General features: G+C 40.4%; 24 protein-coding genes and 3 pseudogenes across 30 annotated transcripts; 14 read left to right on the forward strand and 13 right to left on the reverse strand.

The window, feature by feature from the left end:
* Positions 1-18406: 18406 nt before the first annotated feature.
* LOC115661991 (7-deoxyloganetin glucosyltransferase-like) lies at positions 18407-20346 on the forward strand. Its single transcript, XM_030584173.2, has 2 exons — positions 18407-18927; positions 19409-20346. Exons 1-2 carry the CDS (start codon positions 18408-18410, stop codon positions 20344-20346), a joined length of 1458 nt encoding a protein of 485 aa, XP_030440033.1. The 5' UTR covers position 18407.
* Positions 20347-48340: 27994 nt separating this feature from the next.
* Positions 48341-49303, forward strand: LOC130139942 (uncharacterized). The gene has a single exon (XM_056317946.1). It carries the CDS (start codon positions 48626-48628, stop codon positions 49301-49303), a length of 678 nt encoding a protein of 225 aa, XP_056173921.1. The 5' UTR covers positions 48341-48625.
* Positions 49304-61299: 11996 nt separating this feature from the next.
* Positions 61300-124937, forward strand: LOC115666822 (actin-related protein 2/3 complex subunit 5A). 2 transcript variants are annotated; one of them, XM_056318029.1, is made up of 6 exons: positions 61300-61323; positions 121237-121394; positions 121506-121578; positions 121683-121783; positions 124173-124258; positions 124580-124937. In XM_056318029.1, exons 2-6 carry the CDS (start codon positions 121297-121299, stop codon positions 124702-124704), a joined length of 483 nt encoding a protein of 160 aa, XP_056174004.1. In that variant the 5' UTR covers positions 61300-61323; positions 121237-121296; the 3' UTR covers positions 124705-124937. The 2 variants fall into 2 exon arrangements, with proteins under 2 accessions (XP_056174004.1, XP_030444337.1); XM_030588477.2 differs by lacking the exons at positions 61300-61323; positions 124173-124258.
* On the forward strand, positions 64312-64980 carry LOC115666943 (ethylene-responsive transcription factor 2-like). Its single transcript, XM_030588170.2, has one exon. It carries the CDS (start codon positions 64312-64314, stop codon positions 64978-64980), a length of 669 nt encoding a protein of 222 aa, XP_030444030.2.
* On the forward strand, positions 93435-94109 carry LOC115684456 (ethylene-responsive transcription factor 1-like). Its single transcript, XM_030609195.2, has one exon. The coding sequence runs from the start codon at positions 93435-93437 to the stop codon at positions 94107-94109; it is 675 nt and encodes a 224-aa protein (XP_030465055.2).
* Positions 95848-99428, forward strand: LOC115684455 (plasma membrane ATPase 1-like; annotated as a pseudogene).
* Positions 100934-102124, forward strand: LOC115684476 (uncharacterized). Its single transcript, XM_030609216.2, has 4 exons — positions 100934-101048; positions 101301-101421; positions 101494-101554; positions 101752-102124. Exons 1-4 carry the CDS (start codon positions 101018-101020, stop codon positions 102055-102057), a joined length of 519 nt encoding a protein of 172 aa, XP_030465076.1. The 5' UTR covers positions 100934-101017; the 3' UTR covers positions 102058-102124.
* Positions 102578-109178, reverse strand: LOC115684441 (uncharacterized). 3 transcript variants are annotated; one of them, XM_030609174.2, is made up of 6 exons: positions 109047-109178; positions 108061-108534; positions 106166-106473; positions 106034-106087; positions 103489-103892; positions 102578-103101 (listed from the first exon to the last, which is right to left on the reverse strand). In XM_030609174.2, the coding sequence occupies exons 2-6, from the start codon at positions 108495-108497 to the stop codon at positions 102814-102816; spliced, it is 1491 nt and encodes a 496-aa protein (XP_030465034.1). In that variant the 5' UTR covers positions 108498-108534; positions 109047-109178; the 3' UTR covers positions 102578-102813. The 3 variants fall into 3 exon arrangements, with proteins under 3 accessions (XP_030465034.1, XP_030465035.1, XP_030465033.1); XM_030609175.2 differs by having other exon boundaries at positions 102578-103071; positions 103489-103895; XM_030609173.2 differs by having other exon boundaries at positions 103489-103895.
* Positions 115367-117916, reverse strand: LOC115684454 (uncharacterized). The gene has a single exon (XM_056318026.1). It carries the CDS (start codon positions 117792-117794, stop codon positions 115440-115442), a length of 2355 nt encoding a protein of 784 aa, XP_056174001.1. The 5' UTR covers positions 117795-117916; the 3' UTR covers positions 115367-115439.
* A 923-nt stretch (positions 124938-125860) lies between the features above and the next one.
* On the reverse strand, positions 125861-129154 carry LOC115684426 (homeobox-leucine zipper protein ATHB-4). The gene is made up of 4 exons (XM_056318028.1): positions 128661-129154; positions 127912-128219; positions 127482-127561; positions 125861-126530 (listed from the first exon to the last, which is right to left on the reverse strand). Exons 1-4 carry the CDS (start codon positions 128812-128814, stop codon positions 126176-126178), a joined length of 897 nt encoding a protein of 298 aa, XP_056174003.1. The 5' UTR covers positions 128815-129154; the 3' UTR covers positions 125861-126175.
* A 2933-nt stretch (positions 129155-132087) lies between these two features.
* LOC115684482 (flowering locus K homology domain-like) lies at positions 132088-138521 on the reverse strand. Of its 2 annotated transcripts, none has more exons than XM_030609224.2 (8): positions 137985-138521; positions 136945-137046; positions 134280-134501; positions 133779-133837; positions 133593-133684; positions 133383-133495; positions 132997-133059; positions 132088-132385 (listed from the first exon to the last, which is right to left on the reverse strand). In XM_030609224.2, the coding sequence occupies exons 1-8, from the start codon at positions 138393-138395 to the stop codon at positions 132308-132310; spliced, it is 1140 nt and encodes a 379-aa protein (XP_030465084.2). In that variant the 5' UTR covers positions 138396-138521; the 3' UTR covers positions 132088-132307. The 2 variants fall into 2 exon arrangements, with proteins under 2 accessions (XP_030465084.2, XP_056173955.1); XM_056317980.1 differs by having other exon boundaries at positions 133383-133510.
* Positions 138522-139453: 932 nt separating this feature from the next.
* On the forward strand, positions 139454-142218 carry LOC115684422 (uncharacterized). 2 transcript variants are annotated; one of them, XM_030609151.2, is made up of 3 exons: positions 139454-139812; positions 141060-141133; positions 141656-142218. In XM_030609151.2, the coding sequence occupies exons 1-3, from the start codon at positions 139561-139563 to the stop codon at positions 141672-141674; spliced, it is 345 nt and encodes a 114-aa protein (XP_030465011.1). In that variant the 5' UTR covers positions 139454-139560; the 3' UTR covers positions 141675-142218. The 2 variants fall into 2 exon arrangements, with proteins under 2 accessions (XP_030465011.1, XP_030465010.1); XM_030609150.2 differs by having other exon boundaries at positions 139455-139812; positions 141653-142218.
* Positions 142219-143772: 1554 nt separating this feature from the next.
* Positions 143773-145342, forward strand: LOC115684488 (transcription factor DUO1). Its single transcript, XM_030609229.2, has 3 exons — positions 143773-144121; positions 144304-144541; positions 144815-145342. Exons 1-3 carry the CDS (start codon positions 143898-143900, stop codon positions 145340-145342), a joined length of 990 nt encoding a protein of 329 aa, XP_030465089.2. The 5' UTR covers positions 143773-143897.
* Positions 145343-145492: 150 nt separating this feature from the next.
* On the reverse strand, positions 145493-147208 carry LOC115684489 (uncharacterized; annotated as a pseudogene).
* Positions 147209-147331: 123 nt separating this feature from the next.
* LOC115684453 (transcription factor DUO1-like) lies at positions 147332-169431 on the forward strand (annotated as a pseudogene).
* LOC115684491 (uncharacterized) lies at positions 164909-167331 on the reverse strand. The gene is made up of 4 exons (XM_030609233.2): positions 166887-167331; positions 166543-166698; positions 165677-165785; positions 164909-165267 (listed from the first exon to the last, which is right to left on the reverse strand). Exons 1-4 carry the CDS (start codon positions 167235-167237, stop codon positions 165071-165073), a joined length of 813 nt encoding a protein of 270 aa, XP_030465093.2. The 5' UTR covers positions 167238-167331; the 3' UTR covers positions 164909-165070.
* A 3228-nt stretch (positions 169432-172659) lies between the features above and the next one.
* On the reverse strand, positions 172660-174226 carry LOC115684433 (uncharacterized). Of its 2 annotated transcripts, none has more exons than XM_056318064.1 (3): positions 173753-174226; positions 172908-173534; positions 172660-172789 (listed from the first exon to the last, which is right to left on the reverse strand). In XM_056318064.1, the coding sequence occupies exons 1-2, from the start codon at positions 174119-174121 to the stop codon at positions 173289-173291; spliced, it is 615 nt and encodes a 204-aa protein (XP_056174039.1). In that variant the 5' UTR covers positions 174122-174226; the 3' UTR covers positions 172660-172789; positions 172908-173288. The 2 variants fall into 2 exon arrangements, with proteins under 2 accessions (XP_056174039.1, XP_056174040.1); XM_056318065.1 differs by having other exon boundaries at positions 172694-172801.
* Positions 174227-178151: 3925 nt separating this feature from the next.
* LOC115684493 (uncharacterized) lies at positions 178152-180066 on the reverse strand. The gene is made up of 4 exons (XM_030609235.2): positions 179561-180066; positions 179271-179435; positions 178850-178958; positions 178152-178602 (listed from the first exon to the last, which is right to left on the reverse strand). The coding sequence occupies exons 1-4, from the start codon at positions 179888-179890 to the stop codon at positions 178406-178408; spliced, it is 801 nt and encodes a 266-aa protein (XP_030465095.2). The 5' UTR covers positions 179891-180066; the 3' UTR covers positions 178152-178405.
* Positions 180067-181444: 1378 nt separating this feature from the next.
* LOC115684490 (uncharacterized) lies at positions 181445-183087 on the reverse strand. Its single transcript, XM_030609231.2, has 4 exons — positions 182652-183087; positions 182358-182522; positions 182147-182255; positions 181445-181855 (listed from the first exon to the last, which is right to left on the reverse strand). Exons 1-4 carry the CDS (start codon positions 183054-183056, stop codon positions 181659-181661), a joined length of 876 nt encoding a protein of 291 aa, XP_030465091.2. The 5' UTR covers positions 183057-183087; the 3' UTR covers positions 181445-181658.
* A 5820-nt stretch (positions 183088-188907) lies between these two features.
* LOC115684492 (uncharacterized) lies at positions 188908-190840 on the reverse strand. Its single transcript, XM_030609234.2, has 4 exons — positions 190407-190840; positions 190114-190278; positions 189607-189715; positions 188908-189359 (listed from the first exon to the last, which is right to left on the reverse strand). Exons 1-4 carry the CDS (start codon positions 190740-190742, stop codon positions 189163-189165), a joined length of 807 nt encoding a protein of 268 aa, XP_030465094.1. The 5' UTR covers positions 190743-190840; the 3' UTR covers positions 188908-189162.
* A 13603-nt stretch (positions 190841-204443) lies between these two features.
* On the forward strand, positions 204444-205499 carry LOC115684428 (ethylene-responsive transcription factor ERF038-like). The gene has a single exon (XM_030609158.2). The coding sequence runs from the start codon at positions 204508-204510 to the stop codon at positions 205351-205353; it is 846 nt and encodes a 281-aa protein (XP_030465018.1). The 5' UTR covers positions 204444-204507; the 3' UTR covers positions 205354-205499.
* Positions 205500-221678: 16179 nt separating this feature from the next.
* Positions 221679-227371, reverse strand: LOC115663346 (pyrophosphate-energized vacuolar membrane proton pump 1-like). Its single transcript, XM_030585354.2, has 8 exons — positions 227248-227371; positions 224556-225199; positions 224092-224471; positions 223849-223935; positions 223432-223762; positions 222643-223050; positions 222319-222378; positions 221679-222196 (listed from the first exon to the last, which is right to left on the reverse strand). The coding sequence occupies exons 1-8, from the start codon at positions 227369-227371 to the stop codon at positions 221990-221992; spliced, it is 2241 nt and encodes a 746-aa protein (XP_030441214.2). The 3' UTR covers positions 221679-221989.
* A 2208-nt stretch (positions 227372-229579) lies between these two features.
* On the forward strand, positions 229580-231229 carry LOC115663342 (jacalin-related lectin 3-like). The gene is made up of 3 exons (XM_056317960.1): positions 229580-230039; positions 230208-230657; positions 230889-231229. Exons 1-3 carry the CDS (start codon positions 229581-229583, stop codon positions 231162-231164), a joined length of 1185 nt encoding a protein of 394 aa, XP_056173935.1. The 5' UTR covers position 229580; the 3' UTR covers positions 231165-231229.
* A 2475-nt stretch (positions 231230-233704) lies between these two features.
* LOC130139983 (carotenoid cleavage dioxygenase 7, chloroplastic-like) lies at positions 233705-236886 on the forward strand. The gene is made up of 7 exons (XM_056318073.1): positions 233705-234517; positions 234649-234777; positions 234956-235087; positions 235223-235498; positions 236057-236142; positions 236325-236642; positions 236740-236886. Exons 1-7 carry the CDS (start codon positions 233746-233748, stop codon positions 236884-236886), a joined length of 1860 nt encoding a protein of 619 aa, XP_056174048.1. The 5' UTR covers positions 233705-233745.
* A 186-nt stretch (positions 236887-237072) lies between these two features.
* Positions 237073-244766, reverse strand: LOC115666159 (3-hydroxyisobutyryl-CoA hydrolase-like protein 1, mitochondrial). The gene is given in 16 exon segments (XM_056318075.1): positions 237073-237380; positions 237492-237590; positions 237792-237833; positions 237911-238012; positions 238098-238196; positions 238541-238601; positions 238766-238887; positions 238980-239065; positions 239315-239399; positions 240960-241000; positions 241003-241042; positions 243168-243247; positions 244085-244148; positions 244250-244318; positions 244517-244597; positions 244702-244766. Coding segments are annotated over 15 exon segments (1080 nt in total). The 5' UTR covers positions 244520-244597; positions 244702-244766; the 3' UTR covers positions 237073-237293.
* Positions 244767-252483: 7717 nt separating this feature from the next.
* LOC115663343 (carotenoid cleavage dioxygenase 7, chloroplastic-like) lies at positions 252484-255656 on the forward strand. The gene is made up of 7 exons (XM_056318074.1): positions 252484-253255; positions 253387-253515; positions 253693-253824; positions 253960-254235; positions 254825-254910; positions 255093-255410; positions 255508-255656. Exons 1-7 carry the CDS (start codon positions 252484-252486, stop codon positions 255652-255654), a joined length of 1860 nt encoding a protein of 619 aa, XP_056174049.1. The 3' UTR covers positions 255655-255656.
* An 807-nt stretch (positions 255657-256463) lies between these two features.
* On the reverse strand, positions 256464-265550 carry LOC130139943 (3-hydroxyisobutyryl-CoA hydrolase-like protein 1, mitochondrial). The gene is made up of 15 exons (XM_056317951.1): positions 265518-265550; positions 264438-264635; positions 264233-264313; positions 263970-264038; positions 263078-263141; positions 262204-262283; positions 259995-260078; positions 258362-258443; positions 258113-258201; positions 257899-258020; positions 257675-257735; positions 257232-257330; positions 257045-257146; positions 256926-256967; positions 256464-256724 (listed from the first exon to the last, which is right to left on the reverse strand). The coding sequence occupies exons 1-15, from the start codon at positions 265548-265550 to the stop codon at positions 256605-256607; spliced, it is 1326 nt and encodes a 441-aa protein (XP_056173926.1). The 3' UTR covers positions 256464-256604.
* Between the last annotated feature and the right edge of the window lie 20125 nt (positions 265551-285675).

Raw genomic sequence — 285675 nt, forward strand, 5'->3', positions numbered from 1 at the left:
AAAATTAAAAGGTATAGGACTGAATTGGCAAAAGTGCAATATATTGATGACTTTTTAGATAATTTTCCTCTCAAAGGTGTGTATGGAGCCAAAACAGGATGTAAATAGCGGCTGTTCAATTATAATACACGGTACTAGTCTATATGAAATAGTTGATTGATTTTAGGAACTTTTTCATATTTATTTTAAGGGTTAGTATCACAAAAAACCCCAAATTATGTCACTTATGACACTTTTACCCAAATCTTTTTTTGTGACACTAAAAACCCAAAACTATACCCATTGTGACACATTTACCCTAAAAAAATTTTTGTGACACCAAAAATCTCAAAGTATACACTTTGTGACACATCTATCCTCCGTTACAATTCTGCCCAAAATCATTGTTCATCGTCTTCTCCAAGAAAAAAAATTGCACTGTTCATCGTCTTCGAAGTTACTGTTCATCGCCTTCTTGCTCGGCCGAAGCTCTTCCGGAGCTCGTCCGTCGCTGCCCATTGCCGCCCTGACCTCCGGGAGCTTCGTCGTAGTTGCCGACCATGGCGGCCGCTTGAGCTCGAAGCTTGGCCATGGCCGCTCCGCTTGTGCTCGAAGCTTGGCCATGGCGGCTGCTCGAGCTCGAAGAGCTGAGGCTGCTGAGAGAGGAAGGCGGAGGTGGTGATCGGTTGGACGGAGTGAGGAGGGGGATTTCGAAGGGCGTGGAGGAGAGCGCGGGTCCGGGCGAATATCGATGCCTGAGACGCCATTGATGGGAGCTCGGAGGAGGAGGAGGAGAAAGACGACGGCAATGGGACGACATTAAGAAAGACATTCGGGTACTAATTCCTTGCTTCAGCTCTTATCAAGAATTACTACCTTTAATCAACCACGAGTTTTTATCTTTCTTCGAACGCAGATTAATAAATGCCCCCCCAGTTTTCCTCGTTTGGGTTTTTCTCAAATTTCTTTTTGCTGCTTGAGGCGGTGTTGTGGGTGGCTTGATTTGGTATCAAGTTTTGAGTTTTTGCATTGTCTGCTTCTTCGAAGCTTGTTCTGATGATGTGGGGTTTTTGAATTTGTATGGGAATTTTGAGCTTCATTGGAGGTACGGTTCTCTGATGGTCTAGAATACCCAGAAAACACATGAAGTGCCGACTTGTGTAAATATTACTGGTTTCAAAGCTTCGAGCTCGAGCGGCCGCCATGGTCGGCAATTACGACGAAGCTCCCGGAGGTCCAGGCGGCAATGGGCAACGACGGATGAGCTACGAAAGAGATTCGGCCGAGAAGGTGATGAACAGTAACTTCGAAGACGATGAACAGTGTAATTTTTTCTTGGAGAAGACGATGAACAATAATTTTGAATGGAATTGTAACATAGGGTAGATGTGTCGTAAAGTGCATAATTTGGGATTTTTAGCGTCACAAAATTTTTTTAGGATAATTGTGTCATGGGTATAGTTTAGGGTTTTTGGTGTCACAAAAAAAAGTTAAGGATAAATGTGTCACGAATGACATAATTTGGGGTTTTTGATTGTATTAACTCTTGTTTTAAATCTGGTAGAATCATAGTGTACTTTTCATATGCTTTTGTTCATTTTTTAGTTTTGTTCTTTTATGCAAGAAAACAGTTGGCTTAGTATTTTAGTTAACTTACTGTGTTTTCCAGCAATTTGTTTATTTCTTAATTGTTCTTTCATCAATTAATTTGTATCTTTACATATGGCTTAAATTTATTAAAAAGTAGCTTGCTTTTTACCTTTTTCCTCTAAACTTTCACTTTTTAAACTTAAGATTTCTTTTGGAAAAGAAAAGACTCTCTTCTTTAACATTTGATGCATTCAATGGTTTTTTTTTTGGTCGAATATGCATTCAATGTTCAAAAGTCACTTTTAGTAAAATACTAGCGTACTGCCCATGCGAAGTCAGGGTTTTATATTTCAAGGTTTGTTGAATAAGCATAGTATTTTTAGAACGATAGCTGTGATGATAACCAAGAAGTTTAATAAAAAGAAGGAAAATTGTACTGCAACAGTGTAAATCATATATACAGATGATTAGCTATTGTGGGTTTATTTTATTTTATATATAAAGTTTATACTTATTAAAGATTCCAATAAAATTGAATTGATCATGGATTTTATCTTTTCTTTATAAATTGACATGATTGGGTGGTTGTTTTTTTTAAGCAATCATTTGCTACAAGTTGTATTGGATAAATCTAAGTAATTTAATTTCTTTATGTTATAGTATTGATTCATGTTAATAATTATAGATATATTTATACGATCACGTAACAAAATGTGCATAGTATCGTGGTTTTATAGTTTTTTTATTTTTATTTTGGTATATTGTTTCAAATAACTTGAGTTTATTCTTCTACATAATGTATCATAAGGGACGAAGTCAGGTATTCTCCCTATGGTAATTTATTGGTTTATTAAAATATTTTTTCTCTTTATTATATAATAGATTGTGCACATCCGTATCTTTTTTTTTTTTTTTAACTCGAATACTAACGGATACATAAAAATAGATATATAGATACTTTGAACCATTATTGACTTAGATTATTCGAAATATTTATTTTTACTAGATATGTCGTATAATTTGAAAGACTAGGTATCTTTTCATAGTAATAGTCAATTATCAAATATATACAAAAGGCGATCATATCAAATATAGATTACGATGATTGTATCCGCTTATCTATAGATTAAGGTTTGAAAAAGGCTTTTCTACTTACAACATGATTTACTACAGGATCAACTGTCATTGTGTGTTGGATTATTCTCCTTTTGCTTTGACATATTCAAAGGTAATTCATATGATTATTTTAGATAGTTGTAATTGAAATTCATGAAATAAGTTTTTAGTTATAACAAAGAAAATGACTCTTTAATTGTATTCAATGAGCAAAGTCATTTTTTATTTATTTGCAAATGCAAGTAAAAGGGGAGAAGGACACCAGAAGCGCCAAAAATTGTGTACGTTGCTCACTTTAGTGCCAAAAGTTTTTTTGGATCATTTTAAGTGCTAAATTTTTTGAAAAACGATCTTTTTAGTGCCAACTCCGATCTGTTTGGCCGGAAATCTGACGTGGCCTTTTTTTATTAATGTTTTAAGTCGACATGGCTCTTCGGAGAGTCCAGTTAGCATCTAAAGGCATACACGACGTCTTACACTAGTTTCCCTCAAATAAGAGCCCTAAATAGCCAAATTTAAGTGCTAAATTTTTTGAAAAACAATCTTTTTAATGCCAACTCCGATCTGTTTGGCCGGAAATCCGACGTGGCCTTTTTTTATTAATGTTTTAAGCCGACATGGCTCTTCGGAGAGTCCAGTTAGCATCTAAAGGCATACACGACGTCTTACACTAGTTTTCCCTCAAATAAGAGCCCTAAATAGCCAAATTGAAAGGGAACCACAACGTGAAAACCTAATCGACCATTGAACTGAAATCACACCCTATTTCGATTTGCCTCCAAAATTAACAGCTCAATCTTGCAAATGTAAGGCAGGAATTTCAGCAGCGACTAAAATTCATTTCAACGAAGCAATGAAGAAGGTGAGTCTTCTTGGACTCGAGGAGAAAAATTTTATTTGCAGACTTGATTCAATGATGAAAATAGTGCTCGACAAGCAATAAGGGGTTTGTAATAATGTGAATCCTGCCTAACTACACTTTAGAACAAATGAAAATCAGCGTCGTATGTACATAGGCTGACTTGGGCATATTATCAAACATGTGGTGAGCATATGGATCAAGGAGAAAGTATTGGCCATTTTAGAACTCGAACTCAGATCTAGACCCAAACAATCATCAGGAAACATTTGAAATCGACCACATCAGCTCACTCAAATCCAGCATACCTATGGTGCCAACAATAGATTTCGGGAGTGATTTCATCACTACATAACTCCCGGCCGCGAAGCAGAGTAAAACAGAGAGCACTTCACACTCTTCAAAAATCGATTGTTGGTGGGGGTGAATGAAGGTCAAATCGATAGGGAAGATTCTCAGTGACGAAGAAGCTGAGAATCAGAGCCAACAATGGTGTGTCGAGCAGGATCTGAGTTCTTTAAGTACTCGAATTTACTCGGATCGCAAAACAAAGAGTAGAGCAGGACAGTTCACAGTAATCGATGATATTCTAGCGATTGAGAGTGGATGACGATCCGAGGACTCAATAACAGCGAGAGCTTTTGCTTCCTTTTTTGCACGAAAAATATGTCCGAGGAGATTGTGCCCCCCACCCTCCTTTTAAGTTCTTGTGACGCATGTGTATTGTTGGAAATATGGGATAAATTGATGGGTGAATGAATGAGAAATTGATGCTCAAAGAACACCCTTGAGTTGGAAGTGGGATGTGGAAAAATACTAGTCCCACATCGGAAAAGAAAGAAGGCTATGGAGTGCTTTATATACAGTTACACTTATTTGAAGTGGTAACTATCATAGCACAAACTCTCTGCCTCGCGCGCAAGTGCAGGGGGGTGCAAATTTGACGCCCGACAAGCTGAAACTTGGGCGCGAGCGCACGTCCCGCGTACATGATTGCAGGACCGAAAAATGGGCCTTGCGACGAGCCCACTCAAACAGTTACGAATTTCATAACGTGCGATAGATTTAATCAGCCGTTATTCCCATACGTATTGATCTTATAACGGCAGAATTAATCATTCGTTATTCGTATTGATTTTATAACGGCAGATTTAATTGTCCGTTATTCGTATTGATCTTATAACGGCAGATTTAATCGTCCGTTATTCGTATTGATTTTATAACGGCAGATTTAATCGTCCGTTATTCGTATTGATTTTGTAACGACAGATTTAATCGGCCGTTATTATTCCTGAATTGCTCTCCCCTCTGTTCCTTTTTATCGAAATCATTCTTCCTCTGGTTTTACACTCTTTCTGCATTTGCACTGTTTTTTCGGTAGTGTTCATTTCGAGTTTGTTCAAGTTTGCCGGAAGCTTGGAAGTGCCATGCTCTCTTCTTCGCTGTCAACCGTTGTATCCTGGGAGACAAACGTTCACGAAACCTCGGTCGCGTACTGGAGGAAACGAATCTGTTTTAAGGACACTGTGTTAAACACAGGCCTCGGTATTCATTTGTATCGATTCCAACTTTGTTATTACAATTTCGTTTCTTTACAGTTCTATATTGTTTGTAATATTTATACTGATGCCGATTTGAATTTCGCAACAATCTTAAAACAGAATCGCGCTTTTAGAAATTCAAATGGCTACGGGTAAAGAAGTCGTGGATGTGGCTGCTGGAAACGATGGTGTCGATATGGCTGCTGACAACATCGCCAAAAACTCTGCCTATGCCTCAGCTGTCCAACTGCCTGGCTCATCCTCTGTCCATCCTGCGGTTTCTGTCCACCACGGTGAGAAACCTGAAAAGTTCGACGGATCGAACTTTAAAAGGTGGCAACAGAAGATGTTGTTTTATTTAACAACTTTGAATCTTGCGAGATTCTTGACTGAGGAAGCTCCTAAGATATCCGATGGAGAAACGGATAAGCAAGCCTTCAACGCTGTTGAAGCCTGGAAGCACTCCGACTTCCTGTGCAGAAACTATGTCATGAATGGTTTACATGACTCATTGTACAATGTCTATTGTGCAAAAAAGACGGCAAAGGAGTTATGGGAAGCCTTGGACCGGAAATATAAAACAGAGGATGCCGGAGCAAAGAAATTTGTTGTCGGTCGATTCCTTGATTATAAGATGGTGGATTTTAAGACTGTGATCAGTCAAGTGCAAGAAATTCAAGTGATCTTGCATGAAATTCAGGCTGAAGGAATGATCTTGAGTGAAACCTTCCAAGTGGCCGCTATTATTGAAAAGCTACCTCCTGGGTGGAAGGATTTCAAAAACTATCTCAAGCACAAGCGAAAGGAAATGAACCTGGAAGAGCTGATTGTTAGACTTCGAATCGAAGAAGACAATAGAGGATCTGAACGCAAAGGGTTCAATCCTAATACAGCTAAGGCAAATGTTGTGGAGCTTAGACAAGGCCACAAGAACAAGAAGATTGCCAAGCCAAAACTGGGGCCAAAAGGAGGAGTTTCCAAGAACAAGTTCCAAGGAAAATGCTTCAATTGTGGTAAAATGGGGCATAGATCTATGGAATGCAGACTTCCGAAGAAGAAGAATTATGAGACAAATATGGTGAATGGCATCGCTCAAGACGTGTCAAACATAAACCTTTCTGCAATGGTTTCTGAAGTAAACTTAGTTGGGTCCAATCCGAAAGAATGGTGGATTGACACTGGTGCCACTAGGCACATATGCTCTAACAAGGACCTATTCACAAATCTTGAACCAATTAATGGGGAAAAGGTTTTTATGGGAAACTCTGCCTCTTCTGCTGTCGAAGGCCAAGGGAAAGTGCTGCTAAAGATGACCTCTGGAAAAGAGCTGACTCTAAACAATGTCCTGTATGTGCCAGAAATCCGAAAGAACTTGGTTTTTGGGTCTTTGTTGAACAAGCATGGATTTCGTATGGTGTTTGAGTCAGATAAAGTTATTTTGTCTAAATCCGGAATGTATGTGGGGAAGGGATATGTAACTGATGGGCTTTTTAAGCTCAATGTAATGACAATTATCAATAAAGATAATAAGTCTTCCGTTTATTTGCTTGAGTCTTTCAATTTATGGCATGGTAGACTAGGACACGTTAATTATGATACATTGCGTAGATTAATTAACTTGGAACATATACCTTCATTTCAAATTGATTCAAAACATAAATGTGAAATTTGTGTTGAGGCAAAATTAACGAGATCATCATTTCAAACAATTGAAAGAAACACTGAACCCCTTGAATTAATTCATAGTGATGTTTGCGATTTGAAATTCATTCAAACGAGAGGTGGTAATAAATATTTTATTACTTTTATCGATGATAACACCAAATACTGCTATGTGTATTTGCTTAAAAGCAAAGACGAAGCCTTAGAGAAATTTGTTCTCTATAAGAATGAAGTTGAAAATCAACTCAATAAGAAAATTAAAAGATTGAGAAGTGATAGAGGTGGCGAGTATGAAGTACCAATTGGTGAATTCTGTGCACAACACGGAATTATACATGAAATAACCGCGCCTTACTCTCCTCAATCAAATGGTGTTGCTGAACGTAAAAATCGCACATTGAAAGAAATGATGAACGCGATATTACTAAATTCAGGTTTGCCTCAAAATATGTGGGGAGAAGCTATATTGTCAAGCAATTACCTTTTAAATAAGGTACCTCGAAAGAAAGAGGATAAAACCCCTTATGAGTTATGGAAAGGTAGGAGACCATCCTACAAACACTTGCGAGTGTGGGGGTGTCTTGCAAAAGTGGCGGTTCCAACACCAAAGAAGACAAAGATAGGTCCTAAAATAGTGGACTGTATCTTTATAGTCTATGCACATAACAGTAATGCATATCGATTTCTTGCGCATGAATCTAAAATTCCAGATATACACAAGAATACGATCATGTAATCTAGGAATGCATCATTCTTTGAAAATGTATTTCCTTGTAAATCCAATGATGGATCAAGTTCATCTAAACGAAAGAATGAAACTATGAATGAAGAAAGTCACGATTCGGCTCATGAAATTCATGACTCAGACCATGAACTAGAACCGAGACGTAGCAAAAGAGCAAGAGTGGAAAAATCTTTTGGAAATGATTTTCTAACTTATTTGTTAGAAAAGGAACCATTAAATTATGCAGAAGCTGTAAATTCTTCTGAGGGACCTCTTTGGAAAGAAGCAATAAAAAGTGAAGTTGATTCTATTTTGCAGAATCATACTTGGGAGCTAGTGAATCTTCCTCCTGGTTGTAAGCCTTTAAAGTCCAAATGGATTTTTAAAAGGAAAATGAAAGCAGATGGCTCCATTGATAAGTACAAAGCCAGACTTGTGATCAAAGGATACAAACAACGAGAAGGCTTAGATTACTTTGATACTTATTCTCCTGTGACGAGAATAACCTCCATTAGGATGATAATTGCAATTGCAGCATTGCGAAATCTGGAAGTACATCAAATGGATGTAAAAACAGCTTTCCTAAATGGTGATTTGGATGAAGAAATCTACATGGAACAACCTGAGGGTTTTATAGTTCCAGGACAAGAAAGGAAAGTCTGTAAATTGGTGAAATCATTGTATGGCCTAAAATAAGCACCAAAGCAGTGGCATGAAAAGTTTGATAATGCAATGATTACCAATGGTTTTAAGATCAATGAATGTGATAAATGTGTCTACATTAAAGAGACAACAAATGGTTATGTCATTTTGTGTCTTTACGTAGATGACATATTAATTGTTGGTAGTGATGATAAAATGATCAAATCTACCAAGTATATGTTGAATTCAAGATTTGACATGAAAGATATGGGACCTACTGATATGATTTTAGGAATTAAAATCGCAAGAACATCAGAAGGTCTCATTTTAAACCAGTCACACTATGTGGACAAGATTCTTGAAAAATTCAACATGAATGATTCTGGTATTGCTAGAACACCATTAGACAATAGTCTTCATCTTTCCAAGAATAGAGGAGATGATATTTCTCAAGTAGACTACTCTAGAGTTGTTGGAAGTCTAATGTACTTAATGAGTTGTACTAGACCAGACATTGCCTATACGGTTGGTAAATTAAGTAGATACACAAGCAATCCGAGTATTGACCATTGGAAAGCAATAGTGAGAGTATTCAGGTACTTACGATATACTCGGAATTATGGCCTGCATTATACCAGATACCCAGCTGTTCTGGAAGGATATAGTGATGCGAACTGGATATCTGATATAAAAGACTCAAAATCTACTAGTGGATATGTATTCACACTAGCGGGAGCAGCCGTATCTTGGAAATCCTGTAAACAAATCATATATAGCCGGATCCACAATGGAATCGAATTTATAGCATTAGATAAAAGTGGTGAAGATGCTGAATGGCTACGCCATTTCTTAGAGGATATTCCAAAATGGCAAAAACCTGTGCCATCAATAAGTATACATTGTGATAGTCAATCTGCGATTGGAAGAGCATAGAGTAATATGTATAATGGAAAGTCTAGACACATACGTCGTAGACATAATACCATTAGATACCATTAGACAACTACTCTCAACAGGAATTATCTCAATTGACTACGTAAAGTCAAGGGATAATATTGCGGATCCGCTAACCAAAAGGTTAAACAGAGAGTTAGTTGAGAAATCGACAAGAGGAATGGGACTGAAGCCCATGAAAGAATAAGTTGATATAAAGGAAACCCAACCTAGTTGACTGGAGATCCCAAGATCTAGGTTCAAAGGGACAACCTAATTATATAAACTTAGTGATGTCACTGTGGGGGTTATCCCTAAAACCATTCATATATAAAATAACAGTGATATTGTAAAGGAAAGGATAGCATTTTTGCTTTAATGATTCTTAAGTGGAGTAAACAAATTACTCAAAATTAAGTAATCACCTATGTGAGAGAGAAGTGGGGCCGCTTCAAAGGAGAATTATTAGGGCTAAATTCTTTAGAAACTCTTGCAGAACCAGGTTGATGTTCATGGCCAAAACGAACATAACTATGAGAACTGAACAAACGTTTAGATGATTCCTGTGTGAAGTGTATGGTTCATTTACATAAGAAAGCTGGACAGTTCAAGGACATCATGTCTACTGGACAACTAGTAAAGCAAATATACTTTCACAAGGGAAGGTTCAAAGGGTAATACCTACCTATCCTATGCAGGTTTCAATTGTTGAACACTATCACAGAGTCAAAACTAAAACAATTTTCATTCATGTGGGGGATTGTTGGAAATATGGGATAAATTGATGGGTGAATGAATGAGAAATTGATGCTCAAAGAACACCCTTGAGTTGGAAGTGGGATGTGGAAAAACACTAGTCCCACATCGGAAAAGAAAGAAGGCTATGGAGTGCTTTATATACAGTTACACTTATTTGAAGTGGTAACTATCATAGCACAAACTCTCTGCCTCGTGCGCAGGCGCAGGGGGGGTGCAAATCCGACGCCCGACAAGCTGAAACTTGGGCGTGAGCGCACGTTCCGCGTACACGATTGCAGGACCGAAAAATGGGCCTCGCGACGAGCTCAATTTTGCCTTATGATTTATTTTTCTTTCAACTCAAACAGTTACGAATTTCATAACGTGCGACAGATTTAATCGGCCATTATTCCCATACGTATTGATCTTATAACGGCAGAATTAATCGTTCATTATTCGTATTGATTTTATAACGGCGGATTTAATTGTCCGTTATTCGTATTGATCTTATAACGGCAGATTTAATCGTCCGTTATTCGTATTGATTTTATAACGGCAAATTTAATCGTCCGTTATTCGTATTGATTTTGTAACGACAGATTTAATCGGCCGTTATTATTCTCGAATTGCTCTCCCCTCTGTTCCTTTTTATCGAAATCATTCTTCCTCTGGTTTTACACTCTCTCTGCATTTGCACTGTTTTTTCGGTAGTGTTCATTTCGAGTTTGTTCAAGTTCACCGGAAGCTTGGAAGTGTCGTGCTCTCTTCTTCGCTGTCAACCGTTGTATCCTGGGAGACAGACGTTCACGAAACCTCGGTCGCGTACTGGAGGGAACGAATCTGTTTTAAGGACACTGTGTCAAACACAGGCCTCGGTATTCATTTGTATCGATTCCAACTTTGTTATTACAATTTCGTTTCTTTACAGTTCTATATTGTTTGTAATATTTATACTGATGCCGATTTGAATTTCGCAACATGTATATGCCCCCAAAAAATAATTCCTACTCCGCCAAATCCCCAAAACCAATTCTGTTACACAACTTTTCTAGAATCTTCTCGAGATGACGTTGGTTCGCCTGGCCACAAATGAGGTGTGGGATGCTCGTCTAAAGTTTCGGGAGTGGGTGAATGGAGATTCAAGACAGATAGGCGAGCTCCTAAAAAGTGAAAATTGAAGACACGAAAACCGGGTCTCTCGGCCAAGCTTGCCGGAGACAATACGGGCGGTTCATGAGTGACGCCAATTCTCTTCCATGGACGAGCGTCGGCGGTGCTCGCTCCGCTGGTGGCAATGATGGAGGAGGGACGGAGGCCGAACTCGGAGAGAGGGGATGACTAAATGGGTTTTTCGAGCAAGAGCAACCGGAGGCGTGTAGGTGAGGGAGTGGGGCCGACGCCATTTTTGCAGAGATGAGCTTAGAGAGAGGTAAAGGAGGAGAGAGGTGAAGGAGAAAAAAAGGCCAATATTTTCTCTTCTTCTTCGTTGGACAGAAGCCAAGAAAGTCCACGTGGACTGATTTTTTAAAAAAGAAATGCCAAGTCATATTAAATTTTTAATTAGAAAAGCCACGTACTTTTTTGGCTGGAATTTCTCGTCGGAGGCACTTAAGTGATCGTTTTTTCTCCGATTTGACACTTAAGTGAGCCGGCAAAAACTTTTGGCACTAAAGTGAGCGCCGAACATAATTTTTGGTACTTCTAGTGTTCTTTTCCCCAAGTAAAAGGAGGTATGGCTTGTTGTTATTTTGAGAGTCGATTTTTGCTTGCATTAATAGAACCACATCGGTTGTTCAAAAGTCTAATTTACATAAATGTGTCGTAGATATTAGATTATAAGATTGTCAACTATTTGTAAAACAAGCATCTGTTATTTGTTTTAATAGTGAATAAAGTCAAAGTTTAGATGTATCGACGTGCTTCTTTTATTCCTTTTATAAATGAAGTCTAGCATCTTCAAGTTCATTTTCCACGTGCCGTTTTTGTTACTAAAATAATTTGTGCATGTGATGTTTTTCATTATATAAGGAATTAACTCTAGAATATTATATTTAGGATTGTTCTTAAAGTGGGCGGATGCGTTGAGATCTCTTAGATTTGGGAATCTAGTCGGTCTAATAATACAAAAAACTCCGAGTCAGCAATGCTTGTTTCCGCACTTTTGACCTATAAAAATAATATAGTTTGTCTGGATTTACTTAACTTTTTATTTTGGGATAAGTATACTGAAAGACTTAAAATTTATCATAAAAGTGCAATTGAGTTTTAAAACTTATAAAAAATGAAGTTGGTGCAATCAAGTCCTTCCATTAACTCCGTTCAACTTAACAAACGGAAGATGCTAATAAGTTTTAGGACTTGATTGCACTTTTTGAAAGTTTTATGACTCAATTGCACATTTGTGACAAGTTTTAGAAATTGATTGTACTTTTTAAATATTTTAGTGCTCATTTGTACTTTCGTAACAAGTTTTAGAACTTTTAATACACTTATCCTTTTATTTTTTTCATTTAACCGAAATTTTGCGGTTCACGCGGTTTAACATTCTTAAAATACAAAATACTTAAAATTTGACAAAGTATAAAGGTTAAGGCTTAGATTCATGTACAATTTTTTTTATAATCTTTTAAAGTTTTGAATAGTATTTTGCATTTTAACAGAAAGTATTTTTTTTTTTTGCTTTATTTAAGTGGGAACAGCAAGCCCTTGGATTTTCAAAAGAACCAACTTATAGAGTCATATTCAAGTTTGATTCCTCGCAATGAATTTCCCTTTTTTCTAACACGTATTTACTGTCAAAATTCTTTCATCTACACATTAAATTCACAAATTTTAGACTTTCCTTGTCATTTTACCTTTGGTGCGAAGGGAAATCTTAAACGATGATATGTAACATATTCTTAGAGAAAATGATTGCACACCTAATCTTTTCTTTTAACGAGAGGGAAAAAAGAAGAAGAGAACATCACATTCCCCTTCTCCACGAATGGGTAATAATACTTTTCCATATCTCTCTTCATGCATGCATGCATGTGTCACGGATTGATGCGCAAGATCGAGACCGTGCCGCGACTTAGGTTTTTGTTGGTTCGATGGGTTGCCTAAGCCAAGCCTTTTTTCCAATGATTGATGCTTGTTCATTAATTTACCCGTTTCATAGAGAGAGAAGTTTTGGGAGAGAACGTACTTTTATTGCATGAATGTCGGATAATACAAATGTGGGGAAGAGCACCCCTATTTGTACATGTGGAGATTTACTCTTCTCAACTATCCTCTATACTATTTAAAATAAGACTACCATCTACCTCATTAATACAAGTATACATTTAACAAGAAGTAGTTTATTCCATTTCCTAAGATCGTTCCTCAGTACATCGAGCCTTGAGAATCTTGGAACCGTGACACATGCACGTGTATTTGGTGGGTAAAGGGGTGTTGTCTCCATGTACTTTACCCATCTATTGTCTCAGTTTTATATAAGCGTTACATGGGTGCGCCGTGTCCTAAAAACACATAAACCGCAAAAAAAAAAAATAGCAATCTCTCATCCCCCAGCGTCCTTCCCGTAATTAGTAGCCATGAGATAGAACCACCTACGTTCCTACTCCCGGTCGATGATGTCGCAGCCGCAACCCCTAGTCGTGGTCAACGAGTGCCGTCCGAGCATACCCTGTTAAGTGGGAGTGCTGATAGCGGTAGAGGATCTTTTCTTTCAGAGGAAGAGGGGAAGAGGAGAGGTTAAATTAATGATAGCAGTATAGGATTTAGTTATGGACAATGAGGATCACATGGTAATTAAATACTAACTCAACTTGAAATAAATAATTAAAAAAATAAATTAGATAGATCGTTCTTTACAATAAAGGCAAAATGTTGCGTTATATACAAACAAATAATAAATGAATTTTAATATAAATAGGATATATTCCTGTTACGCCACACGAAATATATCAGCTCTTTTTTTGCGTACTTTTGTATATATTTAATATAGATGTATATTATATATTGATACTTGTGGCCTGTGCTTTTAATCAACACTGATTCTCATTAATTGCAGCCCCACTACTCCCCTTCAAGGATGCTCGTAGACCCTACTCTGGTAATTACTTTCTGTCCCTTCTTCTGCTATTTTTCTTGGCTAATTAAATTAATGAAGGAATTCTCTAATGAATTTCGTATGCTTAATTTACTAGAAAATGAGACACTCGATGTATACCCAAACTGCTCTTTAAACTTACTATAGCAAAGAGCATATCAATGACATGCAAGTACGAGACAATGAAGACGCAAAAGTTTGAAGAAAGAGTCACGATTGTCGAACAAGACATTATTATTCTCCTCTCGTGATGAGGACCCAAAAAACCTCATGAACCGATTTGTTTTCATTTTTGGGTCCAGTAAAGGAATTTATTTTTAGAAGAATTACCAAGGGGAAAATAACACAAGTGGTCTCTGAATTTTAACCTAAGTCCAATGAGATCCGTAAAATTTGTTAAATAAAGTCCTTGAACTTTAAATCAATGTGCAATGTGGTCCCTTTACTTTTGGTACATGTGCATTTTAGTCCCTAAATTATGTATAAATATTTAATATTGTCCTTGAACTTGAATTAATGGAAGGATAACATTGGAGATTTTTTTTTTAGTTTAGGGACTAAATTGAACATCTAACAAAAGTTCAAGGAATACATTGAACAAATTAAAAGTTCAGGGATCACATTGCACATTGAGCTAAAATTCAGAGAACATATTGAACATATTAAAAATTCAAGGACCACATTACACATTGAGTCAAAGTTCAGAGATTATTTGTGTCATTATTCCAATACCAAACTCATCCTTAATTTTTTCTTGGTTTACATTGTGAATCCCTTGAAAAGTCTTTCTACGATATATGCCGAATATTTATGATTATTTACACTTAACGATCACGTCAACATTTCAATTGAGGTTTTCAACTAGAGAACTAACGTAATCAAACAAAGATATATAGTTCAAAGGATCTTATCATGCAAAAATAAAAAGGAAAATGATAAGTGTATTAGAAGTCCTAAAACTTGTCACGAAAGTGTAATTGAGCCCTAAAATTTTCAAAAAGTGCAATTAAGTTTTAAAACATGTCAAATTGGTGCAATCAAGTCATTCCATTAATTCCATCCAACTTGACTAATAGAAATTGCTGATGTGGTTTTTTTTTCTCTCTCCTATGTGGCGCTCACGTGGCTAAAACAAGAAGGTTCTAAATCTGATTTTTTAATCTAAATATTATTTAAATTAGATTAACAAATAAACTAAATTTAAAAAAAGAAGAAGAGTGGAACGTTGGCAAAACTAAGTGAGGGCTTGCGAGGTTGGAAAGGGTCGATGATGGTGGGCTGAAGGTTGATGGGCCTTGGCCAGTGGCCGATGACCCTAGCTGACTTTGGGCGAGGCACTCGCCTAGATCGGGGCTCTTGCCGTCGCCCCAGCTCTGCTAGTGGCAGCCCTTGGTCCGATCTATGGGAGGGCCGCAACTCTCGCCTGCAGTCGGCCAGGGTTGCTGGCCTTTAGATTGGGCCCAGGGACCATGATGGGCGGCGATGAGAGCCCAAATTTTTAAAATGCACTTTTTTGAAAGTTTTAAAATTTAATGACACTTTTATAACAAGTTTTAGGACTTTCAGTGCACTTATCTCAAAAGGAAAAAACAAAGTCAAAAGTGATATTACATATATAAAAATATTTGATCGACTTAATAGCTTTAACCTATAAAGTAGACAAAAGCAAGGGCCCAAGGGATAAAAAATTCAATTAGAAGTGTATTATTAAAAATTCAGGAAAAAATAAATGAAAGGGTGCTCCTAAAAAGTAGGGATGCGAAACTTACGTTGGTGAAAAAGGTGAGGATCATATCTGAAATTTTCTCAAATCATCAATTAAGTTTCACAAGGACCGGCCAAAAAAAGCATCGGATCACGAATTTATTTACTCAAAAGCTTTAGATTCAAAGCAAGAGTACCCAAGCCAACAACATAACCGGAGAAAGTGCCCTGCATATCCGTAGTCCCAGATACACTCCATCTGCAACTGAAAGAGAAGGAAACAAAGGGATCAGCCACAACGATTTGCAGACAGATTACTTGACTTCAGGTGCTGTTTTCTCATTAGCAAGTATGTAAAACCCTTGGCCAGATCCAAAAGCCAAGTTCAATGGAGGTTAAAGAATCCATTTTAATGTTTAGTTTCGAGGATGGATCTGACAGTGATACATAGATAACATCCCATGCAGTGCACATGCAGATAAATTAGGTTATCTTATAGCCTTCTTTAGGAAAGAAAAGCGGACGTACAGACCAGCTGTTGTCTTGAAGATCTTCTTGAAGATGGTGTTCACGTTCCCAAAGTAGAGCGTTCCAGACTGTATTACTGTATCTCCAGACTGTCGGCCATGTGTATTTCTAGGGTTTGGTACCTAACTTTCTTTTTTTTTTACTTGCAACATTAATAATATGCCATAATAATAATGCTTGATCCACACGATTCTCCTTTGCAATAGTATTTTTTTTAATGCAATAAATGGCTAAGGGTTCATTTGTTTGGGGGAAAATGTTTTCCGTGAATTGATTTTCCGGACTTTCATCCGTTTAGTTCGCGGAGAATGACCAGTCAACCGAAAACACTTTTCGGTCAATGAAAATATTCATGCATAAATTTAGAAAAATGAATTCTGATATATAAGAAGGTAAAAACACTTTCCAGAATTGCTATCTTGAATTTTTTAATATTTTATTTCCCTTCTTCCTCCTCCGCCGGTCACAGGCCTCAATGACGACCGGCGACCGGCCACAGGAGCAATCTAGCCTTCTTGCGGCGAGACCGAGCTCGAGGCTTGGCCAATTCAGGCAACCCCAAGCTCGGCCGATTCAGGCCAGACTGAGTTCGACTGAGGCTGGCAAGCTCGAGCTCAGCCGAGGTTATCGAGCTGTGAGCTTGTCAGCCTGAGCTCCCTCGGGGCTGGCGAGCTCAAGCTTGCCTATGGCCGTTGTTGGGCGAGCTCGCTGTGACCATCACTGATCGGTCGCGGGGGGAAAGGAGGAAAAAGAAATGGAAAGAAAAAAGAAAATAAAAAAATAAAAAAATCGATTTAAAAAGAAGAAGAGAAAATATTGAAAAAAAAAGAAATAAGAGAAATAAAAAATAATTAATATTTTGATTTTTTTTAAATATACAAATATTAAAAAAAATATTAAAAAATTCAAAAAAAATTTGGCTGAGATAAAGTCATGAGATTGAAATAATTTTCCAATGAAATCCAAATATCATAAAGTGATTTCGATCGTGTATCACTAAACAAAAGAAAACAAGCTATACTCCTAGAAAATACTTTTCGGGAAATTATTTTCATTTATCATTGAGTTTTCCGAAAAACAAACGCACCCTTTTGTTTGCGGATTACATACAGCATGATCCATGTTTACGAATCACTTTCAAATCCTTTTGTTTTTCGAGAAAACAAACTGTATTCCTGGAAAATGCTTTTCGGAAATCAGTTTCAAATCCTTTTGTTTGCGGATTACGTATGGCATGATCCATGTTTGCCCTCAGCATTGCAGAAAAAATGTATATAATTTCAGCGAGCCATGGATTGCTTCATCTGGTGCCCACCGGCTCTTGTAATAAGGTCCTCCAGGCAATGAAATTTTTTTTTGTTGGCAAAAGGCAATGAAAATTATTTCGCTAGATAATTTAGTTTTATGGATGTTGTTAACAAATGGCTCGAAATATCGGTTAATCACATTTTATTTGGAATTTTTTGTTTTTCAAAATACTAATTGTACATAACACGAGCAACTGGTGCGTTCAAACCTATCTAATTTGCACGATGGATTACTTAACAAGTGTTTCTACGACGTCAAGATCCTAATTATGATTATCTCTTCAAACTATTCTCTAAGGAATGTGCGTGCGTCAACGAGCTTAAAAAAGGAGAAGAAATTCAATTAGTCTTCTTCTTAGAGGAAACGTTGGCAGAATAAATTATTAGTTATTCAACCAATCATGCATTCGGTGTATGTTTAAAATTGGCTGGGTGCCCTCGTCCCTCGTCGTGGACGAGCTCATTATCATCATCATTATTACTATTTAAAAAGTTCGTAAGAGTTCGATCCAATGATCACCGGCCACCGTTCCATTTTTGCGCTAACTTTCCTTCATGTGGACCACACTTAATATATTAAGTTTACGAATCAATTTTTAGTATACTTTAGGTCATCAATAAAATATTTAGAAGGCACTATTCTCTCATTGTTATAGCCAACTGCTTCATGTGCATGCCACCTGCACAGGAGTAAATGAAAACAATTGAACAAACTTTTATCTTTCCTGGGCCACAGCAACACCTTGTCTGATCGCCTCGTCCAAGACCGAGAGAAAATATTGGGTAGAGCTTTGATGCCAGCGCAGCAAAATCCGAGTCCATTCACCGGGCGACACGGTGGGTTGAGTCCCATTCACTCGAGACAGACGAACCGGAAGGACACGTGGCCAAACCTCACGTGCCCTCCCACTCCTTGACCATTCCTGTCTCTTCTTCAATTCCCAAAAAGAGAAAGAACCAAAAACGATCAGAAACACAGAGCAGAGAGATGGGTTCGACAGAGATGACCCAAAAGCCACACGCAGTGTGCATCCCCTACCCAGCCCAGGGCCACATCAACCCCATGCTCCACCTCGCCAAGCTCCTCCACGGCCGGGGCTTCCACGTCACCTTCGTCAACACCGAGTTCAACCACAGCCGCCTCCTGCGGTCCCGCGGCCCCTCCGCCCTCGACGGCCTCCCGTCCTTCCGGTTCCACACCATCCCGGACGGCCTCCCGCCCTCCGACGCCGACGCCACCCAGGACATCCCGTCCCTCTGCCGGTCCACGCGGGATTCCTGCCTGCCGCACTTCCAGGACCTGCTCAAGCGGCTCAACGAGGAGAGCGCGGCGTCGGGCTCCCCGCCGGTGAGCTGCGTGGTGTCGGACGGCGTGATGAGCTTCACGCTCGAGGCCGCCGAGGCGGTCGGCGTGCCGGAGGTCCTGTTCTGGACGACGAGCGCGTGCGGCTTCTTGGGCTACGCGCACTATCGCAGTCTTATTGACAAGGGTCTTGCTCCACTCAAAGGTATGCATTAACAGATAATTGTCTGATTTGGTTCATTTCACTAATCTCACGTAGCAGATTTACGGCTAATGATTTTTCTTTTCTCATTTGTGGATTTGGTTTGCGTTTATATTGTTTAGTTTTGTTCGTTCTTGATTTCCATGATTAGCCAGTAGCCGGTTATGTCATAGTCTTCTCCTGGGTTGAGTACTTAACTAAGTCAACTGTCAAAAGTAGAACTTTAGATGGAAGAACCTTGCTCCGGAGCTTACATATTGTTTACGACTTTACCGTTTCCTATAATCTTCAAAATATCCTCATGTTTTCCCTAATCTAAGTCTAACAAATGCGTTGACAACACAAACTATGCTACGTGACACCATAAACATCGAACGACATTGTAGGAACGAACTCTTAATATTTCAGAAAAAAACGGTTTTCTTTATGAGAATCGTGGCCATGTATGGTCACACGGTTTAACGGATCGACTCTCAATTTGCAGATGCAAGCTACTTGACAAACGGGTACTTAGACACCGTCATCGACTGGATACCAGGGATGCGAAACATCCGCCTGAGAGACTTCCCGAGCTTCATCCGAACCACTGATCCGGAAGACCTGATGGTCAACTTCTTGTCGGTCGAGGCCGAGAGAGCAAAGAGAGCCTCGGCCATTGTTTTAAACACGTTCGACCCATTAGAGCACGAGGTCCTCGATGCTCTGAAAGCCATGTTCCCCCCCATCTACACCCTTGGTCCCCTTCATCTCCTTACGGAGCAACTACCCGATAACGACATTAGGTCAATCGGGTCCAACCTGTGGAAGGAAGAGCTGGGCTGTCTCGAGTGGCTCAACTCGAAATCGCCCGGCTCGGTCGTGTATGTGAACTTTGGGAGCATCACGGTGATGTCTCCGGCACAGCTGGTGGAGTTCGCATGGGGGCTCGCGAACAGCGGCCAGACGTTTCTGTGGGTCATCAGGCCCGACTTGGTTGTCGGCGACACGGCGGTCTTGCCACCGGAGTTCTCGGCCACGACGAGGGAGCGGAGCCTGCTGGCGAGCTGGTGCCCCCAGCGGCTGGTACTAAGCCACCAGGCGGTCGGCGGGTTCCTGACCCACAGCGGGTGGAACTCGACAATCGAGAGCATCGCGGCCGGCGTGCCAGTGGTGTGCTGGCCGTTCTTCGCGGAGCAGCAGACGAACTGCCGGTACAGCCTCGAGGAGTGGGGGATCGGGATGGAGATCGACAGCGACGTGAAGAGGGACGAGGTGGAGAGGCAGTTGAGGGAGCTGATGGAAGGGGAGGGAGGGAAGGAGATGAAGAGGAGGGCGATGGAGTGGAAGGAGATGACCCGAGAGGCCACGTGTCCTTCCGGGTCGTCGGTCTTGAACTTGGACGAGGTGATCGACAAGGTGTTGCTGTTGCCCAGGAGAGATTAAAGTTTGTTCAATTGTTTTCATTTATTTCTGTGAAGTTGGCATGCACATGGAGCAGTTGGCTATAATAATAGCGCCTTCTAAATATTTTGTTGATCAATTAAGGTTAGCGCGACGATGGAAAGGTGGCCGGTGATAGCCTTGGACCGAACTTGTTACTAAATCAAATCATTTTTCTTGAAAATAACTTCGTCTAAAAGTACTTTCTATCAAAATCCATTTTCCTCAAAACAACGAAGCGAGTAGCTTGGTGAGAAGAATAATGAATATTTAGTAAGGATATGTGATAAACACCAAATGATGTTCAAATCAGTGAAATATGTTCCAGAACTGATCCCATCTGTTTATGTTGTCTTATAAGCTAAATTTACACCACTATCATCACCATTCCCGTGGTCTGCATATCGAACCCTATGAGTCCTTGTTGAAAGTAGCACATGCACGTACGCCTGGTGTAAGCAAAGCTTTTAGACATGCGCCGCATGAGCGATTTAAACTGAAAGTCAACCGTGCACATAAAAGGATTCAAAATTTGCGGAAAAAATAGTATGTGATTTATGAATCGAATCCATCTCAACCGCCAATTACATTGAAACGAACATAGTTGATAATTAAGATAATAACTGTTCGCATAATTTACGGTTCACGCAATAAGTTTTCGAAATTTACGCTTACACATCTATCATATATGTCAATTTTTTTGTTGAAAGTAAATATTTCATTCATATAATTAAGATCTCAATATGATACATGAGAGGTTCTAAAAAAGCAAATCACAAACGGTAAATTAACAATAAAGCACAAACTATTGTGACAAGCACATTCTCATCTCATAAGAATAGATTTATCTCAGCATCAAAACAAAACAAACGGGGTCATTATAAGTAATAAGCACACAATGTAATCTTCTTCTCCAGTAGCTACAGCTTGGTTAGTGGACGGTGCACACCTAGGTTGAGCATCCTCAACACAATTACCATACAGAGATGCCAAAAACAGGTTGAATAGGCTCCCTAATCTAGATTTAGATCGTGAGAGGTTGAACGAGCACAAAAAACGCCAATAAGGAACTACCATATCTAAATTTAGATTAAGAAAGGATAGTTCTCAGATCTAGATTTAGATTGGGAAATGAGAACTTCCAAAACTCGGAGAAGTTTTATTACCGCTTCTGGTGCAACATGAACTCACTGTATTCCTTCTCGATCCTATTAGACTTTTTGGTTTGAAGGTTCTAACGCATCACGTTGATTCTAAAAGTGAAAGCAGAAAATATACCCAATGAGCATAGAAGAGCATCACAACGAGCAAAGAAAAAAGAAACTAGATGAAAACAATGAATTACTTTTAGATCATATTGATAAAGAAAATCTTAATTCGAGTTGAGAACATAGAGCTTCCCTCACTTGGAGTAGAAGAGATAAATCATGTTCGAACGCCATAAGTTTTCTGCGTATCCGTCAAAATAGACAGTGATTCTTTTAAGGCGCGAATGATAATATTTCTGTTCCAGAAATATATTTTTCTATTTCTATTCCCTGAATGAGTTTCCGAACAGAGATACGCGTTTGATAATTACACAAAATTTCTCTTCCAGGAATAGAAATCAAACATAAAATTTCTCCCTCTTACGCTCTTTTCCATTTATCGATGGGAGAGCGGTGAGAGGTAGCAATCGATGGGGTGGCGGCTAGCGGCAATTAGCGGGAGACGAGGGTGAGCAATAATAAGAGTTTTTATTTCTCTTTTTGTTTTAGAAATAGAAAAGTAGAAAATTTTTACTTCTCATTTCTCTTCTAAATCTATTTCTAAACTAAAAATTTATTCAAGAAATAGAAAAATAAAATTGTGTTATTAAATGGATTTCTGCTTCAAACTTATTTTTTAAAATAAAAAAATAAAAATAATAAAATGGTTATACCGCGGAATGCAGGCTACACCTTTTCATTCACGTGTTCCCACTTTTCGAAGGCAAAAGTAGAGCAAAAGTCTATCAGACACTCCTGCAGTCGGGGATCTTGATTCTATTTTGGATTTGATGATTGAGATCGCTCCTCGAGTGTCGAAAACCCTAATCAGGAACTCGTCCGGAGTCAAAGATCGGATTGATAAAACCAAAAAAGATACTTGAAATCCAAGATTACATTTTTAGGTAATGATAACATTATTTGATAAACAAAGCGAATACTGAACATTGATTCCATTGAGTAACATTGTCTCTTTTTTTTATTTATTAAAATATTAAATGAAGATTATACGAAGGTTTTATTCTTTTCTTTTTAGCAATACAATAGGCAAGATTTTAATTCTTATATAGATGTAATTCACATGGAATGAATTAAGTAGCCATTTTCTTTTCTTCTTATCATGTAAAGTAGCAACTTTCTTACTTAGCAAATTAAGTGATTTTTTTTTACTTGATTGAATATTTTAAGTCAAAACAAATTATGCTTATAAAACATTCGTTATTTTTTTTTTATAATCCAAGAATCCAAATGCACGAGTATAAAGGTTGACCTATCTAGAGGGTCGTTTAATATCCTGCACGCCCCATAAACCAATTAGATATAAGCATTTAGCCTACACACGTGATGTAAGTCAAAAGAGTTTACACTAAGTTAGTGTGATTTTAGTAGATAACCTTTGACTTTTGAGCTAGAAATACCCAAAACAGTTTCCAGTCCATTTAAGTTTATCGGTCTGGTTAGCTATATGCATATGCAAATGAAACAATTGGTTTTGACTAACAAGTTTCAAATCCTAGGTTAGTTAATTAAACTTTCACAAGAAGAATGCAAAAGGATTGAAAAAGTTGAAATTTGAAAAAAATTTCTTCTTATAATGAATTTTTCGCAGATTACATACTGCATGACCCATGTTTGACCTCAACAATGGAGAAAATGTTTGAAATTTGAGAAAAAGCCACAAAAATCTCAAATTATACCCATTATGACACATATTTTATGAACATTTTTTGTGGTATCAAAAACCCTAAACTATGCCCATTGTGCTGCATTTACCGTGACATAAAAAACTCCAAACTTGTACCTATGTAACACATCTAGCCTCTATCAAGATTTTTTTAGATGATTTTTCAATCAAAACAACATCGATTTTATTTCTCTTAAGCCATGTGAGTGTCATGTCAACAACTTTTGCTTTCCATTGTCAATGTAGGTATATTTTTAACAATCCTCATTGACGGAACTTTGATAGAGGGTAAATGTATCACACATGTACAAGTTAGAGATTTTTGGTGTCATGGAAGAAAGTTTAGGGTAAATATATCAAAGTGGGCATAATTTAGAATTTTTGGTAGTTTTTGCCCTTAAAATTTTAGTGAGCCATGGATTGCTTCGCCTCTTGCACCTAGGCTCATTTAAAACATCCTCTAGAAAATCATTTGGCTAGGTATTTTCGGTATGTTAATTATACTTTATTCAAAATATATTAATTTTTAAGGCATTGGTTGTGCAAAAACATAAAAGCAATCGGTATATTGAAATTTGTGAAATTTCCCCAATTGATTGCTTAACAAGTGTCTCCAAGACTCTTATTAACAATATCCCAATTATAATTATCTCTTCAGATTGAAATATCGATGTGGGTTGACGAGTTCAAAGAGAAGAAGAAATTCAATAAGTATTTTTGTTACGGTAAGTGGCAATGATCAATTATTCAACCGACCATGCAATCCATATAAGCTCAAAGTTAGGAAAATAAAAAGGGGCATTAATAGAGTCACTTGCTTCAAATATTAACTTTTAATATTTTTTAACATAACATTTTGGCAATACATTTTTTAACATTTAAATTTTAACTAAAAATGGACATAACAGTTTTTGCTCTAAAAATGAACAGAGTTCAAATGAACCTAACATTTTTAACTAAAAGTGAATCAACTAAAAATGAACATAACATTTTTTAACATATTCTAAAAATAACGTAATTACACAATTTAACAGAGTCACTTGCTTCAAATATTTTTTAAATTTTCGAAACACATTTAATGAAACACGATAAATATTCGAAGGGCACTCCTTAAGGTCTTCGATCTCTAATGAATATTGACTATCAATGGTGGAATATTGGCAATACATTAACGTCTCGCACTTCAAGGTAGATGAGGCAGTCAACATCATAATGGCACCATCCATAAGTTAAACTGTCTTAGATCGTTGCACAGCCACCTAGTCATGGAAGGGAACGTGACACGAGACGTGCGTTCGCGATGCGCGGAGCCAAGGCCTGGCTGAATTTCCCTCACTTGATCGGTTGCGACGAGGTGGAGCCGGTGAGGGTGACTTGAAAGCGGCACCGCTCACCTGAGGGTGAGAGCAGCTCGCGGGATCCGAAGTGGAGAAAGGAGGATTTGACTGGCTTGGACCGATGGCCCAACGAGCTTAGACTGCGTAAATTTCTAGTTATGACGACACAGAATAAGATAGGATATGAAATTCTAGGATTTTGCTACATCCTATTCATTATTGGTGAGTTGTAGTAATAAAGCCAAATATATTTACATCTTATCATGTCCATTGTTTGATATGAGCGACATATCAATGTAAGAGCGCAGATGATAACCATTTTGTTTCCCGATTTTCTATTTTTCTGTTCTTGAAAACGTGTTTGGAACGAAAATCCGTTTGGCAATGCAACTTCATTATTTTACTTCTGGCACAAACTTTTAGCCCAGAAATAGGTTTGAAAAAAAAATGATAAGTATATATATTTTTTACTTTTCTATTTCTGGAATTGAAATAGAAATAAAATCTTATTATGGCTCGCCCTCGCTGCCCTTTGGGAACAAAAATTTGTGTCGCTACTTTTTGCTCGGAAACTCGTCCAGTGAATCTATTTCTGGCCAAAAATTGGGTCGAGAAAGATAATAGTTTTCATTTGCACCCTATACACTAGACACATGTTCATAATAGAAGGACTAATATTATGAAGTAGGAAATTAAAAATAAAAAAATAAAAGTGATAGAAAAAGAGAGGGCAAAATAATAATAAATAAGCAAATAAAGATAAACTAGGAAAGAATGTAGTGACAGAGATTTTTACCATCTCCGTTTGCGCAATTTTTAGGTTCATTTAGGAGACGACTTATAATCATTCTATTCCCGGGCGCAATTTCTGAACAAAAATAGAATTTTCTATTTCTATTCCCTGGTATTTGAGCAAAAAATAATGTTTGATAATGACACAAATTCTTTTCTTGGAACAGAAATTTGTTTAATAGTGTCAATGTCGAGTTAGCACATCGGCGAGCAGCGTCGGGGCGAACGGCAGGGGGGAGACGGCCGCGGGTGGCGAGCTATGAGAAGAATTGTTATTTCTGTTTAGAATTAGAAAAGTAGAAAATTTCTACTTCTTATTTTTTTTTCATTAAAATTTAACATGTTATCTAATTCAAAAAATTACGAAGAAATTTTATGTGAATCTACGTGACTGTAAGAGTTATGAGATTCTTCACATCTCCTTTAATTATGCATACCATCAATTGATCATAATTGATATTGTAATATTTTGTTTGTATTAAGTAACCTTACAAAACCTATAAATATCTAATGTGCTTACAAACGGAAATTATATAATTCACTTATGCATATTTGTCGCAACCTTTCCGGAAATGAACCGGGGTAAAGTTAATGGACTACTAAATGGGAACGAAGACTCATCTCAGAAGGTCAGTTAACGGACAACTAAACGAGAACGAAAACTTACAATTTGGAGCCGCCACTAATCATTTAGAGTCGATTAGACACTTGAGCAAAATGTACCGCAAACCAGAGATTCATGAGTACCGAAACTTGGTTATGCTAGATTAATTTGACGCTTTTAGTACTTATCTTTATTTTGAAAATATTTTGCATGCAATTTTTGTCGGTTTTTTTATCCTATGCCACTAACATGTAGAGTGGGATCATGTGAGGGCGCAAACAATGAAATAACATCTAATAATTAAGGCCACGAATAGATTGCAGAAAAGAATTCAAGAACCTGGACTACTCAACAGAAAAGGATGGTCGGGGAGGTGTGAGACAAGCACGACCGAGTATTTCCTACTCACCGCCCACCTACGTTTCTTCTCCCTTTGCAATGGCCCATGAAGACCCAACTTTATTGCAAAAATTTCCACTTTTCATTGGGAAGTCAGACCCCGTACGCCTTTAACTGTGGAGATTGCCGAATCTTAGTCCTGGTTTGTCACGTTGAATCTCTCAAATATGCTTCTCTCACCTTCTTTCATAATCTTTTCCTTTTCTGCTTCACTTATACTGCGTGAACGTGTCCAAATTCACTCACTATCATTTATGATTTCACAGCCATCATTATTTCCTTAGTTCTCTCCCTTGATTTTATCTCCGCTCAATCTTTCCAATCGTCCAATATTCGACCGAGTGAGTGTTAGTTCTTTCTGGACAATTCCCATTGATTCCTCTCTCACTCTCACCATCTTCACGATTTCATTCTAGCAGCCCAAACCTTTCACAAACGCTTTGATATCTTTCCTTTATTTTGTCCGTCTTCACCGATTTGTCTCTCAATTGCTGCACTATCCTTTCCCTTCAGCCCTGAATCTCACCGATTGCGATTGCTACTTGCTCATTTCTTCTTGGCCGAGAATATCTCCTCCTTTCTTGCCCACATACGTAATCTGGCTTGATTAGGAAAGGAAATTTCTTTCAACTTCGATGAATATGACCAACTTTTCTTTACCAAGTTCATATATTAACGACATTTCGAGCCCCTCATCGCGTTGCTTATGAAAATAACTATGAATGCAAATAATATGAGATATTGATATATTTGTTTGGGGATTGAACTCAATCCCTAATTCTTCATGCGACAAATGACTAAGGAAAAATAAAAAGTATAGGTGTCAAACAATTTTTTTTATCTTGGTATAAGAGCTATTCCTGTTTGAGAAGAGCCCATTTGCTTTGTCATCCTTTGTCAATTTGTCACCAAACCCGGTTTTGAATCCATACTTTCTTTACTTTTGAAAAACCAATCCCATCATCAGACTCGCCACCTTCATATGGTGAAATCCTGCAGCTTCCGCACGAGCCCTCATATGCTTCCACGCGCCGCAGCACCAAGGATCAAGTTGCTCTCACGTACTTTGCACGCAAGTAGTTTTCAGCACGCACGTTTATTGATGTCATCAACCCATCAGCATCGGCTACGAGATCCAACACGCCATCTGACATGTCACTAGCCACGTCAGTCTCAATCGGGCATCGCCCATGTCAATAGCCAAGCCTGTTGTCAAGTACTCTGAACACGTCAATCAATTCTCCACTACAAAATAATAAGGTTTTAGCCACGAATTTTGCCACGAAAAATTCGGCAAAATTCGTCGCTAAATGAATTTGCGACGAAAAAATTTCGTTGCTAATTCGGCGTCGCAAAATTTAGCCACGAAAAATTTCAATTTTCGTCGCTAATTTGCCACGAAAAAAAATTCGTCGCAAATTTTTCGTGGCAAAATTGTCGCAAATTATTCGTGGCAAAATTGTCGCTAATTTGCCACGAACTATATTCGTCGCAAAATTCATCGCTAATTTGTCACGAACTATATTCGTGACAAAATTCGTCGCTAATTTGCCCGAAAAAAAAAAAAAAATTATATTTTTTTAAACAAATTTTTTTTTGCCACGAAATGTATTTGTCGCAAAATTCATCGCTAATTTGCCTCGAAAAAGCAAAAAAAAATTATTTTTAAAAAAAAAATTCTATTTTTTTTTTAAAAATTTTGCCACGAACTATATTCGTCGCAAAATTTGTCGCTAATTTGTCCTGAAAAAACAAAAAAAAAATATTTTTTAAAAAAAAAATTTCAAAAAAAAATTTTCAAAAAAAAATTCTATTCTCTAGCTCAGAAATTAACAGGGATATAACCAAGAAACAATTTAAACTGTCTATTTCTCTGAGACAGCTAAGAAATTAACTAGCCGGTGACGGAAAGATTACTATAACAATGTGCAAGTTTGGTATCAACGCCTAATAAGATACGCCCACTTCACCTACAAGTCAAAAGACATATTTATTGGGAAGAATGAACATGGATACCAACAAGAAGCTACAACATTAAATCCTCAACTTAAGATTATTTCCGGTGATATCATGGACTATATGCAAAGTTGATATTATTCAAGTAATATCCACCATTTCTTGGAAAATAATCTCACAAACGACATTCAAGAACTCTGTGAATTCGAAGACTCGATGCTATGACATAATTGTCAAGAGGGTAAATCTCCCATTATGAAGAAAGAAAATAGTAGGGTAAACATAAACTACGTCCATCGCCAATATTACGCCATCAATACCTATATCCATATGTATTCAAAAAATTCCAACAAGAAGAGAACTACATCAGAAAACAAAAAAACTGTTATGGTCCAGCATCTGACGTTTACTTTACACAAACTTACTGGTATATCAATATGTGTCAAATACTTTCATCTAGAATATTTTAAACTGGCTGCTTGCAAAGAAGACTGACAACATGATCTCCTGATGAGGTGCCCACAATTAGCATTACATAGCTAGCTGTAATAAGAACCAAAAGACGTAACAGTTTGAAATAAAAACTAGCAAATTTGAAATAATGAGGATAAGGAACTCTAGGAACAGAAAAACAGCAAGCATACTCCTCCTTAAACATTGTAGAAAAATCGTACGAAGAACCGTTCTCTAAACACAAAACTAACAAATGCTCAATCAAAACACATAGTACGCACTCGCACTACAAAATGAAAGCTTACAAGAACTACACTCCAGATGAAGGGAACAAGATACAAGACAGAAAATGCGCCACTTAAATGCGACAGATCATAACATAAACAATACAACTCCTAATAAAGCCAATTCTAAGCTTGTTAAACTTCCAAAAATTATAAGCATCCATATAGCAACTGAGAAACGTAAAGGAAAATCACTTGATAACAAACAAAATTATAATAGTAAACCAATGAGCACCACCGATAAAATTAGTCTCGAATTGAACTATGTATATTACCGGAAAACATTGGCAACTCATCAGCGAAACCAAACTAAGCTGCTCACAAGCCAACGGACAATTCACATACAAGAATCCGAAAAACCGATACTGAATCGAACTTCATTTACCTTGTTGATGTGGGGCAAAGAAGAGTCCCTTGCTTGTCTATCTTGCCAACTCGAATCGAAACAAGTGGCATGCAAAAGCATATGGCCGTATTCCAACTTCTGAGCTCGAAATGCTGATGATTAAAAACAAAAGCAAATCCAATAAGCCAAAATCAAACAACAACTTGAACAAATTACCCAAACCTTCTCAATAACGGTCCAATCATGCAATATCTCATAAGGGACTCGAACCATCCGTACGAAAATTAAAATTGAAAAGAGACTCCTATCATGGTAGCACGGTAAAGCGTTTACCCCTCAGGCCACCAAACGTAGCCATACATGCTACATACGCCGCGATTATCTCGAAATCAATCCTCGTGCAATGAAATAAGCAAAAAACCCTAACGCTTCGAGCCGATAGACACTTAATCCGGATCGAAACAATAAGTACTGGCGAGGTGAGCCAACAACCGATCCGCAGCTGCTGCTCGACTCACTCGACTTCAACAACGGCTTCAATCTCTCATCCGCGCGCGGCCCCAACCACTTGCATATCGAGCACCACGCTGCCCACCTGTAACCCTATCCTCCCGATCGCTCCATTGCATCAACAGATCTCCGTCGCCTCCCCGATGAAGACGTCGTCGCCCTCTCCGCCATCCCATCTCCCGCCCTCGAGACCCTCGAGCTCGGCCCGGACTCCACCGAGGGCGCGTCGATCGACGACGGATCGCCGGGCTCGTCGCGGCCGATCGCGTCCGGCGGTTCTCGCCGTTCTCTCCATCGCCGGAGCTAGCCATGGCGAATCTCGATTGCACCTCGCCGAACCGGCAGCTGGAAGAAACTCGAGATAAAGAACAGGAAAACCACCGATTCCGAGCTCCAGGGGCGGAAACCACCGGCGGGCGAGAACAAAGGGAGAAGCGGGAGGGGACTATTGTTGCCATCCATCGTCGGAAGCGCCGCCGAATCGATCGGGTTTGGAGTCGGAAAACCCTAGACGCGTGCGGCGATCGCCGGAGGCCGCAAGAAGCGGCCGCCGGATTTGGGATCGGACTCCGAATTCACGACGATGAGGCATCAAATTCGCCGAAGACGCAAGCAAATTAGAGGTTGGATTTTGTAGATCGGGCGACTTGAGAGGCTTGGGGGTGTGGGAGAGGAGGGAGAACAATGAGGGGGATCCGAGAGAGAGAGAGAGAATCGGGGTGAGGCGGGCGGATAAAAGAATTTAGCGACGAACTTCGTGTTCGTTGCAAATTCGCCACGGAATAAAATTCGTGGCTAAATCCGTAGCTAATTAGCCACGGATTTAGCCACGAAAATAAATTTTAACTCACTTTTCCTGATTTTTTTTTATATTCGTGGCTAAATCGTAGCTAATTATCCACGAAATAAATTCGTGGCACAATTCGTGGCTAATTAGCCACGAATTTAGCCACGAAAATAAACTTTCGCTTCACTTTTCCTACTTTTTTACGTTCGTGGCTAAATTAGTGGCTAATTAGCCACGAAATAAATTCGTGGCAAAATTCGTGGCTAATTAGCTACGGATTTAACCACGAAAATAAACTTTCGCTTCACTTTTCCTACTTTTCTTACATTCGTGGCTAAATCTGTGGCTAATTAGCCACGAAACAAATTGTGGCAAAATTGTGGCTAATTAGCCACGGATTTAGCCACGAAAATAAACTCTCTCTTCGGTTTCGCCACTATTTTTATTTTCGTGGCTAAATCTGTGGCTAATTAGCCACGAAATAAATTCGTGGTAAAATTCGTGGCTAATTTGCCACGGATTTAGCCACGAAAATAAACTCTCTCTCGGTTTCGCCGCTATTTTTATTTTCGTGGCTAAATGTGGCTAATTAGCCACAAAATAAATTCATGGCAAAATTCGTGGCTAATTAGCCACGGATTTAGCCACGAAAATAAACTTTCACTTCACTTTTCCTACTTTTTTACGTTCGTGGCTAAATTAGTGGCTAATTAGCCACGAAATAAATTCGTGGCAAAATTCGTGGCTAATTAGCCACGGATTTAGCCACGAAAATAAACTTTCGCTTCACTTTTCCTACTTTTTACATTCGTGGCTAAATCTGTGGCTAATTAGCCACGAAATAAATTCGTGGTAAAATTCGTGGCTAATTTGCCACGGATTTAGCCACAAAAATAAACTCTCTCTTCGGTTTCGCCACTATTTTTATTTTCGTAGCTAAATCTGTGGCTAATTAGCCACGAAATAAATTCATGGCAAAATTCGTGGCTAATTATCCACGGATTTAGCCGCGAAAATAAACTTTCACTTCACTTTTCCTATTTTTTACATTCGTGGCTAAATCTGTGGCTAATTAGCCACGAAATAAATTCGTGGCAAAATTCGTGGCTAATTAGCCACAGATTTAGCCACGAAAATAAACTCTCTCTTCACTTTCGCGACTATTTTTATTTTCGTGGCTAAATTCGTGGCTAATTAGCGACGAATTTATTTTTCGTCGCAAAATTAGCGACAAATTTGTTTTTCGTTGCTAATTTCGTCGCAAATTAGCCACGGAAAATTTTTCGTCGCAAATTAGCCACGAATTTGTTTTCGTCGCAAATTCTATCGCAAATTAGCTACGAAAATTTTTCGTCGCTAATTAGCCACGAATTTTGTTTTCGTCACAAATTCCGTAGCAAATTAGCCACGAATAATTTTTCGTGGCTAATTTTCGTGGCTAAATCCTCATTTTTTGTAGTGCTCTATTCAGCGAATCGAACCAGATCAATGTTCTTCCGAATTGGTTCCTTGGATTATTTTTGGATCGGTTCTTGGAGATTTTGGATCGGTACAGGAGGTATTTTGTGGTGGGTCTGCACTACAAAAAAATAAGGGATTAGCGACGAATTTTGCGACGAAAAATTTGGCAAAATCCGTCACAAATTCGGAGGTATTTTGTGGTGGGTCTGCACTACAAAAAAACAAGGGATTAGCGACGAATTTTGCGACGAAAAATTTGGCAAAATCCGTCGCAAATCGAATTTGCGACGAATTTACCGACGGAAAAAATTCCGTCGCTAATAGGGCGTCGCAAAATTTGCAACGGAAAATTTCAATTTCCGTCGCAAAATTCGTCGCAAATTAGCCACGAACACTATCCGTCGCAAATAATTCGTTGCAAAATTCGTCGTAAATTAGCCACGAACACTATCTGTCACAAAATTCGTCGCAAATTAGCCACGAACACTATCTGTCACAAAATTCGTCGCAAATAATTCGTCGCAAATTAGCCACGAACAATATCCGTCACAAAATTCGTCGCAAATAATTCGTCGCAAATTAGCCACGAACTTTATTTGTGGCAAAATTCGTCGGAAATTTCGTCGCAAAATTCAGCGCAAATTTCGTCGCAAATTTCGTCGAAAATTTCGTCGCAAATGTAGTCGCAAAATTCGTCGCAAATTTCAACGCAAATTTCGTCACAAATTTAGTCGCACATTTCGTCACAAAATTCGTCGCAAAATTCATCGCAAATAATTCGTCGCAAATTAGCCACGAACTTTATTCGTCACAAAATTTGTCACAAAATTCGTCGCAAAATTCGTCGTAAAATCCGTCGCAAATTAGCACGAACTTTATTCGTCGCAAAATTTGTCACAAAATTCGTCGCAAAATGTATTCGTTGCAAATTAGCCATGAACTTGATTCGTCGCTACTTATTCGTTGCAAATTAGCCACGAACTGTAATGGTCGCAAAATTCGTCTCTAAATATTCGTCGCAAATTTTACACCATTTCGGCCATCAAATCTTGTCCATATCAATAGCTACGCATTAATGAACATCATGTAATATATTCAAAACAATCAAAGGACACGAGACAACCATAGATTCCGCTTCAGAAACAGAAAACGAACAAACCAGACACAATGTCATATAATTGAAAAATATAACTGAAGGAAAGATGCTAGTCCGCAAAAAATAATGATATATGCAAAGTTGTAAAGTCTGACATGATGCTATTTGATATCCAATCTTATAATACATTCAAAACATTCATAGGAGGCGGGACAACCATAGATTCTGCTTAAAAAACGAAAAATCGACAAACCAGACACAAGATTGGGCAGCTTTGGTACTCGGCAGGACACCAAAAGCAGTCACTTTTGTCGACACCTGATGAAATGTGGACACATAAATAAAGATATTCAATCAGTCCAGAATATAAAAGAAGTGTTTATGTATGGATGTGGAACTAGGTATAAAAAAACAAGTAAGACGGTTAACAAAAAAACGTTTCAGGACGAACATCAATGTTCTTACATATGAATATGAGTCAACTTTGACATCCACTGCAGTTTTTTCACCCTTGTAAACCGTATTTCTGTCACCTAGAAAAAATTAGATCCTTGTCCAAACGGCATTCAACAGTTTAATGACTTAGAGAAGTGAATTACCAACACCAATTCCCAGGAAGAGAGGACTCAAAGTCAATTAAGGCATGTATTTCTACAATGTTCAAATATCATGATTTTTTTTAACAAGCATGTCATCCTGGGATCTCTAAATTTTCAGTTTTTCGCAAGCAAAGAACCTAGTTGTAAGAAAGTTGTGCACAAAAAGTAATTGTAGGGCAGGAACATATTTGGTGAAACTGCACTTATGTCATAAAAGATTATGAAGCAAGCTTACTCTCGATTTTGAGAATTTTAACTAGAAAGGACCGAGAAAATCATTATCATCATCAGCAATCTTAGCATCATTGTATCGCTCATCATTGTGCCCATCACCTATTGGATTGGCGGGAGGTATAGGAGGAACTTCATCGCGATTGAGGTTGAGGTGTCGCATAACGATTTGCATTTGTTGTTTCAAGTCATTTATTTCTTCGTCCTTCTCTACAAATATATTTTTCAGTTGGTTCACTTCTTGGGTCAATTGCTCGTCATGTCGTGTCCTCCTTCGACCAGTCGCATTGGATGATGAAGTTCCAGCATGATTTGGCATGTACATCCTTGACAAGGATCCCATCCCAAATATTTTTCCTTTTTTCATCCCACCCGTTGCCTCAACCCATAATGCCATACTGTCAACTGATGGCTCAGACGCAGCACAACCATCACTACCACTAGCATTGCTCATTAAAAGTTCATCATATTTTTCCTACATTAACAATATAGATGAAAATAAAATAACTTCATATTTATATCTACCATAAATATTAAAAGCATTCACGGTTTTCATTCTAGTTTCCATAAAGCCCAAAGTATAACCTTACATACCTTAATAGCTTTTGCTAGATCGCCAGTCCATGTCTTATCTTTCTTTTGAAATGTGCGTTCAAATGTAGCTGCAAATGTCAGTTCCATCCCCAATTCATGTGCCTACAAAATGTAAACATGAGTAATTGAATTAAATTAACTTATAACTTATATAACAGAGTTACCATTCGTTTGCGATGTTCCCCAATGTTGATAGAGCCCCCAGCATATATGGTAGACCCTTCACTAGAACTAGAAGATCGATTCTTTTTATTCTGCTCACTGATTTGCTGACTCTTTTCAGTTTCCCAAATTCTGTTAATTTCCGCCCAATTGTCAGCTGTAATGAAAGCCGGCTTCATTTGCTTGATCTTCGCTCTATTCATCACATTTCGTATGTGATCACCGACTTTCTTCTGAAAAATTCTTCTCACTTCATTCTCTTCCTCTTCATCCCACCTGAACTTCCGCTGCAATCAATACAAAACAAACTGAAAGTTATTATGATGGTCACATATCCATTACCATGCACCAGATAATTCGGCGATAGATTTTATAAAGTTCATCTCGGGGAAAATATCTGGTCCCTTTAATACCGAAAACTAAAGAGTTGTTCTGGTCCCTTTACATCATTCTTGACCATCAATATACTACACCGAACTTAGTTAGTGAGAAAATAGAATATCTAAAACTTACCTTAGTTTTTAACTTAGTTGGTGAGAAAATAAAATGTAATTAATATACTGCCCCATCCAATAGTTTTTGACTATTTTATTCAGTTCCCTCACAACAAACGGAGCATCCGTGAATCTGCAAACATACGGATATTGTGCAACATCGACAATTCAGTTGACATCCATATCTAAAGCCATAAATATTACATATACTAAAAAAAAATGAAGTACTTACGAATCTCCAAATGGGCATATCATGAATCAGTTATCTTTTTCACCTGTGTTTCCGTCATTATTCGATTGTTGCGCTGAATAATAAGGTGGAACGGAAGGAGAGGGAGCTAAAGGAGATGGAACTGGAGGAGATTCAGTTCGCATGTCGCCAAGTCCCCTAACATGTTCTTGAGTGTTGGAGGAAGGGCCAACGTGTCCATATTGTCCATCAGCATATTGTGGTTGGGGGTTAGATGAAACGACATGGGAAGAGGAAAGGGACGGGGACAAGGATGAGGAAGAGGCTGGTCTTCTATGCATGTGACCTCCACGTTTATATTGACAAGTAGGAAGGTTAGACAAATATGTACAAAAATATGAACACGTTTTACGGACACATAATGACGTACATGACGAAGCTTAGCATTTTGTTTCAGAAGCAGAAAATGTTTCCTCTTAATTAGCCAATGCCGAGTGTTTATGACGTACAATTTTCTACGAACAAATATACTATGAATCGCACTCATTTTGAGATGAAACATCAATATATGAGCACGATATGCCATGCTAAGCCGACAATAGCCATAATTAACCACACGATCCACTTTCAAACCGCACGATAATTCATCAAGTACAAAATCAACCATGAAACATCAATTTCAGCCACATGATCTTCGTTCTCGGCCACACGATCATCAATCAACCCACACGATCGGGCCATAGTTAACCAATCAGCCACAATTAAGCAAAGCAACCACACGATTAACCTAATTAACCATACGATTGGCATTAAACAACTAAGGGTGCGAATGGTAACCATTCTGCTCTAGAAATCACATTGTTGCCAGAAATTGATTGTTCGCATTCTTGCCAGAAATTGACTTCTGAAGGAGAAATCTGTTTAATTTGTTGAATTTTTTTGCCTAAAAATTTTTTTTTGGGCACCTACAAAAATTTAAATTTCACTCAGAGTGGATGGCCACAGGTATTTTAAGTCATTCTGTAAAGTTTTGTAATAAAATTAATTTTATTTTTTAAAAATTTTTTTGGGCACCTAAAAAAATTTAAATTTCACTAAAAGTGGGTGGCCACAGGTATTCTAAGACATTCTGTAAAGTTTTGAAATTTTTTAATTTTTTTGGGGACCTAAAAAAATTTAAATTTCCCTAAAAGTGGGTGGCCACAGGTATTCTAAGCTATTCTGTAAAGTTTTGAAATTTTTTAATTTTATTTTTTTAAAATTTTTTTGGGCACCTAAAAAAATTTAAATTTCACTAAAAGTGGGTAGCCACAGGTATTCTAAGCCATTCTGTAAAGTTTTGAAATTTTTTAATTTTTTTGGGCACCTAAAAAAATTTAAATTTCACTAAAAGTGGGTGGCCACAGGTATTCTAAGCCATTGTGAATTATTTATTTATTTTTTTTATTTTTTTGGGCACCTAAAAAAATTTAAATTTCACTAAAAGTGGGTGACCACAGGTATTATAAGCCATTTGTGAAGTTTTGAAAATTTTTAAATATTTAATTTTTTTTGGCCTCCTAAAATATTTAAATTTCACTCAAAGTGGATGGCCACGAGTAATCTAAGCCATTCGTGAAGTTTTGAAATTTTTATTTTATTATTATTTTTTAATTTTTTTGTGCACCTAAAAAATTAAATTTCTCTCAAAATGGGTGGCCACAGGTATTTTAAGCCATCTTATAAAGTTTTGAAAATTTTGAATTTTTATTATTATTCTTTTTTGGGCACCTAAAAAATTTAAATTTCACTCATAGTGGGTGGCCACAGTTATTTTTAGCCATTTTGTGATATTTTCAAATTTTGGTTTTTTTTATTTTCTAAAAAAATTCACCAAATTTAATATTTTCCCAAAATCTGACTTTTTTTAATTTTCTGAAATTTTTATGAAATTTTCTAGAATTTTTCAATTTTAATGCATTTTCCGGAAAAACAATTAATCAACCACACGATCGTCATTGAACGCTTTAATCGGCGACATAATCAACAAATTAACCAGTGCGAACATCGATCAAAGCCACATGCAATCCCGAAATCGGCCCCTAACTTAGCCGACCAATCCAACATTAAACAATCCCTAAACAAGTCCGATTAATACTCATTATACTAGGTAGGGTTTAGGGAGTCGCTTACTTGGTTCAAGGCCAAGAAAAACCAAACAATAATTTTAATATTTTGGCAATGTGGTTGGCTTCAAGGCCAAGCCACATGGCTCCTGCACGGCCTAATTTTCTGGAAATTTTTTATGAATTTTTCTAGAATTTTTCAATTTTAATGCATTTTCTGGAAAAAATAAAGGGCATTTTCGAATCCGTCGCAAATTTGCTACGGATTTCTGTCCGTCGCAAATTTGCGACAGATTTTTCATTCCCTGCGATGGATTTTTTTGTCCGTTGCAAATTTGCGACGGATTTTTTTGTCCGTCGCAATTTGCGAGGGAATTTTGTTCCCGTTTGTCCGTCGCAAATTTTGGAGGTAATTTTTTTTCCGTCCCAAATTTGCGACGGACATTTTTTTGTCCGTCGCAAATTTGGGACGTATTTTTTGAGCTGCCAGCGGCTCTGGCGACGACGGCGCACGGCGGGCCGACGCAAATGGTCCAGGGTACTCGGCGATCGACAACGGGAAGAAGAAGAAGAAGAAGAAGAAGAAGAAGAAGACGAAGAAGAAGAGGAGAAAGAGGAAAAGAAAAAGAAAAGGAAGAAGTCGCTTGTTGCAGGGGGCACGTGAAGAAGAAAAGAAAAGGAAGAAGTCTGAAAAGAAGAAAAAGTCTGACGGGGGGCACGTGCGCGTGCAGGGGGGAGAGAGAGAGATACATGGGCGCAAAAATTTGAAACATGCGCGAATGTGGTTGCGACGGAAAAATAAATCCGTCGCAAATTTGCGACAGATTTAAAAAAAAAAAAGGATCCGTTGCACATTTGCGAAGGATTCTAAAAAAATAAAGGGCATTTTCGAATCCGTTGCAAATTTGCTACGGATTTTTCTGTCCGTCGCAAATTTACGACAGATTTTTCATTCCCTGCGACGGATTTTTTTGTCCGTCGCAAATCTGCGACGGATTTTTTTGTCCATCGCAATTTGCGAGGGAATTTTGTTCCCGTCCAAATTTGCGACGGATAAAAAATCCGTCGCAAATTTGCGACGGATATTTTGTCCGTCGCAAATTTGCAACGGATTTTTTTGTCCGTCGCAAATTTCGGAGGGAATTTTTTTCTCGTCGCAAATTTGCGACGGATTTTTTAGCCGTCGCAAATTTGGGATGTATTTTTTTTCTGTCCCAAATTTGCGACGGATATTTTGTCCGTCGCAAATTTGCGACGGATTTTTTTGTCCATCGCAAATTTGGGAGGGAATTTTTTTCCCGTCGCAAATTTGCGACGGATAGTTTGTCCGTCGCAAATTTGCGACGGAGAATATTTATCCGTCACAAATTTGCAACGGATATAATCTGTCCGTCGCAAATTTGCTACGGATTTTTTAACCGTCGCAAATTTGGGACGTATGTTTTTTCCGTCCCAAATTTGCCACGGATTTTTTTTCCGTCGTAAATTTGCGACGGATATTTTGTTCGTCGCAAATTTGCGACGGATTTTTTTGTCCGTCCCAAATTTTGGGTGGGAATTTTTTCCCGTCCCAAATTTGCGACGGACATTTTTTTGTCCGTCGCAAATTTGTGACGGATAGTTTGTCCGTCGCAAATTTGCGACGGAAAATTTTGTCCTTCGCAAATTTGGGAGGGAATGTTTTTCCTGTCCCAAATTTGCAACGGACAAAAAAATGTCCGTTGCAAATTTAGGACGTATTTTTTTTCCGTCCGAAATTTGCGACAGATTTGTTTTTTTCCGTCGCAATTTGCGACGGATAATATTTGTCTGTCGCAAATTTGCGCCGGACAATATTTTTTCGTTGCAAATTTGGGAGAGAATTTTTTTTCGTCCAAAATTTTGCGACGGACAAAAAGTCCGTCGCAAATTTGCAACGGAAAAATATGGTCCGTCGCAAATTTGCGACGGAAAATATTGTCCGTCGCAAATTTTGGACATAATTTTTTCCGTCCAAAATTTGCGACGGATTTATATTGTCCGTCGCAAATTTCCGACGGATTTATTTCGGATTTAAAAAATAAAGGACATTTAATTCGCGACGGATTCGGAAAATTGCCGTGAATTTCACTTCCGTCGCTAATTCTTCAATGAATAGTAGCCAAGAATAAGTTGTTGTTGTAAAATGAGTGACGAAATTAGCAACGATCCAAATCCAATGGAAAATAGAATATCGAAAATGTCATCGCACGAATAATATTTGACTTGTCGTCATTTAGCGACAAATTTTCTGACGATCAATTAAATTAATAAGAATAATCGACAACAATAATAATAACAACAACAATAATGATAATAACAATAACAATAATAACAAGAACAATAATAATAATTATGACAACCAAAATAATACTTGTCGCAATAATAATTACACATCATTAGTGTTTTGTCACAAAAATTTTAATCTTCATTTTCGTTTTCGTCTTCGTCTTTGTCTTGATCTGCATCTTCGTCCTCGTCTTGATCTTGATCTTGATCTTCATCTTCTTCATGAGCATCATCTTCATCATCTGTCTCAAAATCAGATTCTGAACAATCTTGTACATTTAATTCGCAAGTTTCAGTTGGATCCACATCTATCATTGCTCCACATAGATCTCGTAAAGTTGGAATGTTATATTCCTCAGTTTCAACCGTGTTACAAACTTCCTCTTGTTGATAGGCTCTATCCTTCTAGTGTTCCTCGATTTTTCTTTGTGCTTTGATTTTACATACAACCCACCAATCAGCTTTGTCATGTTTCAAACTACGATATGATGCATAACATACTTGAATTGCTTGTTGTGCCAAGACAAATGGTTCATATTTCATATACATTTTCTTATAATTTATTTCAACCAAATTAAACTTCGTATACACCTTCATTCCTTTGACGGGGTCGAACCACTTGCACTTAAATAACACAACCCGCATCATTAATGGTCCAGGGTACTCTATCTCTATGATTTCATCCAACAAGCCATAAAAATCATCTTTTGAACTACCACCATTGGATGACCGAACAGATACACCACTATTCATTCATTGTGGCTTTTCCCATTCCATATTCTTGAGTGTGAAAATTATATCCATTTATGAAATATGCTGGCCAACTTCGTACTCTTAACTGTGGACCCCATGACAGATGATATAGCAATCCTTGCTCTCCAAGTTCATCATGATTACTGTGAACCTAAGGTTACACACGCAAAGTCAATAATATATATTTTAATAAATGATGTATAAAATTTTAATAACTTGGTTTTGGTCCATAGGCAACTTACATATGTTTTGAACCATGCTGCAAATTGTTCATCGCACAAACGGTCAAACTCATTTGGTGGTAGTTCAAACATTGAAGTTTGGAAAGTCCTAGTAATAAATACCATTTATATATTAGCAAATATTTGACACACAATACATATATTTGTAAATTTACACTTACTCGAAGTATGGCTCGACTTCTGGGCAGTTCAGTAAAATATATGTATGGGCTGCATGCAATTCTTCGCTTGTTAAGTAACCAAACTGACATGCGCCGCTTAGTCGACCCAGATAATTGAAAATAGAGAATGCTTTGCAATTGGGATCAATGGAGCCCTCATCATTTTTGCCTGCTCTCCGCCTCTTGCACTGCACGTGCGGCTCAAAATAGTATGATGCAAATGTTGTCACTTCTTCCACAATATATGCATTACAAATTAAAGCTTCAACAGGTGCCTTATTCTTCACTTTTTTCTTCAAATGATATAAGAATCTAGTTGCAATAGAAAGAAGCTTATCGGAACATAATATATAATAAAGTAATTTGAACTTTATTTTAAAAAAAAATTTACCTCTCAAATGGATACATCCATCGAAATTGGACGGGACCTGTAACTTTGGCTTCATAAGGCAAGTGAACTAAGAGATGCTCCATCGAATCAAAAAACGATGAAGGAAATATCCTTTCTAAGTTGCAAAGAATAATTGGAATATCTCTCTCTAGTTTCTCCATGTGCGATGCTTTTAATACTGTCGAGCAAATATCATGTAGGAAATTGCTTAACTCTGTAATGACGCCCCATACAAAATTCGATAGAACTTCCTTGAAAGCTATTGAAATTAGTCTTTCCATCAATATGTGACAATCATGACTCTTCAAACCTGTCAACTTGCATTTATTCAAATCAACACATCTCCCGAGGTTCGAAGCATATCCATCAGGAAACCGAACAGATTTCAACCATTGACAAACAACTCGCCTCTGCTCCTTATCCAATGTATAAACTGCTTTTGGTATTGGTCCCCTGCTGCTTGCATCCACATCTAGTGTTGGCCGATCACAAATATCTCTCATATCTTTTCTTGCGTTCAAGTTGTCTTTTATTTTTCCGGTGACATCCATCACAGTATTTATGACATTGTCGAAAACATTCTTTTCTATGTGCATGACGTCAAGATTATGATGATAAGATGGGCCTTTTAATATGGTAGATCCCAAAATATACTGCGTTTTGTCCACTTATGTGTACTTCCGTACGCAAAAATCGTGCCGTGAGGGTTCTGAACAACAGTTGGAAAGTCCTGCACCCGCTCCCAAATTTGATCGCCGGTCAACCTCAATGGTGGACGTGTTCTTTCAGTCCTATTCTTGATGAACTCTTTTTTATTCCTTTTGAATGTATGATTTATCGGTAAAAATTGTCTGTGACAATCAAAATAGCTGGGCTTCTTTCCATGTTTTAATCTAAATGACTTTGATCTCTCCAAATATATCGGACATCCTAAGATCCCAGCTGTACTCCATCCAGATAACATTCCGTAAGCTGGAAAATCATTTATCGTCCAAAGAAGAGCAGCCTTTATTACAAATGTTTGATCGGTAGAAACATCATATGTAAGGATACCTTCATCCCATAGCTGTTGTAACTCTTCAATCAATGGTTGCATATAAACATCTATTAACTTTTTCGGATTTTGCGGGCCAATCACGATCAATGTAAAAAACATATAAGGTGTCTTCATGCACATACCAGGTGGAAGATTGTACGACGTTAAGATAACTGGCCAATATGAATAACTTTTTCCTAATTTCTCAAATGGGGCAAATCCATCAGCACAGAGACCTAACATGATGTTTCGAGGCTCTATCGCAAACTCAGGGTATGTTCTATCAAAATGTTTCCATGCCTCTGCATCTGAAGGATGACACATTAGACCCTCTTCTGTTTCATGATTTGCATGCCAAGTCATGTGGTCAGCAGTGGCTTGAGACGCATAAAGCCTTTGCAATCTAGGGATTAAGGCCAGATAAAACATTTGCTTGCATGGTCTACGCTTCTGATTACGACCCTGCCTCCTATTAATCTTGTACCTAGGTTGGCTACAGAATTTGCAAGATTCTGCATTTTCATCATCTCTCCAATATAACATACAACCCCTACTACATACATCAATTCTTACAACCGGAAGACCTAAGTTATCCACTAGCTTTTTCATATCGTAAAAATCACTTGGCATGATATTATCACGAGGCATTGTTTCCCGCATTACTTCAACAAAAGAGTTGAAGCAATCCGCAGACACATTATGCTCTGCCTTGATATTTAACAGTCTTGCTGTCACTGACAACTTAGTGTGGTTGTCACAACCTGCCCATAAAGGTTCATCTGCTACTTTCAAAACTTTTTTTTTGGTGTAAATGTAAGTAGTATGTATAAGATGACGTACAGAAGCTTAGGGGCATTCCCCAGCATTACAAATAGAACTAAGATTACAAAAAAATGGAGTGGGGGAGTCTCCATATAGTAGCCAAAGTTTCATTTGTTCGGGACGATCTAAAAGATTTGTAGTGCGAAGCTCGCCCTCTAACAAGTTTGCGAACTTTAGCCAAAATGATAAGGGCATCATTTGATTTTTGTTGGAAGCGTCTACGATTACGCTCCATCCAAATGCAGTATATGATCGCTAGGAAAGATACTTTCAGAAGTCTCTCCGCCAAGTCCTTACCTTTTGTAGCATTGATCATCCATTTAAGTTCATCATTCCATCCTTCTACAGGGCGTCGAATTCCGTATTGTGCAAGAATAGTGCGCCAAATGCTTTCGGTCCAGGTGCACTGGAAGAATAGATGGTCTCTGCTTTCTAGACCAGACATACAAAAATTGCAATGAATATCTACTTCAGGCTTCCAACGTGATATGATTTCTGCTGTTTGTATACTTTCAAAACTTCCCAGAACTGATTAGATGAAAAAGCTCAATTACACACATTCTCATCAAAACCCGTTACTCCTATCTCTTCCAATTGTGATGCATGACTAGTACCCACTTGTTCAAGTATAGGAGTAAAACTAGTACTTGCATGGTTCGATTCTGAAACAAAATTCTAACCAGCTGCATCAATCACCATTCTCTCGTATGGGTTCAATTGGTCATAATAGCTACATTCTTCCCTAACTAAAAATTGGTCATTTCTTCGATATCCTTCATCAGATATAAATGGTTCACCATGGCAAGTCCAATTATAATAATTCGGAGTAAACCCAAATCTACAAAGATGTTCTCTAAATTTATCACACACATTAAATTTACCATTACTGCACTTTTTACATGGACACCTTAACTTATTTCCATCCATGAACTCATATTTACTACTAGCAAAGTCTAAAAATAGTTCCAACCCAGTACGAAACTCATCGGTCAATCCTCGACGTCCAGGTAAGTTTTTATTATACATCCAAGCCTTGTCTCTTTGCATTGTGTCTGTATTAAAATAAAAAAATCTCGTAAAATATTTAAAATATCATATCTACTGTTCTTCCATAAAATTATGAAAATTAAAATTTTGTTTTTCACATAACAAATACTTTGAAATTGAAAAAATTATCATGTAAAGAAGACTTACCCAAATATTGGCAAAAGTACACCAGAAGTGCCATAACTTGTGTACAGCGATCACTTTGGTGCCATAACTTTTTTTTGGATCACTTTGGTACCAAGTCGGAGGAAAAGAGATCACTTTAGTGTCAATTTGGCTGAAAATTCGACGTGGCATTTTTTATTAATTTTGTACGCCGACGTGGCTTGCCGGAGGCTGAGTCAGCGTGTACAGTCAGTATTTTTTATTTTAAATAATTTTTTCCAGCGTGTACAGTCAGCATTTTTAATTTTAAATATTTTTTTTCCTTTTTTTTTTCCTCTTCTTTCCTTTTTCTTTCTTTTTTTTCTTTTCTCCCTTCGCCGGCAAGGTTGCCGGTGGCCGACCGGCCATCGGCGAAGCCCGGGAAGGGCTGGGCGAGGGCGGCCTTGCCCATGGCCGGCGAGGGGCGGCCTCGTCGTCGGCGACAGGCGAGGCCAACCCTCGCCGGCCCAGCGAGGCTGCCCTCGGGCGCGTCGGGCGAGGAAGCCCTCGCTGGGACGGCTAAGGTCGCCTAGTCGATTCGGCGAGGCGACCCTCGCCGAGAAGCCCTCGCGGGACGGCTAAGGTCGCCTAGTCGATTCGGCGAGGCGACCCTCGCCCGCGTCGGGTGAGGGAAGCCTCGCCCTGAGTCGGGTGTGGGCGACCCTCGTCGGCCCAGGCGAGGGCTTCCCTCTCCCGACGCCGGCGAAGCCGGGAGAGGAGGCTGGGCGAGGGCGGCCTTGCCCATGGCCGGCGAGGGCGGCCCTCGCCGGATCGGCGAGCTTCCTCGCCCGACGCCGCCCTCGCGGATCAGGCGAGGGGCGGCCTCACCTGTCGCCGGCGAGGCCGCCCCTCGCCCGGCCATGGCCAAGGCCGCCCTCGCCCGGCCCTTCCGGGCTTCGCGTGGCACGGCCGGCCACCGGCAACCGGGCGAGGTGAGAAAAGAAAAAGGAAAGAAGAGGAAAAAAAAAGGAAAAACATTATTTAAAATAAAAAATGCTGACCGTACATTCTCGAAAAAATTATTTAAAATAAAAAATGTTGACTGTACACGCTGACTCAGCCTCCGGCGAGCCACGTCAGCGTCAAAAATTAATAAAAAATGCCACGTCGGATTTCTGACCAAATTGACACTAAAGTGATCTCTTTTCCTCCGACTTGACACCAAAGTGATTCGAAAAAAAGTTATGGCACCAAAGTGATCGCCGTACACAAGTTATGGCACTTCTGGTGTATTTTTGCCCCCCAAATATTTGACTGAAATCTTGGTAGCAGAAAGTGGTCAATTTGATGAGAATTGCAACGTTCACTTGGATTGCGAGACCTTCAATTGGACACGTACCTAAATAAAAGTAAAATCACTTAACATTTATTTTTGAATAATTTTTTATTTTTTCCGAATTTTTTATTTCTCCTTATATTTTTCTCGGTCGGCGACGGCCGTACGCCGGCGAGGCCGAGCGGCCTCGCCATGGCCGCCGGTCAACCTCGCCGTCACCCAGATCTGGGCAACGGCGAGGTCAACGGCCATGTGGGGAGGCCGAGGGGCCTCGTCGGCCATGGGGCGAGGCCGCTCGGCCTCGCCCAGATCTGGGGGAGGCCGAGCGGCCTCGCCATGGCCGCCGGTCGACTCCGCCGTCGCCTAGATCCGGGCGACGGCGAGATCGACGGCCATGGGGGGGAGGCCGAGCCGGCCTTGTCGTGGCCACCGATCGACCTCCGGGCGATGGCGAGGTCGACCGTCAAACCCGGGCGAGCCGCCGGCCGACCTCGCCGGCCACGGGCGAGGCCGCTCGGCCTCGCCTAGATCTGGGGGAGGCCGAGCGACCTCGCCATGGCCACCAGTCGACCTCGCCGTCGCCCAGATCTGGGCGACGGCGAGGTTGACCACCATGGGGGGAGGCCGAGCGGCCTCGGCCCATGGCCGGCGAGGTCGCTCGACCTCTCCCCATGGCCGGCGAGGTCTCGCCGGTGGCCGGTCGCCGAGAAGTTACAAAAAAAAAACAAAAAAAAAGTCAATAAAAAAAATCGAATCCAGCGATGAATAGAAAGGACAGGACCGTATTCGTCGCCTATTTAGTCACGAAATTAGCTACGATACTTACCGGTGGAAAAGCTTTACCGAGATTGATTTTTGCGCGCATGGATTATTGAGAGAAACGAAAGAGGGAGAAGGCCGGAGAAAAGCGGGGGATGTGAGGAATTAGTACAGAGAGAGAGAAATTGATGAGTGGGGTGGATATGACGAAAGTAATTTTCCGTCACAAATTAGCGACAAATCCATTTTCGTAGCAAAATCCGTCGAAAATTGCAACGGATAAAAAATTCGTCGCTACTTTCGTCGCAAAATGGTAAATTTCGTTGCACAAATTACCGATGGAAAATAAATCCGTCGCAAATTTGCGACGGAAAATTAGTCGTCGCTAATTTGCGACGGAATTAGCGACGACCAATTTTCCGTCCCAAATTTGCAACGGATTTATTTTCCATCGCTAATTTGCGACGGAATTATTTTCCGTTGCTAATTTGCGACGGAAAATTTTCGTCGCTAATTTGCGACGGATTTAGAAATCCGTCGCAAAGTTTGTTGCAAATTAGAGACGAAAAATTCCCCGTCGCAAATTTCCGTCGCAAAATTCATGTTTTTTTGTAGTGCTGTTTCTGGCCATGTTTCTCCATATCTGTCCTCAATGGTGCCGTTTTCTTCACCTTCATTATCCATTCGACTATTGTTCACTGGTAAAGTACATATAATTGAGATAAAATACAAGTTCAATGAATGAAAAATAACAATTTATTGTACTGTTTAGCTTCATGGATGGGTAAGAGAGTATTGAATTATTTTGAAAATATGGTGATCCCCAACATTTTTGTATCTCCAAACTGTCAGTCATGTGTATTTCTAGGGTTTGGGCCAATATCTTATTTGCAATATCAATTATGCAATTAAAATAATTCTTGATCAGAACGATATTTATTCTGCTTTCCATTTCAAAGCAACAAGAAAACTATGCCACATCCGCTATTTGATAAATTAGGTTATCCCACACCAAAAACGTGGTCCTTTTGATGTGACACGCAAGCATATCATCTTTTCTTCCTATAAAAAATTGGCTTTTTCTTACCAGACAAATAGAAAAATGACTTTAGTATACCCACGAAAGATTCCTTCCTATCATTCGATGGCACCATCCATGACACAAATCATTAAGGAGCACAAAAATTTTGTTAAGAATTTCGTTAAAGAATTTTTCTTTAAAAAAAATGAAACAATATATAATGCCTTACATTTTTTCCACTGTCTCTTTAGCTAATACGCTTTTCATCATAATATTTTGACCATATTATGATCTATTTTTTAGTAAATTATATCCCAACTATCATTAAAGGTTACTGTGGGGCCCATTTTGACCGTATTCTCTATCTTATCCTCTTCTTCCTGCCTTCTCCACCTATGTCCTCCATGTTGGAGAAAGATACGATTTTATCTTTAACCTTGATTTGAATTGATTTAATCAAGGATACTCGGAGATAAAGTAGGAGAGTGTAATCGTTGTAATCTTGCTTATTCTTTCCTTTTTTGTATGATAAATGCATATATGTACAAAGTGAAGGAAAAAAAGAGAAGATGAAAAAATTGCCCCAAAATACGTCTTCATCGTTCTTGTTTCTCAACATGGTATCAGAGCCCTAGGTTTTGATCCTTGGGATACTGTACGTCGATCATCGACTACGGCGGTCCCGCTCTTTCTCTATTGTGCCGTTCGCCGTGCGTCTTACCCGATCTTCTTCATCTTTGATGCGCGATTGAACTTGGATCCATGTCGGATCAGAACCCTACCGGAACAATGATTCCCCACCAGAACCAGGGGGGAATTCGACCACGGAAGCTCTTTTGGAGAATCTGACTGCCAAATTAACTCAGATTCTCACTCAGAACCAAACGAACCCTCCTCTTCCATCACCAACACCGCAGAATGATTCGGTTTCTTCTCAGATTGCGATTAAATTAGATGGAGCCAACTATGGATTGTGATCTCAGGTTGTCGAGATGTACATCACCGGCAAAGACAAACTGGGATATATCAACGGAGACTTTCCTCAGCCACTGCCTACAGATCCTGGCTTTCGGAAGTGGAAAACAGAAGACTCGACTGTGAAAGAATGGCTTATCAACTCCATGGCTCCGGCGTTGATTGGCAATTTCATTCGCTTCCCAACAGCGAAATCTGTCTGGGATGCAGTTGCAACGACTTTCTTTGACGGAACGGATGCCTCTCAGGTTTATGACTTGAAGAGGCGTGTTGCTCGGATGCGACAAGGAGGAGGATCAATTGAGGCGTACTACAACAACCTGCAGGGTTTGTGGAGAGAAATTGATTTTCGCCGCCCGAATCCGATGGTTTGCCTTGTTGATATCGAGCGATATAATTCAGCTATTCAGGAAGATCGGGTCTATATCTTCCTTGACAGGTTGGATGACCGCTTGGATAAAGTTCGAGCGGACGTGCTTCAAATGCAGCCTTTTCCCACAGTTGAGCAGGCCTATGCTCGTGTCCGATGGGAAGACGTACGGCAGAGTGTGATGCTAGCACACGGAGATACCACACACCTGTCTGCAGCTATGGTGTCTCAAGGAGGCAAGATGGGACTGCAGATCTTCGACCGAACTCGAGACATACCAGCATTACAAATGACAAAGTCGGGTGGTTTGACAAGAGGAGGTTGACCGGGTGGAGCATCGAGAAGCAAACCTTCCTCGACAGTAGTTGGTGGCTGCTCTAATTGTGGGAGTGCGAAGCATACCCGGGAGACGTGTTTCAAATTGATTGGGTATCCTGATTGGTGGAAGGAGCTGAAAGCACGCAAACAAGTAGAGATTGCAACGAATGGTGAAACAGGGAAGGCATCACTTGTTACCGGGGAGGCTCAGCTATCACTGATGCCACAGGTAGAATCAAACAGTGAATCAATCACTGGAGGTGAAGGTAATTATGGTCATGCTTTCATTAGTAATTCTCGAGATAAATGTAGTCAATGGATTATTGACTCAGGTGCAACAGATCATATGACCTTCACAACAGATGATTTTGTCAGTTATACTAAACCTAGGCGGCAGAATATTTCAAATGCTAATGGGATTGTATATCCAGTGACCGGGGCTGGAACTGTTGCTATTTCCTCTTCTATATCACTATTGAATACTTTACTTGTACCATCTTTGTCCACAAAATTTATATCAGTGGGGCAAGCGGCTGAAGATTTGAATTGTGTTATCTTGATGTATCCACAATTTTGTCTTTTTCAGGATATTCTCACGAAGGAGATAGTTGGGCGTGGTACTAAAAGGGGGGGGGGGGGGGGGGGCTCTATTATTTGGATGACTTCAGTTCTGGGAGGGTGCACCAAGTGCGAGGCTTATCTAGTAGCAAAGAGAAGCAAATCTGGCTATGGCATCGCCGATTGGGGCATCCTTCATTTGGCTATATGAAACATTTACTTCCTGAATTATTTTCCAGTTTACCAGATTCAGTTTTTCAATGTCAGACTTGTATTTTGGCCAAAAGCCATCGTGTGCCATTTCCAATCAGTTTGAATAAGAGTAGCGTTGCATTTTCCTTAGTCCATTCTGATGTTTGGGGGCCTTCTCCCGTTACTGCAGTTTTGGGATATCGCTGGTTTGTTATATTTGTGGATGATTGCATAAGAATGACTTGGCTCTATTTCTTGAAACATAAGGATGAGGTGGCTAATGTTTTTCGGGTATTTCATAGAATGGTGCAAACACAGTTTGGTGGAAAGTTACAAATTTTAAGAAGTGATAATGGTGGAGAGTACGTTAATGAGCAACTTAAGGACTATTTTCAGGAACATGGTCTACTGCATGAGACGTCATGTGCTCACACACCACAGCAGAATGGAGTAGCGGAGCGGAAGAACAGACATATTTTAGAGACCGCTCGTGCCCTTCTCACTGAAGGTCACGTTCCTAAACGTTTCTGGGACAATGCAGTTGTGACAGCTATTCACCTCCTAAACCGAATGCCATCCAAGGTATTGGATTTCAAGACACCTCTGCAAGTGCTGTCTACACATGCTACCTTACCATCTGTCTTGCTTATTTCCCCTCGAGTATTCGGGTGTGTTGCTTATGTCCATATTTCAAAGACTCACCGAACCAAACTCGATCCCTGTGCGGTTCGATGTGTTTTCTTGGGATATGGTACACATCAGAAGGGTTATCGCTGCTATCATCCGGCTACTAAAAGAACCTATGTGACAATGGATGTCACGTTTGTTGAGTCAGATTTTTTCTATCCGAGCACCAATTCTTCCTTCAGGGGGAGATAGAGGAAGAAAGTGTGAATTGGTGGCAAGTTGGTGGTGTCATGTCTGGAGGACAAAAGGAAGCACAAAAGGTACAGCCCGGAATGAGCAACAACCGGCGAGAATGTCGCCAGAAAATGAAAAGCAACTAGTGGAAAATGGTGACAATGAGCAAGCTCTGCAACCGACAGTTATGGATGTACAAGAACCGAATATACAAGAACAGCCCCCAGAACTGAATATACAAGAACAACCCCCTCTCTCTTCAGCACCCAAATCTGACTCATCTCCTGAGAATATCCCTGAGGTAATTTTCCCTACTACTACATCTTGTTTGCTTGATGATTCTGATATATCTGTGGGATATAAGTTACCTGACAGACATAATAGGGGCAAGCCTCCGGACCGATACTCACCTGATGTTGGGGGGAAGAAATCCAAGTACCCTATTGCAAACTATGTTTCGACGAGGAGACTATCAGAACCATTGAAGGCGTTTGTGTTGAATGTATCTTCAATTCACATCCCGAGTGGGATGCAAGAGGCTTTGGAAGATCCTAAGTGGGTTCAGGCGATGGAGGAGGAAATGGAGGCGTTGCAAAAGAATAAGACTTGGAAGTTGATGAAGTTACCTGAAGGGAAGACGGTGGGGTGCAAATGGGTCTTCACGGTTAAGTATAAAGGGGATGGTTCCGTCGAGAGATACAAAGCACGGCTAGTAGCGAAGGGATACACGCAGACATATGGGGTAGACTATCAGGAGACGTTTTCCCCTGTCGCAAAACTTAACACTGTTCGGGTCTTACTGTCTTTAGCGGCGAATCTAGATTGGCCACTGCATCAGTTTGATGTCAAGAATGCGTTCCTTCATGGCGATCTGGAAGAAGAAATTTATATGGATATTCCACCGGGGTACACTTTTCCTTCACGGCCTGGATTGGTCTGCAAGCTAGAACGATCTTTGTATGGGTTGAAACAATCACCCCGTGCTTGGTTTGGCCGGTTTAGTGCGGCGATGAAGAAATATGGGTACATTCAGAGTGGTGCAGATCACACATTATTCTTAAGGCGTTGTCAGGAAAAAATAACTGTATTGATTATCTATGTTGATGATATGATTATTACATGGGACGATTCAGAGGAAATCTCTAAACTCCAAGAAAAACTGTCCTCAGAATTTGAGATGAAAAACCTAGAGGGACTGAAGCACTTCCTAGGAATAGAAGTGGCACGATCTAAAGGTGGAATATTTCTCTCGCAAAGGAAGTACGTGTTGGACTTATTAGCGGAAGTGGGGATGCTAGATTGTAAGCCCGCAGACACTCCAGTTATGCAGAACCATAGACTTGGGGAGTATCCAGATCAGATACCAACTAACAAAGAAAGGTATCAAAGGTTGGTGGGAAAATTAATTTATCTGTCGCATACTCGACCTGATATTGCTTATGCTGTGAGTGTTGTTAGTCAGTTCATGCATGCCCCTAGTGAAGATCATATGGATGCTGTGATAAGAATACTGCGCTACTTGAAGGGAGCTCCAGGAAGAGGAATTCGTTTTTTGAAGAATGGACACCTTGAAATTGAGGGGTTTACGGATGCTGACTGGGCTGGGAGTGTATCTGATAGGAGGTCAACTTCAGGATATTTTACTTTTGTCGGAGGAAACTTAGTTACTTGGAGGAGCAAGAAGCAAAATGTTGTAGCATTATCAAGTGCGGAAGCAGAATTCAGGGGGATGCACAAAGGTCTTTGCGAACTTCTATGGCTTAAGAGATTAATGACAGAACTCGGTTATACTCCTATGTCCGAGATGAAGTTGTTTTGCGACAACAAGGCAGCTATCGATATATCTCATAATCCTGTTCAGCATGATCGTACAAAACATATTGAGGTAGATCGTCATTTCATTAAGCAGAACCTGGATACCAAAGTGGTTCGGTTTCCGTATGTAAAATCAGAAGATCAACTGGCGGATATACTAACGAAGGCTGTATCGAGTAGGATCTTTTACAGTTCACTTGACAAGTTGGGCATCCAAGATATCTATGCACCAACTTGAGGGGGAGTGTTGGAGAAAGATACGATTTTATCTTTAACCTTGATTTGAATTGATTCAATCAAGGATACTCGGAGATAAAGTAGGAGAGTGTAATTGCTGTAATCTTGCTTATTCTTTCCTTTTTTGTATGATAAATGCATATATGTACAAAGTGAAGGAAGAAAAAAAGAGAAGATGAAAAAATTGCCCCAAAATACGTCTTCATCGTTCTTGTTTCTCAACACTCCACTGCGAACCCGACCCCAAAGGTTCAATTGCCTGCACCATTCGCTCGCTCCGCTGCCTCGATCCGCCATCATCGAGACATCACTCTCTCAGCAACGTCATTCGCTTCTAGATCCTGAAGCCCTCGTCCTCACTCGGTCCGGATCGTCCTTCACGGCATCATTGGCACCAACAAGTTTAGTATGTCGGAGCAGGACATTAACGACCTTTGAGACCACTTCTACTAGCAAAAGTGCGTGGAGCCCCATCACATCCGTCCTCACTGAGTTGGCCCACTCGTTGGCTCGGTCCGAGTCAACTCGGTCGTTGTCGTCAAGTAGCTATCAGTTATCGACCAAAAAAAAAAAGTAGCTATCAGTCGTTGTCGTCAAGTAGCTACAAGATGTTCGACGTATGGAATATCCTTCCTAACAAGAAATGGGATCCGAGAAAAACCGTACAGTCTTGGCCCAAGGATATCCGATTGGTACGAGCAGAGAGCTGGATGGCTAAGGAACACCCAAAAATTATTTCAATATCATCAGGCCTAACAAGCCTAGCATTTTGCTCGTCACGGGTCATCTCTGAAGCCATGCGAGAACCATGTCAATGATCATTTCTTGTTAAAATCGATTAAGAATAAGATAGATTATTGTAGGTTGCACGGTATTGAGATCTTTCACAATAGGGCACTCATAGATTCGGAGATTGCTAGGTTTTGGGTTAAATTGCCTTTGATTAGAAAACTGTTGAGGTCACATCCGGAGATTGAGTTCTTGTGGTGGATGGACAGTGATGCTATGTTCACTGCTATGGCGCTCGAGATTCCATGGGAGAGGTATAATTAAGGACTCTAACTTTGTGATGTATGGTTAGAATGATAACATGTATGATCAGAAGAATTGGATTGGGTTGAATACTACTAGCTTCTTGCTTAGGAATTGTCTCTGGTCTTTGGACATTCTTGCTTCTCGTTGCTCTCCTTGATGAAGTTCTGAACCATCCTCACCAAGCAGACCAATTTCGGCTCGAACTCAGCCATTCCATCCTTGCTGTATTGAGGTGGAGCTTCATTGCCAGTCGCTTTCTCCAACAACGAAATTTTCAAGATGCCTAGAAACTGTTGGTGGAACAAGCAAAAGCGAGAACAGAGAGATAAGAAGAAAAAGAAAGAACCAAATAAAAAGTGAGACACAAAATAGGATCCACATTTAACTGAAATTATGCTTGAAAGTGGGATCCATAGATGACAATATGGTCAAAACACCATAATGGGAAGTGTATTAGCCTGAGGGGGAGTAGAAAAAGTGTGGCCCAATACGAATATAATCACATCAATTGTTCAAAAGTCAAATTTATATAAAGGTATCGTGGCTATTAGATTAGAACATTGTCAACAATTTGTGAAGATGTATCGACCAAAAGTCAACAATTTGTTATTTGTTTTAATAGCGAATAAAGTCAAAGTCAAGATGTATCGACGCGCTTCTTTTCTTCCTTTTTATAAATAAAGTCTGGCATCTTCAAAATTCATTTTCCACGTGCTGTTTTTATTACTAAATCATTTGTGCATTTGTGAATGCGTTGAGATTCCTAGACTTGGGAATCCAGTCCGCCTAATAAAACAAAAAACTCCGAGTCAGCAATGCGTGTTACCGCACTAGTCACCTATAAAGAAAAAGCTGCCGTACAAGGTATTGTGATAATTTAGTTTGTCTGTATTTACTTTACGTTTTTTTTTTTTCATGTATTCGAAATCTTGCGATTCACGTGATTTAACTTTCTTTAAATGCAAAATACTTAAAATTTGACAAAGTATAAATGTTGAGATTTAGATTTATGTACAATTTTTTTGTAATCTTTTAAAGTTTTGAATAGCATCTTACATTTTGACAGGAAAATAAAAAAGAAATATTTTTTTTATTTAAGTGGAAACAACAAATCCTTGAATTTTTAAAAGAACTAATTTGGAGAGTCATATTCAAAGTTTGATTCGGCACGATGAATTTCCCTCTTTCTAACACGTATTAATTGTCAAAATTCTTTCATCCACACACCACATTCATAAGTTTTTGGCTTTCCTCATCGTTTCACCTTAGGTGTGAAGGGAAATATTAAGCGATGATATGTAACATGTGTTGTAGTCTAATTATCTATATTATTAGAGAAAATGATTGCCCACCTAGTCTTTTCTTTTAACGAGAAGAAGATCACATTCCTCTTCTCCACAAATGGGTGATAATAGTTTTCCGCGTGTGTATTCGTTTTTTTTTGCTAAAAAAATCACAAAAAATTACCAGTTTTTTTTTTCCACGTGTGTATTCAGTGGGTGAAGGGGTGTTGTCTCCATGTACTATACCCATCTACTGTCTCGATTTATCTAGCCATTACGTGTGCAACACATGCCCACAGAACACACAAATCGCAAAAAATTACCAGTTTCTCTTCCCCTCAGCTTCTCTCTCCCCTAGTTGCCACAGGACAGAACCACCTACACGCCCACTCCCGGCCGATGATGTCGCAGCCACACGCCCCACCATCCCCCCATGCATACTCTTCATCAGCCTTGCGGTGGTAGTTAGATAGAGGATGATCCCGGAAAGAATTGAATTTAGAATTTGCCGTTGATACTATGTAAAGTTTTGTAAGATCATTGTTGACTGTTCTGAAAATATAAATTATTAAATGAATGTGTGATTTGATATTTAAATATTTTAACAGCCTTAACACCATGACCTTTTAGTGGACGCAATGGCTAAGGTAAGAAAAGGAAAGAGAAATGGTAGCGTTTTTCCTTATGGGGTTAGTATGCGCGGACGTTGGCTTTTGGGAAATTTTTTTAGGAAAATGTAAAGGATTATAAGTAAAATGAGTTTTCCGAAATGTAGATTATGTTTGTTAAATTGTAATTTAAAAATCCATTGTTAGCAACGTGGGTTAAATATTGTTTCGAAAAATTCTTCTTGTAAAGGACTTTCTCTATTTTCTATTGGAAAAAAGGAAAAAAAAAATCTAACGCAGTGCCGGCTAGCTAGATCCAACGCTGGCGGCCGTCCTCTGAGGTCACATGACCTCAAGTAGACCCTGGCGAGTGCCACCTAAGGTCACGCAACCCTAGGCAACCTTCGCTGGGGTCGTGTGACCTTCGGGAGGGGTCGTGTGACCATTGGCAATTGTAGGCAATCGTTGGTCGGCCTAGTACAACTCACGACGAAGCTTCACCGGCGATCTACGTGGAGAAGATGAGCATTTCTTACAAGGGCAAAATCGAAAAAAGAAAATAATTGGTGAGGGCAATTTTTGGTTATTAACTCTAGGAAGTGGCCTTCCGAAAATGTTGAAAGCCAAGACAGCAAGTGTTGCCTTGGGCTTTCAACTTTGCCAAGGCCAGCATTTAGCCAAAAGGGTCCCAAAAAATTTGCCAAATACCCCCAAGTTTTCCCAAAGGGATCCTAAGGAAGCTTGAACCAAACGCACCCGTTACCTCTTTACCCATGTTTAGGATTTTACTCTACAAGTAACCATTTGGATGAATGATATCTTGGTATTAACCAAGTTAATCGTACTTTAAGAGATGGATAAATGGTCCAGTTCAACTGATTACTCTCTCTCTCGTCAATGTATAAATGATTCTATGAAATGGGTAAATGCATGTAGGTAGGAATTCAAAGGATGTGTATGAAAACGGTGGTTATATAATCCTTTATCTTATGCCGTGGGCAAAATCAACGAATTATGGATGCATTTGGTTCAGCATTCCCAATGAGCTTTCGGCCTCAAAAGCCTCTTGGGGAAATGCTGAGGCGTTTGGCGAGTATTTCCAATGGGCTTTCGCCCGAAAGCCAGCATTGGGAGTGCTGAAAGCCCAAGGCTAGTCCGAATCAGCTTTGAGCTTTCAGCATTTGCCTAATGTTGAAATCAATTTTTTTTCCTTCCCAAACTACCCTCACTAATTCTTTAATATTCCAATTTTGCCCTTCGTGACTGTTCATCTTCTTTGGATTGAGGGCGGCTGGCAAGAGTGGTTGGCCAAAGCTGCCCGTGGCCAAATCTGGACGGTGAAGTGCTGGCGAGGGGCCGGCGAGATCGCCTGACCTTGGTGATGGCCGCTGGTGAGCCAGATTTGGCGCCGACGGCCGTCACCCGAGGTTGGGCGACCCCCATCGAGGGTTGTGCGACCTCGACGAGGGCAACATGGGGTCATACAACCCTCTACAGGGGTCGCCCGACCTCGAGCGACGCCCGCCAGCTCTAGTGAGGGGTAAGCTTTTTTTTTTTAACAAAAAAAATCACATAGCCCTTTGTAAAATAAGATTTGCCAAACACTAGCTTCACAAATGATTTTTTATCAAACGCAATTTGCATTTTCCCAAGGTGCTTTAAGTTAAAAATATTTGGATTCCCCTGAAACCCCTTGGGAATGCTGAACCAAACGCATCTTATATATAGTTCGAAATCAACCCTTCTCACCACAAATTTTTTATGCAAAAATTCCATGACTAAATTACCTACCAAATTGCGATCGCCCCCTTTACATTCTTTTAAATTTTTGTTTTCAGTTGAGCTGATTTTTATTTTGGATTAGCTGGCATGCCAAAGATTATGTAGTCTCTATCAATTGGGCCAAGACAAGGAATCCGCACGAAAGAACTATAGACTGCATTTGGTCGTTTAGATTTCTAAATAGGATAGGAGCGGATAGGATAGGATATGAAATCCAGGGGATTTGCTATATCCAATCCACTATTTGGTGAATAGCAATAATAAAGCCTGATATTTTCACATTTTACTAGTGTAAATAAACCTAAAAATTGCATAAACGAAAATGATAAAAATATCTGAACACACTCTTACCTACTTCATTTTTATTTGCTTATTTTTTATTGTTTCCCTCTCTTTTTTAATTCTTTTCTTTTTATATTTCTTTTTTCCCCTTCCATCGTTCTCCAATAAAATTTTATTAAAAAGACAACTATACTAATATACCTAAAATATGTAATAAATATTAATACTAAATGTATTTATTTGTATATATGAAATTTATATTATAAGATAGAAAGAAATTTGAATATATAAATAAAAATAACAATAAATAAAAATGAAATTATCGTTTTTTTTTGTTATTTTGAATTTTTTATATTAAAATTCAAAATTATTTTAATTTTATTTATTTAACAATTTTTTATTTGAAAAAAATAACTTTTATATTATGAATATTAGAAATCCTATCTACCTTTATTCTATCTCCCCCATGAGATAATTTTATCCAGGTTCTATCTCTCATATATCCCACTTTATCCTAGTTTGGGCAAGCACCAAATATGGGATGTGATAAAAATTTATCATATCCCGAATTTTATCACAACTGTCAAACATAGCCATGGGGTTTGACCTACAAAGACGGAAAATGGACACTAAAAGTGTCAATAATATTGTACAAGGCATGGTTTTTTGTCAAAACTTTGCAAATGATCACTTTGAATCTAACACTTCAAAAAATTAGTTATTTAAGATAATTCGTAACTTGGCTTGCCAAAAAATCTTATGACGAGAAAATCAGCCCAAAACGACACCGTTGGCCAAACCTAATCTCACACTCTCTCTCTCTCTCCTCGTGAATCTTTATCCTCCCCAGATTCCAATCGCCATGGCCAACGAAGCCAAAGGTGCAATCGCTGTTGATCGTGACTTCTTCGACGCCATCAACCTCGCCCCAACCATGTCCACAGCGCCAGCCAACTCCCACCAATGGTTCTCTCCACATCTAGCCTTGAATCAAAAATGAAATTTGGGGCAAGGGTTTGGTTTGAGAAGTAATTTAAACCTAATTTCTCAATTTAACTGGGTTCGATTGTGTTGTCCAACGACGTTGTTTGCTTTATACATTAAGGTTCCGTTCGTTTGACGGAAAATATTGTGTTTTTGGAAAATGTTTTCCCGGAAATCATTTTCCTAGAAAATGTTTTTCCGGAACATAATTTTCCGGTGTTCGGCTGAAATATGAAAAAGTTTCGGAAAATATTTTCCGGTGTTCGGCAATGATCGCCGCCGGCTGTGTTCTTTTTCCTTCTTCTTCTCCGGCGGGTTGCCGGCCACGGCCACGGCCGACGTCCGGCGACCGGCCAGAGGCGAGCTCGAGCGTTGCCACAGGCCGGCGAGGCCCCAGCTCGCCCGGCCGGCGACCTGGGTGAGGTCGCCCGATTCGGCGACCTGGGCGAGGTCGAGGCTCGCCCGAGGTCGCCGGATCCGGCGACCTGGGCGAGCCTCGAGCTCGACCTCGCCCAGTTCGGCGAGGCCCGAGCTTGCCGGACGTCGGCGAACCTCGCCCAGGTCGCCGGACGTCGGCGAACCTTGCCCAGGTTGCCGGACGTCGGCGAACCTCGCCCGAGGTCATCGGCGAGGCTCGCCGGGGCCGAGCTCGCCGGTCGCCGGCCGCTAACCTGGCCGAGGTAGAAGAAGCAAAGAAAGAACAAAAAAAAAAAGGAAGAAGTCTGAAGCAGAGCTTCAGACTTCCGGAAAATGACTTCCGCTTCTCAGAAGCGGATGTCATTTTCCTCAAAATTGTGAAGGGTTTGGGGGTGGGGTGGGAAAATGTTTTCCCACGGAAAACATTTTCCGTCCCTGAACACCGGAAAAAGCGGAAAATATTTTCCGGAAAAATATTTTTCCGGAAACGAACACAGCCTAAGGATTGCTATCTCTGACAAGCCACACGAAATTATTTTCTTTTAAAAATAATGTTAGGTATGATTTTTCTGTGAATCAAGTCACCAGAGGTAAACAAAATTGGTCGACTTCAAAAGTTCAAGAAACAAATTTTGGTAGAATAGTTTTGACTCTTTTAGTGTTGTTATCTCACAATTTCAATATCCCCGTTATAGGATGCAATCAAAATGATCCAAAGTAGAAATAGATGGAAGCCAAAATCTTGAAGTTAGTCTGCTAAGCTAACTGGCATATGTTGGATATTTCCAATGATCTTTATCTAGGAAATATGGGTAGCGAATTATAACATCATTCTCCTAAGTTTCTCATACTTTTTTCTTCAAGTTAAAGCCTCAAACTTAGCCCAGAGTTGACACAACTGGTTATAGGCGCTTAGGGATTTTCAGCTCAAAACTAGAGGTTATTCATTCAAATCTCACAAATTACGTATAAGCTATTATAGATCAAGGTCACCAGTATGGCCCAAAGATATAGGCTTAACCGGTTCATGAAACCTGTAAGGTGTTCTTCGAGTCTTCAAGTAGCCGAGTCTCCATGTTTATGCCCCTGAATCAAAAGAAATAAATCCTCAAATGTTTGCATCCTTCATTGAGAAATGTGATGACGAGAGAACAATAACATCATAGGAGAAAACAAAGTTAATCTAGTGAAATATTGCTCACAAGATCCCAACGCATGGTTCTTGAGTTTCTTTCGCTGTATCTATGACATTATTGGAGATGCCAATTTAGTCAATTTCCACCCTTTATCATTAATTTAAAGCTGCCCACCCAAAATTCAACAACGTTAACCGTTTGCGGCGACAAATGTCTACAAATATCTTCGCTCTCCAATTCAAGTTTAAAAACACCAGCACGCGTGCCAAGAATTCAAGCCTGAAAAGTTTGAAATACAACGGGCAAAATATTTGAGAATCTTTGGCAAGACTAAAGAACAAAAATCAATATTATGATAATGGGTTTTATAATGCAGACAATTATATTATAAAATTCTTCGAGGTCAGCAAGAGTTCCTAATGAAAATAACGTCAATCAGCAAGTACCATCATCTGGAGCAAGAGAAAGAAAGCGACATTTTGCCTTCATTGAACAGGACCTTTTGGCGCAATGACCCATCTGTTGAGTAAAGGTATATATCTAGTTCACTTATGGTAAATTAAATTTAATAACTTCACATTAGAGCATTCTACTATAGCAAGTTGTGAACCTGATGGGGGGAAAATGATCATACATAATCCCTAGAAAAATTTACCATTATATGTACAAATGGTTTAAGTACCTTCGGTGATTTTCCTTTTCATGATCATAGATGTATTTTCCGCGACATGCTTAATTGAGGGGAATTTCTCTCATCTCAATCTCTAGTCTGTTGATTTCTTTAAGAGAGAGAGAGAGAGAGAGAGAGAGAGAGAGAGAGAGAGAGAGAGAGAGAGTGTGTGTGTGTGTGTGTGTGTGTTAATCCGTCGTGCAAGTCTGGAAAACCTTTTCATGAAATTTTCTTAGGCAAAACAAACACACCCTAAATTGTCAAAATTGCATGTGCTTGCTCATCATTAGAGAGGATCTTTTCCTTTAGGGAGAAGAGGAGAGGTTGAATCAACGATAGAGGTATATGCTTTAGTTACGGAAAATGAAGATCACATAATAATTAAATATTAACTCAACTTGAAATAAAGAATTCTTTTTTTTCTCAAAATAAACTAAATATACCGTCTTTTATGATAACGACAAAATGTCACGTCATGTCACGTCACACGAATCTATCTTTGGATTCCGCAACATTTCAAATTTGTCTTACATTAACAACCAATAAATGAATTCCATTATTAACACAGTGTATCGATATCGCGCTACACAAATTGCAAGAGCACATGCTTTCTTTGGACTTTGTTGTAGATTATTAACAATAGAAGTATATTATATACAGGTATATGTGGCATGTGGTTAATAATGTATTATGATTAATCAGCTTTGATCCTCATTATTGCTGCCCCACTGCTCCCCTATAAGGATGCTCGTAGACCCTACTCCGCTAATTACTTCCTGTCTCTTCTTCTGGCAATTCGTTGGATAATTAAATTAATGAATGGATACTCTAATTAATTTTGTATGCTTAATTCACTAGATAATGATATACTTATAGGTGTGGAATCGTCTTACTTCAACCCGTGGCCAAACAGCGACATGAGCTCAATATAGCAAAGAGCAAATCAATCACATTATAAGTGATTAGGACCAATTTAACTTCATGAAATGATTATTCACGATTATTTATGCTTAACGATCACGCCAACATTCCAATTAAGGTTTTCAAATCGGAGAACTACGTAAGCAGACAAATATATATAGTTCAGAGGACCCGATTACCAAAAAAAAAGTGTGGATGCAAATTTTACGATCGGTGCAATAAGTGAGGATGATATCTAAAATTGTCTCCAATCAATTAAGTGTCGTAACGACGGGAAAAAAAGAGAGAAAATGTCGGATCACGAATTCGTTCAATCAAAGCTTCAGATCCAACGCAAGAGTATCTAAGTTGGACGACATAATCGAACCACTGCCCTGCACATCCATAGCCCTAGATACTCTTCATCTGCAATCGAAAGGGAAGAAACGATCTACAGATACATCATATCACTTCATCTACGTATCCAAAACCTTTAGCTTAGGCCTAAAAAACCAAAGTTCAACCAAGGAAACCAGAAATTCAGTTTCGAAGCACGGGTCTCAGAGAAATACGTAAACAATTCCCCACGCAGTGCATGCAGATCAATTGAAGTATTTTGCAAGTTATTTACAGCCTCTTTTCCTTAGGGGAAAAATAACCATGTTGACGTACGGACGAGCTGTTCTCCAAAGATCTCTTTGAATATCACGTTGGGCGTTCTGCAAAAATACGGCCATCCCAACAATTTTCCGCATCTCCAGACTGTCGGTCATGTGTATTCTAAGGTTTGGGACAGTATTTTTATCTTGCAACATTGATAGTACGCCCTAATAAATAATGCTTGATCGACTCGATTTTTATTCTACTTTTGATTGCAAAGCAACAAAAGACCTTTATCTATTAAAAATCAAAGAAATTGCAGTCACATGTGCTACTGTACTTATCAGGTTCTCCCACACAAAATAATAATAATAATAATTTGTCCTTCTCAAGTGGAATGCAATCATATTTTCTTTTCTTCCTACATAAGAAACAATATTGTTTTTATCTTTGGATTCCGTGTTTCGAAATAACCAGAAAAAAATTTGATTTTAATATACCAACTATGGTTTCCTTCCTAAATAATTCAATGGCACGACCATCTAACCAATCATGTAAGGAGCATAAGTTTTTGTTAAAAATACTTTTTTTTATAAAGAAAATGGAAGAATTCATGATATACTTGATGCTTCATGATTGTTCGAATTTTTTTTTTCTTTAAAGTTAAAGCGTAAAAATTCTTCAAGTGTTTTCTAGAAAATATAAATTTTTCGTTCATTTATTTTTGTAAGCAATGTAAGCGATCGTTTTTAGAATTTTCATTCATTTTTCGCGAAATAATAGGAGCATGATAGTTTGAGTTTTTTCCTTAAATTTCGTTCCTAAAAGCTTGAGTTTTATGGAGAAAGGTTGAATGCATTCGGCCTTTGTCACCCATTTACGGAATGCATTTGACCTTGGTGATGAAATTCAATGTTCGAGAGAGAGAGGGTTACGCTTAGTGGTAATCTTATAAATAATTTGATGGGTACAAACCACACGAAACTGAACTGTATAAAGTGGAGAAACAAGATGGAAACAAATGGAGGATAAATGGCAATCAATCTTTTATAACCGATCATATTAGACACTTCATTAACGTTTACCAATACGATTTATTCTATAGATAAGAAGTATGTCATACTTGCTGAGATGGGTTTGTAAAATCGATTTATTAGGCAAAGCTTTCTAAATAAACGAGTCATATTCGAGAACCAATCACAATGTGACATATTATTTGGTAAATCAATTTTGTAGCTAGACTTAGTAAATCTAACTTTTCTCGGGAGTTTTCCTTTTAACAGTACCCAATATGTCGTTCAACACCAGGAGCTTTAAGAAACATAAAATACTTTCATACTCACTGTTTTTCCTTGATCAATTAATGATGAAAACGTCATCATTGCAATCATCAGTTTAAAAAAAAGCGAAGGTGTTACTGAAAGGCTCAAAGACCTACCTGTAAGTACTCCCACGCCCCGATGATTGCAAAAGGCAACCATGTGATAAACAAGATGAAGTACGAATATAAGAAAGGATGACTTTAATTAACTTAGCATAAAATGCGTATATATATACCGTCAAGCGTCGACTCTCACCACCCAAAAACAGCTTAGTACGCACAGAACCTTAATCAGTCCCTAACCTCGCATTATTCTCCACTATTCAGGATCAACATGTACGCAACAAGTTCAACAATATCAGATACAGATGCTGCTCTTTTAGAGCGCATCCGCCAGCATCTTCTTAACGACGATGACTTCGAAAACCTAGCGAGAGCCGCCGAAAACATTCGATTCCATTGCCCAGATTCAAGCTTCGACACAACTTGGTCGCCGGAGACAACAATGTCCTTTGAAGCGAATGATTACGACGGCGTGGACATCTATCATGACCCCCCGAAAGACACCGTCAGGTTTGAATCGCCCAGCTCGTCGAATGAGCAATCGGTCGTGGATTACAGAGATGTCGAACCGAATGAGGCACTGCTCGAAGGGCCTCACTACCGGGGAGTGAGGAGACGGCCATGGGGGAAATATGCAGCGGAGATCCGGGACCCGAAGAAGAACGGCGCAAGGAGGTGGCTTGGGACCTACGAGACGCCACAGGAGGCTGCGCTGGCTTACGACCGGGCCGCGTTCGCGATGCGCGGGGCCAAGGCCCGGCTGAATTTCCCTCACTTGATCGGTTGCGATGAGGTGGAGCCGGTCAGGGTGACTCGGAAGCGGCACCGCTCGCCTGAGGCTGAGAGCGGGTCGCCGGATCCGAAGTGGAGAAAGGAGGATTGGACTGGCTTAGCCGGCGACCCCCACGAGCTTAATGGCTATGTGCTGCCGTTTCAATAGAGCGAGACTTGAAATGCACAAGATTGAGGGGGTTTGTGAGATGATTTTTAGTTATTGTGTTAAGAGTATGAATGATATGTTCTTTCTCTGGAGATTTGGAAACGGAATTATAATGATTTCTTCCACCCAAAAAAAGGAAGAATGCGGAAAACTATTTTATGTCTGACTAGTGATTTTAGTAATTTCACTCTCTTTTAGCCCCACCTCTCATTGTACCCCTCCCCATCTTTTCCAAACAGACCATTAACGTCCTAACCCTGTTTGTTGAGAGTTAAGTACAAAAATAAATACATCGCAGTTTTCAATAGACCGACATTTTTAGTGATATATAAGATCAATTTAATGTAAATTAAATATTTCCTTACTACATGAGTTTAACAAGCACTTGTCAGACACTGATGAACATACAGTTCTCTTTTATTTGAGGAGTTTTCTCACATTGTGCTTGTTGTATGGAAAACTAGCCGGTTCATCCTTTTTCATGCCCATTTTTCAGATTTAGAAAATGACCAATGTTGAGAGAAATGACTTGAACTGTTAGAAATAATTAAGAGAGTCAGCATACCTCTCTTCATTGTGCATATTCTGAATTGATTGTGATTGATTGTGATTGATATTATAACATTTTGTTTCCAATATTCATCTTATAAGGCCTATAAGTAACTCATCTACTCTTCAATTTGATAAACACAGAAATTAAAAATGTTTCTTCCATGTATTCTTATCTCGGTATCAGAGCTATTCTTGTCTTAGGAAGTACCCATCAAGTTTCTCTCCATGATGGTAGTACATCGTCAATCGCGCCAATGGTCATTCTCTCACTGAACCCATTGTTCGTAAGTTTTGATTCAGTACCTTCCGTTGCCTCTTTTGAAAAACTAACACCACTATCAAACTCGCCACCCTCCGACAAGCCAAATCATAAAATTATGCCGCATTCCACTACCGCACGCGCCATCACACACTTCCACATTCCGCTGCATCAAGGATCAAGTTGCTCTCACGTGCCACACACACATCATCAATCATTTGTAAATGTTTTCACTTGTGTCATTAACACATTAACATCGGCCATGAGACTTCAGGTCATCCGACACGTCAACCGACACATTACTAGCCACGTCACACTCAACCGCCTATATGTTGTGTCAACATACACGTTCGCAGCCATGTCAACTGTCACATCAACCTATTGTCACATAACCTGCACATGTCAGTTGATTCTCTCTTCAGTAGACCGAACAAGTTCACTCTTCTGTCAGACCGATTCTCTACCTTTTCTGTCTAGTTTGATCATTTCCAGAACGGTTCTTGGAGATTTTGGATCGGTTCTTGAGGTACTTTGATGTGCTGGGTCTACTTTTGGCTATAGATTCTCCATATATGTTCTCAAAGGTGTTGCTTTCTTCACCTCTTTTTATCCGTTCTACTATTTTTTTACTGATAAAGTGCATATTATGAATAAAAAATATATACGAGCATTGTGGCATGTATTTCCATAGTGCTCGTTTTTTTCAATTATGAAGTATGGATAAGTGACCCTACTCACATCGGACCTAGTGGCCAGGTGGTTTGGCCAATAGCGGGCCAAAAAATATTGAATGGCGATGTGGGCGAGGGTTTCTGAGGAATACAAGTAGCCTCTCGATTTTTTTTCCATATTTGGATCCCATGGATCAATTTATGGGTTCAAGAAATTTCAATTTTTTTTAGAGGATGCAAGTTTTACTGTTATGTCACTGGTAGTATTCTTGAGTCTACAAATACTACTAGTGAAAATGACAACAAAGTTGTTAAATCTTTGGAGGAGTAGGATAGCAAAAATCATTAGATCCTACCGTGGTTTCAAAACACTTCGATTCCATTTATTCAACTTTAATTTGGTTGCATTAACACAACAAAAAGAAGCTCAGTTAATCTCCTTTAGATATTGCCCATCAGCATCAGCTGTTAGGGGATTTACACCATATGCATGCTATTCGGGATGAGTTTGTTTTGTCTGAGCCACAATATGTGAATTCTGATGTTTACACGTGATTGTATGCATTTTGCGCAATTTCTTATGGCACTAAATGATGAGTTTGAACTTGTGCTAGCTTTACTTCTCTATAGAGATCCTTTACCTAGCCATGAGGCAATTGTCTTGGAGTTGTTGACTGTAACTGAGTATACTCAACTTGCTACTCACTACCTTGTTTCTCTCCAATCCTACGGATGTGGTGCTTGCCACTTCCCCTTCTTTCTCATCGCACAGACCCTTTTCTAGGCACTCTTCACTGACACGGTCACTTGGCATCAAATTATTATCGACTACTGTCTCAGCTGCCTACAAGGATAGATAACCTATCCCATACAAAGGTCCTTATGCACGTCGATCCCCCATTGTGGCCACCATTGAGGGTTTCCCCAACGGCTTGTCCATTATTCTATCCTTAAAGGATCTTCGTTCCATTTAAGAATCTAGTACTTCTAAGTCCTCTCTTGCCAACACTTTTCTTTTGTTTGTCATTCCATGTACTTCAGATTCATCGTACGTTAATTCTACCTATTGCTATCATGTGACTTCTCGCTGTAACTTGTTTAAGTCAAAATCATTCACTTCACAAGCACCTATTATTCATATAGCCAATAACTCGCATATGGTAGTCATTTATACATGAAATATTTCAACATCCACATTATCTTTACCTAACACTTTTATGGTTCCTAAACTTTCGTTAATTGGAATATATGGGACAATATGTGAAGTTGGTCTTGACACTTCTCTTTTATGGTCGTTGTGTATAAGATCCGTTCTTTCTCTAGATTACATCCCTCGGATCGGTCACTTAGGTTCTATTGATAGTAAACATTTTATTGGTTGTCATGTAATTTAGGAAAATATCATACTTTACTGTTCGATCTTAGTGAATCCGTCTCTTATACTCCATTTAATCTAATCCGCTCTAATATGGGAACTGTCTCTAACTCCTACTATGGGAGGATCTCGCAATTTATGATTTTTGTTGAGGTTCATTCGTGTTTTAAATAGAAGAAAATATTGTACCAAAACAATTCTAATATGATTAGCTATTGTGGGTTTGTTTTTCTTATATTAAATTCACTATACACTTATTAAAAATCTTTTATTTCATGTTCCAATAAAATTGAATTGATGATGGACTGTCTTTTCTTTTTTAATTGACACGGTTGATTTTTTCTCTTTATTATATAATTATGTTGTGCACAACATAGTCTTTTTTATTCAAATACTTAAAGACACATATAGATAGATATATAGATAGTTTGAATCATAATTGACTTAGATAATTCAAAATATTTATTTCTACCATATAATTGTCGTAAAATTAATAAAAAGATATATCAGGAACATTTTTTTGTGTTAAACAACATAGCTTATCGAAGAAAAACTCAACTATTGCATATATAGCAAGAGTCAATTATATCGTATATAGAATACAGCGAATGTATCCAATTATCTATAGATTAAATATTGAAAAGGCTTTCCCCAATAACATGACATACTTTAGGATCTTCTTTCAATGTGTTTGGGATTATTCTCTTTTTGCTTGGATAAATTATAGATTATTCATATAATTAGTTTAGATTGTTGTAATCAAAATTCACAAAAAAAAATAAATAGTTACTTAAAAAAAAGAACAAAAAAGGACATTTGAATTGTATTCAATGCTCAAAAGTCAGTATTTAATATTGAATAAAAAGAAAATGAGGTATGGCTTCTTATTTTCAATATTGTGCATACCTCCAATAATTAGTTGTCGCGACCGAACTCCCGAGCCCTTTTTAAACAACATGCAAAAAGGGAGGGGCTCGCCTGGTACGTGCTAAGTCTAGGTTCGGGACTTAACTCGGGCTCTCCCAAGCCCATACCATATCGCGACTTAGGGTTTAAGTTTTTAACATGCAAGTGGTTTATATCGAGGAGTCGCCACTAATCGATTTGGGGTGGGTCGATTAGAAACCCAAATAGGGTGATGGGAGAATCACCCTATTCCTACGAACCAGAGATTGACTGAATTCGGGGACTTGGTTACACTAGTTAGATAACTAATGCCCTTTCGGTACCTTTCTACCCTGTTCATTTTTTTAAAAAGATTTGTCAGGCAATTTGGATTGATATTAGGACCTTTCTCCTAACATGTGAGGTGATCAAGCGAGTGCATAATCAGAAACAATTAGCAGTCAGGAACACAACAATTCATGCAGCCTAAGGTTCTAACCTTAACTAAGTCAAATGACATTCAAAAACACAACTCATGCGATTGTATTAAAAACATGCATAATAATACAGCGATAATAAAAACTAACATGCAAAATATTACCGCGCAATCTCAGGATTGTCTAATTTAAACAAGACAAAAATATGCATAATAATATCACATTAGATTAAAAACTTAGATATAACATAATTTTTTTTTTTTAAAAAAAAAAAATAAATTTTTTTAAAATTTTTTTTTTTTTCGAAAAGAGAGAAAAAGAAAAAAAATACAGAAAAAAAATTTTAAAAAATTTTAAAAAAAAATTTAAAAATTTTTTTTTTTAAAAAATTTTTTAAATTTTTTTAAATAAAATAATAATATAATATTAACCGGGTCGGGTCGGATCCGACCCGGTCATGAATCCGACCGGGCGTTGACCGGGTTAGATCAGTGGCAGTCGGTCGATCAGAACCGACCCGGTCAACGGATCCGACCGGGCGTTGACCGGGTCGGTCCGGTGAGCCAGAGTCGAGGCCAGAACCCGTGGGAGCGGCCGCCGTGGCCGAAATCGGCCTCTCGCCGCGGACCCAGGCCGGCGCCACCCCCAAATCGGCCCCCTGGGACTAAAAACGAACCTCTCCGCCCACAGAGTCACGTCCATTCACCCGTTCGCCGGCCGGCGGCAAAAACAAACCAGCCTCTTTGAGGCATTTCATCGAGCAAGTGGCGTGCGCGGCAAAAATCAAGGGATTTCGGCCTCCTCCGGCGACTCAGTCGGCTCCGGCGACTATGGCTCACTTCAGACGGCGAGTGGGGGCCAGGGAACGACATCGGTATGGGCGGGATTCGCGCGCAAGCGGCCGGCGCAGTCCCCGGCCCAACCACGCCGGAAAACGGGGAAAACGGGCGGTTCTCGGCGGGAGGCTCACCGGTCGACGGCGCGTTACAGGGGTCTCGGGTGCTCCGTAGGCGACGGTGGCAGCTTCTTGGTTCTCCTTCTGCTCCGGCGTGGCCTCGGTTTGCTCCTCTCTCTCTCTATTCTCTCTCTTGTGTCTCTCGGTCTCTACTCTGTGTTTCCCAGGAAATGGCGGCCAGGAGTGCTTCCAGGGTTCTTGGGTCGGCTTCTTTGGTGGCTGACGAGGCCGATTTGGGACACTGAGACCCTCAGAGGCTCCTCTCTCTTCTCGGTTCACGCTCTCACGCTCCCTCTGTATTTTTCTCCAAAATGGCCGACCCGGGGGCCTCTCTCTCTCTGTGGCCTTAAGGCGACGTCCCCCGGCTCCGTTACGTTGGCAATGACGACGGCTGCACCGGCCTACGCCACCACGACTTTCGTGGCCATGGCGAGCCGGTGCGGGCGAGCGAGCAAGGGGAGTCGGTTCAACGAGGGGCGCGAGGCCAACGGGGAAGAGAGAGGCGGAAAAGCGGGGAGGACGGGAGCGGCAATTAATGCCGGTCCCGTCGGCGTGCTCTCTCGGCCTTCCTACGGCCGGATAAGCGGCCAGAGGAGCGCGCCCGCCGTGCGTCGGCGTGACGTCTCGAGCGAGGGAGAACGGGGCGGAGAAGCGGCCGCGCGGGGGGAAGAAGAAGGAAGGAAGAAGGAATTGGGTAGGGCCGGGCCTGACGGCGGCGTGAGGAAAGAAGAAGAAAAGGAAAGCGGGCGGGCCCAGTGAAGAAAAAAAGAAAAGGAAAAAGGGCTGGGCTGGGGGAAAAAAGGAAAAAGGAAAAAGAAATGGGCCGGGTCGGCCCAGCTCCGACCCAGCCCGACTCGATTTTTTTTTTTTTTAATTTTTGTTTAAAATTTAAGAAAATATGCTCTAATAGGCCCTATTAATGCACATATGCCTAATGTCTATATGCAATGCATTTAAATTGAAATATTTTTTTGTTTTAGGAATTAACGAAATTAACTCCTAAATTTTGCAATTAATTTTGGGCAAATTAAAAATAGGTGTCAACAGCTGCCCCTCTTTGAAGGTGAGCTCACAGAGATTGAGCTCGCAGAGGTTACGTTCAAAGATAAAATGGCACCTAAATTTGGCCCATGCATGCTCAATGAATGTTATTTTTGGCGAGACCGGAGTCCCATTTTTATGATGCAAAATAAGATGATGCATGCTAAAGCAAATAAAAACATACACAGGGCTACTTACCTTGCCGAAGGGTAGAGTAATTCGGATAATTGATATTGTGTGTCGAGGACCCGAACTGTCTTCGGTCGCCTTGACGGGAAAAATGGTTTGTCTAGGACCCGAACCTTTCTTCGGTCGCCTTGACGGGGATTGCTTTTGTCTAGGACCCGAACCTTTCTTCGGTCGCCTTGGTGGATTGGATTTTGTCATGTCAGGACCCGAACCTTTCTTGATCGCCTTAGTAGTGGATTTTGTTTTGACAAAGTACACGGGGTCTCGCCGAGGATTTGATGGTTTGCTGGTAGGTCCTCGCCGGCAGGTCTTGAAAAGGCTCAAACGATGAGCACACAGGGGGTCCTCGCCTGAGGATTTGATTGTTTGCACTGGTGGGTCTCGCCGGCGAGGTCTTGAAAAAGCTCAACGATGAGCACACGGGGGTCCTCGCCCGAGGATTTGATTGTTTGCCTGGTGGGTCCTCGCCGGCGGGTCTTGAAAAAGCTCAAGCGATGAGCACACGGGGGTCTCGCAGGGATTTGATTGTTTGCTGGTGGGTCCTCGCCGGCGGGCCTTGAAAAAGGCTCAAACGATGAGCACGGGGGTCTCGCAGAGGATTTGTTGGTTTGCACAGTGGGTCCTCGCCCGGCGGGGCTTGAAAAGGCTCAAGCGATGAGCACCTAGGGGTCTCGCGAGGGATTTGATGTGAACATGGGGGTCAGTCCCATGCTCAGGAGGGTGAACAACGGGGTCAATCCGATGTTCAGAGAGTGAACAACGGGGTCAATCCGATGTTCAGAGGGGGTACCATAACAATTATAGGTACCTGGATTTTTGGAACCGGCATGGGTAAAATGTACTTACAGGCACGTTCACGCCTCTTAAGGCGTGTCTCCTGTCGGACAAGTTTTCTTGTGCAAAGACATACGCATTCATTGGAGAGATAGACAAGCGAGGCTATTCTTGAATATCGTATGAAATATCTTGACCAGCTAGTCAAGATGCTTTTCTTTTCAAAGAAACACCCGTTTACCTTACGGGTAGTTTGAAAAGAAATCGATGAAATACGGGATTTCTTACCAGGAGGTTTGATGTATCATCTGATGAATACCCGACCTTTTCGGGGCATCTCTTCTGTGATGATAATGAGGGCTTCTCCAGCGCCCGAATTTTCGTGTTCTATCATCAGGGATTAGAACTCTGAACGAGCAAAAAGCATCTTTGTGTCAATTCCACTTGAGGAGCGGAAGAAATTTTACGTGACATCTTTGGAGACGCTCAAAGGTCATATGTTCTTTGAGTCTTTGAGGATATTTTACAGTCAAGAGGGTTAGCACAAACATGCATGCATTCATCGAGGATAGACAAGCTAGGCTATCCTAGAATGTGTATTTGAAAGTTCATGCATGATGATTTTGCCATGTTTGTATCACCAATCATCCACCGAGGGTAATTATCAATCAAGACAATATTCGCTCGCAAGGTGGACTTCTCGAGATGCTTGAACGAGGAATGTTCGGTCGAGAAAGGACTTTCCACTCACTCTCATTGAAAAGGGTTGTTTGTCCCGTCCATTAATGCGGGAGCATCGAAAGCACTCAATCGACCACTATCACATCAACAAGGGTGCGAGTTTTCTGCATAGCGATGCACGACTGCCAATCCCGAGAGGTCTTCTTTAGGGTCGTAATGTAGGCTTGGTCAATGGCTTAATGAAGTTATTTGTCCAAGTCAAGGCCATGAAAGAAAATATTCTGCAATCATCTCCGGGTTTACAAGTCAAGAACCACCAAAAGCAGAGATAGAAATAGTCTTGCTCGCACTTCCTCGGCGTTGTTTATAAACATTTGAAATTTCACGTTAATTCAAGTGTCCTAGTCAGAAGAGACTTCATGAGGGACGTAACGTGAGCTCGGTTCACAGGTTGAGAAACGAAAGGGTCGTTAGGCTCAAAAATGTGTGTAAGGGTGAGAGTTGGTGATCATCTTGGCATTGTCACCTATCTTTTTCTTCATCATCAGGATCCTTTTGGACAACTCCATGGGTAATCCCGTGTTTTAGCATCTTTGACAACTTTTTCTTGAGGAGCTTATGCGTCAAGCATTTTCTTAGATACCATTCTATCTCTGTGACAGATCTTTGTCAAGACAGAGTTCCTAAAGTAGGAATTTGTATCGAAGAAGAACTCAAGTTTAACCCTTTGGGGTCGTCTTTTCATCGTTTTCTTCTTCTCCTTTTTCTTTTTCTTTGTTTTTTATTCATGGGCATTGGCCTTGCTTTTACGAGCACACTTTGCTTTTTCATGCTCCTAGTTTTCAGCATTTGTTTACTGCTCTTTTGGTATTGTCAGGACTAGCCTAAACAAGTTTGAGCAGACAATGTTATTAGGCTCTTGGAGTCTTCATCTTGATTCGGTACTTTGGACCACGATGCTTAAGTTGTAGTGACTTTTGCCTTGCCCGGTGTAGGGGATGATCACCAAGCCCTTGGGTTGGTACGAAATGAAATCGCCAGGCTCAATTGGGCTAGCAAGGGATATAAGTGTATGGGATAGAAGAAGAACTGCTCTTCGTCATCCTAGGGCACTCAAATTATCGTGAGAGTTCACCTGTAATAATAACACTCAAAGATTAATGCAAATGAGAGCAAGAAAATTCCTATTCATCTTTGTCACCTTGTGAGAGCTGTTGCAGCTGATGATCATAGAAAATTTTAGATATTACAAACTCCTTATCCTTCTTGTCTTGCTCATCAACTTGTTATCAATAAGATGTTGGCATTTTGGACAAGCTTTAGTTTCTTTGCTTCTCTCTTGACAAAGCCCTCTTAGCCTCATTGTCCAGGCCGTCGATGGTGTGCTTGTCTTGGAAGACTCTGTCGAGGACCGCCGGACCCGTGAAGATGACGAGGCCCAAGCCACAGGGGCGGTGATCGAAAGGGGGGGACGCTCTTCTTGCTCCCTCTGAATTTGAATTCTCCCTGTGATGCTGATTTATCTCAAGCTGCCCCAATGTGGGGTGGTTCTTGATAGGGGTGATTTAAAAGGAACCTCCAAGTGTATGGGCTCAAATGATCAAGCAAAGGATTAATGGTAGTGTATGGGGCAGAGGAATGAACTGCCTCTCGTCATTTTGGCTACCGTACCTTATGCGAGAAACCCCTTTACCTTGTAGAAGTGGAACCTTTTCGCTCATCTTACCTGGGTTTGGTACTTGAGAATGTGTATAGGCTAAAGATTGCCTCTCATTATCCTGACACACCTCGTTCAATACCTCGGAGTAGTTCGACACCATTCGTCGAATTGTCAAAATTTTCACAGGGAATTGGTGAACTAAACAGGTAAAATTACCATGCGAAATTCTTTCCAAAAGATATGCAATGCACTTGGGGGAAGGTTAAGCATTTATTTACTTTAACATATTTCCTCTTTCTTTTGATTCTTTCAACTCTTAAAGTTTTAAGGGAAAGAAATACTTACCTGTGCTGCAGCAGCAACGAGGTAAACCTGTAAAGCAAAAAGAAAGACCGTGTTAATGAACAGCTCTTTGAGGGATAGGAATTGGGAACGATACAACATTACCCTTCGTGATTCCCCTCATTTGAGATTAAATTGACAACTCCTTGAGTTTCCTCGGATGTCAATAATTCTCTCCTAACAAAAACAGGAGCTTATGTTAGAAATGAGAGGATTGAGGGTAAATTGAGAACGATACAAATTACCCTTCTTCTATTTTGCCTTCAAAGCTAGAAGAGTCTTTTCTCCTCTTTACTTTGTTCAGCCTTCTTTGTCTCAGTCTGCTCCTCCATATTCTTGGTCATGAAGCTCGAATGAGATCCTCTATAATTAGGGGTGCTCCCAAATAGAGGGTTCTATTGTCAGTGCATACTGTGTCAATGCGGCTCCGGTACGTCGGGGAGTTTCTCGGGAATCATATGATTCCTGACATGCACAGGGTATGTGCAATTGCTTGCATGGGGATCTTCGCAGCAAAGCTAATCTCTACTTTAAAGGTCTTTGACGAACATGGGCATGACTACCATCAAGACTTCTGTGGTTGTCAGGATCTGCCTTGACGCCATTTTGTCATATGCAAAGTCCTTTCCAGCTGCTTGTACCATGAGTATTCTTTACTCAATTTTGTCCTATGTAAAAGGAAAAGATATGTCATTTCTATGCTAAAGTGGATGAACTTTAGGAACGAAATACACCCTTTTTGATGGACTGGGAGATCGCATGCCCCCTAGTCTACTCTTCCAATTAAGCACTTCTTCGTCATGTTTCATTCGAGAGGTCCCGACATTGGTGCTCTATCCGGCTCGCTAGCACGTCAGAGTCTAGCATGTTCCCCAGTTCATTATCTGCAAAAGAAAAGGGATGGAATGTCATTTCCAAAATTTGTTAAGGAATAAGACATACCTTTTCTTTCAAAAGGGATAATCTTTTCTTGATCTGCCCCTGACTTTTGTACGAAATGATGTTTCGCTCATCATGGGGTCAAGGAATGGTCAGCATTCTCTTTGACTTTCTGGGGTTGATATCACCCACTGGTAGTAGTGAGATTTGCCCCATGTTTCATTGAAGGTGGGATGATCTTCGCTCGGACTACCCCTATCAGATGAGTTGGTCCGCTAGCATCATCAAGGTCTGGTGTGCTCTTCAGCTTGTGTCATTTTCAAATGTCCCATTCGTAATAACAAATCAAAAAGGAGTATGTTCTGACACACGAATTGAGCGAGTTAGAAAAACAAACAGGGCTAAGAGCATGCACGCTTTTCCACCACCGTTCTTTTTTGGCCCTTTTGAAAAATGATAAAACGTTTGTTTTATTTTCAAAAGCTTAGAAACGAGGAAGGATGAGGAAGCCCGGGCCTCAGAACACTTTCCTTTACATGGCTGGATATCATCAACGGGCCGGTTTGGGATACTTCCTCAGGCCCTCAAAACAAAACATTTGTAATTCTTTTGAATAGTTCAGGCGAATTACATTTGTTGGAATGGAAATTGCAATACTAAAATTCCAAGCATAATTACTAATTCAGAAAACTGGGAATTCTAGAAAACAACTGAGACTTTAGAAAGCAAGAAAAGCTCATACATAGGAGGATTCAAACTATTAAATATGCCTCTATTCTAAAGAAGAGAAATTGAGTCTACAGTTTACTCAATGACGACATCCGTGCCTCCTGCTTGATTGGGTGGTGCGTTGCGGAATGAAAACATCTTTGCATCCGGCAATTTACGGACCTTATTTTTCAAGACAGCACGGTCATTGACGGAATGTCCCATTTCACCCAAATGATAGTCACATGCCTTGGAGGGATCGTAGTTGGGGAAACGCTCGGGATTTTCACGCTTTGGCTCTTTAGCAAGCAACCTCTTTTCCGGGGAGAATAGGCGGGATCGAGACATAGGCAAAGGGAGTGGCGTGAGCGCTTTTGTTATTTCGCCTTTGGGGGCGGCTTGCGGCCTGAGGCCGGTTGCTGTCCACTGCTTGTCTGAATCATTGGGGAAGGACGAACGGTTTGGGTGTATGCAACATCCGCATCTGTCAGGGGTTCTTTCTCCTTCTTCATACCGAGTTTCTTGCTTGTGGAAGTGGGGTCTGTAAACCACCCCTCACGCAATCCCATTTCGATTCGTTCACCCACAGGAACAAGACGATTAAGGGATTCAGCGCGGTGGCACCTACCGAGCGGTGTACGTATTCATATGGAAGAGACTTTATGAACAACTTCACTTGTTCATGATCGGTGAGTTATTGGGGTAACTTTGGGCGGCCAAGTTTCTCCATACGGTGGCATACTCTTTGAAGGACTCACTCTTCTTCTTCTCAGCGCGTTCCAGATCGTCACGAGTAAAGGTGACGTCCAGGTTGAATTGATAATGCTTGAGGAATGCATCAGCGGCATCATCCCAAGACTTAAAAGTATCCACATCTTTCGACATATACCATGTCGGGTGGCCCCAGATCAAACTCGCTTGGAAGGTCCGAATCATGAGGGGTTCATTATCAACGTCTTGAGTCATCCGCACATGGTACATGTGCAGATGATGTCTGGGGCATGAGGTGCCATCATATTTCTCGAATTCCGGCATCTTGAACTTTTCTGGTACTTTAACCCGTTTGTATATAGACGGGTCAAGTGGGACGGCGATTCTGCGGGCCTTGTAGGCTTTGTTTCGGCATCTCCTCGACTTTTGCAAGGCGTTTGTCCTGTTCTGTCATTGGTACAGCTTCAAGTTCAGGCTTCCTAACAGCAAGGGGAAGCGGATCGTCCTCCAGCGGGGGCATTTCCATCCTTTGGCGGAGGCTTCGTCTTTTCCAATAGACGGTGGTGGTAACACCACTTCAGCTATTGCGGGCGTAGGTGTGAGCTTGCCATGAATGGATTCACACTGCTTTGTGAGATTTTGGATCGCATTGATGACCATTTTTATCTCGTCCTCCATATTGTTGAGACGGACGTTTTCTTGACCATTCTTTGTAGCTACCTACGAAACGCGTATATGAATGAGTATAATGCTCAATAAAGAATCATTCTATGACTTAATCATATTATTATTGCATATTTTCTTTATTTGCAAAGAAAAAATAAGCAAAAAGGGTTTTTATTAATATTAACATTACAGGCGGCGTCCGGGGTTCGAACCCGGTCGCCTCGGACCGTGACGCTACATCCCCGGATACCTTGGGCCGAAGGCCGCGATGGTGTCATAAAGGGGCAAAAAAATTTATTTAAAGCATAAAAAAAACGGCTCGAGTTATATTAACATTTGTACAACCCAAAAACATTTTTACAGGAGATAACAAAAAATCCCTAAACATAATTACTAGGAAATATAAAAGACAAGGGATTTTAACAAAAGGGCGCCATTCCCGGATACTCATTTTATAAACGATGGGGAAATCACGGTCTCTCGGAGGCGCTTATTTTTACGGACAAGCTCCGCAATAAGCGTATCCCTGGTATATAGACTGCAATCAACGGGTGGCCTAACAGTAACAAATCAATTGAATAAGTAGACCGTATATATAAAAAAATGAGAAGGGATAGAATATATACCTTTCCTTGAACCATGGCAATCGCAACAACATGCACATGAGGAGTGAGGTTCGATTTCTATCTAGGCGGCTCAACAACATGAAGTTAAAAGGGTGCTGACCAGTCGCGAGTCTCGCGTTGGTGTCAAGTCCTTTTAACCTCGGCCAAATCGAAAGGAATATCTTATAGTCACGCGAATAGCGGCTAAAGATACTTCTTTACGATTTTTAGAAATAAATTTCGGGGAAAAGAAAGGCAACCTCTACATCGCGGGCTCGCGTTCGAGGTCGTATCTTTCTTAACACCATCCTAACATGCCCTATCGCGGCCCAGGTCCGGCAGCGTGGTTGTGTGTGCAACGGTGTAGTGCTAAATCATTAAAGCATGCACAACAAATTATAAACAATCAATTCGAACCTGCAAGACAAATAACACCTTAATGTCAGGATCATACCTGGAGTCCTTGCTGCCAAACAAAAATTATTTTGAACAAGACAAAAAATTTTGGCTTAAGTCCACTTTAAAAAATGCAAGTCCCCAGCGGAGTCGCCAGTCTGTCGCGACCGAACTCCCGAGCCCTTTTTAAACAACATGCAAAAAGGGAGGGGCTCGCCTGGTACGTGCTAAGTCTAGGTTCGGGACTTAACTCGGGCTCTCCCAAGCCCATACCATATCGCGACTTAGGGTTTAAGTTTTTAACATGCAAGTGGTTTATATCGAGGAATCGCCACTAATCGATTTGGGGTGGGTCGATTAGAAACCCAAATAGGGTGATGGGAGAATCACCCTATTCCTACGAACCAGAGATTGACTGAATTCGGGGACTTGGTTACACTAGTCAGATAACTAATGCCCTTTCGGTACCTTTCTACCCTGTTCATTTTTTTTAAAAGATTTGTCAGGCAATTTGGATTGATATTAGAACCTTTCTCCTAACATGTGAGGTGATCAAGCGAGTGCATAATCAGAAACGATTAGCAGTCAGGAACACAACAATTCATGCAGCCTAAGGTTCTAACCTTAACTAAGTCAGATGACATTCAAAAACACAACTCATGCGATTGTATTAAAAACATGCATAATAATACAGCGATAATAAAAACTAACATGCAAAATATTACCGCGCAATCTCAGGATTGTCTAATTTAAACAAGACAAAAATATGCATAATAATATCACATTAGATTAAAAACTTAGATATAACATAATTTTTAAAAAAAAATTTTAATTTTTTTTAATTTTTTTTTTTAGAAAGAGAAAAAAGAAAAAAATACAGAAAAAAAATAAAAAAAAATTTAAAATTTTTTTAAATAAAATAATAATATAATATTAACCGGGTCGGGTCGGATCCGACCGGGTCAACAGATCCGACCGGGCGTTGACCGGGTCGGATCAGTGGCCGGGTCGGTGAGCAGGCCGGGTCAACGGATCCGACCGGGCGTTGACCGGGTCGGGTCGGCTAAACCGGGTCGAGGCCAAGACCCGTGGGAGCGGCCCGGTGAAGCCGAAAATCGGCCTCTCGCCGGGCGGACCCAGGACCGGCGCCACCCCAAATCGGCCCCTGGAACTAAAAACGAACCTCTCCTTGCCAAGAGTCCCGTCCGCTCACCCGTTCGCCGGCCGGCGGCCAAAAACAAACCAGCCTCTTTGAGGCATTTCATCGAGCAAGTGGCGTGCGCGGCAAAAATCAAGGGATTTCGGCCTCCTCCGGCGACTCGGTCGGCTCCGGCGACTGTGGCTCACTTCCGACGGCGAGTGGGGACCGGGAACGACATCGGTATGGGCGGGATTCGCACGAAACGGCCGGCGTGAGTCCCGGCCCAGCCACGCCGGGAAACGGGGAAAACGGGGCGGTTCTCGGCGGGAGGCTCACCGGTCGACGGCGCGTTACAGGGGGTCTCCATGCTCCGTGGCGACGGTGGCTGCTTGGTTCTCCTTCACCTGCTCCGGCGTGGCCTCGGTTTGCTCCCTCTCTCTCTCTATTCTCTCTCTTGTCTCTCTCAGTCTCTCTCTGTGTTTCGCCGGAAATGACCGACCGGGGCTGCTTCCGAGGGTTGCCGGTCGGCTTGCTGGTGACGATGAGGCCTAGGTGGGACATATGCAAGACCCTCCGAGGCTCCTCTCTCTTCTCGGTTCACGCTCTCACGCTCCCTCTGTATTTTTCTCCAAAATGGCCGACCCAGGGGCCTCTCTCTCTGTGGCCTTAAGGCGACGTCCCCCGGCTCCGTTACGTTGGCAATGACGACGGCCTGCACCGGCCTACGCCACCCCACGACTTTCGTGGCCATGGCAGGCCGGTGCAGAGCAGAGCAGAGCAAAGGGGGGGGTCCGGTTCAGCGAGGCAGCAGAGGCGAACAGGGGGGAGAGAGAGGCGCGGAAAACAGGAGGGACGGGGCCTTGCAATTAATGCCGGTCCCGTCGGCGTGCTCTCTCGGCCTTCCTCACGGCCGGGATAAGCGACGCCAGAGGAAGCAGCGCCGCCGTGCGTCGGCGTGACGTCTCGAGCGAGGGGAGAACGAGGGGCGGAGAAGGCGGCCGCGCGGGGAAGAAGAAGGAAGGAAGAAGGCTGGGCCGGGCCATGGCCGGCGGCGTGAGGAAAGAAGAAGAAAAGGAAAGCGGGCCGGGCCCGCGCGAAGGGAAAAAAGAAAAGGAAAAAGGGCCTGGGCCCGGGGGAAAAAAGGAAAAAAGGAAAAAAGAAATGGGCCGGGTCGGCCCAGCTCCGACCCAGCCCGACTCGATTTTTTTTTTTTTTTTTTTTTTTAAATTTTTGTTTAAAATTTAAGAAAATATGCTCTAATAGGCCCTATTAATGTACATATGCCTAATGTCTATATGCAATGCATTTAAATTGAAATATTTTTTTGTTTTAGGAATTAACGAAATTAACTCCTAAATTTTGCAATTAATTTTGGGCAAATTAAAAATAGGTGTCAACATTAGTGAAGCAAGCATCTCCACTTGGGACATTTTAATTGTATCCAATGCTCAAAAGTCAGTATTTAATATTGATTAAAAAGAAAAAGGAGGTATGGCTTCTTATTTTCTATGTTGTGCATATCTCCAATGATTAGTGAAGCAAGCATCTCCACTTTGTTTTAATATTGAATAAGGTCAAAGTCAAGATGTATCTACGCGCTTCTTGTCTTCCTCTCATATATATATATATATATATATATATATGAAGTCTAGCATCTTCAATTTTATTTTCCACTTGCTGTTTTTTAAAACTTAAATCGTTTGCGCATGTGATGTTTTACATTATTCAAGGTATTAATTCCGGAGTATTATAGTTAGAGATGTTATTGAAGTTGGTGAATAGGTTAAGCTCTCCCTGATTTGGGAATCCAGTGCATATCTCCAATAATTAGTGAAGCAAGCATCTCCACTTTGTTTTAATATTGAATAAGGTCAAAGTCAAGATGTATCTACGCGCTTCTTGTCTTCCTCTCATATATATATATGAAGTCTAGCATCTTCAATTTTATTTTCCACTTGCTGTTTTTTAAAACTTAAATCGTTTGCGCATGTGATGTTTTACATTATTCAAGGTATTAATTCCGGAGTATTATAGTTAGAGATGTTATTGAAGTTGGTGAATAGGTTAAGCTCTCCCTGATTTGGGAATCCAGACCGCCTAATAAAACAAACAGCTCTGACTAAGGGCCCGTTTGGCAACTTGCCAAACAGCGAAAATTTCTGTTCTTTATTTCCAAAATTAATTTGAGAACAGAAATCCGTTTGTTAAATTTTTTGTGCCCGGGCACAATTTTGCAAAAAATTATTCCCAAAATCAATTTTGGAACAGAATTAAGAAGCAAAAAAAAGTAGCTTCTTGATTCTGGAACAATTTTTCCATTTCTGATTCTTCTTGGTTTTCTTCTTTTTTCTTCTTTTTTCTTGGTTTGTTGTTGTTCTTCTTCCCGGCCTGCCGCCCACCTGCCGCCGCATGCCTTCGGCCGGCCACAGGCCTGGATGAGCGCGACTCGCGGCCGCGACGGCAAGTCCTCACCATGGTTGGGCGAGACTCGACCTCACCCAGATCTGACGATGACGAGGTTGGCCTCGCCACCCAAGCGAAGGGCTTGGGTAGCGACGGCGAGGTCAACGGCGAGGGCCGCGACACTCTCGCCGGCCCTGGCCTGTGGCCGGTCGCCGGCACCGGCGACCGGCCATGGCCAAGAAAGGGAAGAAAAAAAGAAATACTAAAAAATTCAAAATATTATTAATAAAAAGAAATTTTGTGTAGTTACCAAATGCATTTCTGTTTTTTTTCTATTCTAAGAATAGAAATTTTGGGCAGTTACCAAACGCCTTCAAATGCTTAGAAATTATTCTCGGGCACGGAATAAAAAAGAATCATTTCTGAGCAGAATCTGTTCCCAAGCACAGAATGATTGCCATGCGCAGCCTAAGCGATGCGTGTTACCGTATTGTTAAACTATTAAAAAATAAAAAAATGCTGCACAAGAAATACTCTGATGATTTGGTTTCTCTCAATTTACTTTTACTTTTTCTTTTTAATTGAATATTTTGTGATTCGTGCATTTCAATTTTCTTTAAATTCGAAACACTTAGAGACTTCACAAGGCATATATAAATTGGCATTTAATTCTTTTGTAATCTTTTAAAATGTAATTAGTATTTTATGTTTCGACGGGGAAAGTAAAAATGAATCTTTTACTTTTTTTTAAAAGGAAGCAATGAGCCCTTGAATTTTCGAAATAAACAACCACAAGAGACATATTCAAATTTGATTCGTCACATTGAATTTCCCTCTTTTTTTTAACCCACACATAATAGATGCACAAATTTTGGACTTCCCTCATCATTTTCGCCTTAGGTGTGAAGGGAAAATTGTTGAACTCTAAATTATAACGTGTGTTGTGATTTTAAAAAATAACATTTTTTGAGCTCGAAATGTTGTCGTATATCTTGGAGACAGCTTAACCCAACACATAAGGCCCGTTTGGCAACGCCAGCGAGTAAAATTTCGTTCTTTTGTTCCCGAAATAGTTTGGGGAGAAATGCGTTTAGTAAACTTTTTGTTCCGGGCACATTTTTGCAAAAATTTGTGCCGAGAAAGCGATTTTGGAAGAGAAACAAGAAGTAAAAAAAGTTGCTTCTTATTTCTCGGCACAATTTTGAGAATCAGTTTTTTTCTTCTTTTTCTTTTTTTCTTTTCTTATTTTTGTGTTGTTCTTCCTGGGTGGGCCGGCGGCCAGAGCCACGGCCAGAGTGGCGAGGCGTCACGGTCCTCGCCTCCGCGGCGGTCGGCGAGCGGTGACGCCTCGCGGCCACGAGGCTGTGGCCGGCCCGTGCGGTCGCTGCGGCCGGCCATGGCAAAGAAGAAAAATGGGTAGAAAGAAAAAAAAATTTAAACAATTCAAAATATTATTAAAATATTATTTGGGAACAGAAATTTTGTGTAGTTACCAAACGCATTTCTCATTCTTTTCTACTCTAGGAATAGAAATTTTGGTCAGTTTATCATACGCCTTTAAATACTCAGAAATTGTTTCCGGGCACAGAATAATAAAAAAATCATTTCTATTCAGAAATAATTCCCGGGCACATAATGGTATTCATGCGCACCCATAGTGGCCGATGGTGGGCTTGCCGAAGGCGGCGGATGTGAGCGCGCGCGGTGGAGTTGTGACCCTTGGGAGGAGGAGGAGACAAGAGAACAGCTAGGGCTTGTACCTGATAAAATAGAGACAATTAGAGGTGTGAAAATGAAATGAGGACCCGCTTTTGGACTCATATTTATTGGTTGGGGTCGCATATGGGTTAGCTAAAATTTAACGAACAGGTTGTTAAGGGTTTTAGAATAACAAAGCCCGACTAAATATGAGTTTTAATGGATTTGAATAATATCCACCTGCTACCAATGTTGGTTAAAATAGAAAACCCTAAATTCTAGAATCGGTCCGTTACCCTCAACCTCAATCATATTTGTTATTTTACCATATTTATCGGGAATTGAGACATGTCGAGGCACCACCAAAGTTTTTTGTGATGTATCCGCTTTTTCCTCCAATAAAAACATCGACTATATAGGAATAACATCCCCCGCAAACCTACATTCTTGACAATCTTCTCCTACTTCACTAATCCTCCTCAAAAAATTCAAAAAGAAAGGAGAAGATCATGGGTTGCCTTGGGTATGAGTTGACTCCGAACGGAACCAGATATAGGTTGTTAAAATTGTATTACATGTTAACAAGCCGATATGAATTAAATGAGTCAATTTGGACCGGACATATTTTTTATCCATCCAAACCCGATTAGACCTAATTCACCCATTTGACAGGTCTTGAGACAGTACATGAGGTCAATACTTGGATATAATACCCCTTTACCCATGTTTAGGATTTTCCTCTAAAAGTAACCAATGAGCATCTAGAATTAATAGAATAGCCAGAAAAGACAAACATATCGTACGAAATAACCAAGTTAATCATACTTTAAGAGATTGATCAATGGTCCAGGTCAAATCAAAACTCTTTCACACCATTGCTCAAATGATTCTATGAAAAGGATAAATGAATGAAGGTAGTAATTCAAAGGATGTGCATGGAAATGGTGGTTATATAATCATTTATCATACGCGTGGGGCAGAATCAACAAATTATACTTCGGAAACAACCTTTTTCTAATCACAAGTTTTTATACAAAATCCACAACTAATTAACTTCCAAACTGTGATCCCCTGAATATATTCCTTTGGTTTTTGTTTTCCGTTTAGGTGATATATATTTTGGATTAGCTAGCCAGCGATAGATAATGTACAATCTATCAATTGGGTCGAGACAAAGAATCCACTAGAAAAAACTATAAGGTTTGACTTAAAAAGATGGGAGAAGGACATTAGAAATGCCAAAACTATTGTATGGTACCTAGTTTTATATCAAAACATTATAAACTATCACTTTGATTCAGGAAAAGTACCAAAAAAGTCCTAAACCTATTACATTGCTACCGATTCAGTAACCTTTCAATTGAACCAATTTAGTTTTAAACATTTTCACATTATACTTATTCAGTTCATCCGGCCAATTTCGGCTATCCTACATGGCACAGCCAATGCTGACATGGACATTTTTAAAAAAAATTAAATATTTTTTTCGAATTTTTCATCAATTTTTTTCTTTTTCTCTTTTCTTTCCTTCTTTTCTTTTTTTCTTTCCTATCTCTTTTTTCTTTTTTCCTTATTACCCTTTGCCGTTCACCAAACAAAGAATAAAAGATGAGGAAATCGGCCGAAGACGACACCATTCACGAAACAAAGAATAAAAGATTCAACGTGGAAAATACAACGAGGAAATTAGCCCAAAAAACGACACCGTTCACCAAACCTTGATATGGTGATGTCTCTCTTCCCCCCCTATCGTGAATCTTTATTACTCCCTAATTACAAGCACCATAGCCAACGAAGCCAAAGCTGCAACGCCGCCTACTCTCCCGGTGACTACAACTTCGCCGGTCGTGACCTCTTCGACGCCAACAACCTCGCAACGTCGGGCTCTTATGTCCAATTTGGCCAGCACCCAGGCTGCCTTGAGATCTTCCGACGGTCAGGCCGCTCCACCGTCGCACAACTTGCGCAGATTCAAATTGAAATTTGGGGCTAGGGTTTGGTTTGAGAAGTAATTTTAACCGAATTTCTCAATTTAATTGGCGTCTCGATTGGGTTGTCAAGACGTCATTTGTTTTGTACATTAAGGGTTGATGTCTCTTTCGAGTCGCATGGAATGATTATCCTTAAAATAATGCCACATAAAATTTTCTAGTGAGTCAAGTCACCAAATAATCAAAATCCATCGATTTATAGAAGTTTGGGAACCAAATTTTGGTATGAGATTGTGAGCCGCAGAAGAGTTTTTATTCTTTAAAGAGTTGTTATCCGACTATTTTAATATGTGGGTTAGAGGATGCAACCAAGGATCCAAATAAGAGACAGATGGATGCAAAAAATTTGAAGTTGGTCTGCTAAGTTAATCGGTGAATGTTGGATATTCCCAATGATGTTATCCAAAAGTTATGAAAAGCAAATTATAGCGTCACTCTCCTAATGTTAATTATACTTTTTTCTCCAAGTTGGAGCCTCAGACTTACCCCACAGTTGACGCAGTTGGGTTGGGACGTTAGGCGGGTTTTTTTGACTAAAAATCTAGAGGTGGTCTATTTGAATCTCACACATTGCATGCAAATTGCTCTGGATTAGGATTTTCTGGTTAAGCCAGAGGTTTAGATTCAACCGGTCCATAAAGTCTGCAGGGTGTCCTACAAGACTTCAAAATTGTGCGTAATTGCTCAGGGTTAGGGTTACCTATACAAGCCAAAAGGTCTAGACTTAACTGATTCATAAAATCTGCAGGGAGTCTTACGAAACGGTCTCTATGCCTAAGCCCCTGGATTGTTAAAAAAAAAAAACCAGTCAAACGTTTGCATCTTTCATCTAGAAATGGATTTAAAAAGAGATGGGATGACCGAAATAACAACGACATCGAAGGAGAGTAAAAGGTCAAATCTACTGAAATATTGTTCAAATGAGAAGGATGATAACTCAATGACAAGAATTGATCATACACCGACCAAAAATCATCTTCATGACGCGCTGCTTCTAGTCCATCGCTGTCGAAAATCTAACACATGGTTCATGAGTTTCTTTCGCTGTACCTGCTGTGACATCATTGGAGATGCCAATCCAATTCATTCCACTCTTTGTCGTTAATTTAAAGCTGGCCCATGCAAAATTCAACAACGTCAACCTTTTGCGGCATGAAATTTCCACAAATGTATCTGCAATGTCATGATCTTCGTGCTCCAATTCGAGTAATAAAACAACAGCATGTGTGCGTGCCGAAAAGTCAAGCCTGAAAAGTTTGAAATACAACGGGTCAAACATTTAAAAATATTTTGGCAAGACTGTATAGCAAATGAAAAATGTCAAGATTATGATAATGGCCGGCACCTGAGTAGTTGAGTTTTCGCGTAGATTGGCCAGGGTTTCTATAATGGGAGTATTTATACTCGAAAAAATCCTTAGAGGCCAACAAGAGGACCTCATGAAAATGTCATAAGCAGCAAGTGTTATTTTACGTGGAACAAGAGAAGTTAAGCGACATCTTGTCTTCATCGACCATGACCTTTTAGCGCAATGACCCATTTGTTGAGTAAAGGTATATCTGTAGAGGAGATTAACACCACAAAAAAAAACCCTAAATTATGTCCTCGGTTACATCAATATACTTTCTATTGTGTCACAAAAAATCTTGAATTGGGCCATGCTATTACGTCAATACCCCAAACTTGTAATAGTGTGACAAAAAATCCTAAATTTATGTCGTAATGATACAAGTTTGGGATATTGGTGACACAAAAATAGAGTTTGCGATATTAGTATCATAGTGGGCAAAGTTTATCATTTTTTTTTGTGGTAGATAGATGGTATTTTTGTCACACTGTTACACGTTTCAGGTGTTGGTGACACGAGAAAAAAGTTTTGGATATTGGTGTCACAGTAGACGAAGTTTAGAATTTTTTATGGTAGATAAAATGTGTTTTGGTCATACTGATACAAGTTTAGGGATATTGATATTATCATATGTATAATTTAGGGTTTTGGTGGTATTTTCCATAAATAGATATGAGAACTCTACATTACCGTTTGTGGAGATGGATAGAATATCTTTGTCAACGCAAGTTATGAATCTGATTGTGGAAAAAAGTCATCGTGATCGTAAACATATTTATCACTATGAGTGTACAAAGTTTAAGTACCAAGTTATAATAGTGGGCAGCCGCGACATGCTTACAAAAGGACTGTTTTACTACATCCTTAATCGAAGGAAATTTTTCACATCTCATCTTAATATCGCGTCACACGAAATATACAAGAATAGGATTCAACCTTTGGATTCCCCGCCATTTCAAATTTACTATATACTAACAAGTGACAAATGAAATTCTAATATGAATAAAGTGTATCCCTATCACGCCACACGAAATATGTCAGCTCTCTTTTATGGACTTTCGTGTAGATTTAAAATAGTTGTATATTATATACCGATACGTTTGGCATGTGCTTAATAATGTATCCATTCTTATGATTAATCAACTTTGATTCTCATCAATTGCAGCCCCACTGCCCCACTATAAGGATGCTCGTAGACCCTACTCCGGTAATTACTTTATCTCTTCTTCTGCCGTTTTTCTTGGCTAATTAAATTAATGAACGGATGCTCTAATGAATGTCGTACTTAGTCATTGGTGTAGAATCCTCTTTATTTCAACATGTGGCCAAACTGCTCCCTAAACTTAATAAAGCATAAGATCCATCCTTTATTTTTTTTTCTTAATTACACTGTGTATCTCATCTCCAGTGCTAAATTCTACACTTCCCATCCTTTCAAACCTCTTTCTACGATGCATGTTGAATCTTCATGATTATTCAACTTTCTAAAAGAGGCAATGATACTAACTTTGTTTACTCAAAACTTTGGATTCAACTCGAGAGCATCTACAAGTCAACAACATAACCCAAGTGCCTGGCATATCTAGCCCTAGATACTCTTCATCTGCAATTGAAAGAGAAGAAAATCAGGAATCACCCACGAAGATCTGCAGAAAGATTGTTTCAATTCATCCACTGTTTTCCAATCAGCAAGTCTCGAAAACCTTTGGCTAGGCCCAAGAAACCAAGTTCAAACGAAGGACAAAGAATCCGTTTTAATTTTCAGTTTCCAGGATGGGCATGAGAGTAACGTATAAAGAACTCCCCACGCAGTGCATGCAATAAATTTAATCACCTTGCAAGTCATTTATAGCCCTTTTTTAGGGGGGAAAAGACACCATTTCAACGTGCGGACCAGCTGTGCTGTTTCTTGAAGATCTCTTTGAAGATCTTGTGCACGTTCTGCAGAATACGGTATCCCAACAATTTTCCGTATCTCCAGACTGTCGGTCATGTGTATTTCTAGGGTTCGAGAACAGTATTTCATCTGCAACATTAATAGTACGCTCTAAAAATAATGCTTGATCGACACGATATTTATTCCCCTTTTGATTGCAAAGCAACAAAAGGACTTTATCTTTTAAAAATCAAAGAAATTGCAGTCACATGTGCTACTTTTGTAGTAGGTTCTCCCATACCGAAAACGTTGTCATTTCTATGTGACACGCATGCGGTTTCTTTTTCATTCGGATTCCTCATCTGGAAATAGTCAGACAAAAAAAATTGATTTTAATATACCAATTATGGTTTCCTTCCTATTATTCAAAGGCACCGTCCATCGAAACGATCATCGAGGGAGCACAAAATTTTGTTTAATATTATGTTGGAATAATTTTTCATTGTAAGAAGATGGATGACTCCGTGATATACTCGATGCTTCGTGATTGTTTGAGTGGACAGCCGCGGTGATTCCAAGAACACTGAATCATCTTTCCCAAGATAACGTGAATGAATCCGATGTACCTTAAGACAATTAACTTGCTGTATTTTCTAGCAACTTATGTATTTCTTAATTGTTCTTGCATCATTTAATTCGTATCGTTTTATTTAGCTTAAATTTATCGAAAAGTAGCTTACTAATTTGCCTTTTTAATTGATACAGTTCATTAAAGAGGGTTAACAAAAAAGTTTAACTCAATAATTTTTCCTAAGAGTTAAAGCGTGAAAGCTTTTAGGTTTTTCTAGAAAATATCATACTTTGAGTTCTTTTCGTAGAATTCCGTCGCTAAAAGTTTGAGTTTTCAGGGAAAAGGTTGAATGTGTTCGAGTTTTACCAACCAAATTCATGCATTTTGTTTGCTCATTTGCAGAATGCATTCGACCTTCCGGCGACGAAATTCAATGTTTTAGCGACGTAGTTGTTTCATTGCTACCGTCGTTAGAACTTCCAGCGACATGGATATAACGATCAATAGTTGCGACGAATCCTTTCATCGCTAGAAGATACAGTGGCGGATTTTTGGCTTCAAATCTATTTCATCGCTAGAAGCTAAATTTCTTGTAGTTGGAGTGTATTTGTGACAAGATACAATTTTATGATGTTGTATATAGATGTTAGAAAATATTATATATATATATATATGTGTGTGTGTGTGTGTGTGTGTATGTGTGTGTGTGTGTGTGTGTGTGTGTGGGTGTGTGTCTTGGGAACGAGGATTGCATGGCAAACAAATTATTACCTCATATCTCGATCCGGAAAATTTCTTCATTTCCCGACGGAGTTAGATCCTTAGATTACAATCCACATATTTGACCACGTTACACGAAATTTTATAAGAAACCTAAGGTTTTTCTTTTTCCAAAGTTCTAGATTACATTAGAGTGTAGAATAGACAAAGTTTTGAGTTATCTATAGCACAAGTTTAATGAGCATGTCCATTATTATAACATTTTTGGTGTCAATACAAGTTTAATGAGACAAGTCTAATTCGATAGCATTAGTTCAAGGTGTTAATCCAGTAATTACAGCTTCTCCGCAGATTTGAATGTCTTCATTTATCGAAATCTACTAATTAAATCCATTATACAAGCGGACAAAAAGCATGACCATCACATGATAAACATGATATAATTGAAAAAGGTCCTCATGTGGGATAATTTTTTTTTTGAATCAAATGGAATAATTTGATTAAAAATGAAGGAATATAACGTTTTTCTCAAGTCTTGGAGAATATTAAAAAAATGTTTCTGCTTGGTCAGGCGTTTCAAGTCGAGAGCCGGGTTTCATATACTGTGTCGTGATGAAATTTCGAGCTAGGTTCCGAAATGATATAAAGATTAATATTAAAATAAGAATTTTCTGTTCTTTTGATTGATATAAATATAAAAAGAAAAGAAAAGAAAGAATGTATTCCGATGCAATGCATTATTTCTGCCTTAGGGGTTAGTACTGCGCTTATGCACTAGGAATTTTAGGTTGCTAGTAGGACGACGGACATATTACACAATCATTATTAGATGAGTGAAATGCGAGAAAACTCGATTAGGTATTACCTAAGTTCAAATACAAGTGCTATCTTACGTCGGTCTACATGCAAAATTTTCTTGACGCTTGTGCTAGATTAATACGGGAGATGGAATTGAAGTAAAGGAAGAGACCCTGCTCCATCTTTTGGATGCATCACATTGTCTTAGACACGCATTTGAACTTAGGTAAATGGAAATCTAAAGTCAAAACAACTTTTGAAAATTGAACATTGAATCTCTTGTAGAGTACGGATGTTGTACTTTCTGGAGCATTGAAAACGGAGCACTGATGATTTCTTCCACAAAAACAGACAAAAGAAAAGAAAAGAAATGCAGTCTGAATTACCGTTTTCTGTAATTTCACGTTTTTAGGTGAAAAAAAAGTTGGTAGAAATTTCCATGGGACTTTAGTCAAACTTGGAGGCAAAAATTTGACAAAATGATGCTGTTGGACAATTTCATACTCCTTTTAACCGTCACCTCACCTAGCTGTGTGTATCACATTGACAACATTATGTATGGAGAACGTGTGATATATTCATTCAATGTCCTGTTCGCTAGACCATTCTCCCAAAAAAACGTAAGGACAAGTTTGCCTCCACTAGTGTTAAACCCAAGATAATTGTATGAAGTTGCGAGAATGAGTTGCTGATGTTAAATGAGGTCTCGAGTTTGAACTCATGACTGAAATCCGATTCATAACCCGACCATATAATTTAAATGAGGAAAGTGTTTATCTGACTTTTGGTTTTACCAAATACGAAGCAACGAAAAATTTTGTTCGGAGTTGGATTCTTAGTATGAGTCGGCTATAAGGGATTTCTTATTTTAGATAAGAATATTATATATATATACGAGGTTGATTCTGGTTTTACCCTATTAGAGCAAATAAAAAGAGTATTAAGGCTTTCTCTCTATGGTTTTTCTGAGTGAGTTCTCTGCGAGAGATCGTGAGATAATACTTATGGGTTTTGTTTAGAATGTAATCTAGAGCTAAGAAACACTTGACTAATTGAGTGATTGTAAAATTTGTATTTCTTCAAATTCATTGGTGGATGGCTCTGTTCACGGAGTATATATCGAAACCCAGGCCAAATCACCTAAGTCTTTGGTGTCTTTATTGCTCCTCATTGATTTCTCTGGTAAATTCTTCTTCTCGTGTTAGACTTCTGTTACAATCCATTAGCTTCCGCAGTATTTCACAAATAGTCCCAATGAAGACCTTGAATCGAGTCATGACCGCCTTATTTTTACTTTTCGGTTGCTTCTCCTTAATAGATTTCGGGGAGAAGGATGTTCCATCTAACTTGTGTAATATTCATCGCAAGATAGTTTAGTCGCTAATATGCAAATAAGATCAGCCTTGATCTGAGGTAAAAACCCTAGTTGTGTGTGCAAATATGATAGAGAGAGAGTTACACTTACCGGTAATTTTACAATAATTAACGAGTCAAATTACATGCATATATTGGAGACACGAGATGGAAGCAAACAGAATGGAGATTACCACCACCTTCGTATAAAGGAATCAAATTAGACACTTCATTTAAAGTTTACCGATGTCGTTCACTTACAGATTTCAATTGCGATAGATTTACTACGATCGGTCTACATATGTGCGGACAGTCTGACATATCACTTAATAATCAATCTCGTAAACTAAACTTAATTTGTAATCCAATTGCATTGTGGCAGCATTTCCCCAGATTTTTTTTCGTAGTACCCAGCATGTCTTGATTTGAATTATAGTCTCACACTCGCTTCTTCTTTTTTTCTTTTGATCAATTAATGATGAATGCGTCATCATGGTCATCACGTCAATATTTAATCAAGTGAACTAACCACGCCACATGATTGGACAAAGCAACCATGTCACATGTATAATAATACTGATGAAGAAGATGAAGTACCAATATAGAAATGGACTTTAGTTTTTTTTTTTTTCTTCTAGTTAACTCCCCATAAAATGCGATTATATATACCGTGAAGCTTCAACTCTAGCCACCCAAAAACTGCTTTGCACGCACAAAACCCTAATCAGTCCCTCTATCCTCGCGTTATTCTCTGCTATTCAGGATCAACATGTACACAGCAAGTTCGACGATATCAGACTCAGATGCTGCTCTTTTAGAGTGCATTCGTCAGCATCTTCTCAACGACGACGACTTCGAAACCCTGGCGACAATCGCTGAAAATGTTCAACCCCATTGCCCAGATTCAAGCTTCGACGCATCTTCGTCGCCGGAGACAACGATGTCGTTCGAGGCGAATGATTACGACGACTTGGACATCTATCTCGACCCCCCGAAAGATGCCATCGGGTTCAAATCGCCCAGCTCGTCGAACGAGCAATCGGTCGTGGATTACGGAGACGTCAAACCGAACGAGGTGCTGCCCGGTGGGTATCACTATCGGGGAGTGAGGAGACGGCCCTGGGGGAAGTATGCGGCGGAGATTCGGGACCCGAAGAAGAACGGCGCGAGGAGGTGGCTCGGGACTTACCAGACGCCGCAGGGGGCTGCTTTGGCTTATGACCGGGCCGCGTTCGCGATGCGCGGAGCCAAGGCCAGGCTGAATTTCCCTCACCTGATCGGCTGCGACGAGGTGGATCCGGTGAGGGTCACTCGGAAGCGGCACCGCTCACCCAAGGCCGAGACCGGCTCGCCGGATCCGAAGTGGAGAAAGGAGGGCTTAACCGGCTCGGCCGGCGGCCCCGACCCCGACGAGCTTTATGGCTATGTCCTGTCGTTCCAATAGAGTGGGACTTGAAATGGACGAAATCGAAAGGTTTTGCGGTGATGATTTCTAGTCATTGTGTAATGAACATGCGTCAAGTATATAAATGATATGATATGTATGTTCTTTCTCTGGAGATTTGGCAACGGAATACTAATGATTTCTTCAACCAAGAAAAAGGAACATACGAAAAATTCATTTATGTCTGATTTTATTAATTTTTCTTTCTTTATTAGGGGACAAAAACTAATTAGAAGAAATTCCGACGGGGGGTTAGTCGAATTTTCTGTAATTTTCCATGCTTTCGCACTGAAAACTTTGCACTTATACTGCTTTGAGTCGCCACCTCAGATAATCATTTATATGAGAAAGAAATGTGTTGGAGAAGATGGGCATTGGGAACAAACATTTTGCGAGGTGGGGAAAAAGAAAATAAAACAAAATTTCAAACTTTTCCAAAAACAAAAGTTTCTAATTTTATTATATTTTTTTTACCACACCTCCCATTATTGTCCCCCTCCATATCTTTTGCAAGCAGACTATTACTGTCCTAACCTATTTTGTACAGGACCAAGGAAAACATCAAAAAACAATTTCTGTCTCATCAAAATTTAAAATACTAATTAAATTTTGAAAGATTATCCAAAAAATTACATGTCAATATTATATTGTAAAGAGTCAAAGTGTATCTGTTGAGCAATTTAGACTACGTAAAAAGCAAAAACAATAACCCTATCTAGACACGCCCTCCAAACTCCAAACCGTAAAGAGTCATTATTTTGTGTACTTGTGGACAAGTTATTGCCATTATTTTGCTTTTAGTAGTGCTAAGCGAATGATGGTTTATCAACTTATGTAACACTATCGTCGTTTGGTTCGCTCGATCAAGACCTTGAATCACGTTACGTTCGCTCGATCAAGACCTTGAATCACGTTACGACAGTCGAAATTCTTACTTTTATAGATACTTCTATGTCAAATCTTGGCGGATCGAAGGTTTATCTAATGTTTGAACGTTCATCTCGAAATATGAATATATAATTCTTTTTTGCTAATATAGAATATAACATGGCCCTACATTTCTTTCCTTGATCTTTTCTAAAAGATGAACGATACAAGGTACATGGAGAATATATTTCGTCTCCCAATATTTTTAGTGCTAACACAACCATTTGTCTCAAACATGCTCTTTTTCACAAGACAGAAATTTCTATTTGCTGATCCACTTTTAAAAAATACTAATTAATAATTTCGACCAAAAGGAATGACATAAACATTCAACACAAGATCCTCAACAATTCATTCTCATAAGAGAAAAGAACAAGAGCATAAAAATCAGTGCATGATGCCCAAATTGAAATAGATATTTCAAAAAGTGTCTCCAAATTACTTGTTAAGCAAAGCAAAATGATGAAAATATCGCAAAGTTTTATATACCGACTTTTCTCGTGATATATGAAAGTAAATATTACTTAAATTGAACATTTCCTTGCTACACGAGCTCGACAAGCACCAGAGGGACGCTCGTCGATATATGGTTGGCATATATCTTCAAATGTGAAACTTGTAATCACATATTACCTGGACGGAGGCTCCTAAGTTTAAATTTGATCTTCAACTATATAACCAAAAGCACAGTTTTATCTCTTGGTCGATTCTTACGAAAGAGATTTACAAGCAAGAAATAGACAGTCTGTAGAACATATGGCCATGTTTTGCCTTATCTCTCTCAAAGAAGAGCATTGAATCTCTTTGAACAATGTCTACTTTGCCATATCGGATCGACGTCGACCGGTTCTTTGTTGGATTTGTGCTGTGTGTCTATATACATATATGAATCTGCAGAACATAACATTCATATGTTTTTCGTGAGGACTTCAAAGTTCAAAGAGTGGTAGCTACGTGAAGGTTTAAAACTCTATGTAATGTTATGCTGATTTACGTCTATTTTTGTTACTGGGGTGCTTGTATATTTAGACACCGAGTGCTTACAAAGTTTCTCTTGTTGCAGTGGCATTTTTGTATTTTCAGTTAAGAAATCCCAAGCAGGTTTGTTCAAATTAGTCTTAGGAGTACAACATCATCACTTGTTTTTAGCAACATGATTGAAATGAAACTGTGGAACAACCTCTTAGAAATTCGTTATGCAGCATAAGAGCGGGGAATATCAGGGCTTTGCCGGCATATTGATCCTGCTCATTATCAATTCCACCCTCAGCTTCATTGAAGAAAACAATGCTGGTAACACAGCCGCAGCTCTAATGGCAAAGTTGGCCCCGAAAGCCGAGGTCTCTTCGTCTATCTCTGATAAAACCACAATTGACACCGCTGTCTCTAATAAGAAGATGTCACCCACCGACCAAAGGGCTTGTTCCAACTGTTTTGCTGCTCTTTTCAGGTCCTACGGAATGGGAAATGGAGCGAGGAAGGAGCTTCAGTGTTAGTTCCTGGGGACATAATTAGTATAAAACTAGGCGACATCATTCCTGCCAATGCACGCTTGCTTGAGGGGGATCCTCTGAAAATCGACCAGGTAATTTTTTGCAGTATTTTGAGTGGTGACCTTATCAATGTTGATTCATCTTACTTTTTTCTGATATCTAGTCCTTTTGGAATGGTCTTTATGATTCATCCTTAAGGACAGGTCCACAACTGATCAATAAGTTGTTACTACAAAAAAAAAAGACAGACAAATGTTGTGGCAAAGTCATAAAACAAATAAGCTTATCCTGGAAACCTATATGACTGCCCTTTTGCTCAGGCATTTTAACAACATGAGAAATCTCATAGGCCTAACTAATTGTCTTTCCTTAGTCTGCAAAAGGCAATAGAACATGGTTATACCGCTTTTTTTTATATCCAGAGGGAACTCAAAGTCTGTATAAAGCCTACCCAGTTTATAAAATATTCAATGCAACCAAGCCCAATGCCCGATTACAGGTCAAGATAAAAAGAAAGAATTCTAAGCAACTAGCAGATGATGCACTTCAAGGTTCTTCTTACATTGAAAAAGTGGATTACTTGAACAAGTCAAAGTATTGCAGATTTTCGTTAAGGATGCCGACAAGGATATGGTTGTCCTCGCAGCAAGAGCTTCTCGATTGGAGAACCAAGACGCCATCGATTCAGCAATAGTTAACATGTTGGCAGACCCTTAGGAGGTATCTTTGAATCTCTACATAGGATTTGTCTACAGCTGTTGTTGAAGAAATGCTGCTTCTTATATCTTATTACTGCGAATCGCCTGAAGTTTTGTATGTTTTGTGTCGCTTCTTCATGTTAGGCACGATCAGGAGTCCAAGAAGTTCACTTTCTTCCGTTTAACCCTACCAACAAAAGGACCGCGCTCACATGCATTGATAGTGCTGGGAAGATGCATCGTGTGAGCAAAGGCGCACCGGAACAAGTAAGAGATTAGTGAAGTCGTTAGTTAAGAGCCAACAATGAGATGAGAAACTTGCAATTCGTGTCTACAAACACTTGGTGGTCATATTTTTGAGTAGATTGGCACACAAAAAACCGGAAATTGTGAAGAAGGTACATGCCATAATCGAGAAGTATGCAGAACGTGGACTGAGATCACTGGCCGTAGCCTGCCGGGTGATCAATCTGTCTCACTAGCTGTTTCTTTGCCCTGGAAGGCAATTTTAAAATACCTTTCGTAATGAAGTAATTCTAGACCTTGGCATGAGTGTTAAGATGATAACAGGTATCACACGACAGCCACATAAGCTTATGAGAATTGAATGTATTGGTGGATTTTCATTTAGAGGTCTGGAAAATTAATGAGATAAATATTGTTACTTCAACTCTGTTCACATTTCAGGTGACCAACTCGCAATTGCTAAAGAAACGGGAAGGCAACTTGGAATGGGGGTCCAACATGTACCCTTCCTCATCTCTCCTTGGGAATAGTAAGGATGAGGCGGTTGCAGCTCTCTCAATCGTTGAACTCATCAAGAATGCTGATGGTTTTGCTGGCATGTTCCCCGGTATGCCCTGTTGATTATCCTATCTGATCTTCATTGGACCCCCTATCATTCATATTTTCTTTACTCAATCCTACCTTCAGAACACAAGTATGAGATAGTGAAGAGACTGCAGGCACGAAAGCACATTTGCGGGATGACTGGCAATGGTGTGAATGACGCACCTGCCTTAAAGAAAGCCGATATTGGGATTGCTGTGGCTGAGTCCACGGATGCTGCCTGAAGTGCTTCTGATATAGTGCTCACAGAGCCTGGCTTGAGTGTGATCATCAGCGCCATCTTGACAAGTCGTGCTATTTTCCAAAGAATGAAAAATTATACGGTACATTATATTGTTGCAAATTAAAACATGCTTGAGAATCAAGTACACATATGGGAGGACTTGAGGTTCAGAAGAATTGACGTTCATTTCTTAAATCTTGCTCCATATATATGCTGCATCCGTCATCACACGTATAGTGGTAAGATTCTTTACTTTCCCTTGATGTTCTTGGAAGTTCATTACACATTTTTGTGGGTCAATCCAGTATCAATATGACTGTTATGTCGCAGCTCGGGTTTACGTTGCTTACGGTTTTCTGGAAATTTGACTTCCCACCTTTCACGGTTCTTGTGATTGCTATTCTTAATGATGGTGAGTTTTGGTATTCTTGTTCCCGACTGTTTTTGCTCAGGTTTGTGAGTGAGATGGTTTGTGTCAGCTTGTTTTTGCATTAATGTCGATGGCTCGACAGGTACCATCATGACGATATCGAAAGACAGAGTCAAGCCTTGTCCAAGGCCTGATAGCTGGAAACTAAACGAAATTTTCGCAACCAGGATCTTCCTTGGTGGATGCTTGGGTCTGACCAGAGTCATTTTCTTCTGGGAAGCTTACGAAACTAATTTCTTCGAGGTAATTGCCTGCTAAGTATTGGTATTAATTTCATGAAAGATAAGTGAGCTCTTCTTACCAATTACAGAATTTCACAGACACTTTTCGGCACTCTGGTGTAGTATCGACAAAATCTGCAAAAACCTAAGAGCTGACACGACTGGGAACACAACACTCCCTCTAATATGTGTATATTTTTCCTCGTATCTTGGACATTGAATCCACGTAACAGATTCATATGAGTGTACTGTACTCTCGAGAGAGATATGGTTGTTTTACTCTTTCTTGTTCTCTCAGCGTGTCGTATTCTTGCAGAGAAGTTTCGATGTTAGGGACCTTAACCAGCACCACTTTAATTTGTCGGACCAAGATGTTTCCAATCGGCTTAAGGGCATGATAGGGGATTTCAAGTATAGATTCGCTCCCGATTCAACCTGCAACATCGGTCAAATGAATCGTCAGGAGAATAATAGCTAGTTAAATTTAATCTTCGCCTGTGTATTTGTTCAACATAGGCTAATGTTAAAGTTGCTCTCAGGAAATTCAAGGTGCACTTCTAATTGGCTTGCTTAGCAGGTCCTTCAGTGCAAAATCTACCTTGCAAGTTGCAACAGGAGGTCTTTTCTGCAAAATCCTATGATATGCAATCCGAGTTTATGGCGCAGAGGTAAACCATGGAATCTGCAGGAATGTGAAGAATCATTCTTGCATTGGAAGTCCCGACTAAACTGGATGCAGCTAGGAGACAAGAACTCTAGTTTAAAAAGTGTGGCGAAAATACTGCTTTAACCGCGTCTAGAATGAACAAAATTTTACATGCTCGGAGGACATTTTGGCGAGTATGCATCATGTGATTTCTTGCTTTTCACGGTTCAAGGCATCATCATTCTTATGCAAGCGAACATGGAAGTTGTGCCGCTTGTGCGTATGTGAGAGGAAAGAGAGAATATACATGACTCCTGGCAACAGTTGATAACGTGCATTAGCATAGCCGACGAAAAAATATTCAACCTGTGACAATGACCGAAGACTCGTCCAGAGAAACAATAGCCACTAACAATGAATCTTCAGCCGTGTGCTCGTTAAATGATATTATGAATGAGAAAGTTTCTACCCTAATAGACTTAAAAACGAAATCTGAGTTGCACAGTCAAACTCTAGCATTGCCTGAATCATTACTGGTCGTTGCAGTACTGTCGGAAATTCGAGAGCGAGAAACAAGACATCTCTACATTGGAAATAATGTTTTGACTGTAATTTTAGCAGTTATGCAATTGTCACATACCGTGATTGTCCTATCTCGTGCCCTTGTGAGTGGAGCTTGGTGGCATCGGAGTGAAGAGTGAGTGATGAGAGAGGATGATACAACTGGTTCGCGAGAGTGGCGTCAAGGCTTTGTGTTGGGAGTTTTAGGTAAAAATGAATATACTATTACGAGCTTTGAAGGCGGGTTGGCCTCCTGTGCACAAACTGATCAGGGAGTTAATGCCGCTCTCCTGATGAGGCCATGGTAAGCCGAAATCAGTTGTTGTGCCTAAAGTGTTCTGCGTGTGTTGCTCGAGAGAGTGGATGTCTGAGCTAAGTTGGGCATTGTACTATCCGATACGAGAATGTTACTCACTGTATTGTTCTTAAAAACATCTATAGAAGTAAGGTTGGCCTAGTGTTCTCGGCTTACCAGGCGCCGCACGGGCCATTTCCTAGCGAAGGATCTGCCAGCCCGTGACACAATCCTCTTTCTCTCTCACGCACAATGGAAAGGAAGTTTCAAGTCAAGAATCAGAAGATGGACATATGAGAAGCCTCTCTCTCTCTCTCTCTCTCTCTCTCTCTCTCTCTCTCTCTCTCTCTCTCTCTCTCTCTCTCTCTCTCTCTCTCTCTCTCTCTCTCTCTCTCTCTCTCTCTCTCTCTCTCTCTCTCTCTCACAGCATACTTGGAGATTGGGACTCTGAAAAAAGGATACTTTGCTTAAAGTCATCGAGGAAAACAACAAGCCATCCCATTGTTCTTTTCTAATATATACCAATGTCCACAAATCCTCGCCATGTCCAAGGTATTCTGCAATAATGGGGATGTTCATGAGCTTCTTGGGGAAAGGTAAGTGATCTTGTTCCATTGATGGACAGATCTTCATTGATTATGACTTTTCGAACCATAACTTTCATGTCCTCTTTCATTAATCACTACTTTTCGAAACTTAATTCTTTCTTATTGTGTGTACTCTATTATATTCTGCTCTTCACATCTTACCATCACAACTCGATTCTAGACAAGATTTCACAGGTGCTTTTAAGAAGAAATGATTCGAGATTACCCTTGAGCTTTTCTCTTTTCTATATTTCTTCATAGGAGGGCCGACGCCGTCGACGCAGATGGTTGGATTTCTGATGGGAACGCTTTATAAGCAATTCGTAGATAAGGATATCACAAACTTTGAGGAATTCCACATTGCTGTTCTCGACATTTTTAAGTAAGGTCATCTTCTCTATGTAGAAACAATTGAAATAGTCATGCAGGAGCTCAAAATATCAAACCTATGCAGCACTTTCAATTCGGCATTGCCTGGCAAGCATTTGGACGTTCCGTCGCTAATCAAAGTAGAGGTATGGAATTGTCGGGAGAGAGTTACGTGTTCATGACATACATCATTTATGAATAAGCATGCCTTGATTGTCCATTCGTTTGACCCCTTTCAATGTTCACTAGATTTCTGTTCATCCTTTTAGCCTTTCAAACTGTACATCAGACAGGTCAAAAGGCTGCTGGTTTAGGCTTCTGATGTATGCGAAACATCATGCAGGAATGCTTTAAAGAGTGGAAAGAAGCAACCAAGGAGACAAAGAGAAAGAAGGTCTTTGTAAATTTCATGACAAAGAACGTCAATCTCAATAAGCTCGATGACTACACAGTCCTCAGCGGAGTACTAACGCCACCTGTGGCTATGGCGGCCAAGAGGGCCGGAGAGAATGTGCCACAGCTGAAGGTTATAAAGGCCATCCCCGATGTTGTTTTCGTGCCATCGGCCACTGTTTTAGCCCTCATCTCCGTTAAGCTGTCTCGAAGAATTTTACTCAAGAATATAGCCTCCCCAGAGTCGCAAAATTAAGGACTTCGAATGCATGTGTGACTAAATAAACAAGACAAGTTATTGATTGGAATTTTTTCTCATGTCATTTTCAAATGTGCCGATAATAAATCACTAATGAGGTTATCATAATCTGCAAGCACTGTTGCTTTTCCAAACGTTTCCTGCCGATATATCCAGAGATGTACTCAAACGGACAGCATAAGATATTAATAGCACAAGCCTCAGATTTGTAATGCTCAAAAGTGCTGATCAACTTAAAAGAGTGTAATCAAGAGGAAACCCAGGTGAAATCAAATTTGTTTCTACTCGCTCTCCACAGTGCGTGTAAAAGAAATTATGCAGCAACATTTCGACAATTCGAAGATTAAATATCGCTAGCTCGACTAAGTAGAAATATCCTAGGATCAAATCTCACTTCGTGAATTACCACTCAAAGATATCATGAAAAAAATCATCGATGACAGTAAAAATTATAAAACATAACTTCAATCAATCATTTGAACCCCGAAAACGTAAAGAAAGGGCATAATACTCCAGGTAAAGAAAAACAAGACCTATTTGATTCATGTTCATCTTCCAAATAAACAGTAAAGTGTTTCCAGTTCCACCAGAGACTATAAAATCCATAGGGGAAGAGGGAGAGGATGAACAGAGAATATACAATTAGAATACGCAGATCTATACAACTCACCTTTTTAGAAGCAGAAACTATATAAACTTTCCTTCCTCTCTCACAAACACTTCTCCAACTGTTACAACTATCTGCAGCCTCACCTAACCCAAGGATTTCCGGCTCCCTAGACGCATAGCTACCCGCCTACTTCGCCGCCTCCGTTTGCTACGTACATAGGTCTTGCAAATTGGGGGAGATTTCAAACTAGATCCTTTTCCAAAAGAGTCGGTTTCAGATTTCAGAGACGAAAACAGAGAATCGGTTTCAGTTTCATGCAGTTCCAATGGTTCCTCGGGCTTCTTCTCCATGATGAGCTGATTTCTGAACTCTAATACATCTAGTGATTTTTCCTCCACTGCCTGCTCATTCATCAGAATTTCTTCCTCAGTCTGAAAGTGCCGAGAAAATCATTTCACTTTTCTATCAGAAACACTAATACCAAATAGACTCAGCATACAGATCATATTCTGCTAATCGACTTAAAAGTTAAAATAAAAAAGTAATAATGAAGAGGCGGATAGATTTGAGAGAGAGAGAGAGAGTATACAAGAAGGATTACATCCAGTTTGACAAGGTTTATTCCTCCTATTTGCCATTACTAGTTCTCCTAATTAAACATGTAGTAAATACAGACCCATATCAACAGCATAACTTGAGAGAATTAAGAAAATCCAAGAACTGCATTGAAAAGGACTAAACTAAAGGCTTTTCATTAGGAGTTTTGAAATAAGAACCAAACACACAGGTTAATGCAAACACAAGCTATAATTACTTACATTATCACGAGAAACCCCTCTAAATGTCTGATTTGTGCTCTCAATGATATCGGGCAAAGGAGTCGCCTCTCCGAGTGTTGAATTTGCAGTTTCGGGCATAAGTATATCATCTACATTGTGGTTCGATACTTGCAGAGACGCTGTAAAGACAGATTTACAAGAAGATACAAGTCCATTCCCATGATGAGAAGCTTGTTTTTTATCAGAGCTGGTCAACTCATCTTTTGGTGTTAGCATGCACAACCTATTAACTGAAGAGAACTTTCCAGGATTTTCACTTAACACCTTATCCATTCGTGCTTTCAACTTGCATATGTAAGACTTCGCTGTCTCAATCTTAGCAAGTATTTGCTCCAGGGAATTTGCCCCATCTCCAAAATCAAGTGAATCACCAATAGTATCACCTACTACCCAAAAGACAGTAGGGAAACATTCATCAGAAAAAAAGAACTCAAACAAGAAAGCTTTTGGAGGACAGCAATACTAAAAGCTAATGCAAATTATCTCGAACACCAACTCCTCAAGTCAATTTGGCATTACAGTGAAGCAACTCCATTAAAGACCATAATATAGGTAGCATAACATTAAATTAGAACTATAATTTCATTGCTATAATTCATTGAAAGCAGCAAAAATTACACACTCAAGTCTTCCACCAAGATAACACACAACATTATCTAGAGCGTGGATTGTGCGCCACGTGAGATGAAACGGAATGCAGAACATCCCTCATTGGAAATGTGCTACAGTCAGAATACGCTTCTCCTAATCATGTAGGGAAATGAATCATAACAAAGGGACTTCATGACATACTAAAATCAGGAACTTTTTGACTAAGTTTATTATTAGACGTGAATCTTATTGAAAGTGATCACATGAACGTATGAGGACAATTTCCATATAGGAAAATTGGAAGCATTGATTGAGTGCTTTTGGATCTCTAGAATGCCACAAATTGAAACGCTCATTCCAAATTATGCATTCTACGAGGAGATATCTGGTATCTTTCTAAGAAGAGTCTTCTTTTTTACTTTTGGGATATTAAGTATGATGATGAAGATAAATGATGAGTGCATAAGAATACACTCACTGGTAACATATTTCAACAAAAGCTTCACTCCCAGATCTCGCATTAAGGTTGCTCCCCATTCGCTAAGGATCAAATTCCAGAAGTATGACTAGATAGTAAAGCTCCTAGGGAATAAGTCTTACAGGGTAAGCAACGCTAAATGGCCAGGCTTATATGGTTTTCCCTGTACACTCTTGTACAAGGCAGTAGCATCTCATATAATCTTTGTGGCCTCCATTTTCTTTTGATAGAAAAATTCATGGCTCTCCTAAGTCCTAATGTCACTTTCATTGAGATCCTCTCCTGGTGCATATCACCACCTAGAGTCTGTGTATACGCACTCTCGCTGTGAGTTCGCCGAAATTGCTTTTGTAGAAAATGAGATCATTCTTCATCATATGTTTTTCCATTGAGAAATGACATGAAAGCTATCACCATGTCTCTTACCAATATTTGCCTACATTTGGACATGCCTCATTTGCTGCAGATTATATTCTGGTAGAAAATAAAAGCACATCTACGAGACTCTTAAAAGTAGACCATTTACTAGTAGGTAAGGCAAAGTAACTGAACCCAAAAGAAAAGTTGGAAGCAAGAGAGATCCAAGCATTCTTTCCTCATCGAAATTACAGAAATTATTCGAGAAAAGCAGTTTCATATAATATGATTTACTGGAGCATGTTAGACCGATAGTTCTGATATAAGGAATCACAACAAACTGCTAAGTCGAACATTCAGTCTAAAATAAGGGAAGAAGGATACTAATTGAGTGATAATACAGATTCACTATCCACCAGAAGGGAATAGATGAACTTGATAGGCAAGGATCCAAGCACGTGCCACAACCACCTAATTTCCATCTTATATGATGAAGAGCAAGCGAGGAGGCTAGACAGAAGAAAAATCACCAGCTCTGAATTTCTCCTTAGATGGAAAAGATGAGTTTATCAACTGTGTAAGGGTTATCCGGCCTCAAATTTGGCCTGTTTGGTACAACTTATCAGCTACTTATTATTCTACATATGAATTTCCCTCAGCAAACCGTGCTCGTATTTTTCATTGCAAACAACTTTCCCCATGTGTGCATCTAAAAGATATATATGCTTCTACTTTTCAATATTTTGTTGGCTTGAAAGGCTAGTGTTTCGTGTCAAATCAAAGTCAATATGTGTTGCGAAATCTATAAAAAGTCAAAAGTTAAAAAGTAAAATCACCGCAATGCCAATCATTCCAAAATAACAATTATGTGCTACAAAGGGCACAAATAAAGTATATATACACCTTTCCATATCCTTCCCCACTTTTATTAGCAGAGCTTTACAGCTACCAAGTCAGAACATGCTAACGAACCTATCACTCATATTCTAAAGAATGATCTACACCAACAAAAATAAAAAGTACGGCCAAAGTGCCCGGATATCTTGCATTTCTTTGATACTCAACAGACATAAAAAAGAAAGTGCTTTAACATCTTACCTTGATTGCCACGACGAATTTCCATAGGAATATGATCCGCACGGGACTTTCTATCTACACGATCCGAAGGAAAAGATCAGAGCTTATGTCATTTGACTAAAACAAACGTGGCAAAGGCTTTAAATGTAGTACCAAAATAGGAGAACAAGTTGTGCTGTGACATATATGATGCTACATCCCGTGTCTCTTCAACTCTTTTTCTTTTTCTCCTGATCATGACTTTCTCTCTTGAGAGTTGACCGGGAAATGGAAGTGACTTTGCATTAAAATCTTGCGATTCTGGTCCATAGAAATTCAATTTCTTCTTTTGGTTGCACTCTGCCAGTTTCCTATCATACTTTCGTGCTTGGGAGTTCAACTCATTAATTCGCAGTTCGAGCCATTTACATCGCCACTTAAGAGGATGTATAAACCTTCTCCAGTGATCCGTCAGCTTCTTCCTGGAAAGAGTGACAAGAATAAAGACGAATGCATTAGTCCGACAATTACTGAAAGTGAAAATAACTGTACCCGAAGCAGTACACGCTATGTTCCTTCTATGGATGAATAATGTAAGATATCACTATCGATAACGTTCTAACCCTTTATTTCATATAAATTAAGGGAATTACCAACAGCCCGTGAATGTTAAAAATCCCTCACCCTGCATTTAAGTAATCAGCACACGGTGTACACTAACGGAATGAAAGTTTGGGTGGAGAATGGGAATCGTGATGCAGAGACGAGGAAAATTTCAAAATTTTGTGCATTTTCTCCCCTGATTTTCCTCTCCCCCTCCTCCCAAAAATAGCATAAACGATATGACAAACTGCCTCACCATTTTTAGTTTAGCCACAGAACGAGAAAATGCACAAACGCATTATCCCAAGAAGCATTCTCTGGATATTGTGTACAACCCAGGACGCGGTCAGAGCCCCCATGCAAAATATCACATTTTTGTCTATTATTCAACAACCTACCAGTATGCAAATGGTTGAGAAAAATCATCTTCCATAGGCCACGTCCATATAATTAATGAGCATTAAAATAATCATATAAAAGGAAAGCATAATTTTCTTGAAGGATGATTCACGTGAGCTCCTTTTCTTCGGAGTGGCATTAAGGCAGCTTTCTCTATTTTTATAAGCAGTTCTTTTCCTATCAAAAACTAGTCCTCTTCAATTCAAATGACAGGACTACAGGATGCCATAGGGAGACTTTCTCTAGATCTAGGTATGAGGGCAAAGATTATCAATGACAAGACACCAACATGCCTTCTATCGTCAGTATACTTTCGGTTTCCAGTCTATGAATCAAGATAAAAGTTAAAGAGCCATGCATCTTCACTAATAGAATAATGTACTTAACGGAGAGATTATTCAAGTTAAAGGAATCAAAAAGCTTCAAAGCGATCATTCTCAGATAGCAAGAACTTTGCGGCATCTTAACTTATCGGAAACAAAGATGCATATGGAGTTCAATAAATAGAACCAACATACTAGGACAATATATTCCATTCCAATACTGCAAACAGATAATATTAGTTTCCTTTATCATCAAATGAACTCAAATCTAAGCCGAGTAAAACAAGCCCAGCGCAAGTTTATGTTGCCAACTTGCTTGGAGATCATCCACCCTATAAGTGGCTAATCTAGACTATAATTACTGCATAAGATTATCATGTCAACCAACCCAAGCCCAATAGTAGCAGATTCACGAAACAAATATCTGCAACAGCTTGAAACATTGAAAGTAGATACATCAAGTGACAAACAAGCTTGATGCAGCCCATATACTGGGGTTTCAGGGGGGACGGGACTGATGTGGGTTTATCGTAAAATCAAGTACAGGGGAAAATGATAATAAAGCGCCTTCGTCTAGTTCGAATTATAAATCCAAAAGGGCTATGAAAACTAAAGTCGACGACTATACACTTTAATAAAACTGGCAAAGGATCACGGCAAATAACATGGGAATCTAATCACAAGAAGCGCCCACGGAATAATCAAGAAGTATCCAAGACCCTTCAAAGATTCGGTACGCAGTACCTTGTTGGATAGAGTTCGCTCTGTCCAGGACAAAGTAATCCCAGCATATTGCCACCAAGAAACTCTGACTCAACTTCACCATCATTCATAGCTAAATTATTCTCAAAGCCAGATGATGTATCACCAAATGAACTAGAATTCTCAGTCGTATCCCCTCGGCCACCTTCAATCGGGCCTTCCTTAGCCTGACTCTTGCGATCAATTATGTCGACATCGGAATTCCTGTCCCCATCGAGCATTTCCGCATCGCGCAAACCCCCCGCGCCGAAGCCGCCGTCCTCCTCACGGTTACCCAAGCAGCGCATCGCCTTAGCCCCGGGATCCTGGGCAACGGCTCCGCCCTCCTTGCCGGCCGACACGCTCGCCGCGGCCTCCGATCCGCCCATCGGAGCCTCCGACTTGGCCCGAGCTTCCAGGTCAGGACCCATCTCGCCCATAATCAAGCCAGCCGCTCCGGCGATCCCTCCCTCGCGCCTGCGCCAATTCAGCATCTAATCACGAATCACACAACCCCCCACACAATCAAGAAAGCCTCGAGGGAACCAAGAAACGCGGGGGCAACTGGTCTCCGCCAGTTCTAAACCCCTGTCCTACAACCTCTACCACAATCAAAGAAAACCCCATTGAAGCTGGATTGATCATATGATAAAGTAATCAATGGAACCTTCATGCTCATTCACAGGCATTATCCCCCCCCAGGAACGTTTCTTGCCCGGGGGGAAAAAAAGCCCATCAATCCCCCACAAACAGATATCGCCGGGAGACGGTTCCAGCATTCAAGAAAACCGGCGGAGAAGAAAACCCAGAAAGGCAAGAAACCGCGACGCGATGAACCGGTGGGGGGGGAAGAAGGACCGGCGGGTCACCACCGGGTCCCGCAAGGAAACCCCACCCCGAGAAAACCAAAAAACGGGAAGCAAATCAAGAAGACCGAAACCCTAGAACGGAGCGAGAGAAGGGAGGGGAGGGGAGGGGAGGGAGTATACTGGGGCTAGCCATGGCCGTCTCCTTCGAATCGGGGCGGCGGGGGCGCGCTGCTGGATGAGCTCCGAGGATCGCACGGTTCGTCAGCATTCAACGACGTAGCCAAAGCAGCAGCAGCCAGCAGCCAGCGGCAGGAAGAGAGAGGAAGTCAAAAGGGGCGTCGCGCTCTCCCGTTGGCGGTGCGGCAAAAATTACTTTTTTTTTATATATTAGAAAAAGCGGTGTTGAGGCCGGGTTCCACGTGGCCGAATTTGGTTGGCCAGGAGATGTTGCCGTGGATGGGAGCGCGCGAGCGGGCGAGGGGGGGATAGCATCATCGGCTGCGGTACGGACGACCAGGATTTTGGAGCGGATTTTAGAATTTTTTTTTTAAGTGATTTATTCCGCATTTCTCTCTTTTTTTTGTACTTTCAAAACTGTCTTTTTTTTTTTTTTTTACTTTACTTGCTGCTCAAGCATTTGGGATTTAATTTGTTGTGGGGACCCCTCCGTTCATTTTGCCAATTTCTTCGCGATTTACTTCGTTTTTTTCGCGCGGCGACCCGACGGTGTCGGTATTTTCGACTCGACTGATTTACTGTCCTTTTTTTTTCCTGGTGTGCGTGCTTCAGTTACAAGATGGCTGAGTATAGATCTCGAGGTCGCTCTCGGACAAGAAATTGCCCCATTCTCTACGTAATTGGGCATTTTGTCTCGCAATAAATTACGTTTAAATCATAAGAAAGCGGATGTCCTAAAAGAGATTATGCTTAATTCCATTAACGGCTACTGTATGGATGCTATAAAAGTTACACACTTTCCCCGTATGGTCACACCTAAGTTTCGGACCCATAATTTGAAGTAACCTAAGCTTTTTGAGATCGAGGATAGACCAAGAAGTTGTACCTGTGACCACCTGCTTACAAATCGGCTTCGTGGCCGCCAGGGCAATAGTCGTAGCAAACTCAAATATGGTTTTGGGTGCAATGACTACGATTGTTGCGTGGTCTATTTACACTAACATAGTCGTTCTTTAGGTGATGCTATAACCCCTAATCTGATTGTAATCTCCATAAATAGTGGAGAAATATATGTGCTACATTATTATCTCCACTGCTTCAACTTCACTGCTCTTCATGACTCGTGCAAAAGAGACTCCAATCACAATCTGATTTCATTTACTCGGATATAATAAAAACAGACGATGTGACCAATCCTTTTCATAAACTTAATAAGGTTCACCAAATACGCGATGCCGGTGTCGTTTAAGCCCTAGTTCACTTAGAAAAATCGGGAAAAGAGTGGATGAAAAACTTCAAATTATCATAAAAATACTTGGAAACGGTAGTTCTTCCTAAGGGTTCTGGGGACGTTGATGCATTGATCCGAAGCTCTTTGTTTAACAATTTGAAAAAAAGATCGAATTTTTAGCTCGGGTCAACTTCATCGCCACTCTTCAAGATGTAAAACACATGCAATTAACTAAATCATAGAGAGAGAGAGAAGGGGGCCATTGACAAACCTTCTAATGCCAAGAATCGCTGAGAACCAAGTGAAGAGTGAGAAAGAGCAAGCGACAATTCTCTCGTACCAAACAAAATTTTCTAGTATCAAGTTAAAGTGAAGACCGTAGGGTTGGCCAAATACTACAAATCTTCCAAACCCAAACTGAGGTTGGTAAGTACTTTAGCCTAATTAAAGTTAGCTGGTGCCATTAATTCTCTTCTCCTTTTTCATTTTAAATCGATCATATCCATTGCCATATCGGAAAAAAAAACAGCCCAGATTATTATTACTACTACTACTATATGGGGACGGGATTTGCTTAATATGGGCGAGTCTAATTCGGAAAATAATTCTATGTTAGGTCTATCTTAGTTAAGCGAAAATGAATGGAGTGTGTTTTGGGGGGAATGAAATCCTCCACGGTAAAGGCAATGGTGGTAGGTATAATGTCATGAAGTTAATTCCTTTCTCTCTTTTGAAATTTCGAGATTTCTTTCTTGATTAGTGCTGAACATGCTTGTTGAGGCAAAGAGTACATGGATTACAGTTTTTTACCTACCTTATAATCCAATTGTCCAATTTTATTTTTTTTCATTTTTGCCAAAATCTAGTTGTCTAATTGGCCAATGAGGTATGCATTCGGGTATGTTTTTAATTTTCATGAAAATGTTCAATTTTCAAGATACAAAATTTTATGTTGAATGAACGATAGGTTAATAAGATGATTCTAAAAGCAATCTTCTAGCTAAATTGGGGTTAGTAGTATTTGATCCAAAATAAAGCTGGGGCAATTAATTCTCTTATTTTTTTTAACAAATTTTTTTCTCGTTATCACTTATTTGATGGACGTTGAGCTCCTTTTGGCTGCTTCGGTCATTTCCTCTTTTGACTCTCGCGCGGCCCTTTCCCGTCTATAGCTACCGAGAGAGAAAGAAAGAGGGCCGGGCTCATTTTTAGCAACCGTTTGTGTCCGCCTAATAATTCATTACGAAAAATTTAGGTATCGACATCTAAAGAACTTGTCAATTTGTTCAATGCATTGTTCAACCACTAGGGCCATGAACAATTTGATGTTGACCCAATTCAATGGCTATAATAGGCGATGCGGGCTTCAGTTGAAACATTGTACGAGAGAATTTTTTTTGCTTTTCTCTATTAGTGTTTTCTCTCAAAGGCCCTTTTGACAAAATACCTAACTGGATTAGGACATTTTGATGATAGAGATAATTATGTGATCAAGTATTGGATGTAGCATTAGTTGTCGAGTTTTATGTTGTGTTGAGATTGTTTTTTTCCTGCTACGTAGCTACGTCACGTTAACTCACGAGCGTTACGAAGAAGGGGATGTAAGTGATGGAAAATGATGTTTCAAGTTAGGAGGCAATGGAGATGAACAATTTGTGCCTATATCTTGTCAAATCTCATCGGTTGGGTGAAGGTTGGCAGGAGATGTCGTTCTAGTTTCTATAAAGACAGGTATATGTACCTTCCAAAGCATCTCCATGTCTAGAGACTCAATTCTTGCTTTAATAGCAAGCCTGCACTTGAACATTGTATCTCTTTGCAGTTTTCAAACACGGATGTCAATAAGTTCTTTGCTTCTAGATGGTCACACTACAAGTATAGACCAAATGGATAGGTCGTGTTATAAATGGTCCAACCCAAATTGATCAATTTATCCGTTTCTGACCCATCTATTCGTAATGTAAATTTATAGACTCATACACGACCTCTATCTATATTGCGAAAATACTTTCGTATTTAACTCAATTTAGAACTTGTTTCTTATGATTTTTAAAAAAAAATTATATTGCTTAAGTACTTCCATGCAATACAAATCTAATGGACAATTTTTATAATTTAAAGAAATGAATTTTTTTGTATTTTTATTTTCTTTTCTCTTTTCCTTTTTCTTCTTCTACGTCGAGCGCCGGCCACTGGGCAAGGGACAGGACCCTTGCCGGACTTTGTAAAAAAAAAAACAAGAAAGAAAAAGAAACAAAAAAAAGAAAAAATATTATAAGAAAAAAGAAAAAATATAAAAATTGGCTTGACATCTTCAACTCCACCTTATATGGGTTAGTTATCAACCCATTTAAAACCCATTAAGTCGTTAGACAACCTATTTATGACCCACTTAAGCCGGTTTTTGAAACTTAAGACAACCCATTTACAACTCGCATCATCAAATATGGGTTAAATGGGTCTTAAACGCGTGTTGCCACCTCTAACTATGAGGCATCACTAGAGCGAAGGTGAGAATAAAGTCTTAAGTAGATTTTGGTCTCCCGTTATTAACACGTCATTCAATTTAGAAGTCTGATGTTTCGGAATATGGAAGGTTTATTTTGTTGTTGACACCTGAATTTTTGTCGATAATTCAAGCGTCTGGTCTTATAAAAGTGCAAAAATAGGAAATAGCAAAAAAAAAAAAAAAATGAAGAGAAGGAGTGGGCTTTTTCTGGTTCGTCGCCAATTCACGTAGGCCCTAGAAGCTGCTGCCCTGACCAGCCCAGGCCACACACTAAAACCGCCCCGGCTCATTAGACTGAAGCCCATTAAACACGAGGCCCATCAAAAGAGACGGCCCATTCATCAAAGCCCGGCCCATTCATACGCACCGGAGAGAGACGACGGAAAATCCTCCCGACGAGAAGAAGTCGAGAAAGCTTCTAGGCGTCGGGATTTCCCGGGCATCTTCTCCGGTTGTTCCAGAGTCGCCGTAGAGTTGCCGGTCATCCTAATGGTCATCTTCTCCGGTTGATCCGGCAATTCTGAACTTTTTATGCTCCTATGGACTAGTTAAAAAAAATTATTTTCTGTAGCATCTTGTATCGCACGAGGATCCAACCTCCTAACCAATTTACTTATTAATCAAAGTCATAGCCAAAATTCACCATAGAGATGAAGAGATCATGTTATCCCATATTAGAACTTTTACAAACATTATGAGCAAATAATCCCTTGCTGCTTGTTGCTTTATGCCGCCATGCCTCGCGACCCTCCCGAACAGGCGGGAAAATGACGGATTTAGAGGTAATGCCGAGTTTATTATGAGTTAGAGGATGAATCTGACCAAAATGAAAATATTAAAATAGTTGTGGCAAAAAATGATATTCAACAAGCCTTATGTTTGTTGATACTTCAAGCCTAACTATATAAAAGAAACAATAATGGTTAGGGCCAAAGACACTCGGGTTTACTCATTAGATATCAACAAATTGGATGAAATCTTCGACTAAGTTTTGAAAGATGGACTAATTAAATTAACTGAAGGTTAAAAAATTCCTAATAAAAAGATTTAGTAAACAGAAAATATTGCAAGCGGCACCATTCATGGGTCATAACACAGTTAGTTGTATTGTTTTCGGAAGACAATCCAAGAAGCAATTCGCCAAGGAAAAATTAAATTTGTCGATGACAATGGGGACATGATGACCATTGATTATCTAATTCGAATCGAATGATCAATGAATCTTCAATGCTTTTAAAAGGGAAATATGTTGATACAAAAAAAAATCCAATCGTCAAAGTGTCTAGTCGATAAAAAAATATTTTTCAAATTATTCATTTTTTGCGAAATAGATGCACCCTTAAATTTATTTCCAAAAATCTATGTAATTGATATCCAATGCATGGACCGTGATGCATGGCATATATTACTGAAAAATATGTGTGGATGGATGGATGGATGGATTAGTCAAATGTCAAGCTAGAAAAGAATCAACATTATCATTTTCCTTTTATCCTTCTAAGATCGAGGCATTGACTTTCGTCGGATTCTTATCATCATGCTCTTTGGAAACTTGGATTCAATTCACAAAAATCCAACTTCATGCGGAAAACTCGTCCCCAAGATGGTGATCAAGCACAGCATGAAGAAAACTTTCGCTGGTTTCATGGCAAGAATGACGGATCGAGAGTTGTCGTCCAACATGTCGAGGCCATTTTCATACTTGGAAGTGATTCGATGGCGCTAAGACAGGCTCGTACCAGAAGTCCAAAACTTGGAATTCCGAATGATGGAGTCCTAGGATGCTGACCCGAGTTGCGATGATACTCTTTCGATCTGTCTTTCGTGGGGATTTTTAACGTTCTTGAGGTGCAAGAGCAATGTCCCGTCCGCCGTACCAGCTCGACTAATCGCCCGACCTGAGCTTTACCGTAGAACTGCTCATTAGCGAAAAGAGAAGGAAAGAACATGGGCGAGGCATTCGCTCACGAGTGAAAACTAGCTACTAGACCATCGAAAGAGAGGGGAAGGAAATGTTCCGTAGGTTTGGACGAAGTTCTTGTGCCGACTGACAGATCATTCATAAGGCATCGGAAATTCCAGTTATGAAGCCACGACGAGAAAAATGAATAATGATGTTCGACCTCTTATGCATTTTTCTCGTCTTTAAAACAACTTTTCGAAACACTCGATGAGAAAACATGGAGTTGCTAGACTTCTCCTGTTTGCTCCAATATGACCTGTTAATAAAGGATTCTTCTCCAAATCCACTCTTCCTACTCTGCTGGTGCTTGCAAAGATGTGAATGTGGAGCGGAGCGGAAGAACTTTAGCATGTAAACTGCAATAGCCGAGCTGAGGGCTGTGGCTGTGGACCGGAAGGATTACGGCTCTCAGACTTGCGAGGTGAGGGCTAAAGGACTTTGGCCAGTTCAGCGCGTAACACAGCTGATTCAGACGGAGACGATTGGAACAAGTACAAATGCCTAAGAAAAGGGACATATCTACTTCTATACAGAAGGACCGGTGTAGTTAAAATCACAAGCACTACATACTGTAGGCAAAAGAAATGGAAATGAAGCATGTGAAACAAGGCAAAAAAGACTTTTGAGGAAATTGCTATGAAATGCATATGCACCTGGTTAGATAACTTCCATAGCAGTATAAATTTCTAATCTTTAACTATAATCGTCTTCACTGATGTCTATTCCTAATGATCCGTCGAGGGATGCTAACTTTTGATGCATAATCTGTGCCCTAAACTTGGCGATGAACTCGCCAGCCTTCTTATCGACCTCATTAGCTTCAGTTCCCGCATCACTGACAGAGTCAGACACGGCTTCTTTATCCAAGCTCCTTCGGAAATTTTCAGCCTCAGCCATCCACTCCTCTCTAGAGTTCACACGTTTGTTGTCACAATGATTCTTCTCGCCATTTCCACAATCAGCAAACTCTTGCTGCAAAACGGGACCGGAATTTCCCAGACTTGGTTCACCCAACCTACCGAAGCAGCTATGAGAACCTTCAGTTTTGTTTCCTTCCTTTCTCATACAAAACTGGTCTGTCCTTTCATGCTTCATTCCCACCTTGTCGTCTATGAAATTTCGACAGGTCTCTTCGTTATCAACTGTTTCTGTGCGCCTGCTCGATCTGAATGTTCTGACTGATTTTCCTCTCAGCGTACCTTTGATGTTCTTGTCGCGTGGTTTCACATCTAACTTCAGAGAACCCTGAGGTAACCCTCTTCTATACGATAAATTCTCTCTGCTGATCCCACCCGAGTCCTCATAATCACCCTTCAGTTTTCTCTGGCCATCCCCATCAAGAAAAGTATCGATACTGGTATAGCTACGAGAATGAGATCCACGAGGCGGAAGTTTATCACCCGAGAATTCCTGACTACTCTTCTCGCTCAAATCCATTCGCTCATTGTTTAACTTTTCGATACTAGTATAGCTACGAGAATGAGATCCAAGAGGTGGAAGTTTACCACCCGCGAATTCCTCGTATCTCTTCTCGCTGAAATCCATCCGCTCATCATTGAACTTTTCGATACTAGTATAGCTACGGGAATGAGATCCACGTGGCGGAAGTTTATGACCCAAGAATTCCTGGCTTCTCTTCTCACTCAAATCCATCCGCTCATCATTTAACTTTTCGAGCAGAATCTTCTCACATCTCTCAGGATGCAACATGTCTGGTGAAGCTTTCCTGTTCATCGAAGATGAATAGAACGTGCTTTTGCTGTCAAGCGAACCATGTATTACATTTTCGCCGTAATCGTCTTTATCTGCCAAGTTTCTCCCCATGCCCTTCTCATAGCCAGACACATTTGACGAACCGCAAACATCAAGTGGCGAAGCGGCATGTGAAGAACAGAACTGGTCCTTCTTGTTCCAAGGGTCCTCCATTTTTGGCAAGTCCGAAGAAGCGGAATGTGAGGGAGAGAGCTTGTCAGGTGAAGAGGAAGATGATGTTGAACCTGTATGCGAAGTTAAAGACCCGTGGGACCTAAAAGACCTCGATCTGTGATGCCTAGATCGAGATTCCTCAACTGAGACATGCCTAGCATGCAGGTTCTTCCCATCATTACCAAAACTCTCTCTAACCCCCAGCCTCCTGGGCCTCGACTGCCACGGTATCGACGAATCCGAAGGGCCAGCCGCAGTTTCGTCAAACTTCTTCTCCAAATTAACCGGACCCACATCACCAAAATCCCCATTGACACGGCCATCAGAGCTAATTGAAGGGTGCCCTGAACCAGAAACAGGACCAGATCCACCTCCATTCCTCGATTTTCGCCCACTCGGCTCCCCAGTTCGTGATCTCAGACTCCTAACAGGCAATCCCAGGGGCTTGCAATATTCATCGCCAAGATTAAAGTTTGGCTGAGCCACCACAACAATGGGCTCACACTGAAAACACTGAGAACTCCAGCTACTAACCACAGTATCACCATCCTCAGAGCTCAAAGATCCAGACTTTATCTCTTTCTCACTTGCAAAATCACATTCCTCACCGAAAGCAACCTTGGACTCACCTCGAGAGCAGTCCGCAGCGTCCCATTCCCACGCCTCCTGAGCCGGCCTCTGCACCTTCCCGTCAGACCCGCACGAGATCTCGTACCCGTCTTCGAAAATCGACAGGAAATCCCCCACCCGCGGCCCGCTCCACGCCGCCGCCGCCGCCGCCGCGCCGCGCCCCTCGGCGCTCTCGGGCCCGTCGCCGCCGCCGTCGTCCCCGAGGCTCCGGCGGCTGAACAGGCCGTACGACACGGCGACGCCGATGAAGAGGAGGTGGATGAGCTCCCAGAACTCGGCGAACACGCGGTGGCCGAGGAAGGCGGGAGCTTGGGAAGGGAAGAGAGGGACGGCGAGGAGGAGGAAGGCGAGGACGAGGGCCCGGAAGAGGGAGCGCGGGAGCGAGAGCGGGGAGGCGGCGGCGGCGGCGGCGGGGGGCTTCTGGTTGCCCGGCGGCGGGTTGAGGCTGCGGAGAGGGAGGCGCGGGTTGGTGTGGGAGGTGGGGATCGACATTGCTCGAGCGAGCTGAGATAAAGCTTGGAGCTTTGAGCTTGGAGCTTGAGCTCTGTATGTGTGTGTGTTGAAGTAGGTGAAGAAGAAGAAGAAGAAGAGGAGGGAGGAGGAGGAGAAGTGGAAGTGGAAGTGGAGATGGTGAAGGAAGGAAGACTTTGAAGCCAAGGCAAAGAAAAGACAAGGGAGGAGGAGGGGGCCACATCTTCCCAAAAAGTGGCAAGGACCGTTCGGTTCAAAAAGGACTCAAGCTAGTAATTTGGTTTTACACACTGAGCCAAAAAAAATTATCTTTAAAGAAGTTGAGTCCGATAGGACATCGGAAGTAGGACCGTGTAGCTGAATCGGACCACTCTGAAAATTGGTTCGGTTCTAAGCTCCCATTGGAATTGATCCGATTCCTGGTGTCAAGTGAAGAATCATTCGAAAACTGGACTGATCGGACCGAATTCGAAACCTTGGAATTAATCCAATTCCTGGTGTCAAGTGAAGAATCATTCGAAAACTGGATTGATCGGACTGAATTCGAAACCAGTTTCATGAAACCTAAAAACCACAGCTTTTTTCGTTGCATCTTTTTCTTTATCTCTTATTTCACATCTCATGTAGATGCTTCACGACTCTCCCTCTCTCTCACTCACAACTCACCAAGTCGAGTCCATGCACAACTCAACTCAAGCTCGACTTGACTCAGCTCGACTTGACTCAGCTCGACTCAAGCTCGATCGAGCATTAAATATACTACTCAATCACGATTAACTCGCAAATAAAACTCAAGCTTGGACTTTATAAGTTTAAACATTATGTAAATTAAGTATTTCCATTTTTTTTGTGAATATTTAAAACAAATAGTGAGAGCTTGATTAGGTTCGTGAGCTATCGAGCCGAGTATTGACAAAGCTCGAAGAAGTCGAGTCCGATAGGACATCGGAAGTAGGACCGTGTAGCTAAATCGGACCACTCTGAAAATTGGTTCGGTTCTAAGCTCCCATTGGAATTGATCCGATTCCTGGTGTCAAGTGAAGAATCATTCGAAAACTGGATTGATCGGACCGAATTCGAAACCTTGGAATTGATCCGATTCCTGGTGTCAAGTGAAGAATCATTCGAAAACTGGACCGATCGGACCGAATTCGAAACCAGTTTTATGAAACCTAAAAACCACAGCTTTTTTCGTTTCATCTTTTTCTTTATCTCTTATTTCACATCTCATGTAGATGCTTCACGACTCTCCCTCTCTCTCACTCACAACTCACCAAGTCGAGTCCATGCACAACTCAACTCAAGCTCGACTTGACTCAGCTCGACTCAAGCTCGATCGAGCATTAAATATACTACTCAATCACGATTAACTCGCAAATAAAACTCAAGCTTGGACTTTATAAGTTTAAACATTATGTAAATTAAGTATTTCCATTTTTTTTGTGAATATTTAAAACAAATAGTGAGAGCTTGATTAGGTTCGTGAGCTATCGAGCCGAGTATTGACAAAGCTCGAAGAAGTCGAGTCCGATAGGACATCGAAAGTAGGACCGTGTAACTAAGTCGGACCACTCTGAAAATTGGTTCGGTTCTAAGCTCCCATTGGAATTGATCCGATTCCTGGTGTCAAGTGAAGAATCATTCGAAAACTGGACTGATCGGACCGAATTTAAAACCAATTTCATGAAACCTAAAAACCTCAGCTTTTTTCGTTTCATCTTTTTTTTTATCTCTTATTTCACATCTCATGTAGATGCTTCATGACTCTCCCTCTCTTTCACTCACAACTCACCAAGTCGAGTCCATGCACAACTCAACTCAAGCTCGACTTGACTCAGCTCGACTCAAGCTCGATCGAGCATTAAATATACTACTCAATCACGATTAACTCGCAAATAAAACTCAAGCTTGGACTTTATAAGTTTAAACATTATGTAAATTAAGTATTTCCATTTTTTTTGTGAATATTTAAAACAAATAGTGAGAGCTTGATTAGGTTCGTGAGCTATCGAGCCGAGTATTGACAAAGCTCGAAGAAGTCGAGTCCGATAAGACATCAGAACTAGGACCGTGTAGCTGAATCGGACCACTCTGAAAATTGGTTCGGTTCTAAACTCCCATTGGAATTGATCCGATTCCTGGTGTCAAGTGAAGAATCATTCGAAAACTGGACTGATCGGACCGAATTCGAAACCAGTTTTATGAAACCTAAAAACCTCAGCTTTTTTCGTTTCATCTTTTTTTTTATCTCTTATTTCACATCTCATGTAGATGCTTCATGACTCTCCCTCTCTCTCACTCACAACTCACCAAGTCGAGTCCATGCACAACTCAACTCAAGCTCGACTTGACTCAGCTCGACTCAAGCTCGATCGAGCATTAAATATACTACTCAATCACGATTAACTCGCAAATAAAACTCAAGCTTGGACTTTATAAGTTTAAACATTATGTAAATTAAGTATTTCCATTTTTTTTGTGAATATTTAAAACAAATAGTGAGAGCTTGATTAGGTTCGTGAGCTATCGAGCCGAGTATTGACAAAGCTCGAAGAAGTCGAGTCCGATAAGACATCAGAACTAGGACCGTGTAGCTGAATCGGACCACTCTGAAAATTGGTTCGGTTCTAAGCTCCCATTGGAATTGATCCGATTCCTGGTGTCAAGTGAAGAATCATTCGAAAACTGGACTGATCGGACCGAATTTAAAACCAATTTCATGAAACCTAAAAACCTCAGCTTTTTTCGTTTCATCTTTTTTTTATCTCTTATTTCACATCTCATGTAGATGCTTCGTGACTCTCCCTCTCTTTCACTCACAACTCACCAAGTCGAGTCCATGCACAACTCAACTCAAGCTCGACTTGACTCAGCTCGACTCAAGCTCGATCGAGCATTAAATATACTACTCAATCACGATTAACTCGCAAATAAAACTCAAGCTTGGACTTTATAAGTTTAAACATTATGTAAATTAAGTAATTCCATTTTTTTGTGAATATTTAAAACAAATAGTGAGAGCTTGATTAGGTTCGTGAGCTATCGAGCCGAGTATTTAGAAATCATTTTTCTAAAAATAATTGTTTGTACCACCTACAAAAATGAATAAACAAAATTTTTTTCACCCTCCACAAAAAATATTTAGATATAAATTATTATCAATGATGAAAATAATTTTTACCGACTAATTATTTCAAATAATAATACAAGTGCTTATTTTTCAAATCATTCATATTTCTCAAAACAAACGAGCCTATGTTCGCGCATGACCGCTGTTAATTCGAAATTATTAAATATGTCCCAACTATATACCGCTTTTAATAAATTTTGTCGCATTTCAATTGGACGAAAATTTTCTACAACAAGCTTATGTGGTAAAATATTTTAATAAAAAAATTACGAGACATTATGTTGTGAGAGAGAAAAGGAAGGACGGGAAGTTCAGAGAGAGAGAGAGAGAGAGTTTCGAGCCATCTTCGCTTCTGATTCCTCCGTCGACGGCGACGGCGACGGCATCGCCGGAATGGCGGCGCCGGACGGGTTCGTGGAGGCGGACAACGCGGAGGCCATCATCTCCAGGATCGAGCACAAGTCTCGCAAGATCGAGAGCTTGCTCAAGCAGTAAGCTCCCTTTGATCCCATCTCTCCCCCTGCCTTTCCGTCCCGCGATTTCGCCGATCGGTTTTCCCAGCCTAACCCCGCCTCGCCGCCTTCCGCCGCCGCGCCGTGCAGGTCGAAGCCAGTGGAGGCCCTCAAGACCGCGCTCGAAGGGTCGCCTCCGAACACGCGGGACGAGCGGTGCAAGGTTCGCCCTTTTGTCTTTTGGGTGTTCGCTGCTTGTGTCGGTAGATCTTTTCTAGAGCGAGAGAATTGTGGGTGGTGAAGTCGTGTGCTCGTGGTGTTTTGCAGTCGGCGAACTGGATAGTGGTGCACAGAGCGATAATGGCGATAAAGGATCTGGACGCTCTGTTCTCTTCTTTGGATCCCGAGTACTACGACATCCTCATGAAGTGAGTAACCTCGTCTTTCCCCGTTGTTCGTACCTGCCCATTGTCGATGCTCGTTCGGGTTGTTGCTTTGTGTTGCTTCGTACCCTTTGCCGTGGACTTGAAATGTTTGAAGCGATAGCAGCATTTGAAAGCACAGGGGATGATGGTTATATTGTTTCCATTGAGTTTGTAGCACTTGAAGGCACAAGTAGTGGTAGCATTTCTGAACTTATCTTTAGCTGCAAAGTTGTTTAAGCCACAATGGTGAGCTGCTGTTCATCCCGCTCACCTTACATGCCGATATCTATGCCAAAATGCCACCGTGTGTGTGTGGGGTTTTGAAGGCCTTACTCTTTTCACCCGACCATTCCGTTCTTTTGTTGTGCCAGTTCAGTACTCCTATAGTCCCTTGATACAGATGAACCTAAGGATCGTGAAGAGGCTTCTCGGGTAATTGAGTGGTGCATGTTACGAGGGCCTCGCATCTCTACCCGATAATGATTGTTGAGACTTTGAACTGTTTGTTGCAGAGCCATGATAGATGCATTTTGCTTCCAGTAAGCATTTTGTCGTGGCTGCAGCTTTCATTAGAGATGTTTAATGAAGATCAAGAATCATGGTTAAAAAAAGCAAACTGTCCTTTTAGTTTCTTGGGTTTATCTGTGTCAACCGGGTTGGCACTTTAGAATTTGTGAAGACTTACTTTATTTCTTTAACGACTTAGTTTGATATTCATCTTCTTACTTCTGATAATTTTCAATCCTACAAATGTTTGGCGGAGGATACTCCATTTAACAAAGTGATCTTGGCAGTATTCCCATTTGTGAAACTTGACCATAAATTTTTTCAGAAATAGCTAACTACTTATTGACTGTGGTTTAGAAAATCGGTGTCTCACTTTCGCTTATGAAGATTAGGTTTTTCCAGTATCTACTATTAATTGTATGCTTTAGCTGATCATAGCCTATATTTTTAAGGCTTTGTTAAAAAGTATATCTTGTTGTAATGTGAATTTGCTAAATTATGCTAGTCGTGATTCCTATTCCCTAAGAAAAGCCCTTATAGAGGTTATGCTCAGACTAAGCTGGAATTTCTTTATTACTATGATGTGATTTGTATTAGGCATTCTAGTTGTCTCTTCCTAAGGATCAGTACTAATGCTTCCCGAGAGGAAGGAAAATTGGGGTTGGCTTGGAAAATGGTGTAAAGTTTAAAACTTTAGTGAGGAGAGGAGGAAAATTTAAATATTCTTTCCATTTTCTTCCCCTCCTCACCTTCTAAATGAAGCATAAGAGTAATAGACTGGAGAGGATAAAGCAGGGCAGGTAAGGTTTTGGAACGGAAGGTAGCATATGCTCAGTGATATTTGCTCCTGTCCAGGGGTCATATGTGTTTATGCTTGGAGTAGTTGTGGATTTAGGGTAGCAGAAGCAACTCCTGATATAGTTTGTCTCAAAACTACGATTACGTGCAATAGCTTTCCCTGAATTCTAGACAAGGCATTTCAGCAATTGTATCGACAAAGTCCTTATTGGTTGTTTCTTTGTTGGTTGTATTGAGTGCCAAAATCTAGTCATGCAATCTAGTCCTAGCAGATCTCCTTTCTAGCGTGAATGCCTGAGACTTCTGAGTAGGTTGATCTAATGGTATATCTGTTCTGAGTGATTTGAAGGAGGGAGGAATTAAATGGATAACTTTTGGAGTTAGCTTAATCTCAAGGCCAGGTTTCAAGCAGGAGCAGAATGAATTTGTTTCTGCAGGATTCTGGTTTAGATTACATTTTCACTGAGGTGCCATACTCTTGACTTGCCATAGTCTTCGCAACTCAGCCAGAAAAAAAGTTGTACCATGTTCATTTGTCTTGTGTGTTCTTCTTGGTCATTGTATTTTGGCATATAATGATCATACAAGACAATTGCACACTGTTTTCCCTAGTCTTCCTGTACTTATGTGTTTTGAATTCCTTCCTGTCCATAACAGTGTCATCTGACCAGATAAATTGGGTTTGATGCATCTTGCAGCACAATACTTGTCTTTCTGTTTGGAGGACATGTTACTTTTTTTTATATCAGTATTTGAAACCTATCTTATTCTATGTATACTGCAAAGATGACTCATTGGCCTGTCAATGCTTAAGACCGGCTCAGAGCATCATCTAACTCTTCTTGAGGAATTATATGCAAATGCTCTGTGGGATGTTTTTTTATTGCTTTTGGTACTTGAGTTGATCAACACTGACAAGATGGTATATAACAAAAATTGTCTTGAGGTCCTCATCGAAGTACTTGAATGTTCTTACGGCTGTGAACATGTTCATTTAAGAGCGGTTATAAAGTAGACAGGGATTTGATGGGATCTATTATTTGCCTTATGTATGTAGGCTTAACATGTATTTTACTTTGACCTTCAGGCTCAGTGTGCAATTATGGTCTCATGACCAGCAAATGCAAATTGAGCACTGTCTTCTAATTTCACAATGGTTAACTGAGATTAAAGGTAGATACGATCTACCTCTGTGCGTGTGTGTGTGTGGCCAATAAGTATGAAGCAGAGTTTCCCCGTTTATTATTTATTTATCTTGTCTGATCATTACTATCTTGCTCGGATTACCATTCTTGTCAAGGCCTTTGTTGGAGTTAAAACACGCATTCCTTCTCAAGTGAGTAGTAACAGAATTTGGTGTGTAATTGCTATCGTTGCTGTAGTTCATGTGTGTACTTCATTTCTTTCGTTAATGCCTTCTTCTTTTCCCACTCACGACATATCTGCGAAACCAGAACCTCCTCTAGTGATTTGATCTTCTCGTTTGCTTGCCAGATACTTGTACAGAGGCTTGTCTACAGGGGATCGCCCCACCTGTGACCAGTGCCTGCGGATTCACGAAAGACTCACGGAGAGGGCAGGCTTGGGGTGCATACTTCGTTCCTTGGCAGACACCATGAATACAGTATGATGATTATTGCCATCTTTACCAAAGAGAGAGAAGTTTCTACTGTATTATTCCTCGCCTCCCTTTCCTGTAGATTTGTGCTGCAGCGTATCTGCCATCGACATGACTGTGATTAGTATTGCGCTTTATTAGGAACCATTGTCTCCTAGTCCTTACAAAGCTGAACTTGCTTCAGATTGCTAGAGAACATTTATTCTTTCATTTCGAGGTGTTGCCGTTTGTCTACCCTTGCGAGCGCAACTAGCAACAATGGACACTGACATAATAAAAGAAAACAGAACAACAGATTAATCTAACGCGAACATGAGAAACATAAGTATGTTTACAGTGTCTTGATCCAGATTTTGCGCACACGATTCTGCATCATCACTTGGGGATTGAGACTGTCCAGAGCAACGTTATTGGGAATTGAGGCTGCCCAAAGCAACATTACTGGTTCCAGTTTCGTCAAACTGAAAATAAAATCACCATAACTCATCTTGGCAGCTGACTTTCTGTGCATTTTGATTTTACAAGGAGGACGAAATGGCCATTGTTACATGACAGAGTACATGTATAGAAATTTCAAAGTTGTAAAAACTGGGCCAAATAAAAACCAGAGCGTAAGGATATGTTCTAAACTGACGTCCATTTTGTTGGCTGACGTCCACAGCGTCTCCTTTTTTTGTTTGAGTAAATGCAGGGTCGGCATCAGACTCATTTTCTGCTCGAGCCTCGACCTCTTGAACAGCAAACCGTCTTTTCCACTTCTTGAAGTCGCGTAATGGGAAAAGTACTTCATGTATCGGTCAGTCAATTGATGTTCGATATGTACCCCATTCTACTCGATGCTTGAATTTTGATATTAGTCACCTTTGGTTATCGCCCATCGAGATTTATAAAACAAAACATTAAGATGAAAGAGAACTTTCAGTCTGATATGCTCATTGCCTAATCACAGAATGTGACTGACATGTATGGATCCATGGTTAGGGGACATCATACAACTATTCATTGATGAGTTACGCTTCTAATACTTTCGCTCGTATCTCGGTATCTCGCTCCTAAATTTAGCTTCAAAAGGCATATTCTGTGTTACCTGTCAACAAATATCATTAATTGAATTGCTTGAAACTGCTTATGACCCAACATGGCAGAGGAGACCATGATTCATCGACAATTCGAATAGGTTCGACAATCACCCACGTCACGATAGATCATCAAATTACCTAAGTGAACAAGATTCATGAACAACTAACGTTCACCTTTTTCCCTTCCCTCCATGTTTTCAACCCTAAATACAGGGATAAGATATCTCTATCCCAGCAATCAATGTCCTATTATCAGCAAAAAGCACAATAGACGCTCTATTTTGCTAATCATCCGATCCTTCTACGTCATAATCTTCTAATGTATCGTCAGGATGAGCCGACACTCTTTGCTTTACGCCTTGGCACATGCGGTGCAAATGTCTGGAGAAGCCATCAAGAGTGTAAATTGTTCAGTCCTTGTTGCATCTGTAGCCTTGCCCAAGGGCTGATGGATGCTCCAGTCAGACTAAACGGATTATGGACTGGCCCCGTGGGGCTAATCATTGAGGCAGCGACTGAAGATGAAGATGGAGACGACGATGACGACGAAGGGACAGACACTCGCTGACATGAAGGGCACATGGTGAGCGTGGTGGGGGGCTTCATATGCATGTAGAGCTGTGGGGAGAGCAGCTTCAGTGCTCTGAGCTCCTGCACTTCCTTCTGCAGCCTCTTGTTCTCCTGGGTAAGATTGTCGCAGCACCTTTTAAGGTACTCACAGTCCACCTCAGTTTGCTTCGTCTTAGTCCTACACCAAATTGGTAAAAAGAAAAAAGAAGTCATGATACATCTGAATACAGAGCTCCCCATACAGATTGTTGATGCTAAATTACACTAGGATAATAAAGCATTTTTGGCTCAATCTAGTACGGTAGTTTATGATAGCCTCATGCCGGGGGTCAATATGAATAAAAAACTTAAACCCGTTTCCATGTGCTTGAGAAAATCCAGATGGCAGTTATTAGACAAAATAATTGCACATTTGTTCAAACCTAATATGGGGAAGTTTCTTCATCGAGCCAATTCATCGACACAAAAGACCCAACATCATTAACCTGACCATAAACAGAGCCTTCCCAGAGCTGCATTGTAGATTATATGAGTGCATGAATCTAAAATTAGCCCTTGCATCACGAAATTTTGGGTATTGAGTACTCCCTAATATACTTTACTTCCTTCCCTGGCGGCTGAGGTTTTAAGGATCCCACACATAGGAGCTCCATACTTAAGTGAGAATGTGAAGTGTACTCCTAGACTACGTGACAAGTCACATCGCCAGACTCCTGCTACATGCTCACACTACTCGCGTCCAAGGTGGCCCAACAGGGCATACATGTGGACCCAAAGATTACATGCACCCACTATAAGAAAACAACTTTGCCATTGAATTGTCAAGCCACCATCAAATGACTAAGAAAGACCCCCCATCACATGTACAGAATTCCTTAACACCCCCAACCCCCCGCGGCCCCGCCACCCCCCCCCCCCCCCCCTCCCTCCGGGACACACATAATGTTGAATAAAGCTCAAGGCAATTATCGTAGCTTCCACATTAGAAAGGGTCAAGGTTGATTAATCAAATCAAGAAGTGGGTCTTCGCATATTTCTTTCACAATAATCAGAGTGATGCAGATGACACAGATGTAAAGCCATGCAATTGGGGAAAAAGAACTCAGAAGTATCAATCAAAAGCCCTTACCTGGCACGCCTGTTCTGAAACCAGACCTCCACCTGTCTGGGACTAAGATTCAGCTGCTTGGCCAAGGCAAGCTTTTGCTTCTGAAACTCAAAATAATCTCCAGTTAAACTCATCGGAACCACCCCTTTCTCACATCCAAAGGGGAACCTACAGATTATCTCATTATCATAAATGAAAATGAAAACCAATTTGTGATTCACACAGATCCAATCATTGCTAATAAGAAACTAAGAAAGGGTCTCAAATCCCCAGTTCGACCGTTATTTAGCAAATGATAACTACAAATAAACATCAATCTCATGACTGAAATGCACTTTGAAGTCTATTTTTCCAACCAACCATCCATGTCTATGCAGTGATTAAATGCTTGCGCACGTTTAAAGAAAGCATAGTCTTAATTAGTAACAAAATGACCAAAATTGCCGCTCACAGGGTTAAGAGTGTTATGCTCTTTGAATGTCTCCTCTAGCACCAATGACTGTTCTCTAGACAGCCTGAGCTTCTTCCTCGCTGCATCTCCTCCGCTGCCATCTTCTTCGATGCTCTCATAAGAGCACGAAGTTCTCTCAGCCTCAACTTCATTGTCTCCATGTGGGTCTCTCTCACTTCTCTTGCCACTTATGCTTGACACGGTGCTGTTAGGCGATGAGACCCGATTATCATCATCCAATTCCACCACTATTATGTCTCGGTTGACGCCAACTCCACCAAGGAACGGCCTTGTTTCGGAGTTTGTTACTGAAAGTTGATATATACAAATCAGGATTTGACATCTGAGGCCAAGGAGGATGACACTCCTTCAAAACTTTATCGAGTTTTTAAGGCAAATCTTATACTTCAACCTCCTTGAAAATAACTAATACCGACGACTGCTAATGAAGATTAGCGTCTTAGCCTTCTACATCTAATCTAATAGATGACATTAAACATGGAGTAAACCGAAATCAAATTTCACAGGAACTTTTCTGCGTTGTAGCTTCTATGAACCAAAGGATACAAAACGCAGTGTACCCATTCAGACAAATGCCTCGCAGAATGATGCATGTTAAATCCAGGATAAGCAGAGATTGGAAAGAAAAACTATTTACGCTTTCAAAGATTAAACAAGATAACAGAATGTGACGTTGGAGAAGGCAACAGAAAAGAAAATCAGAGCAAGCCCAAAAAACCTATTCTCACCAGGAGAGTAGAAAATCTCATTCCAAGAACTCTTCTGCCCAGGACTCTGCCTGGACTGTGTAGGAGCTTCTACGAGATTGAGGTTCAAAGACAATGCACTCTTCGCACATCCCAGGCTCAGACTCAACCCCAGCCCGTCATCTTGCTCACCCATTTCCACTTTTCCCCAAGAAGTGGGGGGTCAAACTCAAAACCAAAACCTCCTCCTCCCTCGAAAGGAGACCAAAAAAAAAAGGCTGCTAATTTTTCCTTTGCCTACAGCAACGGCTCCTGGGTTTCTTGATTCTGGGTGCTTTAGGTTCTGAAGAAAACAAGAACAGGAAGAAGAAGGGGCAAAGAACAGAGGATTTGAAAATGGCTACGACCTCTTCTTTTTCTTGGGTCTTGGCCCTCTCGGGGGCAGGACTGGTGGTGTCTACGCCCCCTTTGCAAGACAATGAAAGGATGGGACAACATCAAGATAAATGGAGGGGGAAGAGAGAGAGTGTAATGATGACCAGTGTCAGTCCAGCCTATTGCATGAATGATGATGATTGATGGTTCCCACACCACACAGGCAGGCAGGCAGGCAGGGCAGGCACCTCCCCCAATGAGTTCATTCGCCCTATTGATGATGGATTGCATCAGTGCCCCCCTCCCTCCCTCCCTCCCTTCTTTACTGTGGTTAAAACGTGTGGTTTGGTTCAGTTCTTGAGGGTGGGGGGCACATCTCACGGTGGTGGTTAAAACTGGGGGGATTGCTTTCCCTCTTTGACCCGTTGACGGGACATAAAGCTGCGGATCCACTAATGATGAGATGATCATCAGACACAGTGAGAGAGAGAGAGAGAGAGAGTAGGAGAGAGAAGGGGGGGGGGGGGGATGTGAATCATAAATGATCACAATCTTCGCCCATGGAACCCACGAATCTCACGCTTTCCCAAGAAGAAAGATGGACTATGAACCGGATCATCCGAAGTCGATGGCCGTTGGATCGCAAGAGAACGGATCTCGATTCTTGGTTCGGAAATCTTCAAAGTATTTAACGAGATGCGCGACATTTAGTGCAACGAAAAAAAAGAGCACTCGACCTTTTTCAACGACTGCACCGATCCTTGAAGACATCATAGAAAGCCATAAAATTAAAAGAAATATTAATTTTGAGTAGCACATGCTATCATTATTTTGTCTAAGTCCCGCTCGAAATATAAATCTAGGCGTTCATCTGACTAGTTGTATTCAAATTGTTTGGGTCGAAAAGTTTAGGAGCAAGAGATGCACGAAAGAGTAAAGCAAATAGGAAAAAGAAGAAGGAGAAAGAAGAAAAGAACGACGAGCTTTGATTTGCTAGTCGATCTTCATTCTTTGACCATTCTACTATATCTGAAGTTGTCCTTAATAATCTCCGGTTTATGTTCCGAAGTGTTTCATGCTAATTAGTTACCGAATTAGTGTCCCGAGGCACCCGCTGGTGAAATTCCTCTTCTCGTACTTGAAAAAGAAACGAACCATACATGAATGGTATGAAAAACACACGCGAGCTCATATATGGTCGTACGTTTATATATATGATCAGAATTCCGATCGTTCTATTTCCCATAATCAAACTATATCTATACACCGACAAAAATCAATTTGCAAAACTGTAACACCGTCATTTTCCCGACTACTCGTTACTTTCGACGTTTTCAGAGTTCGAGCTCTCGATCTCGTCTTTTCCAAACAGGGGCGATCGCCCACCCACCCGTCCATCCTTCCGAACGATAGTTATGGTTCCAACCGGACGTTACTTTCTCGACGGGCACAGAGCTCCCGCGATGACGCCCGAGCTCTTTCGACTTTTTCTTTCCTCCCATCAAAATAAAAAGAGGGAAAGGAAAAGAGAGGAAAAAACAGAAGGGGAAGGGATCTGTAAAATGAAGGGAAAGGTGCTCAAAAACGATATAAGGACGCCATCAAAGAGCGCGGGACATCATCACGCGACTGCGGGTGCTCCCATGCATTAAGGCGAGGCCAGTGGGAGCCCACGTGAGTTGAGAAATATTATAGAATGGAGCCCCGATGAGTTTTCCGATCGTGCGGCGGGCGCTCGTCGGTGTCCGGGGGATTCGCGCGATCCCAGCCGTGGATGGCAGGGGGGACCGTTCCCCCGCGCGCACGTGATCGAAGCGGACGTCGAAGGGGGCCATCGCACGTGCGGGGGTTGGGGATGGGCGGTGGTGGTCATGAAAGCGGATCTGTTGGGATTCGGATTTTGGGCCCCCGCCCCCGCCCCCACGCCCTTTAGACCTTGGCGAGATAATCTCCGACACCAACGTTGTTTTAGTTCCCCGAACGTTCGGTCGATCCACCGCACGTGCGCGGACGCGATTTGCCCCGGGCCATTTCCCGTTTCCTGTTTCTGCTCGTCTCTGCCTCGTTTGGAGCTATAATTATACATCAGGGCTGCGTAATTTCGGTCGATTTCGGTTCGTTATTTTTTTCTTCTTTTTTTCCTGAGGACGCGGCGTGTGCCGTCGGCTTTTCCTCTTTGGCTGGGCTCTCTCTGTATGCGATCGAACGTTCATGGCAGAATGTACGTCCGCCCACCCGTTTGTTGAATTCCATGTACCGTGGTCTAAATTTCATGCGCCGCTCGTGATCTGGCTTACACGTGAGAGGAGCTGTTAGAGTATTTACCCCGCATCGGCTTAAAACTTTTCGATTTGACTTTCTAACACCGACTCATCTGTATACGATCGATCGAACATTCATGGCAAAAAGTTGAAGAGATGGTTGAATGAAAAAGGCGAACTGAAAGTAGAAGAGATGGTTCAATGAAACGCCGGAAGTAGGTAAATGTTCCCCGAGTTGTGTCGTACTAGTCTCAGGAACATGTTTTTCCTTTGCTGCCCATTTATTTTCGTGCATTTAAACACAGGAAAAGTCTGAAAGCATTTTTCTAGGAAATAGCTTTATTCGAAACAAACACGCCCTTAGCATTTAGACCAAAGAGGCCAATGCTCACGACTCGAGAGAAGCATCATCGTTGATTCGATGGTTTTCTCAGAGACTTAATTCACCTCATGTTACAAGATTTAGCTCCGGTGAATTGGCTATCCGATCAGCGATGACCTCAAACACAACACCAGCCGTCATCCGAAAAAAAATACGAACACATCGGTCGCATCGTTATCTTTTGCAGATGATCATTAAGAGCTGAGTCGTACAGAAAGTTAAACATAATCAACAGCCGCTTCCTTTCCTGACAAAATAGAACTGCAGGAACTTTCAAACACATTAAGCGCGCATGACTTCTGCCATACCATGGATGTGAAACCCGCACGTATGCAGAGAGAGAGAGAGAGAGAGAGAGAACCTCATGTAGATTAAAAATCTGTACAATGAAGGAGCATGATACAGAAAAACTTGTTTCCAAAGAGATGCAGAGCCATGCTCTAACATCTGGTTACCAAAGAAAAAGGGAAAGCTCTAACATGTTACAGAACCTGTTAACTTTTCTGGTCATAAACAAACATGCAAAATACAACCAAAACATCAAGCCCTGCCTGCCAAAATTATTTGACCCCACGAAAAAGGAATAAGCTAGGGGATATAAGGCAATCCCATCCCATTACCAATCGCTACAATCTACAGGTGAAATAAAAGGTCCTATCAAACAGGATATTCTACGTAAGCTGTTGAGCATCCGCTTGCGTTAACTGAGAGTAGATGTACTCGTCTACTTTCTGTTTGGCCAGTGCTACCTGTCATTTCACATAAACAGGGAATGAAAATCGCGAAATCGGTAGCTTACTTAGACAGCAAAACTTGCAAATGCTTCTCTTGAAATCCATTCTCAAGGTTAGTCAGCCAATCTGTTGCGTCCATTACATGATCCTTGATTCCTTGAGCGGTTATTACCATAACCAATTAAAAACACGGTGCACGTTAACCGAAAACTGGAAACACAAAAACCACAAGTACAGAGATTTTGCAACCGACAAGCAGGTCATCACGAATGATGCACCATTTAGGAGGGACCCATGCCGGGATAAGGTCAAAGAGAACTTGGATAATGACATTGACTGCCATGAACTTGGCAAACAATATTGCTTCAGAGGGTCCAAAACAATTCACGAAGCCCCAGCAAGACATTTATAGACTCAGTTGAAATGATTTCTAGAATACCTATCCCACGATTGCATCCCTAGTGATGCATTCACATTTTGGCAACATGTAGCTCCATCCACAAACTCCAGGTTTCCATAGACAGATCTCCATTCTATGCCATTGATTGCTTTCAAGTTTACCAATGCTATGACAAGTAATAACTGGTAGCATGACAAATAACATAACTCAACAAAAGAAATGATACCTGTTGAGCAGTACCCCCAAACTGGATCTGCCTATGCTTCTGCTCGCCTTTTCCACCATAAACCTATGCAAGTAAAGAATAATGAAGCTGAAAGATAAAATGTAAAATGAACTTTTGCCTTGTAAAGAAAGAGAAGCCCATAGTTAGCCAGTCATGACAAACATATTCCAATTTGTCAAGTATCACATTAGGGAAATGACAAGAGTTCTTGATGAAGGAAACTTGCACAGAACAAAATCAAGAATAATATGGCTTACTTAATAAAAGATAATAATCCGGCCACATGATTCAGATTCAATTTAATGTTTGCCAAATCCATACAAACAAAAAAAGCAAGCAACAGTTTATTCATCACTCCAAAATGACAACGTAAGAGGTTTGCTTACCTTGATCGTTGCTCCAGACTCATTTCTGATCCTCGATATGTTGGAGCCACCCCTACCAATCAAACCTCCAACCAATGTTTCCGATATCAGCATCTCGAACGTCGCGTAATCAGCTGAAACATTGTAATCTAATGGTAAGGCAATTGTCACAACAATTCAGAGTCGACACATAATTCCGTGTACAGTTTTGACATAAATTAGTCAGATAACCTGAATTGGGATCAACATATGGTTGAGCTGGACGAATCAAATTATAATTGTATGTTGGGCTGATGGAGATCACTTGTCGAGGTGGATTCTCCCTGGAAAATATTCAATTGAAAAAATCCATGTTAGCATTCCAAATGCAAAGAGACGTGTTTAGAAATCTAACATTGTCAATCTAACTATCAAGACCTCAGCTGTTGACCTATCTCCTCCAGAGCCTTAAGCACAGCAGGGATGTCACCTGAGATCTGCATGTAAACAGGAGCTCAGTCAGTGGTCAGAACCAAATGAAGAGTCGCAAAGGCAAATAGCACTCTGAGACTAGCTTAAATTCCAATCAATATGCATAAACCAGTGCAAAGCCACAAAGAAAGATAGAAAGGAGAAAACAAAGAAATATTAAACTCATCAAAAGCAGCTGAGAAGAGTCATTAAATACAATGCATGAACAAAATTTGCACATTGTGTGATTATGTTTGTATCAGCACGAGGCTGAGAAACATAAAGATGCATGATAAGTATTTCCATGTCCACTTGCTTCGACCAAATGAAGGCTCAAGAGGCAACTTACTGAAGAGGCACTCTAAATACAATAACAAAGTACAAACTACATAAAGAGATACAGCACAGCACTTGAAATTAAACTCTCATAATATACTTGTCCAGAAGTACCAGTTCCTTCAGGCTCACCTGTACTACTCTATCAGATTCAAGAGCAGATGCACATAATGGCAACTGATTTGGAGCTAAAATTGTTATTGTAGCACCAGAAGAACTCCTTAGTTTCTCAATATTCTGTCCAGACATCCCAATCAGACTTCCTGCTTGAGTTCCAGCAATCAAAAGCCGTAATGTATTAGCAGCCACGTGCACAGCACCAACTTTTGATGCCTCAGCATTACCATCGTCTTCCTGTTCAAGAGGGAGTCAAAGCCATTTTACTATTGCACCATGAAGTTCTCATCAGAAAATATTCAGCATCATGAAGTGAAATTAGTTGATATTTGACCTCTTGGACTAACGTACAAGACACCAAAAGTCACTTTTTCTGCCTGTTCATTAGAATGACAACCACTCCTCCAGTGATTAACTTTAAAAGGTAAAGTCATTCAAACATAAACTAGAACTAACACAAAGGCCAAATATTCACTATTCATTTCAGTTTAAATCTTCACACGTTGCAGTGACAACTCTTAATGTGATTTGAGATTTTCTATTGTTTCCAGGCCATTTTCTAATATATCCCATGTATTATCAGCTGTCAATAGCGTTTGAATTAGGGTTTCAATTATTCAAAAGAAATACTACAAATTCAACAAATCCAGCTGACAAGCTGTCATTGGCACGAACTACTTAAGTCAGACATTAGACTCTGGAATGAAGTGAAAACTCTGATTATAGACAAGAGGAAGAAGAGAAGGGAAAGAGGGAGGGAGGGGGGCGGGGGAGAGGAGGAGAGAGAGAGAGATTACTGAGAGGCATGAAGCCCAGCTCGGGTACTACAGTCTCTACCTGAATGGAGGACCACCTCCAATGAGTCCCTCAACACCCTGAGTATTCAACGGAAAGTAAGTGAGACAAATGGGGATTGGGAGTAGGCAATTAAGGGATAGGGGTGGGGATGGGGGCAGGGTGCCAAGATTGAGGGAGTGGGAGGAGATGACTTTAAAGCATATAAATAAAGGGAATGGGACAGTACTTATCCTAGTGCACTGAGATTACCAAAAATAGGATCGAGGCATGAAAGTATAAGAAATGCAGGGAGGGGTGAAGGAGTCAACTTAGCCATTCGTTTCAGACTATTTGCCTTTTCAAAGTACCAATATGAACCAAAAACCCAACTTGGAAGAAAAATATAAGAGAAAAGGCCTGACAACAAATCCACTAACAGAGCCGAAAAATATCTGTGCCTTCACTTCAATCCAAACTCATTTTTCAAGTGCTTCGTCCGTCAGATGCTGCTAAGGGATGCAAACTTCCAATTTTCCTCCATCTTTACCATTGAATACCCAAAAGAATAAGTCGAATGGTTTGAACATTGAGCACATTTTAACTCAGCCAGGTTCCACTTCCACCACCCACTTATAATCTTAGATACATTCTTGAATTTCTTTCTTTCTTTCCTGGTCACCCTTTGTTGATTTCTAGGACAAGGTCATGCTCAATTATGCTTCTCAGCAATTCTTACATAAGCTGCCATTCAATCAGATTACTCATGAAAGAAAGTACTACACATATAGACGCCACAATTAGTACCTCAATGACAACTTTTTCTTTAAAGGCAAATGTCTATCAAGGGCTCCATATCATTTCCAAAAGTCAAAAGGCACCAAACGGCAGCCATTAAGTGGATAATTTCCAACCTTCTGCTGTCTCATTCCTTAACTCAGCTCAACATTACGCAATTAGTCCAGGTTCAGGTCCGTTCAGGGCAGTTCTTAGTTACTGCATAACTTGCTAAAACCCTCAGCTATTGATACCAATTCATCAATTCAACATGTCCAAATATTCAATTAGCAAACTTTACTTTCAACGATGCTACGAATCCATTTTTCCTTTCCACTAAATAGAAGTAACCATTCAGCACCAAGGATGAAACTCACAAAGAGGAAAAAAAGGTCCAACATGCACGTAAGTATGCACCTCAGAGTCTGTACACGTAAGGAGTACTTGCAATTAACAAAAAATCTATACATGATCTACCAAAAGTAACAAACACATTGTTATTACTACCAGGCTCAGATATTGATCTCAAGTTAAGCCCAATGGACAGCATTAGCTGTTGAAATCCAAGACAGAACCACAGAGCGAAATTCATAGCTTCATCAATGGTAATTTCTTATGCAGGCTTATTGTCAAGAACAGTTGTAAAAACCATTAACTAGAAAAAATGCACCAATCCGGTTAGCATTGTTTTCTGCCTTTTAAAAACAAAAGAACTGTTTTTAAAACAGTCTGTACACTGCCTAAGGTCCCTTGAAATTAGTTGGTGTGCATACTTGCTCCAGTCCCGAATAAGGGCAAAATAGTGAAAAATCTTGATGAACAGCTTGACAAATACCCAATTATATACTGACCTTGCCTTTTGGCAAGTGATACGGATACATGCAACATTCCTTCATAACTTGTAAGTATTTATTCACAGCTTATCCACCTAGGCAGGGAGATTATGTTGATATTTGACTCAAAGAATTGATATCTCTCCTCCACAGCACAGAAAGAGTTGGGGTAGATCATTCATCCTATCGTATTAGATTCTTAACATCATTTACCCAAGGAGCTCAAACAAAGAACATGCACATCCACGCGCTTGGCAGGAAAGATTGTCCAGATGAGCCATAATCGCGAAGATCACCTGAAGGATCAAGGTGGCTATTTTCTGTAGGGCATTTTCGGCATCAGTAACATTGTTGTCATTGTCCTTAGAACTTATGATAATTACACGCTCTTCATGTCTCTGCAAAAGATCGTTAGGGTCAGTATATATATCAAGTTCCAAAAACAGACTAACTGCACTTCACGGCTTTATGAAATGATGTTTCTGAATAAGCTTCTTGTTCAAGAAAAGATAACATTTTAGTCCTTAACAGATGGTTAATTTCTTGATATCTTCCCTTCTTGATGTTCAATAGATCAACAAAGAGGAATACATGTCCATCGGTATCTATTAAAAGCCACTTCGTCAAAGTATGATTCACAGAAAGGACATAGCTTTGTGAAACCTTGTGTTAGGTTTAATTTATTACTCTAGGATATTGCCCCAGCACAAGATGATGAATGGCCTTAAGCTTGTAAACACGGACGCAATCTTGGCATTCCATAGGCCACTATGCTGGACCATGCACTGTCTAAAGAACAGGGAAACCGGGAATCTTGCATCGCAAATAAAAATCTAACATTTCATCCTTCTTGCGCTCTCAAAGCAAGAAATTTCACGGGCTAAAGGAGAGAATTTCTACTCTCCACCCACTACTTGCATTTCGATCACCAGGCTTTCTATTCAGGAGGATTAAAACTTTGAGTTCCCTCTACTTAAAACATGGGATAAAAAGACATTAGAAAAACCTCGGCTAGCACGTGCACATTCCTCACTATGATGGAATATATCATCGAAACAAATGTAAACAGATTCTGCAAGTAACGCAATCAGGCCTCTCGATCCTGCATGAACTCATGAAACTACACTTCCATGCAATCCATTCTCAATCACAAGCTCAGTTAAAAAAAAAAAAGATCAGCTTTATCATTCAGGACACACGAAATCAGCATGGCAACCATTCTAAGCAACTCCCCACTTCAAATTAACGCCAAAAAAGCCTAAGCACATAAAAAAATCGAAACCGCTCCCCTCAACAAACCACACAGAAATTGACCAAGTAACCGCAGTGTACTCACAACGATGGCGTCAGCGATCTTGACCGTGGCCTTGGTCTCCTCCCGGATCTTCTGGATGCGGCAGCCTTCCTTGCCGATCACCTTCCCGATCTGCCTGGACGGCACAACAATCCTGAATATGACGTCCTGCCCCACGGCCCGGCGCTTCGCCGCCGACGACTCGTCCTCCGCCGCCGCCGCCCCTCCCTCCTCGCGGCGTCGCTTCGAGCCGGCCGGATTGGCCGGCGCCCCGGCGTACATCGGCGTCGGCGCGGGGTTCGGCGGCATCGCGCCGGGCATGGCCATGGGCATTGGCATGGGTATGGGCCACGGCATGTGATGGCCGTACACGGGCACGGGCACGGGCACGGGGTTCAGGGGCGGCGGGATCGGAGGGTAGATCGGGTAGTGGCCGGGCGGCGGCTGAGCCATGGCGGCGCGCGGCGGCGAGCTTCCGTCGACTTCCGGCGGCGCAGGTGGGGGGGGTTCAGGGTTTTTGGGAATCGAGAAGCTCGAAGCTATGGCGGTCTGCGATCGTTTCCCTCCTCCCTCCCTTCCTTCCTTCCTGTTTGCCTCCTCGCTTGCGAAGTTACGGTTCTGCCCTTCGCGACCTTGTCGTTTTTCGTTACTCTCCCGTGGAAAACGTGCTCGTTTCCAGGGGTGAATAGGTCCCTTGGATCTTTCTCGTTCGGTTAAGAGTTTCGGTTAAAGGTAACCTCACCAAAAGGAATCGAGGGAGTTTTTGCTCATACGAAGGCCTCTGCGGCCGTCCCCATTCTATGAGCTGGCTCTGAATGCGTTTTTTAGTTTATCGTGCCGGTACTTGCCTCATATTCCTCAAATTTTCCGTGTACTCTTATCTTCTCTAGAGAAAAGAAATATCTTCTAGATATTTTTATATTTCGGTGATCCCGAGGTCCGGACAAGAATCGAGATGGAGTCTTTTAAGGACTTGATCAGGTCCTATGAGGTGAATAGGTTATGGACAAGAATCCAGAACCTACGATATTAAAGCCTATTCCCAAATTTTAGAAACGGAAAATTGAGGAGTTCAACTTTGGAACTGGCTAATTAGCCGAACTTAAATTACTCCAAGGTCAACCCAAGCCGGTCTACTTTTTATTTTATTGTATTAATCTATTACATGCATCATTCTTGTGTAAGTAAAGCCCGCTTTTTAAGTTGGAATGCTCGACCTCATTATTATTATTATGATTATTTTTGCAGAAGTTCTCAAATTAAGAGATTTATATGATTTTATTTTGGATCGATTCAAAACCGGTTCAAGGACAAGGACCAGAAACCGAATCGATCCTCATATAAACCGGTCCGGCTTCCGAGCAGAACCGGCCCGATTGCCCGCCCCTACATATTTTCGCGTTAACCATATATTTGATTTTATCAAAGAAATATCAAATTTTTTTTTATTGTTAATCCATTTGTTATTTTAAAAAAATCAAATAGCCCAATAAGCCCACCAAGCAATACTACGAGCCCAACGAAGCCCAATTGCTTCTGCAACGGAGCAACTTTTGCCCGATCGTTCGGAGCTCGAGAGCTCGAGACGGCGGAGGGCGGCGATCGTCGATCCGGCGAGATGGCGGCGGCGGAGGATGGAGGAGCCGGAGGACGAGCGGGGCCCGTCGGGATCGGGGCCGGGATCGAGAGCCACTGGTGGTGGGCGATGGGCGGCGCCGCCCAGCTCGGGTGGGGGATAGCGTCGTGCCTGAGGGGCTACGCCGGCGGCCCGGGCCTCATGCCCCTGAAGGCCGCCGGCGTCGCCTCCCTCTTCGTCGGCGCCACCGCCTGCGCCTCCGTCGCCGCCCTCCACGCTTCCGGAATCCGCAAGGTCCCTTCTTCCTCTGTTCCGCTCCAGAACAACGTCTTCTTCTTGCCCCCTTCCTTTCTTTTTTTTTTTTCCAATTAAGTTTAAGCTGATTATTAGCGAGTACAGATTGATTTGGTGTGGCGGTGATGATGATGATGATGATGATGCTGATGATTAGCAAGTGAGCTGATGTTTCGATATGCTACTTCATCTGTTTGTGAGGCTGTTCATGCTAGTTTTGCTTAAATTTGCCACCTGTTTGTTCGTGCCGTGTGTAGAACTCAGGCCTTGAGAAGAGTACCAACATGTAAAGTGTAGCCCTTGGTCTCCATTGCAACCTTAATGTACCCAAATGTGTATTCATTACATACCTAAAGAGAATGTGGCAAAAAGAGGGTGTTTCAGCTATTGTGTGATGTGTTTCTTGTGTTTGACAGTCCTGTGTTTGTTATGAATATGATTTTGCCGGGGCAAAAGGAGGAGAATTTCAGATGATTTCAGGAACTTGATATCATAGGACTGTTGTTTAGTCTTTTCCCTGAGAAATATGGGGGACTTTGTCTGCTCTGTAGTAGAAAGTTGGCCGTCATGGTTGTGAGATCGGTTTAGAAGAGATGAAATAAGGGAGGATTTGTTTCTGGTTGTGGCACCTTGTGGGATTACCTTGTCAAGGGTTCAGAATCTGCATCATGAATCTTTGGCATTTCTTCGGCCTTTCCGTGGGGAAAAATTACCATTCGTGGGTAGGTCAGTAGAAATACCCCAAGTTGGGGTGGATCTCTTCCTCCGAGTTTGAGGATCACTATGAAGCAAGATGCTCTCCGGGGTCGAACCGTTTAATTGGAAGGCCTTCTTAGTTTTCACATGGAGTTGTGATATGGAATTGAGATGAGAAAAATACGCAACTAACAATCCTCTCCCCTTATGAAGAAATCTCTTGACACAGTGGAGTGGTGATTTCACATAATCTGCTCCATGCCAATTATCTATCAGCATTGGTGGGGGTATGCACGGGTGTGCCTTGGTGCTTTGATAATTGTATCCAACTATTACATGAAAATTCTCCATCTGAACTGTAAAAGTTTGCTTTCTGGCTTGTGCTACGACTGCCACATGCAATGGCAGACCGAGAATTTTCTGCCTCTTTCCATATGTCGTTTTGCTACCAAGTAAAAAGGATATATGGTGGTTCTAATTTCCAATAGCGGCCTTGCCATAGCATGGTCTTTGTTTTTGGTGATTTACTAATGGTTGCGTGACTTCTGTAGGTTGAAGATCTCATTGAGTTAGGTGCTAATATAAGGACTAGCCTCGGGAATCCTCCAGCTGCGCAGCTGAATGAGTATGTTCTTCCATCCATATCCTATGAAAGAATGAATCTCCCATGATCTCTCTTTTCTCCCCAACCAGATGAATTGATTACTTCTTAAAGCTAATGATGTATAACGAGTAATTATAGCATACACCAGAGGTGTAGAAAGAATTTTACACAGGCGGTGTTGTTCACCCTTGATTTGAGGATTTTAATAATCCACTCTCTCACTAACCCGCAAATCAACGGTGGATAAGACCGCTTGTGTAAAGTTTTTTTCACTGGCGGGGTATTCTTTAATTTTTAATTACGTATATGCGTCCTTGGAAACGAAAAATGAGAGAAAGAAGAGTTTATTCTGTTGGGTATGGTTTTCCTTCTCTGTGCATTTTCTACTTCTAGCCTGATTCTATTGTTTGGTTGCCCTGCACTAGTTTTATATTGACCCCTTTTATGTCTATTCCATACATGACATCTTTATGAAGTTGAGATAATCTTGTATGGCGCTCACTGACTAAGGCTTCTAGTTCTAACTACTGGTTTTTTCAGAAGGAAATCGGATGATCAATGACAAGAGTCTCGATGGTACATGGCAAGAGCACGTACAGAAACTCCAGTTACCTAACCAAAGTGACTTTAGGAATGATGGTGACTATATAATGGCGTGCGATCCCTCTTCATCCGATCGAAGTGCCTTTTTGATGCCCGTTGCACATCAGATCATTAATTCCATTTATATCTTGCACTCATCTTTTGGCAGAGCGACACTTTTGGGCTCTTCCGTGTGTCATTTAGTCAATAACTAGTATTTTTGAGCAGCAAGTACAAGATAACTACGATGTCGTTGCTCATCTGCTGCTACAGATGCGAGTACTAACATGGGACGGGCAAAGCACTTGCATGAATCATGATTGTTTGGTTTCTCAGGTGATGAAGCAAAGCTTCATGCTTGAGATTCTCTTTGGGGAGCAGCATGTTAGGCTGTGCACAGCCATTCATCAGAAAACTGTTGAGTGTGTTTTGGACATCTTAAGTTCTTAACCAAATGTAATCTCCCAACTAGATATTGTCAAGAGGGCTCTTCGTATGTTGACATGCTTTGGGCACTGTTCAAATGCTTGTGATTCATCCAAGAGCTAATTCCTCTTGCTGTCGAATCCTTTTTACAGAAGATGTTGGAGAGTCGAAACAGAAGCGGCTAAGAATACTATGAGGAATTTAATAATAAGGGTGCATTTGTTTGGGGGGAAAATCCCATGATAACGGAAAATGGTTAGTTTTCCTTTGTTTGGTAACGTGCGAACGAAAATGTTTTTTGATGTTTAGATCTTATTTAGAAAATAGTTTCAATCTCGTGACTTTGTTTGGGCCACAAGAAAATACTTTCATCAAGTAAACACACCCTGAAATGCTACAAATTTGCCTTGGTTCCCCACTACTTCCCACTCCCTTACTTCTCTCAACAATATTCTCAGATCACAAAACTCTAGGCAAAGAAATCGGTAGGGTAAATAATTTACCATTCCATATCCTTTCTCTTTTTAAAAATATTTATTAATAAATGCGTTCCTTTTTAAGTCCTTATCAAATCTTCTTTTCTTTTTCCTGGTTGAAGAAGTCCCATAATTTAGATTTAGAAAACATACACTAGCCATAAACATTTTTTTCCCGGTTGTCAAAGGAAATTGTATGATCATCACTTAATTATCCTTTTCTCTTTTCATCTTTCTTTATTGTGTATATATATATATATATATATATATATCAAGCATCGCCTTAGCTCGATCAAGTCGAGGAACTACACCGTTTTAGACCATTCGTGCTCTTGTATAAGTTCAAGACCTTCTCCGTTTTGATATTACTAGCTCTCATTCATCTATCAAATTATTTACGTAAAATAAATATCTTTCATGGATAATCATCGATATGTTCCATTAATATTAGTAAGCAAATTTAAAATTTTTTTCCCCACCTCTCATTCTTCTAATTTTCTTTCTCTAATTTCCAGCAAAATGCGCACATTAGCTATATAGCGGATTATTTGATACGAAAAAAAATATTGTTACTAGAAAATGGTTATAATGTATCGACTCACTCGTCTTAGTTTTTCAATGGCGTTGAAAACAACTACGTCGGTTTTGCAAAAAAGTTCTCCATCTCTCTCCTCTGTTTTCTTTCTTTATTAGCTAGTAAAATTTGTAAGATTAGCAACATAAAGCATACCATAATAAACAATGTGCACAAGGGCCGAAATATATCAACTCTCACTCGCCTTTATCTTTCAAATCGCGCCGAACGATTGACCCCCTAATCGAGATTACGAAGGACGAACCCCATGTTCGTGTATAGATCGGGCGCACGCGACGGATTCGATTCTCCCCGATGAGCTAGGCCTTTGCTCGCATTGAATTGCATAGGTGGTGTTCTTCCTTGAATCATGATATCAATCGTACTTCATGTTCTTTCGCTCTTTTCTGATTCTCCCGAAGAAGCACGAATTACTTGGAAAGAAAGAAACGTGTCGAAGTGAAAGGGGCAAAAATGGGTGAAGAAAAAGCGAGAGAAAATAGGAGAATGTGGGGGAAGTGGGGAGGTAACTGTCTCCCTCCAACCGCCTCTTTCAAAAACAATCCCACAACATGGGACGACACGAAACGATAGACAAGAGCGACAGAGACACACGTCGAATGTGTTTTGTGTACAGGAAGAAGAACGAGGAAGAAGAAGAAGAAAGGAGGAACCTTCTGCTTCGTCATCATTCAAGAAAAGACGCACAGCATCGAAGAAGAGTCCGATGAGAAGTTGCGTGGGAATGGAGGGGAAGAGGGAAGAGCAGCAGCAGCAGCAAGTGCTGAGGAAAGGGCCGTGGAAGGCCGAGGAGGACGAGGTCCTGATCAGCCACGTGAAGAGGTACGGCCCCCGCGACTGGAGCTCCATTCGATCCAAAGGCCTCCTGCAGCGCACCGGCAAGTCGTGCCGCCTCCGCTGGGTCAACAAGCTCAGGCCTAATCTCAAAAAGTATGGAATTATGCTTACGTCAGAGTCGCTGTGCGCCAGTGTCGGCGTCATTTTTGTAATCCTTTCGCCTCGCTTTCTACTTCGTTGTTGAGTCGTGTGTCGGGAGGAAGTTGAGCACTCATTGATTGATGGGTTTGTGGTTTTCGTTCATTTTCTCTTTCCGGGTCGTGCTCGTGTTCCAGCGGTTGCAAATTCTCGGCGGAGGAAGAGAGGGTGGTGATAGAGTTGCAGGCGCAGTTCGGTAACAAATGGGCGAGGATCGCGACGCACTTGCCTGGTCGGACCGACAACGACGTCAAGAACTTCTGGAGCAGCAGGCAAAAGAGACTGGCCAGGATCCTACAGGCCTCATCTTCCAAGCAGCACAAACACAAAAGGGAAGTCCCTGTCGTTCCCCATCACAATGTCCCTATCGTGGAGGTACAGAAAATTTGAACACAATCTTTTCTTGGCTTCATATCTTCTGAATTTCGCCAGTTACTCGGTATTGTATCGGAGGGATCATGTCGTAAGCCTCGATATAGTTTAACCGGTCCTTTAATTGAGTATAACACGTCGTTATTGCTCTAGTTCGAAATGATCGGTTATACTGTCGTTGATGAGAATGTTCCAAGAAATTTGAAGCTTCAATTCGAAGTCCTGAAATTGAAGGAGGATGCATGGATTTATGCTCTTGTCCTCGTGCTTTTCTAGATTCCTAAATTGAGCTCTTCGGCGGGGGAAGAGTCGACCTCAAGGGCTTGCTTGGGGGCAATGCCGCACATCACAGATCCTCTGCTGCCGCAGAGACTGCTTCCGCTACCGCCACCGCCCGACTTGCCACACCCGGGTACTCCCAGTGCTAGTGGCCATTTGGCTCCACATGAGTTCGACTCCAACGAGAGCCTCTACTCCGATCCCCACATGCAAATCTCGTTCCCTCACATACCGCTGCCGCAATTAGGCATCTCGTTCTCGCCCGAGAGCCAAGAGCTCATGGCGAGGCTTGACGACCCCAACTATTTCAGTTTGCTGGGCCCTGGGGATGATGCTTCCGAGCTCGTGGACACACAGGGATTTCCTCCCGACATGCCCCTTCTGGGTCCTTCCTTGTGTTGTAAAGGCAGCGACGGCATGATAGACGGGAATATGAACGTGGGGAAGCCGGACATTTTCTTCGACGACTTGCCATTGGATGTACCTGACCATTTCGAGCCACTCCCGAGCCCATCGAAGTGGTGATCATACAAGTTATACCGAGCTAGGAAGGGTCCGCGGATGAGACAAGAGTTATTTAATTGTCTAAGCTTCAGTGATTTGACAAGATTCAGCGACAAAGCAATTCTTGTTGCTGTTTATTCTTTGTATTCAGATCAGGTTTAAGAATATATATGTACGAGACACCTCTAGTTCATGTATTGCAGCAGTATGAACCACTTGGCTCTCGATATAATTTCCAAACTTAGCGGTGTGTAAGTGAGGATGATTCAGAGAGGATGAACAACATAAACTGTCCTGACATCAAAATGATCCAACACAACCAACATATGCCAAAACCAGCATAGAAAGCAACTCAGACTCTCCCAATGCTGCTCCATCACAGACTGCAAGTGCAAACACCGGTTCGTGCGTGTCGTAGCGGCTCGTGCTTGATGCCGGTTTCATTAGGGTTCGTGGCGATCTCAAATCTTTTAGCGGTGAAAGAGATGCCGTTCCAGACGATTTGCCTTTTGAGATGTGCACGTCCTGAGATAGTTCGGTTTTATTTTGTGGCCTCTTGCCTCTTTCCAATATGTCGAGGCCGTGACCTTCACTCCTTCCCCTGCAATTGAAGCTGGTTTAGAAACATGTCAAGACACAAAAACGTCTTCACTTTTCGCCGCCACTCCTGTGAATACCGGGTGTATGCACAACAGGTATCCCTATGAACCGTTGAATCTGATCGGCTCGTATTAACTTTGAGTGGATCCACTGGCTTTAATGGCCCAAATAGACCCACGGTGCTGCGCCAAGCCTATTCTTTGGGTCCCATAATAAACTAGATGTCAAATTGAAGCTCACCATGAGTGACGAACAGCAAATTTTCTTGAGGGTATCTGTCAGCGAGGGAGTGAATAGTGTGAAGATATCGGTCTCTTGCCCCGGATTCGCTCTCTCCCCATTGTGGCAGCTGCAGCAATTTAGACACTCTACATTAGACCATGCAATTACAATGAGAATCTAATCTTTTAAGCACAGACCGAGTGCCACATAAAAAACCTCGTACCTCCTTGTACACCCGGTGCGGTACGAAGTCCACGACGCCTGACGGAAATGAAGTCTCGAGCTCTTTGATGTCGAATCCCCATGATTCACGACCCGTGGGATGATACCACAACGCGACGTCGTTTAGGATCTCGCACATTCCATACTCTATGGATACCTGCAAAACGTTGAAAAGGAGTGGGACGGGGCATCTGGTAAAAAGCGCCTAGCATTCCTTCCTTCTTATCTCAGCATATTGTTCTTTTGTATGAAAAAGGACTTTGTTGGAGTTTGAACTCCAAGTCTAACACGGAAAGAATATATTGCAATGCATCAAGAACTTTCAGCAAAACCCATGTGGATTAGGATGGATTACTCGACCTTGATTCTTGATGTTGATGAGTCAGCGGGATTGCCATCATCACCGACCACAACGTTCGGGCATCGTCTTCCGTTGAGAGACCGGCGATCAGTTCCCGTGCGGTCTCGACGCACTGTCGGAAGGGCGATGTGACGACCTGGTGGATCGGGAACCTGAGCTCGGCCCGGAGTTTCTTGCCGGTATCGAGCGCCTTGATCCGGCCCGCGTCGGCCAGCGGAGCGTCCCACGGCCTGGGCACCCTGGTCCACCAGGACCCGTCGACGCCTACGTCGCTGCGGTCGCCGTGCCGCATGACGAGGACGTGTTGGAAATGGCCGGGTAATCGGTCAGGTTCGACGGTGGGCGACATTGCAGCAGGCGAGTTAAGGTCGCGAGGCTGTGCGCTCATAGGAGCAGAGGGGAAGATGGAATGGAGAAGAAGGCAGAGAGAGGGCGAATTTTCATGAAAACAGAGTGGTGAGATTAGGTGAGTTAAGCATAAGATAACTGTTAAATATGTGTTGAATTTTATGTGCTCAGTCCGGTTTATCACCCGACCCGACATATTTTTTGTGCAACCCAAAAGTGGAGAAAACATTAAGATTTAGTTCTCGACGCGGAGGGTGACACATGACAAACAATCTTTGCTGCCCCGAGATGGGGAGCGGCTCCGTCAGTCGCCTTCCGTTCCGTGGCGGCGAGATCGCCACTGGTAGGCAGTGCTCCGCCTCGCTTGGGAACTCAGAGTTCTTGAAGTGCTCATTCAACGCCTCCAAACCTTCCTCCCAGAAAACCCAATTCTCATTTGGCATCCATGGCCTCAAGAGGCACAAAGAAACCGAAGAACAGAGTGAGATCAGAGAGAGAGTAACGAAAGAGAGAGAAAAAATCTGAAAAGTGGGCCTCACTCGCACACGTGGCGATCAATGAGTGGAGTTTCAATGCCTGCGTGGCAAGACTCGCCTACCTAACCCATAACGTAAGAACAACAACGTTAACATTTGCTATCACATCGCATACAGACGATGTTACTTAAGACAGCAGTTGATAACAGAACGACAAGGAGCTTCAACATGGAATCGCCAGGTCCAACCCTTTGAAACTCAGATACTACTAGTTCAGCTTCTTCAACAACTCAAATTACGTGCAAACAAAATGACAGTTGGAACAAATTTGAGATGAGGTAAGTTATGTCTCTAACAAGAGAATCATAAAAGAAATTAATTGCGTCATCGAACAACAAAAGCTCGGATTATCATGGCCTTACAAAGGGCATATCGTTGTTATTTTGTTTCAGTTCCGATTCTTTAGCTGTCCAAGTTCTGTTGCAGGTCTCCCATTGTCAATGGGATTAAAAAGGCCATGGAAGGCCGAGGAAGACGAGGTCCTGATCAATCAAGTGAATAAGTATGGCCCCGCGGGACTGGAGCTCCATTCGATTCGAACGCCTCCTGCAGCGCACCAGCAAGTCGTGCTGCCTCCACTGGATCAACAAGCTCAGGCCTTAATCTCAGAAAGTACGAACCTTTTTTCGCCTATATGGAATTATGCTCATGCCTGGATCGCGCGTTTCATAATCCTTGAATCGCTTTCTTATTCATTGTCGTGTTGTGTTGGGAGGAAACTAAGTAATTATTGATTGATGGCTTGTGATTTTCGTTCATTTCTCTTTCTGGGTTGTGCTTGTGTCCAGTGGTTGCAAATTCTCAGCAGAGAAAGACAGGTTCGTGATGCAGCCGCTGGCGCAGTTCGGGAACAAATGGGCGAGGATTGCGGCACACTTGCCCGAATGGACCGACGACAACATAATGAACTTCTGGAGCAGCAGGCAGAAGAGACTGGCCAGGATCCTACTAGCCTCGTCTTCCAAACAGCACGAGCACAAAAGGGAAGTCCCGCTTTTTCTCCATCACAATGTCCTGTTGTGGAGGTATAAATAATTCCACTCAATCACTAATAATCTTTGAACTCTGCTTTCCTTCCATTCTTGGCATCATTTCTTGCGAAATTTGCGGATTAATCGGTACTGTATTGGAGAGATTACGTTGTAGGCCTCGATATAGTGTAAGCGCGTCGTAAGCTCTAGAACTCATTCTTTTCTAGGTTCCCAAATCGTGCTCTTCAGCAAAGGAAGGGTCGACCTCAAGGGTTCGCTCACGTGCGTCGTCGTGCATCACCGATCCTCCACCACCGTCCAACCTGCCGAACCCTGGTTCGCCCTATCCTAGTGGCCATTTGGCTATGCACAAGTTCAACTCCAACGAGCTCCGAACCCCATATACAGATTCCTTTCCCTCACACACCGTTGCCGCAATTAAGCATCTTGTTCTTGCCCGAGAGCCACGAGCTCATGGCGAGGCCAGACGACCCCAACTATTTCAGCTTGCTGGGCCTCGAGGATGATGCTTTCGAGCTTGTGGACAAAGAGGGATTTCCTCCCGACATGCCCCTTTTCTAGGAAGAAGAACACTAGAAGTGCCAAATGTTGTATACGACGCTCACTTTAGTGTCAAAAGTTTTATTTGGATCACTTAAGTGCCAAATCGGAGAAAAAACAATCACTTAAGTGCCAAATTGGAGAAAAAACGATCACTTAAATGCTAATTCCGGCCAAATTGATTACGTGGTATTTATAATTAAAATTTTCAATATGACTTGGCAATTTTTTTAAAAAAAATCCAGTCCACGTAGACATCCAAAACGACGTTGTATAATCTGATTGACACTGAAGTGATTGGAGAAAAAACGATCACTTAAATGCTAATTCCGGCCAAATTGATTACGTGGTATTTATAATTAAAATTTTCAATATGACTTGGCAATTTTTTTAAAAAAAATCCAGTCCACGTAGATATCCAAAACGACGTTGTATAATCTGATTGACACTGAAGTGATCGTTTTTTAATAACGATTGGCACTGAAGTGATCACTTTAAACAAACTTTGGCACTTAAATGATCACTATTTACAACTTTTAGATGATGTCATTTATGGGTTATATGCTGACTGGGCACGCTGGCAAGCCACGTAGGACTAAGAAATTAATAAAATATTACCACGTCAGATTTCTGGCGATCCAGATCGGAGTTGGCACTTAAGCTATCGTTTTTTTTTAAAAGTGGCATTTAAGTTATCCGAAAAAACTTTTGACATTAAAGTGAGCGCCGTACACAACTTTTGGCACTTCTAATGTCCTTCCCCCCTTTTCTAGTCCTTCCTTGTGTTGTAAAATAAGAGACAGCATGATAGACAGGAATATGAATGTCTATTGAAATAATTTGTTATATTGTTAGACATGAAAAGAGCTGATCGTTGGATATGAACATAAGTGATTATTGACATGAAAAGAAGCGATTGTTGATCATGAAAGTGGTGATAGTGAGGATAAAGTACCTATTTTCAAAAGATGTGTTGATTGATTGTTCGTAAATACGACCAAATCATATATTATTCATAACACGTGTTCAAGAATAGCAACCCTCTTCTTCATTACTCTCTACTCTTCATTATATTCTCTCTTACTGTCTCTTTTCACGCACAAGTTTGATAGCACATTTAAGGTAAAATTTCAAGAAAGAAATCGAGTAATTGCTGAACTTGTTTCTCTGTCGCTTTGGTGTATATTTTGGAAGTATATTTGTTTTAAATCTGACAACAACAATAGTGAAGGCAAATAATTTCTTAAGGACAGTAATCGTCATCACGTATCAAAGTATCAAAGATCTATAGCTATTGCTCTATCTTCATCAGCAATCAAATTCCCCAAGAGTATGTGATCATTTCGAATCGCTCCCGATCGCATCAAAGTGGTGGTTATACAAATTATACGGAGCTAAGAAGGGTCTGCCATGGAGACTAGTGTTATTTAGTTTGTCTAGCTTCTGTGATTCGACAAGATTCAATGACAAAGCAATTCTTATTGCTGTTTAATCTTTGTATTCAAATCAAATTCAAGAATATTATGTATGAGACACCTCTAGTTCATGTGTTGCAGTAGTATGAACCACTTGGCTTTCATAGTGTTTGTGATATTTAGATATTTTCAAGATATATTTAGAATATATCTGTGACATTCTGAATTTCGACCCACTTTCGGGATTTATGAAATGATATTATCATCAATGCACTTTCTGTTATATCTCACTCGGAATTGGCCATTCTTGAGAATACTAACGTTAGGGAATGGCTAGTTAGGATTTTGATACGCACGACCCAAGAACTCGAACCTGGATCGATACTTCGACCATAAGAATTGACGAGGGGATATTTAGGACCATTTTAGGCGAGATCCAAGAATGATTAAGGAACAATTTAACAATGTTATACAATTGAGTCACGGGTGATGCCGTTTAATCACTGTATGCATTCCAAACGTTCCAAAATCAATTTCTAACGATCGTGTCGTTCGGAACTAGTGATTGACCCTCGTAATTACATGACAACCGAAGTCACCATGGCTCGAGTAAACTTAAATGTGGATTGATATCAAATCAACCACGGGTCGACACGCGTAAACCCTAAAAGCCGCCCGTTAGTTTGAGATACACGAAAGTCGCGTTTGAGCGATTTTGACCACGAATTGGAATCCGAACTTGGGTATCGAACTTTCAAGGATATCAAAATTATTATATTGGACGACGCCGCATTAAGCTCGCTTTATTATCGGTTTGCTCGAAATTCGCGAAAACGGGAAATTAGGCTCGGAAATTAGAAAAGACGATTTTGCCCCTGTGTGTTCTAGAATTTATTTGTTGAGTGGAAGGACTTATTGGTATTTTTACCCTAGTGACCGAAAATCTTCATGGACAACTTTGCCCTTGCCTTTTTGGTTAATTACAAAAATGCCCTTCTAGAAGACTTTTGTCAAGATGCATTTCTAGCCCTTGGATCAATACTTGGGCATCAAGGACTCATCCTAGCCCTCCATTTTGGTGAGATATGTTCAGCTCACCACACCTCTCTCTCCTCACTTTTCCCTTGCTTCTCTCTCTCTCTTCATTTTTTCTCTCTCTTCCTCTCTCTTGGCCGAGACACTCCCCACCACCGTCCACCACCCATCAGCCCCTCACGCCACCACCTTGGACCACCGTGGACCACCGTGAGCCGCCCGCAAGCCGCCGTTCACACCGGAGTGCCGCCGTTCGCCGGATCGCCGTTTGGGCCGCCGCCGTTCGCCGGAGCTCTTGGCTTGGCGGGGCAGTGCTGCTGGGTTTGGCTTGATTCTTAGCTTATATTAGTGGTAAGTAACTCCTAAACCTTGATTAGGTTAGTAGGTTACTAATGGATAGTGTTTAGGGGTTGTTAGGGTAATTTAGGGGTTATTTTAGGGGTTAATTTAGGGGTTATGGCATAAGCTGAATTGAGAAATTGTTGGTGGATGGATTTGATAATTATGTGGCTGATTTGAATGTTAAGATAGGTAGATTATGTTATTTGAGCTTGATCATATGTTTAATGTTGCTAATTGTGCTTAATTTGGCTAATTATGGTTGTTTAGTGATTGTTTTAATTAAATTCGTGGGTTAGTCTTGTGGCTGCAATAATCATGTGGTAGTGGCTGAATTGGATGACTTGGACTTTGATCATATGGCCCCCATTGGTTCTAGAATGGTTAAGGTTAATTTTAGGGCTTAATTATCATGATTAGGTGCTAATTTTGATCCTACGGTTTAGATTAAATTAAGATGTGATAAAAGTTAATCATATGGCTTATTAGATATTTGAGATTGATCGGGTGACTTTGATTGGCAATCGCATGGCTAATTAGTCGATTATGTGTCGATTAAAGGTTTAATGACGATCGTGTGGTGAATTAGTTGTTTAAAATTGATCGCATGGTTAATTGGTTTGATCGTATGGTTAATTTATTTAATCATGGCTGATTAGTTGACTATGTCTTGATCGTATAGTTTGATGATGATTTCGTGGCCTAGAACGAAGATCGTGTGGTTAATTATGGCTATTGTTGGCTTGGCATGGCGTATCGTGATCATATATCGATGTTTGATGCGAAACGAGTGCGATTCATGGCATATTTATTCGTAGTACATTGCACGTCATAAACACTTGCATTGGCTAATTAAGAAGATTAAAATTGGCAATGCGTGGTTATTTACGTGTGTGACCATGATAAGTTCCGTCTAAGACGAGTTCTAGACGATGCCGGCGGAAGTTCGGATGTTGCAGTACCCGACTTGTCGGGGGGTTCGATCCTGAGACATTGCCGATCGCGGTGGAGACCGGATCGATGCTCCTAAATGGGATGCCGTCCGGTACCCGACTTGTCGGGGGTTCGATCCCGGACGTTGCCACGCCCAAAGTAGTGGGGTGATGCTCGGCTATGCCGGAAGACCGGCGGGAGTTCGGTGTGACCTATGGTGGGTCGTTAATAATCTGGACAACTTCGAGTGTTATGTGCATATGGTATGCTTGAGCTTTATTATAGGATAAAATCGTGAGGCACGGTATGGGACGGGCCGAAGTGATTTCATCTTATAATCGAGACTCGTGTGAATGATTGATTATGTACGGATTATTATTATTGATGTTATGCATATTGATAGTTGCCATGGTTGTGATACAAATTGAGACTTGCATAGTATGTGGTACCATTGTCCGTTGGATAGGAACTTAACCTTTTGGTTAGAATGGCATGATTAGGGTGCCGGAGGTACGTATTGCCCTAGTCGAGGCTTAGGCGGTTTACTTATTGAGATTTATCTCATTCCCCGTTGTTAAACATTTTCGAGACCCTCGACCTTGATTATGAGGCGAGCCTCCGCTTCGTTTCGGGTACCAACGGAGATGGAGCATTGGGTGACCGAGTACCCAGTAGGAGAGGGTAGGGAGTATCGGAAGTATGAGAGCACGGTTTGGGTCGACGATGGGGAGCAGATTGCATGACTCATAAGTACATGGCTTGGTTTCGAGAGACGGAGCTCGAATATTGGTCCTCTCGAAGGGTTTGATGTTCCCCATGACGATGGTTTAGGATTATGGGATCTTATGGAGATTGATCCCCGACGGAGCGTAGTTAATCCGGAGCAGAACCGATGGTGACAGAGCCTCCGGCGTGGGTCGAGTGGCGAACCGAATGGGAGTCCTTGCCGTCCGCTCTTATAGTGAGGCATCGGCCGCTTCGCCGGGGAGCACCGCCAGGATGTTGTGGAGGTTTTTGATAGGGTTAGAGATCCCTATCTTTTGGGAGCTCCTCTTTTGAATAGAGTAGTGGAGCGGATCGACCACCCTATCCCTTTTTGAGTATGCGTGGTGCAGGTTTGTGGCCTTTAGGAAGGCTTGTATATTCTATCGTTGTATGTGATGTTAAGTTTATAAAATAGTTCGTTGGTTTGTTTAAATTTCTCTCTGTTATCCCGTTTGAATGTTTGTTGAATGGAGTGTTCTTTTGGCTTCCGCGTATTTTCTCTTATTTCAATGGTAACGGGTCGGCGACGAATCCTGGGAGTCGCATTCTTAACGACCGCGGCGGGATGTTACGTGTTCGTAGGGTACGGGCGTGACATCCCGTTTAAGTGGTATCGGAGCAAGGTTAGCTCGATCCATGTTTGGTCGAGACTTGGAGTGATAAGGAGCGATGATTTTGGGGTAGCTGGTTAGAGAGACTTGCCTTGATCACAAGTTTGTGACGCTTTGTGCGTGCTTTGAGAATATGTGCTTGTGATTGGTAGGCTTGAATTTGCATCATACGTTATCGCTTATGAGTGCTGAGTGGTTTAGTGCTATTACTAACGTTACGGGCGCTCTAAGGTAAGATCTATACTCTTGCTAAGTGTGTACTTATGATGCTTATTTGGGGTGATTGCTTGCTTACAATTGCTTGCTTGTAGTTCGTTGCCTAGAACCGCAGCCGAGTAGTTGATTTAAGTCTTTGATTCCATGGTGGAATTATAGCAGGCTTAGGTGTTTGGAGTGATTTACGTGAGGATGAACACCCGGGTAGAGGAACCGAGAGGTGCATCGAGTTCGCGAGCTAGAACGGCAGAGGATCCTAGAGTTGATGGGGTTTTAAGGGCTCTAGGCGATTGGACAGTTAATAGGCTTGCGGACTCAAGAACGAAGCTGCTCGCTGCGCTGCTTTTGAAGGCCGCGCCGCTCGTAATAATCCAGGGAATGGAAATGGAAATGAGAATCGCCAAATGCACAAGTTGGTGGGCGAGTTCTTGAAACTTAAGCCATCAAAGTTCGACGGGAAAGGTGATCCCGAGGCCGCCACTCGGGTTGAGGAATTGGAAAAGGCCTTTGCACTTCGGGGTGCACGGAGGAGGAAAAGGTGACTTTGGTGTATCAACTTCAAGATAATGCTAATGATTGGTGGAAGGCCACCCGAGAAAGAATTTTCCCAGTGGGCCTGTGCCGAATTGGACCGGCCGTCGATGCCTTTAATGGAAAGTACTTTTTCGAGAGTGCTCAAGAACGGAAGATGGCAGAATTCTTACGCCGCGGGAATCGGATGATCGTGGATCGACGCAGGCGGAATTTGCTAGGTTATCGAAGTTTGCACCGAGGATGGTCGAGAATCCTTTGGATAAGGCAAGAAGGTTTCGAGATGGTTTAAAGCCGGAACTTCGCAGCCGACCGATACCCCCGAACCTTAGGGATTACAACGAGCTTTATGAGCGGGCTCGGATGATTGAGAGAGATATGACCGAGAGGAATGCCGCATCGGATCGCGGTTTATACCGGCTAGGGATAATCGTAACTTTGGAAAGAAACCTATGAATGGGAATAAACGATTTGTCCCTCCCTGTTAAAAAGAATATCGTAAAGCCGACCTACTATTGCGGAACTCCGTGTCGATTTTGCGGAAGAAGGCATGGGAATGGCCCTTGCCCTGGCGAGAATGGAACTTGCTTTGGATGTGGCCAGCATGGTCACCAAGTGAAGGATTGCCCGAATCGACAAGTTAGGTCGCCATTTCAACCACAACAACCTCGGATGGGGAATCAGCCGGAACCGCTCCGCGAGAATAATCGAATCGACCCCAGCACAAGGAAGAGTTTATGCTATGGCTCGCAAAGAGGCGGAGGATGCGCCCGGCGTGGTCACAGTGCGGTCTCTTTATGTGATCATGCGCTTATGCCTTGTTTGATCCAGGAGCATCGCATTCATTTGTGTCGAACAATTTGTTAGATTGATCGGGATTGAACCGAAACCGTTAGAAGCAATGTTGCATGTTACTACTCCTCTAAAGGATAAAGTGCTAATCTCAGTAGGATGCTCGAAGCGTAAGATAGTCATTGGTGGTAGAGAGGAATTAATTGATTTGGTGGTGTTGGCTATGTTTGATTTTGACGTCATTATTGGTATGGATTGGCTAGTAAAACAAAGGGCCGTGATGGATGTAGTAGAAGGGTGATCCAATTTAATCCTGTTGGTCATCCTCGATATGAATTTGTTGGAAACCGAGGAGGAACCTCGATTCCTTGGATTTCGTCGCTTGAGGTGACTAAGCTGTTGGATGAAGGATGCCAAGGTTACCTAGCGCGACTGTTTTTGACTCATTGGCGATGAGCCAAGGCTAGAGGACATAGCCGAGGTGTGTAACTTTCCCGATGTCTTTCCTAAGGAATTGCCGGGATTACCACCTGAAAGGGAAGTGGAGTTTGTAATTGAGTTGGCCCCGGGACGGAGCCAATCTCTAGAGCACCCTACGAATGGCCTTATCAGAATTGAAGGAGTTAAAAGTTCGGATGCAAGAGCTGCTAGACAAGGGATTCATTCGTCCAAGTGCGTCACCGTGGGGAGCACACGGTGTTGTTCGTCGAAAGAAAGATGGTTCGTTGCGTTTGTGCATCGACTATCGGCGGTTGAATCAAGTGACCATCAAGAACAAGTATCCATTACCAAGAATAGATGACTTGTTTGATCAACTGCAAGGGGCTTCGGTATTTTCAAGATAGACTTAAGAACGGGCTACCATCGGTTAAGGATTAAAAGGAGGATATACCGAAGACGGCATTTCGTACAAGATATGGACATTACGAGTTTACGGTTATGCCGTTTGGATTGACTAATGCCCCATGCTTTTATGGATTTGATGAATCGGGTATTCAAGGAATTCTTGGATTTATTCGTTATAGTGTTCATCGACGACATATTGATATACTCGAAAAGTCCCGAGGAGCATGAGCAACATTTAAGAATGGTTCTACGGACCTTAAGAGAACACGCACTTTACGCTAAGTTTAGTAAGTGTGAGTTCGGCTGAATCGTGTAGCATTTCTTGGACATGTGATCTGCGGGATGGAATCTCGGTGGATCCAACTAAGATTGAGGCGGTTATGAATTGGCGAGACCTACGACGGTGAGGAAGTTCGGAGTTTTCTAGGACTAGCTGGCTATTATAGAAGATTCGTGGAAAGGTTCTCCGCGATAGCCACTCCTTTGACTCGCTTACTAAAGAAGGAAACAAAGTTCGAATGGACGGATAAGTGCGAGAGAAGTTTCCAAGAGCTTAAGCATAAGTTGACTACCGCACCGGTATTGATAATACCCTCGGGTCCTGGAGGATACGAGATTTATAGTGATGCGTCTGAAGGGATTAGGATGTGTTTTAATGCAACATGGAAGAGTCGTTGCATACGCATCGCGACAGTTGAGACCTCACGAGATGAACTACCCGACACATGATTTAGAACTTGCGGCCATCATCTTTGCACTTAAAATTTGGAGGCATTATTTATGTGGAGAAAGGTTTCAAATCTACACGGATCATCGAGTTTGAAATATTTGTTTTCTCGGTAAAGAATTGAATATGAGACAACGCCGATGGATGGAACTTCTAAACGATTACGGCGTGACATCTTATACCACCCGGGAAAGGCTAACAAAGTAGCGGATGCACTTAGTGGAAATCGAGCATCGCGCATTTGATGATTAAAGAGTGGACTTTACTCGAGGAGTACGGGATTCTGAATTTAAGTTTGAGGTAAGTCACCTCTCAAGCTTGTTAGCCACTTTAAGGATTGAACCGAGAAATTGGGCTAAAATTAAGGCATTACAATCTACGGACCCCGATATTCAAAAGATTCACGCAAATGGACGAAACTAAGAGAAAGGTTGACTTTCAAGTATCCGAGGACGGAATCTTGAAGTTTCGTGGACGTTTGTGTGTGCCCGATGACGTAGAGCTTAAGGAAGAAATCTTGGCGAAGCTCACCGTAGCAACTATAGCATTCATCCGGTAGCACAAAAATGTATCAAAATTTGCGCCAGCCTACCGGTGGAACGGAATGAAAGTGGATGTAGCCAAGCATGTGGCCCGGTGTTTGACGTGCCAACAAGTAAAGGCGCAGCATTGTAAGCCCGGTGGACAGTGCCAATCCTTGGAAATTCCAGTGGAAATGGGAGCATGTTACCATGGACTTCGTTATGGGATTACCGAGGAGCCGGAGAGGTCACGATTCCATTTGGGTTATCGTCGACTGATTGACTAAGTCGGCACATTTTCTCGCGGTGCGAAAGGATTTCGCAATGGATAAGTATCTTAGATTGTATATGCGACGAGATAGTCCGTCTTCATGGAGTACCGATAACTATTACGTCGGACAGAGACCCTAAGTTTACCATGCAACCTTTTGGAAGAGTCTTGAGACGGCTATGGGAACGAAGTTACGGTATAGTACTGACATATCATCCGCAAAGATGGTCGGCCCGAAAGGACGATTCAGACACTCGAGGACATGTTACGAGCTTGTGTGATAGATTTTAAAGGCGGATGGGAAGAAACAGTTACATTTAGTTGAATTCGCCTACAATAATAGTTATCGCAAAGCATCGAGAATGGCACCATTTGAAGCGTTATATGGCGAGTAGCATGCAGAACACCGTTTGTTGGGATGAAGTTGGTGAAAGGAGAATTACGGGTCGAATTGGTAGAACATCGATCGAGCGTTAAGGTCATTCGGGAAAGAGCGAAAACTGCTCAAAGTCGTCGAGAAAAATTATGCGGATAAACGGCGTAGACCTTTGGAGTTTCAAGAAGGAGATCATGTTTTCGTCAAGGTATCACCAATGCGAGGAACATCTCGGTTTGGTAAGAAAGGGAAGTTAAGCCCGAGGTACGTAGGTCCGTTTGAAATATTGGAAAGAATTGGAATTTTAGCCTATCGACTTGCCTTGCCGCCGAATTTATCTCGGATTCATAATGTATTCCACGTGTCCATGCTAAGGAAGTATGAACCAGATCCGACCCACGTGCTGAATTATGAAGAAATAGACGTGGATGACAAGGTGTCGTACGTGGAAAAGCCTATTCGGATAGAAGAGAAAAGAACAAGTTCTACGGAATAAGACAATCCCGTTGGTCAAAGTAGTCGGCAACATCATGGAACGGAAGGAGCCACGTGGGAAAGTGAAGAAATCATGAGGCGTCGGCACCCCCATTTGTTTGAATAGTTTGGGTTTGGTTGTAAATTTCGAGGACGAAATTTTTGTAAGGGAAGAATTGTGACATTCTGAATTTCGACCCACTTTCGGGATTTATGAAATGATATTATCATCAATGCACTTTCTGTTATATCTCACTCGGAATTGGCCATTCTTGAGAATACTAACCGTTAGTTAGGAATGGCTAGTTAGGATTTTGATACGCACGACCCAAGAACTCGAACACTGGATCGATACTTCGACCATAAGAATTGACGAGGGATATTTAGGACCATTTTAGGCAGATCCAAGAATGATTAAGGAACAATTTAACAATGTTATACAATTGAGTCACGGGTGATGCCGTTTAATCACTGTATGCATTCCAAACGTTCCAAAATCAATTTCTAACGATCGTGTCGTTCGAACTAGTGATTGACCCTCGTAATTACATGACAACCGAAGTCACCATGGCTCGAGTAAACTTAAATGTGGATTGATATCAAATCAACCACGGGTCGACACGCGTAAACCCTAAAAGCCGCCCGTTAGTTTGAGATACACGAAAGTCGCGTTTGAGCGATTTTGACCACAATTGGAATCCGAACTTGGGTATCGAACTTTCAAGGATATCAAAATTATTATATTGGACGACGCCGCATTAAGCTCGCTTTATTATCGGTTTGCTCAGAAATTCGCGAAAACGGGAAATTAGGCTCGGAAATTAGAAAAGACGATTTTGCCCCTGTGTGTTCTAGAATTTATTTGTTGAGTGGAAGGACTTATTGGTATTTTTACCTAGTGACCGAAAATCTTCATGGACAACTTTGCCCTTGCCTTTTGGTTAATTACAAAAATGCTCTTCTAGAAGACTTTTGTCAAGATGCATTTCTAGCCTTGGATCAATACTTGGGCATCAGGACTCATCCTAGCCCTCCATTTTGGTGAGATATGTTCATTCACACTCTCTCTCCTCACTTTTCCCTTGTTCTCTCTCTCTCTTCATTTTTTCTCTCTCTCTTCCTCTCTCTTGGCCGAGACACTCCCACCACCGTCCACCACCCATCAGCCCCTCACGCCACCACCTTGGACCACCGTGGACCACCGTGAGCCGCCCGCAAGCCGCCGTTCACACCCGAGGAGCGGCCGCCGTTCAGCCGGATCGCCGTTTGGGCCGCCGCCGTTCGCCGGAGCTCTTGGCTTGGCCGGGACGGGTGCTCTGGGTTTGGCTTGATTCTTAGCTTATATTAGTGGTAAGTAACTCCCTAAACCTTGATTAGGTTAGTAGGTTACCAATGGATAGTGTTTAGGGGTTGTTAGGGTAATTTAGGGGTTATTTTAGGGGTTAATTTAGGGGTTATGGCATAAGTTGAATTGAGAAATTGTTGGTGGATGGATTTGATAATTATGTGGCTGATTTGAATGTTAAGATAGGTAGATTATGTTATTTGAGCTTGATCATATGTTTAATGTTGCTAATTGTGCTTAATTTGGCTAATTATGGTTGTTTAGTGATTGTTTTAATTAAATTCGTGGGTTAGTCTTGTGGCTGCAATAATCATGTGGTAGTGGCTGAATTGGATGACTTGGACTTTGATCATATGGCCCCATTGGTTCTAGAATGGTTAAGGTTAATTTTAGGGCTTAATTATCATGATTAGGTGCTAATTTTGATCCTACGGTTTAGATTAAATTAAGATGTGATAAAAGTTAATCATATGGCTTATTAGAGATTTGAGATTGATCGGGTGACTTTGATTGGCAATCGCATGGCTAATTAGTCGATTATGTGTCGATTAAAGGTTTAATGACGATCGTGTGGTGAATTAGTTGTTTAAAATTGATCGCATGGTTAATTGGTTTGATCGTATGGTTAATTTATTTAATCATGGCTGATTAGTTGACTATGTCTTGATCGTATAGTTTGATGATGATTTCGTGGCCTAGAACGAAGATCGTGTGGTTAATTATGGCTATTGTTGGCTTGGCATGGCGTATCGTGATCATATATCGATGTTTGATGCGAAACGAGTGCGATTCATGGCATATTTATTCGTAGTACATTGCACGTCATAAACACTTGCATTGGCTAATTAAGAAGATTAAAATTGGCAATGCGTGGTTATTTACGTGTGTGACCATGATAAGTTCCGTCTAAGACGAGTTCTAGACGATGCCGCGGAAGTTCGGATCTTTGTCGGTACCCGACTTGTCGGGGGTTCGATCCCAGACATTGCCGATCGCGGTGGAGACCGGATCGATGCTCCTAAATGGGATGCCGTCCGGTACCCGACTTGTCGGGGGGGTTCGATCCGGACGTTGCCACGCCCAAAGTAGTGGGGTGATGCTGGCTATGGGAAGACGGCGGGAGTTCGGTGTGACCTATGGTGGGTCGTTAATAATCTGGACAACTTCGAGTGTTATGTGCATATGGTATGCTTGAGCTTTATTATAGGATAAAATCGTGAGGCACGGTATGGGACGGGCGAAGTGATTTCATCTTATAATCGAGACTCGTGTGAATGATTGATTATGTCTGGATTATTATTATTGATGTTATGCATATTGATAGTTGCCATGGTTGTGATACAAATTGAGACTTGCATAGTTGTGGTCTTGTCCGTTGGATGCTTAACCTTTGGTTAGATGGCATGTTAGGTGCCGGGGTGTTGCTGTCGGCTTGCTTTTGAGATTTATCTCATTCCTTGTTAAACATTTTCGGACCCTCCTTGATTATGGCTTTTGGTACCAACGGAGATGGGATTGGGTGGACCCGTGGGGGGTGTATCGGGTATGGCACGGTTTGGTTCGCTGGGTGCTCTAGTATGGCTTGGTTTCAGACGGGTTTTGGTCCTCTGAGGGTTTGATGTTCCTGACGTGGTTTAGGATTTGGGATCTTTGGATTATCCCCGTGTTAATCCGGCTGGTGCCGGGTCGGACCATGGGTCCTTCCGTGGCTTTTAGTGGGCCGGCCCGTGTTGTGTTTTGATAGGGTTGTCTTTTGGGTCCTTTTGTGGTTGTCCCTCCCTTTGGTTGCGTTTGGTTTGTGGCTTTGGGGCTTGTATATTCTATCGTTGTATGTGATGTTAAGTTTATAAAATAGTTCGTTGGTTTGTTTAAATTCTCTCTCTGTTATCCCGTTTGAATGTTTGTTGAATGGAGTGTTCTTTTGGCTTCCGCGTATTTTCTCTTATTTCAATGGTAACGGGTCGGCGACGAATCTGGGAGTCGCATTCTTAACGACCGCGGCGGGATGTTACGTGTTCGTAGGGTACGGGCGTGACAATATCTATTGATTATCACATATCTTTTATGATAATACATATATCTAGGTGATTCTCCATATGTCCATTTGATTATGTACTTATATATAGGTTGATGTACTCTTATGATATATCAAAATATATTGAATATTTCCCAATTCTTATTTTTTGCATATATTTCTTATTTTGGTATCAGAGCCACCAAATGAAGAAATCTTAAGTGCATTGAGTGCAGGGTGCACTCCCATAAACACCCTAGTGCACACCCAACAACACCCGATGCATATTTGAGTCCATCCTTGATGTGCAATAGTGTTCACTCACACGCATCGCTCTGAGGAAGTCGCCCAATTATTGTTTCGTCAGTACAGCTAGCCGCATTGGCCGCTTGCCGTTTCCCTCCGATTCTTAGCTTGGTTATTATGATGCTAGCCGTACAAGCCGCATTGTTCAAATAATTATTTTGAAAGTTATTGAGAAAAACTCTATTATGTTTTGAAATTGACAAAACTATTTATGGTTTCTTTTTTTTTTTGGTAAGGAACTATTTATGGTTTCTTTCGATCTTGATAAATGCAAGAGTTTTTTGTATTTCAGATTGTATCAACATTGAAAAAGAATTTTGATATAATTGGTAAAAAGATTCTGATTAACTTGAAGAACCTTTGTGGAGCACACTTAATCTTGAATATACCAAAGGGTGTTGAGTTTACAGAATCTACATCAATATCTTAATCAAAATATCTCCAAGAGAACAATTTCATATATTAAGTCAGGTGTATCTATCGTTTGAATATCAACATAATACTGCATGGATATCAACAGGGTATCACATGAATATTAGCAACGTTCTACGGGGATATGAGATAGCATCGCGTGGATATAAGCAGATTAGTGAGTAGATATCAATAAAGTATACACTGGATATCAACAGTTGGATATAGGAATATGAGCAACGCACTTATAAACAACATTTTATCATGAATATCAAGAATATTATCTTTAGATATTTTATCTCTTGATAGCCTGTAATATGGTATGAATTCCTTATTTGGAAGATTTTTATGGACTAGGATTATCTACTCGAAATATTCAATCACGTGAGATATTTTGATTGATTGACAATCATCCCGAGGGCAAGATACATTCCATAGACGAGCCACTTTGCTTTTGGAATCAATATTTGATTGTATGAGCGACCAAATCTACGAGGATCTTGATTGATTGACCTCAACGGCTACCTAATTTTCTCAATAATTGTCCAATGGTTAGATTGGGGATTTATCCTTTTGAAAATTGTCCAATGAGAAGTTTGGATGCTAAAGAGTATAAAAGAAGACCAAGGCGCTGAAGAGACAGAGAGATCGAGAATTCAAAATTCCATTTTTTGAGAGAGCTTCACATCATTCGAATTGTCTTCTAAGCACTTTAAAAGTCTTGGTAGTGTGAAAGTTTGTGCTTATGTGTGAGATAATGAGTTCTATTTGCTTAGATATAAGCAACATCTACTTTGAGAAGAAGTGTGACACCCTAGATTTAACTTACTCGAGGTATTGTTTGCTTTGGCCCGTCCCATATCGAGTCTCACAGTTTTGTCCTTTGGCGTACAGGCAAACACTTTCCTAGAAGGTCACCCATCCTGGTAGTGCTCTAACTTGGGCTCACTTAACTTTGGAATTCAAAAGCAAAGCATGCCGTTACATCAAAAGGTGCCTCCGTGAGTTAATTCCAGTTTTCACACACACACACACACACAGATATATATATATCTCGATCGCTCTCCCCTTGTTAGATGCACAGTTCAGTTCATTCCTACCCCCTTCGTCATCCTAAAAACCTGCCAGGAGCTCCTTGTCCGGGCCCTCTAGCCCCGGCAACCACTCTCCACCCTCGTCGGACCGAGTCGTTACAAGAAGTGCTTGAATATAAGTAGTACTTACAACTGTAACTTGTTAATGATTGAACCAGTAGGCTGTTAGCTGGGAAAGTTGACGTAGGCTTAAACTAAGCCGAACCACTATAATTTCTAAGTGCACTGTCCTCTATCTCTAATCATATTCATTACTGCACTCTTGGATATTATCGGAATCAACGCTTTGTTTCCTCACTATCACATTCATATTCACTCGACACTTTTAATTCCGCATTTATTTGGCAAGTTTTTTACAATCACCTATTCACCCCCCTCTAATTGATAGTTCTAGCTGCTTCAAAGGCAAAACCAACTGCATCAGTTGCGTTCGTCAAGTAACTATTTTAGTTAGCTAAGCCAACCGTATCGACCGTATGCTGTTTTCGTTTGATCATGACCTACCGCTACTCAAATCGGAGAACTGATACCACGATCAGACTCTGCCATCAGACAAGCCACATCCTAAAATTTTGTTGTGAAAGAACGCTGAAAGCTGCCACACACGTTGCCGCGCGACACTCTACCTCATATCCACTAAGCTCACTTATTTCATGGCGTTACAAGTGTTCACGGCACTATCTAGACATGTATTTTTTATGCACTTGAGTTTGTGGGTATGTAAAAGATATTTAGATATTTCCTAGAGATATTTAAGATATTTCACTTTATTTTCCAAATCTCTCGTGACGATGATACATAGAAATATTCTGAAAATTTCGCAATTTGTATGACAAAACCACCATAGAAAGCAACTCAAACCCTCCCAATGCTCCACCATCACATACCGTAAGTGCGAACACCAGTTCATGCGTATCGTATCGGCTCACGCTTGATGCCAGTTTCTTCGGGGTTCTTTGCGATCCCAAATTTTCTAGCAGTGAACAAATCGCCATTCCTAATAATTTGCCTCTTGAGATGCACGCTTCCGCAATAGCCAGCTTTTATTTTGTACCCTGTTGCCTCCTTCCAATATGTCGAGACCATGTATTTTACTGCGTCCCCTGCACCAGAAGCTGGTTTAGAAACATGTGAAAACATAAAAAAATAACCTCAACTTTTCGCACCATGTTACGAGGACTTGGCATACGCACCAGGTGTGTATACGAATAGTTGAATCTGATAGGCGCCACTTTAAATTTGAGTGGACCCATATGCTTCAACGGTGCAAATAAGCCCGCAGTGCAAATATTCTAAGTGTCCTCTGTGATCTTTGAAGCAAAGTTAATGACATATGAATTTTTTACGAGGTCATTCGCTTATGTGCGTGTCTGTGTATCGTTAAAAGCGTTTTTTTAGGCAGTACCATGATGTTTATTGAAGTTAGCCATATGTATACCCTACATAAATTGGATTTAAATCTTGATTTAATTGCTTATAAAGAGAGAAACTAAATGCCAAATTGAAGCTCACCATGAGTGACGAACAGCAAATTTTCTTGAGGGTATTTGTCAACGAGGGAGTGAATAGTGCGGAGGTATCGATCTGTTGCCCTGGATTCGCTTTCTCCCCATTGTGGCAGCTACAGCAATTTAGATACTCTACATTAGACCATGCAATTACAATCAGAATCTGATCTTTTAAGCGCAGCCTGGGCAAGGGCGCAGCCTGGGCAAGGGCGGCTAGGGGCCTAGGCGAGGGCCGCCCTCGCCGGATCTGGCGAGGGCAGCGGTGAGGGCAGCCCTTGCCTAGGCCGCGAGCCACCCTTGCCGGATCTTGCGAGGGCGGCGGCGAGGGTTGCCCACGCTAGATTCGGCGGGCCGCCCATGCCAGATCCAGTGAGGGCGGCCCTGGCTAGCCACCGGCGAGGGCCGCGACGCCCTCGCCGGCCCTGACCTGTGGCCGGTCGCCGGCGATTGGCGGTAGGCCAGGAATAAAGAAGAAGAAGAAACCAAGGAGAAAGAAGAGAACCAAGAAGAAGAAGAAGAAAAAAAAAATTCTTGTTCCTCGAATCAAGAAATTACTTTTTTTTGCTTCTTGATTCTGTTCCAAAACTGATTTTGGGAAGAAATTTTTGCAAATTCATGCTCGGAAACAAAAAATTTACCAAACGGATTTCTGTTCCAAAACTGATTCTGGAAATAAAAGAACAGAAATAATTACTATTTGGTAACTTGCCAAACGCGCCCTTAGTCTCAAATCACTCCCAACTCGCCTGCCAACGAGCATGTGCGACTTTCCGTGATAGTGCCAAGGAGCATTTTTCGTCCAGGGGTATGATTCCTAAAAAATTCATAATTCAATTTTTAAGCAAGGTGTGCCGTATAAAAACTTCGTACCTCGTTGAACACCCGGTGCGGCGCGAGGTCCACGATGCCGGCCGGAAATGAATCCTCGAGCTTTTCGATGTCAAATCCCCATGAATCACGATCCGTGGGATGATACCACAATGCGACGTCGTTGAACACCTCACACATTCCATATTCTATGCATACCTGCAAATAGTTTATCGGTCAGCTCTTAAATATTCCTTCGTTCTTGTCTCAACATATTGTTCTTTTGTGCGGAAAAGGTCTTTGGAGTTTGAGTCTAACGCGGAAAGTATATATGGCAATAGATCAAAGCTGAACCTAGATCAAGAACTTTCAGCAAAACCCATTCGGATTTGGAGAGATTACTTGACCTTGATTCCTGATGCTGATGAGTCAGTGCAATTGCCATCATCTAGCACAACGTTCATGGCCTCGTCGCCCTCCGTGGAGAGCCCGGCGATCAGTTCCCGTGCAGTTTCGATGCACCGTCGGAACGGCGACGAGACGACCCGGTGGATCGGGAACCCGAGCTCGGCCCGGAGTTTCTGGCCAGTTTCGAGCGCCTTGATCCGGCCCGCATCGGTCAATGGAGCGTCCCACGGCTTGGAGACCCTGGTCCACCACGACTCGTCGACGCCGTCGTCGGCACGGTTGCTGTGGCGCATGACGAGGACGTGTTGGCAATGGCCGGTTGATTGCTCAGGCTCGACGGTCGACACCATTGCGGCCGGCGACTTAAGGTTGTGAGCTGTACGCTTAGAGAGCACGGGGAAGATGAAGAGAGAAGAAGAGATAAACTTTCTTGCTCACAGATTTTGACTAGTACCCCAATAGAAAATGTAGCTCAAAGGTTGGGTGGTTGCTGGTGGGGACGCACTACCGTTTGCATTATCTATTCTTGGTGGTCGAAAATAACCTATTTATTTAAATGTTACCCACGGTCCGAAAATATAAGCTACATATATTTTTCATTTTTGATAATCTAAAGGCTCGAGCATAAACACCTGGCTAATTGGAGGCCCATAAACACCGGACGTTGGCCTCCGTAGTTTTGGCCTTTATAGGCGATCCTGATCAGGAGCAGCTTGCACTAAGTGGGTGGAATTTAAACAAGCAACTTCCAATTTTTGAATCAGGAATCCCCTGATGTCCCAACTAATTACGTTAATTTCAAGGGGTTAAACTACGTGTATTTTGCAGCAGGTTTTGTTATGCATAGGATGCCTCTTTAGGTCCAATCCAAATCTACTCCAAACTCTTCATTTTCTAAAACAAATCCCAACTTTAGGTCCAATCCCAAATATACCCAAAACTTTTTTTTTGTTTAAGAGAAAAATCATCAATTTTTACTGTAGTCCCAAATCTGCCCCCATTAGTCCTCTTTCCAAAAATCGTCTTTAGTCGTCTCTAATTTTCATATTCCACAACGGTTTCATTTGAAGATAAGTTTCCACGTCACCTTGCTAACGTGGAAATGCCACGTCAAGTTGGGATTTGAGAATATATTGAAAGTTGATGATTATTTTAGACAAAACAAAATTTGGAGTAGATTTGGGACTGGATCTATTGTTTGAGGTTTTTTCTGAGATAAAAAAAAAGTTCGGAACAAAATTTGGAATAAACCTAAAGTTTGGAGATTTTCTAAAGAATTAAGCCAATTAAATAGAGTCTTTAAGCCTCTCTTTTCTTAAAAAAGAAAGAAAGAAAGAAAAAACTCATATGCTTCAATTGGATAAAAACTAGCTCAACATGGATTACAATAAAGCCGATCGTGGATAAAAAAATTATTATATAAACCTTGCTAACAAAAGCCGTTCCCTCCAAAGTCCAATCAATAAAATTTTATTTCATCCTTCTTGGCAATCGGCAGAGCGACCAACAATAGAAAATAGCTAAGTCAACGATATTGTGGAAAACTAGAGATTGCACACCAAATTTGACTGTTGGCTTTGTCATAAGACAATTTTTCCATCTTCTTCAATAATTAAATCATTATGTTTATAAAAGCAAAAAACGTGAAACATAAAAAGCTTCACGTTGACCATATATTTTTTTTGTCCATTTGACTTTATCTCTAAACTCACTTTCGACTTTTGCGCTGCCTTTTTATTTAGTGTGGAAGTTGAAATCCAAATCGAAACTAAGCGTCTCCACTCCCTAGCCTCCTCTAAGAAGGTAGGGAATTGAACTCCCCATCTCTTCCTTTCAAAGTAGGAGGTGGACAAACCCGGTGTGCAAATTTGTAAATGATCTAAGTAAGGTGATGACTAATCGGCTGCGCTGCCGCGGGTGGCTCCTTTGCTCTCCACCGCCCTTCAATGGTACAGATTACTCGATACCTAAGATATATGCAAGTGCGTCAAAATTGGTCCTTTCATTACTAACCTCTTCGAAAAGATGAGGTTAGGAATTGAAGTTTAGTCGTAGAAGGAGTGGTTTTGACTCTCTTTTCTCTTCCTATAGTTTGATGGAGGATGGTAAACTCAGGGCTATTGTTCGATGCCAATCACCATCCTCTGCTAGATTTGTTGCACGCCACTGCCCAACCCATCTAATGCTGGTGGCCATTAGGTTCCGCACGAGTTCGACTCCAATAGGAGCCTCTACTTTGGTCTCTCCATGCAAATCCCGTCCCCTCACAGACCATTGCCGCAATTAGGCATCTCATTCTCGCCCGAGAGCCAAAGCTCATGGCGAGGCTCGATGACCCCAACTATCATAGGTTGCTGGGCCCGGGGGAGGACACTTCTGAGCTTGTGGACGGAGAAGGATTTCCTCCTAACATGCCCCTTTTTCGGGTCCTTGTGTTGTAAAGGTAGCGACGGTGTGATAGATGGGAATATGAACCGGGGGAAGCCAGGTGTTTTCTTTGACGGCTTGCCAATGGATGTACTTGATGCTGAGATGCACGTGTGAGTTGTATTTGAAAAAATCTTACATCTTAGAATTAGTGTATTGTAGAGTAGTTAATATATTATAATTGGATTATAACTGATTGGCTTAAGCTTTTGAGTGAAGGTTGTTGTGTCGGACTTGGTCTCCCTTTTGGCAATCTCTCCAAGTGAAGATATCGATCTTTTACTACTTGCTCACTCCCAATATATATCAGTGTTTGGTGAACATTTCAAGGAAGAGATCAGACCAACATGGTTTCAAGGTAACCTTCATGGTTCTATCTAGGGAAAGAGACTCGGGATGAAGGGGGAATTGGAGATTCAAGTTGAGCCATATTGGTGCAGAAGGATATTTAAACTAAGGGGGAGCAGACCTAACCTTGAACCCATATGTGAGAGGGAGATTGTTAATATATACGTGTCAGTTGTCTTAGAAAAATTCATACATCAGAGAATTAGTATTTTGTGGAATAGTTAATATATACTAGTTGATCAATAATATATTGGTTTAAACTTTTAAGTGAAAGTGGGTTTAATTGGATATGTTGACAGGTATGGACTTGAGTTTTCTTTTGGCGATCTCCTTGGATAAATGTATCATGCTTCTACTACGCGCTCCTAGCATAAATTGGTATCAAAATAGGTTTGACTGAGTTGAAGCAAGTCAACAATGTCAGAATAAGAACGAAAATTAAAAATTCACATATTTGATAGGAATGATCTTGATTTATGAAAGATGCAAACTCAAGATTATATGTACCAAAAGAATCTATACTTACCCATGTTTATGAAAAAATCATAGTCGCGAAGCAAGCTGATTGGGTGGATAGATGGACATTGAGTGTTATCCAGCTAATGGGGTCTCATAATGTTGCGTTTAGCATTTGACAGAGAAGACCATCACGGGACTGATAAATTTCCACTCGTAAGCTCAATGTCTAGTGAAAACAAACCTCAATGTCCATCATAGTGATTTATAAGATGTTGTAATTTGAATTACAACATCTCTCGATATGTCCACTCCTAAGCTCCAATGCTTTAATTATCCAAGTTCTATGGTAAGTCCAAGATCGTCAATTGGAATGAACCAGATCTTATGACTATTGTGAAATTATATGGAAATAGACATGATTGATATAACATGTCAAACCTTTGCATCTTGAGAGTTGTTTTAGCTAGATTTAGATTAGTTTTGTTCAGGGCAACATTTTAAATGAGAGGTGTGACGGTTTAAACTAGAATAGATGTATTCCACACGATATGAAAACTTTACGACTTTAATCGGTCCGTCATAAATTAAAATGTACGCCTTTAGGACGAATTAGATAATTTTAAAAATCTAATGATTTTTCAATGTACAGAGGGTAGAATTGGAAGTCAGAAACGTTTTGCATTAGATGTCTTCAGGGCAAAATTAGAAATCTAAATCTCCGAAAACAGGATGATCCTTGGTACTGTCATAGGCGGTATAGACATCGATTCACAGGAAAGGATGGAGAAAAGAAACCAGAAACTTCTCCGAAGCACCCATGAAGGAGCGAGGAGAGGCCCTTGGAGCCTAAAAGATGCATAAAGATTGAAAGTGAATGAAAGGCTAGAGCCACCACCCACCTCGCTAATTTTAGCCTAAGAGATCCATTATCGATTTGGGCGGTTCGAAAAGGGGTGCGCAAAATACCATTATTAGCAAATACGACAACGACTCGTCGTGAACGAAGGGTTTAATCACGAGAAAGTGAATTCGTCGAGACATCTTATGAAGATCTACCCACGTCCTCAATACTTCAGTGGGAAGAAAGAACAGATGAGATCGACACTGTTTACATTCTCTTTTTCTTTGCAGAGTGTTCTTTCTTTTCTTACCAAACCCTTTGCGCGGAGTTGTCGAGTTCCTCAGTTGGGCTGTCGAAGCATCGACTCCGTTTCCTCGGTCTTTGTCTTTTGCAAATATAAAAGGACAAGCAAAGAGAACCGGCAGTTTCCAAGCAATGAGGGTCTTTACTAGTCTAAAATTAATATTTTCTTACTAGATGATTAACTTGATGTCGGCCCACGTTGTACGAGAGTTTGCAATTTCCTTGTGATTTTGGATTCAATACTTTTTAAGAACATTCCTGGAGTAAAATCCCGAATGCACTTGGTCGATATGGGGGAGTGCGTCCTTACTTTGTTTGGGGAGAACCAGACAACAATTCACCAAGAACAAAACTCAATCTAGGATCAATATCTCCCCAGTTGAAGTGTTCGGAATCCGATTCGGACATCACCTCAACCGCTAGCAACAACCAACAACATTTCGGCAATTCAACCTTGAAATAATAAGGAGACAAATGTAATGTCCTAACATCAAGAATGAACGTGCAAACCTACAGATAACAAAACCATCACTGAAACCACCCCAAAAACCTCCCTTAATCACCGTCACATGCTGTAACTGCATTACACCAACTTCATCGCGTTTACCATGGCGGGTCGCACATGACACCGGTTTCATCGTGGATTTACATAAAACTGAATCTGAAAAAGCGGTGAACGAATGCGAGTTCGAAGGAAATTCTCAGATGCACATATCCAAAAAAGTCCGGTTTTATTTTGTGCCCTCTTGCCTCCGTCTCAGCGGAACAACATACTAAAATTTGAGCCAATTCCGACAACATTTGGCCCTCGAATCGGAATCACAAGCCGGAACCCCTTTTCTTCTCCTCCGTGACCTTCTATTTTTCTCTCTCTTCCGTGGGCATACGCTGTACGCACGAAGCACTTCTTTTTATTCTTTTCTTTTTTTGACTTTTGTTTCTTTTCTCTTTTATTTTGTTTTATGCTGGCTGGGCCCCACATAAGGTGGACCCAGTCAACATTAATGCATCCGGCCTTTTTGAGAATATTCCAAGAGTAAATATCCTAAATGTACCAGGGCGATGTGGAGGAATGCATCCTGAAGTTTGCCTGAGAAAATGAACCCAGTTGAAGTGTTCGGAATCTGATTCGGACATCACCTCAACCGCTAAAAAAAGAGTACAAAAGTAATTCAACCATCAAATAAAGCCGTCGAAGCTTGTCCGAACAATTTGAACTGTCCTAACATCAAAATGATCCAACAAAGCCTACAGATAACAAAACCAACATTGAAAGCAACTGAAACCCTCCCAATGCTCCGTCACATGGGGTAACTGCAAACACCACTTCATGCGCATCGTGGCGGGTCGCGTACGACACCGGTTTCGTCGGGGTTCGTGCTATCTGGAATCTGTTAGCGGTGAACGAATTGCCATTTCGAACGATTTGCCTCTTGAGATGCACATATCCAAAATAGTCCGGTTTTATTTTGTGCCCTCTTGCCTCCTTCCAATATGTCGAGGCCGTGACCTTCACTCCTTCCCCTGCATTTGAAGCTGGATTGGAAACATGTCAAGACTTAAAAACGTCTTTGCTTTTCGTGCAATTGTTATGAATGTGGCTATACAAACCGTTGAATCTAAAAGTCATATTGAAGCTTACCATGAGCGACGAACAGTAGATTCTCTTCAGGGTAGTTGTCAACGAGGGAGTGAATAGTGAGCAGGTATCGATCTCTTGCCCCGGATTCGCTCTCTCCCCATTGTGGCAGCTACAGCAATTTAGATAAACTCCAAATTAGACCATGCAATTACACGTAGTTTAACTTACAACCTTCAAGGGTGATTTTTTAATCTCGTTTATGATGGAAGTAAACCAAAGTTGTATAGCAAAGCAAAAACCCTTTAATCGTGCAAACGTCACAAAGGATCGCGACTTAATGATACACGATAATTCACATTGTAAAACTATGTCGTCGCGCATTCTAATTCTACTCTAAAAGAGACAAAACCTTCGCCATGAGCGTTTGGTTTTTGGTTATGACTATTTGATGCATGTTGCCATCCCCGAAGAGATTATCATCAAAATTACAAGTTTATACACTGACCACGTTGCCACGTAAAAACCTCGTACCTCCATGAACACCCGGTCCGGTGTGACCTCTACAACATCCCGTGGAAACGAAGCCTCGAGCTCTTCTAGGTCAAATCCCAACGAATTGCGATCCGTGGGATGATACCATTGTGCGACGTCGTTCATCATCTCGCATATTCCATACTCTATAGATACCTGCAAAGAGTTCACAAAATATTGGACCGGCCATTTGATAAATAGCACTTAGATATACCTTCCTTCTTTATCTCAGCATGTTGTCCTTCGCGTGAAGAAGTTCTTTGGAGTTTGGACTAAAAGTCTAAAACAGAGAGACTGTGTTGCAATAGATCGATACTAAACTTAGATTAAGAACTTTCAGCAAAACCCTTGTGGATTAGGGGAGATTGCTCGACCTTGATTCTTGGTGTCGATGAGTCAGCGGAATCGCCATCATTACCTAGCGCAACGTTTGGGGTGTCGTCGTTGTCCGCTGTAAAGAGACCGGCAATCAGTTCCCGTGCGGTCTCGATGCACCGTCGGAACGGCGACGCGACGACCCGGTGGATCGGACACCCGAGCTCAGCCAGCAGTTTCTTGCCAGTTTCAAGTGCCTTGATCCGGCCCGCATCAGCCAATGGAGTGTCCCACGGTTTGGGGACCCGGGTCCACCACGAATCGTTGGTGCCGTCATCGCCACGGTTGCCGTGGCGCATGACGAGGATATGTTGGCAATGGACGGCGGCTGGTGGCTCGGGTTTGAGTTGTTCGACGGCTGGCGCCATTGTGACCGGCGAGTCGAGGTTGTGAGCTGTGCGCTTAGAGAGAAGAGGGAAGATGAAGAGAGAAGAAGAGTGAGGGTGAGCTAAGCTTAGCTAAGTTTCCTTCCTTCCTCTCTCTCTCTGGTAAAAGTTCACATGGACTCCAACAATTGATGTTATATCGCCCCCATAACGTAAGAAGAACACATCAATATTTGCTATCTCTGTCTTACATAGGAATCAAGCAATCGAACAATAAAATAAACGGAATAAGAAAAATAAATTAGACACTAGGAGATTTAAATGTTTCGATCGTAGCGACCTACGTCCACGCAGAAAGGAGCAACGAATTTCACCATAGATCAAGCGATACAACGGAGATTACAATCTCACTCGAGTCACTCAAACACTATTAGTATTTCCCAGCCCCGGTTACCCCCAATAACTCATGCGATTAGTTTTTAGCCTCACAATTCCTTACGAGATAATCTCTTAATTTCACGAAGGGATTAACAAATCTTATCACGAGATTTATTGCTTCTAACACTCGTCTCTTGCGACGTAATTTGTCGAAGTAAAACTTCACTGCACGAAGACCCACGCTGCCACTTTTCATCAACAGCCACGGAACACCGGGCATTCACATAAGCGGTTCTTGTATTAGGAAATTTAATCTCCGAAACTTAAGCTCAGGTTCCTTTTTTTTTTTTTCCTTTCTCTATACTTGGCCGAAAAACTTGGGCACCAATTTTGATATCAAAGCGAAATAGGAAATCTCCAACTTGGACTCTTAACACCATAAAAGGAAATCTTATCTCCATGGCATATATTTAGGCGTCCACAAATAATAATTTATTTTCGAGTCGGATTTCGTTCATAGACTCAAACTCGAGACATATTTTAACGTAACATCGCTTAATACATAACTTAACGACTAATGATAAATGTGAAGGAAATAAGAGCGTTAATCACACATTCATTCGACAAAATGACATCGAGCTTCAAAATGGAATTGCCAGGTCCGTTGCTTTGAATTCAGATTCGACTTCTTCAAAAACTCAAATTATATTCGCGCAAAAATCTGGTTATTTATAAAGGTTAATACCACGAAAAACTCCAAACTGGTACACCTGTGATAAATATTGACCCCAAACTAATTTTTTGACCCCCAAAAACCCCAAACTGATACACATGTGATTAATTTATCTTCTGTTAAATTGGATTAATATCATGAAAAATCACAAATTTGTAAACCTATTACAAATAGAGGGGTAAAACCCCAAACTGGTACATCCGCCAACTGCCATGTGTCATCAAACTCAGCAATTTGACGGTAAAATTTAACAGAAACTAACGAAAGGTAAATTTGTCACAGGTGTACCGGTTTGGGATTTTTTGTGGTAAAAAAATTAGTTTAGGGTAAATTTGTTACAGGTGTACCAGTTTAGGGTTTTTCGTGGTATTAACCCTATTTATAATAATGATGCAGAGATACATATATACATTTTTATAATAGCACCAGCAGTATTTCCATAGTGATTCCTATTAAATCATTTGTACGCGAACAAAACGATAGTTGGAACAATTTGACAAATTGATACCGAAGCATGCCCGGTGGTATGGCATATTGTAGCAAGATTTATTTTAATGCTGTTTACAGCAACATTTTTAATCGCACATGTCGACGGTTTGAATTAGAATAGGCGTCTTCGAGACAAAGCTAAAGATATTGAGAGTTCTGGTGTGACTTTAGATAAGCCACCGAGAGGTTTGATTCCTTTATCGATAAGAGATCAGGTCGAATCTAGTTTCGTTAGACAAGTTCTGATGTAACTTTTGGGCTTCGCCCCTTTCAATACAAAAAAGAAAAAGGAAAAGAAAAAAAAAGATATTGAGAGTTCAACGAATCTACTTAAATTAGATTTACATGTCGTTAGGATAAAAGTTGAGAATTTTAACATTCTAACGATTCTCCGGTATTCTAAAAAGTGATGATAGATATATAGATTGACAGGAAAGGATGAAAAGAGCCGGATACTGCTCGGAAGCACCCACGAAGGAGTGAGGAGAGACTCTTGACTCTCGAAGAAGACGACTTCGATCTTTGTTTTTCTTGGAACGAAAGAGATGAGACAATCTGTTGGTCTTTAAGGGGGCGAATGATAAAATTTCTCTTCTCAGGCCTTATTTCTGGCTAGAAATAAAAAAAATCTATTTCTATTTCGTGGACGAGTTTTTGAGTAAAAAGTAGCGTTCGATAACGACATGAAATTTCTGTTCCCGGAATAGAAACTCGTTTGATATGTTATTCTTAAATTTATGTTCCCGGCGGCGGCGGCGGACGGCCAGCGGAGGACGGCCAGTGGATGGCCGGCGGGTAGGTGGCGGCGGGCGGCGAGGGTGAGCAATAAAAGAGAGTTGTTACTGTTCCGAAAATTGAAAAGTGAAAATTTTAACTTCTTATTTCTGTTTCAAATCTATTTTTAAGCTAAAATTTTGTCCCGAAAATAGAAAAATGAAATTATTTTACTAAATAGATTTCTGTTCCAAACCTGTTTTCGAGAACAAAAAAATAGAAAAACAGGAAAACAGAATGGCTATAATTCGCATCTTAAATGCATGGCTTTCTTAGTTCTTCCTTGAAAAGAGTCATCGTCAATGGGGGTCAACAGGGTCAAGAGACAGTCTATAATTACCCTATGAGGTTATCAAAAATGCTCGAGGGAATTTTCTTTTATCGGGTCGATCGATATCATAGATCGGTTTTTTGCACCAAACACGTGTGTCTCCGGTAATTATCAGGTCCTAATCTTCGTCAACCAACTTCAAAGGATTGGTTTGTGTGCATATCGAAAGTAGTTGATACAAAGCGAGATTTTCTTTAGAGGGTATCTATTGTTTTATAAGACCTTTAAAATGTCCTCTTTACTTTTCCGTTTGGATCGAAATCGCATTTCGTAAAAACCTCAAGTTTAGTTCTACATTTTACATTGATATATGAATGTGTTCGAGGTCACATAAAAGTCAAAATCTTGCGAAAACCCTAAATATTGAAAGTGAACGAAAGGTTAGAGCCACCACCCACCTCACTAATTTTAGCCTGAAAGATCCGTGATCAATTTGGGTGGATCGAAAAGGGGTGCGCAAAACACCATTCTAAAGAGCATTGTTATACCAAATGACCTAATGAACTCGGATTTAGCAAATACGACAACGACACGACGTAAACGAAGGGTTTAATCACGAGAAAGTAAATTTGATGAGAGATCTAATGAAGATTTACCCTCGTCCTCAATGCTAAAGTGGGAAAAAAGAACAGATGACATCAACACGGTTTGCGTTCTCTTTTTTCTCGCAGAGATAGTTCTTTCTTTTCTTACCAAACCCTTCGCACTCAATTGGGCAAAGTTGGAGTCCCTCGAAGCATTGACTCCTTTTCCTCAGTCTTTGTCTTTTGCAAAGAGAACCGGCGGTTTCCAAGCAATGAGGGTCTTTACCAAAGATAATGTTATCCAAATAGTTGATTTACGTGAGAAGGGAGTTTGCTCATCCTCTTGCGGTCTTAAGTTGAAAACACTCTGGGCGTGAAACCTACGGATGCACCGAATCGATACAAGGGAGTAAGCCTCTACAAGGGAGTGAGGCCTTGGGAAGTGAATCGGTTAAGTATGCGAAAGTTGTTTCGAACATCACTTGACCCGCTATAAAAAAAGGTCTAAAAATAATGTTGACGCGACATTTTACGTCATTCCGTTTGGTCGGAGAGAACTTCCACTTAAATCTCTTAGTCGATAGCTTGAAAATAACGAAATTACCAGCTTGATTTCTATTGGATTCTTTTTTTTTATATGGTTCTTTTTTTTATAAGTATATTGCAGTATCAATGCTCTTATGGTTACCCTTAATTTTCGACATGCTCAACAAAATCTATGATATTTCGCAAGGACACCAATTCATGACTTGAGTTTAATATGTGAATACACGAAGCAGTGGTTAATTTGAAATTCGAATTCAGGCAAAAAATTTCTCCTATAGTAATAAGAAAGACCAATGCACAAATTCCTAAACACAGAATACATGCCCTTTTAAATATTAGAACAATCTTTTAGTTTGACTTAATGAGAGCATTAGACTAACATAGCGAAAAAGAAAATTAGAGAAAAGAACATAATCACATTCAATAACAGTCCGTCCTTACAAGCAATCCCCCCAACAGAAGGAAACTTTGACGAAGAAACAAAACTCATTAGACCAAGCTCTTTTGGATCATATGTGCTACGACAAGCCATGCAAACATGAGGGTACCGATCACATCTCCGTCCTCGGGAAGCAGTTGACGCCAGTTTGGCCATGGATGGCGAGAAGCTGGAACTCGCCGGCCTCGAACGCGTCGCTGCTCTTATCGACCTGTCTTCTAAGTTGTACGTACCCGCAGTAACCCGTCTTGATCTCGAACCTCGCAGCATCCTCCAGATGTGTCGAGACCGCGACCTTCACTGCTTCCGCTGCATAAACGTGAAGGGACGATTCCAATACGTGAAGCCTAATGATTGATTGAGCGTGCTAAAGAAATACTATAAACTTATACTACGGAATTGTTCGCGTAATATATCATCATCGAATAAGATCTTTTTCAAGAAATTGGATGTGTAAGCAGGCTAAATACTGAAGCTTGTGGCGCATGAAGTTCTTGGGGGCAATACACCTGAGCTTTATAGCTTTCAATCTGATTGCATGATAGTTGAAGCTTACCATGAGTGATAAGCAGCAAATTTTCTGAAGGGTAGCTATCGGCAAGAGAATGAATAGTGTGGAGATATCTATCCCTTGCCTTTGGTTCAGTCTCTCCCCATTGTGGCAGCTACAAAAATCAAACTCAAATTAGTTCATTACATGTATCCATTCAAGAAAAAAAAGAAGTCATTATATACTATATAAGATCCGGGATCCTCTCAATTTAAATAAAACATCAAGAAAATTTTCTCTTTTCCCTTCTCGACTTTCTGCTCGAGAAAATAATAATAAATCAAATTCTCGAGAACAAATTAAACGAGAAACAAAAACCAAAAGTCTTGAAAACGGTCGCAAATTAACCAAGTCAAGTCTTGTAAAATGAAATCGACAAATTTTTAATTTTTTTTTGGGGGCTTCAAACATGAAAAATCATTCTTACCTCATTGAACACTGGCTTCACTGTATGATCCAAAGTGGCTGGTGGAATCAAGGCTTCAATCTCAGGAATGTTGAATCCCCAATCCCCATGATTTTCAGGACTAGGAGGAGGATGTCTGAATGCTATGATGTTGAACAGCTCCCCCATTCCATACTCTATAGATACCTGCAAAGAAATTGCGTTACAACATTATCATTAGCAAATATTAAGGACCAAAAACCCTAGGCATAATTAGTACGTGCATATATGGCTACACAGTTTAAATGAATGTGAGAGACAGCCCAATGGACCTTGACTCTTGACGGGTCGATGCCGCCGTCGCCTCTCCCTATGTCGGGGCCCTCGCCCGGGGCCGGGCGACCGGCGATCAGCCCGAGAGCGGTGTCGACGCACCTCCGGAAGGGAGACACGATGATCCGGTGGATTGGGAAGCCGAGCTGGGCGGGGAGTTGCCTGGCCGTCTCAAGCACCCTGGCAAACCCGACCTCGGCCAATGGAGGGTCCCAAGGCCTAGGGGCCGTGGACGGCCATGACCGATCGATGCTGTCGAGGCGGTCACCATGGCGCATGACGACCACGTGTTGGCAGTGGGGGGGTCGCTCGAGTCTCGCGGCGATCATGTTCACGGGAGAAAAGAATGGCGAGGGAAAGAGAGAGGAACTTCTCAGGGGAGAGAATGGCAGCTCGTAGCACAAATTTTCTCTCTATCCTAGGAAGATGAGCGCAAGTCTTTATATAGAAAGTGCGGGACTGTGTGCTTTTGACTTCGTTCTTTCATTTCGCAGGAAAATTCTTGACAATCTGTTCGTGCCTTCCCAGCAATTTCTACTCCAATCAATTACGACTTCACTCGACTTGAGTCTCCAAGAAATTGTGGTGGAAGATTCATCGTCACGTCATATTTCACTACGAACCTTGACTTTCGGGATTTTCGATAATGTAAAATGAAATAAAACAAATTCATATTTAAATTTTGATATTTTTCTATCCTACAGCTTTCTTAAGATTTAAAATCTCGAAATATTTTTCTATTCCCACGTATATTTGTACTATTTCTTTCTCTTGGGTATTTTTATCACTAATTCCTTTGAATTATTCAATGAATCAAATATTTCGTGACAAAGTGATTTTGCCTAATGATTTAAATGACAGTTTCTTGCACACATGTAAGACGTGTACATATTTGCTAGTATAACTATAATGTAAGAGAACCTCTCCTACTTTTAAGGGTCACAATCCCCCTTTTTTTTTTTTCTTCTTCCATATATCCTCAAAGAGTTATTTTATAAGTTATTCTATCAATGGGAAAATACGTAAATGAATACATTTAGTATATATCTCTTGCAAAATTGGGATAATGACTGTGGAATTCCTAAAACTTGCATCAGTCCGTCACTTTAGTCCTAACACTCTTGCTTTTAATCCTTTCAATTAAAAAACTTGTCGTTGTACTTGGAATTACTTTTTCATTACCTCCGTTAGCTTCTAATGGTTGAAAAATTTGAGTTGGCTTTTAAATTTTTTATTTTCTGTCCACGTGGTTGTTATTTACTCACAGAGCCTGTTAAAGTCGGAAACGATATTATTTAACCCAAAACGACGTCGTTTTGTCTAAAACTGAAAATCTTAAACAACAAAGTGAATATTAAGAAAGAAAAAATAAGGGGGGAGGGGCTCGTGCACGATGGTAATAGCAGATGCTACTCCCTTGGTCGTCGGTGAGGGTTGGATACTCTTACCGGTGGCCAGGCGAGGGTTACACAACCTAAATTTTCTACATAATTTGAATCTCGAATGAATCAGCAATTTAGCGTTAAATGATGTACATATCGCGCGTCCGCTGCCCAGCAAAATGGCAACACCAAAAATTTTTAGGATGAATATTTATGGAAACATTAGATGATTAAGATGTGATTAAAGACGTTATATGAGAACCGGACCTGGTAATCTTGTGAGTTTTTTTTTTTTTTATTAAACTTGGGAAGTGATTCAGGCAAGGAAGATGATATCAATGATGGCTCTCTGCGTTTCCAAGAGAGTTTGAATTGTTCAAAGCACCGAAGTCCCGAGAAATATACAAAGGGGAAGAGACGGTCCAATTGGTGATCTATTATAAAACTGATATTTTTAGTTTGACTAAATGGGAACACCTTGAGTCTAACATGGACCGATAGAAAAATAAAGTTAGAGGAAAGAACATATCAAATTCAATGTTGAATCGTAGAACAAGTAATACACTCGGTAAAAGTCCGTCCTAATCAACGCAAAAGAATCCCACGGACATATGAAAGAATTAACAAAGAAACACAATCGTAAAACCAAGCTCTTTTTGCCCTTGCATCATATGTACTATGACAAGTTCTGCGACACTCGATGCGAGGGTATCGATCACATCGGCGTCCTTGGTGAGCAGTGGATGCCGGTTTGTCCATAGTTCGGGAGAAGCTCGAACTCGCTGGCCTCGAACACGTCACCGTTTCGAATGACCTGTCTTCCGAGCTGCGCATATCCACAGTAGTCCATCTTAATCTTGAATCTCGTGGCGTCCTCCAATTGTGTCGAGACCGTGACCTTCACTGCTTCCCCTGCATAAATGCGAAGAGATGATTCCGATACGTGAGGCCTGACGATCATTTGAGTGCTAACGAGAATAATATTAGCTTTACTAAGATCTTCTAGTACAAAGTTATTCGCGCAATGTCATCGGTGGATAAGCAGTAATCATATGGATGTGTCAGCAAGCCAAACACTAAAGTTTATGTCGCATGAAGTTCTTGATGTAATACACCTAAGCTTTATAGCTTTCAATCTAATTGCATGTTACAATATGGATGAGAAATTTCGGAAAAATTTAAATTTAAACTTGAAGTACATACCATGAGTGATGAACAGCAAATTTTCTGAAGGATATCTATCGGCAAGAGAATGAATGGTGAGGAGATATCGCTCCTTTGCCTTTGGCTCAGTCTCTCCCCATTGAGGCAGCTACAAAAATCAAACTCAAATTGGTTCATTATATGTATCCACTCTGTGACAATCTCTTTTTTCAATCTTTTTGGGGCATAAAACATGAAAAATCTTTTGTACCTGGCCGAACACTGGCATCACTGTCTTGTCCAAAGCGTCTAGTGGAATCAAGGCTTCAATTTCAGGAATGTTAAAACCCCAATCCGCATGATCTTCAGGATTAGGAGGAGGATGTCTGATTGCTATGTTGTTGAACAGCTCGCCCATTCCATACTCTATGGATACCTGCAAAAAAATGTGTTAAACATTATTATTAGCATTTACTAAGGACTAAAGCCGTAGGCATCATTAGTACATGCATATATGACTAAACAATTTCAGATGAACGCGAGAGAGAGAGAGAGATTAACGGACCTTGACTTTTGATGGGTCGATGCCCCCGTCGCCCATAGCTACGTCGGGGCCCTCGTCGGGGGCCGAGAGGCCAGCAATCAGCCCGAGGGCAGTCTCGACGCACCTCCGGAAGGGCGACACGATAATCCGGTGGATCGGGAAGCCAAGCCGGGTGGGGAGTTGCTTGCCCGTCTCGAGCGCCCTGGCCCGGCCTTCCTCGGCCAGCGGGGGGTCCCACGGCCTGGGGGCCCTGGAAGGCCACGACTGGTCGACGTTGTCGAGGCGGTCGCCGTGGCGCATGACGACGACGTGCTGGCGGCGGTGGCGAGGTCGCTCGAGTCTCGTGGTGACCATGTTCGCAGCAGGGAAAACGGCGAGGTAACGAGAGCAAAATTTCGCTAGAGAAAGATTAGGAGTTCTTAGCATGAATATTGGTCTCTTGATGTTTGGAGATGCATGAATCAGTTTATATGAACAGCGAGACCGTGTTCTCTGATCTCATTTTCTTCTACTCTTCTGAGCAATTTCTACTACAATCCATAAGGGAATTCACGCGGCATGAGTCGCTCTGGATATCGATTAGAAATTTCTTCAGCGTGTAGCTCGGTGAAGAACGGTGGCTGCGAAAAAGAACCGAAAGAATCAACAGAGTACCCAAGAAATTGTGGTGGAATATTCATCGTCGAGTGGAATAATTTTTATGATGAACCAATTTTGGTTGCCAAATAAGTGTTGATTTTTTCGGGGTTCCATAATTTTTTTTAATAGCATGAAGCAAAATAAAACAAGGTGAACTTAACCAAAAAAAGAAGCTATCTAGCGTGTTCTCCTTCCTTATTTACATTATATGAAGTGTAAAAAAAATCTCCAAATTTTTTTAAGACATCTCGGTCGTTTTTTTTCTTTCTCCACGTATTCTTATATACTTATTTTGCAAACATCGTGTATATGGAAATATGATTTAATACATAAGTTTATTCGATCCCTCACATGTTTTGTTATTAAATTTTTGATGTTTTTATTTCTGACGACAAATTTTCTAGGAAAAACTTAAAATCTTGAAATATTTTTCTCTTCCCGCGTATATTTATACTATTTCTTTGTTTCGTGTATTTTTATCACTAATTTCTTTGAACTATTCAATGATTAGATATTTCGTGACAAAATATTTTGCTTAATGATTTAAATGTTAATCTCTTGGACACACAGAACGGGTGTGCCCATTTACAAATATAAACTAAAGAAAACCTCATACTTTTAAGGGGTCTGAGTTCTTTTTTTCTTCCTCGATATCTTATCAATTAGCAATTTTACAAAGAATTTTATCAATTGACAAATGCATAATTATTGCTTCTATTATGGATAATGATAGCGGAACTTCTAAAACTTGCGTTGATTCATCATTTTAGTCCTAAAAATTTCTTTTATTCATTTGAATTCAAAACCTTGTCGCCTTATTTCGAATTAGCGCTTTTATTACCCTTGTTAGCTTTAATTTGAAAATCAAAGCCTTCAAATTAGACGATAGGTAAGTTGGATAGACATGGGTTAATTGCAGCGGACACTTCACCGTTAAGTTCCATTCCATTTCCTTGGGTCAACCTTTAACGTATTTGACCAAATCTCCATCTTTTCTATCTCTCTCTCTCTCTTTCGTGGAAAGACATTGAAAAGCTTGCTTGAGAGTTCATCTACACGTCAATTGACCTCGCGTAGACTTTTGACCTCCTGCTCCAGGCAAAGCCTAAGAGATGATGCTTACACTGAATTTTTTTTGTTGTTTATTGTTTATAGAAATTGAATTTTATTGACAAGGAAGAATTTTGGTTGCCTTGTGTGCTCGTGATCAATGCAGTTTCTGCAAAAAATTCAGTACTCCTTTATGTGGGAGGAGTTACTCGTCGCCGTCGAGTTAGCTCGTCCTTTTCTTAGATTTAACATATGTATATGCTTCGTAGGTGAAAGGATTTGCATCTTTAGATCTTCTGGAGTGTGATGATTGAAAATTAGATGGTTAGAAAAGTAAGTGTTTGGGGTTATACAAAGGAGGATTTGCATGTTTAGACCTTTGAAATTTGATAAAATTAAAGTAGACGGATAGAAAGATTCGATCGAGAGCAAATTTTAGAATTTTGGCCTCTGCACCGGTTAGCCCAAACCAGAACGCATTCAGTTTGGGCCAGCTCTCTTGTCCGGACTATAAGATGTGTTAAAGACGATGACTGATCGATTCTCGTGATGCGACATTTCATAAGTAGTTATTGAAACGAATAGGCCCATTTAAACAACCGACAGATAAATTTTAGCATGTCCAGCATTACTCTAACATATCAATCCACATGGAGAGAGAGAGAGTCGTCTATAGACAACGTATCATTATCGGTCAATTTCCCTTATATGCTGGCCAAGTTCTACCACTAAAAACCACATTGTAAATGTGGTACTAGGTGAACTATGTAAAAAGTCGAAACCTTTAACTAGGGATGGAAACAATGAAATGTAAGACAACAGTGAGAGCGATAAGATAAAGCCCGAAAGCCACCAAAAAATTATTATTAACACCATAAAATACAAACAATTCGGTGTTGAGATAAGTCATTCCAATTTTGGGTTGCACCTAGTTCGATCTACAGGTTTAGTGAAGTATTTCATACATAATGTTGAAATATCCCATATTGTTTGATAATGTGTTCATATGCTCTTAATATATATACGGTCTTTCTCCACCTATAAGTTTAAGCTTTTTTGTTGAACTTTCTAACATGGTATCAGATTCAGGTTCTGACCCTTTTGCGAATGCGTCCACCCCTTTAGTCAATTTCATGTACCGCTCCTGATTCGGTTTGCACATAAGAAGGGTGTTGAAATATTCTCACATCCCTCACAATGGGATTTATATAAATGTGGTCTCTCTCCATCTATAAGATTAAGCGATCATTAAAGTAAAAAAATGAACTACTTTTATTCTTTCTTTCTTGAAAATCTCATAATTTCCTAGGATGGTAATAAGACATAGAGGCGCTACTACTTGACCAACCACATATTTTATAGAGAGATGATGCAACGTCCTAGATGATTTTAGTTCCTTTTGTGCATTACATGCTTACTAGGAGACATTATATTTGACCTAAACATTTGGCACAATTGTTGTTGATCAAGATAACTCACAAGAAAGATTATAATAAGCGTCATTTTAAGCGCAAAAAGACATGTTAAAAAGATAACATTGAGTTAAGACTGATTTATAAAATTTATATACGAAGGGTCGCGGTAGACTTTTATTGAATATCAATAACTATGGGGTACTTGTTTTAGAAGTGTACTTGCACTAACCTCACATCATTAATTTATTAATGTTGTAAAAAACTAATCTTGCTTTATATAAATTAAAAAAAAAACATTCTCAAGATCATAACTTCTTTACGTTGTTCAGCTAGCTTAGAAGCTTTTCTGATTATAGTTGCTTCTTTTGTAGTATTTACGTGTAAAATAATTACATATTTTATTTATTTACAGTGCGTTGGATGAAAGAAGTTGGTTAACATTTAGAGTCAAGGCAAGCACCCATACTTAAAATTTGGAAAATGAATTCTCATTTCTATATACAAGAAATCATTGTCCCAATCGTAACAAATTTCTTAACAAATGCTCACTAATTCACCTTTTTCAATACCCATTATTTCAAATGAAATCCAAACACTTGAAAACGTTTTCAGTCACACTTTTTCAACATTTTCCTTGAAAATAATTTTCACGGGAAGTGTTTTATTTTATCATGAATTTTACGTGAAACAAACATGCCCTTCAGGCTTCGTTTGTTTTCTAAAGAAAAATTTCTTAATTTTAATCGTTCTTATCGCTTTAGACAAATGTGCTACCTGAAAATATTATCATTATCAATAAGAATGTTTAGGCTCTAAAGGACTTGTAATTCCCTCAAAAATGGCCCCATTCCGTTCAGCTTTCCCAAAGGGCTTTCGACCTCTAAAGCCCCTTGGGAAAATGCTGAGGCGTTTGACAAGATTTTTCAATGGGTTTTCAACATTTGCCAAATGCTGAAACTAATTTTTCTTTTCCCAAACTACCCTCACAAATCCTTTAATATTTCGGTTTTGCCCCTCATTGTTATTGTTCATCTCCTTTGTGCGAGGGCGGCCAGTCAGAGCTGACGAGGCAAGGCCGGTGAGGTCGCCTTACCCCGGCGATGGCTACCTGAGGTCGCAAGACCACCCAGGCGAGGGCCGCGTGGGTCACGCGACCCCGGCGACGGCCGCCTAGGTCTGCGACCTTAGGCCTCATTGCCTTGGGTCGTGCGACCTCGGCCCTTGTCGAGGTCGTACGACCTCAGGCAACGGCCGTCGGCGCCAAATCTGGCTCGCCGATAGCTGTAGCCCTTCGCCGGCTCCGGAAAAGGGTTTACTTTAAAAAAAAAAAATTCCAGCCAAAGCCCTTGATAACTCTATAAAAATAGAGTTATTTTACCTATTTTAGGTAATAAATAATGCAATATTTTGTAGAAAATATTTGGATTTCCTTCTATTTACTCAAATTTTCCTTGTTTATGCAGAATAATGAGACACAAAGAAAATAAGGAAAAAATTGCAAAAAGAAGGAAAGGAATATGCTACCCAGAGAAAACTTAGAAGATGGATATCAAATCGGAAATTCTGCGATTTATTCCTTAATTTTATGCTAAAAAGAAGCAATTGCCTTGTGATAAGAGTCTTGGATGTTATCCTATAAATAGATAACATTGAGAGCATAGGGGTACATCTAGTTTTCTTTTAGATCGTTTTTTTTTTATTATTTTGAGAGTTTTTCAAGTTTTTTGAAAAGAAGATAAAAGTGGTGACAGAATTCTTGTTCTTAGATTCAAGATGTTGGGTTGAATTTATATTTTCGTTTCTTCTTCTATTATGTTCTAATTTTCTTTTGTTAGGGCTATGATGTAGCCTAGCCATGATGATATAAATTTCATGCTTTTTATGTTTTGCAAGTGATTTCATTCATGTGAGTTATATATTATTGTACTTAATGCCTTTAAGTGATTGGCCACTCACTTGAATGATCTGATGCGCATGTTTGAGACTGAGAAGTGATAATATGCAATTGCTCCTTATAATATATGATCATGAATTAAATGTGGAGAGAGATATACCATCTTATTTGTGTAGCTTTCGGTTATAAGATGATCCCAAAGATTCATTGTAAACCGGGAATATTCATAAATTTTAATGTGTTTGTTTTTATTTAAATTCACATAGAGATATAGTGGATTGATAAACTGAGTAGGGTTGCTACACCTAGAGATAGGATAGTAAATAGATTAGGAAATTCCGCTATCACATGTTTGATATTGTTCTTATATGCATAATGATCTGAAATTCATATCTAGTGGTTATGGTGAAATCGAATGCTCTAACATATTTTATTTGATTGATTATCTACCTTTAATTCTAAAATTTCATTTCTAAAATTGTCAAATTTTATTTATTCTCAATTCTATTTTGATCTGTTAGATAAATTTTAGAATTAGTCTATTTTTAATATTTAATTGGTTTATTAATCATCAATCTCTGTGGGACGATACTCTTCTCATCATTATATTACTTGTTCATTGATAGGTTCAGAATTTTATGAACAGCCCTTTGCAAAATAAAATTTACCAAACACTACTTGGGTCAAAGTAGCTTCACAAAGTGTTTTTTACCAAACGCAAGTTGCTTTTCCCCAATGGGCTTTAAGTTAAAGGTATTTGCATTCCCCAAGGCACATTTGCAAAGCCGAACAAAATGGGCCAACATTCGTCTACACGTTACGTGACATGGAACAAAAATCTGGACATCCAAGTGAGTTATAAAATGTTTTGATTATCAATCATTTAGCTTCTCACATGAAAGTCATATTTCATGTTTTAACGCTAATTCGACCTAGCACATATCAATAATAATACACGTGATTATGATACGATGATAGGAATTACCAATGCTAGATGAGCGAACTCATTTGCGAAAATAGTGAGGTTGCATTCTACTCACGCGTAACTCAACTTAATGATCTCCATAAACTAAGAATTCTTATCAGATGTTTGCCACCGGAGCAAAACCCCCGTACAAAGCCCCGATCAGCGGCTAAAATTCGAATTCCGGCAAAAAACTTTCCCCTCTTTTGGATATTTGTTACATACTTTCCCAGTAATAAAAAGGACCAATGCATAAGATCTTAAACATAGAATACGCACCCATGAAAGATTAGAACAATGTTTTAATCGGCGACCTAATTCAAAACTGTTTTATAAGCTTGATTTTATAACTTAAACCGATTGAAAAGACAAATTAGAGAAAAGAATGTATCACATTCAACGATGAATAATAAAAAGGATACACACTCTGTAATAGTCTGTCCTAATGCGCAAAAGAATCACCCTAATATGCGAAAGAATGAACGAAAAAAACAAAATACTTAAAACCAAGCTCTTTTGCCATCCATCATATGGACTATGATCGCGCAACATTCGACGTGAGGATATCGATCACATTGGCATCCTCGGCAAGCAGCGGATGCCGGTTTGGCCATGGTTCCCCAGAAGCTCAAACTCACCGACCTCTAAAGCGTCGCCATCTTGAAGGACTTGTCTTCTAAGTTGTGCGTATCCACAGTAGTCCATCCTAATCCTGAATCTCGCAGCATCCTCCAAATGTGTCGAGACAGCAACCTTCACTGCTTCCCCTGCATAAACGTGAAGGGATGATTCCGATACACGAAGCCTAATGATTGATCGGGTGTGCTATAAGAAATACTAAGAACTCTTGGTCTGAAACTGTTCAAGTAATATATCATCATTGAGTGAGATCTTTTTCAAGAAAATCGGATGTGTAAGCAGGCCAAATACTTAAGCTTCTGTCGCATGAAGTTTTTGGTGTAATACACCTGAGCTTTATAGCTTTCATCTGATTGAATGTTAGTTGAAGCTTACCGTGAGTGATGAGCAGCAAATTTTCTGAAGGGTAGCTATCAGCTAGAGAATGAATAGTGTGGAGATATCTATCTCTTGCCTTTGGCTCAGTCTCTCCCCAGTGCGGCAGCTATAAAAAAACAAACTCAATTAGTTAATTATATATGTAGCCACAAGAGAAAAAGACGTCCATTATTTACTGGACAAGGTTAGGGATCTCTCGATTTAGCAAAACGTTGATAGAGTTTTCTCTTTTCCCTTCTCGACTTTATGCTTGAGAAAATAATAGATGAAATTCTCGAGCATGAATTAAGCAAGAAACGAAAACCAAAAGTCATGAAAATGGTCGAAAATTTTGTCCATTGGTCCTGCTTGACCTAGTCCTATGGCAAAAGATTTTAAGGCGGAAGAGCTTAGCAGGTGGTCCTCGATATGGTTCGGCACCGTAGGGTCTATTCTCTTAAAACGAATTGACAGTTTGTCATTTCTTCTATCTTTTGCGCTTCAAACATGAAAAAAATTCTGTACCTCATTGAACACTGGCTTCACTGTATGATCCAAAGTGTCTAGTGGAATCAAGGCTTCGATCTCAGGAATATTGAACCCCCAATCCGCATGGTCTGCGGGACTAGGAGGAGGATGTCTGATTGCCATGTCGTTGAACAACTCACCCAATCCATACTCTATAGACACCTGCAAAAAGGAAATGTGTTAGACATTATTATAAACAAATTATCAAGGACCAAAACCATAGGCATCATTAATACATGCAGACAGGAGTGAACAATTTTCAGATGAATGTGAAAGAGAGACTGATGGACCTTGACTTTTGATGGGTCAACGCCACTGCCGCCCGTCACTACATTGGGTTCTGCGTCTGGGGCCGAGAGACCGGCAATCAGCCCAAGAGCGGTGTCGACGCACCTCCGGAACGGAGACACAACGACCCGGTGGATGGGGAACCCGAGCCGGGAGGGGAGATGCTTGCCCATCTCGAGCGCCCTGGCCTGACCAACCTCAGCCAACGGAGGGTCCCATGGCCTGGGGGCTGTGGACGGCCATGATCGGTCAACGCTGTCGAGGCGGTCGCCATGGCGCATGACGACCACGTACTGTTGGCAGTGGTGGTGAGGTTGCTCAAGTCTCATGGTGGCCATGTTCACAGCAGAAAAAAACGGTGAGGGAACGAGAGAGATGAACTTCGTTAGAGAAAGATTGGGAGCTCTCAGTATAAATTTCGTCTCTTAATGTTTAGGGGATGCATGCATCAGCATATATACAGAGTGACACCGTGTTCTCTTCTCGATTTGGGCCTTCCTAACAGTTTCTTCTGCGCTTGACAAAAAGTTCACGACGCGGCACGAGTCTCTTTCTGGACATTGATGCGAAATTTCTTTTCTTCAGCGTATGAACGCGTGAAGAAGGGATGATTAGGAGAACGCTCTTTGGCTGTGGAAAAGTAAGCCAATGGAATTGACAGAGTACCCAAGAAATTGGGGTGGAAGATTCTGACCAGTTTGGGGTTTTGCCAAATGAGTCTTGGACTCTCGGATTAATATAATGTTGTTAATAACATAAAATGAAATAAAAACAAGGTACAGACCAAAAATAAAAAAACGAAACAAGGTGAACTTTACAAAGAACTTAGAAGCTATCTGGCTTGTTCTTTCCCCTCATTAACTGAATAAAGTAAAAAAAAAATCTCCTATTTATAAGAGATCCCAATTGTTTTTTCTTTTCCGACATATTCTTAATTACTTATTTTGCAAATGTTTTGTACATATTTTGATTTCATCCCATACATGTTTCAATGTTAAAATTTTAATATTTTTCTATCTTGAACAACTTTCCTAAAGAGATTTAGAATATTGAATTTTTTTTTCTCTTCCCACATATATTTTTCTATCTTGAACAACTATTTGTTTGAATTTTTCAATAAAAAAATATTGTATGACAAAGTGATTTTTCATAATGATTTAAATGTCAAATTCTTGCACACATGTAAAGTGGGAAAATTACCAAAAAAGTCCTAACCTATTTCACTTTTACTAATTTAGTCATAAACCTTTTAATTGTGCCAATTAAGTCATAAACATTTTCACGTTTTGCCAATTGAGTCAATCCAATTAATTTTGGTAGGAAATTGCTGACATGGATGTCGGTCATCTTACGTGGCACTGTTGGCGCTGACGTGGACATTATTTTCATAATACTTTAATAATTAATTGAATATTTTTGTGATTTTTTGGTTTCTTTTTCTTTTTTCTTTCCTTTTCTTTACTTTTTATTGTTTTTTGGAGTGAGGGCCAACGAGGTTCACCGGCCAACCGTTGCCGACTCTGGGTGAGGGCCGTGACACCCTCGCTGTGGCCGTTGAGGGCCTGGCCCTTGCCGGTACTTGGTGAGGGCCGAGCCCTCGCCTAGTGGAAATTAGATTAAATCATTACATTGATTCGATTCGAACATTGAAAAACAATCTTGTGTGGAAATTAGAGAGTAGCTCTTCCTTGGATCAACCTCAACGTACTTGATTAAGGCCTACCTTTTTCCATCTCTCATTCGTGGAAGCACATAAAAAGTTTGTTCGGGAGTTCATCATCATTTCTCCTTCTTCACTCATTTGTGGATATTGCATTTCCACAATGTTAATTTTTTCAATGACCTCGCGTAGACTTTTGACCTCCTACTCTAGGCAAAGTCTAAGAGATGATGTTAGAATGAATGTTGACCTCCTACTCTAGGCATTTCCACATTGTACGTTGCCTTGTTTGCTCATATTAAATGCATTTTCTGCGGAATCGACAAATCGCATGGTGGCACCTTTATTTGTGAAGGAGTTACTCGTCGCCAATGAGTTGCTCGTCTTTAAAAGCTTTCTTGATTCACAAATTTCTGTGCTTCATAGGTGAAAAGATTTGCATATTTAGATTTTTGAAATGTGATGAATCAAAATAGACGGCTAGAAAGTAAAAAATTTAGAGGTAATTGAAAGAGTATTTGCATGTTTAGATCTTTGAAAATTTGGTAAATCAAATTAAAGGGTTAGAATTGAGAGCAAATTTTAAGATTTGGGCCTCTACCCCAGTTAGACTGAACCGGAATCTATTGATCAGCTTGGGCCAACTCTCTTGTTCTCCGGCCCCACTATGATCGGGCCGGGCTTATCTTTTTACATAATGCCCGACTTTCCCGGTCTTTAACAACCCCTTCATAATTATTGGATATCCCCCTAGAAAATGTGTTACAACAATGACTAACAAAACGATTCTAGCGATGTCACATTTCATTAGTTATTGAAATTAGTAGGCCTATTCAAACAATCGATAAAGATCTGTCGCATCTCTTAGAGAACAAGTTTAGTAGATATTCTAACATATCAATCTTCATGGAGAGAGTTGTCCATGGACAACGTATCGTTATCGATCAATTTCCCTTAGACGCTGGCCAAGTTCTATTACTAAAACTTACATTGTGATGTGGTACTGGATGCACTATATAAAAAGTGAAAACCTTTAACTAGGGAAAGAAGCAATAAGATGTAAGATTAAAGTGAGAGTGATAAGATAATACCCTAAAGCCATGAAAAAACGGTTATTAACACCAAACAAAATAAACAATTTTACGTTCAGATCATCCATCCCGATTTTTCGCTCACAAATTGTCCGATCCATGAGGTTAGTGAAGTATTTCACGCATAGGTTCAGGGTTTACTTAATGGGCTTTTTCGATCATAAAAAACAAAGGGGAAATTAACAAAAACAGTTCTAAACATTTTAACGATTTACCAATTTAGTCATTCCGGTTAATTTTTTTCGGAAAACGCTAACGTGGCGGTCTAGTCAGCACTAAATTGACCAAATTGAAAAGTTTGAGACCGAATTGGTACAAGTGTAATAGATTTATGACTTTTTTTTGTAATTTTCCCTAAAAACAAACACCATATGAGAGAAAAAAAAATTAAGCACTCCAGCATGCAAATAAATGAATTTTTGAATCATCAGTCTTTCTTCCTCGGGAATCCTCTAATTCCCTAGGATGGTAATAAGACATAAGAGAGCGTCACCAATTGGATCAACCATGTTGTTATAGAGATAAGATGTCGATGTCCTAACCGATTTTAGTTCCTTTTGTGCATTATGTGGTTTCTTGGAGACATTACATTTGACCTAAACATTTGGCACGCCTCTTGTTGATTGCTTTAACTCCCAAGAAAGAACATAATCAGCGCCATTTCCAGCGCAGAAGACATGTTAGAGCGATGACATCGAGTTAAGACGAACTTACAAAATTGATATACCGAGTGTCGTGGTCGACTTTTTTTATTGGATATCGATAATTCCGGGCTACTTGTTTTAGAAGCCACCATTTAATTTAATTAATTTTGTAAACTGGCCTTGCTTAATGTTACAAACCATTCTCAAGATTAGAAAAGCTCCCGTAATTACGGTGACAATGTCGCGTAGAACTGTTACATTTTAGACTGTTACATAGATTGGCTGTATTGATTTCCATCTATATATACCCACTTGAGATGAGGAAACCATATGTTTAATTGTTTAACTATAGCTAATGTGACTTTCACCTCGTAAGTGTTTCCACTTGAAAATAAGTCAATGCATTAATCCTATGTAAGTACTGGTAAAAGGTTGAAAATTTAGAATATATTTATTTCACGAAAAATAAATGATTTGAAAAATATTTCCGTGAAGATGATGGCTTTTATTGCTTACAAAAAATGAATGAACTAAATCCGCGACAATAATTTTGACATAAATTATTGTCGATAATGAAAATTATTTTTTATTGACTAATTATTTCAAGTGAAATAAAAGATCGTTTTTAAGAAAATGTTTTCAAAATTATTCATTTTCTGCGAAACAAACGGAATGCGGACAATATTTTCTTAACTTTAATCGTTCTTGTAGCTTTAGAGAAATATGTTAACCGAAGATATTTTGATTATCAACAAAAATGTTTAGGCTTCGCAAGGCCAGGAATGCCCTCAACACCATTCGTTTACAGGGTAGGAGACGTAAAAGAAAAAAATATATATATAGACGTTCACGTGTGATTGTAGCATGTTATGGTCATTCATCAAGGACGAAGGTTAACACGATTACGATACTATAACACGAATTACCAAACCCCTAGAAAGACGGTGGGTGAACTGAAAACAATTATTTGTCACATTCATGGTAATACATAGTGCCTAAGAAGTATGGTTGGGTGAGAAATATGTGAATTTGAAGATACTTCCAACCTTGAAGTATTGCGTGGGAATTTTGCCAATTGTTCAGCTCAGTTGAATCCGAGCCACCGGTCATTTCGCCCTATTCTTGTTCCCCTGAACAACCAAAGTACCACGTGGATTGAGTATGTCTTTAAAAGGCTTTATCTCAAGCCTCGTTGAGATCTCGGGATCTTTAAGATGTAAAACTTCTAGAGGGTGTTTCTCTTTTTAGAGAAAACAAAAGATACAGGGAGAATTGAGAGTGCGAGGCGTGCAGATATCTATACGTTAAAATAAAAAATACATCCGTGAAGCCCACCCTGTGAATTAAACTATGATTGGACGAAAAATCTGTGAATTGAAGATACTTCCAATCTTGAAGTACTGCTTGGGAATTTTGCCAAATTGTTTGACTCGGTTGAATCCGAGCCACCGGTCATTTCGCCATATTTTCTTGTTTCCCGAACAACCAGAGCACCACAAGTTTTGCCATAGAAAGCAAAGATATTCGGATGGAAAAAAATGCGAAGTACATAGCAACAAAAGCGACTCGTGCCTTGCGATAATAGACCATTATCTTATGTTGCGTGTGCGCTTGGACAATTGGAAGTTCCTAATGGTTAGGTTTTGGAATTTTAATTGCGACTGAAATTGCAATAATGGTGGGAGGCTTTTCCTTCTCTCTTTTTCGGGAAAATTTCAATTTGGGGTTCAAAGTGAGGCCATTTTCTCAAAATGGGTCCCAAGTGAACTTAGTCTTGAATTAGTACCGAAATCCCAAAAAGTGTCAAATAAGGGTACTGGTCGCCGGCCGGCCAAAATACTCGCCCGACCCTGGGTCGCCCTCGCCGGCGTCGGCGGCGAGGCGAGGATGCTCTCGCCGGATCGCGAGGGTCGCCATTGCCCGCCTAGCCCGAGGCGAGGGCGGCCCTCTCCCTCGCCGGCGAGGCGACCCTTGCTCGACCACTGGGGTCACCCTCGCCGAGGCGTCGGGCGAGGGATGCTCTCGCCGGATACGCGAGGATCGCCGCCCGCCCGGCCGAGGGCGAGGTGGCCTCGCCCTCGCCCGGGACCCTGGGTCGCCCTCGCCGGCGTCCCGGGCGAGGCCGCCCTAGCTGGCTGGGGGGCGGGCGGGTGACCCTCGCGGATCCGTGAGGGATGCTCGCCGGATCTACAGCGAGGGTCGCCCTCGCCGCCCGGCCCGGGCGAGGGCGGCCCTCGCCCGGCCGCCGGTGAGGGCGACTCCCTCACCGACCCTGGGTCGCCCTCGCGCGACGGGGCACACTGCCCGCACGAGGCCGGCGACCTCATAGGCCCGGCAATGGCCGCGAAGGGAAAGGAGAAAAAAAAAAAGAGGAAAAGGAAAAAGAAAAAAAAACAGAAAAAAGGAAAAAAAAAAATATAAAAACAACATGTTCCGTTCGCGAACAGTTTCATGATCGCTAGCCCGGTGGGTATTTTGGGTATTTTGGCCGTGACCCAGGACCCTTATTTGATACTTTTTGGGGACTTTGGGTACATTAATTTGACATTAAATCCACTTGGGGACCCATTTTGAGAAAATGGCCCAACTTTGGACCCCAAATTGGAATTTTCCTTATTCTCCCTTTTGTGATGGGCAGTTTCCAAGAAGGATCTTTGGTGGAGACGACCCGAGAGTTGCCACTTGATTAGACAGGTGGTATATCTTGACCCCAGTTGGATTTAGGAGAGAAGAAGATGTTGGGCTCTTCAATGGGGAATAGGCATTGGTGGTTTACTAGGCAGATGATCGCTTGTCACCCTCCCACACGCTATGCACGAACATCGTGTTGCTCTCCTGCTCATGTTATCATCGGGATAATTATCTAAAAAGTCTTAAACTTATTATACGATAGCTAATTCAGCCATAAACTTTTCAAGTGCGTCAATTTTATCTTAATCCATTTTAGGATTGACCAATTGATTCATAAACTTTTCTCTGTGTCAATTTAGTCCTATCATTTTCACCATTTGCCAATGTAGTCTTCCAGCCAAATATCCAAATAATAGGTTTTATGACTAAATTGACACAAACAAAGGTTTATGACTAAATTGGCAATTCATCAAAAGGTTTAGGACTAAATTAGCACAATTGAAAGGTTTATAACTAAGTTGGCAAACCGTCAGAAGGTTTAGTAAAGCCCAGAGATTGAATTTTCTACCTTCTAATTGGGTAGCCCAACTTCCCTAATCCCTTTGGGATTTACTCTTTTTTGATGTCTCGGATTCAATAAAATTTTGTTTAAACCAAAAAACAAATAGGCATAATTAAAAGGTTTATGATTAAATTGACCTTCGTGTAACAAGTTTATGACTTTTTAGACAATTTTTTCTATTATCATCGGTTAAAGATTTGTCGAAATACTGAGAGAGAGAGCAAGATACAAGATATTCATTTTAGATGAGACCGATTGATCTCTACTGTTTAATGAGGTTGACTCCCCTGTCATCCTTTCGTGCGCAATGGTCGAACAACATGTCCCTCTTGCACATGCTACCACCAGTTAAAGATTCGTCGAAATACCGAGAGGGAACAAGATAGAAGATATTTATTTTAGATAACACCGATTGATCTCTACGGTTTAATTAGGTTCACTCCCTTCTCATCCTCCCACACGCGATGCTCGAACATCATGTCACGTGTCACCGGTTAAAGATTCGTCGAGGTACCTAGAGGGAGCAAGATAGAAGATATTCATTTTTGGTGAGACCAATTGATCCCGATTGTTTAATTAGGCTGACTCCACGTGCGAATTAGGTCATCTAGCATATGATATCTGCCGGGGTTTTGACAAATGCTGGTACTGTGCTCCTTGTCGTTTGTATTGGCCTCTTGGTGATGATAGCGATCTATCTTTTTCACCGTGGGAATATTTTCACTTCTTTATAATGATGAAAATATGTAAAAATTTGAAGAGTCCTTATGTATCAAAATTTATGAATTTTCTAAACATTCGAGACGTTTACTATTAAATAAAAATTCAACATTCAAACATGAAAAGAACAAATATTGCCGAACTTGACACTAGATTACCTCAACTGACATTAAATGAGAGATCATATTTATGGTCTTTTTTAGGTGCTAGGTATACAAAAAAAGAGTTGATTCTCAAACATTCGATTCACGCAAAAGCTTAAGCCTCAACGAAATTCAAAACCAGCAATTACTATAAGATTTTCTTTCCTTGTATCCTCAATGTACACGTCCAATGTATGTATCCAATGAAATTTAACACAGTGAAATCCATAATCTAATCGAGTAGAATTCGATAGTCGCTCTTTAAGTCTAGTGAAATTCACACTAGAAGAAGGTAATCAAGGAGGGGCGGGGGTCAAGGATCTTTGTGGATTCTTTCCCAAACAGAGTTGGTATGAGTCCTATGTAGTCCGGTGGACAGGACCGGAATTCTACTTGCCTTTACTTGTCAAATATTCTGTATTTGAGTAGCAATATGCAAATGTGTGTTGATTGCTATCTGATGGAATGTAAAGCAAAACCCTAAAAATCCCTCTTCTCCTCTCAATTCCTCATTCTCAATCAAATAGGATGGCAGTATGTAGTATTGAGAAATTGGTCCTCATACTCAAGAGAGTGAAAAAAGTTCAACTCCTCAAAGTTGCACCTCCTCGCATCACTCGACGCATGGGAGGACAACTATTAAATTAATGGACGAAAAAGTAGCAATTGAAGCAAATTGTGTCAAATCCTTGACGCCACATATCTAGGACATTGGCATAGTGTTGAGAAATTGGTTCTCATGGTTAATAGTGGAAAGTTCGAATCCTCACATATAAACATCTTTACCACCGCCCACAGCGGCTGCGTTGGCTTGCGCTCTCATCCCCCCACGAAGGGATCAGAGTTCGAACCCCAGCGTAGTCGTTAGGGATTCTTAAGTGTGGCACCGTGGTGGTGGATCCTGTGCTAGCGTCACCCCAGATTTATCCCTCCGGCTGTCGGCCGTGCGGGGGGTTCCTGGGTCATCAAAAAAAAAAAAACATCTTCACTTTTCACGAGGCATGGAACATGTTAGAATATTTAAATATTAAATCGCGTATTTATCTAACATTGTAAACTTTTAGATTAAACTTTTAACATGGTATCAAAGCCAGCTGCCCCTTTCACGTGTGTGTCCAACCCCGCTAGTCAAATTCCACATAGTGAAAGAGGGTATTGAAATATCTCATGTCGCTTGGTAATGGGGCTAATATGTTCTTTATATACATGTAATTTTCCTCTGCCTATTAACTAAAGCTTTTAAAACAGTTGGCAATAATCCCATAAAATTTTACAGAACGGATCGGGGTTTTATCGAACTTTAATCGGTGCTAATGCGATCATCCTCTAAGAAAAAGTAAAAAGAGAAAAAGTCCTTGGCTTCTTGATCATTTTATTATTTTATTTTGTAACTATATATTTTGATATGGCAGATTTGACAATGCTTATTACTTTTTCTAGTAGCATCTTCACTTTATCATCATTGCCATCTTTTCGGTAATCATTCAATATATTATGAACGATTAACCCGCAAAATGTATGCAAGCTTTAGGCATCCGACCCTTTTCTTTTCTTTCTATTTCTTCTTCTCGCCTTTGCTTCCCGAAGAGTCTTCCGATGCAGCACGACATGCTAACACCTGTCGATCGCCCCAAGATTCGGGAAGGTAATAAAGAAAAGCAACTCGATTTTTCCCCCATCTTTAATTTTCCATCTTAGTAATGACCTCAAGGCAAAAGAAAAAGGACCCAAAAAATGAAAAAAAGCAAAGCAAAGCCCATATAAAGCTAAATCGAGAACAACTCTTACACATGCGTATGTGTGACTTGATTCCTCTGTCAATGAATTACCATAGCCAACCAATAATTCTCGGCAAAAGCCTGTACTTCGAGAAAGACCCCCGAGAATAAATGTGCAAAAGGGCCAAAAAAGAAAACATATAAAAAACCAAAAAAAAAAATTTGAGAAAAAAAGGGTTGATTATCGTGCTGTTGACTCATTGACCAGCAGGGCGATGGGGCCCCACTTCGATGCTGAATTGGATTGGGCCCCACTCATGTGGCCATGTGTTAGCGATTTCGCAAAAACTAGATCCGCCGCAGCGCCGTTAAGGTTGTCGCAAATCATGGATGGAACATGTGTTATGGTGACCCAAAGGGAGAAAAATTAAATAATAAATTCGAGATGTAATTTTAATTTAATATTTCAAAATCGACGGCCGGTAGGCGTTCTTGGTAGTAAGAATACTTGGGGCAAAGGCAAATGATTTGGGGGGACTGGCGCATGTGATTCGCTTGTTTCCTTCCCTAATGACCAAAGCCCCTCCACGTGAGAACTTTCTCGCTGGGCTTTCGTCGAACACCTTCGCTGCCACTTCCATTTGCGGCACGTTTTTCCTATGTGTTGCATTTCAATACTACCAAGGCTCTGTTCTTGTCTTTGTCTCTGGCCATTTGGGTATTGCACCGGCCAGATCTCGAGTGTCGGGGCGGTCTCGAAATGCAGATCGGACCGATTCAACGTCGTGACTCTCGCCCCCGCCTTCGGGCCCGTTGCGTGACCGTGCTGTTCTCTGGGTTTACCGGCCACCTAGAATTCGCGCCGTTCTCTGAATTCACCCGGGCATGCAGTTTCGGCCTCACGATGCCTGATTCAAGTCCTGTAGGAGTCGAGAATTTTATTTTCCTTCTTCTGAATACGATCGGAAGGTAGCGCTCGATGGGTTCGATCGATAGAGAAAACAATCATAATTCTATCTTCTTCTTCTTTTCTTTCTTGAAAAGGTGATTTTCATAAATAGACATGTTAGAGAGACTTATGGGGTCAAAACGTGGGATGCCTAATTTTGGTGTTAGTGTTTGCATGTGCTTGCATCCTTTAAAGGGGGGATATGAAAACGAAACTTAAGGCAAAATAAAGGGTTTCTTTCTTCTTCTTCTTCTTCTTCTTCTTCTTCTTCTTCTTCTTCTTCTTCTTCTTTTTGTTTTTTCGGGGGAAATTCGAGAAAAGGATAAAAGAATCGATTTAACTAGATGCTGTGCATCGAGGAAACCTACAACAGGCGCGAATGGAGGACCAGGGTAGGGCTGACAAGACTGATGCCACATGAAATTCATGGTGGGGTGGAGCACGACCCGTTTGGCCGACCGTTTTCTTCTGATAATTTCTTCTTAATTAAATTAAAATGTGGTTTCTCTTGTCATAATTAAAATGTGGCTAATTAAGATCGTTCTTGAGGAACTTAATCAAACGTGAACTTTCAATTTGGAGGACGATTGCCAATATATGCATCTGGTGGTAACACTCGATTTAATTAACCCAAGCTTAATTCAAGTAAATGAATCCTTTCCGAAATCGACCATTTTCAAATTAGGTTTCGAGCGTGGCTGCGCGTAAACCCGTTTGGACCTAGCATCCAATAATGACTGACTGACCATCTTGCTGAAGTTGATTTCAAATTTTCAAAAATAAAATTAGGAGAAATTGTTCAATCAATCTTAGAGCTATTGAAAGGATGACAGTTCAATCATAAGCTTTCTTATTTTGCCAATTTATTCCTTCGCTTTTGCGCGAAATTCAGAAAAAGTATAAAAAAAAGTCATAAACCTATTGCATTGATATAAATATAGTCATAAACCTTTCAATTAGACCAATTTAGTCATAAACATTTTGCATTTATGTCAATTCAGTCCATTCAATCGATTTAGGTCGAAAATCGCTGATGCATATGCCAGTAGTCCTACATGGCGCAGTTGGCACTAACATGAACATTTTTTTATATTTTAAAAAAAAAATTCCTTTCTTTTTTTCCCCCTTTGTTTGTGCCAGTGGCCGGCGAGGGCCCACTCCTAGATCTGGCGAGGGGTAAGGCCAACCCTCACCCAGGCCTGGATAGCCTCTCCGGGCATTGCCTGGGCGAGGGCGATCTTACCTGAAGCTGAATCGCAAAAGCTGACGTCATTCACAATGCCTCGAGTGGCCAGCGTTGGCCTCATATCTCCTAGGTTCTTCATGGCCTCCCCTCTCCACTCCGATTCTAGGTCCACCCTTCAATTTGAACCGCTTCCTCCGATCACGAAATGGTTCTTTGAAGTCTTTTCAGGATCTACTCGTTTTATTTTGGTTCAAAAAATGACGTTATTTTGTTTCTATGAGGTGTGAGTGTGACATCCCCTGTATATTTGCAATTGAATGGCTTTTCCCGCCGGTACTTTGATTTCCACATCCAAGTTGAGCAAATCAGTGTGTGTGGATTTTCGTATCCGATGTACAATTTGTTATTTTTGTTGAAAGCAAATATTTCATGCACATCCCAAGATTACAAGATGATACATAAGAGGTTCAAAACAAAGCGAATCCCAAATGGTAAAGTAGAACAATAAAGCACAAACTGTTGTGATAAACACACTCTCATCCAAAAAAGAAAATCTATCTCAGCATCAAAGTAGAACGAACGGCGGTCGATCACCAAAACTTGCATCATCATAAGTGATGAGCACATATCATAAATTCCTTCTTCAATAGCTATGGCTTGCCTAGTGGGCAGTGCACGCTTAGGTTTAGCGTTCTCAACACCATCATCGTACAGAGAAACTAAAAACAAGTTAAATAGGCTCCCAAATTTAGATCGAGATCGGGAGAGATTGAATAAACACAGAAACATCTCTAAGGAACTCATAGATCTAAATTTGGATTGGGAGAGAAAAGATCCCACATATAATCTAGATCGGAATATGAGAACTTCCAAAACTCAGAGAAGTCGTATAAGTATAACCACTTATAGTGCAGTATAAACTCATCGTATTCCTCCTCGGTCCCGTCGGACTTCTTGGTTCAAAGGATCTGAAGTAGCAAGTTGATTCCTAACGATGGAAGCAGAAAAAACGCCAAGCGAGCAGAGAAGAGCATCAATAGTGAGCAAGAAAAAAAAAACAAAAAACCAGATAACCAAGATAATAGGTCATTTTAAGAGAGAAAATCTCAATTCCAGTTGAGAAAATAGAGTCTCGCTCAATTGAGAGTTATCTCTTAGCCGAGGGAGTTTGGAGTGGAAGAGAAAAAAGGAACCTGAGAGAGGTGATTGAGAAGAGAAAGCAGCTAGGGTTTTTTTAGTGTTGATGTTGAATTTCGAGCATTGATCTCTTGTTTGATTTTTGGGTGATGTGTTTGGAGTCTCGAATGGGTTAATGATGTTCTGGACGTTATTTTCTCCTCTAAAAAATAAAAAAATTACTAAAAAAAATGTCCATATCAGTTCCAACCGTACCATGTAGGACGGTCAATGTTCACGGAGACAATTTCCGGCCTAAATTGGCACGGATGCGAAAATGTTTAGGACTAAATTGGTTTGAATGAAAGGTTTAGGATTGAATTTGTACAAATACAATAGGTTAACGACTTTTTATATTTTTTTCCTCGTGAAATTCCAATGTAGTTTTTCTGGCTGATTTTCGTCGGAAATCCCTAACGTGACATGCCACGTAAGATGGTCGGCGATGACCCAATTGCCACGTCAACGATCTCCAACAAAAATTGGCTAGAAGGAAGGGCTACATTGAAATTTTGTACAAAAGTATAGGACTAAGCTAGCAAAATCGAAAAGTTTAGGATTAAATTGAAATCCGTACAATAGGTTTATGATTGATTAGGTAATTTTTTTCCAAAAAAATTGTATAAAATTTCTACGGAGTCACAAATGACCTTAAACGTCGATTTGTATATGGTCTTGAAAGGGGCCGTCTCTCGAATTCAATTAAAGACGGTTGATCGCCAAGAGATGAGAAGATCTGCCCGGGATTTCGATTGCATCCGAACATGGGGAGGCTGGTCATGGCGGGGGCGAAAGAAGAGATGACCCAATGTTTCCCAAGGTGCACGTACACGTGAAAAAGAACAAAGTGTGTTTGAGGATTCAAACTAGGGACATCCTCAAACAGGGACAATGCATTGACACAAGAAAAGGCCAAAGCCAAGGTTAACAAATTGCATGTAAGGAAGCATAAGCATATAATGATTCATGCCAAGGCCAAGGGCGATGCATTACTGTTCATCGCCGCATGGGAAACAAAATAGCTGATGAACTGTATCATGAGATCTCCCCTCTCCTTCCCATACTAGTGCAATGGGTCCACTCCTCTTTTATGTCCTTTTCCTCTTTTTTTTTTTTGCCTTTCCTTTATTTAATTTTCCTTTTTCTTTTGCTTTTCTCTTTATATACAGAGATAATAGCATAAACAGTCCTCGAATTTTGACTTAATGTGCAATTTGATCCCTGAACTTTTAATTTGTTCAATGTGGTCCCTGAACTTTTGGTACATATTCAATTTAGTCCCTGAACTATATGAAAATGTACAATATAGTCTATGAACTTGAATTAATGGAATGACTACATTGAACATTTTTATAAAGTTTAGGGACTAAATTGAACATGTACTAAAAGTTCATGGACCACATTGAACAAATTGAAAATTTAAGGACCACATTGAACATTGGGTTAAAGTTCAGGGACTACATTGAATAAATTAAAAGTTCAATGATCAATTTGCACATTGAGTCAAAATTCATGGACTATTTGTGCCATTTTCTCTTATATATAACAATTTTATTTTCCAATTTGTGGAGGAGGCATCATAAAAAGCCCAACAGCGTCCATTTTGAGCGTGAATTCTCTCCAATGGCACAACATATCAACATGGAGAGTAGTGCCCAGGAAAACTCTCCTAGCTCATCTTCACTCTCCACTGCCGCCGCCGCCGCCGCCACCACCACCACCACCTCATGCGCCTCCTATTCCTTTGCTGTGACGGTAGCCACGACAACCTCCTCCTCCTCCACCTCATCGGCCGGCTTGGATCCGGCCCTAGAACCAAGCAAAAGAAATGAGGATTGCGCTTCTCAAAAGGGGCCAGGGAAGTCTCCAAGCTCGCGCGCCCACTTGGAGGAGCCAACTAGCAAGAGGCGCAAGGCTGGGGGCTCCGGCGAGCACCCGACGTACCGGGGGGTCCGAATGCGGAGTTGGGGCAAGTGGGTGTCCGAGATCCGTGAGCCGAGGAAGAAGTCGAGAATCTGGCTCGGGACGTTCCCCACAGCCGAGATGGCCGCCCGGGCCCACGACGTAGCCGCATTGGCCATAAAGGGCAGCTCGACCTACCTCAACTTCCCCGAGCTGGCCCCAGAGCTCCCACGCCCAGCCTCAACTTCCCCGAAGGACATCCAAGCAGCTGCCACGAAGGCCGCCGCAGCTTTCGTGCCTCTCCCGTCTGAGCGTGGAGCCGAGGATCGTTTGGGAGCCAACCTGAGCCGGGATGCTTCCGAAAGCTCCTTGTCCGACACAAATTCTTCACAAGAATCAACCAATTGTAGCGCAAATGACTATGAAGATGCCTTGTTTGATCTACCCGATCTGTGCGTGGATCAACCCAACGGCTTTGGATTCTGTCCTTCCTTCTCATGGCAGGTTTGTGCGGCAGATTCAGGGTCTCGGCTTGAGGAGCCGTATTTGTCGTGGGATCACTTCTAGACCATTGAATCATATTTTCATTTTGTGCTTAAGATTGATTTGCTTGCTCTTTACACATGTTTCGCGAGGTCCTTATCGAGGTAAAATCTTGTCCAAGCTCGGTCCATCGTGAATTGAGTGACATGACTCGTTGAGTTTTTTGCAAATCTACTTCGCAACTCCGTACGCGACTGCTCAGGCCACTCAATTCACCGTGAATTAATGTTCAGGCAAGATTCTGACCCTCTTGTTCAATGAAAAACGCCGTCCTTCCCGATTTTCAAATCCAAGAACACCCACTTGGAAAATGTCGAGTTTCTGTCACTCAAGAAAGTGTTCAGTGTGGCAAATTTCTAGAGATGGAGAGAGAGAGAGAGAGAGAGATGGTTAAGTTTCTTGCAAGACGAGGGGTTTACTTAGATCTAGCTGTAATATACGAGCACACACCACCTGAAATTGATTTCAAGTGATTACTTAATTGCGAGTGTTGATTTGGATTTTATATATATAACGAAAACCGGGTTTGGTGCAGCTGATTAGCAATTTGTCAATTGCCTTTTGTACCAATCTTGCTCTTCAAGACCCACCAACAAAAAATAATAAAAATGAAATCTATAGTATATTGACCAGGAAACCTACTCATCACTCAACCCGAATATATAACCTTTGCGTGGTATTACGTACATAATGACATCACATGTAGGACATGTGAATGAAGATTAGGTGTGCTGTTACGTGTGGGCACATACTATTTCTATCATTGTGTATATCTACCAGTTCATCAACGGCTAGTGTGATTTTTTTTTCCATTCTTTTGACCAAGAAGGAAATAAAAAAAAGAAAAATTTGCAATTGCAACTAGGACATCATTGCGTACGCGTTATTAAACCAGCAGAGAAGTAGTACATAGCAATAAGAGAGATTCGAGAACTAAAGTTCCCTAAATAAAAGAAGAAGTTATGTACATGTGACTGTAGAATTTTGAATGATGTGGACTAACCAATCTAAAGATAATGGATCGATTACTGCATAATCCCCTAAGACATTAGCCCAAGCTGGCCAGTAATAAGACTTGAACTTTTGGTTTCATTAACCATGAGATCTTAAATCAAATCCACTCGGTGAAGCTTATTTGCCTAGGAGATAATCCCTAACACATTCTTAATGGCCGGTGTGTCAACGAGTTTAGTCTATGCACGAGAAATCGACTCGACATGTTATCTAACTCCATAATCAAATCAAGCAAAGAGAATAAGCAGAGATCTTTTAACTTTTCCCTGGTATTTATTTTGTAATTTCCTAATAGAAAATATCATATGTAATGCATTTGTGAAGATACATACTCACTTGTAGTACATTCCTTCTTTAATATCAACCTTCTAAAGGATGCGATGAAGATCAAAGAAGGGGACAAAAGCCATGAAATTGTGGGAAAGAAGTTATTGATTCCAATTCCAAAACACATGCAATTTAGTAAAGCCAAAAAAAATAAGGCGCTACCTTACCAAAAAAAATAAATAATAAGGCGCCCCTCCATTCATGCACCCAAAAGTGATGAGACCTGTTCAAACCACTTTAGCTCATTTGTAGCAAGTGACCTCTCACTATCATCATCTTTTCCTTATTCAATAGCAACCATCATTTTGGCGCTACCACCATACAAACAGATCTTCAATCCACACCCCCATACAAAATGAAATTATGTTGCGGGGTCCCTCAAGGCACCCAATTGTTTTTGGACAACCTTTTTAGAAAAAAAAAATTGAAAGCACTAGAAGGAGGAATAGGGATAATCCAAGAAACCCATGAAAGGAGGTTGCGAAGAATGTGACAAAAGAAAAGACAAGGGCTTATTGAATGTGAAATTATGGTTTCTTTACAGCTATATAATGGCATTAAAAGCTCTGATAAGATGGTACACAGAGTGCTTTTTCCCTTCTTTAATAGTGACTTTCCAAAAGTAGTAGGATTAGCCACTTGATTATGACATTGGCAAAGCTAGATTCTATTTCTAGGAAGGTGCATGCATGGCAGTGAATTAACCTGGTCCTTTCATTTTGTGGGATATCTATAGGCTTCATTTCTTGGGGGATATAGGATCTAGAGGATAGGCTGAATAGGAAGCTTTGTGCTACTAGGTTTTTGGATTAGATTTGATTGTGACCTATTTAACTGGCATTTGAAGTAGGTTAGAAATGTTAAGCATACCTAGACATAAGGAGACATGCCATGCAAAGTACAATAAGAGTTGAAAGCTTGAAGAAGACCCACTTAACCAGCCACAGCATAAAAGCAAACCATGGATTAGCATCTTCTTTAATTAAAAGTGGTAATCATTAGGACAAAGCCATGATGGTTCCTCCAACATTGTTGTTTTGCATAAATAGCATCTGTACTTTTGAGTGCAATTCAGTGCTCTTCCAAGGCTAAAATATCTTGGAAAGGAGATCTCCTTCTTATGCTCTCCATTTGATCATACATTAAAACTTCAATCTCATTTTTCATTTTCTTTCGAAGGCGAAAATTGTAAAATCATGGAGAATAGAAAATTGCCTGATACTTAATTAGATTCAATGCAGAACTATCGGCTAACTCAAAATTCAAAACTACTCAAATACATTTTATAAATTGCGCGACGCGCGGAGCACTCATTAATTCTAACTTGTATATTACATTGAATTATCAACTTCCCGCAAATTCTTTTCAAAGGTCATCGTCACTTGTGGGGTGCCCAAAATTCCATTCCAAAGTATATAAAGGGGAAAAATAAAAGAGAAAAAAAAGAAAAGAAGAAAGAAAGCACACGAAATGCTGTGAGAAAAGTTCCAATATATAAGAAGACATGATTAATAAATTAAAAAAGATAATACCCTGATATTTGACTGATAATTGCATTCAATGGAGTAATTAGATTTATTTAAAATAAGTATATTAATCAAAAAGCACCAAATATTGCTCGGTGCCACTTGCTTCCAAGTTGAGTGGCAGATCTAATGATTACTCCAATAATAAGATCCCACCACCAAATTAGATAATAATTGCCTAAAGATCTCACCACATCAAGCCAAAAGCAGAGAAATCAAGCGTCACTTGTATAATACAAAGATCGAATCATTATAACAATAAATATGATGATGGTGAGGTATAATTTGTGAACTAATCATCACACAAAAAACGTTGACATCACCGTGGAGCAAACCTTGATCAAGGGGGAAAGTGGGTTCTATCGAAGAATTAGCTGGAGGCCTGATTAGCTAGGGAGACAATCTAGCAAATCAGGAAAAGTATGATTATCGACAATGATGATGAGAATGATTGTGGTGATAATGACTGGTTTGATGCAGAGTCCGGACCTAATTAAGGGAGCTTTATGCCTGATATTAGAGTGAGAGCCATATTATCAAATGTGAAGGAACCATAAGAAAAATTAGTAGCTAGTTTACGACATTTCGATGAAATACACAGTGCGGAGGGCTCGATACTGGACTTGCATACAGGTGCCGGGGAAGCCTCGGCGTGTTGACTTGGTGGCCAAGACCCGACTCTGTACGTGGGTTGACTCGAAAACTAGACTTTGTCTTAAAGTGATTTGATTATGTAATTTCTCTTATTGGTGAATGGGTTGGGTGTTTTTTGGTACATAATTTCGAGTGAGGCTCTTGTATTAAGTTTGTCTAAAAATTTCTAAGCATATTGCACTTTGCCAATTCAATCATAAACCTTTCAATTTTGCCAATTGAATCCTAAATCTTTTCAAGTTTTGTCAATTTAGTCCATTTGATCAATTTTGGCCGAAAATTGATGACGTGGACACTGATCATCCTATGTGACGCAGCCGGCGCTGACGCGAACAATTTTAATAATATTTTCATTTTTTTTAAATTTTTAAAATTTTTCCTTTTTTTTCTTTTCTCTCTTTTCCTTCCTCGCTGCTTTCTTACTGTAGCCGGTGGCTAGGGCCTATTGGCCATTAGGTGATGGTCGCCGCGCCCTTGCCGGTTGTGGGTGAGGGCCGAAACTCCCTTGCCAGGCTGGGGGAGGCCATCGCGCGGCCGCCAGCCACTGGCCACAGTAGAAAAGCAGTGAAGAAGATAAAGAAAAAGAAGAGAATAAATAAATAAAATATTCAAAAAAATATTAAAATATTATTAAAGATTGTTCACATCAACACTGACCATGTCACGTAAGAAAGCCAGTGTCTACGTCCGTGATTTCTGATCAAAATTGATTGAATGGACTTAATTGGTAAAACGTGAAAATATTTAAGACTCAATTAGTAAAACTGAAAGATTTATGACTGAATTAGCAAAAGTGCAATAAGTTTACGATTTTTTGGATAATTTTGCCAGTATTAAGCTGTGTCGACTCAATCTGTCTCATTGACACCCCAGTTGGTTTATAAAATCGATGGGGGCAATTTAAATTGTATTACATTACTTCTAAGTCGGTTTCGTACAAACAATCACAAGTAATGACGAACGAAAGCACAAGTGTTGTACATAGGAGGAGGATGTGCTGTAAAGAACTTGCCTTCTCAAAATTATACATTGAATCTTGGATGATCCAACCCGAAGACCTAACACTTGATTGATAAATATATACTAAATCAAATATATTATAGTCCAACCAGGAGCTAGATAGCCTTTAATCATGGAAATGATGGAGTTGAATGTTGGTTGAAGATTGATTCTTCTACATATGAAAATTCAGTTAGCTGCTTATTTAGTTTATGGAAAATTTTCAGAAAAGTCCAAAATATATTGCATTTGTGTCAATTTAGTCCTAAATCTCTTCACATAGTGCCAATTCAGTCCTTTCGTCTAATTTTGGCCGGATATTGCTGATATGGATGTCGGCCGACCTACATGGTATCGTCGACGTTGACGTGGACAATTTTTAACAATATTTTAATATATATTTTTATGTTTTTAATTATTTTTTCTTTTTTCTTTCTTTTCTTTCTTTTTCCTTTTTCCGGCCATCGGCCAAGGCCGGGCGGGCTGGCCTTGCCTAGGCGAGGGCCTGGCCAAGCCAGGGCAAGCCCCGGCGAGGGCTCCCTTTGCTAGATTTGGCAAGGCCGGCCCTCGTCCAAGCCACTATGGCCTTGCCAGGCATCGCCCAAGCCAAAGGCAACACCCGGCGAGGCCGCCCTGGCCTAAGCGAGGCCAACCCTCCCCCTTGCATGGCCGGCCATCGCTTGTGGCTGGTCACTGGTAATAAGGAAAAAGAAAGAAAGAAAAAACAAAAAATTGAAACATCGAAAAATATTAAAATATAATTAAAATTGTCGATGTCAGCGCCGGTAGTGCCATGTAGGCCGACCAACGTCTACGTCAGCAATATCCTGCCAAAATTAACCGGAAGTACTAAATTGCCACTATGTCAAAAGGTTTAGGACTAAATTGACATTAAAAAAAGGTTTGGGACTTACACCAATGCAATAGATTTATGACTTTTCTTATACTTTTTCCTTGAAATTATGATTAATGAGAAGAATTTTCAACTCAGGAAACTCAACAGGTGACCAATAACTAGTATTTTCAGCTATGGAAGATTATCACCATGCTCGGCCGGCCTATTCACGAGCAGGAGCCTTAGGACTAGCAATACCTAATTGAATTCGATTGAATATGATGCAATCAAGCTGATTTTTGTACTTCTATATTGCTGATTGATATATCTCTTTGACATTGGTGATTGATTGATGTCTAGGTCTTAATGGTGCAAACAAGGCCATATAGAGACTATCATACGACCTTGTAACAGTAACTTAAGCGAATTTCTACAACAAGTGGTGTAAATAGGGACATATTTTATAGGACACTTGAGTAAAGAATCCCTACGATTATACTTAGGCTTGTTCATATATAAAGCAGCGAATCATTCACGACACGTTTGTAGAGAAAATTTTCAAACACCTAGATATTTAAAAATAGGTCTAAAAAAAAGAAAAAAAAATCAAGTACCTAGTATATTATACTATCGGGGGAAAATTTCATTTTGGTACCCAAAGTGGGGCCTTTTTATCAATTTGGTACCCAAAGTGGACATAGTCCCAAATTGATATCCAAAGTGCCCATTCAGTCTCAATTTGGTACCTGAGTTCGCCGGTCGGTCAAATGCTCACCGGCTGGCAAGAAATTTACTGTTCCGGCTACCGGAACAGTATTTTTTTTACCGGAACAGTATTTTCTACCGGATCTAGCGAGGGACACCTTCGCCGGCGTCGGGCGAGGGCGGCCCTCGCCTGGGCTGGCGAGGGTCGCTCTCGCCTGCGTCGGGCGAGGGCCGACGCAGGCGAGGGTGGCCCTCGCCCGACGCAGGCGAGGGCGACCCTCGCCAGCCCAGGCGAGGGCGGCCCTCGCCCGACGCCGGCGACCTCCGCCGGCCATGGCTGTGGCCGGCGGAGGGAAGAAGGAAAAAAAAAAGAAAAGGAAAAGGAAAAGAAAAAAAACAGAAAAAGGAAAAAAAAAAAAAAAAAGTAAAAAAAATACTGTTCCGGTAGCCGGAACAGTAAATTTCTTGCCGGCCGGTGAGCATTTGACCGGCCGGCGAACTCAGGTACCAAATTGAGACTAAATGGGCACTTTGGGTACCAATTTGGGATTATGTCCATTTTGAGTACCAAATTGAGAAAAAGGCCCTACTTTGAGTACCAAAATGAAATTTTCCCTACTATCGGGCTTTGCCCCTTCCACTTTATTTTTTCTCTCCCAATGCTTGTGCAACTCTTTGACAATCGCATCTAAATTAGATTTCAAAACCGAGGGCTAGAGTACAAAATAACCATGGATCTCCATAACCAACCAATCTAAAAATGACCCAACCAACTCGATTGTCAGTCACACTTAATAAGGAAATATGAGCTCGATCCGAAGGAATTTCTTATAGAATCTCTTGCCAGTAGATCGAAATGGGTGGAAAGTAGCATCTTCCGAAGCTAAAGAAGAGCTTAAAGCATGTTTTTATCGTCATTAAGGGACAGAATACCTGCCTTAGGATCTTCTTTCTGCACATAATCCATTATTTTTTTTGGATTAATTAAAAAAAAAACTTATCAAGAAAGAGAAAGTGGAGGGAAAAGACTGGGTCGATTGTACCAATAAAGAATGAAATATGGGACAAATACCAAAGACCATGTGCTGGAAAAGAGCGGAATAAACTTTCCCAAATTAATATTAATGGCCCAAAAACTCATAATCTCTCTCTCTCTCTCTCTTAATAATTAAAAGAAAGCAAATGCCACTAGTTTTGTAAAGTATGCAACTTGGTTGCACTTAGAGATGCAGACATCACATAGGTTTTTCTTGGGAAGGGCAAATTTGCTCATTTAAAAGGAAAAACCCGTTCCAGAAATTACCTGGAAAATTCAGAAAGGACAGGAAGAGAGGTCTGAAAATTGGGGAATCCAATGTCATGAAATTGATCTTTTGTACCATGTTGCCTAGAGAAGTGACAAGACATCTCAGGATATAAATATTAACAGGATGACGTGTCGACCGCCAATTGGTTGCTTTGTATTCGTGCATGAGGGCCCAAAAAATTGCATGAGTGTATTGGTGGGGGATACTGTGTATTAAAGAATTTGCAAGTGCGAACGTGTGATTCACCTTTTTTTTCTCCCTTTGTTGGTGTTGAAAAATGCAGAGAATTCATGGTTTAGTCCAACGAAAGGGACGAGGGATCCGGAGCGATTGATGCCTTTTAATGCAAGAGGATATTCTTTTTCATCAATCATACATATTGGAAGGAGAATTCTCAATTCAAATGTAATAAAGAGCACACGTCATGCGAGACAATGTGATTGATTAATTATACTATGTCAACAACGATGTCATTAATATATAATATAAAAACCTTCTCTTCTTCTTTTATCTACTACATACTATCTTGCAACATGACAATACATAAATATTATGTTATTCAAACGCGTTTTTTTTTCTAAAGTATGTAATTGTCACTTCAAGCAATTCGCGACGAATCTTCATTTGATTCACTTCGCATATCTTGGCTAGAATTTTTGATATAGGAACACTAGACCGTCCATATATATTGGGAACAGCGCAACATAACTCCAGTGCATTTCCGGTGAGATCTGTGGGGGACCTTGTAATTTGAATCTGCCGATGTATCCCGTTGAACTCACGTTTTACTCCGAAACTTTACTATTGAGGTTTGAGTCGACTAGAGATGTTATCGGTTGCTGCTTTGACTTTACACATCCAATGTATAGGACTTCTTTCTTTTACAACGTGGAGTCGACAAGAGAGGCTGCCCAAAGGGCTTTGATCTTTCTTGGGCCTCCAAAGGCCAACGACAATATGTACGACGAGACCTTGTCAAACAGCAAAGCCGCTTCTTTATTAACACACCTTGAAGGGCCCGTGGAGATTATTTGGGTCCGTTTGACCGATTGGAACATCCAGCGACACGGTCTCCAGAAGATGCGGATTGTTTTATGGATAGCGCTTTTTTCACTCCTAAGTCCTTCCTGCTTTTACATTTCCTGAAGTTAGTATTTTGACTATAATATCCATCGTGGTCGTACCTTTTTAGCGCATCATACCCATTGATGATTACTAAAGTCAAATGTGGGCCCCATTTTGTGTCTTACTTTGTTCTTCTTCTTTTCTTCTCTCTATTCTCTCTCTTTATGTTCGTCATCTTCTTCTTCCTCGCTGCCTTCTCCACCTATGTCCTCCACCGCGCCTTCAAGGCTCCATTGGCTGCGCCGTTCACTCGCTTCTCCGACTTGCCGCCCCTCGCGGCCTCGACCTGCCATCATCGAGACCTTCCCGACCATCGTCTACTTTGCCGTGAAGGGGCACAAGATCAGCAAGGCGTCGCTCGACACCACCATGTGCTTAAACGACTCTGACGATGAAGATCCCTTAAGAGAAGCGGCGTTTTCACCTTGAGAGCATCCGAGGTGTCACATAACAATCCGTTCGTCACCGACTCGACGAAGCCATTGAAGATGTCTAATTCGTCGCCGAAGCTATCGTTGTTGCCGTTGAAGCGATTGCAGCGGTTGCGGCCGCACTTTGCCACCAATTGCTTCTCGGTGCTCTACTCGATGAAGTGCTGAACCATCTTCACCAAGCAGACTGAGCTCGGCTCGAACTCAGCCACTCCAACCCCGCCTCCTCCATCCTTGCCGTACTGAGGAGGATCTTCACTTGGTAATATAATTAAGTGCATGGTGCAAAAGGGAGCAGAGAGTTATAGGGAGAATTTTTGCACGAGAGCATGGCCCTAGAGCTGCCCCAGTTGGCGATAACGATCTCGTCGGGGGTGACAATGGCGACAACGCCGTCGATCAATAGCGTCGTTCTCCGGCGAGTGGAGCTCACACCTACACCTCTTGTGCACCACCACCATGCTCTCGTTCCACGCGATCACCTCCTTGTCCATCTTGTGAAAGCTCTTCTCCATCGCCACCCTCCAATCTGTCGAAGCTGAACCCTCCTTGTTCACCAGTAGCAGCTGCTCCTTTATTAGCTCGTGCATCCTATCTCTGAACCTCACGCCTGGGAACTACCGGTCGAACAAGCTGAGAGAGAGAGAGAACAGAGAGATGCAGAAGAAAAAGAAAGAAGAACAGAGTAGAAAAGTGGGACAGCTATAAAAAGGTAGGATCCACAGAGAACAATATAGTCAAAACACAATTTAGGGGATGTACATGCCAAGGAGGAAGCGGAAAAAGCGTGACCTGTAAAAAATGAATCGTTTATCAATGACTCAAATTGTTGCTGCATCATGAGAAGCATCATACAGAGCAGAGGATTTCGTTCCCCGAAAAGGCGTCCTTGCTTTCCCATTTGCGAAAAGATATTGCATATCTCATCTTTATGATTGTGATATTTACAAATGAAGTAACAAAAAAAAGAAAAAAGAATTAACTCAATTTACGGGGGTTTTCATGATCTCTTTTGAGACCAATCCACCATCCTAAAAATGTTGTACCCCAATGCATTTGGTCGTGCTCCCCACACAAAATATCATTCGACACAAACCCTTTGAAGGTTTTCGATGAATGACCGAGATCTAATATTCTGACTATATCGATGGTCTAAACCGAGTCTAGCAATTGAAGGGTCATTGAATAGACTCTGCTCTACTCAAGTAAGCTAGTCAAAAACCTGTAAAACAATGGATCCACCCCACGAAGGGAAGATCCATTTTTCTGGTGAAAGAACTACATGCGATTCAATTAATATTTGACAAAATGCTCATAGCAACAACGGTGCCATAACTTCATTCAGGATTTAGATAAAGTGAAAACTAATAAAACTCATATCATCATGCATCGCAACCTATGTTGAACTTTGTTGGGCCATTGATAGCGGGTCTCACATTGTCTCTGCAAGTGTGCTGAAACTGTTGTTTTCCTACAGATGGTCAAGTCATGTTTGAACCGTCTCTCCATGGATGATGTGCATGAACAGGTCACCTGTCCGTGTCGCAGAAACCATGAAATCCAAAAGGGAAGTTCAATTTTTTAGGCACTTCGAGTCGTGCTATGGGAGCGTCGGCTCCTCCAATCCTCTTTGGATTCAAAATGACCTAGATAACATCTCTGAATCGAGACACAAGTGGGGCATGTGACATGGCTGTCGCTGGCAATGGCAACAATTGGGATTTCACTAAATGTGCCATAGTTGTTTTAGCTATATACTTCAACCACAAGATTGTACCCATCATCTTCTTCAGTCCCTTTGGGGACGAAAATCGGCTCGCCGATGAACCTGCGGTCACCAGTCGACCAGGTGTGGCTAGACTTATCAGACATATTGAGCTTCATGACTGAGTCGAACGGGAAATGTGACAGTGCTCAACGGGAACCGGAAGATGTTCCGGCGCATATTCACTCATTTTTCCTCCCGAAAAATTTCGGGTTTGTCACGGGAAAATCCGTAGGCTGTGTCCAGTTGTTGGGAGACTCCACAGAACACTTCTGGCGTTCCCCTTCGGCGTTTATTTCAATGGACACCTGCATCATACAAGGCCCAAAATAGTGAGTATCCGTTTCCTTTATGGGAAGATTTATACTACAACATGAATGCGACAGCAAGTACACCTCAACCAGATGAGGCAACAATGCCTTCTCTTCTTGTTTGACATTCATGAGCGAAGGATCCAATTTTCCACTACGCCAATCGTTTCCTGTCATGGCCAGATATAAAAATCAAATCCTGCCCAAACTCACAAAATTCATCTTCAAGTCTTAGAAAAGATCGAACTCAACAGATGATTAGGGACAAAAAAGATCGTTCATTTGCACCCACTACCATATGATTTAGTTAGAATTAAGATAAACAGTATTGCAACGGCACCAACAAATGTAATCACTACTTAATTAATTCATGCTTATACCCACCTCATCGTCCACCGTCTCAAAGGTTTTGCCGAAATGCGAAAGCCAAAGCTGTGCAGGCACTTCAATGGCGGATTTGTGATCCTGGAAGAAGATAAACTGGGGACGTCGATTTGCTGGGGTCCAATGAGAATGCCGATATCATCGGTGATACTCCACACACTGCACTTACTGACCCTGCACGACATTCCAATTCCAACAAATTATCATTTTGATGACCCAGGAAAGGAAAACAAATTATCATTTGATGACCACCAATTCAATTTATCGTGGCCCTTGATAAAGCAGAAAAACGAGTATTGCTCACGAACTAATTCCGTGTTTGATGTAATTGAGGATAGGATTAAAATCTTTGAAAATCTCACTTGCCCAGCAATTTTCTGCGATATCTAGATCTCACAGCTTGAGCTCCCTCACCAGCCTCTCAAACCCGGTCTCTTTAGCTCCCTCTAGTTCATCTCCTTCCTGGCCAGTTTTGCCAAATCCACCGCCATCTCCACCTTCTGACAGTAGATCTTGCTCAGCATCACCGTATCATAGGCGATTTGGACACCGACGAAGACGAGCCTCGAGTCGCCGAGGGGGTCCAGCAGTCGCGGCGATTTGGTAGATAAGGCAGCAACAACCGATGTAGAGGTGAAAAGTAGTGATGGGATGGTGGACGCTACATGCGAAGCTCAGGTGCCACTTAATGTCGAAGTCGATGGTCTGGGGTAGTGAGAGGCAGAGAAGAGGCCAGTGGACAGCTGTGAGGTAGCAAGTAACAAAGGATCTAGCGAGGGGCAACCTTGTCGGCCATTGACGAGGCTCGACTTCGACGGCCTCAATTAGCACAATTGAAAGATTTAAAATTGAATTAGTAAAAGTGCAATAACTTCATGATTTTTTGCACAATTTTCCCAAAATTCATTGGTGAACTGAAGTAATTATAGCGAAAATTATGAGCATATAAGTAATTAACGCAAATGTACGGACATCTAATGAGCAGGGGAGCTGCAGAGCTCAAGGCGCATAAAGCTGAAGCTCGTGATTTGTCTGGTCAATTATTTTAAGGGTTAATACCACGAAAAACCCTAAACCTGGTATACTTGTGACAGATTTACCCAAAACTATTTTTTGACTATAAAAAACCCACAATGGGTACATACGTGACAATTTTACCGAACTATTTTTTGACACAAAAAACCCCAACGATACACTGTGATAATTTTACCCCGAACTAATATTTTAATATTAATTTTCGATTTTTTTAGTTTTTCTTATCTTTTCTTTTTCCTTTCCTTTTTTTTTTTTTTTCCTTCATTTTTAACCTCGGTCGGTGAGTGAGGTCGGCCGTAGGCAGCGAGTTGACCTTGCCTTAGGCAAGCTGGCGAGGTTGGCCTTGCCCACCCTGGCGAGGTTCGGCCTTGCCGATTCTTAGGCGAGGGGTTGTCCTCACCATCGCCCGGCGCGGCTTGGCCCGCCCGCAAGCCGAAGTCGGCCTCACCCGAAGCGGTGAGGTCGAACCTTGCCGCCGGCGGCAGCGAGGACGACCCTCGCCGGGGGTGGGGCAAGGCCAACCTTGCCGTTGCGTCGAGGTCGACCTCGCGGCGGCCGGCGGGAGCCGACCTCGCCCGCCCCTCCGCCCGGTCGCGGACCGACGGCCCGGCCGAGAGGTTGAAGATGAAGGAAAAAAAAAAGAAAAGGAAAGGAAAAAGAAAAGAAAGAAAAACTAAAAAAATTCGAAAAAAATTAAAAATAATATTAAAATATTAGTTCGGGGTAAAATTGTCACAAGTGTACCAGTTTGGGGTTTTTAGTGGTCAAAAAAATAGTTCGAGATAAATCATGAGATGTACTGGGTTTGGAATTTTTTATGGTCAAAAAATAGTTTGGGGTAAATCTGTCACAAATGTACCGATTTAGGTTTTTCGTGGTATTAACCCTTATTTTAAGGTGTGTTTAACGCATGCTGATTTTTAATTTGTCAAATCGTGCCAAAAGCCTGTTTAAGGCCAACTATTATTCACAGCAGGGGGTGGGAAAGGCAAAATAAATCATGGGTTTACTTATCAATATGCGACTGTGAATGGGTGGTTTTGAAAAGTTAATAAAAGATAATAAAAGAAAATGTTGGGTTTGAAAAGTTAATAAAAGAAATGGTTATTTGTCCGAAAATTGATGCGGACGAGAAAGAATTCTACGTATTATGGATGGTGTGGTTGATGTGGTGGAAAGAATCGGTCATATTTTAATATGCTATGCATCTCAATTAATTTTTTACCTTGACTTTTAAATTTCCCATTGTTCTTTAATTTACCTATATATATATGTCAACGTGAAACATTCGCCACATAAAATAACTCTTGTTGCGTACGATGGTGATATGATATCCACAGTATACCTAACCAACCGAATCAAAACAAAAAAAAAAAACCCTAAAAGAGAAGGAAAAAACAAGGAAAAGCAGCGGAAAACGACTATTTACCCTCAGTTAGAGGCATGCATCGGTCTGGTCCAATTCGGAAATTGGAGAGGATTGGACTAAATCGGCTGGTACTGGGTGGTTCCTGAGAGGACTGATGCAGTTCTCGTTTAAAAAATTTGGAATCGGGAATAATTGGTTCGGTTCGCAGTCGGACTGACTGACCCATAATACTTAATTTTTTTATTCTAAAGCAAACCCTAAATTAATAAATTGCTCTTCAATTTTCAATGAAATAAAGTAATGGCTTCCATATATAGAAGCAAACCCTGCACATTCCTCCATTATTTTGTTTGTCCGTATATATCCATTCTTTTATTATTTAAACATGTTGATACGATGCTATGTAATGAAGTAATGACTACAAAATCTAGTAGAAGACTAGTTGATCGTCAATTAGCGCTTAGTCAGCTTGAAAATTGATCCTTATGAAGATTGTCTAATTGGAAAATGTTGAGCAGTATAAAAAGAGATCAACAAAGACACTAAGAAAAAGCACATGAGATCCAGAGTGCAAAAATCCAAATTCAGAGAAAGGTTAATACCACGAAAAATCTCAAATTGGTATACCTGTGATAATTTTATCATGAATTAATTTTTTGACCACCAAAAATCCCAAACTGGTACACCTGTGATAAATTTACCCTAAATTATTTTTTTGACCACCAAAAACCCTATACTGGTACACTTGTGACAATTTTACCCCGAACTAATTTTTTAATCATCAAAAACTCCAAACTGGTACACTTGTGAAAATTTTACCCCAAACTAATTTTTTGACCACTAAAAACCCTAAACTAGTATATTTGTGACAAATTTATCCTCCGTTAGTATCCGTTAAATTGGATTAATATCACGAAAAATCATAAATTGGTAAACTTGTGACAAACAGAGGGGTAAAACCCCAAACTTGTACACCCGTCAACTACTACGTGTCATCAAATTTAACAATTTGACAGTAAAATTTAACAGAAACTAACGGAGGATAAAATTATCACAGGTGTACCAGTTTGGGGTTTTCGGTGGTAAAAAAATTAGTTCAGGGTAAAATTGTCACAGGTGTACCAGTTTGGGATTTTTGGTGGTCAAAAAATTAGTTCGGGGTAAAATTGTCACAGATGTACCAGTTTAGGGTTTTTGGTGGTCAAAAAATTAGTTTGGGGTAAAATTATTACAGATGTACTAGTTTGGGGTTTTTTGTGGTAAAAAAAATAGTTTGGGATAAATTTGTCATAAGTGTACCAGTTTGGAGTAAATTTATCACAGGTGTACCAGTATGAGATTTTTCGTGGTATTAACCTTTCAGAGAAAGCTTTACATTCTTACATTGTCTTTTTGAGCATACTAAAATTGTAATATAACCAGGAAGTCTGATATAACCGGAGTTTGATATAACTAGAACCTGATATAAGCGAAAGTATGATATTACCGAGAAGCTAGATATAACTGGGGATTACTAATATAAGCGGAGCGACTACACTACTTGAGACAACAAATTTGTCACATGATTTGAGGTTAATATGCCAAGATAAATTAATCTTATCTTTTGACAGCTTGTGATTTGGTATGGCTCCCTTATTTATAAGAAAATGATTGATCATCGATCTCACGTATTATCTACGCAAAAAATCAATCCCATGTGATATCTTAATTGATTGGCAATCATCTTGAAGACAAGATACTTTACATAACTGAGCTACATTTTTTTTTGGAAATCAAAAATTTGATTGTATAGGCGACCAAATTTATAGGAACTCGGATCGATTGACTTCAAAGGCTAAATTAATATGCTCAACAAATTGTCCAACAGTCATCTGCAAGATTGATCATCGTGAAGATTGTCCAGCTAGAAAATTAGATGTTAAGGAGATCAACAAGACTTGTTTAAATAAAGATTTACATTCTCACATTGTCTTTTCGAGTATATTGAAATTGTACTCTCTTGAGAAGTGTTGTCAGCGCTATAGTTTGTACTTAGGTGTGAGATAATGAGATTTATTTGCTTGAGCATAAAAGTGCTTGGGTATAAGCGGCACATTCTACTAAACTAGTCAAAGATTATTAGTGAAATCTAGCTAGTATGATGTTAGTCTGGGAGAGTAGACGTAGATTTACACAAAACCAAACCATTATAAAGCTCTGAGTGTATCGTTCTCTATCTCTATGGTCATAAGTCATATTCATTATTACCCGAAAGAAGCACATTGCACTACTTGATATAATCTGATCATGCGTATATCAACACATTTTTTTACCTGATTTACGCTTATATCAAACTTGACCTATTAAAAATTTCGCAATATTTTGTCAAGTTTCTTGAAATTACCTATTCACCCCCTCTAGGTGATACATTAGCCAACATAAGTAATCTTACTACATGAAGAGAGATGAACATAGCCTCGAACATCCGAAGAATAATCCAAATACGATCATCATAACAAGTAGACACTTCAAGTTATATGGACATCAAAAGCAAGATTTAAAGAATACCGCAAAGATCATCAGCAGCTGAAAAATGACCCCGATTGCATATTAAAGGCATTGATGACTGTTCTCTCTTACGAGGAAAACATAGAAAATACACTAAAAGTGAAGAATCTGCCGGTCCATACTTCGAAAATTGCCAGGTTCAACCTTAAAACTCATGCAGAGATACCCATGTTAAACATAAAATCCTCACCATCGTAATCATCATCATCATCCTAAAGGATCACTTTCACTAAAGCTATAGAAAACTAACGAGGAAATAGATGCCAAGTGCGAATTTAGTTGATGACGATTCTGCTGCTACAAAAGGGCAGTCGTCCATTCCCTCCTCAGAATATCTTGGACAGTAGACCACCGTAAGCAGCAAAAAAGGGAGCGAACATGAGCGACTCCATGGCCATCAGCTTAATGAGGATGTTGAATGATGGGCCTGAAGTGCCCTTTAGTGGATTGCCGATGGTATCTCCACTAAAAGCAGCCTTGAGAAGCTTGGATCCTTCAGGGCCAAGGATCGTCGCATGCTCCAAAGCACCAGCCTGAAAGCAAATTCATGACAATAAGATAAAAATCTATTCAGTCATTCAACTTTTCTTAGCAGGTCACTGAACCACCACAGATGAGTATATCGACAAAAACTGAGCAGTTGGAGCAGTTGCACCTCAATGTACTTCTTCGCATTGTCCCATGCTCCACCAGGGTAAAATGCAAAAATTGCCATCTGATTGAAACCAAGCCCAACAAATATTATACATCAGGGAAATACCACAATCAAACGTGACAACGGATGTGAAGCTCCAATATCGTCATAGCTATGATTCTAAGAGCATTAATCAGCAAACATAGTTCACCAACCTACACAAATTTGTTCAAGAATAAAGAAACTACAATATCTTAACCCCGTTTAACGAGCATTGTATCAAGAGATATACCTTGAGCGACACAGACTACCAAAATAGATAGAGATTATTTTGGTAAAGATTACCTGAAGAGCAGAAACAAGAGAGCCAGCCAATACACCAGACAGCATCTCCACACCGAAGAAGGTCCCAACGATAAGTGGTGTAACCATGACAAGGGCACCAGGTGGAATCATCTCGCTGATAGATGCATCAGTTGAAACTTCGACGCATGTAGCATAGTCAGGCTTCTTATGACCCTCCCTGAGCCCTGGAATGTCTAACTGCCTGCGGACCTCCTGAACCATCTTCAATGCTACACTTCCCACACTTTTCATGGTCATCGCAGAGAACCAGTAAGGAAGCATGGCACCCACGATCAAACCGATGAAGACCTTCGGTGTCAAGACATCAACGGTAGAAATTGCTGCACGACTCACAAATGCACCACACAGAGCGAGAGACACCAGAGCAGCTGATCCAATAGCGAATCCCTACATACCAGATAAGAAAAAAAAAATGGACAATCTACTATTAGATTTAAACAACGGGAAAGTAAATTTGGACAATAGGGCTAAAATTAAGAATGATAGATGAAAGGCAGCACATCAAGGAAAAAAAAGGTGATTATAGCCAAACATAATTAACATAATATCAATTTGCATAATTAGCATAATATCAATTCTTTTATGGAGAAAAAGATATGAATTGGACAATGTGCACAGACTCTGGATGATATGAACGTGATCTCATGAAAAGTTCCTACGCGCAGACACCCTTTCGTCTGCAAAGTCATGGATTTTATCTAAATCAGATACTAAAAGGACAACAGGACAATGTCCGGAACTATATTCATATGCAAGGATTGCCTGTACCTTTCCAATGGCAGCACTAGTATTGCCAGCAGCATCAAGGGCATCGGTTCTCTCACGAACTCTGTCACTCATGCCAGCCATATTAGCAATACCTGCAGCATTGTTGCTGATGGGACCGTAAGCATCCATGGCCAATCCAGTGGCAATGGTACTTAGCATCCCAAGGGCAGCCATAGCAATTCCATACATGGCAGCAAAACTGAAACTCACAAAAATGCTAATTGCAATGGCAAAAATTGGGAAAATGACAGACTTATATCCCATGGCAAGGCCGAAACAAATGTTGGTCACGGCATTTTTTCTGCAGGAATTAGCAACATCTTGGACAGGGCTGCAGAGAAAAGGCTTACGTGGTCAGCGCATGATCATCAACGGTCGTAAAGATTCTAATCATTCATTTACTCTAGAAATTAATACCTGTAGGCATTGCTGGTGTAATATTCAGCGACAAACCCAATTATTCGTCCAGCCCAAAGACCTACACCAACACACACGAACAGCTGCCTGCAAGATCATATCCATAATTAGCAACTACATATACTCAACGTCCTGATCCAATCCTGTAAAAGTCCGCTGACATTCAAAGCATGTCACATGAACAATATTAGATGAAAGCAGCATTTAGGATCAGAAAGAGATGAGTATTGTCAAAGAGTTCACCAGTTCTTCACAAGTTTCTGCGACCCAAAGTTGTAAATTGTGAATGATGAAGGCAGAGCAATCCAGCTAACAATAGCAATTCCGACAGTCATTAGAATTGTGGAAATAATACGTTGCTTCTTCAATGCAGGCTTGATTTCCTCCACATTTGTGATTTCAAGGAAGTCGGTCGCAAAGAGAGTTGTGGTCAAGCAAACAAGGATACCCATAGAGCTGATAAGCAGGGGATAACACATGGCAGTGAAGTCATGATCGATTCCGAAAGAAGAGATGGAAGCAACAACAAGGGCAGCGCAGGATGATTCGACGTAAGAGCCAAAAATATCAGACCCCATACCAGCAATATATGCAACATTATCACCAACTTTATCAGCAATCACCTGAATGATTAAGATCAAGCCCATTTATGACTAAAATGTGAATGGTATACTTAGGAGATAGAGCTAAAGTAAGAGAGTACATACTGCTGGGTTTCTTTGATCTTCTGGGATATTTGTCCCAAACTCTACCACCAGAACAGCACCAACATCAGCAGCCTTGCTATAAATTCCACCGCCGACTCTTCCAAAGAGAGCCATGGAAGAACCTCCAAGACCATAACCGGTAACGGCCTCAAAAAGACCTTCCCAGTTATCGCCATAGTACAACTTGAACAGATTGATTACTATATAGAGCACAAGAAGACCATTAGCAACAAGAAGAAATCCGGAAACTGTACCAGACCTGAAAGCAGCAATAAAAGCTTTTCCAACGCCTTTTCTCCCTTCCAAGGTAGTCCTTGCATTGGCATAGGTAGCAATTTTCATGCCAAGGAAACCAGAGAGGACTGAGGTGAAAGCACCAAGTAGGAATGAAACAGTACTGAAAACGGCAGTGGCAAGTGCAGGTTTGCACATGTTTGAAGGATCATACGTGCAAGGCAGGCTTTGGGTGCTGAAGCTCTCAACAGAGCCATGGAAGAGGAAGATTAGAATTGCGAAAGCAACTGTGAAAACTCCAACATACTGGTACTCCGTGAACAGAAAAGATGTCGCACCTGTTACAATCACAAACGATAATTTAGCCTCTCTATGAAGCAAATAAATCAACAAATCTGATTCTTGAAATTCTACGTTATGTGTGAAGAGAGAACGTACAATTCAGTTAAATCCAGTTACTTCTTTTCGTTGCCTAGTTTTGTTCAACTTAGTTCCAAGAAATAATAAGCCTAACCTACAGCGCCTCCGAAAGAGTAGCTTAGAAGATGATATGGTTTTTGTTACAATTCACCGTTGGCAAGCTGGACAGTGTTAGTGTTAAATCCCCCCGGCGTAGGAGTGACAAAAGCATAATGAGTAGGACAAGACGGGAAAAGGGATGAAAGAAATTACCCAGTTCTGCAAAATAATTAATGAAATAAAAAGTATTGAACTACATCCAGACCAAGAAAATTATCGTATATACATCTAAACATTACATTAAATCAAATCATTACAAATAAACAAGAAACTAGACGCAGATTATGACCTGCAATAGTGAACAGTAGGGTAGAACCAAAAATAAAAAACCGAGAGTATGGAAAAACATCAGAACTAAAGTTAGAACTGAGCTTCGATGTTAGAACTAGTACAGGAGAAGGTAAACAACTACGGGAGAAAAATAATTGGAAAAAAATAAAAGAAATAAAAAAATTAATTTCACATTAGTACTGATAATGCTCTAGTTCGAAAGATAATTTAAATCAGAAAGATAAGAAATAGGTATGAAACATTGTCACGTATAAGGACTTTAGCTAGGAGAAGCGAGAATGTAACCCAAAAGAGAACCTAAAAGAAATATACGAACGGTTCATATATTCTTAACTAGTCCTATAGAATTAGTGTTTCGTCACAAGTTTCACAAATCAAAGATGACAATCTCACAAAAATGAGAAATATTCTGGACCAAATCACGATATATAACGATGAAGCCCTTGAAACACGTTCACTGACGAAGTGAACAAATACTTCAAAATAGATGGTTGTACATCGTCAGCAATTCGCCTTTTTAATACAATATGCTTCTACAAAAGCCAACTACATATGAAAATATACGATCCTAATTTAAATTAACTTGACGTAGTTTCATTAGTTGCATTTATTAAGCTCCCTATAACTAATGCAAAACAGATGGAAGAAAAATATAGAACTTATGGTGTGTTTGTTTTGGAAAAAGTGTTTTTCCGGAAAGTGTTTTCCAGACTTTTATTCATTTGGTTCTCCGAAAATGATTTGGTCAATGGAAAATACTTTTCGATCAACACAAATATCATGTTTAATTTTAGGAAAGTGAATTCCCTAATCTAAGAAGGTGAAAACACTTTCTGGAATTACTCATCTTGAATTTGTTAATATCATTTCTTTTCTTTTCTTTTTCTTTTCTTTCGAAGAAAGAAAACATTCATGCATTTCCTTTTCTTAATAAAAATAATTTAAAAATAACAATAATTTGAAATAATTTAAAAAATACAAAATTTTTTGATAATTTTCACCATCAAATTTTCCTCACCAAACAACTGAAAATACTTTCCAAGTCTTTTTAGGTTTTAGCCAAACGCCGAAAAATGAACTCATTTTCTTGGAAAATGATTTCTTGGAAAATATTTTCCAGAAATGGTCCATTTTCCGCAAAACAAAGGCACCCTTAGACTCTATTTGTTTTGAGGAAAATTTAATATTTCTGAAAAATGTTTTTAAAAAATTATTCTTTAGGAAAATGTTCATATTTTTTGGTGTTTGACTGAAATCTTGAAATGAACTAAAAATATTTTCCGTCGTATGAAAAAGAAACTTGCTTTTATTTTTGTGAATATATCATCAAATTTTAAATAAAGTTTCATTGAATCGGTTTTACAAACTGTAAACGTTTAATTCCTATTCTCTTATGGAACCCGGCCTCAAGTGTTGAGAACCCGGGCCTAGCCTTGGGGTACTTAGGCTTGGGTGCCAGGGTCTCAACCCAGCCACGATGGGCCTAGGCTCGACAATCAAAGTCCCAAGGACTTAGGCACGATTGGCAAAGACCCGGGCATTAGAGCCAAGGTCTTGGGCCCGGCCTCGAGGGACCCGGGCCCAGCCACCAAGGTCCTAGACTTGAGTGCAGGGACCCCGTTTCAATTGTCAGGGACTAAGCCCTAGCCTAGGGGGACTCGGGCCCAATCTCCAATGTTCGATCGCAGCAGCTGAGGATTCTTTAGCCCAACCACTGGAAACCCAAGCTCAAGCGCCAGTGACTCGAGTGTAGGAGTTGAGTACTTGGGCATTGCCACTAGGAACTGGCACGGGCACCAGGGTCATGGGCTCGATCTCAAGGGACTCAAGCTCTAGAGCTAATGACTAACCAAGCCCTGGTGTTAATGACTTGGGTAAAGGAGTTGGGTATCAGGGTATGACCACCATGAATCCTTGCAAAGGCACCAGGGTCATTGGCCCGACCTTGAGAGACTCGGCCCAAGCGCCTGTCACTTAGGTGCAAGAACCGAGTAACTGGGCATGACTATCAAGGACCTGGGCACGAGCACCAGGGTCTTGGGCTAGGGTCTTGGACCCTACCTCGTGGGTTTTAGGCCCTGCCTTTATGGACCTAGGGCCTGGCCTCAATGGTTGTAGGGCTAGGTGCCAGTCACTTGGGCGCGAGAGCCGACTAATCAAGCATGGTTGCCACGACCCAAGTATGGGCACTAGGGTCCCAGACCTGGCCTCGAGAGACTTGGGCTTGGTTTTGATGGACCCGAGCTAGGGTGTCGGTGTCTTGGGCGCGAGAGAAAAGTGTTTCGGCACCATCACTGGGACTCGCCACGAGCACCGGGGTCTTGGGCCTAGCCTTTGTAGACTCGAGCTTAGCCTCGATGGACCAAGTATCGGGTGTCAATGACTTAGGTGTGGAAGTTGAGTACCCAAGCATGGCCCTCGGGACATAGGCACGAGCACCAGTGTCCCAGGTTTGGGTACCAGTGACTTGGGCACATGATTAGGTTTCCAGGCATGGTCACTGAGATACTGGCATGGGCACCAATGTCCCGTACTTGGCCTCTGTGGACCCAACCTCGACCGTCAAGGACCCGAGCATAGCCGTTGGGGTTCCTTTGCTCAAGGGCCGAGGTCTCTGGTTTAAGAGCTAATGTCTAGTCATACTTCAGAAAATAATTTTTAATTTTTAAAAGAGGAAATCATTTTCTTGAATTCAACATTATATTTTTTTTGACAATTAAAAGACTTTCTATTGACTTTATTTTCCCGAGAGATCCAAAGACAGAAAATTGAGGAAAATGTTTTTCGATAGAAATTTTTTTGCGAAAACGGAGTCTTAATCTATCACATAGATGGCTGGAAATGAATCAAATTTATAGAACTTAGGATGTGTTTGTTTCATGTAAAATTTAATGTTGAAAGAAATGATTTTACCCGAAATTCAGTTTCAAGGAAACTGACTGATTTTCTCTTGTTTGGTGAAGAGCATGAAAATGAGAGGGAAGTAATTTTTCGGTATATGGATTTTACTTTCGAAAATGTTTTCCTTAAGAATAGATTAATAATGCTATTAAACTATATAAAGGAAATTGTTAATTATAAAATGAAATGTGAAGCTATGATTCACAATTGCTGGTACAGAGAACCTCGAGTTAATGATAAAAGATCAACCAATTTCAAATGAAATACTTTTACAAAGAAAATATGAAGAAAAGAAGCTGCAAAGTCTAGTAATTATAGCAAAAACCTACATGAAATTATTCAATTTCTTCATTCCTTTTCTCTAGTTTCGATAATAGTGTTGGAAAGAAGTAAAATAGTAAGCCTAATCTACGTTGACATATTGACAGATACATTGTGTGCTCTACTCTTCAACGCCATGGCCTAAAAATACAGATTGAAAGTATTACTTAATAATAAATGGTCACTTGACCTGTCCATATATATTTCAATGTATGTGGCAATCGTAAGCTAATCAACTCGCTCACATTTCGAACCAACAAAAGAATATTGGGACCCATTGGTAGAGAGGAAGGGCACTACTTTTCCTTACCACCAGAAGCTGGGAAAGTTATCGGATTTTTCGGGAGAAGTGATAATTTTCTCGAATCTATTGGAGCACGTGTCAAGCTATGCTCTAACAAGCTGTACCCTTTCGAGTCCGTGGGCTTATTTGGGTGGGAAAGCGGGTCGAAGTGCGATGATGGCAATCAGCATACCAATGTAAGGAAAATCAATGTTAAACTCGATTCAAGTGGGGAGGGATTCATCCGATCAATCAAGTTTCAGTATGAAGAGGAGATACACCGTGGCATTGATGGAAACGAGTTGCCAACAGAAGGGAAGGAGATCGAAATGAAGGAGATTGAAATGGTATGTCCTCATGCATACATATGCTTTTCAAAATCCTTACGAAACTTACATTGCCTGCGATGATGGTGGGAGACTCTTTCGTGACTTAAATCATGAGTTTGATGCTTATGTCTATTATTGCAGATTGAAATGGAGTATTTGACTTCAATATCCGGGTATATGTTTCAGCCTAACAACAAAACATTCGGACTTGCATCTCTCACTTTTCAAACTAACAAAAGAAAGTTAGAACTTATTGGTCATGAAGAGGGAAAGCACTTCTCATCCCCGGCAACGGGTGGCAAAATTGTTGGATTTTACGGGTGGAGCGGTGAACATCTTAATGCAATTGGAGCATATTTTGAACCGATCTCGAATCTCTACCCAATCAAATCAATCGGGCCATTTGGAGGCCACCTCGGCCAAGGTGAATGTGATGGGGACTGGAACGATGGGCAATTCGACGGTGTGAGGAATATTGAGGTAATGCATAACGATGCTATCCTTTGCATTAAGTTAGTGTACGACAACGGTAGTCAACAAGGTCACCTAGTTCCGCACGATGGCCGCACCAGAGAAGACGAGGCGAAGGTCACCAAGGTCGACAAGGTTAGTGTTTTTTTCCCTCTCCGATCCATTGCTGTTTACTTACTAATATCTCATCGGTCGAGACAATGTTAAAATGTCTGGTCAAGTGATTTGGTAAGTTAAACTCAACAAATAGGTCTTGTTTACACCACTTGTCCAATTCTAAGAGATACTTTTGAGATTGCGCAGGTTCCATTGAAATATCCAGAGGAGTATTTGACGTCGATCTCCGGTTACCAGCGAGACAACAGTGATGGCATCAATAATGCTATCATTCAGTCGCTTACATTTCACAGCAACAGAAATACATACGGTCCCTTTGGCGAGGAGACCGGGAGGTACTTTTGGTATCCATCCACCGGAAGCAAAATCATTGGCTTTTTTGGAAGATGCGGCGAGACTCTGAATTCCATAGGAGTGTATGCGCAACCCATACCGCATTTGGGTCCTTTCAAAACCGTTAGACCCTTTGGAAACTCTGGTGGGTCTTTGTGGGATGATGGAGTGCATGCTAATGTGAGGGCAGTTCATATATTGGCCAGCGACATAATTCACTCCATCAGGATTGTGTACGATAACAATGGTTCCATAGTGGAAGGCTCTGAACATGGCAAAAAAGGCAGATATCGATACCACAAGGTTAGTCCATATCTCAATCCCTCTCTCTCTCTCTCTGTTCTTTCGTCTTTTTTCTGTCTGTAACTCGCTCAGGTATGCACGTTGCTTTCCATAATGTTCTTAGTTTCATGTAGTACATTTCCTTTTCATCGAAGACTGAGGCACTTCTTTTGGCATCCTATATCTAGAGTTTTAAGGTTCGAACCTATTTCTGTTTTCGCAAGTAAGACATGTTTCCCTTTGCTATTCTAGCAAGCCACTCTGGATTATCCCAAGGAGCGTCTACTCTCGATATCCGGTTGTATGAAGCCGTATAAAAAAAATAGTGACCCTATCATCCGCGGCCTGAAAATACACACCACGAAGAAAGTTTACGGACCGTTCGGAACGGAAGAATGGCCATGGGATGCTCGTGAAAACATAACAGAATTTCGTATCCCCTCGGAATCAGGTGGTGGCAGGATCGTTGGCTTTTTCGGAACGGCGGGACCATATCTTAATTCTATTGGAGCGCGTTTGGAGCCATAGTAGATGAATCCCCCTCCCTCCCCCAAGCTTTTTTTTTTTCTCCTTGGCTTGTGATTGTAAGACTCTTCCTCTTTGTTTCCTTTGTTTTAGAAAGAACTACTTTTGTAGGATTTATTTTACAATTTTTTCGAAAATGAAAATTGAAAATTCATAAAATTTTAAAATAAAAAATGATAAAATAAATTTGGTGAATTTTTAAAAAAAAAATAAAATTTAACTATAACAATTCTTTGTGAATTTAATTTTGAGTACAAAAAAAATTTTATTTAGAATTTAAATTTTGAGTCCAAAAATAAAAAATAAAAATTTTAGAAATGTACTTTGTAAATTTAAATTTTATGAGTCAAAAAAAAAAAAAAAAATTCAAAATGGCAGAATATGGATTTGTGAAATTTAAAGTTTTAGTGAAAAAAATCAAAAATTTCAAACTTTAATGGCTTATAAACATGTGGCCACATTTGAGTAAAATTTAGATTTTTAGGTACAAAAATCAACAAATTAAAAGTTAATCAATTTGCAATAGTCTTTTCATGTTAATCACCTAAGACTTTCTTCTTTTTTTTTTTTTTTTGTAGACGATGTTAAATAACTCTTCTTTTTCAAGCGCTAGTCATGATACGTTTCGCGTAACATGAGATTATATTTGGATGGGACAACTAGCCGTAAGAGAAAGGAAAATGAAAAAAACAATCACATGAATAGTCATTTGAGGACTACTTTCGAATTAGAGACAGAGATATCATAAATACAAGAATAGAACTTCTCAACCAAATCATAACCCTAGGAATTTCTGCTTTTATAGATCTAAGGGTTGCACTCCATCTTCACGTTGCCACATGAATTTGAAGTTGTTGACACCTAAATTTTGACGACCAATGTAGGCATTCATCGCATAAAAAATTAGGAGTCAACCCAACCCCCTAACAAAAAATATTATTAATTTACATTTAAATATTAGGAGCATTTTTCGTTTATTAGCATTAAGCCAACATAAACCGCATTGGATTGGAGCTAATAGACTCTGGCAAGGAGGGTTTCGAGCCTCATTGAATTAATTGGATTAAGCTCGTAAAGTGAAAATTTGGCCAAGCCCATTTATCTTTAAGTGGTCGAAATTCATAATATGGATGCCAAGTTGGAACATTGGTTTTTAAAATCAAATTATATTGAAGGAAAGGTTTCGTTTTCTTAAATATTGCATATATCTTATGATTCAAAATAGGAAAATATTGTTTTTAAGAAAGCCCAAACCCTTAGCCTACATGAAGATTTGGTTCTCTTAAGATTGGTGAGGTCAGACATTATAGAGAGGGAATACTAAACACTCGCACGCGAGAAGCGTTGAAGGCCAAGAGCCAAGCCACTCACGACGTACCTCTCCACTGCTGCCATTATCCACCGTACACATCCTGTCGCCATGCGCCTACCGCTGTTGAAATAGTTTGTTATCATAAAAAATGTGACTCTTGATTATGAAAGATGTGACTTTTCGTCCTAAAAAAAAATTATCGGTGGTTATGAAAAAAAGTTATTGTTAACATGAAAAGTGGTGATGGTTGGGGATAAGATACATAGTCCCAGGAGGTGTGCTGATTGATTAATGAATAAAGACCGAATCGCACATTATTTATCATAACCACAACTGTTCATAACTACAAATTTTTCGGAACTCTCTCTTCTTCTCTTTTCATACACACAACTTTAATAACACATTCAAAGTGAAATTTCAAGAGAGAAATTGAGTAATTGTTGAACTTGCTTCTTTGCGGCTTTGGTATATATCCTAGAAGTATATTTCTTCTAAACCTGACAGCAACAATAGTTGGGGCAAATAATACCTTAAGGACGGTAATTCTCATCACACGTCAAAGCATCAAGGATCTATTACTGTTTCTCTATCTTCATTAGCAATCAAATTTCCCAAACAACCGCCACCGCGCCTAGTTGCTTCATATGCCAGAGCCCTGCCGCCTCGCGCTTCACTCTAGGTGCAATGTTGCGTCGCCTACCAGATTTCGCTGCTGCAGTCTGCTGCCTCCATGACGCCACAGCCATTCCCAACGACATTGACGAAGTCCCAGCAAGCCATCCCTCTCGTCACAGCCTTCAGCCGCCAGCCCTGCAGCTGTTTGCGACGCCATTCAGCAAGTTTCGGCATCTCGGCAAACCTCCCACCAGCCTCAACCTGGGCCGACGCCACCTGCGAACTTCCTGTCAGCAACTAGCAGTTCCCTAGTGTTTCTCCAGCAAAGCACAGCAACCTAAGATAGGATTCCCGATTACCTATTTTGGATATGATAAATATTTCGTTATGTGGCCTTGTATATTGCATGTCATTAATTAGATCAGGAAACATTCATCTTATGAAAATACAAAAGATATCGTATTGCCTTTAGAATAGATGAAACATGCGATGGCGCATCCGTAATTTCAACCAAAGCACTTGGCCAAATATTTGATTTCTCTGGTCTTTTTACATATATTTATTTAAGCCCGATCGATTCGACATCGTCTTCCTCGCCATTGTTTTGTATCCCACAAGCACCAAAATAGTTTCGAAGCTTGTCACTTTGGAAGCAGTATGCAAGCCAATACAATATGTCACATAAGTCCAACCAAATTACTCCCGATATCAACATGGCATGATCGAATCCCGGCAGGCCGAGCCCTCGCCGCGACCGGTCAGGCCCCCCGAGCGATCTCGATCTCGACATCGGAGAGCCGCTCTTCGGGCGTCTCCGCGGCGGAGGTGGAAGAAGATCGGGTGGCTGCGTTCTGGGACTACCAGTCTCTCTTCGTGTCGCCGCAATCCGAGACCGCTGAGCCTGTTTTGCTCCGGCTGGTGGACGGGGCGGTGCCATCCGATTTCCCCTCGGGGACGTATTACCTGATTGGCCCGGGGCTCTTTGCCGACGACCACGGGTCCACGGTGCACCCGCTAGACGGGCATGGCTACCTGAGGGGCTTCGTGTTCGGCGGGGCGCCCGAAAACAAGGAGGTCAAGTTCATGGCCCGGTACGTGAAAACCGAGGCCCAAGTCGAGGAGCACGACCCGGCGAGCAACACGTGGCGGTTCACGCACCGGGGACCGTTCTCGGTGTTGAAGGGAGGGAGGAAGGTCGGCAACACCAAGGTGATGAAGAACGTCGCCAACACCAGCGTGGTGAAGTGGGGAGGGAAGTTGCTGTGCCTTTGGGAAGGCGGCGACCCGTACGAGATCGAACCCAGGTCGCTGAACACGGTGGGGAAGCTCGAGATGATCGACGGCCATGGCGAGCCTCAGCACAGCGAGGGCCACGGTGTTGGTGACGTATGGGATGTCGCCGCTAGCATTTTGAAGCCCATCTTATATGGTACGTAAAACATATTCGTGGATTATTACATGTCTCTGGGTGAGTTAATTTTTCATGTTCTTTCTTGAACATTAAAGTCTTTGAAATTTTAAGGAAACTGAAGAGGAAGTTTAAGTGGATATGAAATGCAGGAGTGTTCAAAATGCCGGCGAAGAGAATGTTGTCGCATTACAAGGTCGACGCAAGGAACGATAGGCTTCTCACTCTGTCGTGCAATGCAGAGGACATGCTGCTGCCCCGTAGTAACTTCACCTTTTATGGTAATTTATTTTTTCATTTCATTCTTTCTGCCTTCATGGGTATTAGTCGAGTCGAATGTTTTGGATATCCTGCTGCATGAAAAAACACAGAAACAGGTTTATCTTCGCCGACCCGAAGGCTAAACAGAAGCCTACTCTTTTTTGCTGCGCATAACATATGCTCTTTTCGCAACCCCAGAATTCGACTCCGATTTCAAGCTGTTGCAGAAAAAGGAATTCAACATCCCCGATCATCTAATGATTCACGACTGGGCTTTCACCGATACTCACTACATATTATTTGGGAATCGCATCAAGCTTGACATTTCGGGTAATGTTGAAATACATTTGAATATCGAATCATGCATCCATCTAACAGTTTAAACTTTTAGAGCAATCGACGGTAAAGTCATAGAAATTTGCATAGTATCAAAGCAAGAGTCCTGAGTTCAAAAAGTTTGTGCAGGGTCAATAAGTGCAGTGTGTGGAATATCACCGATGATATCGGCATTATCAGTGGACCCCGGCAAATCGACATCCCCGATCTATCTTCTTCCAAGATCACAAGACGAGAGCCAAAAGGGAAGAGATTGGAGATCCGCCATAGAAGTGCCTGCACAGCTTTGGCTTATGCATTTCGGCAATGCCTTCGAGGCCGTGGACGATGAGGAAGGGACGAGGGAGATTCGCTTCCAAGCCTGTGTTTGTTCCTACGAATGGTTCAATTTCCACAAGCTCTTTGGTGGGTATAGATCTAAATCAATTAAGTGGTCATGATGTACGTTGGTGCAATTGCTTGACCAAACTAGCTGAACCCTAGTCAGTATGTTTTATTTCAATTCTAGCATAATCACTTATCGTCGATTTATCTGAGGGGTGAGCGCCGGGTCCGGCTTGACCCGGAAACCGGATTGAACCAGTTGTTCCAAGCCATTTCTAGGGAGAAACATTTTGGTTCCAGGTTTCGTGAACCTAGAACTGGCCTATTACTGGTTCTAGGGGGGAATTGCCAATTCTACCCCACAACAAGTTTTGAAGCCTCTTTTAGCCAAAAAAAGAAACTCACAGAACTGGCCAATTCAGGAACCGGCAGTTCCAGAATTGATTGGTTTGGTTCCCAATTCTAATATTTTGAAATTGGGGATCACAGGATCCGTGAACCGATCCACCCTGGAAGATTATCACTAATTAGTAATAGATCTTTTGCTAGACTTGAAGGTGAATTTTGTTCCGGGTACACGTTACAATTCGTCGTAATATATTGGGGCAGGATTTGATTTTTATTTTTGGCCTTTAACAGGATATAATTGGCAGAGTAGTAGATTGGATCCTTCCATCATGAATGTCAAACAAGATGGGAAGGCCTTGTTGCCTCATCTGGTTCAGGTATATCTCAAATTAGCCCCTACATACATAGGTCGATGCAGTGCGATTGCGCGCACTTAAAGAAAAGATGCACTTGCGTGTACTTGCTGTGGCATCTATATCAATCTTCCTATAAAGGTAAAAGCTAGAATTTGCGACTCTCTCTGTACATACTCACTAATTTTAGGGCTTTTATAATGCAGGTGTCCATTGATGTCAACGCTGAAGGGGATTGCCAAAAGTGTTCCGTGGAGTCTCTCAACAACTGGACGCGGCCTACGGATTTTCCAGTGATAAATCCGGATTTTTCAGGGAGAAAAAACAAGTACATATACGGTGGAACAACTTCCGGTACCCGCCCAGCACTGCCACATTTCCCGTTCGACTCTGTCGCAAAGCTCAACATGTCTGATAAGTCTAGCAGCACATGGTCAACCGGTAACCGCAGATTCATCGGCGAGCCGATTTTCGTCCCCAAAGGAACCGGAGAAGAAGATGACGGGCACATCCTTGTGGTTGAGGTACATGACTAACACAACTACGGCATATTTAGTGTATTACAACTGTTGCCACTGCTGGCGAGAGTCGTGTAACCTGTGTCCCACTTGTGTCTTGCAGTATGCAGTCTCGATTCAGAGATGTTATCTAGTCATTTTGAATCCAAAGAGGATTGGAGAAGCCGACGCTCTAGTAGCACGACTCGAAGTGCCTAAAGAATTGAACTTCCCTCTGGGATTTCACGGTTTCTGGGACGTCGACAGTTGACCTGTACATACACTGTAATCCATATCATCAATACTGGGTGAACGTATTCTTGGCTTTGGGAATCCATGTGCTTGCCTTTCTGCTCTAGACTACCAGTTGGTTGTTGCCATGCTAAATCCACACTAGTAAAATTGCAAGTTATGGAAACACAGATTGATGTTCCTCACCAGAAAAATTGAAAATGGCAAAAGGTAATTTCTCTCCTCGGTCCAAGTCCGTCATGCCACAGTTTCATTAGTCAATACCGGCCACTACCACCAGGCAGACAATAGGCAAGCGCATGTCAATGGATCCAAAGATGATTCATATATGACTTGACCATCAGTAAAAACATAACAATTTCATCACACTAGCCAAACTAGATAAAACCTCAACTAGCACAAAAGCTGTAGTTGATCCTGTCCCATCTAAAACTGAAGTGAAAGAATGGACCTTGACAATTTGGGGAAACCTCCATATTCCAATTGAGAATGACGGTTTCTGACTAATTTCAGCTGCCACTATAGGTAGTCTCGTCTAGAATCCCAGTTTGCCACTTCACAGATGTAACTCATCGGAGATGAATAAGATGGAAGTAAACAGATTTAGGTGAAGGCTTCTCGCACTTTTGTTGGGAGGTCGAGGTCAGGTTCAAGTTCACTGAGAGGTGAAAAGTATTGATCCACCATGTCTTCCAAAACTTTATCCAAACTCGGAGGATCCCACTGCAATTTCACAATCCAGAAGGTATTGCACATAAATGAGATAGCTTGGCAAAAGATGTTTAACCCACAAATACCAGATGACATCAAAGTTCCATACATGTCCTCGCATCAAGATGTTCAATTGTTGAGTTAAACTGAATCTAATCAACCCACTTAGCTCCACAGGTGAAACATTTAAAAATGCAGGATGGAAAAGAATACCTTCGGTGCTAAGTCCTTGTCCACCATCCGTGCCCGAACCCCCTGAAAAGAAACCATCACAAAAATAACTCCTTAAAGATCATGTATTCCGACATATAGAAAGACAATCTTCACCTCACCTCACAAAAGTCGCCAGAAATTTGCTTTGATATTCCTTGTAGGGACATGCGATATTCACGAGCCAAGCATTGGTCACAGGTTTGGAACCTCCCTTCTCGTACCTAAAGCACTAGACTACTTTAGGGATCAAATGAAGAAATGCTTGCAAACAGCAAAAAGACAACTAAGATGCTTATGAGGACTCACAGATCTCAAAGAAACCTTCAAGCTCAATGGAGAAGCTTCTTTAAGTCTCTTAAGGGCAGAATTGCACCAAGAATCCTTCAGTCCAGCTGTTTTGCTTTCCTGAATGACAATGTGGCACCATAGCAATTTAGAGTCTCCTACATTAAGCACACCAAGAAGAGCAAAGTAATCGTACAATTACTTGGCCAAAGCAGTTAAACTTAAAAAAATTGAAGCTGGCTCAATGCATAATGTAAAAGATTTCGTCAGAACCCACTTATCCAGCAAAAGGTCTAAACCAGTGTCTTAGAACACTCATCCAGTAGAGTATGCACAAAAAATCCCAGGACTGCCTATGCACACGAAGGTAATGTTAACAAATGGATTATGCTAATGCAGCATGCAGATAACTATTTTGCAGTAAGCTCATAATCATAAATCACCCACCAGGCATAGTGTCTTACCAAGGCATCAATAATCTCTTCAACCGTGTCTTGACCAAAACATTTATCCACCAACTCCATCCTTCAACATTAAACAAGAGACAATTAAGCATAATATTAAAATCAGTATGTAAAATTCAAAGGATCAAAAGATTAAAAAATGAATGAGAAAACAGAAGTATAACACAAGTCCCAAGTGTTTTTAACTAGACATATCATATTATCTTCGGTGGAAAGAGCACCAACTTGTGAATTACACTCATCTTATCTGGACAGACAAGGTCTCCATATTTTTCCAGCATACTCTCAATCACTGATGGATCATCTGTAACTAATTTCCCCAGTTGTTCTTCTATTAAGGGAAGTCTCTGCAGCATGACAAGGAGAACAGAGCTTAATTCTGCAATAGGTGCTAAAGTGAGGAGCCACCGATGAGTAACGAAGAAAAAAGGTGATTAACTGCATCAAGGGTATAGTGTGTAGCAAGGCCACAAGCCATCATTTCAGCCCCTGTGAGCTTCTCTCCGGTTAGACCCAAATACTCTCCTACAAAAAACAAGTGCATTTCATTTTAGAATAGAAGGCAAAAAGTTCATTTCATTTGAGAATAGAAGGTAAACAGTGGTAGGCACCATCAAATTATTAACTGACCAAAGAATAGATGCTTCCACAAAACACTCGGTAAACAAAAACACTGGCATTCCTTGAAGGACATAAATAGTGCTACACGATGTCAAATATTGTCTGCATATAAGGGTTCAATTTCGAAGAAGAATGGAAGCTATTGCAATATACCTAAATGACCAGGTAAATGTGAGAGGTAAAAGGAGGCTCCAGCATCTGGGTGGAACCCAATAAGAGTCTCCGGTGTGGCAAAGACCTGCAATATAAGCTAATTCAAAATCCAAGAACACATGAACCACAAATATACCACGCAAGTAGATAGAGCACTCGTGATAGTTTTGTATGCTAAATACAGAATATTCGTTCTACTCGCCGTACTCGGCAAGAATTAGAGGAATTAAGAGCAAAAAAAAATAGATTTTGATCAAAAGTGCATGTATTCAGTTCATTTTAACACTTATGGCACATGATCTTCCTTGGCGATTGAATATGGACAAGAAAAACATCAATCCTAGAGAAAAGCAACTAATCAACTATTTTTGAACTGCATGGACAATTTAGACCTACAGTTTATCTTTGTTTGTTGCCACCTAACTCTTTAGAAAGCTTCCTCAAACATCACTGGCTAGAGCTTCAGTCAAATACTATGTAAGATGACAGTGTCGCCATCGATATCCTATAGCATCGTACCTTTGGTAGCTAAATGAAAGTAGTTACTCAAAAATTGGGTTATTAAGTCATGCACGGAATATAAATAGATCTAACGGATCCCTAAATGTCATAAATGTGCAGAAGATCCAAAAGACAGACGTTCTGGTATGGAAGCTCGTGCAGACTTCAAGGACTTTGCAGTACAGCACCCATTTCCCGTTGCACTATGCCAATCACCCATTGCATACTAATTCCATGCAAAACCGACCAATTTTGTGTTCCTTGCACAAGGCTTCATCCTGAAGAATCAATTACAAGTAATTTCTCCCGACCAATGTTCTATAAACCAAACCAGGCAAGCTGGTTCAACCATTTGGACTGGAACTTGCTCCCAGTATACTCCAGGTCTACCTCTTCAGATGGTTAAAGGCTGTAAAACTCTAGCATTGACTAAATTCAATCCATTAAAACCAGCTAACACTGGCTCAATCTGAATTTCGAAAAGTGTAACTTGAAGCTTTAGGCATGTGTCAAGCCTCAAATTTCCACTAACACTCTGATACACGCTACACCTACAAACCACAAACATATTTTTGCTAATACTTGTACCAGAGGCGATGTCGACCTGGTGATCATTGCAAAATCAGACGCTATGTGTATCTACCAGCCTCAGAAAGTGAAATGAAGTGTATTTGATAATTATAACATCTCATGTCAGCAACGCAAAAAGTTGAACCTGCCAACACTACACTAAGCAAACTTCCTCTCCTGGTGAAGTTGAGAAAATTAAAATGAAGTGACCAAAGCATCAAGATTTCCTAAAACGGTCATGCTCATGTACGTATTCCAGCTCAATCAGACACAAGACATCAAGAAAGCTAGTTTCTTGATTTATTATATTTTAATATAGAATTGCAAGGACGACATAAAGCTCCAATTAATCCTTTTCACAAGTACACCACTCCTACAACTCGTCAGGATAATATTTGGAACGTCGATTACTTAATGAACAATTCAAAAAAGAAATGTCAAGGACGTGGACATTCAAGAGAGAAAGCAAGCATATATTGTGAACATGACTATGATATCTGGCATAAGTCAGAACAATGTAAAAACTATATGATATGAAGTACAAATAAACAGCTCAGAGCTCCCAAAGACATACGGTTTTATCAGTCGCAACTGGAAATGTCCCCGGAATTGAACTCCAGCACCACCTCCCATTGTGATGCCATTTAATAGAGCCACCTAAATGGAGATTAAGGCATTAATTTGAGCACAAAAACTTCTCACAATTGAACTACAACTAAACTTAAACTATGCAAGCAAATTCTGGATCTAGCATATCCATTCTACTTTTGGAACACCAAAGGCAAATTAATAATGGCAATGGAAAGAGGAACTACAAACCCAAGAATTCATTGAGAAGTTAGCCAATGGTGAAATAATAACAACTAACTGAATAGATCATCAAACTTATGTATAGAATGTAACAAGGTCATCCTCATGGAGAAAAATTAGGCACACAATCCAACTCCTATTTTTTATACATTTTAAACAAGAGTAGCTCCAACTTCAAGATGAGCTGATGCATTAATCCACTTCAGTCTGGTTGCGCAATAATAATCACCAAAACTATGAGCACAGCAAAAGCTGGATATGACAAGAAACTATGCATGACCCAATAACATATGCCTGAAGCTTTTCGTCTACATCTATCGAGTGGAACTGATACAGATCACAAAACTCTCAAGAAGAAAGTCAATAATGAGTCTTCTGTTAACATAAAAAACTTCTTTCAGACTGGCAATGCTTCAAATAATCTAATACAGTATTTAAGCACATTTTTAAAAAGAGAAAACAAAATGAATGAAATGTTAATCCTAGAATTAACAGGCCTTGACATAAGCATGACCTGTACTTCACCATACACTATATAGTTCGGTTAGCTATAGGCACACCCCTAACTATGATCTTTTTTCTTTTTAAATTTATATAACTCTTAATACAATCTTGGCCATCATATCTTAGATTAGTGAAGCACCAATATGATTTGGAAGATCGCATAAGAAGACTTATGTATGATTCATAAGCTTTGATCACATGAATATCAGATGGAATGCTGTCCAATGGCATTTGCTGAGCAAAAACTTTCTCAACTTCAAATTATTATATCTAATGAGTGGGTAATCCTCTTGGTGCTGCTCGCAGGAGTAGCTTAATAGATAATCCTAATACAGAATGCATTCTCTCAGAAGTCTCTGTGATAAATATCAGTCAAGCGGTGGACCTGAAACACTTGTAGAAAGGGGAACATGAATTGGAGGACAAACAGAAGAGCAAGCAAAGATATTTGAATCCAACCACACCATAGTCATATCACATGATTGGTAACTTTGCATATTACATCGCTGAAATCCTTTCTTCCCTTGTTCAATAAATGATGCCTAGAGCATAACAAAAGTACTGTAGCTTTTTTCCTTGCATTGATACTACCGCAAGGCCTCCACTATTGCATACTTAAAGTTTAACACATATTCACAACCATCTTATTTCAAACCTTTCCCTCCCCTTCTGCACATAAGCTACTAAGTTTTACGTCCAAATTATCTCATACTTAATATTTTCCCCCCAAGCATTTCTACAAAGGTTATTTTCCCTTGAATGCTCTCACAAAGCATCCTCTCAAGTTCAGTCATATTATACAAACGTTGGTATCTTACTGACCAATGCTTTGTCCTGTAAGAAATAAGCAGGCTCGTAACAGAATCTTCCTTTGCAAAATTCTCCATCACATTCGTCTAGTTGATATCCCGTGAGAGACTCCTTCAATTCCATCAACCACAATTGCAAAAATCATCTAACTTTTAAGGTTCTTTTTTCACAGGTATCTAACTTTTTAGTTTTGATTTCCAATTCTTGCTTTACTTCTCTCGCTTCTTCTGCTAAATTCGCATCTCACATGTTATGCTTTATGATTCTATTCCTTATTCAATTGGATAATACACCCCTGAAGCAGGCAGTAATCGTTAAAATTTCGTGTCTAATGTTCCGACTTTCTTAAAGCATCACGAAATTAGCTAGCAAAGGATGACTAAATTAAGCTGATCCCCCTCAAACATGTAACACCTGCAACTCTGTTATACTGCATGACATGTCCAAGCCCAAGGAATCAAAATTTCCTATAAGCCATATCGAAAGAGTCAATGGTTAGTCGAAACCCTTGCTTATGAAGTACCCAAGCAAGAAACTGTATTCAAGCATCTCACATGGAAGATCTATTTAAATAACCTGAGGATAAGTAGTAGATCAAGACACAACCCAAAAATTATAATGATAATCATGACAGATTTCAAAGACGTCCAGTACTTACATGTGGCTTCAAAAATGTACCTAAAAAATATATAAAACTATATAACGTCCTAAAGAAGTCCTTGCAGTCCTCTATTTTTCCTGCATCAAGTTAAAAGTAGTCGAAGAAATTACCAGGAAGTAGCATCATAATGAAAGACTATTTTTTTAATAGGTAGAATGGTTATAGAAGATAAACAAGAGAAAAAACCATATATAATAGGAAAATTGGTTACAGCAATCACCTCAAAGTACCAAAAATATACTGATTACAAGAGAGTAAACCGCAGAATGTAGACATCACAAAAACTTCCCATTGTACATATACAGTTCCCCTCATGTGAGATTCTAAAATTTGTTTAAGGGTGAATCACAAAAACTTGCAGCCAATGTTGTCAAAGGCAATTGCCAGGTGCACCCAGCACTTAAGCTAATCAATGCCACATCTACCTTCTCTTCATAAAATTCCAGCAAGACAATTTTATTCAAGCACATGTGTTCTTGGCCTAAGAACCAACCGATCGGGTGGCACCATTTTTAAGTTTGTCAAATACATTAGCAGATGCGGATGACATCCAAAACTTTCACTTTTCTTGGAAAACCCTAAATAGTCTTTTTGTTGTTTAGATAGTTTTTTTTTTTTTTTTGGGTAAGATAAGATATATATTGACTTTTCAAAGCGTAACCTACATATGATGTAACCGAAACACAAAAACATTTTAGTCCCTAAAGCATTCACTTTTTTGCTCAAGAATCCCTCAAATACTGATTTTGATATAAACCTTTCCATCAGCTTCATTTTAGGCAAATGTAAGCATATTTCGTCTTGTCCTTTGATCAACAACAGACAGATGTTTTCTTTAGGGAAGAAATAATCATACCAAAAGAACTTTGAAGCAGATTTAAAATAAAGCGGGCATAGTAGTAAACTGACATTACCTCTATTTATCAATTGGTAGAGGCTAACAATATCGCCCCCGGCACAAAAAGCCCTGCCACTGCCCTTCATAAGTTCGACATCCAAACAATATTATTTCTTTTGATGAACAACACCACAGCATCAATAAGCATTCGTTATCCATCGGCATAGAAAGAGGCCACTACCTTCATCATCACGAAACCTATGTCCGGATCATCTTCCCAGTTTTTGTACAGTTTCTGCAACCTAGCGCCCTGAAAACCCCAAAAAAAAAAAAAGGCGCACACACGTTGCTACACACATCAAGCGCCTCCCCTAAAAACGGGGGAAATCGGGGGAAACGGCAACGGGGATCAATCCAAGAAGGCCGGAAACCGCAAGAGGAGATTGACGCATCGACCGGGCGACACAGTATGTACACAGCAAGAGGAGATTTTGAACAGCGAGCGCACCATTGCCGTGCTGAGCGCATTGAGGGCCGAAGGCCGATGGAGAATCGCCGTCCTCGAGCAGCCTCTTCCCTCGACCAACACCTGTCCCAAGGAGAAGGAACCTCGTTTTCAACCCAGAGCCCCAACCTCGACTTCGCAGAATCGTCATCGGAACATCGAAAGAGCAGCGAGAAAAGGATCAAAACCCAGGAGAATCGACACCGACTTGGCTGCTTTCGAGATCATCGGCCGGCGCGGCTTCCGGCGGAGAACGGCAGAAGCTCCGGCCGCAACGGCCGCCGGGGAAGCGCGCGCCGCGAGGTCGCGAACGAGCGACGCGGCTTCTCTGAGGCGACGGATCTTCGGCTCTTTGCCTCTCGCTCGCCGAGAGCTCCCTTCCCCTTCCTTCTCTGCTCGGTGTCGCTGAAGAAGAACAAATTCGTTCAGTCAGGCATGTGCAGTGGATGGATGATGGCGCTGACTAGGACTAGTGGGGCCCACGATTTGTGCCATGTCATCATTGTCCCTGTTATTGGCTCGTTTGTATTGATTTAAAAAATATTTTTTTTATTGATAATAATTTATATTTGAACTATTTTTAAGACGATATGAAATATTTTGGGTTGATTCGTTTTTATAAACAATACAAGTAATCATTTTTAAGAAAATATTTTCTAAATCATTCACTTTTCATCTCTTAAAATATTTTCGGGCTTGGGAGGGCCCGAGTTAGGCTTAGTCTTAATAATCCATTAGCTTGAGGAATTTAGGTCGCGATAACAACCTTTGGAAGAATTATGTCCCTTCAGACATAACTACTTAACTCCTTCAATGTTGAAAGGTTGTATTTGTTCAAAGATTATTTTTCAGAATTTATAAAATTTGGATTAATAAAAATGATTAAATAATAATAAATTATTCTTATATTTTATTATTATTTTATTCCTAATTTTCATATATCTTTTTTCAAAGTGAGTATTGATTTCGTACCAATTCACTATAAGTCTTTTTGATGAAGGGATGCCTTTATTTGAAAGGGTGTGATTAGTGAGTCAGTTTTTATATGATTGAATATTAAGTCTCTACATTCGGAATTTTTAGACATTTTTTCATTCCGAAAAACTGCGGCCATTCTTTCTAATTGTTCTCCTAGAGAGACCGTGGAGATATACTGAAATTGCTATTCGGTATTCTCAATCGAAACTTTGTTGTATCCTAGAGGAAATTTGCTTGTGACCATTAGTAATTTCGTGCAAATAATTCCTTAACAAGATATCACACCTACCATTCGTTTTCATCCCGTTTCTCTTCTACAATTTGAAGGAACATATTTTTTCCAACAATAGACTCGCAATAAGGGTTTGAGCCTCATTGAATTAATTGGATTAAGCTAGTAAAGTGAAAATTTGGCCAAGCCCATCTATCTTTAAGTGGTCGAAATTCATAATATGGATGCCAAGTTGGAACATTAGTTGTTAAAATCTAATTGATATTGTTCATCCCGTTTCTTTTCTTCTACAATTTGAAGGAACATATTTTTCCAACAATAGACTCTGGCAAGAAGGGTTTCGAGCCTCATTGAATTAATTGGATTAAGCCTCATTGAATTAATTGGGTTTCCCAAGAGGTGTGTTGCTTGATTGTCTGTGAATAGAGACCGAATCGCACATTATTTATCATACCCACAATTGTTCATAACTATAACTTCTTCGGAACTCTCTCTTCTTCTCTTTTCGTACACACAACTTTAACAACACATTCAAGGTGAAATTCCAAGAGAAAAATTGAATATAATACCTTAAGGCTATGTTTGGTCGTCTTGACTTTTAATCAGGATAGGACTGGATAGGATAAGATATGAAATCTTAGGGATTTGGTATATCTCAACTATTGTTTGGTAAATCGCAGAAAATAAAGCCGGATATTTTCACATCTTGTCATATCCATTATTTGCTATGAACATCATATCAGTGTAATTGAACTTAAAGTTTGCTCAAACGGAGATGATAAAATCTCTCACGACACTCTTACTTATTTCACTTTTTTTGCTTATTTTTTTTATTATTTTCCCTCTCTGTTTTATTCTTTTTTCTCCTTCCATAATTCTCTAATAAAAATTTATTAAATATTAAAATATACTAATATACCTAAAATACGTAATAAAAATATACATACTAAATGTATTTATTTATATATATATATGGAATTTATATCATAAGATAGAAAAAAATTTGAATATATAAATATAAATACGAATAAATAAAAATAAAATTATTGTTATTTATTTGTTATTTTGAATTTTATATATTAAAATTGGAATTTTATTTATTTTCAATTTTTATTTTTATTTTATTAATTTAACAAGTTTGTTATTCGAGAAAAATAACTTTTTTATTATGGATATTAGAAATCCTATCCACCTTTATCCCACCTCCTCTATAAGAAAATTTTATCCAGGCTATATCTCTCTTATATCCAACTTTATCATATCTTATGTAGGCACCAAGCACGAGATAGGATAAAATTTATCCTATCCTGAATTTTATCCCGACTACTAAACGTAGCCTAAGGACAGTAATTGTCATCACACATAAGAGCATCAAGGATCTATTACTATTTCTCTACTTTCATTAGCAATCAAATTTCCCCAACAACCGCCACCGTGCCTAGTTGCTTCATATGCCGGAGCCCTGCCGCCTCGCGCTTCACTCTAGGAGCAATGTTGCGTCACCTACCAGATTTCGCTGCTGCAATCTGCTGCCTCCGTGATGCCACAGCCGTTCCCAACGACATTGACGAAGTCCCGGCAAGCCATCCCTCTCGTCACAGCCTTCAGCCGCCAGCCCTACAGCTGTTTGCGACACCATTCAGCAAGTTTCGGCATCTCGGCAAACCTCCCACCAGCCTCAACCTGGGCCGACGCCACCTGCGAACTTCCTGTCAGCAACTAGCAGTTCCCTGGTGTTTCTCCAGCAAAGCACAGCAACTTGCTCTCTCTTTGCATGTTCACTCGCTACACCTGCAGCGTTCCGGAGCCGCACCGCCGCTTGTTGCTCAGATCCAAAGCTGTTGTGTGACCGACGTCGCTGCTTTGTCCACTGCCGCGCTCGAGAAGACCCACCGTAGCTACTTTGGTATTGCCGTTACGGTCCTCCTACCACTGGCCAAGCCTCGCCGCTCCCTTGCCAGTCACAATCGTAGCGTCGCCGTCGCCAGAAATTTCTCTTGATGCCAAATCCGTTGAAATCAAAGTTTCCATTAAGGAAACTTCCTAAATTGTGCTTAACTTGAATACTTGATTGCCTAACTTGGATTATTTCAATTCTAACTTTGATTTGGCTTAAGATTTTAGGCGTATCTTAAATAGGAATTTTCTTTTTCCGAGTCGTGCATATAATTTGGATTTCGATCTTTAAAACCTAAGATAGGATCCGCGATTACCTATTTTGGATATGATAAATATTTCGTTATGTGGGCTTGTATATTACATGTCATTAATTAGATTAGGAAACATTCATCTTATGAAAATACACAAGAAATCGTATTGCATTTAGAATTGGCTATCTTATGAATCATGTAATAATCAGGAAATTATCTAATTTAAACTAGGATTCAATATAAATTATTTCCTAGTGTAAATTAGGTCATTATATATTGGGTAGTTTCCTAACTTAGCTTTAAAAAGAAAATCACAAACTAAAACATATGTATCTCATATAAAAATTAGTTTAATAAATTCCATGTCACGTATTACATGTCATTTAGTAATAACATGTTTTAGGGCTTTGTCATCGTATATGTGTCATCATATTCACGTCATAATATCCATGTCATAATATTCATGTCATAATATCCAATATCCACATCATAATATCCATGTCCTCGTATCCATGTCATTTAGTGATTACATGCTGAGGCTCATAAATGAGATTGCATATCATATTAGATTAGTTCATGGTTCTCTTATCCATTATTAGAAATAGATCACATAAAATTGCATTGAAGTTTATGTCACATGTCTTTAGTTTAAATTAGAATTCACATAGACATAACTTGCATTTCTTAAAAAGAAAAACCCAAAAAGAATTGATCGTCATTGCATTTGGAAATCATGTTTAGGGCATCTATATATATATATATATAGAACCATGTGAATCCATTTTAGATCATTAGCACAAGTTCAATATAGAACTATGTGAAATCCAACTCCAAGGCCTGCGAAGCTCCGGGCGACTGGCTGGGGACACGACTGGCCACCATTGCTCGTTCCCTCGAGAACCGCCATCGTCCCCCCCGCCCCCGTCGCTTATCGCTTGAGCACAATCGCTGTCCTCCATTGCTCGTCGCTGCCATTGCTCGTCCATTGAGCACTGCGGCCATCCTCTGTTCTCGATTTTAGATCATGCTCTCTCTCTCCCCCAAAGGACTCAAAACCTCTCATATCTGATGCCGACAGAGGTCCTCCATGATATTTATTGTTATGTCTTCCGGAAGGTTGGAGCTATTAGTCCTGCGGAAGCTAAGAACAGAGGTGACTCGTGTTGGCCGTCGAAGCGGAGGAATAGTCAGGGACCATTTCGTGCGATTTCTCAAGTTTCCGAGCTCGAAGGTTCACTCAATCTGCGAACTTGGCGCTGAGGATTATGATTGAGCTTGAGAAGAAAAATCGCAGACGCCGTCGACGACGTTCACCTTGAAGTCGAAGCTACAGTGTGTGCGTGTCTGATTTCTGCTTCGGCGCAGTGTGCGAAGGCTGGGGAGGGAAGACAAGAAGAAGATGGTTGGGCCACGAGAAAATGATTGTTGGGCTTTAGAGCTTGATTGTGGCCCATTGGAAATTTGGGAGATTGTTGTTGTGGATAGGAGGTGTGAATTTATCTTTTAAGAAGAAGTCACAAAAAAAAAACTTTAAACTATGTCCATTACGATGCATTTACCCGAATCTTTTTTTTGACATCAAAAACCCCAATCTATGCCCACAATGACACATTTATCCTAAACATTTTCTTGTGACTTTTTTTTTGTTCAAGTTCTTGTGACTTAAATAACCACAATTTTGTACCTATGTGACATATTTATCCTCCGTCTAAGTTCTGTTAGATGATTTTCAGATAAAATAACGTCATTTTTATTTCATTTACATTTCAATATTATTTGCTTTCTGGTGTCCATATAGTTAGATTTTTAACGGTTCTTAATTACAGAAAAACTTTGACAGTGAGTAGATGTGTCACACAGGTACAAGTTTAAAATTTTTTTTGTCACAAAAAATGTTTAGAGTAAATGTGTCACAATGGGCATAGTTTAAGATTTTGTTTGACTCTTTTCCCTTTTTATGTTTTTTTTAATGCTAGAAAACATTAAGAAAAAAACATTTGCCCCAATCTGTCTTAATTTCTGTACTGATAATTCTTCTTTTTGCTCCTCTTATTATATAGTGCTAGCAAAAGAACACACGCTTTTTATGTGGAAAGAATTTAAATTTGATCGATTTAGGGTAATTTTTGCAAATTTGAATATCGAGGAAAATTTTCAATGTAAATGTCTGAAAATTTGGTATTCTTGTCCATAACCCAACCCAAGCCCGTTCAAGTAGGTATTATTGTCCATCTGCGTGGCTCTGACCCATGTCTCCACTTTGCTCACGTGCCACATAAAGTCCTAGCCACAACTCAACCCAAGTACCCGAGCTTCGTCACTGACTCAGTGAGCCGAATCATTGAGTGGCCCATTCTTCAGAGGCAATAATTTATGGAGAAAAATTAGAGCCCGAGTATAGGTCACTAAAATTTTATCGCATAAAAATTGATTAATTTAGATCTAACAATTTTTCGACCTAACCCAAGTCCGATCCGACTCACCCATTTGACGGGCCTAGTCTTGTTCAAGGGACTAGATGCCCAGTCCTTGAGAATGATCAACCGAGAGAAGGTTGGCTTGGTGTTTCGGCTCATCAGGCACCACATGACCTCTGTCCTCGGCCAGCAAAGCTATCTGCCCGTGACAGTTGCATGACCTTCGACTATCGTGACAAAGGCGGACATCTATTGCCAAGCCATCTAATCATGAAGTCCTGGTTGGGGACATACGGTTGGGCAAAGATGAGGCAAAAGCAAGCCTGGTGTGATCTTGCCAAATGAACACTTCTCCTCTTCTTTTTTATGTCATACATAGACATACACAAGTGGCCAATTAGAACATCATTTGAAAACTGTGATTGCAGAATGAAGTCGTGAGATTCCGCATTAGACGGCCGAGGAATAAACTTTTGCTCCCCCCACAAAAAATCACTTTGTCATTACCCCGGCAGCATCATCCCAACAACCCCTCCTTGGCATCAAACTCATCATCCATCATCATTGTCCCCATTAGTGCTCCTCTTCGATCTTTAACCCATTTTTCTAATGCACGGTTTCTCTACATTTTTGCCCTTGTAGCTCCACATGAAATTGTTTTGATGCCATATGAACGAAGCATTCGACATCTTATTAAATAGTTCGCAGCAACGACCGAGAGGGATCTTGACAGATTTCGCGCATCGGGCTAAGTTAAGACTCTCCGGCAGTGGAACATAAGCAATCCATCTAAGCGATTGGATTGAACACGCCAAATTAAGTTAAAAACTTTGAGCATGAATTTGATAGGGTGAGCCCGTGTCGTCTGTATAGGCTTATCAGTCCGGACTACAAATATCCACAGGATGGACAAGAAAGATCCACACATGGTGGACAAGAACTATTCCTAGCCATCAATGAAGCTTTAAATAGTTAATCAATAGATTAATTAGAGAAAGTGAAGCAAAAATTGTTAGAAATTAAACCAAATTTGTTAGTACTTGTTTCCTTTTTTTGAGTCTGTTCGTATTTCCATATTTTGATAGATATTGTGAGATATTATTTCTAGTTATATTTTAGAAAAGTTTCCTAAGTCAAGTAGGTTTCCTAATTAGAATAGGTTTCCTAGAAAGAGGTTTCCTATTTCGAATCAAACTATGGTCTATATATAATCTATTTCTCTTGTAATTGAGACATGCAATAAAAAGACGTGAATTGCGATTGTTTCACCTTCAAAAATTCCTTTCATCAAATCAATATTATTGCCGCGCCTCTAACGCTCAACAAAAATGTCCGCCACTGAACCTGATTGGTCGCTCCAATCTCCTCCATTACCTAATTAACCAAACGGGGATGCAGTGATTTGTGTAAGTGCCTACCTTCATTTTCAATTTTATTGTTTTGGGTCAGGGTAAGTGATGTAGAACAGTTAGCTTGTGATTATCTTGAAGAATGTGATCGGCGTAATCGCTGAAAATCTCGGCAGTATTCTGATTTCGGGAAAACGACCTCGGATTGCGCTCAAAATTGGTCGGTTGAAGCGAAACGGCCGTATCATTCGGACTCACTACTTTGCTGTGATATATGATGGATTTTAGCATTTCGAAGTCGTTTGGATAGAGTTTCAGGCAGTTTTTTACTTTAGGCAATTTCGAATTATCAATATTTCGTTTGATTTTATTAGGTAAGATTAGATTTGATTTGCTTTGATGTTATCTTCATTAATTCGGATATCTTTTTTTTTTGGTAAGGTTCATTAATTCGGATATCTTTAGGAGTCCTATCATTATTAAAGGATGTTCAGCTTTGTATTCAGGATATTATGAAAATGAATTGAATTCCAGTCGAATCGTGGAAGAGTTTTCCAAGTTATCGCTTCTATCTGCGTCAGTAAGTGCCTACCTTACGTGCCATGTATTTTCCGCACATATAGACCCCACCATGAACACACCAAATGTTATGAAATGAAGACAACAGAAGAAACATGCAATGGCGAATCCATAATTTCAACCAAAGCACTTGCCAAATATTTGATTTCCTTGGTCTTTTTACATGTATATATAAGCCCGATCGATTCAACATCGTTTTCCTCGCCATTGTTTTGTACCCCTCAAGGACCAAAATAGTTTCGAAGCTTGTCACTTTGGAAGCAGTATGCAAGCCAGTACAATATGCCACATAAGTCCAACCAAATTACTCCTGATATCAACATGGAATGATCGAATCCCGGCAGGCCAAACCCTCGCCGCGGTCGGCCAGGCCCCCCGAGCGATCTCGATCTTGACATCGGAGAGCCGCTCTTTGGGCGTCTCCACGGCGGAGGTGGAAGAAGATCGGGTGGCTGCGTTCTGGGACTACCAGTTCCTCTTCGTGTCGCAGCGATCCGAGACCGCTGAGCCTGTTTTGCTCCGGCTGGTGGACGGGGCGGTGCCATCCGATTTCCCCTCGGGGACGTATTACCTGATTGGCCCGGGGCTCTTTGCCGACGACCACGGGTCCACGGTGCACCCGCTAGACGGGCATGGCTACCTGAGGGGCTTCGTCTTCGGTGGGGCGCCCGAAAACAAGGAGGTCAAGTTCATGGCCCGGTACGTGAAAACCGAGGCCCAAGTCGAGGAGCACGACCCAGCAAGCGACACATGGCGGTTCACGTACCGGGGCCCGTTCTCGGTGCTGAAGGGAGGGAGGAAGGTCGGCAACACCAAGGTGATGAAGAACGTCGCCAACACCAGCGTGGTGAAGTGGGGAGGGAAGTTGATGTGCCTTTGGGAAGGCGGCGACCCGTACGAGATCGAACCCGGGTCGCTGAACACGGTGGGGAAGCTCGAGATGATCGACGGGGGTGGCGAACCTCAGCACAGCGAGGGCCATGGGGTTGGTGATGTATGGGATGTCGCCGCTAGCATTTTGAAGCCCATCTTATATGGTACGTAAAACATATTCGTGGATTATTACATGTCCCTAGGTGAGTTAATTTTTCATGTTCTTTCTTGAACATTCAAGTCTTTGAAATTTTAAGGAAACTGAAGAGGAAGTTTACGTGGATATGAAATGCAGGAGTGTTCAAAATGCCGGCGAAGAGAATGTTGTCGCATTACAAGGTCGACGCAAGGAACGATAGGCTTCTCACTCTGTCGTGCAATGCAGAGGACATGCTGCTGCCCCGTAGTAACTTCACCTTTTATGGTAATTTATTTTTTCATTTCATTCTTTCTGCCTTCATGGGTATTAGTCGAGTCGAATGTTTTGGATATCCTGGTGCATGAAAAAAACAGAAACAGGTTTATCTTCGCCGACCCGAAGGCTAAACAGAAGCCTACTCTTTTTTGCTGCGCATAACATATGCTCTTTTCGCAACCGCAGAATTCGACTCCGATTTCAAGCTGTTGCAGAAAAAGGAATTCAACATCCCCGATCATCTAATGATTCACGACTGGGCTTTCACAGATACTCACTACATAATATTTGGGAATCGCATCAAGCTTAACATTTCGGGTAATGTTGAAATACATTTGAAAATCGAATCATGCATCCATCTAACAATTTAAACTTTTAGAGCAATCGACGGTAAAGTCATAGAAATTTGCATAGTATCCAAGCAAGAGTCCTGAGTTCAAAAAGTTTGTGCAGGGTCAATAAGTGCAGTGTGTGGAATATCACCGATGATATCGGCATTATCAGTGGACCCCAGCAAATCGACGTCCCCCATCTATCTTCTTCCAAGATCACAAGACGAGAGGCAAAAGGGAAGAGATTGGAGATCCGCCATAGAAGTGCCTGCACAGCTTTGGCTTATGCATTTCGGCAATGCCTTCGAGGCCGTGGACGATGAGGAAGGGACGAGGGAGATTCGCTTGCAAGCCTGTGTTTATTCCTACGAATGGTTCAATTTCCACAAGCTCTTTGGTGGGTATAGATCTAAATCAATTAAGTGGTCATGATGTACGTTGGTGCAATTGCTTGACTAAACTAGCCGAACACTAGTCAGTATGTTTTATTTCAATTCTAGCATAATCACTTATCATCGATTTATCTTAGGGGTGAGCGCCGGGTCCGGCTTCACCCGGAAACCGGATCGAACCAGTTGTTCCAAGCCATTTCTAGGGAGAAACATTTTGGTTCCAGGTTTCGTGAACCTAGAACTGGCCTATTACTGGTTCTAGGGGGGAACTGCCAATTCTACCCTACTAACAAGTTTTGAAGCCTCTTTTAGCCAAAAAAAGAAACTTAGAAAATTTGCTCCAGTCAAAAATTGAACCATAGAACTGGCCAATTCAGGAACCGGCAGTTCCAAAATTGATTGGTTCGGTTCCCAATTCTAATATTTTGGAATTGGGGTTCACAGGATCAGTGAACCGATCCACCCTGCAAGATTATCACTAATTAGTAATAGATCTTTTGCTAGACTTGAAGGTGAATTTTGTTCCGGGTACACGTTACAATTCGTCGTAATATATTGGGGCAGGATTTGATTTTTATTTTTGGCCTTTAACAGGATATAATTGGCAGAGTAGTAGATTGGATCCTTCCATCATGAATGTCAAACAAGATGGGAAGGCCTTGTTGCCTCATCTGGTTCAGGTATATCTCAAATTAGCCCCTACATACATAGGTCGATGCAATGCGATTGCGCGCACTTAAAGAAAAGATGCACTTGCATGTACTTGCTGTGGCATCTATATCAATCTTCCTATAAAGGTAAAAGCTAGAATTTGCGACTCTCACTGTACATACTCACTAATTTTTGGGCTTGTATAATGCAGGTGTCCATTGATGTCAACGCTGAAGGGGATTGCCAAAACTGTTCCGTGGAGTCTCTCAACAACTGGACGCGGCCTACGGATTTTCCCGTGATTAATCCGGAATTTTCGGGGAGAAAAAACAAGTACATATACGGTGGAACAACTTCCGGTACCCGCCCAGCACTGCCACATTTCCCGTTCGACTCTGTCGCAAAGCTCAACATGTCTGATAAGTCTAGCAGCACATGGTCAACTGGTAAACGCAGATTCATCGGCGAGCCGATTTTCGTCCCCAGAGGAACCGGAGAAGAAGATGACGGGTACATCCTTGTGGTTGAGGTACATGACTAACACAACTACGGCATATTTAGTGTATTACAACTGTTGCCACTGCTGGCGAGAGTCGTGTAACCTGTGTCCCACTTGTGTCTTGCAGTATGCAGTCTCGATTCAGAGATGTTATCTAGTCATTTTGAATCCAAAGAGGATTGGAGAAGCCGACGCTCTAGTAGCACGACTCGAAGTGCCTAAAGAATTGAACTTCCCTTTGGGATTTCACGGTTTCTGGGACGTCGACAGTTGACCTGTACATACACTGTAATCCATATCATCAATACTGGGTGAATGTATTCTTGGCTTTGGGAATCCATGTGCTTGCCTTTCTACTCTAGACTACCAGTTGATTGTTGCCATGCTAAATCCACACTAGTAAAAGATGACGGGTACATCCTTGTGGTTGAGGTACATGACTAACACAACTACGGCATATTTAGTGTATTACAACTGTTGCCACTGCTGGCGAGAGTCGTGTAACCTGTGTCCCACTTGTGTCTTGCAGTATGCAGTCTCGATTCAGAGATGTTATCTAGTCATTTTGAATCCAAAGAGGATTGGAGAAGCCGACGCTCTAGTAGCACGACTCGAAGTGCCTAAAGAATTGAACTTCCCTTTGGGATTTCACGGTTTCTGGGACGTCGACAGTTGACCTGTACATACACTGTAATCCATATCATCAATACTGGGTGAATGTATTCTTGGCTTTGGGAATCCATGTGCTTGCCTTTCTACTCTAGACTACCAGTTGATTGTTGCCATGCTAAATCCACACTAGTAAAATTGCAAGTTATGGAAACACAGATTGATGTTCCTAACCAGAAAAATCGAAAATGGCAAAAGGTAATTTCTCTCGTCTGTCCAAGTCCGTCATGCCACAGTTTCATTAGTCAATACCGGCCACTACCACCAGGCAGACAATAGGCAAGCGCATGTCAATGGATCCAAAGATGATTCATATATGACTTGACCATCAGTAAAAACATAACAATTTCATCACACTAGCCAAACTAGATAAAACCTCAACTAGCACAAAAGCTGTAGTTGATCCTGTCCCATCTAAAAGCCTCCATATTCCAATTGAGAATGACGGTTTCTGACTAATTTCAGCTGCCACTATAGGTAGTCTCGTTTAGAATCCCAGTTTGCCACTTCACAGGTGTAACTCATCGGAGATGAATAAGATGGAAGTAAACAGATTTAGGTGAAGGCTTCTCGCACTTTTGTTGGGAGGTCGAGGTCAGGTTCAAGTTCACTGAGAGGTGAAAAGTATTGATCCACCATGTCTTCCGAAACTTTATCCAAACTCGGAGGATCCCACTGCAATTTCACAATCCAGAAGGTATTGCACATAAATGAGACAGCTTGGCAAAAGATGTTTAACCCACAAATACCAGATGACATCAAAGTTCCATACATGTCCTCGCATCAAGATGTTCAATTGTTGAGTTAAACTGAATCTAATCAACCCACTTAGCTCCACAGGTGAAACATTTAAAAATGCAGGATGGAAAAGAATACCTTCGGTGCTAAGTCCTTGTCCACCATCCGTGCCCGAACCCCCTGAAAAGAAACCATCACAAAAATAACTCCGTAAAGATCATGTATTCCGACATATAGAAAGACAATCTTCACCTCACCTCACAAAAGTCGCCAGAAATTTGTTTTGATATTCCTTGTAGGGACATGCGATATTCACGAGCCAAGCATTGGTCAAAGGTTTGGAACCTCCCTTCTCGTACCTAAAGCACTAGACTACTTTAGGGATCAAATGAAGAAATGCTTGCAAACAGCAAAAAGACAACTAAGATGCTTATGAGGACTCACAGATCTCAAAGAAACCTTCAAACTCAATGGAGAAGCTTCTTTAAGTCTCTTAAGGGCGGAATTGCACCATGAATCCTTCAGTCCAGCTGTTTTGCTTTCCTGAATGACAACGTGGCACCATAGCAATTTAGAGTCTCCTACATTAAGCACACCAAGAAGAGCAAAGTAATCGTACAATTACTTGGCCAAAGGAGTTAAACTTAAAAAAATTGAAGCTGGCTCAATGCATAATGTAAAAGATTTCGTCAGAACCCACTTATCCAGCAAAAGGACTAAACCAGTGTCTTAGAACACTCATCCAGCAGAGTATGCATAAAAAATCCCAGGACTGCCTATGCACACAAAGGCAATGTTAACAAATGGATTATGCTAATGCAGCAAGCAGATAACTATTTTGCAGTAAGCTCATAATCATAAATCACCCACCAGGCATAGTGTCTTACCAAGGCATCAATAATCTCTTCAACCGTGTCGTGACCGAAACATTTATCCACCAACTCCATCCTTCAACATTAAACAAGAGACAATTAAGCATAATATTAAAATCAGTATGAAAATTCAAAGGATCAAAAGATTAAAAAATGAATGAGAAAACAGAAGTATAACACAAGTCCCGAGTGTTTTTAAGTAGACATATCATATTATCTTTGGTGGAAAGAGCACCAACTTGTGAATTACACTCATCTTATCTGGACAGACAAGGTCTCCATATTTTTCCAGCATACTCTCAATCACTGATGGATCATCTGTAACTAATTTCCCCAGTTGTTCTTCTATTAAGGGAAGTCTCTGCAGCATGACAAGGAGAACAGAGCTTAATTCTGCAATAGGTGCTAAAGTGAGGAGCCACCGATGAGTAACGAAGAAAAAAGGTGATTAACTGCATCAAGGGTATAGTGCGTAGCAAGGCCACAAGCCATCATTTCAGCCCCTGTGAGCTTCTCTCCGGTTACACCCAAATACTCTCCTACAAAAAACAAGTGCATTTCATTTTAGAATAGAAGGCAAAAAGTTCATTTCATTTGAGAATAGAAGGTAAACAGCGGTAGGCATCATCAAATTATTAACTGACCAAAGAATAGATGCTTCCACAAAACACTCGGTAAATAAAAACACTAGCATTCCTTGAAGGAGACCAGGTAAATGTGAGAGGTATAAGGAGGCTCCAGCATCTGGGTGGAACCCAATAAGATTCTCCGGTGTGGCAAAGACCTGCAATATAAGCTAATTCAACATCCAGGAACACATGAACCACAAATATACCACGCAAGTAGATAGAGCACTCATGATAGTTTTGTATGCTAAATACAGAATATTCGTTCTACTCGGCAAGAATTAGAGGAATTAAGAGCAAAAAAAAATAGATTTTGATCAAAAGTGCATGTATTCAGTTCATTTTAACACTTATGGCACATGATCTTCCTTGGCGATTGAATATGGACAAGAAAAACATCAATCCTAGAGAAAAGCAACTAATAAACTATTTTTGAAATGCATGGACAATGTAAACCTACAGTTTATCTTTGTTTGTTGCCACCTAACTCTTTAGAAAGCTTCCTCAAACATCATTGGCTAGAGCTTCAGTCAAATACTATGTAAGATGATAGTGTCGCCATCAATATCCTATAGCATCATACCTTTGGTTGCTAAATGAAAGTAGTTACTCAAAAATTGGGTTATTAAGTCATGCACGGAATATAAATAGATCTAACGGATCCCTAAAAGTCATAAATGTGCAGAAGATCCAAAAGACAGACGTTCTGGTATGGAAGCTCGTGCAGACTTCAAGGACTTTGCAGGACAGCACCCATTTCCTGTTGCACTATGCCAATCACCCATTGCATACTAATTCCATGCAAAACCGACCAATTTTGTGTTCCTTGCACAAGGCTTCATCCTAAAGAAGCAATTACAAGTAATTTCTCCCAACCAATGTTCTATAAACCAAACCAGGCAAGCTGGTTCAACCATTTGGACTGGAACTTGCTCCCAGTATACTCCAGGTCTACCTCTTCAGATGGTTAAAGGCTGTAAAACTCTAGCATTGACTAAATTCAATCCATTAAAACCAGCTAACACTGGCTCAATCTGAATTTCGAAAAGTGTAACTTGAAGCTTTAGGCATGTGTCAAGCCTCAAATTTCCACTAACACTCTGATACACGCTACACCTACAAACCACAAACATATTTTTGCTAATACTTGTAGCAGAGGCCATGTCGACCTGGTGATCATTGCAAAATCAGACGCTATGTGTATCTACCAGCCTCAGAAAGTGAAATGAAGTGTATTTGATAATTATAACATCTCATGTCAGCAACGCAAAAAGTTGAACCTGCCAACACTACACTAAGCAAACTTCCTCTCCTGGTGAAGTTGAGAAAATTAAAATGAAGTGACCAAAGCATCAAGATTTCCTAAAACGGTCATGCTCATGTACGTATTCCAGCTCAATCAGACACAAGACATCAAGAAAGCTAGTTTCTTGATTTATTGTATTTTAATATAGAATTGCAAGGACGACATAAAGCTCCAATTAATCCTTTTCACAAGTACACCACCCCCACAACTCGTCAGGATAATATTTGGAACGTCAATTACTTAATGAACAATTCAAAAAAGAAATGTCAAGGACATGGACATTCAAGAGAGAAAGCAAGCATATATTGTGAACATGACTATGATATCTGGAATAAGTCAGAACAATGTTAAAACTACATGATATGAAGTACAAATAAACAGCTCAGAGATCCCAAAGACATACGGTTTTATCAGTCGCAACTCGAAATGTCCCTGGAATTGAAACTCCAGCACCACCTCCCATTGTGATGCCATTTAATAGAGCCACCTAAATGGAGATTAAGGCATTAATTTGAGCACAAAAACTTCTCACAATTGAACTACAACTAAACTTAAACTATGCAAGCAAATTCTGGATCTAGCATATCCATTCTACTTTTGGAACACCAAAGGCAAATTAATAATAGCAATGGAAAGAGGAACTACAAACTCAAGAATTCATTGAGAAGTTAGCCAATGGTGCAATAATAACAACTAACTGCATAGATCATCAAACTTATGTATAGAATGTAACAAGGTCATCCTCATGGAGAAAAATTAGGCACACAATCCAACTCCTATGTTTTATACAATTTAAACAAGAGTAGCTCCAACTTCAAGATGAGCTGATGCATTAATCCACTTAAGTCTGGTTGCGCAATAATAATCACCAAAACTATGAGCACAGCAAAAGCCAGATATGACAAGAAACTATGCATGACCCAATAACATATGCCTGAAGCTTTTCGTCTACATCTATCCAGTGGAACTGATACAGATCACAAAACTCTCAAGAAGAAAGTCAATAATTAGTCTTCTGTTAACATAAAAAACTTCTTTCAGACTGGCAATGCTTCAAATAATCTAATACCGTATTTAAGCACATTTTTAAAAAGAGAAAACAAAATGAATGAAATGTTAATCCTAGAATTAACAGGCCTTGACATAAGCATGACCTGTACTTCACCATACCCTATATAGTTCGGTTAGCTATAGGCACACCCCTAACTATGATCTTTTTTCTTTTTAAATTTATATAACTCTTAATACAATCTTGGCCATCATATCTTAGATTAGTGAAGCACCAATATGATCTGGAAGATCGCATAAGAAGACTTATGTATGATTCATAAGCTATGATCACATGAATATCAGATGGAATGCTGTCCAATGGCATTTGCTGAGCAAAAACTTTCTCAACTTTAAATTATTATATCTAATGAGTGGGTAATCCTCTTGGTGCTGCTCACAGGAGTAGCTTAATAGATAATCCTAATACAGAATGCATTCTCTCAGAAGTTTCTGTGATAAATATCAGTCAAGCGGTGGACCTGAAACACTTGTAGAAGGGGGAACATGAATTGGAGGACAACCAGAAGAGCAAGCAAAGATATTTGAATCCAACCACACCATAGTCATATCACATGATTGGGAACTTTGCATATTACATCGCTGAAATCCTTTCTTCCCTTGTTCAATAAATGATGCCTAGAGTATAACAAAAGTACTATAGCTTTTTCCCTTGCATTGATACTACCGCAAGACCTTAACTATTGCATACTTAAAGTTTAACACATATTCACAACCATCTTATTTCAAACCTTTCCCTCCCCTTCTGCACATAAGCCTACTAAGTTTTAGCGTCCAAATTATCTCATACTTAATATTTTGCCCCCAAGCATTCTACAAAGGTTATTTTCCCTTGAATGCTCTCACAAAGCATCCTCTCAAGTTCAGTCATATTATATAAACGTTGGTATCTTACTGACCAATGCTTTGTCCTGTAAGAAATAAGCAGCCTCGTAACAGAATCTTCCTTTGCAAAATTCTCCATCACATTCGTCTAGTTGATATCCCGTGAGAGACTCCTTCAATTCCATCAACCACAATTGCAAAAATCATCTAACTTTTTAGTTCTTTTTTGGCTGGTATCTAACTTTTTAGTTTTGATTTCCAATTCTTGCTTCACTTCTCTCGCTTCTTCTGCTAGATTCACATCTCACATGTTATGCTTTATGATTCTATTCCTTATTCAATTGGATAATACACCACTGAAGCGGGCAGTAATCTTTAGAATTTCGTGTCTAATGTTGCAACTTTCTTAAAGCATCATGAAATTAGCTAGCAAAGGATGACTAAACTAAGCTGATCCCCCTCAAACATGTAACACCTGCAACTTTGTTATACTGCATGACATGTCCAAGCCCAAGGAATCAAAATTTCCTATAAGCCATATCGAAAGAGTCAATGGTTAGTTGAAACCCTTGCTTATGAAGTACCCAAGCAAGAAACTGTATTCAAGCATCTCACATGGAAGATCTATATAAATAACCCGAGGATAAGTAGTAGATCAAGACACAACCCAAAAATTATAATGATAATCATGACAGATTTCAAAGACGTCCATTACTAACTTGTGGCTTCAAAAATGTACCTAAAAAATATATAAAACTATATAACGTCCTAAAGAAGTCCTTGCAGTCCTCTATTTTTCCTGCATCAAGTTAAAAGTAGTCGAAGAAATTACCAGGAAGTAGCATCATTATGAAAGACTACTTTTTTAATAGGTAGAATGGTTATAGAAGATAAACAAGAGAAAAAACCATATATAATAGGAAAATTGGTTACAGCAATCACCTCAAAGTACCAAAAATATACTGATTACAAGAGAGTAAACCGCAGAATGTAGACATCACAAAAACTTCCCATTGTACATATACTGTTCCCCTCATGTGAGATTCTAAAATTTGTTTAAGGGTGAATCACAAAAACTTGCAGCCAATGTTGTCAAAGGCAAGTGCCAGGTGCACCCAGCACTTAAGCTAATCAATGCCACATCTACCTACTCTTCATAAAATTCCAGCAAGACAATTTTATTCAAGCACACGTGTTCTTGGCCTAAGAACCAACCGATCGGGTGCCACCATTTTTAAATTTGTCAAATACATTAGCAGATGCGGATGACATCCAAAACTTTCACTTTTCTTGCAAAACCCTAAATAATCTTTTTGTTGTTTAGATAGTTTTGCATTGAAGCTCTCAAGAAAGTTTGAGATTCAACATTTTAGTCCGTAAAGCATTCACTTTTTTGCTCAAGAATCCCTCAAATACTGATTTTGATATAAACCTTTCCATCAGCTTCATTTTAGGCAAATGTAAGCATATTTCGTCTTGTCCTTTGATCAACAACAGACAGATGTTTTCTTTAGGGAAGAAATAATCATACCAAAAGAACTTTGAAGCAGATTTAACATAAAGCGGGCATAGTAGTAAACTGGCATGCATTACCTCTATTTATCAATTGGTAGAGGCTAACAATATCCCCCCCGGCACAAAAAACCCTGCCACTGCCCTTCATAAGTTCGACATCCAAACAATGGGGAAAGAACAGCATTGGTGCCAAAACTTGTGTACAGAGGCCACTTTGGTGCAAAAACTTCTATTTGGATCACTTTAGTGCCAAAAGTTTACGCTGGCGATCACTTAAGTGTCAAATCGGAGAAAAAACAATCACTTAAGTGTCAACGGCGAGAAATTCCGATCAAATTTAATACTTGGCTTTTATATTTAAATTTTAATGACACATGGCATTTCCATGTGTATAATTCAATTTTTTAAATATTTTTTTCTGATTTTTTTCTTTCTTTTCTTTTTTCTTTTTTCTTTTCTTTCTTTTCTTTTTTTTTCTTTTCTTTCTTCTTATTTCCGATGGCCGGCGTCCGGCCACCGGCCACCAGCCATGGCCGGCCTCGCCGGGCGTCGCCTTCCTCCAGGCGAGGGTCGAGGTCGCCTGGGCAGGGCAAGCCCCGGCAAGGGCTCGCCTCGCCAGATCCGACGAGATCGGCCCTCGCAGAGGCCACGGCGGCCTCGCTGGGCCTCGCCCGGAGGAAGGCGACGCCCCGGCGAGGCCGGCCATCGGAAATAAGAAGAAAAAAAAAAAATACTACATCAGCCTCCGGCGAGCCACATCAGCCTGAGAAATTAATAAAAAAATGCCACGTCAAATTTTTTCAATTTTTCATAACTTTTAGTACTTAAGTTTTGGCACTGTACACAAGTTTTGTACACAAGTTTTGACATAAATGATGTTCTTACCCCTCCAAACAATATTATTTCTTTTGATGAACACCACAGCATCAATAAGCATTCGTTATCCATCGGCATAAAAAGAGGCCACTACCTTCATCATCACGAAACCTATGTCCGGATCATCTTCCCAGTTTTTGTACAGTTTCTGCAACCTAGCGTCCTGAAAACCCCAAAAAAAAAAGCGCACACACGTTGCTACACACATCAAGCGCCTCCCCTAAAAACGGGGGAAATCGGGGGAAAAGGCAACGGGGATCAATCCAAGAAGGCCGGAAACCGCAAGAGGAGATTGACGCATCGACCGGGCGACACAGTATGTACACAGCAAGAGGAGATTTTGAACAGCGAGCGCACCATTGCCGTGCTGAGCGCATTGAGGGCCGAAGGCCGATGGAGAATCGCCGTCCTCGAGCAGCCTCTTCCCTCGACCAACACCTGTCCCAAGGAGAAGGAACCTCGTTTTCAACCCAGAGCCCCAACCTCGACTTCGCAGAATCGTCATCGGAACATCGAAAGAGAAGCGAGAAAAGGATCAAAACCCAGGAGAATCGACACCGACTTGGCTGCTTTCGAGATCATCGGCCGGCGCGGCGTCCGGCGGAGAACGGCAGAAGCTCCGGCCGCAACGGCCGCCGGGGAAGCGCGCGCCGCGGAGGTCGCGAGCGAGCGACGCGGCTTCTCTGAGGCGACGGATCTTCGGCTCTTTGCCTCTCGCTCGCCGAGAGCTCCCTTCCCCTTCCTTCTCTGCTCGGTGTCGCTGAAGAAGAACAAATTCGTTCAGTCAGGCATGTGAAGTGGATGGATGATGACGCTGACTAGGACTAGTGGGGCCCACGATTTGTGCCATGTCATCATTGTCCCTGTTATTGGCTCGTTTGTAATGATTTAAAAAATATTTTTATTATTATTGATAATAATTTATATTTGAACTATTTTTAAGACGATATGAAATATTTTGGGTTGATTCTTTTTATAAACAATACAAGTGATCATTTTTAAGAAAATATTTTTTAAATCATTTATTTTCCATCTCTTAAAATATTTTCGGGCTTGAGAGGACCTGAGTTAGGCTTAGTCTTAATAATCTATTAGCCTGAGTAATTTAGGTCGCGATAACAACCTTTAGAAGAATTATGTCCCTTCAGACATAACTACTTAACTCCTTCAACGTTGAAAAATTGTATTGGTTCAAAGATTATTTTTCAGAATTTATAAAATTTGAATTAATAAAAATGATTAAAAAATATGCTCCTTCAATCATTTGAAGGGACATAATTTTTCCAACAATAGACTCTGGCAAGAAGGGTTTCGAGCCTCATTGAATTAATTGGACTAAGCTCGTAAAGTGAAAATAAGCCCATCTATCTTTAAGTGGTCGAAATTCATAATATGGATGTCAAGTTGGAACATTGGTTTTTAAAATCAAATTATATTGAAGGAAAGGTTTCCTTTTCTTAAATATTGCATATATCTTATGATTCAAAATAGGAATATTGTTTTTAAGAAAGCCCAAACCCTTAGCCTACATGAAGATTTGGTTCTCTTAAGATTGGTGGGGTTGAACATTATAGAGAGGGAATACTAGACACTCGCACGCGAGAAGCGTTGAAGGCCGAGAGCCAAGCCCCTCACGACGTACCTCTCCACTGCTGCCATTATCCACCGTATGCATCCTGTCGCCATGCGCCTACCTCCACTGCTGCCATTATCCACCGTACGCATCCTGTCGCCATGCGTCTACCGCTATTAAAATAGTTTGTTATCATAAAAGATGTGACTCTTGATTAAGAGAATATGTGACTCTGGATTATAAAAAACTGTGACTTTTCGTCGTAAAAAAAAATTATCAGTGGTTATGAAATGAAGTTATTCTTAACATGAAGAGTGGCGATGGTTGGAGATAAGGCACATATTCCCAAGAGGTGTGTTGATTGATTGTCTGTGAATAGAGACCGAATTGCACATTATTTATCATAACCACAATTGTTCATAACTACAACTTCTTCGGAACTCTCTTCTTCTCTTTTCGTACACACAACTTTAATAATACATTCAAGGTGAAATTCCAAGAGAAAAATTGAATAATTACTGAACTCATTTCTTTACAACTTTGGTGTATATATCCTCGAAGTATAGTTCTTCTAAACCCAACAGCAACAATAGTGAGGGTAAATAATACTTTAAGGCTGTGTTTGGTCGTCTGGACTTTTAATCAGAATAGAACTGGATAGGATAAGATATGAAATCTTAGGGATTTGGTATATCCCATCTATTGTTTGGTAAATTGCAGAAAATAAAGCCGGATATTTTCACATCTTATCATATCCATTATTTGCTATGAACATCATATCAGTGTAAATGAACTTAAAGTTTGCTCAAACAGAGATGATAAAATCTCTCACGACACTCTTACTTATTTCATTTTTTTTGCTTATTTTTTTTATTATTTTCCCTCTCTTTTTTATTCTTTTTTCTCCTTCCATAATTCTCTAATAAAAATTTATTAAATATTAAAATATACTAATATACCTAAAATATGTAATAAAAATATACATACTAAATGTATTTATTTATATATATGGAATTTATATCATAAGATAGAAAAAAATTGGAATATATAAATATAAATAAGAATAAATAAAAATAAAATTATTGTTATTTATTTGTTATTTTGAATTTTATATATTAAAATTGGAATTTTATTTATTTTCAATTTTTATTTTTATTTTATTAATTTAACAAGTTTGTTATTCGAGAAAAATAACTTTTTTATTATGGATATTAGAAATCCTATCCACCTTTATCCCACCTCCTCTATAAGATAATTTTATCCAGGCTATATCCCTTTTATATCCAACTTTATCATATCTTGTGTAGGCACCAAACACGGGATAGGATAAAATTTATCTTATCCTGAATTTTATCCCGACTACTAAACGTAGTCTAAGGAGAGTAATTGTCATCACACATCAGAGCATCAAGGATCTATTACTATTTCTCTACTTTCATTAGCAATCAAATTTCCCCAACAACCGCCACCGTGCCTAGTTGCTTCATATGCCGAAGCCCTGCCGCCTCGCGCTTCACTCTAGGAGCAATGTTGCGTCACCTACCAGATTTCGCTGCTGCAATCTGCTGCCTCCGTGATGCCACGGCCGTTCCCAACGACATTGACGAAGTCCGGCAAGCCATCCCTCTCGTCACGGCCTTCGGCCGCGACCCTACGCTGTTTGCGACACCATTCGACAAGTTTCGGCATCTCGGCAAACCTCCCACCAGCCTCAACCTGGGCCAACGCCACTGCGAACTTCCCTGTCAACAACTAGCAGTTCTCGTTGTTTCTCCAAAGAAAGCACAAGCAACTTGCTCTCTCTTTGCATGTTCACTCGCTACACCTGCAGCTTTTCGGAGCTGCACCGCCGCTGTTGCTCGGATCCAAAGCATTGTGTGACCGATGTCGCTGCTTTGTCCACTGCCGCGCCCGAGAAGACCCACCGTAGCTACTTTGGTATTGCCGTTACGGTCCTCCTACCACTGGCCAAGCCTCGCCGCTCGCTTGCCAGTCACAATCGTAGCGTCGCCGTCGCCAAAAATTTCTCTTGATGCCAAATCCGTTGAAATCAAAGTTTCCATTAAGGAAACTTCCTAAATTGTGCTTAACTTGAATACTTGATTGCCTAACTTGGATTATTTCAATTCTAACTTTGATTTGGCTTAAGTTTTTAGGCGTATCTTAAATAGGAATTTTCTTTTTCCGAGTCGTGCATATAATTTGGATTTCAATCTTTAAAACCTAAGATAGGATCCCCGATTACCTATTTTGGATATGATAAATATTTTGTTATGTGGGCTTGTATAGTACATGTTGTTGGGATTTTTGTATCCAAATCCCATAGAATTGAATGAAAAGTGTGTGGATGAAAGTGTCCCACATTGAATAGAAGAGATATGGGAGATGGGTTCAAATAGTTGAGCCTCACAAATGGGTTTGGGCCCCAAGGGGTACCCCACTGTTCACGAAAAGCGAGTCTTCATTACTCGCAACTCTTCATTTTTGCCACTTCAATATGACCGAACAGTTTAGTTCGGAACAGTGTGACACTTCGTAGCATTCATATTCCCACGAGACTTTTTCCCGACGCACTCTAGACATTTTTCACTTCATCATTTCGTGCGATTATTCTGCGAAATTACGTTCAAAAGGGTCCTCCGAATACGTACCGCTTCGGAGGAACGAAATCCGTTCTATCCTGGGAGACGATTGTCCAATATCCTCGGGTATTGATTGAAGAGTCAAATTCGTCTTAAGGACACTACGTTACTTCGTTGGGCTCAGGTCAACATTCTGTTTATTTATTTGTACTGCTTTCAGGTTAGTTTTCCTAACGTTTGGTTTCAATTTCTTATGTACGAACTTAGCCAACAACAATCTTAAGACGAATTTGCATTGAAATGTTATTCTGTTTTCAACTATCTTCGGTTTTGTTCGTATAGTTCTGAGTTAATACAAGTATTCTATATAGTTTGTATGTCCTTGTCATAGTCATATAGGAATACGATTCTGTTCATACATTCGGTTCATACATTCTGTTCGTGAACAAGTTTTTCGTTTCTTTTCATATTAAAAATTTTCAATTCTGTTCTTGAACAAACGATTCTGTTCGTAGTCATATATTTCCGATTCTGTTCGTGAATATGTTCTGTTTTGGAATTTCAGAAATGGCTTCGGCTTCGACTCCAGTCAACCTTATTCCAAATCACGGAGAAAAGCCAGAAAAGTTCAATGGTACGGATTTCAAGAGATGGCAACAAAAGATGTTGTTCTATCTCACGACCTTGAACTTGGCTAGATTCCTCAATGAGGATGGTCCTAAATTGGATGTTGGAGAGACAAATAAAGAAAAGGTTGCTGCTGTGGATGCATGGAAGCATTCTGACTTCCTGTGTCGCAACATGTTCTCAACGGTCTGGACAATACTCTCTATAACGTCTATAGTCCGCTAAAAACGGCTAAGGAGTTATGGGATAGTCTGGACAAGAAATACAAAACCGAAGATGCCGGATTGAAGAAATTCATTGTCGGTAAATTTCTGGACTTCAAGATGGTTGATTCAAAGACCATCTTAAGTCAGGTTCAAGAGTTTCAAGTGATTATGCATGATATTCATACTGAAGGAATGACTCTAAGTGAGACATTTCAAGTGGCTGCATTCATTGAAAAACTGCCACCATCCTGGAGAGATTTCAAAAATTATCTCAAACACAAGAGAAAGGAGTTGTCACTTGAAGACTTGATTGTTCGGTTGAGGATTAAGGAAGACAATAGGCTCTTTGAGAAGAAAGTTGGGAAGAACCTAGAGGTTTCAAAGGCCAATGTTGTTGAAGAAGGATCGAAACCCAACAAGAAGAGGAAAATGTCTAGCAAGTCTGGAGAGGGATTCACCCAAGGCCTGAAGAAGTTCGTTGGCAAGTGCTTTAATTGTGGTAAGTCTGGACATCGAGCCAAAGACTGCAGAGCCAAGAAAAGACAGAAAACTCAGGCTAATGTGATGGAAGAGATTTCCAATGGTGTTGATGATATCAATCTGACTGCTATGATATCCGAGTGTAATATGGTGGGAAACCCCAAGGAGTGATGGATTGATACTGGAGCAACTCGTCATATCTGTGCAAACAAATCGATGTTCTCGTCCTACACAACTGTGAGGGGTGATGAAAAACTTTATATGGGTAATTCATCAATCTCTAAGGTTGAAGGTGTCGGAAAGATTGCTCTAAAGATGACATCTGGAAAGATTGTGACACTAAATAATGTTCTGCATGTGCCAGATGTTCGCAATAATTTAGTGTCTGGATCTCTCCTTAGCAAGAATGGTTTCAAGTTGATTTTTGTATCTAATAAGTTTGTACTCTCCAAAAATGAGATGTATGTAGGAAAGGGTTATATGAGTGATGGTTTGTTCAAGCTGAATGTAATGACTATTGTAACCAAGGATGATTTGAATAAAGTTGTTTCTTCTTATGTGCTTGAGTCTTCTAATATTTGGCATGCTAGACTAGGACACGTTAACTATAAGTCGATAAAGAAATTAATGGATATGGGACTGTTGCTGAAGTTTGACTGTCCAAGTGAGAAATGCCAAGTGTGTGTTGAATCTAAATTTTCTAAGCCTCATTTCTATTCTGTAGATACTAGAGATACAGAACCTTTAGATTTAATACACACAGATATATGCGATATGAAATCAATACCGTCAAGAGGTGGTAATAAATATTTTATCACATTTATAGATGACTGCTCGAGGTATTGTTATGTTTATTTGCTTAGTAGCAAAGATGAGGCTGTGAATGCTTTTAGAACTTATAAGTCCGAAGTTGAAACTCAGTTGAATAAGAAAATTAAAATAATAAGGAGTGACTGAGGAGGTGAATATGAATTTCCTTTTGAGGAAATTTGTACTGAGTTTGGTATCGTTCACCAAATGACTGCTCCTTATACACCACAATCAAATGGTGTGGCGGAAAGGAAAAATCGATCCCTAAAGGAAACAATGAATGCATTGTTGAACAGTTCTGGTTTACCGCAGAATTTGTGGGGGGAAGCTGTCTTAACAGCAAATTTTATTTTAAATAAAGTACCCCACAAAAAGACACAACAAACTCCCGATGAGAAATGGAAAGGCAGAATGCCTAACTTGAATTATCTCAAAGTGTGGGGGTATTTGGCTAAGGTTGCGATTCCTAAGCCTAAAAAGGTTAAGATAGGACCAAAGATTGTTGACTGTATTTTTATCGGATATGCTCAGAATAGCAATGCATATCGTTTTCTTATTCACAAGTCAGAGATCCCAGATATATATATATGTTAATACGATCATTGAATCAAGGGACGCTTCGTTCTTTGAAAATATATTTCCGTATAATATAGTATATGAGCCAATTGATAATAATAAGAGGCCTCGAGATACTACATCTAGAAGTGATCCAATGGAGGATGAACCTAGACGTAGTAAAAGACAAAGGACTTCCACATCTTTTGGACCTGATTTCTTAACGTATCTATTAGAGAATGAGCCTCGGACATTCAAAGAAGCTGTGACATCACCAGAAGCCCCGTTCTGGAAAGAAGCTATCAATAGTGAAGTTGAATCCATCCTGTCAAACCATACATGGAAATTGGTTGACCTTCCTCCTGGTAATAAACCACTACAATGTAAGTGGATTTTCAAGAGGAAAATGAAAGCGAATGGTACTATTGATAAATATAAGGCTAGGCTTGTAGTAAAAGGATACAAGCAACGAGAAGGTCTTGATTATTTTGATACTTATTCACATGTTACTAGAATTACATCTATAAGGATGCTAATTGCCATAGCAGCGATGTATAAGCTTGAAATCCATCAAATGGATGTTAAAACGGCATTCTTAAACGGGGATTTGGAAGAAGAAATATATTTGGAAAATCCCGAAGGGTTCATTGTTCCAGGACAAGAGAAGAAAGTATGTTGGCTTATCAAGTCACTCTATGGATTGAAACAAGCACCAAAACAATGGCATGCTAAATTCGACCAAGTCATGTTGTCGAATGATTTTAAGATTAATGAGTGTGATAAATGTGTATATGTTAAGAACACTCATAATGGTTGTGCCATTTTGTACTTATATGTAGACGACATGCTTATAACGGGCAGCGATAGTGAGGTTGTTAAGGCGACCAAACGCATGCTCACAAGTAAATTTGATATGAAAGATATAGAGGTTGCAGATGTTATTTTAGGAGTTAAAATCCATAAGACATATGGAGGATTAGCTCTATCACAGTCCCATTATATTGAGACGATTCTTGAAAAGTACAAGAATCTAGATATTGTACCAGTAAAGGCTCCAATAGATGTTAATTTACATCTTTCAAAGAATACTGGTGAAAGCAAAGCTCAAAATGAGTATGCTAGTATACTAGTTAGTCTAATGTATGTCATGAACTGTACTAGGCCGGACATAGCTTGTGCTGTGAGCAAGCTAAGTCGATTTATAGTTAGTCCAAATGAAAATCATTGGAAAGCTATAAAACGTTTATTGGGCTACTTAAATCATACTCAAGATTATGCTTTGCATTACACAGAATATCCAATGGTACTTGAAGGATACTGTGATGCAAATTGGATAATCGGCACTAAAGACACAAAATCGACAAGTGGATATGTATTCACACTTGGGGGAGCGGCAGTGTCTTGGAAATCATCCAAACAAACTTGTATTGCTAGATCCACTATGGAATCAGAAGGGAATGGGTTTAAGGCCTATAAATAAGTTATCATAACGGAAACCGTATCTAGTTGACTGGAGATCCCAAGATCTAGGTTCAAAGGGACAACTAAGTTATGAAGACAGTGTAGAGTACTGTCAAATTTTTGACTCATTCCCGGATGAAGACAGTACTAATATGTGAAGGTTAAGTAAAAGCTTTTAATGATTATGAATTGAGTATGTGATCTACTATATGTTTAGAAATCACCTATGTGAGTGTGAAGTGAGGGCCGCTTCTGTGAGAATTGAAAAGGCCGAATTCTCTAAAACACTCATGAGACCAGGCGGTGTTCATGGCCAAAACGAACACAACAGTGAGAACCAATTTTGTTCGAGAAACAGTTGTGTGATTTCTATTGTCTAGGCTTACACCAAAGGTTGACAGTTCAAAGACATCAAGTCTACTGATTGACTGAGTAAGTCCGATAGGTTTCACTAAGGAAAGTTCAAAGTCTCAGACTACTTATCCTGATGTAACGTTTTCTCATGGAATAATCGCACTTTGCATCTCATGCATACACGAAGAGTCATGATATCAGAACTTTTCATTCATGTGGGGGATTGTTGGGATTTTGGCATCCAAATCCCATAGAATTGAATGAAAAGTGTGTGGATGAAAGTGTCCCACATTGAATAGAAGAGAGATGGGAGATGGGTTCAAATAGTTGAGTCTCACAAATGGGTTTGGGCCCCAAGGGGTACCCCACTTTTATGGAAGGGAGAGGACCTACGCCAAGCTAGGTCTGTTCCCCCGCTCCGTGCGCACGCGTCGCCGTCCGTCCGGCAGGCTCGGTTCGGTTTCGGGTCCATTCTTTATTGGTTTTTATTTTTCCGAACAGACACTTTGTTAGAAATTAATTATTTATTTATTTTTTGGACAAACAAACATGTCTGTTCGTGAGGTTCGGTTTGCCCGAACGAAAACCGAAGCCCTTCGCGACTGTTCACTAACCGAACCGGTTGTGAACCTTCGCTACTGTTCACGAAAAGCGAGTCTTCATTACTCGCAACTCTTCATTTTCGCCACTTCAATATGACCGAACAGTTTCATTCGGAACAGTGTGACACTTCGTAGCATTTATATTCCCGCGAGACATTTTCCCAACGCACTCTAGACATTTTTCACTTCATCATTTCGTGCGATTATTCTGCGAAATTGCGTTCGAAGGGGTCCTCCGAATACGTATCTTTTCAGAGGAACGAAATCCGTTCTATCTTGGGAGACGATTGTCCAATATCCTCGGGTACTGATTGAGGGGCCAAATTCGTCTTAAGGACACGACGTTACTTCGTTGGGCTCGGGTCAACATTCTGTTTATTTATTTGTACTGCTTTCAGGTTAGTTTTCCTAACGTTTGGTTTCAATTTCTTGTGTACGAACTTAGCCGACAACACATGTCATTAGATTAGGAAACATTCATATTATGAAAATACAAAAGAAATCGTATTGCATTTAGAATAGATTTAGTTTCTTAATTTAGAATTGGCTATCTTATGAATCATGTAATAATCAGGAAATTATCTAATTTAGACTAGGATTCAATATAAATTATTTCCTAGTGTTAATTAGGTCATTATATATTAGGTAGTTTCCTAACTTCGCTTTAAAAAGAAAATCACAAACTAAAACATCCTATCTCATATAAAAATTATTTTAATAAATTCCATGTCGCGTATTACATGTCATTTAGTAATAACATGTTTTAGGGCTTTGTCATCATATTCACAATATCCATGTCATAATATTCATGTCATGATATCCACTATCCACATCATAATATCCATGTCCTCGTATCCATGTCATTTAGTGATTACATGCTGAGGCTCATAAATTAGATTGCATATCATATTAGATTAGTTCATGGTTCTCTAATCCATTATTAGAAATAGGTCACATAAAATTGCATTGAAGTTTATGTCACGTCTTTAGTTTAAATTAGAATTTGTATAGACATAACTTGCATTTCTTAAAAAGAAAAACCAAAAAAGAATTGATCGTCATTGCATTTACAAATCATGTTTAGGGCATACATACATCTTCTATATATATATATATATATATATATATATATATATATAGAACTATGTGAATCCATTTTAGATCATTAGCACAAGTTCAATATAGAACTATGTGAAATCCAACTCCAAGGCCTGCGAAGCTCCGGGCGACTGGCTGGGGACACGACTGGCCACCATTGCTCGTTCCCTCGAGAACCGCCATCGTCCCCCCCTGTTGCTCATCGCTCAAGCACAGTCGCTGTCCTCCATTGCTCGTCGCTGCCATTGCTTGTCCCTTGAGCACTGCGGCCATCCTCTGTTCGTGGTTTTAGATCATGCTCTCTCACTCCCCCAGGACTCGAGACCTCTCATATCTGATGCCGACGGAGGTCCTCCATGATATTTATTGTTATGTCTTCCGGACGGTTGGAGTTATTAGTTCTGCGGAAGCTAAGAACAAAGGTGACTCGTGTTGGCGGTTGAAGCAGAGGAATAGTCGGGGACCATTTCGTGCGATTTCGCGAGTTTCCGAGCTCGAAGGTTCACTCCATCTGCGAACTTGGCGCTGAGGATTATGATTGAGCTTGAGAAGAAAAATCGCAGACGCCGTCGACGACGTTCACCTTGAAGTCGAAGCTATAGTGTGTGCGTGTCTGATTTCTGTTTCGGCGCAGTGAGCGAAGGCAGGGGAGGGAAGACAAGAAGAAGATGGTTGGGCCACGAGAAAATGATTGTTGGGCTTTAGAGCTTGATTGTGGCCCATTGGAAATTTGGGAGATTGTTGTTGTGGATAGGAGGTGTGAATTTATATTTTAAGAAAAAGTCACAAAAAAAAAACTTTAAACTATGCCCATTATGATGCATTTACCCGAACCTTTTTTGTGACATCAAAAACCCCAATCTATGCCCACAGTGACACATTTATCCTAAACATTTTCTTGTGACTTTTTTTTTGTTCAAGTTCTTGTGACTTAAATAACCACAAATTTGTACCTATGTGACATATTTATCCTCCGTCTAAGTTCTATTAGATGATTTTCAGATAAAATAACGTCATTTTTATTTCATTTACATTTCAACATTATTTGCTTTCTGGTGTCCATGTAGTTAAATTTTTAACGGTTCTTAATGATAGAAAAACTTTGACAGCGGGTAGATGTGTCACACAGGTACAAGTTTAAAATTTTTATGTCACAAAAATTTTTTAGAGTAAATGTGTCACAATGGGCATAGTTTAAGATTTTGTTTGACTCTTTTCCCTTTTTATGTTTTTTTAATGCTGGAAAACATTAAGAAAAAAACTTTTGGCCCAATCAGTCTTAATTTCTGTACTGATAATTCTTCTTTTTGCTCCTCTTATTATATAGTGCTAGCAAAAGAACACACGCTTTTTATGTGGAAAGAATTTAAATTTGATTGATTTAGGATAATTTTTGCAAATTTGAATATCGAGGAAAATTTTCAATGTAAATGTCTGAAAATTTGGTATTCTTGTCCATAACCCAACCCATGCCCGTTCAAGTAGGTATTATTGTCCATCTGTGTGGCTCTGACCCATGTCTCCACTTTGCTCACGTGCCACATAAAGTCCTAGCCACAACTCGACCTAAGCATCCGAGCTCCGTCACTGACTCGGTGAGCCGATTCATTGAGTGGCCCATTCTTCAAAGGCAATAATTTATGGAGAAAAATTAGAGCCCAAGTATAGGTCACTAAAATTTTATCGCATAAAAATTGATCAATTTAGATTTAACAATTTTTCGACCTAACCCAAGTCCGATCCAACTCACCCATTTGACGGGCCTAGTCTTGTTCAAGGGACTAGATGCCCAGCCCTTGAGAATGATCAACCGAGAGAAGGTTGGCTTGGTGTTTCGGCTCATCAGGCACCACATGACCTCTGTCCTCGGCCAGCAAAGCTATCTGCCCGTGACAGTTGCATTACCTTCGACTATCGTGACAAAGGCGGAGATGTCCTTTCCAGTGAGGGACAAATTTGATGCGAGGTCCACCTGAACCATCTATTTTCTTTTAACAATCTTTCGAAGCTCAAAACAAGATGCTGTTCGAGAAGAGACGAGAAGAGGAGAGGCATGAGAAGAATCTTACTTGGAATCAACAAGAACGCCCAAGTAACTTGCCCCAACGAAAAATGGAAAAGAAAAGGGCATCTATTGCCAAGCCATCTAATCACGAAGTCCTGGTTGGGGACATACGGTTGGGCAAAGATGAGACAAAAGCAAGCCTGGTGTGATCATGCCAAATGAACACTTCTCCTCTTCTTTTTTATGTCATACATAGACATACACAAGTGGCCAATTAGAACATCATTTGAAAACTGTGATTGCAGAATGAAGTCGTGAGATTCCGCATTAGACGGCCGAGGAATAAACTTTTGCGCCCCCCACAAAAAATCACTTTGTCATTACCCCGGCAGCATCATCCCAACAACCCCTCCTTGGCATCAAACTCATCATCCATCATCATTGTCCCCATTAGTGCTCCTCTTCGATCTTTAACCCATTTTTCTAATGCACGGTTTCTCTACATTTTTGCCCTTGTAGCTCCACATGAAATTGTTTAGATGCCATATGAACGAAGCATTCGACATCTTATTAAATAGTTGGCAGCAACGACCGATAGGGATCTTGACGGATTTCGCGCATCGGGCTAAGTTAAGACTCTCCGGTAGTGGAACATAAGCAATCCGTCTAAGCGATTGGATTGAACATGCCAAATTAAGTTAAAAACTTTGAACATGAATTTGATAGGGTGAGCCCGTGTCGTCTGTATAGGCTTATCAGTCCGGAATACAAATATCCACAGGATGGACAAGAAAGATCCACACACGATGGACAAGAACTATTCCTAGCCACTAATAAAGCTTTAAATAGTTAATCAATAAATTAATTGGAGAAAGTGAAGCAAAAATGTCCGCCATTGAACCTGATTGGTCGCGCCAATCTCCTCCATTACCTAACTAACCTAACGGGGACGCAGTGATTTGTGTAAGTGCCTACCTTCACCTTCAATTCTATTGTTTTGGGTCAAGGTAAGTGCCTACCTTACGTACCATATATTTCCGGCACATATAGACCCCACCTTGCACATCAATTGTTATGAAATAAAGACAACAGAAGAGACATGCAATGGCAAATCCGTAATTTCAACCAAAGCACTTAGCCAAATATTTGATTTCCCTGGTCTTATTATATATAGGGATAAGTGCATTACAAGTCCTAAAACTTGTCACAAAAGTGCATTTGAGTCCTAAAACTTACAAAAAGTGTAATTAAGTCCTAAAACTTGTCAAATTGATTCAATCGAGTTCCAAACTTAACACCGATAAATTTACTAACGGAAAACGCTGACGTGGCGCTGATGTGTCATATTTTAATACTTTTATTGAGACACGTGGCGTCCAACAAGCGCCACGTCAGAAAAATTTTAAAAAATGTAAATTAAATTAGAAAAAGGAAAAAAAAAAACCCCAAACCAGCAGCTGCGGCGGTGGCCAAGCCCTCGTCGGTGGCCGCCGCCACAGCCGCCGGGAAGGACCGGCGGAGGTCGCCTGGGCCTTCGCGAAGCCCGGCGACCCTCGCCGGCCCCGAGCTAGTCCCCGGCAAGGGCCTGCAGCCCCTGATCTGGGGGAGGGCGCGACCCTCGCCCCAGATCTGAGCGAGGGTCGCCGGCCCTCGCCTGGGGCCGATGCGGACCGGCGAGGCCTCGCCCAAGGTGGGCGACCCCAGGCGAGGCCTCGGCGGCCCCTAGCGACCCTCGCTCAGATCTGAGGCGAGGGTCGGGCCCTCCCCCAGATCGGGGGCTTCATGCCGTCGCCGAGGACCGGTGAGGCCTCGCCCGGGGCCGGCAAGGGTCACCAGGCTTCGCGAAGGCCCAGGCGACCTCCGCCGGCCCTTCCCGGCGGCTATGGTGTCGGCCACCGGCAAGGGCTTGGCCACCGCCGCAGCTGCCAGTTGGGATCTCCTTTTTTTATAGCTTTTTTCTAATTTAATTTTTATTTTTATTTTTATTTTTGCTGACGTGGCGCTTATTGGACGCCACATCATTGCCACACATATCCCAATAAAAGTAATAAAATATGACACGTCAGCGCCATGTCAGCATTTTCCGTTAGTAAATTTAACGGTGTTAAGTTTAGGACTCAATTGAATCAATTTGGCTGACCAAAAAAAAAATTGAATCAATTTGACAAATTTTAGGACTCAATTGCACTTTTTGTAAGTTTTAGGACTCAAATGCACTTTTGTGACAAGTTTTAGGACTTGTAGTGCACTTATCCCTTATATATATACCATAAGTGTCCAAGGATCTGGGGATTGTAAATCGAGAATAATCCTGTATAGAAGATCAATTAATCTGTGCGTTTTCGCTTATTAGAAAGGAATCTGGGAAATTGCAATAAAAAGATAAGAGCGACAAAGAGGTAAGTAATATTTAAACGTTGATCTAAATGTTCAAAATATCTAATATATTGAGAAAATAAATAATGGATATGAGATATGCTCCTAGATCTAGCAACAGCGAAGATATATTCTAGTATAAAAGTGCAAATTTCTACAAAGAAAACTATTAAATAAATAAAATTAAATAAAATACCGAGCATTATAAGCTATATAAAGTCCATAAGCAACATATAAAATGAGAAGAAGAATCACTAAACCAACCATGTAGATGGTATTTGTTAAAAGGGCAAAACAGTAAGAAGAAGTAAGAATATATAACAATTACAGAGAACTGCTTTAATGTAAAGTACAAACCATCCACAGGCGGTTTGACCTGCCGTTTGTGGGGTATGTATATGTAGATGAAAGAAAGTATTAAAAAGAGATTACTGTTATTCAAACAAGATGGAAAGATTACAACAACAGTATTGAAAGATTACAGAATGTAGATATTGAAGTACAAATGCAGTAGTAAGGAAATTTCTTTGGTAGAAAGTGATGGATCTTATGGAGTTTCGAATGAAACTTTATGTTTCCTGAGAATAGTTCTAGCAGATGTCTGCAGACTATATTTCTCAAAAGGAAACTAAGATCTGGAGAGTGATATGAAAATATGAAAATTCAGAACAGGGATCAGAAACTTACTGGGTATGGAAAGGTTGTAGAAAGGTTTGAGATGTGAGATCTCTTATTCCTTCGAAGAAGGTTGGGAGGGAAAACTCGAGAGGTTCAGAGAGAGGATGTGTATTTATCCTGAAAGGTTCTGAAAGGTTCTGCCTCTTCAAGTGAACGAGGTCTGGTTTTATAGGCAAATAAAGTTCCTGTAGAAATGATTCACGGGTGATACTGTAGCAAATAGTAGTAAGTGCACAGTGTTACAGTGAATAGTGGCCGGATATAATTATGAAAATCCTGATAAAGAAAAAATTGACAGACTCCTTTCATCTTAGAAACGATGAAAAAATTGACTGGAGTCTTTCGGCGCCTGATTTTATGGTTTGGACAAATCCTCCACCACTTCGTCTTCTTCTTCTTCTTGATCTCCCCATGGGATTCTTGGAAGGATTCCGTAGCAGTCGTCCTCATTGGAATTCCCACTATGATCAGAGTGGGATGATTCAGAGTCTTCTATTTCAGAAAGAGCTTGCTTCAACATTCCTGCCAATTGTTGGTGTGATTGGGCTGAAGCTAGTTTAGAAAGGACGAAGCCTTTATCATGTAAAAAAGGGGTGATTTCCCCAAGAGGGGGAGGGTAACTAGAAACATGCTGTCTAGCAATGAGCCATCTGTTGACACTCTCAAGAGATGTTCTATCAAAAAATTTAAAACCGTCCCACCATTTGACTTTGAATCTTCTTATTAGAATAGGGATGTTTGTCCTTCCTTTTGATTTTACAAAATCAAAAGTCCATCCATGAACCCAAGATATGCCAAAGGCATGGAAAAAGATCATGATATTATTGTAGATTTGTTCATGGGAGAATGGATTGAATTTTTTGAGGAAGAGTTCATAACTAGGTTGAACTCTGGGATGAATGATTTCTTCGATGGGTCCAAAATGATCCCACCATTTGAGGAACCAGTAAGGGAGTCCTTTGATTTCAAAGTTCTCAAAGTAGAAAAGCCAAGTATGGGAGTTATTGGGATTCTGTCTCCAAAATACATTCCACCATGCTTGTCTGTAATCAAAATAAGAAAAGGATGTCCTGTATGGATGGGATTCAGACATTTTGATATTAAATTTCCTCATGGCCAGAGGACTAGGTTTCCATTCTCGAGGGTGAATGACCTTGTGTAGAATGGCTTTGGAGTAATTTATATGTCCTTTGTCTGAGAAATGCTTAAAAGTGATAGATTATGTTTCCGTCAAAAAAATTTCATAGAAATCAACAGTTTTATAAATGTCATAAAGGGTGTAAAAGAAATTTTCTGAGAACATGTTTTTTTGCAAAAATATAAGGATTTTCATTATAAAAACCATTTTCAATATTGCAAACTGTTTCATAACCAATTTTAGGAAAGAATTTTGACTTTGGTTCAGGAGGGGTTGTCTGGGTAGACTGAATAACCACCTCACTAGAAATTCTTTTTCCCATTTGCTTTTGGGTAGCTATGGGAGAAGGTCAGGACTTACCATTGCCACTGATGATGCTGATGGTTGAGTCTGACTATTGAAGGCTTTTTGGAGAAGCTGTAAAGCTTCTTCATGAGAAATTTTAGTAACATCAAAAGGAGGCCTTAGAGACAACTCAAGGTTTGGCTTGGCCTGGGTAGAAATGGTAGTGGTATTCAAAGATGGCTGGGTAGTCGCCTGCAGCCATGTTTTTAGGTTGGTCATGACGGGTTTCCTTTCAGAGGAAGGCTCGGCAATTTCTTTGCCTTTGTTTTTTCTGGTAAGCTTGTCAGGTGGCTTGGGAGGCATTTTCCCTATAAAAATTCTCGTGTGAGAAAATCTGGTAGAGAATTTGAAGAACCATTTATGAATTCTATATCAAAATTAAAGACAGATAAAATGGCTTGCCATCTGGCGAAAATCTGTTTGGAAGCAATATTTTGAACATCTTTCTGCAAAACATCTTTTGCAGATTTGCAATCAATTCTTAAAAGGAATTTTTGGTTTAAAAGATCTCCTTGAAACTTAGAAATTGAAAGTACAATAGCAAGAATTTCTTTCTTAATGGTGGAGTAATTCTTTTGGCAATCATTCCAGTGTTTGGAGACAAACTGAACAATTTGTTCTTTGTTGTCTTTGGATTGTTTAAGAATTCCTCCGTATCCAATTTCAGAAGCATCAGTTTCAACAATTTTAAAAGCAAAACGATCAGCAAGATGTAAACAAGGAATTTCCTTGACAGTACGCTTGATTTGTTTTACAATATCAGTATGGACCTGAGTCCATGGAGGAGGATCCTTTTTGAGCCTCTGATTGAGTGATTTGCAAATTATATTAATGCGAGGAAGGAATTCAATAATATAATTTAAACTTCCTAGAAATCTTTGCAATTGATTTTTATCTTTGATTTCATCATGAAACTTTTCAGAAAATATTATTGATCTCTCAATGGGAATGATGGTTCCTTGATGGATGTAATGTCCTAGAAAATGAATCTTTGTTTTGAACAGAGATATTTTAGTAGGTGAAACTACTAAACCATTTTTCTTTACAATATTGATAAAATGATTGATGTGTTTAAAATGTTTTTCTATGGATGCAGAAAATATTAAAACATCATCAATATAAACAATAATATAATCAGAACAATGATTAAAAATATCATTCATTATTCTTTGAAATTCAGAAGGGGCATTTTTCAATCCAAAAGGCATGACATTCCATTCATATTGGCCAAAAGGAACAGTAAAGGATGTCTTATACCTGTTCTTTTCACTAATTTGAATCTGCTAGAAGCCTGATTTCATATCAAATTTAGAAAAGATCTTTGCATTACAAAGCCTATTTAACAAATCCTTTTTGTTAGGAATTTGATATCTTATCCATTTTAAAGCTGTATTCAAGGGCTTATAATTTATTACCAATTTTGGAACTCCTCTTTCTAGTTCAGCATTTTTGTTGACATAAAAAGCAGAGCAACTCCAAGGAGACTGGCTTTTCCTAATAAGCTTCTTCTCAAGAAGTTCCTGTATTTCTTTTTGACAGAAATTTAGAACTTCGTAATTCATTTGAGAAGGTCTAGCTTTAGTAGGAATGTCCTTTTCTGAAAATCCTGGTTCATAAGGTAAATCAACTATGTGACATTTACGAGACCAGAAAGCATTGGGAATATTAGAACATATGGAATCGTTTATTTGTTTTTCAAGATTGGAAATCTTTTTCTGAAGGTTTGCGTCAGAGAGATTTTTATCAATCCTTTTGTATTCAAGGTCTTCTTTAAGAAACTGAAGATGGGTTTCTTCATCTTGAATTATGCAATTTATCTCAGAAATGGAATGTTCTTGAAGAGTATTCAAATTTATGGTTTGGGGTTTTGAAATGAAATTAAAGCAAATTCTTTTGCCTAAGGTATCAGTTTCAATTCCTTTCTCAGAAACTTTAAAAGGCTGGAGTAAATTGATAAAAGGTGATCCCAAAATAACATTTTGTTTGATATTCTTCACAAGGATAAAGGGAGTTCTGAAAGAAATTTGGTCTTTCACAATCTCGGCTTCAGGAATTTTGTAATTAATAATCAGTTTATCACCAGATGCTGATTTGAGAGATTGAGAAGTTTTTTCAAAATATTTAGTTGGTATAAGACCTTTTTTTATACAATTAAGGTCTGCACCAGTATCGAAAAGGGCTGTGGTTTCCAAAACAATTTCATTTTGGATTCTTATGGAAATATTGATGATCTATTTTCTGGTAGTTATTTCAGAAAGCATTAAAAGGAAGTTTGTATCGGACGAAGAAGGGATTTGAGGAATATCATTTTCTTCAAAACTTTCTTCCTTTTGTTTTCCTTTTGAATTCTTCATTTTGATTTCTAAAATGTCTTTTTGCATAATGATTTGGGTAGCTTTGAGATTTTGTATTTCTTCTTTTTGTTTATTGATCTCGTGAGTAAGGTCATTTATGGAAATGGGCTTGAAACTGGTTTTCATGGTTTTGTCAAGAATAGTGGAAATATTATAAGGATTACCAGTTTGAAAAGTAGGTTTAGAAATTGTTTTGGGGTTTTGGAAATTATTCAAATATTTTATTTTTGTTTCAGGGTCAGGAATTTCATCAAAAGTTTGTAGAAGAATTTCTTATTCTTTTGTCAAAACATTTATCTCAAAACCAGTGGTTTCTTCATCTTCACTTTCTGCAGTTGATGATGAAGAGGTTTCTAAATCGCAAATTTGTAAACCCTTTTCAAAATCAAATTCATCGGAAGAACTGCTATTATCATCAACCATCAATTGGTTAAGCTGGTTAATAGTTTCTTTATCTAAATCTAACTCATTAACCTTTTTGCTAATTTTGCAAAATCGTGAGGTGTGGCCTTTCTTGCCACAGTTATAGCAAGTGATATTTTTGAAATCTCTTTTGGGTTTTTTGGTTTTATCAGAATCATCATTTTCTTTTCTTTTAGAAAACTTTTTATCAAACTTCTTCTTATAAGGTTTCTTATAAGGTTTTTTATAAAATTTCTTTTGATCTTTATGCTTAGAAGTAGAGGGACATTTTCCTGAACATTTAGACTTTTCAAAAGATTCAAAAGACGGATCATATTGGGCACAAAAATCTCCTAATCCTTTTCTAGAAAGTTTTTGTTCTTTCTTGATTTGTTTTTGGAGACGAATATTAGTGCACAATTGTGTTCCTATTTTATAAACATAAGAGGTTAGTTCTCCATAAGAAAGATGGTCATATGGAATTAGGTTTCCATATTCTTCTCTTATCTTATCACGAACTTGTTCTCCTATGAGTTTTGGTAAGCCAGCAAGAAATTTTTCTTTCCAAAAAGGTTGATTGCAGTCTGTTCTTTGGAAAACTCTTTGCAAAAAGATTTCTTTGTATTCTCGGAATTCTCCTAAAGATCTACATTTCATATTGGATAAAAGATCTTGATTCTTATCAAGAATATGAGAAGAATCTCCTAGAAAATGTTGAGATATAGAAAATATTAAAGTATTAACAGTATCTTGGATGGGCTGGTCATCTTCATCAAGAATATTTTGACCAAAAGGATCGAGTTTATGGGCATTTAGAATCTGGGACCTTTGCTCATCATTTAGATAGTTATCCCACCATCCTTTAAGCTGTCCAGTAAATCCAGCTATTAAAAGATATGCAACAGAGTGATCGGTGGTATCTGGACTGGTTTTATAAGTGTTGGCGAGCATAACCATTTGAGTTAAAATATTAATGAGGTTTTGCTCAGAGACACCATCTATGTTCCATTCATAAATAGCATCAGAAGAATATTTATTCTGAACTTTTGAAAATGCTTCTTCTGTAAGGATATCTGGAGGAGTCGCACGAGAGTAATATAACTTTTGGGGATCCTTCCAAGTAATACGATTAATTTCAAGAAGGGATTCAGTATCGGATTTATCTAAAAGGTTGATTTGATTGGAGGGTTCAGCATGATCCGGAGTATCTTTGACACTCAGATTTTGTATTAAAGGAGTATCTAGAATTATAGGGTTTTTGGGAATCAAAATTGTTTTTCCTTTGAGGAGTTTCCTCCTGTCTTCTAATGCTTTAGCAAATTCAAGACTAGGATTTTTTGGAATTTCAAAATTTTTAAAGAGAGGTGATTTTAAATCCTTTTTTGGAATTGTTATAGAAGAGGATGAAAAACTATTTTGAGTAAAGTTTTCAATCTGATCTAGTTGTTTTCCTATGGTATGAAGATGTTGATTTGAAAAATTATTTTGTTCAACGATCTTCTTGATTCCTATTCCATCTATTTCGGAAGCTGTTTTGAAAGGAGAAGCTATTATTTCAGTTTCTCTATGTTCAATTTTGATTTTTCTAAGAGGAGGATGATTAGACTCGATGACATGGCCATCGTCTAATTTCCATTTATAAAATTGATCCATCATAAAAAAAAAAATTTCTTTTAGAAATTTATTTTCAAACCAATCAAAGAAGAATATTTCTGACTCATGTTGGTACATGTAATCGTAATATTCCCTTTTGATTTCTAGTGCTTGTTTTTGAAAATTAGCAAAGAACCATTCTCTGATATGTTTGTTTTCAAAAGAATTGAATTCTCTGTTTAAAATGATTTTATCAGGTTCAAAAACTAATTCCAAAACATTGATTTCAGGGTCTTCCATTTCGGAAGGAGTTGGATCTGGGAAATCAGGAGTATGTTGGTAAACTGATCTGGAAATTCCTGACCTGTTATCTATACCACTGATGTTTGGAAGAGGAGGAGCACTTGCAGATGCTTCTTCAGGATTGTTTAAAGGAATATTGAAAGGAATAGTATCTACTGACTTTCTAGAAGAAGTGGAATGCCAAGAAGGAATAGATCTAATGTCGCAAGACCTTCTAGGAATATCTATAGATCTTCTGAAAAACTGAATAGTTACTCT

This window comes from Syzygium oleosum, unplaced genomic scaffold (assembly GCF_021117445.2).
Source record: "Syzygium oleosum isolate NSW1041296 unplaced genomic scaffold, Sole_v2.1 Sole_v2.14, whole genome shotgun sequence".
In the NCBI taxonomy this organism is placed as follows: Eukaryota; Viridiplantae; Streptophyta; class Magnoliopsida; order Myrtales; family Myrtaceae; genus Syzygium; species Syzygium oleosum.

Coding starts and splice junctions, on each gene's coding strand:
- LOC115661991 (XM_030584173.2), top strand. CDS start 18,408: ATGGGTTCGACAGAGATGACCCAAAAGCCACACGCAGTGTGCATCCCC. Junction 18,928..19,408: donor GGGTCTTGCTCCACTCAAAG/GTATGCATTAAC, acceptor CTCAATTTGCAG/ATGCAAGCTACTTGACAAAC.
- LOC130139942 (XM_056317946.1), top strand. CDS start 48,626: ATGTACATCACCGGCAAAGACAAACTGGGATATATCAACGGAGACTTT.
- LOC115666943 (XM_030588170.2), top strand. CDS start 64,312: ATGTACGCAACAAGTTCAACAATATCAGATACAGATGCTGCTCTTTTA.
- LOC115684456 (XM_030609195.2), top strand. CDS start 93,435: ATGTACACAGCAAGTTCGACGATATCAGACTCAGATGCTGCTCTTTTA.
- LOC115684476 (XM_030609216.2), top strand. CDS start 101,018: ATGGGGATGTTCATGAGCTTCTTGGGGAAAG. Junction 101,049..101,300: donor CATGAGCTTCTTGGGGAAAG/GTAAGTGATCTT, acceptor ATTTCTTCATAG/GAGGGCCGACGCCGTCGACG. Junction 101,555..101,751: donor CGTCGCTAATCAAAGTAGAG/GTATGGAATTGT, acceptor AACATCATGCAG/GAATGCTTTAAAGAGTGGAA.
- LOC115684441 (XM_030609173.2), bottom strand. CDS start 108,497: ATGGGCGAGATGGGTCCTGACCTGGAAGCTCGGGCCAAGTCGGAGGCT. Junction 106,088..106,165: donor CAACTTGTTCTCCTATTTTG/GTACTACATTTA, acceptor CGGATCGTGTAG/ATAGAAAGTCCCGTGCGGAT. Junction 103,102..103,488: donor GAGGGGTTTCTCGTGATAAT/GTAAGTAATTAT, acceptor CGGCACTTTCAG/ACTGAGGAAGAAATTCTGAT.
- LOC115684454 (XM_056318026.1), bottom strand. CDS start 117,794: ATGTCGATCCCCACCTCCCACACCAACCCGCGCCTCCCTCTCCGCAGC.
- LOC115666822 (XM_056318029.1), top strand. CDS start 121,297: ATGGCGGCGCCGGACGGGTTCGTGGAGGCGGACAACGCGGAGGCCATC. Junction 121,784..124,172: donor TACTACGACATCCTCATGAA/GTGAGTAACCTC, acceptor TTTGACCTTCAG/GCTCAGTGTGCAATTATGGT. Junction 124,259..124,579: donor ATGGTTAACTGAGATTAAAG/GTAGATACGATC, acceptor TTTGCTTGCCAG/ATACTTGTACAGAGGCTTGT.
- LOC115684426 (XM_056318028.1), bottom strand. CDS start 128,814: ATGGGTGAGCAAGATGACGGGCTGGGGTTGAGTCTGAGCCTGGGATGT. Junction 128,220..128,660: donor TGAGATTTTCTACTCTCCTG/GTGAGAATAGGT, acceptor ATCAACTTTCAG/TAACAAACTCCGAAACAAGG. Junction 127,562..127,911: donor AGCATAACACTCTTAACCCT/GTGAGCGGCAAT, acceptor TTTGAGTTTCAG/AAGCAAAAGCTTGCCTTGGC.
- LOC115684482 (XM_056317980.1), bottom strand. CDS start 138,395: ATGGCTCAGCCGCCGCCCGGCCACTACCCGATCTACCCTCCGATCCCG. Junction 133,060..133,382: donor AGTCTGGAGCAACGATCAAG/GTAAGCAAACCT, acceptor TTACTTGCATAG/GTTTATGGTGGAAAAGGCGA. Junction 132,386..132,996: donor TTGGGGGTACTGCTCAACAG/GTATCATTTCTT, acceptor GTGAAATGACAG/GTAGCACTGGCCAAACAGAA.
- LOC115684422 (XM_030609150.2), top strand. CDS start 139,561: ATGGCGGCGGCGGAGGATGGAGGAGCCGGAGGACGAGCGGGGCCCGTC. Junction 139,813..141,059: donor ACGCTTCCGGAATCCGCAAG/GTCCCTTCTTCC, acceptor TGACTTCTGTAG/GTTGAAGATCTCATTGAGTT. Junction 141,134..141,652: donor CCAGCTGCGCAGCTGAATGA/GTATGTTCTTCC, acceptor TGGTTTTTTCAG/AAGGAAATCGGATGATCAAT.
- LOC115684488 (XM_030609229.2), top strand. CDS start 143,898: ATGAGAAGTTGCGTGGGAATGGAGGGGAAGAGGGAAGAGCAGCAGCAG. Junction 144,122..144,303: donor CTCAGGCCTAATCTCAAAAA/GTATGGAATTAT, acceptor CTCGTGTTCCAG/CGGTTGCAAATTCTCGGCGG. Junction 144,542..144,814: donor ACAATGTCCCTATCGTGGAG/GTACAGAAAATT, acceptor GTGCTTTTCTAG/ATTCCTAAATTGAGCTCTTC.
- LOC115684491 (XM_030609233.2), bottom strand. CDS start 167,237: ATGGTGTCGACCGTCGAGCCTGAGCAATCAACCGGCCATTGCCAACAC. Junction 166,699..166,886: donor CATCAGCATCAGGAATCAAG/GTCAAGTAATCT, acceptor AACTATTTGCAG/GTATGCATAGAATATGGAAT. Junction 165,268..165,676: donor TTTGCTGTTCGTCACTCATG/GTGAGCTTCAAT, acceptor CTTCTGGTGCAG/GGGACGCAGTAAAATACATG.
- LOC115684433 (XM_056318064.1), bottom strand. CDS start 174,121: ATGGCGCCAGCCGTCGAACAACTCAAACCCGAGCCACCAGCCGCCGTC. Junction 173,535..173,752: donor CATCGACACCAAGAATCAAG/GTCGAGCAATCT, acceptor AACTCTTTGCAG/GTATCTATAGAGTATGGAAT.
- LOC115684493 (XM_030609235.2), bottom strand. CDS start 179,890: ATGATCGCCGCGAGACTCGAGCGACCCCCCCACTGCCAACACGTGGTC. Junction 178,959..179,270: donor TGAAGCCAGTGTTCAATGAG/GTAAGAATGATT, acceptor TGATTTTTGTAG/CTGCCACAATGGGGAGAGAC. Junction 178,603..178,849: donor TTTGCTGCTTATCACTCATG/GTAAGCTTCAAC, acceptor ACGTTTATGCAG/CGGAAGCAGTGAAGGTCGCG.
- LOC115684490 (XM_030609231.2), bottom strand. CDS start 183,056: ATGCTAAGAACTCCTAATCTTTCTCTAGCGAAATTTTGCTCTCGTTAC. Junction 182,523..182,651: donor TCGACCCATCAAAAGTCAAG/GTCCGTTAATCT, acceptor ATTTTTTTGCAG/GTATCCATAGAGTATGGAAT. Junction 182,256..182,357: donor TGATGCCAGTGTTCGGCCAG/GTACAAAAGATT, acceptor TGATTTTTGTAG/CTGCCTCAATGGGGAGAGAC.
- LOC115684492 (XM_030609234.2), bottom strand. CDS start 190,742: ATGGCCACCATGAGACTTGAGCAACCTCACCACCACTGCCAACAGTAC. Junction 190,279..190,406: donor TTGACCCATCAAAAGTCAAG/GTCCATCAGTCT, acceptor TCCTTTTTGCAG/GTGTCTATAGAGTATGGATT. Junction 189,716..190,113: donor TGAAGCCAGTGTTCAATGAG/GTACAGAATTTT, acceptor GTTTTTTTATAG/CTGCCGCACTGGGGAGAGAC.
- LOC115684428 (XM_030609158.2), top strand. CDS start 204,508: ATGGCACAACATATCAACATGGAGAGTAGTGCCCAGGAAAACTCTCCT.
- LOC115663346 (XM_030585354.2), bottom strand. CDS start 227,371: ATGCCCAAGTACTCAACTCCTACACTCGAGTCACTGGCGCTTGAGCTT. Junction 223,936..224,091: donor CAGAAACTTGTGAAGAACTG/GTGAACTCTTTG, acceptor ATGATCTTGCAG/GCAGCTGTTCGTGTGTGTTG. Junction 223,763..223,848: donor TACACCAGCAATGCCTACAG/GTATTAATTTCT, acceptor TTTTCTCTGCAG/CCCTGTCCAAGATGTTGCTA.
- LOC115663342 (XM_056317960.1), top strand. CDS start 229,581: ATGGAGTATTTGACTTCAATATCCGGGTATATGTTTCAGCCTAACAAC. Junction 230,040..230,207: donor AGGTCACCAAGGTCGACAAG/GTTAGTGTTTTT, acceptor GAGATTGCGCAG/GTTCCATTGAAATATCCAGA. Junction 230,658..230,888: donor GCAGATATCGATACCACAAG/GTTAGTCCATAT, acceptor TTGCTATTCTAG/CAAGCCACTCTGGATTATCC.
- LOC130139983 (XM_056318073.1), top strand. CDS start 233,746: ATGCAAGCCAATACAATATGTCACATAAGTCCAACCAAATTACTCCCG. Junction 234,518..234,648: donor TTTGAAGCCCATCTTATATG/GTACGTAAAACA, acceptor TATGAAATGCAG/GAGTGTTCAAAATGCCGGCG. Junction 235,499..236,056: donor CAATTTCCACAAGCTCTTTG/GTGGGTATAGAT, acceptor GGCCTTTAACAG/GATATAATTGGCAGAGTAGT.
- LOC115663343 (XM_056318074.1), top strand. CDS start 252,484: ATGCAAGCCAGTACAATATGCCACATAAGTCCAACCAAATTACTCCTG. Junction 253,516..253,692: donor TAGTAACTTCACCTTTTATG/GTAATTTATTTT, acceptor TCGCAACCGCAG/AATTCGACTCCGATTTCAAG. Junction 255,411..255,507: donor GGTACATCCTTGTGGTTGAG/GTACATGACTAA, acceptor TGTGTCTTGCAG/TATGCAGTCTCGATTCAGAG.
- LOC130139943 (XM_056317951.1), bottom strand. CDS start 265,550: ATGCATACGGTGGATAATGGCAGCAGTGGAGAG. Junction 262,284..263,077: donor CTACCAATTGATAAATAGAG/GTAATGCATGCC, acceptor AACTTGATGCAG/GAAAAATAGAGGACTGCAAG. Junction 256,968..257,044: donor TTTCTGGCGACTTTTGTGAG/GTGAGGTGAAGA, acceptor GTTTCTTTTCAG/GGGGTTCGGGCACGGATGGT.